This window comes from Pleurodeles waltl, chromosome 2_2 (genome assembly GCF_031143425.1).
Source record: "Pleurodeles waltl isolate 20211129_DDA chromosome 2_2, aPleWal1.hap1.20221129, whole genome shotgun sequence".
Taxonomy (NCBI): Eukaryota; Metazoa; Chordata; class Amphibia; order Caudata; family Salamandridae; genus Pleurodeles; species Pleurodeles waltl.
In genome coordinates this window covers 988,783,660-989,072,017 of record NC_090439.1, presented here as the reverse complement: position 1 = coordinate 989,072,017, position 288,358 = coordinate 988,783,660, and the positions used below count along the sequence as shown (strand labels likewise).

The following is a 288,358-nucleotide window of genomic DNA, read 5'->3' as shown; positions in this document are numbered from 1 at the left end:
GAGTTCCTCAGGTGATCGACCCCCTGTGCTCCCATATGTACCGTAACCTGGATAATTCCTAAAAGGTCTCTCAGATTTAAATCTTGATGGTTCTCTGCCTTTTTGGTTTTCTGGTTTCCTGTATTCTTCTAGTCAACGTGCATATATGGACTCTCCAGCTGTATTTCCATAGTGGTTCCAACATGGAGGAGATCTGGTGAACACTGTTGTGATCTCCTCTGACACTACAACAGGTCTGACTTGGTGGTTAGTTGAGGAGCACCTGTATGTAGGAATGTCCTTCTCCTCTCTGCCAGATATGCTATAGTGGTGACTGGTGAGGTGCACATGGTCATCAGAAGAGCAGGTTCTGCACATCAACCTGCTCGCGCTGAAGCCAACTTTCCTGGCACTCCAGCCCTTCCTGTCTTGATCAGTCTGTTCAGACCTTGACAAACAGTACACCTTCAATGTGGTACATCAACAAACAGGGAGAATGATCTCATTAAACTTAAGACATGTAAAATAGATAGCACAAGGTTGGGATAATTGAAAAAATCACTAGCACTTCAGAGTGCAATTGATTAACACTAGAACTAGATTAACATTATAACATCCACCTTCTACCTAATGTATTAGTGTATCATAACAGAAGCTATGCTACCTTTTCATTGTGCTTTACTTTTGAAAGATATAGGAAGAGGGATAACATGATTTGAATAAATTACTATCTGTATTCTATTATAGCCTTCCTCTCCCACCTCCCTTGTTTTTGAAGAATTTCTATAAATGTCTTGGAGGCAGAATTGAAAAAGTGCTGGTGCTTCAGTTGAAATTGAGATTAAAATTGAAACATCTAACTTACATCTAACACTGGCCCGCTTCTCACTGTGTTCAAATTCGTGAATACAAGACGAAGAGGATAAAGATGTTAATTTATCCATAACATATAATCCATCATAGCCTCATTCCCCCAGCTCAGTTTACTAGCTAGATTTCACAACACCTCCAAGTTCAAGAGGCTCCAAAATACTGCTAAATAGCTGTATACCTCCCAACACTCCCTGCTGTCTTCGCATATGCTTCTTTGAATATTTTAGTTCTTAACATTTTAGTCCACCAGCTTTAGGGTTAAGTGTGTCCTCCAATTTTTTCAATATTAAGAAGCAAACTGTTGTAAATGCGTGTTTACTTAACCCTTGTGCCTTTTTAGAAGTCCCAAATAACACTACACTTGCCTCTAATTCAATCTCAGACTGTAGACTTCCATTTATTACAGTAATTAGCTCATCCCAAAATGTTGCCAGTTTGGGGCTGTCAAACAATGTATGAAGCCAACTCCCCTCCCGATGAAAACGAAAGCATTGAGGGGAACATTTTATGTAGGGCCTCTGGAGTGTAGTATGTGATCCATCTGGACAAAAATGGTATCCTTTTAAAGTTTGCTGCTCTTAAGGAGTTGTGCCCCATTTCAGCAATTAGCTGCCAATCTGCTTTTGAGAGCCCTACATTGCATTTTATCAAAGATTTTCCCCTGAAACCAGTAGTCCATTCCTGAGCTGAGTGAACGCAGAGCAGCCTAAACCAATTACCCGTACCTGTTAGTTGCTCCTCATTAGAGAGCGTCAAGCTGAATGTTCTTCTAAACTTGTTCTTTATATGTTATTATTTAGAAAGTTGTTAATCTGTCCAAAACTCAAGAAGAGCCAACTACACTGTCCCTCAAATTGTAAGAGGATATCATCCCATGTAATATTGTTCTCTCACTACAGTCATTCAGATCTCTAAAGCCTTTAGTATTCCATAATCCTATTACTGTCCTAGATAGGGTTAATCCAAAAATGTTACTGCTGACTTCTGGATCATATTGTATAACAAAAACTTTTCATGCACGTCTTTGCTATCAAGCAGGCATGCTAACGAATAAGTTACTTACCTTTGGTAACGCTTTTTCTGGGGGATGCATTAACTACCTGTGGATTCCTCACCTAAAGAATTCTCCCCTCACGCTAGCTTCGATGGAAATTTCTTCCAGCTCTGCACAATGGCGATGATGTCACAATAGCCGGACTCCAGGCGACGTCATCTAGGCAATAAGAAACCCTCGTCGACGTGCAGACGTCAGTTATCAACATTTTTTACGTGCCTTAGAGGCGAACAGGTGAAAATTTGACCTTGAAGAGAACATAATCACATCAAAAGAAGTGAAAACGCAACATTTATTACACTAAAAATAATAAATTAAATATGCCAGTCAAAATCAATCATGAGTACTTGAATTATCAAGACCAGAGAAAGAAATGCATATATACATGCTATAACTATATACATAAGGTAGACACACACACACACACACACACACACACACACACACACACACACACACACACACACACACACACACACACACACACACACACACACACACACACACACACACACACACACACACACACACACACACACCCCCCCCCCCCCCCCCCCCCCCCCCCCCCCCCCTTTAAGGATTTCGTGGAACAACCATTCAGGCAACGGGGAGGTGGGTGACACCGTGAGGAATCTACCAGAAAAAGCGTTACCGAAGGTAAGTAACTTATTCTTTTGATGGATACACCTACCTGTGGATTCCTCACCTAAAGAATAGAGTCCCAAAGCAGTACTACCTCCGGAGGTGGGTGCCCAAATGGTCAAACCAAGAAATCCTGCAGCACCAAGCGAGCAAAATGGCCATCCCTCCTAACCTCAGAATCCAAACAATGTTTGACATAAGTATGGAGGAATGCCCAAGTTGCCGACTTGCAGATGTCAACCACAGGAACACCCCTAGCTAAAGCTGAAGAGGCAGCCTTAGCTCTGGTGGAATGAGCACGTAGCCCCACAGGTGGTTCTTTCTTAGATAAGGAATAACAAAGCTTAATACAGAGAATGACCCACCTGGATAGCGTTCTATTGTGGACTGCTCTGCCTTTCTTCTTCCCCATGTATCCAACGAAGAGCTGATCATCTTGCCTGAACTTCCTCGTCCTGTTGACAAAGAAGCTCAATGCTCTTCGTGGATCCAGACGATGGAGCCTCTCTTCCTCCTTGGATGGATGAGGCAGAGGGTAAAAGGAAGAGAGTAATAGACTGCCCCAAGTGAAAGGGTGTAACAACCTTCAAGAGGAAAGCCTCCTTGGTCCTTAACACCACTTTGTCTCTAAAGAGGGAAAGGTATGGAGACTCTACACTAAGAGCCTGAAGCTCACTGACTCTTCTGGCTGATGTTATGGCTACCAGGAATACAGTCTTAAGAACAAGCAAACGCAAAGCACAAGAATGCATTGGTTCAAATGGTGATCCCATCAGAAATGCTAATACCAAATTAAGGTCCCACTGAGGCATAACAAATGGTGAGGGTGGAAACTTATTAGTGAGCCCCTTAACAAACCTCAAAACAATTGGAGATTTAAACAAGGAAGGTTGATCTGGGAGGCACAAACACTGACAGTGCTGATAAATAGCCCTTAACTGTGGCAACTGCACAACCCTTCTGTGCCAAGGAAAGAGCAAATGATAATATATCAGACAAGTGAGCCTTTAAGGGATCAAGTCGGATCTCTCCACACCAACGTATAAATTTAGCCCATCGACTTGCATAGATCGATTTGGTGAAGTGGCGCCTGGCCGATAAAATAACATCCACCACTTCCGGTGGGAGAGAAAAAGCACTCAGATTGCCCCGTTCAATCTCCAGGCATGAAGGTGCAGACTCTGGAGGTGGGGGTGTAGAATCTGCCCCTGCAACTGCGAGAGGAGGTCCACCCTGTAAGGGAGACTGAGCGGAGGGCACAGAGAGTTGGAGAAGGTCTGTATACCACACCCTTCTTGGCCAATCCGGGGCTATCAAGATGACCTGGGCCCGGTCTTGGCGGATCTTCCTCAGAACTCGATTAATCAGGGGTATGGGAGGAAACGCGTAAAGCAACTGACCCTTCCAGGACATCTGAAACGCGTCCCCCAAAGCTCCTTGCACCGGATACTGGAGGCTGCAAAATAACGGGCACTGCGCGTTCTCCTGAGTAGCAAACAGATCTATCTGCGGACACCCCCACATCTGGAAGATGTAAAGAACCAGATCCGATGAAGACGCCACTCGTGATCTACCGAGCTGCGTCGACTGAGAACATTCGCACGTACGTTCAGAACTCCGGCCAAATGATTTGCTACCAAGCAAATCTTGTGGTCCTGAAGCCAGGACCAGAGTCGAAGAGCTTCTCTGCAAAGAAGGTACAACCCCACTCCTCCATGCTTGGTTATATATCACATCGCGGTAGTGATGTCCGTAAGAACCTGGACTGACTGACCGCGAATGGAAGGGAGAAAGGCCTTGAGAGCCAGACGCACTGCCCGCAATTCCAACAGATTGATGTGAAACCTCTGTTCCACTGGAGACCAAAGGCCTTTGACCTCCAGGTCCCCCAGATGAGCTCCCCACCCTAGTGTGGAAGCATCTGTTACAACTGTGGCCACCGGCGGAGGCAGCGAGAACGGCCTTCCTTGCGACAGGTTGCCGATCGCTGCCCACCACTGAAGATCCACCGCAGTGTCTCTGGTGGTCGTGATCGAATCTTCGAGATCCCCTTTGTGCTGAAACCACTGCCTGCGGATGCACCACTGAAGAGCCCTCATGTGCCAGCGTGCATGAGTGACCAGCAGTATGCAAGAAGCAAACAGACCGAGCAGACAAAGGACCTTGAGGACTGGAACTACCGCTCCATTTCGAAACATCTGAATCAACGCCTGAATGTCCTGAACCCGCTGGGGCGGAGGAAAGGCCCGATTCAATGTCTTGTCCAGTACTGCCCCTATGAACAGGAGGCGTTGAGAGGGCTCCAGGTGAGATTTGGGCACATTGATTGAAAAACCCAGGTCGAACAACAACTGAGTTGTCGACTGCAGATGACGCCGCACGAGCTCCGGAGTCTTGGCTTTGATCAACCAATCGTTCAGATAGGGAAACACTGCTATCCCTCTTCTTCTGAGCTCGGCCCACCACAAACCGGAGATACTTCCTGTGCGATTTGAGGATCGGAATATGGAAGTACGCATCCTGCAAATCGACAGACACCATCCAATCTCCTTCGTTCAACGCCAAAGAACCTGTGAAAGGGTCAGCATTTTTTACTTTTCCTGCCTGAGGAACCAATTCAAAATCCTCAAGTCCAGAATTGGTCTCAACCGACCATCCTTTTTGGGGATCAGGAAGTATCTTGAATAACAGCCCTGACCCCTCTCCTTCTCGGGAACCAACTCTACTGCGCCTTTTGACAATAGGGATAACACCTCCTGTTGCAGTAACAGAAGATGGTCTTCCTAACAGAAGGATGGGGGGGGGATGGAAGGGAGAAGGGAACTCCCGAAAGGGAAGAGCATACCCTCTCTTCACAATGTCGATGACCCAAGAGTCTGATGTTATAAACTCCCACATTGGAAGAAATTGGGCAAGTCTCCCTCCTACCGTAGACAAGTGAACAGGGAGTGGTGGAGGATTAAGGCTGCTTTCCCTGCTGCACCCCTCCCGAGGAAGAGTGCTGCTGGGTAGCTCCTCTTGTACGTACTCTGCCCCTGCCCCTGAAGGATCTGTAAGGCAGGGAGCTTGCAGATTGTTGTGGTGCCTGGAACCTGCCAGGAACGACCTCGCTGTGGCTCTGCTCTCTTTGAAACGTTCAAGAGCAGAATCTGCCTTTGTCCCAAAGAGATTTTCCCCGTCAAAAGGCAGATCCAGAAGAGTTGCCTGCACATCCGTAGAGAAGCCTGATGAGCGCAGCCAAGCCTGACGCCTCAATACTATGGATGTACCCATAGCCCTTGCCACAGAGTCTGAGGTGTCCAACCCAGACTGGATCAACTGGGTCGCCGCCGCCTGAGCGTTCGCTAGCAAATGCAACACCTCTTGTGGCAAGTTTGGATGACCTTTTGCTTCCTCCATAAGGGCATGAATTTAACGTCCCAAAATACAGGTCGCATTGGTCGACTTCAAGGCCATACTGCATGACGAAAAGGCCTTCTTTGCAGCGTGGTCCATTTTCTTTGACTCCCTGTCCGCAGGGGTCCCGGGGAACGAACCAGGGGATGACCGGGAGGAGCACGATGCCTGAACAACCAAACTCTCCGGAGTTGGATGTTTGGAGAGGAAGTCCAGGTCACCTGAAGCCGCACGATAGCGCCTTGCTACCGCCCTGTTGACAGCTGTAGAAGTCACAGGTTTTCTCCAAATGTCCTTGATGGGGTCCAGAAGAGCCTCATTGAAGGGCAAGAGAGGCTCCGCCACCACTGAAGCCGAATGCAGCACTTCCGTCAAAAGGTTCCTTTTCACCTCAGCAGCCAGAAGAGGAAGATCTAAAAAGTCTACTCCTTCCTTATTACTGCATGAAAAGATGCAGCCTCTTCGGTATACTCCCCAGGGGAAGCCAAATCCCATTCAGGGGAAGTGTCAATACCACTTGTAGTGTCCAGACCCTGAAAATCACCTGAAGGCTCCAAGATTTCGCCTTCCTCCAGATGTTGTCTGCTATATTCCTCTTCCTCCTCCTCCAGGAGGCGCAAAGCTAGTCGTCTGGACCGGAGTCTGGATTCGAGTCCCTGCGTCGGCCGACGCTGAACATCTTCGCCGGCGCCGTTCTTCGGATCCATCCGACGCCGGACCCTCCGGCGCCACAGGCACCTTGACTATGGACTGGATCCGTGGAGAATCCACTGTTGCCGGAGTAGCAGATGTTGTAGGCGTCACAGGTCTCCTGGGCGACGCCAAGGGCATCGGCGCCGCAGCGGCTCCAGAAGGCAAAAATGGCATGAAGGGTGTCGGCTTGTAAGGAGCCGGAGCACCCAAATTAAAAGCCAAAGGGCCCGACGGACCTGCATGCCCTCCACCAGGCACCATGGTGGAAAATATATTGAACATGGCATTTAAAAATGCAGCAGGATCCGTACCCGCGCCGGGAAAGCTGGGTATGCTTGCGGTGTCTGCGCCGGCATAGAAGCCGATGATGGACCAGGCATCTTCTGCTCTGGAGAAGCCGCCGGTTCTTGAAGAGGCTCGACTTCAAACACCGACAAAGGTGAAGCCGGAGAAGTCTGAGTCGTAGGAGGTGGTGGAGTGATGGTCGGGCTAATCTCCCGCGTCGGACGGTGCCAAGCTGAAGGAGATGCGGATCTGGACCAGGACTGACCTCTACTCGATCGGCGCTGAGAGTCTCCATGGCGACGATGAGTCCTCGAAGATTTAGAAGAGGACTCTGTACAATGCCGCCTTTCCTTCCTTTTCTTGGAACAGGCTAGGAACAATTTAGCCTCTTTCCTTAAGCGCCTTAGGGTTCATGCGCTGGCAAGAACAGCATGACTCGACCTCATGGTCGGAACTAAGGCATCATAAACAATTTTCATGGGGGTCAGTGACCAACATCCGACCCCCACACTGGCTACAAGGCTTAAAGCCAGATTTTCTTGGCTGCGACATAGTAACTACAGATGCGCAACTGTAGCTCCCTGTTAGCCTCGAAGAAAAACCGTTATTCGAAGGCACGGAAAAAAGGGAACGGACGTCTGCACGTCTGTGAGGGCTTCTTATTGCCTAGATGACGTCATACGGCGTCGCGTGGAGTCGAGCTTTTGTGACATCATCGTCAACGTGCAGAGCTAGAAGAAATTTCCGTCGAAGCTGGAGCGAGGGGAGAATTCTTTAGGTGAGGAATCCACAGGTAGGTGTGTCCATCAGAAATATCCAGCAATGCTGCCTCATAACATATTTGAAAATTGAGGAGCGCTAAGCCTCCTTCAGTTTTATCAAATTGTAAAATTGAATATTTCTTCATAGGGGTCTTATTCCTCTGAATAAAACTTCACCAAAAAGTCTAGCTCCTGAAAATAACAGCTATTAACTTAAAAATGAATGCTAATATGGACATCTTAATTAAGGAGATCCACCTTATCATAGTAAATGGAAGAACCGACCACCTTTCCAAAAGTGTGTGCTTTTTTGACATCATTACATAATTTATTGAAAAAGCTGATCATAGTTTTTTGCCACAAATATTTCCCAATATCGAATCGGTCACTGTAAACTAGCTTGCTGCTGTAAAATGGTAGGCAGATTCCCAACTAAAGCATTAAATAAAAGGATATGTGTATTACTGTCATTTGTCTTATACCCTCCTGTGTTGAACGCCTTAATCCAGTCAAAACGCTCTTTGTATGTTGACGTCATCTGGTTTTAAATACAAAATAATGTCATCTGCAAATAAAAAATGTTTAGGCATACCTGCTATAGGCGGATGAATTTCCTTCGTTCTTCTAATCTTTCGGGCCTGTGGCTCCACAAAAAGAGCAAATAGAATAGGAGAAAGAGGGCAACCATGCCCAGTCCCTCTCTTACTTGCAATCAAGCCTCTAACCTTTGAGTTAATAACTATTCTGGCCTGCTCTCCTTAATGCAGTTCCCTGATCATTGTCATGAACTGCAAAGGAAATCCAAATTGGTGTAAAATATATAGCAAGGCATCCCAATTAACTGAATCTAAAACTTTCCTGGCCTCCAGCATTTTCATTGCTATGGCAGTTTTGTTAGACGAGAAAAACTCAACTGCCTGAATTAAAAAGTTAGTATTTGACATAATTAATCTGGTCTTTGTGTAAATAGCTGAGCAGCGGGGTGCCCAGACCTTAGTTAGTATTTTGTAATCTGAGTTTAGCAGACTTGCTGGGTGATGTGAGTTAGCTTTTGTCGAGGACTAATCCTTTAAAAAAAACAACAACAAAAAACTAACTATTGTAGATTCTTTAAAAGTCAAGGGTATCTCTTCTTCCAGTATCCTGTTAAATGACACTAAAAAATGTACTAAATCTTCTGAAAAAGTCTTATAAAACTCTGAAGGGAAACCATCATTACCTCCGGCCTTCGCACTTTGCATTTGTTTCAGCACTTCTTCTAGCTCAGAGGCAGTTATCATAGCTCTGATTGCCTCCTTATCGGTTGGCAACAACCTAGGTAGGTTAATGGAAATAATATTTCTCAGTCTGAGTGTAGCGGTATAATTATTCTTATGTATTCTACTATAGTGATGCATGAATACCTGCACCACAGCCTCTTCCTGAGAAACTAGCAAGTTTGTTTCTGGATTCCCAATTCACCTGATTGTTTCTTGTTTTAGTCGAGTGGCCCAGGCAGGATGTTTTTCAATTTGTTGATTTTCTTCATACATTTGTTGTTGATATGCCCTAGAGCCATTTATTTTCTTCAGTATAAAAAAAAAATCCTTAAGATTTTTGTTAATCCCTTTCTAACACTTGTCTAGCGAGATTGGGACCTCCTACTTTAATATAGGCCTCTGTGGCTAGATTTACTGACAACTGTAATTCCTTTATTCGTGCCTCACGTTGTTCATTCTGACTAGCCTTAAAAGAGATATGTCCTCAGGCCATGACTTTAAAAGCCTCCCATACTGCAAAGAGATGCTGGGTTACAGTTCACATGGAAAAATTATCTTATAAATTCCTTCATATTTAGTAACCACTCCTAGTTAGTAAGCAGAGACTTTTCAAACTGCCATCTGGGTCTCTCCTTAGTATCAGTATCCAACTCATTAGACAGTAATTACAGAATGATTTGAAAAGGTGTTTGCCCAGATACCAGAGCCTCCCCTCTTCAATGCACGAGACACCAAACAAAAACAAATCGAATCCGGATGCTGTTTTGAAGCACTGAGAATAACAACTGTATTGGGGTACCCAAGGGTGGTCCTCATACCACGTAAATATTAATTGAAAATCAGATTCTATAGTATTAAGGATATTCTTAGTTTTAGGTTTGAGTTGTTTTAATGCACAATTCGATGCATCAATGGAGACGTTCTGGATGTAATTAAAGTCTCCTAGAATAAAGGACCCCACTGCACTCATAGCAATATTATATAGCTGTATTAATGGATCGATCTCATCACTGATAGGTCCATAATAGTTAACAAAAATTACTGGGTCCGCTTTGGGCACAGCTTTTATACAAAGCCACCTACCTTTGGGATCTCTAATCACCTCCTTTATGTCCCAATTAACTCTATCACTCAAATATATTGCCAGCCCAAAAGATTCAGATATTGCTAGGGAGTACTGATTCACAATATAGACTTTAGAGTTATTGCTTTTCAAGGGAGTCTCTTGGAGAAAAATCACTTCCGGGCTGAATGACATCAGCCATCTTATCAGCCCCTCATATTTCCGACGCTTTACAATTCCATTAGCATTGCAGGATATCATCTTTAACTTTAACATTTCATAAATTGAGTTTCCGTTCTGTCAACCTTCCTCCACACTCCTCTCAACCAAGCTACCAGAATTCCTCAGCCCACGCTCTGCAATACGGTGCCCTGGCATGGCACTTCCTCACACTCTGACCTCTACCCCTGCAATTTTTTCTCCCAAATTGCTGTAGCATATACTTCAATAAGGTGCTTTGTGCAAAGCAATACGTTCAAGGTGCAATTGCCACTCCCAAGTAGTAATACAAGAAAATACAAACATATATTTTCCCTCTGAGATTCAGATAATGTGCAAGTTTGATCTTCTTGCGTAGTTCTTCATGTCGTCCAGCATGATATACGAGGCCTACAGTTTTTTCTGAAGAGCATCAATACTCTTATCCACACTGAGTAAGTGGTCGTCAAAGTCCGACACTCTGTTCAATCTCTTTGATTTGCTCTGAGATTTGTTGCACCATTACCCTGATCTTATCTAACCTATGATGTATTGAAGCGATTTTATGCGCCTGATAGGTCTTACATGCTCGGATTTAATCTAGAATGGTTTAAAAAAAAAAAAATGCTGAAATTGATTGTCGGTTGTGTAGGTCCAACTAGAGCAGTGTCTTGTAATGAACCTTGAAACACTAAGATGGTTTGGTGGTTTTCGAATTGTGATATTTAAAAAATAGTAGATAGTTCCTGTCTAGTCTCATCAGGGACTAACTTGTCTGGAATTTGAGATGGGGGTATCAAAGAGCCCAGAGCATATAATATTCTAGTGCTACAAACCAATGCACCATTTAATAATGAACAATCTGCTGCAGCTGCTGTTATGCCTGGATGAGGAGTCGGTGATGGTCTTGCTTCGCCAAGACCTTCTGGTCATCCAATCGTTTTCTCTAATCCCACTTTTCTTATTTTTTTTTTCCTCTTCTCTTAGAAGAGGGGTAGTCCTTAGGGTCTTTACCAGCCTCCTTTATCTGATAGAGACTTCTAGTTGCAGATTACTTACCTTAGAATTTTCCCCCAGGCGTCCGACTGGATCCAGAGATTTTTTCTTCGAGCAATATCCTTGCGTGTCTGTAGGTGGCGCTGTTCGACTCCTTAGGCGTCGTGGTCGCCGTGATGGCGTCGGGAGTAGTACATAGACGCCGCCCTCACGCAGTGACTTGAGTTCTTTTCTTTCTGTGCCACGCGCTGATGTGGTGAAGAGCTACCGTCGGCTATTTTTTGGCCGAATTTGACAGTTTTTACGTTTTTTTTTTTTGGGTGTGCGAACTTTGGTGCATCAAGGATGTCCCCGAAGACCAGGTTCAAGCCTTGTGAGGACTGCCATCGGACGATGTCTGTGACAGATCCTCATCGTGTTTGTGGTGCCTCGACCATGACCCGAAGTCGCGCTCAGTGTCGGGCCATGCACCCAAAGGCTTTGAGGGAGCGGTCCCTAAAGCTAATGGCGGCCCGGCACTCGACTGCGTAGGTCCCGGTCTCGCTCAAGAGGAAGGTCTTGAGATCTGTCACGGAGTCATCACCACTAGTCTTCTAAATCCTCGGGTCAAGCCCCATCGCTCTCAGACTTTGCCCTGTCGCTCGGTTGACGCGCCAGAGCGACCCCCGCCCAACTAAGAGTTTTACAAGGCCATGCGCCTCATATTTGGGCGGGCCGTGTAAGGAAATGCCAGGTTCTTCCACTTAGAAAATGAAGACTCTCTTGGGAAAGGTTAGTCTCATCCTCTTTCGTTTGAGGGGGGGGGTTGTGTAAGGAAATGCCTCCTTGGCATGGTTACCCCCTGACTTTTTGCCTTTGCTGATGCCAAGTTATGATTTGAAAGTGTGCTGAGGCCTGCTAACCAGGCCCCAGCACCAGTGTTCTTTCCCTAACCTGTACCTTTGTTTCCACAATTGGCACACACTGGCATCCAGGTAAGTCCCTTGTAACTGGTACCCCTGGTACCAAGGGCCCTGATGCCAGGGAAGGTATCTAAGGGCTGCAGCATGTCTTATGCCACCCTGGAGACCCCTCACTCAGCACAGACACACTGCTTGCCAGCTTTTGTGTGCTGGTGGGGAGAAAATGACTAAGTCGACATGGCACTCCCCTCAGGGTGCCATGCCAACCTCACACTGCCTATAGGCATAGATAAGTCACCCCTCTAGCAGGCCTTACAGCCCTAAGGCAGGGTGCACTCTACCACAGGTGGGGGCATAGGTGCATGAGCACTATGCCCCTACAGTGTCTAAGCAAAACCTTAGACATTGTAAGTGCAGGGTAGCCATAAGAGTATATGGTCTGGGAGTCTGCCATACACGAACTCCACAGCACCATGATGGCTACGCTGAAAACTGGGAAGTTTGGTATCAAACTTCTCAGCACAATAAATGCACACTGATGCCAGTGTACATTTTATTGTAAAATACACCCCAGAGGGCATCTTAGAGATGCCCCCTGGAACCATACCAGACTTCCAGTGTGGGCCGACTAGTTTTAGCAGCCTGCCACACACCAGACATGTTGCTGGCCACATGGGGAGAGTGCCTGTGTCACTCTGGTTAGTAACAAAGCCTGTACTGGGTGGAGGTGCTTCTCACCTTCCCCTGCAGGAACTGTAACACCTGGCAGTGAGCCTCAAAGGCTCACCCCCTTTGTTACAGCACCCCAGGGCACTCCAGCTAGTGGAGTTGCCCGCCCCCTCCAGCCACGGGCCCACTTTTGGCGGCAAGGCCGGAGAAGATAATGAGAAAAACAAGGAGGAGTCACTGGCCAGTCAGGACAGCCCCTAAGGTGTCCTGAGCTGAGGTGACTGACTTTTAGAAATCCTCCGTCTTGCAGATGGAGGATTCCCCCAATAGGATTGGGGATGTGCCCCCCTCCCCTCAGGAAGGAGGCACAAAGAGGGTGTAGCCACCCTCAGGGCTAATAGCCATTGGGTACTAACCCCCCAGACCTAAACACACCCCTAAATAGAGTATTTAGGGGCTCCCAGAACCTAGCAAGATAGATTCCTGCAACTTAAGACGAAGAAGGACTGCAGACCTGAAAGCCCTGCAGAGAAGACGGAGACAACAACTGCTTTGGCCCAAGCTCTACCGGCTTGTCTCCCCACCTCAAGAAAAACTGCAACAGCGACGCGTTCTACAGGGTTCAGCGACCTCTGAAGCCTCAGAGGACTAACCTGCATCTAAAAGGACCAAGAACTCCCGAGGATAGCGGCTCTGCTCCAAAGAAGAAACCTCTTTGCAACAAAGAAGCAACTTTTAAAGAACACACGTTTCCTGCCCGAAGCGTGAGACTTTGCACTCTGCACCCGACGCCCCCGGCTCAGCTTGTGGAGAACCAACACTACAGGGAGGACTCCCCGGCGACTACGACCGAGTGAGTAGCCAGAGTTGACCCCCCTGAGCCCGCCCGTCCCCCCCCCCCCCCCCTCCCCTCCCCCAGCAACGTCTGCAGAGGGAATCCAGAGGCTCCCCCTGACTGCGACTGCCTGCTTCAAAGAACCTGACGCCTGGTAAAGACACTGCACCCACAGCCCCCAGGACCTGAAGGATCCGACCTCCAGTGCAGAAGCGACCCCCAGGTGGCCCTCTCCCTTGCCCAGGTGGTGGCTTCGCCCCTGGGTCTCCCATTGAAACCTATTGCAAACCCGATGCCTGTTTGCACTCTGCACCCGGCCACCCCCGTGCCGCTGAGGGTGTACTTTTTGTGCTGACTTGTGTCCCCCCGGTGCCCTACAAAACCCCCCTGGTCTGCCCTCCGAAGACGTGGGTACTTACCTGCTGGCAGACTGGAACCGGGGCACCCCCTTCTCCATTGAAGCCTACGCATTTTGGGCACCACTTTGACCTCTGCACCTGACCGGCCCTGAGCTGCTGGTGGGGTAACTTTGGGGTTGCTCTGAACCCCCAACTGTGGCTACCTTGGACCCAACTTTGAACCCTGTAGGTGGTTTAATTACCTGCAAAACTAACACACTTACCTCCCCCAGGAACTGTTGAAAATTGCACTGTCTAGTTTTAAAATAGCTTTTTGCCATTTGTGTGAAAACCGTATACGCTATTTTGCTAATTCAAAGTTCCTAGAGTTCCTAAGTGAAATAACTTTCATTTAAAGTGTTTGTTAATCTTGAACCTGTGGTTCTTAAAATAAACTAAGAAAATATATTTTTCTATATAAAAACCTATTGGCCTGGAATTGTCTTTGAGTGTGTGTTCCCCATTTATTGCCTGTGTGTGTACAACAAATGCTTAACACTACCCTCTGATAAGCCTACTGCTCGACCACACTACCACAAAATAGAGCATTAGAATTATCTCTTTTTGCCACTCTTACCTCTAAGGGGAACCCTTGGACACTGTGCATGCTATTTCTTACTTTGAAATAGTGCATACTGAGCCAACTTCCTACAGGCCAATACTGCGCCTTCGGGCCAAAGGGGTTCGGCAGAGGGGCCTGCAGATTCCACACCGGCGGCTTTGGCGCCGGCCACCGATGTCACCTGCAGATCCGCACCAGTGCCGGTCGCACCCTCGAGACCTTCCCCGGCGCCGGGTCGATTGACGACGCTCCTGACGTCGGTGGTGCCCACTATCAACAAACCAGTTCTTATCCCCGATGACTCGGAGTCAAAGCGACGCCGGCTGATGCCGCCTTCGGCTTTGGTGGGGCATATTCACCCCAGTTTGGATTCGGACCCTTTTTCCAATGGTTACGAACAAGGGGAAGAATTGGAGGGGGCCCCTGGACCCTTATGAATACTTGGATGATTCTGCTATGGACTGGGCACAGGATTTGGGTGAAGCCAGTGGTCTGGATACTTCTCCTGATGCTAGAATGCTGTCTCCTCCTACCGTGGCTACGGCGGAGGGAGCAACATATTGTATTGTGGTCAGTAGGGCAGCTGAGGTTCTCAGCCTTGAGCTTCCTACTGCAGAGGTCAGGTCTAATCTCCTGACAAAGGTGCTTCAGCCTGGGGCTTCTACTTCAGAACCCCTTTTACCATTCAATGAGGCCCTCACCGATGCCCTTTTGGGTACATGGTCCAAACCCAACACAGGGGCTCCTGTGAATAGGACTATCGCATTGGCAAGAAGTTGTTTTCTTCCTCCAGTCTATCGCTGCGGTCACGGTTGTGCAAGTCCTGCCGCAGATACCGGAGGATGCCCGTGCTATTGTCTCCAAAGTAGTGAACGATGGGAGAGACTCGGCAAAGTTCACAATCTGTTGTGGGCTGGATACAACCAACTCTCTGGGCAGATCGGTTGCAAGGACAGTGGCCTTACGGCGCCATGCCTGGTTACACACTTCTGGTTTCTCTCGGAATGTCCAACAGTGACTCGTAGACATGCCCTTTGATGGCACCCGTCTCTTCGGACACAAAGTGGACTCTGCCTTGAAGAGATTCAAGGATTCCTGGGCTACGGCTCGGTCCCTCGGTCTTTCCTCGGCCTCTCGCCCACCACAGTCCACTTTTTGCCCCTTTTATGGCCATGGAAGGGGCGCCATGTTGCGTCCTCCACACAGCCATTGTGCCATGCACGCTGGCCAGCCTATTCGTGGCCGGGGATGCGGAATCCCCGTGGCCGTGGGACAGGGAAACAGAGGTCTGTCCAGTCCTCTGCCCCCGCTTCAGCCTCCAAACCCTCCTAGTCAGTCCCCTCACTCTCGCCCAGTTGGTGGCAGGACTCGCCATCCCCTGCCCCAAAGGGAACATATCACCATGGACGGGTGGGTTTTGCAGATCATTCGGAAGGGCTACTCCCTCCCTTTTGGATCTGCTCCACCACACATGCCACCATCCTTCCATCACCTTCCGGAAGATCATTTGGTGCTTCTCTGTCAGGAAGTCTCTGCTCTCTTAGCCAACGGAGCTATAGAAAAGGTCCCTGTGCCAGAAGTAGGTTGTGGTTGTTATTCCCTTTACTTTCTGATACCAAAGGAGGACAAGGGCTTACGTCCTGTCCTAGACCTTCGGGACCTGAACTACTTCCTCAAGCAGGAGAAATTCAAGATGTTCACCCTGGCTCAGGTTCTGTCTGCCTTAGACCCAGGAGACTGGATGGTAGCGTTTATTTCCACATCCTCATCCTGCCTGCCCACAGACGTTACCTACGATTCGTGGTAGGTCACAAGCACTTTCAGTTTACGTGCTCCCCTTCGGCCTTACCAGCGCCCCTCAGGTGTTCACGACAGTGATGGCGGTGGTTGCAGCTCATACGTGCAGGTTCGGGGTCTCAGTCTTCACCTACCTCGACGACTGGCTGTTGAAGGCAAACTCGCCCCAGACAGTCGTCTCCCACCTTCAGACTACGGTGAAACTCCTGCACATGCTGGGGTTCACTGTAAACATGCCTAAATCACACCTGACTCCCTCTCAAATGCTCCCTTTCATTGGCGTTGTTCTGGACACAATGCAGTTTTGGGCTTATCCTCCCGAAAAGTGAGTCCAAGACATTCAGGCTATGATTCTGATCTTTCAGCCTCGGTCTTGGGTTTCGGTGAGACTGACTCGGAGGCTGCTCGGCCTCCTGCATCTTGCAAATAACACATGCCAGATGGCATATGTGGGCTCTGCAGTGGGACCTGAAGTTCCAGTGGGCACATCATCGGGGAAATCTCTCCGACATGGTCCAGATCTTGGAGTGGACTGCGAAAGACCTGCAGTGGTGGCTTTCAAATCCAAATTGGGTCAACGGCAGATCCCTCTCCCTTCCTCAAACAGATCTCTCTATAGTTACAGATGCGTCCCTTCTGGGTTGGGCTGGCCAAATGGGAGAGGCAGAGATCAGAGGCCTCTGGTCTCTGGCGGAGTCGGGGTTCCATATAAATCTGCTGGAGCTCCGGGCGATCAGGCTTCCGTTGAAAGCATTTCTTCCCTCTTTCAAAGGGAAAGTAGTGCAGGTGTTCACGGACAATACTACTGCCATGTGGTACTCAAACAATCAGGGCGGAGTAGGATCCTGGACCCTTTCTCAGGAGGCACTACGCCTCTGGACATAGCTGGAACATCAGGGCATTACCCTGATGGTTCAGCATCTGGCAGAATCCCTCAACGCCAGAGCAGACGAACTCAGCTGTCCATCCACAGCTGATCACTAATGGCGTATCCATACAGAGGTGGCACAAGATCTTTCAGCAGTGGGGAGAGCCTTGGTTAGATCTGTTCGCCTCCGCGGAGAACGTGCAATGTCAGCTGTTTTGCGCGTTGGAGTTTCCAAGGTGGCAATCGCTCTGCAACGCTTTTCGTCTCGAGTGGAGCTCAGGCCTCCTTTACGCCTTCCCGTCTATCCATCTTCTGCCCAGAGTTCTCAAGAAAATAAAGAACTGGGCCCAAGCTAGTGGAGATGCCCGCCCCTCCGGCCACTGCCCCCACTTTTGGTGGCAAGGCTGGAGGAGATAATGAGGAAAACAAGGAGTCACCCCCCAGTCAGGACGGCCCCTAAGGTGTCCTGAGGTGACTCATACTTTTAGAAATCCTCCATCTTGTGGATGGAGGATTCCCCCAATAGGATTAGGGCTGTGCCCCCAGTCCCCACAGGGAGGAGGCACAAAGAGGGTGTAGCCACCCTCAAGGACAGTAGCCATTGGCTACTGGCCTCCCAGACCTAAACACACCCCTAAATTCAGTATTTAGGAGCCCCAGAACTGAGGAAGATAGATTCCTGCCACCTAAAGGACTGCTGACCTGAAGCCCTGCAGTGAAGACGGAGACAACTGATTTGGCCCCAGCCCCACCGGCCTGTCTTCCTACTTCGACGAAAACTGCAACATCGACGCATCCAACAGGGACCAGCGACCTCTGAAGCCTCAGAGGACTGCCCTGCATCTAAAGGACCAAGAAGCTCCAGAGAACAGCGGCCCTGTTCAACAAACTGCAACTTTCTGCGACAAAGAAGCAACTTTAAAGTCTCCATGTTTCCCGCTGGAAGTGTGAGACTTTACACTCTGCACCCGACGTCCCCCGGCTCGACCTGCGGAAAACTAACACTACAGGGAGGACTCCCCGGCGACTGCAAAGCCTGTGAGTAGCAAGAGTTGACCCCCAAGCCCCCATAGCGACGCCAGCAGTGGAAATCCAGAGGCTCCCCCTGACCGCGACTGCTTGTAGCAAGGGACCCGACGACTGGAACCAACACTGCACCCAGGACCTGAAGGAACCCCCCAGGTGGTGGCTACCCTGAGGAGACCCCCCCCGTGCCTGCCTGCATCGTTGAAGAGACCCCCCGGGTCTCCCCATTGCTTTCAATACAAAACCGACACCTGTTTGCACTCTGCACCTGGCCGCCCCTGTGCTGCTGAGGGTGTACTTTCTGTGCCTGCTTGTGTCCTCACCGGTGCCCTACAAAACCCCCCTGGTCTGCCCCCCGAGGACGCAGGTACTTACCTGCTGGCAGACTGGAACCGGTGTGCCCCTGTTTCCATTGAAGCCTATGTGTTTTGGGCAGCTCTTTGACCTCTGCACCTGACCGGCCCTGAGCTGCTGGTGTGGTAACTTTAGGGTTGCCTTGAACCCCCAACGGTGGGCTAACTTGGACCCAACTTTGAACTCTGTGTTTTACTTACCTGTGAACTTAACATTTACTTACCTCCCCCCAGGAACTGTCAATTTTTGCACTGTGTCCACTTTTAAAATAGCTTATTGCCATTTTTGTCAAAACTGTACCTGCTATTGTGATTATTCAAAGTTCCTAGAATACCTGTGTGAAATACCTTTCATTTAAAGTATTACTTGTAAATCTTGAACCTGTGGTTCTTAAAATAAACTAAGAAAATATATTTTTCAATATAAAAACCTATTGGCCTGGAATAAGTCTTTGAGTGTGTGTTCCTCATTTATTGCCTGTGTGTGTGTACAACAAATGCTTAACACTACCCTCTGATAAGCCTACTGCTCGACCACACTGCCACAAAATAGAGCATTAGAATTATCCCTTTTTGCCACTCTTACCTCTAAGGTAAGGGAATCAGAGGTGGGGTACAAGACTTTGCATTTGCTGGACTACTCAGCCAATACCTGATCACACAACTAAATTCCAACAATTGTCATTAGAAACTCATTTTTGAAATTTTAGCTATTTTTCTAAATTTTTAACAGTACTGCTAGGGCCTTGTGCTAGTCCCTGTTAGCATTTCCTTTAGAGTTTAAAAGTTTTGTAAAAGTTTGGATTAAGTTCTAGAGATAGTTTTAGATTCTTAAAAAGTATCCCAACTTTTAGAGAAATGTCTACTACAGAAGAGATGGTGGAGCTCAACCTCACCCCTTACCTGCATCTTAGGATGTCAGAGATAAGGACTCTGTGAAATTAAAAAGATAAAAACTGGATCAAACCCTACCAAAGTACAGCTCCTGGAGCTCTTGGCAGAGTTTGCTAGAGATAACCCCTCTGAAGGTGACCTTACAGAGGAGGAAGCTAGTGACGTGGAGGACAGCTTCACCCCTCCAGTCCTAGTTAGAGAGACCAGGGTTCCTCCAACCCTGACTCCACAAGTGATAGTCAGAGATGCTGCTTCTCCCACAGGGGGGTCCAGCAGCTCTAGAAGCATTGAGGGCAGCCTCAATGAAGATGACTTCCTGCTAGCCATGATGGCCGAAAGATTGGCTTTGGAGAAACAGCTCCTAGCCATAGAAAGGGAAAGATAAGAGATGGGCTTAGCTCCCATCAGTGGTGGCAGCAACTTAAATAGGGTCAGAGATACTACTGACATGCTAAAAATCCCCAAAGAGATTGTAACAAAATAAGAAGATGGTGATGACATCACAAAATGGTTCACAGCTTTTGAGAGGGCTTGTGCAACCAGAAAAGTAAACAGATCTCACTGGGGAGCTCTCCTCTGGGAAATGTTCACTGGAAAGTGTAGGGATAGACTCCTCACACTCTGGAAAAGATGCAGAATCCTATGACCTCATGAAGGCTAAACTGATTGAGGGCTTTGGATTCTCAACTGAGGAGTACATGATTAGGTTCAGGGGGGCTCAAAAATCATTGAGCCAGACCTGGGTTGATTTTGTTGACTTCTCAGTCAAAACACTGGATGGTTGGATTAATGGCAGTGGTGTAAATGATTATGAAGGGCTGTACAATCTGTTTATGAAAGAACACCTTTTAAGTAATTGTTTCAATGATAAACTGCATCAGCATCTGGTAAACCTAGGTCCAATTTCTCCCCAAGAATTGGGAAAGAAGGCAGACAAATGGGTCAAGACTAGGGTGACCAAGACTTCCACAGGGGGTGACCAAAAGAAAGGGGTCACTAAGACTCCCCAGGGGAAGAGTGTTGAGACATCCAAGGGAAAAAGTAAAGTCTTGTACAGGGTGCCAAAAACCTGCTCAGGAGGGGGTTCCAAAGCCTCTTCACAATCCTCATTTCGGTACAAGGGTAAAAACTTTGATCCCAAAAAGGCCTGGTGTCGTAGCTGTAATCAGCAGGGACACCAAGCTGGAGACAAGGCCTGTCCCAAGAAAGGTTCCACTTCTACTACTACTCCAGTTAGCACTGGAATAGCCAGTCTCCAGGTGGGATCAACAGTGTGCCCAGAGCAAATCAGGGTCCACACTGAAGCTACATTAGACTCTGAGGGTGGAGTAGACTTAGCCACACTAGCTGCTTGGCCCCCTAATATGCAAAACTACAGGCAGCAACTCTTTATTAATGGTACTAGTGTAGAAGCCCTGAGGGATACAGGTGCCAGTGTCACAATGGTGACAGACAAACTGGTTTCCCCAGGACAATACCTGACTGGACAAAGTTATCCAGTCACCAACGCTGACAATCAGACTAAAGTACATCCCATGGCTATAGTAACTTTAGAATGGGGAGGGGTCACTGGCCTGAAACAGGTGGTATTCTCCTCTGCTATCACAGTAGACTGTTTGCTTGGAAATGAACTGGAGTCCTCAGCATGGGCTGAGGTAGAATTCAAAACCCATGCAGCCATGCTGGGTATCCCTGAACAGGTGTGTCAAGACAAGGGCACAATGCAAGGCTCAGGGTGAAAAAGAAGTGTTGGAGTCTGGAATAATGTCCCAACCTTCCAAGAGGAAAGGAAAGAAGCCTGGGGAACCAGCTTCAACACAGCAAAAGAAAAAGAACTTCTCTTCTCAGGAAGAAGTTCTATCCTCTGAGGGAACTGAGCCTAAGGAGTTGGAACCTTATCAGGTTGAACTCTTAGGCCCAGGAGGACCCACAGGGGAACAGCTGTGTAAGGGGCAAGAAACCCGTTCCTCTCTTGAAGGCCTTAAGCATCAAACTGCTGAGAAAACAAAAGGAAAAGCAATGGAACCCCCAGGGTCTATTGGGAAGATGGACTCCTTTACACTGAGGCAAGAGATCACAAACCTGGTGCCACTAGGTGAGTGGTAGTGCCTCTGGAGTTTAGGGAGTTCATTTTGACCTTAACCCATGACATTGCACTTGCTGGGCATCTGGGACAAACCAAGACATGGGAGAGGTTAGTCAACCATTTCTATTGGCCCAACATGTCCCAGAAAGTCGAGGAGTTTTGTGCCTCCTGTGCCACCTGTCAAAGCCAGTGGTAAGACAGGTGGCCATCCAAAGGCCCCCCTCATGCCACTTCCAGTGGTGGGGGTCCCCTTTGAAAGAGTGGGAGTGGACATAGTGGGTCCACTTGAACCTCCCACAGCCTTAGGGAATCAGAATATCCTAGTAGTAGTGGATCATGCTACTAGGTAGCCTGAAGCAATTCCCCTTAGGTCCACTACTGCCCCTGCAGTAGCCAAAGCACTCAGTATCTTTACCAGGGTGGGATTTCCTAAGGAGGTGGTTTCTGACAGAGGTACCAACTTCTTGTCAGCATACCTTAAACATATGTGGAATGAGTGTGGGGTGACTTACAAGTTCACCACATCATACCATCCACAAACCAATGGTCTTGTTGAAAGGTTTAACAAGACATTGAAGGGCATGATCATGTGGCTCCCTGAAAAGCTCAAAGGGAGATGGGATGTCCTTGTGCCATGTCTGCTTTTCGCCTACAGAGAGGTGCCTCAGAAGGGAGTAGGGTTTTCCCCCTTTGAACTTCTGTTTGGCCATCCTGTTAGGGGACCACTAGCTCTTGTGAAAGAAGGCTGGGAGAGACCTCTTCATGAGCCTAAGCAAGATAGAGTGGACTATGTACTAGGCCTACGTTCCAGGATGGCAGAGTACATGGAAAAGGCAAGTAAAAACCTTGAGGCCAGCCAACAACTCCAGAAGATGTGGTATGACCAAAAGGCTGCTATGGTTGAATTTCAGCCAGGGCAGAAAGTCTGGGTTCCGGAGCCTGTGGCTCCCAGGGCACTTCAGGACAGATGGAGTGGCCCTTACCCAGTGCTAGAGAGGAAGAGTCGGGTCACCTACCTGGTAGACCTAGGCACTAGCAGGACCCCCAAAAGGGTGATCCATGTGAACCGCCTGAAACTCTTCCATGACAGGGCAGATGTGAATCTGTTGATGGTAACAGATGAGGACCAGGAAGCTGAGAGTGAACTGCTCCCTGATCTCCTCTCCACAGACCCTAAAGATGGCTCAGTAGATGGAGTGATCTATTCAGACACCCTCTCTGGCCTACAGCAATCTGACTATAGGAAGGTCCTGCAACAGTTTGCCGAGCTCTTTTCCCTAACCCCTGGTCAGACACACTTGTGTACCCATGATGTGGACACAGGAGACAGCATGCCTGTCAAAAACAAAATTTTCAGACAGTCTGACCAAGTTAAGGAAAGCATCAAAGTGGAAGTCCACAAGATGCTGGAATTGGGAGTCATTTAGCACTCTGACAGCCCCTGGGCTAGCCCAGTGGTCTTAGTCCCCAAACCTCACACCAAAGATGGAAAGAGAGAGATGAGGTTTTGTGTGGACTACGGAGGACTTAATTCTGTCACCAAAACAGATGCCCATGTCATTCCAAGGGCAGATTAATTAATTGATAAGCTAGGTGGTGCCAGATACTTAAGTACCTTTGACTTGACAGCAGGGTACTGGCAAATCAAAATGGCACCAGGAGCAAAAGAAAAGACCGCATTCTCCACACCTGATGGGCACTGTCAGTTCACTGTGATGCCCTTTGGTTTAAAGAATGCCCCTGCCACCTTCCAAAGGTTGGTGAATCAAGTCCTTGCTGGCTTGGAGTCCTTTAATGCAGCTTATCTTGACGATATTGCTGTCTTTAGCTCCAGCTGGCAGGATCACCTGGCCACCTGAAGGTTTTGAAGGCCCTGCAAGCAGCAGGCCTCTATATCAAGGCATCCAAATGTCAGATAGGGCAGGGAACTGTGGTTTACTTGGGACACCTTGTAGGTGGAGGCCAAGTTCAGCCACTCCAGCCCAAGATCCAGACTATTCTGGATTGGGCAGCTCCAAAAACCCAGACTCAAGTCAGGGCATTCCTTGGCTTGACTGGGTACTACAGGAGGTTTGTGAAGGGATATGGATCCATAGTGACACCCCTCACAGAATTTACCTCCAAGAAAATGCCCACAAAGGTAAACTGGACTGTAGAATGCCAACAGGCCTTTGACACCCTGAAACAAGCTATGTGCACAGCACCAGTTGTCAAAGCTCCAGATTACTCCAAGCAGTTCATTGTGCAGACTGATGCCTCTGAACATGGGATAGGGGCAGTTTTGTCCCAAACAAATGATGGCCTTGACCAGCCTGTTGCTTTCATTAGCAGGAGGTTACTCCCCAGGGAGCAGCGTTGGAGTGCCATTGAGACGGAGGCCTTTGCTGTGGTTTGGTCCCTGAGAAGCTGAGGCCATACCTCTTTGGTACTCACTTTGTAGTTCAAACTGACCACAGACCTCTCAGATGGCTAATGCAAATGATAGGAGAAAATCCTAAACTGTTGAGGTGGTCCATATCCCTAAAGGGAATGGACTTTATAGTGGAACACCGACCTGGGACTGCCAATGCAGATAGCCTTTCCAGGTTCTTCCACTTAGAAAATGAAGACTCTCTTGGGAAAGGTTAGTCTCATCCTCTTTCGTTTGATGAGGGGGGGGGGGTTGTGTAAGGAAATGCCTCCTTGGCATGGTTACCCCCTGACTTTTTGCATTTGCTGATGCTAAGTTATGATTTGAAAGTGTGTTGGGACCCTGCTAATCAGGCCCCAGCACCAGTGTTCTTTCCCTAAACTGTACCTTTGTCTCCATATTTGGCACAACCCTGGCACTCAGGTAAGTCCCTTGTAACTGGTACCCCTGGTACCAAATAAATGTTTGGCATTAGACTGCAAAGCCCAAAACAGCCACCAGAAGGCACCATACCAAAATTTCATTTGTAAAACATGGTCATGTAACCATATTATTTGTCTCCAGAGGGGATAACCCCATGAAAAAAACCAGGAGAAAATATTGCAGTGTAACCATATACTTAGCTCCTATAGAGCATGTTAGACCTAACCGGTCTACTGCAATGACATTACAAACAAGGCCTTTAAAACAACACTTTTCCTAGCTGTAAAACAAAAGTTCTAGCCATGAGAAGGCTTAGAAGACACTGAATTGTGGGAGGGGTTAATGTTTTGGAACCCCACTAACAGTGTGGGGACCAGAGATTATTTAGACTGAAAGCTCACACTGTGTTCGTGTTCAATGTTTTGAAGGTGGACCTAATGTCCTAGGACCACCACAGGCTGAGTTATGGGCAGAAATGTTGTGAAAAAGAATGCTTGCAAAACATTATGGGTGGAGTTTTGGAGAGGGCAGTGTGTAAAGAAATGGCACCCTGTTGCAGTTACCCCCCACTTTTTGCCTGATACTGTCTTGACTGAGAAGTGTGCTGTGACCCTGCTAACCAGGCCCCAGCACCAGTGTTCTTTCACCTAAAATGTTCCATTGTCTCCACAATTGGCACAACCCTGGTACCCAGGTAAGTCCCTTGTAACTGGTACCCCTGGTACCAAGGGCCCTGATGCCAGGGAAGGTCTCTAAGGGCTGCAGCATGTCTTAGGCCACCCTGGGGACCCCTCACTCAGCACATACACACTGCTTCACAGCTTGTGTGTGCTGGTGGGGCGAAAATGACTAAGTCAACATGGCACTCCCCTCAGAGTGCCATGCCAACCTCCAACTGCCTGTGGCATAGGTAAGTCACCCCTCTAGCAGGCCTTACAGACCAAAGGCAGGGTGCACTATGCCCCTACAGTGTCTAAGCAAAACCTTAGACATTGTAAGTGCAGGGTAGCTGTAAGGAAATGCCTCCTTGGCATGGTTGCCCCCTGACTTTTTGCCTTTGCTGATGCTATGTTTACAATTGAAAGTGTGCTGAGGCCTGCTAACCAGGCCCCAGCACCAGTGTTCTTTCCCTAACCTGTACTTTTGTATCCACAATTGGCAGACCCTGGCATCCAGATAAGTCCCTTGTAACTGGTACTTCTAGTACCAAGGGCCCTGATGCCAAGGAAGGTCTCTAAGGGCTGCAGCATGTCTTATGCCACCCTGGAGACCTCTCACTCAGCACAGACACACTGCTTGCCAGCTTGTGTGTGCTAGTGAGGACAAAACGAGTAAGTCGACATGGCACTCCCCTCAGGGTGCCATGCCAGCCTCTCACTGCCTATGCAGTATAGGTAAGCCACCCCTCTAGCAGGCCTTACAGCCCTAAGGCAGGGTGCACTATACCATAGGTGAGGGTACCAGTGCATGAGCATGGTACCCCTACAGTGTCTAAACAAAACCTTAGACATTGTAAGTGCAGGGTAGCCATAAGAGTATATGGTCTGGGAGTCTGTCAAACACGAACTCCACAGCACCATAATGGCTACACTGAAAACTGGGAAGTTTGGTATCAAACTTCTCAGCACAATAAATGCACACTGATGCCAGTGTACATTTTATTGTAAAATACACCACAGAGGGCACCTTAGAGGTGCCCCCTGAAACTTAACCGACTGTCTGTGTAGGCTGACTAGTTCCAGCAGCCTGCCACACCAGAGACATGTTGCTGGCCCCATGGGGAGAGTGCCTTTGTCACTCTGAGGCCAGTAACAAAGCCTGCACTGGGTGGAGATGCTAACACCTCCCCCAGGCAGGAGCTGTGACACCTGGCGGTGAGCCTCAAAGGCTCACCCCTTTGTCACAGCCCAGCAGGGCACTCCAGCTTAGTGGAGTTGCCCGCCCCCTCCGGCCACGGCCCCCACTTTTGGCGGCAAGGCTGGAGGGAACAAAGAAAGCAACAAGGAGGAGTCACTGGCCAGTCAGGACAGCCCCTAAGGTGTCCTGAGCTGAAGTGACTCTAACTTTTAGAAATCCTCCATCTTGCAGATGGAGGATTCCCCCAATAGGGTTAGGATTGTGACCCCCTCCCCTTGGGAGGAGGCACAAAGAGGGTGTACCCACCCTCAGGGCTAGTAGCCATTGGCTACTAACCCCCCAGACCTAAACACGCCCTTAAATTTAGTATTTAAGGGCTACCCTGAACCCTAGAAAATTAGATTCCTGCAACTACAAGAAGAAGGACTGCCTAGCTGAAAACCCCTGCAGAGGAAGACCAGAAGACGACAACTGCCTTGGCTCCAGAAACTCACCGGCCTGTCTCCTGCCTTCCAAAGATCCTGCTCCAGCGACGCCTTCCAAAGGGACCAGCGACCTTGACATCCTCTGAGGACTGCCCCTGCTTCGAAAAGACAAGAAACTCCCGAGGACAGCGGACCTGCTCCAAGAAAAGCTGCAACTTTGTTTCCAGCAGCTTTAAAGAACCCTGCAAGCTCCCCGCAAGAAGCGTGAGACTTGCAACACTGCACCCGGCGACCCCGACTCGGCTGGTGGCGATCCAACACCTCAGGAGGGACCCCAGGACTACTCTAAGACTGTGAGTACAAAAACCTGTCCCCCCTGAGCCCCCACAGCGCCGCCTGCAGAGGGAATCCCGAGGCTTCCCCTGACCGCGACTCTTTGAATCCTAAGTCCCGACACCTGGGAGAGACCCTGCACCCGCAGCCCCCAGGACCTGAAGGACCGGACTTTCACTGGAGGAGTGACCCCCAGGAGTCCCTCTCCCTTGACCAAGTGGAGGTTTCCCCGAGGAACGCCCCCCTTGCCTGCCTGCAGCGCTGAAGAGATCCCTAGATCTCCCATTGACTTCCATTACAAACCCGACGCTTGTTTCTACACTGCACCCGGCCGCCCCCGCGCTGCTGAGGGTGAAATTTCTGTGTGGGCTTGTGTCCCCCCCGGTGCCCTACAAAACCCCCCTGGTCTGCCCTCCGAAGACGCGGGTACTTACCTGCAAGCAGACCGGAACCGGGGCACCCCCTTCTCTCCATTCTAGCCTATGTGTTTTGGGCACCACTTTGAACTCTGCACCTGACCGGCCCTGAGCTGCTGGTGTGGTGACTTTGGGGTTGCTCTGAACCCCCAACGGTGGGCTACCTTGGACCAAGAACTAAGCCCTGTAAGTGTCTTACTTACCTGGTTAACCTAACAAATACTTACCTCCCCTAGGAACTGTGAAAATTGCACTGTGTCCACTTTTAAAACAGCTATTTGTGAATAACTTGAAAAGTATACATGCAATTTTGATGATTTGAAGTTCCTAAAGTACTTACCTGCAATACCTTTCGAATGAGATATTACATGTAGAATTTGAACCTGTGGTTCTTAAAATAAACTAAGAAAAGATATTTTTCTATACAAAAACCTATTGGCTGGCTTTGTCTCTGAGTGTGTGTACCTCATTTATTGTCTATGTGTATGTACAACAAATGCTTAACACTACTCCTTGGATAAGCCTACTGCTCGACCACACTACCACAAAATAGAGCATTAGTATTATCTATTTTTACCACTATTTTACCTCTAAGGGGAACCCTTGGACTCTGTGCATGCTATTCCTTACTTTGAAATAGCACATACAGAGCCAACTTCCTACATTGGTGGATCAGCGGTGGGGTACAAGACTTTGCATTTGCTGGACTACTCAGCCAATACCTGATCACACGACAAATTCCAAAATTGTCATTAGAAATTCATTTTTGCAATTTGAAATTTTTCTAAATTCTTAAAAGTCCTGCTAGGGCCTTGTGTGTTAAGTCCCTGTTTAGCATTGTCTTTTAGAGTTTAAAAAGTTTGTTAAAAGTTTGAAATTAGATTCTAGAAACAGTTTTAGATTCTTTAAAAAGTCTTCCAACTTTTAGCAAAATAATGTCTGATACAGAGATGAATGTGGTGGAACTCGACACCACACCTTACCTCCATCTTAAGATGAGGGAGCTAAGGTCTCTCTGTAATATCAAAAAAATAACCATTGGCTCCAGACCTACCAAAATTCAGCTCCAGGAGCTGTTGGCAGAGTTTGAAAAAGCCAACCCCTCTGATGATGACATCACAGAGGAGGAAATTAGTGACTTGGAGGCCAATGTCCCTCCTCCAGTCCTAAATAGGGAGAACAGGACCCCTCAAGTCCTGTCTCCAACTGTGTTAGTCAGAAATAGTGAGTCCCTCACAGGAGGGTCCCACATTTCTGAAATCACTGAGGATGCTCTCAGTGAAGATGACCTCCTGTTAGCCAGGATGGCCAAAAGATTGGCTTTAGAGAGACAGCTCCTAGCCATAGAAAGGGAAAGACAAGAGATGGGCCTAGGACCCATCAATGGTGGCAGCAATATAAATAGGGTCAGAGATTCTCCTGACATGTTAAAAATCCCCAAAGGGATTGTGACAAAATATGAAGATGGTGATGACATCACCAAATGGTTCACAGCTTTTGAGAGGGCTTGTGTAACCAGAAAAGTGAACAGATCTCACTTGGGGTGCTCTCCTTTGGGAAATGTTCACTGGAAAGTGTAGGGATAGACTCCTCACACTCTCTGGAAAAGATGCAGAATCTTATGACCTCATGAAGGGTACCCTGATTGAGGGCTTTGGATTCTCCACTGAGGAGTACAGGATTAGGTTCAGGGGGGCTCAAAAATCCTCGAGCCAGACCTGGGTTGACTTTGTTGACTACTCAGTGAAAACACTAGATGGTTGGATTCAAGGCAGTGGTGTAAGTAATTATGATGGGCTGTACAATTTATTTGTGAAAGAACACCTATTGAGTAATTGTTTCAATGATAAACTGCATCAGCATCTGGTAGACCTAGGACCAATTTCTCCCCAAGAATTAGGAAAGAAGGCGGACCATTGGGTCAAGACAAGGGTGTCCAAGACTTCAACAGGGGGTGACCAAAAGAAAGGGGTCACAAAGACTCCCCAGGGGAAGGGTGATGAGACAACCAAAACTAAAAATAGTAAAGAGTCTTCTACAGGCCCCCAAAAACCTGCACAGGAGGGTGGGCCCAGAGCCTCTTCACAAAACAATGGGTACAAGGGTAAAAACTTTGATCCCAAAAAGGCCTGGTGTCATAGCTGTAAACAGCATGGACACCAAACTGGAGACAAGGCCTGTCCCAAGAAAGGTTCCACTCCAAACTCCCATCCAGGTAACACTGGTATGGCTAGTCTCCAAGTGGGATCAACAGTGTGCCCAGAGCAAATCAGGGTCCACACTGAAGCTACTCTAGTTTCTGAGGGTGGGGTGGATTTAGCCACACTAGCTGTCTGGCCGCCTAACATGCAAAAATACAGACAGCAACTCTTAATTAATGGGACTAGAATAGAGGGCCTGAGGGATACAGGTGCCAGTGTCACCATGGTGACAGAGAAACTGGTTTCCCCTGGCCAATACCTGACTGGAAAAACTTACACAGTCACCAACGCTGACAATCAGAAAAAAGTACATCCCATGGCAATGGTTACTTTAGAATGGGGAGGGGTCAATGGCCTGAAACAGGTGGTGGTCTCCTCAAATAGCCCAGTGGACTGTCTGCTTGGAAATGACCTGGAGTCCTCAGCATGGGCTGAGGTAGAACTAAAAACCCATGCAGCAATGCTGGGTATCCCTGAACTGGTGTGTGTGAAAACAAGAGCACAATGCAAGGCACAGGGTGAAAAAGTAGAGCTGGAGTCTGGAAAAATGGCCCAGCCTACCAAGAGAACAGGAAAGTCAGTTGGGAAACCAACTGCAACACAGCAAAAGAAAGGGAACCTCTCTTCTCAGGAAGAAGTTCTGCCCTCTGAGGGAACTGAGCCTTTGGAGCTTGAACCTTATCAGGTTGAGCTCTTAGGCCCAGGGGGACCCTCAAGGGAGGAGCTGTGTAAGGGACAAGAAACCTGTCCCTCTCTTGAAGGCCTTAGGCAGCAAGCTGCTGAAGAGTCCAAAGGCAAGAAAAATGGAACACATAGGGTCTATTGGGAAGATGGACTCCTGTACACTGAGGCCAGAGACCCCAAACCTGGTGCCACTAGGAGAGTGGTAGTGCCTCAGCTGTTCAGGAAGTTCATCCTAACATTGGCCCATGACATTCCCCTTGCTGGACATTTGGGACAAACCAAGACGTGGGAGAGGTTAGTCAACCACTTCTACTGGCCCAATATGTCCAACATGGTTAAGGAGTTTTGCCTCTCCTGCCCCACCTGTCAAGCCAGTGGTAAGACAGGTGGGCATCCAAAGGCCCCCCTCATTCCACTTCCAGTGGTGGGGGTTCCCTTTGAAAGAGTGGGTGTGGACATAGTTGGTCCACTAGAACCTCCCACAGCCTCAGGAAATATGTATATCCTGGTAGTAGTGGATCATGCTACCAGGTATCCTGAAGCTATTCCCCTTAGGTCGACTACTGCCCCTGCAGTAGCCAAGGCCCTCATTGGTATCTTTACCAGAGTGGGTTTCCCTAAGGAGGTGGTGTCTGACAGAGGTACCAACTTCATGTCAGCATACCTAAAGCACATGTGGAATGAGTGTGGAGTGACTTATAAATTCACTACACCATACCATCCACAAACTAATGGCTTGGTTGAGAGATTCAACAAGACATTAAAAGGCATGATCATGGGGCTCCCAGAAAAACTCAAAAGGAGATGGGATGTCCTCTTGCCATGTCTGCTTTTCGCTTACAGAGAGGTGCCACAGAAGGGAGTAGGATTCTCACCCTTTGAACTTCTGTTTGGTCATCCTGTAAGGGGACCACTTGCCCTTGTTAAAGAAGGCTAGGAGAGACCTCTCCATGAGCCTAAACAGGACATAGTGGACTATGTACTTGGCCTTCGCTCTAGAATGGCAGAGTACATGGAAAAGGCAACCAAAAACCTTGAGGCCAGCCAACAGCTCCAGAAGTTTTGGTATGACCAAAAGGCTGCACTGGTTGAGTTCCAACCAGGGCAGAAAGTCTGGGTTCTGGAGCCTGTGGCTCCCAGGGCACTCCAGGACAAATGGAGTGGCCCTTACCCAGTGCTAGAAAGGAAGAGTCAGGTCACCTACCTGGTGGACCTGGGCACAAGCAGGAGCCCCAAGAGGGTGATCCATGTGAACCGCCTTAAGCTCTTCCATGACAGGGCTGATGTGAATCTGTTGATGGTAACAGATGAGGATCAGGAGGCAGAGAGTGAACCTCTCCCTGATCTTCTGTCATCAGACCCAAAAGATGGCACAGTAGATGGAGTGATCTACTCAGACACCCTCTCTGGCCAACAGCAAGCTGATTGTAGGAGAGTCCTACAACAGTTTCCTGAACTCTTCTCCTTAACCCCTGGTCAGACACACCTGTGTACCCATGATGTGGACACAGGAGACAGCATGCCTGTCAAAAACAAAATCTTTAGACAGTCTGACCATGTTAAGGAAAGCATCAAGGTGGAAGTCCACAAGATGCTGGAATTGGGAGTAATTGAGCGCTCTGACAGCCCCTGGGCTAGCCCAGTGGTCTTAGTCCCCAAACCTCACACCAAAGATGGAAAGAAAGAGATGAGGTTTTGTGTGGACTACAGAGGGCTCAATTCTGTCACCAAGACAGATGCTCATCCAATTCCAAGAGCTGATGAGCTCATAGATAAATTAGGTGCTGCCAAATTCTTAAGTACCTTTGACTTGACAGCAGGGTACTGGCAAATAAAAATGGCACCTGGAGCAAAAGAGAAAACAGCATTCTCTACACCTGATGGGCATTATCAGTTTACTGTTATGCCCTTTGGTTTAAAGAATGCCCCTGCCACCTTCCAAAGGTTGGTGAATCAAGTCCTTGCTGGCTTGGAGTCCTTTAGCACAGCTTATCTTGATGATATTGCTGTCTTTAGCTCCACCTGGCAGGATCACCTGGTCCACCTGAAGAAGGTTTTGAAGGCTCTGCAATCTGCAGGCCTCTCTATCAAGGCATCCAAATGCCAGATAGGGCAGGGAACTGTGGTTTACTTGGGCCACCTTGTAGGTGGAGGCCAAGTTCAGCCACTCCAACCCAAGATCCAGACTATTCTGGACTGGGTAGCTCCAAAAACCCAGACTCAAGTCAGGGCATTCCTTGGCTTGACTGGGTATTACAGGAGGTTTGTGAAGGGATATGGATCCATTGTGACAGCCCTCACTGAACTCACCTCCAAGAAAATGCCCAAGAAAGTGAACTGGACTGTGGAATGCCAACAGGCCTTTGACACCCTGAAACAAGCAATGTGCTCAGCACCAGTTCTAAAAGCTCCAGATTATTCTAAGCAGTTCATTGTGCAGACTGATGCCTCTGAACATGGGATAGGGGCAGTTTTGTCCCAAACAAATGATGATGGCCTTGACCAGCCTGTTGCTTTCATTAGCAGGAGGTTACTCCCCAGGGAGCAGCGTTGGAGTGCCATTGAGAGGGAGGCCTTTGCTGTGGTTTGGTCCCTGAAGAAGCTGAGACCATACCTCTTTGGGACTCACTTCCTAGTTCAAACTGACCACAGACCTCTCAAATGGCTGATGCAAATGAAAGGTGAAAATCCTAAACTGTTGAGGTGGTCCATCTCCCTACAGGGAATGGACTTTATAGTGGAACACAGACCTGGGACTGCCCATGCCAATGCAGATGGCCTTTCCAGGTTCTTCCACTTAGAAAATGAAGACTCTCTTGGGAAAGGTTAGTCTCATCCTCTTTCGTTTGGGGGGGGGTTGTGTAAGGAAATGCCTCCTTGGCATGGTTGCCCCCTGACTTTTTGCCTTTGCTGATGCTATGTTTACAATTGAAAGTGTGCTGAGGCCTGCTAACCAGGCCCCAGCACCAGTGTTCTTTCCCTAACCTGTACTTTTGTATCCACAATTGGCAGACCCTGGCATCCAGATAAGTCCCTTGTAACTGGTACTTCTAGTACCAAGGGCCCTGATGCCAAGGAAGGTCTCTAAGGGCTGCAGCATGTCTTATGCCACCCTGGAGACCTCTCACTCAGCACAGACACACTGCTTGCCAGCTTGTGTGTGCTAGTGAGGACAAAACGAGTAAGTCGACATGGCACTCCCCTCAGGGTGCCATGCCAGCCTCTCACTGCCTATGCAGTATAGGTAAGCCACCCCTCTAGCAGGCCTTACAGCCCTAAGGCAGGGTGCACTATACCATAGGTGAGGGTACCAGTGCATGAGCATGGTACCCCTACAGTGTCTAAACAAAACCTTAGACATTGTAAGTGCAGGGTAGCCATAAGAGTATATGGTCTGGGAGTCTGTCAAACACGAACTCCACAGCACCATAATGGCTACACTGAAAACTGGGAAGTTTGGTATCAAACTTCTCAGCACAATAAATGCACACTGATGCCAGTGTACATTTTATTGTAAAATACACCACAGAGGGCACCTTAGAGGTGCCCCCTGAAACTTAACCGACTGTCTGTGTAGGCTGACTAGTTCCAGCAGCCTGCCACACCAGAGACATGTTGCTGGCCCCATGGGGAGAGTGCCTTTGTCACTCTGAGGCCAGTAACAAAGCCTGCACTGGGTGGAGATGCTAACACCTCCCCCAGGCAGGAGCTGTGACACCTGGCGGTGAGCCTCAAAGGCTCACCCCTTTGTCACAGCCCAGCAGGGCACTCCAGCTTAGTGGAGTTGCCCGCCCCCTCCGGCCACGGCCCCCACTTTTGGCGGCAAGGCTGGAGGGAACAAAGAAAGCAACAAGGAGGAGTCACTGGCCAGTCAGGACAGCCCCTAAGGTGTCCTGAGCTGAAGTGACTCTAACTTTTAGAAATCCTCCATCTTGCAGATGGAGGATTCCCCCAATAGGGTTAGGATTGTGACCCCCTCCCCTTGGGAGGAGGCACAAAGAGGGTGTACCCACCCTCAGGGCTAGTAGCCATTGGCTACTAACCCCCCAGACCTAAACACGCCCTTAAATTTAGTATTTAAGGGCTACCCTGAACCCTAGAAAATTAGATTCCTGCAACTACAAGAAGAAGGACTGCCTAGCTGAAAACCCCTGCAGAGGAAGACCAGAAGACGACAACTGCCTTGGCTCCAGAAACTCACCGGCCTGTCTCCTGCCTTCCAAAGATCCTGCTCCAGCGACGCCTTCCAAAGGGACCAGCGACCTCGACATCCTCTGAGGACTGCCCCTGCTTCGAAAAGACAAGAAACTCCCGAGGACAGCGGACCTGCTCCAAGAAAAGCTGCAACTTTGTTTCCAGCAGCTTTAAAGAACCCTGCAAGCTCCCCGCAAGAAGCGTGAGACTTGCAACACTGCACCCGGCGACCCCGACTCGGCTGGTGGCGATCCAACACCTCAGGAGGGACCCCAGGACTACTCTAAGACTGTGAGTACAAAAACCTGTCCCCCCTGAGCCCCCACAGCGCCGCCTGCAGAGGGAATCCCGAGGCTTCCCCTGACCGCGACTCTTTGAATCCTAAGTCCCGACACCTGGGAGAGACCCTGCACCCGCAGCCCCCAGGACCTGAAGGACCGGACTTTCACTGGAGGAGTGACCCCCAGGAGTCCCTCTCCCTTGACCAAGTGGAGGTTTCCCCGAGGAACCCCCCCCTTGCCTGCCTGCAGCGCTGAAGAGATCCCTAGATCTCCCATTGACTTCCATTACAAACCCGACGCTTGTTTCTACACTGCACCCGGCCGCCCCCGCGCTGCTGAGGGTGAAATTTCTGTGTGGGCTTGTGTCCCCCCCCGGTGCCCTACAAAACCCCCCTGGTCTGCCCTCCGAAGACGCGGGTACTTACCTGCAAGCAGACCGGAACCGGGGCACCCCCTTCTCTCCATTCTAGCCTATGTGTTTTGGGCACCACTTTGAACTCTGCACCTGACCGGCCCTGAGCTGCTGGTGTGGTGACTTTGGGGTTGCTCTGAACCCCCAACGGTGGGCTACCTTGGACCAAGAACTAAGCCCTGTAAGTGTCTTACTTACCTGGTTAACCTAACAAATACTTACCTCCCCTAGGAACTGTGAAAATTGCACTGTGTCCACTTTTAAAACAGCTATTTGTGAATAACTTGAAAAGTATACATGCAATTTTGATGATTTGAAGTTCCTAAAGTACTTACCTGCAATACCTTTCGAATGAGATATTACATGTAGAATTTGAACCTGTGGTTCTTAAAATAAACTAAGAAAAGATATTTTTCTATACAAAAACCTATTGGCTGGATTTGTCTCTGAGTGTGTGTACCTCATTTATTGTCTATGTGTATGTACAACAAATGCTTAACACTACTCCTTGGATAAGCCTACTGCTCGACCACACTACCACAAAATAGAGCATTAGTATTATCTATTTTTACCACTATTTTACCTCTAAGGGGAACCCTTGGACTCTGTGCATGCTATTCCTTACTTTGAAATAGCACATACAGAGCCAACTTCCTACAGTAGCCATAAGAGTATATGGTCTGGGATTCTGTCAGACACGAACTCCACAGCACCATAATGGTTACACTGAAAACTGGGAAGTTTGGTATCCAACTTCTCAGCACAATAAATGCACACTGATGCCAGTGTGCAATTTATTGTAAAATACACCCAGAGGGCATCTTAGAAATGCCCCCTGAAAACATACCCGACTTCCAGTGTGGGCTGACTAGTTTTTGCCAGCGTGCCACACACCAGACATGTTGCTGGCCACATGGGGAGAGTGCCTTTGCCAGGAACAAAGCCTGTACTTGGTGGAGGTGCTTCTCACTTCCCCCTGCAGGAACTGTAACACCTGGCGGTGAGCCTTAAAGGCTCCCTCTCTTTGTTACAGCGCCACAGGGCCTCCCAGCTAGTGGAGATGCCCGCCTCTCTGGCCACTGCCCCCACTTTTGGTGGCAAGGCTGGAGGCGATAATGTGAAAAACAAGGAGAATTCACCCCCCAGTCAGGACAGCCCCTAAGGTGTCCTGAGCTGAGGTGACTCTTACTTTTAGAAATCCTCCATCTTGTGGATGGAGGATTCCCCCAATAGGATTAGGGCTGTGCCGCCCCCCCCCCCTAATGGCTACTGCCCTCCCATACCTAAACACCCCCCTAAATTCAGTATTTAGGGGCCCCCAGAACTGAGGAAGATAGATTCCTGCATCCTAAAGAAGGACTGCTGACCTGCAACCCTACAGTGATGACGGAGACGACAACTGATTTGGCCCCAGCCCCACCGGCCTGTCTCCCTACTTCCACGAAAACTGCAACAGCGACGCATCCAACAGGGACCAGTGACCTCTGAAGCCTCAGAGGACTGCCCTGCATCTAAAGGACCAAGAAGCTCCTGAGAACAGCGGCCCTGTTCAACAAACTGTAACTTTCTACAACAAAGAAGCGTGAGACTTTCCACTCTGCACTCCACGCCCCCGGCTCGACCTGTGGAAAACTAACACTACAGGGAGGACTCCCCGGCTACTGCATGCTCGTGAGTAGCCAGAGATGACCCCCCCCCCCCCCTGGGCCCCCACAGCGACGCCTGCAGAGGAAATCAGAGGCTCCCCCCTCACCGCGACTGCCTGTAACAAGGGACCCGACGCCTGGAACTAACACTGCACCCGCAGCCCCCAGGACCTGAAGGAATCGAACTCCAGTGCAGGAGCGACCCCCAGGCGACCCTCTGCCTAGCCCAGGTGGTGGCTACAACAAGGAGCCCTCCCTGTGCCTGTCTGCATCGTTTAAGAGACCCCCGGGTCTCCCCGTTGCTTTCAATACAAAACCCAATGCCTGTTTGCACTCTGCACCCGGCCGCCCCTGTGCCGCTGAGGGTGTACTTTCTGTGCCTGCTTGTGTCCCCACCGGTGCCCTACAAAACCCCCCTGGTCTGCCCTCCGAGGACACGGGTACTTACCTGCTGTCAGACGGGAACCGGTGCACCCCTGTTTCCATTGAAGCCTATGTGTTTTGGGCACCTCTTTGACCTCTGCAACTGACCGGCCCTGAGCTGCTGGTGTGGTAACTTTGGGGTTGCCTTGAACCCCCAACGGTGGGCTACCTTGGACCCAACTTTGAACTCTAAGTGTTTTACTTACCTGTGAACTTAACATTTACTTACTTCCTCCAGGAACTGTTGATTTTTGCACTGTCCACTTTTAAAATAGCTTATTGCCATTTTAGTCAAAACTGTACATGCTATTGTGATTATTCAAAGTTCCTAGAACACCTGTGTGAAATACCTTTCATTTAAAGTATTACTTGTAAATCTTGAACCTGTGGTTCTTAAAATAAACTAAGAAAAGATATTTTTCAATATAAAAACTTGTTGGCCTGGAGTAAGTCTTTGAGTGTGTGTTCCTCATTTATTGCCTGTGTGTGTACAACAAATGCTTAACACTACCCTCTGATAAGCCTACTGCTCGACCACACTACCACAAAATAGAGCATTAGAATTCTCTCTTTTTGCCACTGTCTTACCTCTAAGGAAGGGGAACCCTTGGACTCTGTGCACACTATTTCTTACTTTGAAATAGTATATATAGAGCCAACTTCCTACACCTGTCGTTCAAATAAATTTGTGGCATGGTGTCCCAACAAATCTGTTGATCCCCTTTCTGCCCCTCTCTGAGGTTCTTCTGTTCATTCTTTCTTTAGAACAGCAGGGCTCTGCTTTGGGAACCCTTAAAAGGTATTTATCTGCCATTTCTGCCTTTGTTAGGTTACCTGTTCAGCCCTCACTCTTTAAATCTCCTATTGTGAGTAGGTTCCTAAAAGGGCTCACCCACTTATTTTCTCTGATTCCATTTATCATGCCTCAGTGAGACCTTAATCTTGTACCCCCTTTGAGCCAATGCATAATTGTCCCTTGCGGCTCCTCACCTTCAAAACTGTCTTTCTGGTCGATATCACCTCTGCTCGCAGGGTGAGTGAGCTTCAGGCCCTTTCCTCAAAACCTCCATATTTGTCTGTACATCCTGACAAAGTAGTGTTATGCACTAGAGCTTTCTTCCTTCCTAAAGTGGTTACACCATTTCATGTAGGCCAGTCCATCACTTTGCCTACCTTCTACGCACCCCCCACATCCTTCCCATGAGGAGGAGAGACTCCACCGTCTGGACCCAAAAACAGCATTGGCATTCTACCTCAATCATACTAAAGATTTCCGGATGGACGATCAACTCTTCGTTGGCTATGTGGGTACAAGAAAAGGGAAGGCAGTGCAAAAGTGTACCATCTCTCGATGGGTGCTTCTTTGCATCAAAATGTGCTACGCTTTGGCTAAGAAAAAACAACAAGTAATGGACGGAATGCTGAACATTGTCAAACAGTCACAGATCTGGGTTTAATCCATCGTTCTTTTGCTCACCATGCCACCCCAGTTTGGACCCAGCCATATGCAAATCAGTCTTGACCCTGTTCCTCATGGGAACAGTCCAGCCCGAACTGCCAAGCCAGGTCCTCACTGGACCGGAAACCAGCATCCTGGGACCGGTTTCGGGGTTTCACCCCTCATCAGCCAGGCTAGCTTGAATCCAGTGGCATGGGAAGCACGGGACCCACGTCTGGGCATACCCTTCCCACTAAGGGCGACAAAGCAAAAACAACAAGTAATGGACGGAATGCTGAACATTGTCAAACACTCACCCCCCCCAGTCACAGATCTGGGTTTAATCCATTGTTCTTTTGCTCACCATGCCACCCCAGTTTGGACCCAGCCATATGCAAATCAGTCTTGACCCTGTTCCTCATGGGAACAGTCCAGCCCGAACTGCCAAGCTTTGGCTAAGAAGCAACGTCCTGAAAGCTTGTGTACTCATTCCACCAGAGCAGCTGCTGCTTCCACTGCGTTTGCACGCAAAGTCCCTGTCCTGGATATCTGTCAGGCAGCTACCTGGGCATCCCTCCACACGTTTGCTAAGCATTACTGCCTGGATAGTCAGGTCCGACAAGACGGCTCTTTGGTCGTTCGGTCCTGCAGGACTTTTTAGTATGATCTTGGTTTGTAGCCCACCACCAAGGATGGCATTGCTTGGGTATCTATTCCAAGGTAAGGAATCTGCAACTAGAATCCTCTATCAGATGTACAAGTTACTTACCTTCAGTAACAAAATATCTGGTAGAGACATATTCTAGTTGCAAATTCCTTACCGCCCGCCCATCCTCCCTGCTTGTGGACTGATTTCTAGGGACAGAGATTCCTCCTTTCAGGTCCTTAGCTCTGGTGCACCAATCTCAGTTCTTAGCGGCTCTGCGCTCTGGCGTGGAAAGTCATTAAAAGAAACTGACGTCACTGCGTGAGGGCTGTGTCTATGTACTATTCCTGATGTCATCACGACGCCTACAATGCCTGCGGAGTCGACTGACGCACAAGACTATTGCTCGAAGAAAAAATCTCCGGATCCAGTCTGATGCCTGGGGGAAGTTCTAAGGTAAGGAATCTGCAACTAGAATGTGTCTACCAGATATTTTGTTACCGAAGGTAAGTAACTTGTACATTAAGTTTTCCTTTTTATTTTTTTTCTCCACTGACCCTAGTTGGATCAAGTTGAGAGTTCACTTCCTCAGAACCTCTACTATCCTTTAGCAGGGAGTTAAGAGTACTATTCATATTATCTAAATGCTCAACAGGTGTGGTAAGAGAATCAACCGTGGCCATGAGAGGCCCCAAAGGCGACTGTTATAGCTAGAGATTTTGAAGATACTAACTCCATAGCACTGCCTGTGAAGTTCCTTTTATTTGAGGAAATCTTTCCCTTCTTGCCATTAGAGCATGTATTTGCGCTGCTTTCCATTTTGCCTTTTGATTTAGCAGTGTGGCATTTAAGGATGGAGCCACAGGCTCTGTGCAAACTCACTCACCACATGCTCGCCAGGCTGATTTATAGAGATCTCTCATTCAGCAGTAGCTGGGCTTAATGTTGAAGCAGCAGCAGTAATGTCATCTATGAACACAAAGACAGGGAAGGCAGCGAGCCAATGCAGGGACCCTCTGCCAAAAGGCCCCCCCCTTACCTCCGTGAGGCTCCTGTTGGCCCCCCACTTTATCTTTGTAAGCTGAGGTGTGCCATTGTCGATGGAGTCTTCACAAGCTTGCCGGACTGTGACCTCAAACACCGCTGCCACGCTTCCAGCCTTGCATGGGAGCGCTTGTTTAATCCACCATGAGATTGTCTCGGCGGTTGCTGCCTCTGTACCCTGAAAAGGAGGGAAAGCTGTGGATCCCCTTGCACTTCCTCCACACACTGCACTGCTACAGCAAGATCACGGCATGCCTTGGCCATGTCACCACATCCCACGTGTGCTCTGGCCTTCGTGTTCTGACCTGGAACTCGAAGGAGAGACAACGTCAGACGAGGAGGCGGAGCCCTTAGATCGCTCAGCAGTGAGTCCTGCGGGCCTCACTTGCTTTGTCGAGAGGGGTGGAAACTCTGGGCTTGAGGGAATAGCAAGACATACAGCTAGTTGACAACTATGTAGCTGGATCTCTGAACATCAGAGTTGACAACCAAGCCCTGCATCATCTTGCTGACCACAAATGGCATCTCCATCTGGAGGTGTTATAGCACATCTTTGTCCTGTGGAGGTACTCTCGGGTGGATGTTATTGCTACTCAAAGCAATGCCTGTTGTCCACTGTTCTCTGCCCTCCAGTATCTGCTGCAAGGGGTCTTGGATGATGTGTTTTGTTTGAGATGAAAATTGTCACCTCACTATGCGTTTCCTCCCATGTCCTTGATTCCTCAGGTCCTGAAGAAGATTCTTGAGGACCAGGCCCATGTTATTTTAATAGCCCTGGACAGGCAAGATGGGTGGATTACACAGACCTTCTGACCTTTTGAATATTCCTTGCGATGGATTTGGCAATGTTTCAAGCATTACTTCTGTGCGCCGGAAGGTATCGCAATGCAGCTCTGCACTGATACCATTCCACTCCGCAAATGACTCGTGGATCCTATGTAGCTGCCTTTCCAGTACGTTGACATCAGACAAAAAAAACACTAAGTGGAACTCTGCCCTTTCCTGCCATACTCGTACTCCTGAAAAGGTGCAAGGGGATCACCATACCTCTCGATCTTCCTCTGAAGCCAGTCGACTTCAAAGCCAATCTCACACCTTGCCCCAGCTTACATGAATTACTAGGACAGTCTGTGGAAGGGCAGATCCAAGAGTTTCACGAGGCCATGCTCTGACTCTTCGGGTCCTTTCTGACTCCCTGTTATGCGCCTGTGGGCTCAAAGGAGCCAAGTGGTCCTACATCTAGGATACCACCGACTGATTTGCCCTCAGTGCCAGTTGGACCATTCAAAACCTACACCGGGCCTCCCCTAGCTCCTGTACAGCTTTCACCTCTGGTTCCACTCCAGTTCTGGAGCATCAATGCTGATGCCTACTTAATCGCCACTGGAGGACAAAGTGCCCATTGGCCTGTCCTACTCCATGCCGCTGGGACCTCGACTGATGCTGCACTCTGCTTCCATCAAACCACATCCTGCACCAGTTGAAGTCCCATCTCCAGAAAGAAGATGCCACAACATTGAATTACTTGTTTGATATGAATTCCGACGTTAGTTATGACCCAGGTGATGAAATTGGACAACCCCACTACAAAGAGAATTGGTGGAATGACCTCCAGGCCAGTGACCTTGACACCTCTCTTGCTTTTGACCTTTTTATAGCCCCCCCTTGACCCCTGTCCTGGTGCTGAAGAGTGTGCTTCCTTTGTGGGGCCATGTGGAGGGAAGGTCAAAGATCTCAACATCCAGCTCACCATCTTGGAGGTCAAAACCAGTGTCTATAACAAAGTTCTCCAGCCAGAGCAAACCTCTGCTGAGCCCAACTACCTTTTAACAAGGCACTTCCTGATAATCTAGGTCCTAGGCAAAACCTTGCTCTCACCCTCTTGTAAATTGCCAAATTGCGAGGCACCATTGATCTGCCTCGGGTGACCCTGTATTTTTGTCTCTGCACCCCTTTCCTAAGAATTTAGTGGTGCAGACATCTACCTGCCGGACAAACCAAAAATATTTTCAGACTACTGTCCCGATAGGGAGTCTAGGAGAGTAAAGACCTTTTGGAAGAGGTTGTTTTCTTCCACCAGTTTGTCCCTCAAGTCAGTTAATTACGGTTGCCTCCTGAGCTGTTTTTCCCAAGCTGTTTGGGGTTGAGTGGCTCAACTCCTCCCAAGCATCTTGGAACACTTCTGACCTGTCCTGACCAAGCTATGCAGGACTTTTGTGACCTAGTCAAATTCACAATTCGTTCTTGCCTAGATACCACAGATTCCATTGGGCATGTCATTGCCACCAGTGTCTGAATTCCATGCCACATCTTGCTGTGGTTGAATAATTTTTCAGGCGATGTCTAGCCTCTCAATGACAAACTCTTTCAAGGAACTTTCCCTTTGGGGACAAAACAAAGCTGGTTCAGTTCTGGAGCTGTTAAGAGAGCAGCACCACTGAACGTTCCCCGAGTTTTCTGTCCCCCCCTTTACCAGATGCATTAGTTCTACTGTTAAATTTGCAGTATTCAGCAGGGGTATCCCATACTGGCAGCTACTTCAGCCTCAGCAAAGTGCCCAGCATTTTTGCAGGGAAATACAGTGGCACCCACTAACCCTATGCCCAGCATTTTTGCAGCCAAGGCAGTGGCACCAACTAACCCTATGGTGAGGGTCCAGGAGCCAGTCAACCTATTGATTCCCCCACCCCCAACAGCCCCACCTACCCAAACACCTTCAGCATGCTGATAGTGGATCACCTGTGCCCAATTGGAGGCAGGAGCGACCATTTCTTGCAGGATTGGTAGGCCATACCTTCAGACAGGTCAGTTCTGCAGATCGTCCAGACGGGATACACCTTATCCTTCATAGCTTTACTCTTGCGACCTTCTGCTGACCGTACACCGACTAATGGAAGGCTATCTTGTCCATCTTATGGCAGGAAGTGCAAGCCCTCTTGGCCAAAGGGGCTATTGAGAGGGCACCTGCACCAGAAATGGGTTGTGTTTATATTCCGGATACATTCTGGTGCCAAAGAAAGACCGAGGCCTTCATCTTATTTTAGATGTATGCCCTCTCAATGCTTCCCTCCAGAAGCACAAATTCAGAATGCTCAACCTGGCCCAAGTCTTGTCTGCCCTCGAACCTGGAGAAATATGGTAGTGTTGGATATGCAGGACACCGGTTTCCATAATCCTGTCCTGCAGGCCTGTCAGCTCTATGAGCAGTTCATGGTAGGACAGGAACATTTTCCGTTTGCGCTGCTCCCCTTTGGTCTCAACAGCACTCCTCTGGTGTTCATGAATGTGCTGACAGTAGTAACAGCACAACTTTGAAGATGTGTGGTAACATCTCTTGCTACTTCAACTGGCTATTGAAGGTGGGCTTGGCCTAGGCAGGCGTTAATCACTGCCACACCACAGCAAGCCTTCTGTGATTGATGGGGGTTCACTATCAACATGCAAAAGTCACACCTGACTCCTTCTCAGACACTCCTCTTCATTTAAGCCATAATGGACATGATTCAATTTGATGCCTTTGCTTTGGAATGTGGAGTATAGAACATTCAGGCTATGATCCTGATCTTTTAGCCTCTGTTGTGGATGTCACTGAAGTAGATTGTGAGGCTGCTTGATTTGATAACCTGTTGCATCCTTCTTGTTAAGCACACCGGCTTTCATATGACTGCTCTGCATTGGGATCTGGTCTCAGAGGGGTCCAACATCAAGAAGACCTACAATCATGTCCAGATTTCAGAGGAGATTGTAAATGATCTGCAGGGGAGGCAATTGGACCACGATCGGGTCAGCGGAAGATCCCTCTCCCTAACCCACCCAGACCTGACAGTGGTGACCGATGCATCACTCCTGGATTGGAGCAGCTCCCTGGGAGAGGTGCAGATCAGAGGCCTCTGGTCTTCTGCGGGAGTCCGGTGCTGAAAGCCTTCCTTCGTCTATCAAGGGGAGGCTGATAATGGTGTGCTTACAGACAGCACCACCTCCATGTGGAATTCCAACAGAGCGGGATGGGGGTTGTGGACCCTGTGTTGGGAGGCCCTGCATCTCTGGAAATAATTGACCCATCAAGTAATTTTCCCAGTGGTGATCCACCTAGTGGGATCCTTGAATGTCGGGGTGGACAAGCTCAGCTGTTGATGCCTTCTCGATCACATAAGGCAGTTGCACCTGGATGTGGATGGTCTCGTGCGAATTGGGAGACCCTTGGCTCTTCTATTGGCACAATAGATGGGAAGTATGCGCATTATCGGCAGTTCTGCACGTTGGATTTTCCAAGGTTTCTCTCGCTAGAAGACACATTCCACCTGGGATGGAACTCCATATGCCTTCCCTCCAATGTCTCCTCTGCCTTGGAAAAGATCAGGCCTAACCAGGAACAAGCCGCCATAGAGTACCCGGATTGGGCACAGACAGTATGCTATCCAGAGCTCCTGGACATGAGCAGCACTTCTCCAATTACGCTGCCACTCTGGGAGGATATGCTGTCCCAGCAGCAGGGCATGTTTCTGCACCCACACTTTTGCAATCTTCACCTTCATGCTTGGAAATTGAGTGCTGGATCTCAGTGAGAGCAACTCTGAGACTTCTTGGACTCCTGCATCCTGTTTGTGTACCATGCCAGGTAGGTGGCACACGCAGACTCTGTAGTGAGATGTGAAGTCTCAGTGGGGTCAACACCTTTGGAACCTTTCAGATTCGATCCAGGTGTCTGAGGCGACTGCAACAGATCTGCAGTTAGGGCTGGTAGACCACAATTGGACCAGTGGCAGATTTCTCTCCATATCCCACCCATAGTTAGAGATTGTGACGGATGCATTGTTGCTGGGTTGGGGTGTTGTGTGGAAGAGTTAAAGACCAGAGGACTCTGGTTTTTGGCAGAAGTTAGTCTCCACATCTGTTTCTTGAAGTTTCGAGCAATTTACTTGACGCAAAGTGTTTCTTCCCTTAAGGGTTAATAGGTGCGGATGCTCAGAAATCCTTCCCTCTTGGATTAGCACTTGGGTCTCCTGTATGTCTTCCCACCCCTGCCTCTTCTGCTGAAGATTTTGATGAAAATCAGGAAAGACCGGGTCCAAGTCATTGTAGGAGCCCTAAACTTGGAGAATAGTGTGACACCCGGAACTTCTGGGCCGCTATCTGAGGTTTTACTATTCATTCTTTCCCCTGCCCAACAGGGCTCTGCATTTGGCACTTCTAAGGGCTAGTGATCTGCCATTTCTGCTTTCTTTAGGTTGCCTAATAAACCATCCTTGTTTAAGCCTCCAATTGTACATAGGTTCCTGAAGGGTCGTACTCATATGTTCCCTCCCTCTCCATTCTTCATGTCCTAGTGGGATCTTAATTTGGTTTTGACTTTGTGTGCTCCATTTGAGCCCCCTCCACAATTGTCCCCTCAGGCTTTTCACATTAAACAGCCTGATCCACAGGTGGGAGGGTGTCCCAACTACCCTCTGTCAATCATTCTCAGTCAAATTAGATAATGCTGTGAACCGGTTACTAGTAGACACTTGAACATTTGTGGCAAATACATTAGGCAAACTGGTCAGATAAAGGCAACCTCTGAGATCTATAAAAAATAAAGCCAAGGAGAAGTACTTTTATAGAATCCAAACTATGTGACCCAACATATGGTGATTGAACCAAATGACCCACAACATGAAGTTGTCTGAAATTCACAATGACACAATCACCATTAAGCTCTTTTTCATGGGTACCCACCCAATCCACTCTGTCGCACCTCGACCTGCCTGTGCTGTTTGTTCCCCATCTGTTGTCACTGTTTTCTAGTTTGTTTATTTGGCTTGCAACTGTATATAGATCATATGGTTTCCTCATGTAGGTTGTAAGTCCCAGGATCTTTAGGCCCTCAGACATAGTCCCAAAAATGCAGAAAGACAGTGGATAGAAAGAGCAAAGAGAGCCCTTTTAACATTCGGCGTATGGGTAAATATGTGTAAATAACTAGTACATTAATTGTTAACCAATCAACCTGTCTCAGGGGACCCTTACTATTACTGAATACTACTATATAGTGGATAGCATGCCACAAGTCATTTGCTTGCCTATAGCGGGGGAGGCCAAGTGGACCAGGGGGTGGGACGGTGGAAAGATACCCACTGATTTAAAAAAAAAAAAAAAAAAGGAGCTCCACGTCTGCTTCCATTAACCATAATTCATAAGGGGGTGCTTGCGTGGGGTTCTTCTCCCCCCCCCCCCCCCCCCAGGTCAGTGTGTCCTAATTATCAGACTCAGTGGTGGGGTCTAGGCTGTCCGAGGTGTCCTGATCCTCTCCCCAGTTTCCTGTCTCTCCTACTGGATGCTCCCAAGTTTTTAAACCTTCAGGCCACAGTCCAGCTACGGGGTGTCAATAGACTCCCTGGACCTTCTCTTCAGCTCGCACCCATACTGTGACATCCTGTACCCAAGCTTCTTTCACTGGGCCCGTTCCTGGACTTCCACAACAGTGCTAAACGTCTTTTAGCCGGGCCAGCCCCAGGTCCAGAAACCTAGTTCCCACTTTCTGAGCATTCATTTGGAAGAGTAACCCCAACAAGCAGGCCTCCAATGTGCAAACAAGCGAGCGCCCTATGGTGGTGTTTAGTATGTGATATAGACCTCTAGTTGCAGATTCTTTACCTTCGAATTTCCCCCAGACAGAAGTCTGGATCCGGAGATTTTTCTCGAAGTACCCCAGCGTGCTGTCTGCTTCGCGTCCACGCCAGAAATAACATCACAGGCCCCTACATAGGTGCCACTGCGGCAAACTAACGTCAGTTCTTTTCTTTCCGTGCCAGCCAGCACTGATCCAAAGAAGAGCTACCTCAGTCATTTTTTGACTGGTCTTATTTGACTTTTTCTCAAAGATTTCTGAGTGTCTACACTGCTGGTGCTTCGAAGGTTATCAAGAACGAACGGGCCCATATAACCCTTGTGGCTCCGGTCTGGGCATGCAGAGTCTGGTATCCCGAGCTGTTGAGCACGGCCATGGATCCTGCAATCAGACTGCCCCTTCGGGAGGATCTTCTGTTGCAGCAGAAGGGGAGGATTCTCCACCCAAACCTGTCCAGTCTCAGTAATCTTGTGTGGAGATTGCAGTCAACAGCTTTTGACTTCCTCCAGAAGTCTATAATGTTATCTTGGCAGCCAGGTGTGCCTCTACCAAAACAGTATACGCCGGTCATTGTGATCAATTTGTGGCATGGTGCACAGACAAACCTGTTGACCCCCCTGTCTGCAGTGGTGTAACGAAACTTGAAGGGGCCACCCTGCAAAGTCCCTGGAGGGGGTCCCCTGGACTCAGTCAGGAGCCTGCTACCTGTGCAGGGACCTTTGTTACACCACTGCCTCTCTGCCCATCTTTCAGCAGTCCTCTTGTTCATACTTTCTTTGGCCCAGGCATGCTCTGCTATGGGCACCCTCAAAGGTTATTTGTTTGCCTTCTTTGCATTTCTGAGATTACCTGATCAACCATCTTTGTTTAAGGCTCCTATTGTTAGTAGGTTCCTTAAAGGTCTTACCATATGTTTCCTCCATCAATATTCATCATGCCCCAATGGGATTTGAATTTAGTTCCAACATTCATAATGTGCGCTCCTCTTGAGCCTCTCCACAATTATCCTTTCAGGTTTCTGACATTAAAAGCAGCCTTCCTATGTGGCCAGTACTTCTGCCTGGAGGTTGAGTGAGCTGCAGGCATTGTCATCTAAGTCGCCCTACCTTTCCATCTATACCGAAAAAGTGGTGCTTCGCACTAGGGCTTCCTTTTTTACATAAGTGGTCATGCCCTTTCATGTAGGCCAGTCCATTGCCTGCCTATAGGAAAATGGCTCTCTATATAGTGCACTAAAATAAAGTACACTCTGCAGAGTTCATTGGATCCCCAATTGGTATTGCAGAGGCAAAAGTAGATGGCTCTATTTGTAGTAGTGTGGGCAAGCAGTTAGGCTTATCAGAGGGTAGTTCTAAGCATTTGTTGTATTCACAAGGCAATAAATGAGACACACACTCAAAGAATGAATCTGAGACCAATTTAGGAAACTAACAATTCTTTTTAAATATGTTTCAAACCCAAGAACTACATAATCAGGTAAGTCGTTTTTTAAGCATATATACTTGCAGTTTCAAAAACAGACACTTACTGCAATTTGCATAATTTTCTCAATGTTATCCTATGGAGGAAGAACAATGTTCAGCAAACACAGGATTGACAGGACTTACAAAGCCAATCTCAGGGAGTTAAGGTAAGTACTGGACATTGATCAGAACCACACCAACAGGTCACACTGGGCGATGGATGGATGGATGGATGTAGAGGTGCCCAAAGGTTTTCTATGGGAGACTTACCCTGGCAAAAGCTGGCTGTGGCTGGAAAGCCTGTTGGACAACAAACAGGTAGGTGGAGTGCTCGGGTACAGTGGTGCACCTTTGGCCCTCTGTGCCAAGGGGTGACAGATGCAGGGGTGTCTTCTGGTGTCAGGTTTTCTCGTCTAGGAGCTCTTGCAGTCAGGGGATCCTGAGAGTTGAGGCTGCAGGTGTCGTGGGGGAGTCCTGGAGGGGTGGACTCTTGCTCTCAGAGGCCAGGGGATGTCGTTGGCACCGATTAATCACCTCAGCTGGGGGGGTCAGGAGTCATGTGTGCACTGGTTGTGGGTTTTCTCTCACCACCAGGCTTGGAGAGAGGGGGGCCTGCATGCAGGGGCTGCAGGTGACTTGGATGAGTCTAGGAGTGGTAACACTCAGTGGACTTGGGCTCAGGACAGCTGGGTAGCCCCGCTGGCACCGTTGGTGGGCTTCTCAGCCGGTTGAGGTCATTGGGTGCAGAGGACACTGCAGGTGTTTCCAGGCTGCAAAGTCCTTGTTGTATACTTTGTTGATGTGCAGGTCTGCTGCTCACAGAGCCTTTTTAGAAGGCAGGCTTGCTCCCTGGGTTTCTTGAAGCTGCAGCTGTAGGACAAGCCTTAGTGCAGAGTCGGTCAGGTTAGCAGGCAGGCCAGAAGGGCTGGTAGCAGGCCAGCTGCTGCTTCTTCCTCTTCTGTGGGGTCAACTCATCTTTGTCCTCCTGCATTGGTAGTCAGGATTTGAGTTCTAGGGTTCAGAAGTGCCACCTAAATACTCAACTTAGGGGTCTGTCAGGTGGGAGCCAATGGGCCGACCACCTTTAGGGTGACTACACCTTTCTTAGGACCACTTCCCCTGGGAAGTTGGCATATCCCTAACCCTAGTGGCCTAATATCTTCCAAACAAGATGGAAAATTTGAATTTTCAGCTCGTCCACCTTAGGAGTGGGATTGGAAGGAAGCTCCTCCTCCTAATTTAACTAGTTTTCCCACCTGTGCTGCTGTCAAAAGTGGGTTCAGGATAGGGGAGTCAGTCATCTCTGCCATCTGGAGAGGCCAGGGTTGCATTTCAAAGGCAGGCCTTTGCAGCTCCTCGCTCTGGAATGTCCATCCTGCACTGGACAAGGTGTTATCACCTCTGCCCACAGTAGGCCTTTGTTCTGGGCCTCCGAGGGTATTGACCCTCTCCTCAGGGGGCCACAACTCTGTCTAGGGGGGCTGCACTGGTTTGAACCAGTCAGTGAACAAACTAGTTGCTGGGTAGGTTTTCAGGGGGCACTTCTAAGGTGCCCTCTGTATGCATTTATTTAAAAATCCATCACTGGGGTCAGTGAGGGTTTATTATTCTGAGATGTTTGATACCAAACATCCTAGGATGCAGAAATGCCATCATGTAGCTAGGGAACTTGTAATGACCAGTGCCCAACAAAATCATTTAACTTGGCTTCCCTATGCACTTACTATGTCTCTGAATCAACAGAGACATAGGGGCATATCTGCTCATGAATATATGCCTTCACATGTGCATGGATGCACCCAGCCTTAGGGGTGACTTAACCTGCCACATGCAGTGATAGGGGGCCTGGCTCACAGGGGTGTGTGACAGGTCATGTTTTCAATTTAGCCTGCACCAACACACGCAGTCTGCGATGGCAGCACCATGTGGGTTAGGTGAGGGGTCCCTGAAGGTGGCACAATAGGTGCTGCAGACCTCAGAGACCTTCCTTAGTACACAAGGCACCGGAGGTACCATTTACTAGGGATTTACAGTGGTAGCTAAAGAGATTGCCAACTATGCAAAACAACGGTGCAGTTTTGGGGAAGGAGATCTGGCACTGGGGACCAGGTTAGCAGGGACCCAGTGCACTAACTGTCAAAGCCACATCAGTAACGAGGCAAAAGGTGGGGGATAACCATGTCAAAAAGGGTGCTTTCCTCCACATCCTTCTTAAGAAGAGGAAAGACTCCACCTCCTGGACCCAAAGAGCTTTGGCATTCTACCTTGATCATACCAAAGAGTTTAAAGTAGATGATCAACTCTTTGTTATGTGGGTGCAAAGAAAGGTCGGCAGTGCAGAAGAGAACCATCTCCAGATGGGTCGTTCTCTGCATCAAAATGTGCCCTGCATTGGCTAAAAAGCAACCCCCCCCCCCCCCCCCACAAGGTTTTGTGCTCATCCTACTAAAATGACAGCTGCAACCACTGTTAGTGCATGCAGTTCCAATCCTGGACATCTGCCAGGCAGCACCGTGGGCACTGTTACACATGTTCACCAAACACTACTGCCTGGACAGTCGGGTCCAAAGGGACAGGTACTTTGCTTATTCGGTACTGCAGGACTTCCTAGTATGATCTTGGTTTGCAAACTCTCCTCCGTGGATGGTATTGCTTGGCTAAGGAATCTGCAATTGAGTCTGTTTATCAGATGAACAAGTTACTTACCTTTCGTAACGCCTTATCTGGTAGAGACATTCTGATTGTCGATTCCTTACAGACCCACCCATCCTCCCTGTTCTGTCAACTGATCCCTAGGGACAGGGTCTTCCCTTTCAGAACCCTAGTTTTGACACACCAGTGGTCAGTATTCTTCATGGCTCTTCTGGCATGGAAAGTCGTGAAAAACTGTTGTCAGATATAGTAACTGTGCCATCATATCCGGTGGCACAACACCGATGACGGACGCATTGCTGGCCAACAGCCCCTGACGGCGCACAGGGGTACTGCTTGAGAAAAATCTCTAGATCCAGACTGACTCCTGGGGAAAATTGTAAGGTGCAGAATCTGCAACTGTAATGTCTCTACCAGCTAAGGTGTTACCGAAGGTAAGTAACTTGTTTGTTTGCACCACTCCCTCCCAAAATCACTGCAGGCGCATGCAGATCTAGGTCATGTGGCCAAAATCTGCATCTAGTTCTGTGCATCTGGTATACAGATGTGGGTCTAATCCATATATGACTTGTATCCTGTGGAGTGTCAGATAAGTTATATGGACATAATTGAATTGGACATATTTCAGTCTTGTGTTCCTGGAGATATGTTTGGAGAATGCCAATATCTTACCCCATTCAGTGTCCCTCAGTTTTTGTCCCAGCAGGGCATTCCACGTTCTGCACCATCCCCATCTGTGCTTTATAGAACCATTTCACTAAATGTCTTGCATTGCCCATGGTCAATAGTAATTGTAGCACAGCATGAGTCGGTGGTTCCTCTTTGCCCCTCAACCAGGTCCCCGAAAGGGAGCGATAGGCTTTCGTACGTTAAATGTTGCCCAAGGGTAGGCCTATTGGGCCAGTAGATCTTCTAGTGGGATCGAGGTTACCAGCTGGTAGCAGTCACCCACTTATTATTCCAGCTGTCGTCCAGCGTGTCATCTGTGCCTCTGTGAAAAAGGAAAGCGGATTGCCATGGAGGAGTCCTACTAATGATAAGGCTGGCGCATAGAGCAGCACTCCCGCACATACCTTATCCAGTGGTTCGAGTACCACCCTCAGTAGCAACGGCAGCCAGGGTATTTCCACTGCCGAAAAAGGTAATTTGTCTAGCAGTGCACCCTGGTGCATCTGCAGGCCCACCTGCCCCAGCTCCTCCCCAAAGGCCCAGTCAAGCCACTTTGTCGCCCACTGGAGCTGTACTGTCAGGTAGTACAATTCAAAATCTTGGGGCCCCTAACCCTCCCTCCTCTGGGGGGTGCTGGAGGGTTTCCAGTGAGACTTGATGACGACCACCCTCCCCTACCAGTTCTCTGAGCAACGTGTCTAACTGCTGGAACCAAGAGCCCGGTAAATTAATCAGAAGATTATTAAAGAAGTATAACAACCTCAGCAGTATGATCATTTTAGACGGTGAGATCCTGGCCATGATGGGGAGCTTCAAAGGCCTCCAAAAAGGAACACACAACCTAAAGGATCATAGAGCTTTCCATAGGTTGCCCTCCCTCAAGTACTCTTCTAAAAGGAATACTTGTATCCTGTGGCAGCCAAGACTTTATTGAGATGTAGTTGGATCGAGGATCCAGCAGACTCTGATGATTCTGCATCTCCCATCAGCTGTTGTGGAGAATCCTCCATGTTTAGTGACAAGCTGGTCGACTTGGACCTGGGCTTCCACATGCTGTCAGAGGTAAAGAGGAATATGTGTGTTCCTCGATTCAGTGGAAGCATCTTAGGTGTTGCCAGGATGTGCCCAGAAGGGAGGAGAGAGGCCACTAGGGAAGAGGCCCCACTGCCAGACTGGGGGTTGTTAATGTATTACAGCAGTTCCTGCCACCCCACTCCTGCATGCAGCAGTCAATCCCTAGGCCTGCACCAGTCAGCACAACCTACTCTAGGCCAGGGCTCCTTCAAACACATCAGGCCCATGCACACAGCACAGCAAAGTCTCAGGCTAGCTGTCACGCCAAGGGGGAGGCCCTGCCGCCGTGTCTCTGTTCCCAAGGCAAGCTGTTCCAGGAACAAGCTGCAGCACTGAGGCCCAAGGTCTAACCCCCCTCCGGCACTACCGCAGTTGTCAGTCGTTCCCTCAGGCCATCAAGCCAGGGCGCAAAAGTGATCCTGTCTCTACAGCACCTCCACTCATTGGTTATGCAGCACTCTGTAGTCTTCTCTGCCACATAAGCCTCCCGGAGCATGCGCCGTGGGGTGCCAGGCCCCAGTGTCACTGCCTTCAATTTGGTCTGTGCAAAAGCTCGGCCCGATGTCCTGTCTCCAAGCCCCCTCCCTCCACTGTACTGCAGCTGTCATTGAGAGCTCCTGGCTGGCAGAGAGACCTAACACATACTCTGGATTCCTTTTGTTCAGAGCTCGTCCAGTGGGGCTGCTCTGCACTGCTCCCACCATCTGTTTCAGAGCAGCCGCCACTGACCTGCTCTCTCACAGGGCCTGGCGGAGATCTTCCAGGTGTTCCCACAGTTTCTTAGCACCCAAGGGTGCTTTGTTACGTGAGGTGGGCCCCTTGCTCACTGTGCTACTGTATTCAAGCTAGCCTGGCTGATGAGCGGTGATACCCCCGAAACTGGTCTCAGGAAGGTTATTTCCAGTTCAGGGAGGACCTGGCCTGGCAGTTCAGGCTGGACTGTTCCCATGGGGAGCAGGGTCAAGACTGTTTTGCATATGGCTGGGTCCAAACTGGAATGGCACGGGCAGCAAAAAAATGATGGATTTAAGCCAAGATCTCTGTACTGGGGGTGAATTTTTGACATTGTTCAGCATTCCGTCCATCTCTTCTTTTTGCATTTGTTGCCCTAAGCAGCCTTTAGCCCAGTGGAGAAGAAGCTCCACATCAACCTTCTAGAGTTTTATAACATTTGGTTGGCTCTGAAGGCCTTATTCCCACCCATCAAGAGGAAACTGGTTCAGGTTGTAAGGAGTAATACAGCTAGCATGTAGTACTGCAATAAGCAGGGTGGTGTTGGTTGTGTAGGGACTTGAAAGTGTGTGACTAGAGGAGGACATCAAGGAAAGAAATGCATTTAGAGCAGGGCAAGGCTTCTCACCGAAGATACATACAGGCCAAAACTTGGAAGACACGGTTATCCTCTCCGCACTTCACCTGGATTGCTGGGATGAATACCCTGGTAGGAATGTTTGAGGAGGAGCACTGATGGAGATGGAGGAGTGTAATAAAAGGTTGCCAAGGTGGAGGCAGAAAGGGGTCATGTGACCAGGATAAAGGCAGAGTACCATGGTGGTCCTATAAAAGTTGAAATGCCCTTGGAAAGGACAGGCAGGTGCTTTGTGGACTGTAATGCGTGTGTTCCGGGCCAAGGAGAGGGCAGAAGGTTGCATGGGTGAGAAGGAACCAGAAAGCAAATGTACAAGGGTGCACTCAAACTGCAAAAATATAGTATTAAAAATCCACAGTTCCCAAATAACTCTCTACCTATAAGAAGCACCTCAAGTGTAGGCAGCGTTGCTCACACAACAAAAAATAAAAAAGTTTGATACTCTTTACTAATTTGGCAATTGCAGAAGCTTGTCTAAGATGGCTGTTCTCCCTCTATTCCAAGTGATGTAACCCAGTGAGGATGTACACAAGGATCGCATGACCAGGATAGCAGGTGGAAATAGGCAAACTTTCTGATATAGACTGCTAACGGAAGATAGCTCATCTTTTGAATATTTTCCAGATACCAGACTTAGGCCCTCATTACAACCTTGGCGGTCGGCAAGGTTGTACCGCCAGACGGCCGCCCATGTGGCCGGAAACCCGCCGGCCGCATTTGGACATCCCCACTGGGCCGGCGGCCCAGCGGGGATGTCGGCAGTAACATTGCAGCCGGCTCCTAATGGAGCCGGTGGCAATGTACCGGTTAGGCGGGTGCAGCAGCACCCGTCGCGCTCTTCACTGTCTACCAGGCAGACAGTGAAAATTGCGACGGGCTGTGCCTGGGGACCCCTGCACTGCCCATGCTAAGTGCCCCGCGACTCCCCTTCCTACCAGCCATGGACAGGCTGGCAGGGAAGTCATAATTCCCAGGGCAGCGCTGCCCTGGCGGATTATAACCCCCGGGACAACCATAGCGGAAAACCGCCGGTCCCGGTGGTGTGACCGCGGCGCTACCGCCACTCTCACAATATGGCGAATGGTACTGCCAGCCTGCTGGCGGTACGATCGACACTTCAACCCTGGCGGTCTTTGAAAGCCAGGGTTGTAATGAGGGCCTTAGTTTGGAAAGTTTTGAGCTATACCTCAGAGTGCTGATAGTAAAAGCAAATGGGGTGTAATTTTCGGGGATTAATGGCGCTCAGGAATACTACTAGGCCAATTAGATCACTAGGGGTTGCCTACACAAGGGAAAACACCCATCCCTCAAGGGTTCAAAGAACCCCACAACAAATTTCCTATTTAAGGTGTGGCCCCCCCTGTCAAAAGCTCGTTACAATCCTGAAATTGAATATGTCAACAATCAAGTAAGTAAAGTTGAAACCACATGGGTCAAATTTCAAGTGAGTAAAGTTCAAAGGAATACAATCAAAATAAGCTTTTTTCACAAAGCCCAGGTTCCACGTTTTCTGCAAAAATTGTATTTGCTGGAAGGAGAGGATGCTCTACCTCCTGTGTGTTTAGACTCCATGCTGGCTACCTTGATTGGTAAAACGGCTGTCAATCCGGAAGACTGCACTCTTTCTGATGCCAAAGATCGGAAGGTGGGCTCTGGTTTGAAGAGGGCCTTTTCTGCTGGAAATTTGACTCTTCGGGCTGGTAATTTTTCGGCTTATTCTGCACAGTCCTTGGTTCAGGAATTTTACAAACTTGCGGTGGCTGTGCAGGATAGGTCGGAATGTTCTGAATTACTGTCCGTGATGGAACAACAGGCCCGTTTATTGTCTGATTTTTTTTTTTTTTCCTCTGATATTATCTGCTCTTCGGCTATGGCTTCTGGGGCAGTGATTGGGGCATGCAAGTCTCTTTGGATGCGACAGTGGAAGGCTGATCCCGGGGAGAAAGCGGCTCTCCTAAGACTTCCTTTTGAGGGTCAGGCTCTGTTTGGGGATCAATTGCCTGCAATGTTATCTAAGGCTTTTAAGGACTGCAAAGGAAGCTCCGCATCTTGCAAAGGGTGGAAGTCGCACTCCAGGTCTTCTCAAGTTTCTTCCTCGGTCCTTGTCTTCCAGGAAGCGTAGGTTTCAGCCTATGTTTTCTCCTAAGAGGCCTGTTTCTTCAGCGAAAGGGGCTGCTAAGAAGGATTCCTGACAATCAAGGTGATGGAGGAAGGCTGAGGCATTTTCTGTCCGAATGGAGAAAGGATATCACCTATCAGTGGATCTTGAACATTGTAGAAAATGGATACTCCATAGAGTTTGATCTTGTTCCTCCAGACACTGGGGTTCGTCCGACTCCTTAACCTGTGGAAGAAGGCAGACGGGAGGTTTTGGTGGAGGGAGTCTGGTCCTTGCTGTCAAAAGGGGCCATTTGCAGGGTTCCAGTGGAGGAATGGGGAAAGGGGACTCGTTCTGTTCCTTGCTCCAAAACTGACAGGGGGTTTCCATCCTGTTTTGAATCTAAAACGGGTGAATTCTTGGATCAAGACTGTGCACTTCTGGATGTTGTCCATTCAGGATATTCCTCCTCTCATTTTGCCAGGGGATTTTTTGGGATCTTTGGATCTTTAGGATGTGTTCCTCCACGTGCCTGTCGCAGTGTCTTCTCAAAGGTGTCTGCGCTTTGCAATAGGTTCAGACCATTTTCAGTTTTGTGTCCCTCCCTTTGGCCTGAAGTCAGCTCCGAGGGTCTTCACGAACGTGCTGGCTCCTCTCGTGGCGCTTCTGTCTGGGGAAGGGGTGTTTGTACATCCTTACCTGGAAGATCTATTGATTCAGGGTCCGGACGAAGATCTCATGAGGTTTCATGTGGAAAGGGTCTTGGGTGTCCTACAGGGTCACGGTTTCTTAACAAATTGTGGGAAATCAGATTTGGTGCCTTCCTAGGACCTGGTATTTATCAGGGCTCGATTTCTGACTCTGTGAGGGTTGGTGACTGTGTCAGATAGGAGATGGCAGGGTCTTCAGGCTCAGGTGGCGGCTGTGCTGTCCCAAGTGGCACCCAGGGTGCTTCAGTGGTTATGAATGCAGGGTCACTTGGCTTCAGGGATCTTCTTGGTTCCTTGGGCGAGGTTTCATCTTCTTTGTCTGGTGAATTGGTTACTATCCCGATGGTCTCCAGATCCTTGCACTCTGCGGACTCTCATCCCTATGTCAAATTTCATTCGCAGGGAGTTGGGTTGGTGGATGGTGCTGGCTCCTCTACAGATTGGGGTTCCTTTGTCTCTGCCGATGCCTCTGATGTTGACGACCGATGCCAGTCTCTCAGGATGGGGGGCATGGCTGGGGTCGGGGAGGGCGTGTCCAAGGGTTTTGGTCCCTGAGAGAATCAGAGAGGTCATCGAATTGGAGGGAGTTGACTACGGTCCAGCTGGCTCTGGTGCATTTTCAGATGCTCTTGCAAGGGGAGGCAGTGTTGGTGCAGACTGACAACTTGGTGGCCCAGTCCAATAGCAACAGGCAGGGAGGGACCAGATCCCTTTCTCTGAATCTAGTTGCTCAGGCGATTATTTTTTTTTTTTTTTGTGGGCCCAGCATTCGGTTCGGTCTCTTCGGGCCACATACATTCAGGGTCGCACAATGTTCTGGCAGATCAATTGAGCAGGGTCATTCCTCCCTCCCAGGAGTTCTCCCTTCTGGTGTCTCTATTCCGTTGTCTAGTTCGGAAATGAGGTCGTCCAGTTGTGGACTTGTTTGCCTTTCTGGAAAATGCGAAGGTGGGGATGTTCTGCTCCCAGTATCTGTGTCCTCAGGCCTGGGCAGTGGACAGTCTGACGTGTCCGTGGCCGCAGGGTCGTCTTTATGCGTTCCCTCCTTTTGAGGTGATCCCATCCTTTCTTGTCGGGGTACGGCAGGTGGGGGCTCAGGTGATTTTGATTGCTCCCCAGTGGCCGCATGCAAATTAGTTTACTCCGCTTCAGCGGATGACCCTTGGGACGGAGTGGGTTCTTCCTCTCCATCCCACTCCGCTGGTGTTTCCTGGTCTCTTCCGGGGAATCCTTGCAGAGACTGCACTTGATGGCTCGGAGGTTGAACGGTGGGGTTTGACAGGACTGGGGGTTCCTGGTCTTTTGGCTGACTTTGCAGGTTGCTAGGCGTAAATCCACATTGCATTCCTATGGACGTCAGTGGAAGGTTTTTTCCTCATGGTGTTAGCGACAGCATATTGACCCTACGGTTGCTTCCTAGTGATCTGCAGTTTTTGCAGGATGGGGCGCGTATGGGGTTGTGAGTGGCTACGCTGCGTGTTCGATGGGCAGCGATCCAAGCTTTTCGGAGTTCTTGGCATAATCTGGAAGATGAAGGTCATTTGACGCCCACATTTTTTCAGGGTCTGGTGAATTTGTTTCAGAGACTGGTGCGTTCTTTCCCTGGCTGGAATCTGCAGTTGGTGTTGGATGTGTTGATGGACCCTCCTTTCGAACCTTTGGGGGGCACTGATTTAAAACATTTGATGCTGAAAACTTGTTTTTTGGTGGCTATTACTTCGGCCAGGCGTTTTTGGGAGCTGGGTGCTTTATCCTGCTCTTTTCCTTTTTGCAAAGTTTTTCGTGATCTGGTTGTACTGGTTCCTGTTCCCTCTTTTAATTTGGCTTTTCATTGTCGACAAGAGGTGATTCTTCCTGCTTTTTGTCCTGACCCTTCCTCAGAGGAGTTCAGATTACATGCTTTGGATGTGCGACGGGCCTTGTTGTGTTATTTATAGGTGGGTACTGCATTCCTTAAGGGGGATTCTTTGGTTGTGAATTTTGGTCCTGCTAGGAAAGGGGAGAAGCCTTCTACTGCTTCCCTGAGTCGCTGGATCCAGCCGATGGTTCTGTTGGCCTATGATTTGAAAGGAGTGGTGCCTCCTGCTGGGATTTAGGGACGTTCTACGTGGGGTATGGCTGCTACTGTGGCTGAGTTGCAGGGCGCTGTGGTGGTGATTTGTAGAGCCACTACTTGGGTGTCTCCGTCCACTTTTGTGAAACACTATCGTATTGCTGAATTGGGGTGTTTGGAAGCAGTTTTGGGGCACAGGGTTTTCTCCTCTATGAAGCAATAGGGGTTTTCTCTGTGTATGACCTGGTTGTGATTAAATATGTTTTTTTTCTGCATTGCAACCCAGTTGCCTGTCTCCTGTTTTTCTTGCTATATCTCATTTGTTAAGGAGGGAGGGACGGGAGGTAATGCGTCCATTACTTACCGATAATAGCATTACTCCTAGTCCTACTCCCTTGCCGTCCTTACAGTTCCATCCCGGTACAGGACAACTGAGTTTTCGTTGGCTTGTTTCTATACAGGAGAGGGTAGGGGGAGGGCTCTTTTAAAAAGAGAGGGGGGGGGTCTAGGTGAGGCAAAGGAGCCTCATTGGTTAAGGAAGGCGAGGGAGTAGGACTAGGAGTAATGCCATTAACGGTAAGTAATGGACGCATGACCTTTGAAGGGACTCACCTGTTTGACGATTCTGCTCTGGAGTGGTTCAGAGAGTGCAGGGCCATAGCATGCTCCCTGGGCTTCTTATGTCCTGTCTTGACAGATGCATCAACCCTACCATTCCATTTGCGGTTTTGGTACAGATTACAGCCAATTCAGCCTCAGTAAAGTACCAATCCGTTTTGTGGCCAGAGCCACTACACCTGCCAACCAAGTAGTCAAAATCAGCAGGCCACTTAGCCCACTGCCCTCGCAATCCCATCTGACAAACCTCTTTTGTGTGTGCTTTGTGTAGTACAGCCACCTGGTTGGAGGCAGGATCCAATGATTCTTGCTAGGTTAGCAGGCCGTAAATTCAGACAGGTGGGTGGGTCCTGCAGATAGTTCGGAAGGGGTACGCTTTGTCCTTCCTTGCCTCTCCACTGCACCGTCCAATGTTCCCGGAACAACTGATGGAGGATGATCAGTCTGACTTACAGCAGGGAATGCAAGCAATTTAAGCTGAAATGGTGCCTGCACCAGAAATAGCTTGTGGCTGTTATTCCAACTACTTTCTGGTGCCAAATAAGGATGGAGGTCTTCGTCCATTTTAGACCTCAAAGCCTTTCTTCGAAACAACATATTTGAAATGCTCATACTGACTCAGGTTTTATCTGCCCTTGACCCTAGAGACTGGATGGTGGTGTTGGATCAACAGGACACCTATTTCCATATCCTTGTAATGCAAGTTCATCAGTGCTACCCCTGGTTGGTGGTGGGACAGGAAGATTTGCAATCCCTTGTGCTCCCCTTTGGTCTCACCAGCACCCTCTGGGTGTTCATGAAAGTGATTGTTGATCCCAGTCTTCCTCTACCTGGATGACTAACCACCTCCAGACTATGGCAAACCTCTAGTCATCTTTGGGGTTCACTATCAATATGCCGAAATCACACTTCACTCTTTCTCAGATGCTCCTTTTAATCAGAGCCCATTCTGGACACAGTTTGGCTCTGTGCCTTTCACCTGGAAAGGAGACTCCAGGACATTTAGGCTATGAGCCTGATCTCTGTCCTGGATGTCAGTGGGATCACCCTGCTGGTCAGGCATGCCAGATGGCATATGTTTGCTCTGTAGTTGGATCTGAAGTCTTAGTGGTACAGCCATCAAGGGGACTGCTCCAACCATGTCCAGATTTCAGAGGAGACTGCAAAACACTGCGGTGGTGGCTATGGACCAAGATTGGGTCAGCAGCAGACCCTTGTACATACCCTAGCCAGAGCAGACAGTGGTGACCAATCTGTCGCTTCTGGGTTGGGACAGCCATATAGGAGAATTGAAGACCAGAGGTCTACGATGGAGGCCTAGCTCCATATCAGCCTCCTGGATTTGCAGGCCATTTGCTTGGTGTTGAAAGCCTTCCTTCCATTCATCACAGGAAGGCTGGTTACAGAAGCACGACTGCCATGTGGTAATGCAACATGCATGCCAGAATGTGGTCCTGAGCCCTATGCCAGGAGGCACTATGCTTCTGGAACTGGATGGACCACCAAGCAATTGTCCTGCTGGTGAGCCACCTGGCATGATCTTTGAATGCTGGGGTGGACAAACTCAGTTGCCAACATCTAGGGAATCACAAGTGGCAGTTACACCCAGAGGTGGAGTAAAGTCTCTTCCACAAATGGGGAGAACCTTGGCTCAATCACTTCGCCACCACTGAGAAAACACAAGTTAAGTAATTTTGCATGTCGGAATTTCCAAGGTATCTGTTGCATGAGAAACCTTCCGCCTAGAGTGTATACCTTCCTACAAATACCTCCTCTTGCCGGAGTTCTGAAGACGTGGACAACCTGGGCCCCAAGTCATACTACTGTCCCAAGATTGGCATGGAGATTATGGTTCCAGAGCTCCTGGGCTTGAGCACCTATCTTGCAATCAATCTGTCCATCCAGGAGTACCTGCCTTTTCATAAATGCTTAGTTCAGGCTTAGTGGATAAATCGAGCATTACCATTTCATACCATGCAGTACCATACCTAACCAAAACACCAAAAGCCACAACGTCCCAAGGACCATCTGGGCACGCAACTGAAGACCGAGGTTGTCTGAACATGACCATGGTTATGTCTGCTGTTGCATACTCCTGACAATTCCTTACCATTCTTTGTGTCTATGGCAATAACAAACCACCAATACTAAGCCTTATTTTTTTGTTGTCATTTATGATACCTTAGTGACATTCATGTTTAATTTACACTTTTTTTTCCCCTTAGTCTCGTAGGTGGTATCACCGGCTCACCTGTCGTGAGAAATGTGTCCTAACAAGGAAGTCCATTCCTGTTTTCCCAAAAGAGCTTGACCTCGTCCAAAGTGCAATTTTAAGCTGGTCATTGTATTGTCATGTGTTTTATTTTTTTCCCTTCAGTTAATACTAGGTTCAAAATGTAATCTTCTCCCCAACCTACCCTAGAAATTTTCTTGCACTCAACCTTGTCTATAACTCCCACTGAATACTCATTCCGCCATTCCTGTACACAATGAGAAAAACCTTGCAACAGGGTTCTACTCAAGAAATCGGACTCTTTATTCACTCCTGGTAAATACTCAACTCCATAGTTAATCTAGCAATTGCAGCGAGAGACGAGCTAACATGGGTGTGATCTTCTCCCTGCCTGAAGTGATCAGCACTTTATGTGGGTTATGAGCAGTTCAAGTCACAGAACGAGATCCCAACACATATTGTTGGAGTTTACCCATTCCCCAAACACACACACACACTAACATTTCTCTCTCAAAAGTGGAAAAATTCTCCTCAGCTGGAGTAAGGGAATGTGAAGCAAATGAGATGGTGTGTTCCACATTGTTTCTAGCTATCTGAGAAAATACAGCTCCAGTCCTCTTCCACTAGCATAAGTAGTGATGTTGTTCCAGCTTATGTATAAAACCCTGTAAGGGAATGGCATTGTAAATATAATTTTTATTTTGTCAAAATAACATTGATAATTATCTCTGGTTCAAAACCTTTGCATTTTTTCAACAGTTGACTGATTTTAAGTGTCTTGGTGGCAACATCTTTAACAAACTTCAAATAAAAATCATGCAAAGCCTAAGAAAAACCTAAAATCTTTTGAGTGCGGAGAAGAAGCATCACAGATGGTTTCCAGTAATTCCTTTCTTTTAACGTATATGGAACATACCCGTCTCACTAATTTTGTGACCTAGATAAGTTACTGAATTCATAGCAAATTTACTTGTCTTAAATTCAACAGTAAGACCCTTAGCATTGAGTATCTGTAGGAGATTCTTACATCGGAAATCTTGTTCTTCCCTACTTTTCCCCATGAGCAGAATGTCATCCTGAAAAAAACTCTAGTCTCTTGAATAACTGAAACACAGCATCAAAAGAAGGAAAGCCAAATGGCTTGCGAGTAAACTGATAACACCCATATGGTATAATAAATGCATTAAGATGTTTACGTTGCGGTGCAATGGAATTTGATGGTATGCTGCAGTCAAATCTAAAGTAGTGAACTATTTAACTTCTTTTCTCATGGTATTTCACTAGTCTTGGGCAGTGGAAATTGTCTACGGCCATGTTATGATTCAGGTCACGGAGGTCAATTCGTAGCCTGACCTTACCATTCGACCTTGCAAGCATATGGGATTACCACAGGTGCTAATCATTCACTGGCTTCAACACACTCAGTTGTAGGTAGATCATACAATCTAACCACTTCTTGCTTGACTTCATCCCTGACAGACATTGAATGGAACATTCCTCACTTTATGCATGACAGGTATGAATGTAACCTTCAAGACACTTCTTTGTTGAAATCCCAGTAACCGCCTTGCCTGAAAAGACTTCAGGAGACTGTTCATGCAACAATTGTGACAAATCTGTTCCAGCTTCAGCATGTAAAACCTATGCTTAGCTATTGGGATTTAAAGAAATACCAAGATTCCCTTGATCTTTCCAGTCTTATACTGATTCTGTGACATATTGTTTCTTTTCTGCCTCACTCCCTTTGAATTCAAAATTCATAGTATGAATACCACCATAGAAATAGTTCCTCCTGTAAAACTCACAGGATGTATGTCAAAAGGTAATAATGCATTAACTAGTAAGTTTTTGGAAATTCTATGCCCATGCAGAATGGTTAATAAGTGTATATGGCTTACCAAAATCAGCCAAAAGTTTAACTGTAATTTCCCCAAACTTCACTGAAGACAAGGGTTTCTTTTTCATATGGGTACTTAATCCTAAAACATCATTCTCAATATTTAAAACACACAGTGCATTCTCAGCAGTGCCTCTACCATGATCAGCAAGAATTCGATCTTTTTAATTAACTACATAGTTGACAGAAGATGTTTTTTTTTTTTTTTTTGCGACAAACACTGGCAAAATGCCCAATTATTCTAAAGCTCGTGCAGCATTGCTTCAAAGCTGGGCAATGTTTGTCATAAGTAAAATGATCTTTACAGCCACATCTATAACATAGACTGCTGGTTCCCATTTCTTTTCCTCAAGTCCATACATTTTGGAGCACTTGGACTTAGCAGAGGCAACGCCATTTCCAGATACTTTCTTGTGTTTGTTTAAAATGGCAGCATTGGAACTGATTTTGTTTACAGTGTCACTCTTGTCTGATACTTTGTTAGGCTTCCTTGGCACAACGATTAGACAAGTAGGACTTTTTCACCATAGCCTTGGCTTCTTTTAATGTCTCGCCATTGGCCCACAACCTTTCTTGGACACTTGACTCATTAGTATGCATGATGATTTGATCCCAAATTAGATAATTGTGCACAGTTCCAAACTTGCAAGGTATAGGCATTTTTTTTTTTTTTTCCGCAACAAACTCATTGATCGATTAAATGCTACCCTGTTGCATTTAGAAAAAGTTCTCTGTCCACTGATATACAATGGGGGGTTAAAAGTAATTATCTAAATCTTCAAACACATTTGCAAAAATGACTGATCATCTAATTGCTGGGGTCAGCGCTTGTTACCATGTTACCATGTTTGTATTGATGAAATCACTTGCAGAGACTAGTTGAAAACGCTTTATTTAACACCAGCTATCCATGCAAACTGTGCCATTGACCGTAAGGCCTCAACTGTCCTCTACTCCTCATGGCATTATATGACCTAACCATGGACACCCATGTCATGCAGAGCGCATGCAAGGACACAATATCAGGCCAGCCCTTGTTATTTAAATTACTATCTGTAATGCATTTTTTTTAAAATCTGTGTTGTATGTGGAACGCAGGGCTCGTGGGGTGATTTGTGTAATGCGGGCCTCGAGGGTAGAATGTAGAATGTGTTCTTGGCAGTACGGCGGTTGGAGAGGTGCCGGCAGCACGTTATTGAGGTGGCTCTGTACTTTCCTTCAAATAAACCTGAAATTCACTCCTACCTCGTTTGGCAGCGTCTTTGAGATCTCAACATAATTCTCGCAACGAGTGGTCTTCCTGGAGCCACCTTAGACCCTACGCACAGTGATTGTGCACTTTGCAGAGGCGAACGCGGCACCGTTGTCGGACAGTTCATCTCCACTTAAGGTGAGACCTGTTCCGACGTCGCATTCCTGTTTGTGTGCCCTCCGGGAGGAAATCTTTTTGTGCGGCCTCCTCAGAGGACAGTCTGCGCGCGGCTCCCACCCTTCGCGTACTCCGCGCTGGTGCTGCCTTGCTTCACATGACAAGCATGAGCAGGGTGTGCGCGCTCATTCTCTCTCTGTCCTCGCTCTTCACGGCTGGTACTCTAGCAACCGGCACATACCATAGCAACCTGGCTAAGGAAAAGAGACTACTACAGTGAAACACATGCTTCAGTGCCTGCGTGTTGACGGCTGCACTTGGATTACTTTTTCTTCAATTTTTCGTTTTAGTACATTGAGTAACGTTTTTTTTCTTCCCCAAAAAAATTTGTGTCAAGTAAAAAAAAAAAAAAAAGGGAGTTACTTATTATTGACAAGTTTTGGTTGCTCTACTGTTACAATAGCTTGCAAATCTTGGTCAGGCAACTGGTTACAACAAGTCTGGCTTTGTCTATTCCTGGATAACGACTGAAGCCTCCGTCTGCATTTTTAGCACCCAACCGATCTTGTATTTTTGTCTTTTTATTTCTTTGGACAAATTTAAGGGAACACTATACAATCTGTCTCTGCTCCTCCACCATTTCTAGAAACACCTGGTGAACCACCGGTGTCTTGGCCTCAATGGTTTAATGTGTTTGAAACTTATTTGGGGGCTATCGGAGCATCACGGTACAGACCTGAGAGGAAAAATATTCTATTATTACACTCACTGGGATTTGAAGGCCGAGAGACTTTGAAACACCTTCCTGATGTCAAGGCGGTAGAAGGCAAAGAATTAGACGAATATCAGGAAACAGTAAAAAAAACTCATCCTGAGATTTGACAAACAGCCAAGCCTTGTTGTATTACGCCACAAATTCTTGAAGAGGGTCCAGCTACAAAGTGAATCAATTGATGAGTTTGTCAGTGCTCTTCGTAAGTTGTGTGCACAATATCATTTTGGTGCATTCCGTGATCAGCTGGTCAGGGACCAGCTCAGAGGAATTGTTGTGGCAAACACATCCAACAAAGACTACTTACGATGGGGGATCCTTTGCTTGAAGATGTGATTAAGCAGACCAAGAGCATTGAGCTGGCTCAAGCTTCTCTTAAAGAACTTTTGTCTCAACACAAGGAAGAAGAGAAAGCCAGTGTCAACGTTGTCTCTACACGCAAAGAACTTAAGCCCAGCAATAATCAATTTTTCAAACGGAGTAATATTTGTTTCAGATGTGGGAATTTCCCACATGCAAAAGACTCTAAGGGTTGTCCTGCTAAGAATGTGGTGTGTCACAAATGCGGCCGGACAGGCCACTTTGCTAGGGTGTGTCAGAGTCCTGGGAACAAGAATGTCAAGATCAGCAGTGTGTCTAAAGCCAGTAAGGTGTCTAATCAATGTTTGGAGAATTAATTCTGTGACATGATTGTGGTGGTCACAGATGAGCAAGCACTTTTGGGAAATCCTCAGAAATGTGTGGACCCGTATGTGGATATTTGTGTGGGGGGGGCAAAACACTCTATCTACTTGTGGATTCCGGTGCACACATTACAATGATAACTTTAGACTTGTTTAAGAGAAGGTGGGGTGATAGGAAATTGTGTCCCCCCTGACAGAGCTCCCGTTTCCTATGAAGGAAGGAGGATAGAGCTGGAGGGTTTCATCGACGATGTGTTGGAATTCAAGGGGCCAAGATTCGTGTAAAGGTGTATGTTGCTGTCAAGGGTCTCAATATATTAGGTTGGTTCCATCAAGGCCTCTTTGGTATGGTACTGAGACCAGGTACCACTGAGCAAGTAATGGTAGTAAAAGACCATAGTGGCATGAATTTGTCAACTCTCCATATGATGTTCCCTAGTGTATTTGAGAAAAAATTAGGAGGTAGCAAAGGATTTAAACATAGTATCAAAATTAAAAAAGGCGCCATACCCATTAAGCACAAATTAAGAGCGATCCCATTCAGCTTGAGGGAGGATCTTAATTTGGAGTTGAAAAAAATTACAATTGTCAGGGGTAATTGAGCCGGTTGAGTCTAGCTTATGGTTGTCCCCAACTGTTGTCGCTCGCAAACGCAGTGGCGAGATGCGCTTATGTGTTGACTAAAGGAGTCTCAACAAAGAGATTTGGGTCGACTCCTTTCTGTTACCCAGGATTAATGATTTGCTTGAGAAACTTAGTGGTGCGGTGTGGTTTTCAAAAATTGACTTGGCTTCGGCATATCACCAGGTTGTCCTTGAAGAAGACTCTAGGCATTATATTGCTTTCAACACGCCTTTTGGTACTTTCCAATTTCGTAGGATGCCTTTCGGTCTTGCTTCAGCTGTTTCTGTTTTTCAACGCATCATGTCACAACTGCTGAAAGATGTTGAAGGTGTCCTGGTGTTCCAGGATGATGTACAGATTTTTGCCAAACAGTTACCAGAACACGACACGGTGCTTAAGCTAGTGTTACAGATTTTTTAGTAGAATGGGGTGGTTGTTAAAGATAAAAAGTGTGAATTTTGGAGTTTTTAGGGCATGTTGTTTCGTCGGAGGGTGTCAAACTGAGACCTGGGTTGGTGGGTGCTGTTCGCAATTGTCTTCCTCCAAAGAATAAGGATGAGCTGTGCTCTTTTGTAGGGTTATGTGAATTATATTCCAGGTTTATTCCTAATTACGCCTCCAAGATGAAATGTTTGTCTAATATGTTGAAGAAGAGTATTGAATTTACGTGGGACAAGGATAGTCAGAACACGTTTGAGTTGGTAAAATCTGAAATGACCAATGCCAAAGCACTACGCCCAGACGATCCATTATTAACTTGTAAGATAATGGTTGATGCAAGCAAGTATGGACTGGGTGCTGTTCTAGTCCAGGACACTGAATAAGGTGAAGCCACAATCAGTTATGCTTCTGGAGTATTGAGAGAAGCCGAACTGAATTACTCTGTAATAGAGAAAGAGTTGTTGGCTTGTGTCTGGGCAAGCGAAAAGTTTAGAAGTTATGTGTGGGGCAGAAGGTTTGTCATTGTGATGGATCATAAACCGCTACTTTACATTCTCAGTGGGGATAAAACCAACTATACTACCCCACGTATTGCCCGTCTCACTGCTAAATTGTTGCAGTACGACGTGGAGGTTAAGTTTTTGCCAGGGAAACTCAATGTGAGAGCGGATTTCCTTTCTAGATTACCTATGGAAGGGCTGGATGATTTTGACTCTGCAGATGATAGAGAGGATTGTTTTGTTGCCATTGTGGATCTTCCAGTGTCCAAGGCCTATAGCAAAACTGATTGGGAGGTGGCCTTTTTAAAGGATCCGATTTTGGCCCAGGTTAGAGAATTTGTAACCAATGGGTGGCCGTAAGAAAATAATGTTACCTTACCATTACAACCATTTTATAAAGTTGCAAATGAAATTTCAATAGAAGATCAGATACTATTGAGGGGTGAGAGGTGTATCCCTCCGCAAGATATACGTTCTGGTCTGATAAATTTGGCACATGAAGGACACTTTGGAGCGACTATGACCAAAAGGAGGTTAAGGGAGAATTATTGGTGGCCATCTATGGATAAAGAGGTTGATGTTGTGGTCAAAGGGTGTGTTGTTTGCAATTCTGCAGAGAAGGGGTTGATAGTACGTACTCCACCTTTGCATCCTATTGAGGTTCCTGTAAGACCGTGGTCTAAGGTGGGGATAGACATGATTGGGCCATTTAATTTTCTCCCTCACAAGTTACGATATGCATTTGTTCATATGGATTATCACAGTAGATGGCCTGAGGTTCGTTTTTGCGCTGTTCCATCAGCGACCAATGCTGTTAACTTCCTTAAAGAAGTCTTTATGCAAGAGGGCTTTCCGGAAACCATTATTTCGGACAATGGGGTATAGTTTGTTAATTCAGAAATGGAGGACTTCTTGAAACAATCTGATATTAGGCATTTGAGAAGTTCTTTATATCACCCCCAGACTAATGGCATGGTCGAAAGAATGAATAGAGTGGTTGGGGATTGTATAAAATGGGCTAGATACAATACTTACGACATCCTTGTGGCAGTGAGCACCATGTTGTGGGTTTATCGTTCCACACCCCATTCATTAACCAATGTGTCCCTTTTTGAAGCATTAAGAGGTCGTAAACCAACCACTGTTCTGTTCCCATCATGGTTAGCGAGTTCTTTGAAGAGCAAAAGACTGTGTGGAAGGAAGAGTGTAGTCGATTGGGAAAAGGTGTGGTCAGGACAAGAACGCATGCGATACGATCAAAGCCACCAAGTTGTGTATGGTTTGCCCTGGAGATTTGGTGCGAATAAAAAAAAGTATGTCTATTAAAAAAGGTGAGTTAGTTTTGGAAAACCTGTTAGGGTGAGAAAAGTTTGTGGGAGTGCAATTATGGTTGATGATGGTCGCTGGTGGAACGTATCCAAGGTGGTAAAGTTATCCGAGGGTCCTGCGTCGAGTGCTAGTGATGAGAGTGACACCAGCAAGGAAGGTGAAAGGGGTTATGGTGGAAGCTCTATGATACATGTTCAAAATTCGCATAAGTTTAATACACAAAAGTCTTCCTTAGGTTGTACGGAAGGATTTCCACGCAGATCTTCCCGTGAAAGATTTTTACCATGGAAACTAAGATCCGATCAGTAATTTTCTTTTAGTTTTAAGACTTCCTTTTCCTTCTTCAGAGTTCTTTTTAAGTTTGTATCTTGCGGATCTGGTGGGTTACTTTATCTTTCTATTTTATATATTTTTTTCTCTGTTGTTGTTCACTGTGTTTTTGTTTGTCTTTATAAGTTGTGAAAAAAAAAAAAAAAAAAAAAAGGAAAGATGGTATGTTGCATGTGGAACGTGGAATGCAGGGCTCGTGGGGTGATTTGTGTAATGCGGGCCTTGAGGGTAGAATGTAGAATGTGTTCTCGGTAGTACGGCGGTTGGAGAGGTGCGGGCAGCACGTTATCAAGGTGGCTCTGTACTTTCTTAAAATAAACCTGAATTCACTCCTACCTTGTTTGGCAGCGTCTTTGAGATCTCAACAGTGTGCAACGCCAGTTTCCCCTCTCTCACTTTGACACTCCTAGTGTAACAGTACACTGACATTCACCAGGCAACGGTAGTTTATAAAAATGTTCAGGACCTCTAGCAAGACCGAGGACTATAGAATATGGGACTTGAACACTGTGGTAAAATTCTCACATAGGTGTAGGAAACAGAATAGCGAATATGTGAACCAGTGTGATGAGAAAGCAAAGATGTGGTGTGAGGATAAAGAGTAATGGGATCTGGAAGGGCCCAGCATATTTAAGAGTCAAAAAGAAATGAGTATCTAAGCCAGGATAAAACGCCATATACTATTTAGAAACAGGTGCTTACCATTTCGTGAGATTTAATCTTGTAGGTTGTAATTATTTTTCATGACACCAAGTGAAAGTTTCAAACTCTTTTCAGAGGTGCTCACTTCTAGGGGTTTTAAGTTTATTTCTTCTTTTGTTCATTAGGATAGCTGTTCCGTTTACAGTTATATTTATAAGGGCAGAGATGTGTCCTATTCTTCGAGTTTAGTGGAAGTTAGGCGGATGGAAATGTTATGGTTCAGACCAAGTTGAGGGTTGAAGAAGTTGCGGGCCGATCTAATATGGATGAGGTTTTTCACTCTGCACTCAAACCACTGAAAAGTGTTTTGCACCATCATGTCCTGTGGTTGGAGCCTTCTTTCTGGAAGGAGCTTGTGAAGACACTACACATTAGCTACTTTGACACCTGTGTTCGCCTCCTAAAATGTACCGCTGTTGTATACAAGCCCGAGGAAGAAGCATGTGCCAACGTTTGGGGTACACCAAGTTGGCATTCGTCAGTGCTGCTTTTACGCCTACCACAGAACATGAGAATTCTTCTAACATGCCCTAGGAAGGCCTCCTATCGTTTACCCACCAGTGACTACGACCCGCACACCCTCCTGAGGCTTTGGATAAAACATACACCCCGGTTGGAAGGCGGCGTCTTGCGCCTGGGACGTTCGAAACTAGAACTGATTGCTATACTGAAGGCGCTAGAAGCGAGGCGCCCGCCATCTTGTTAAGTCCAATGCTCCAAACCCGTTAATGACTAATTAGAGCGTAAACATTAGTTTTTTTTAAATTAAACATTCTTTGGAAAGACGGTCAACTTTGGTTACTACACAAGTAGTGGCATTTGGATTTGTCAAGCGTCAGGCAATTAAATAAACGTTTAAAACGCAATGCCGGAGAAATAACGCTGTATATTTTTATTGCTACAGACAGCATCGGTTTGCTTGTGAATACTTCTTTAAGGGGTTGCGCTGGAAACGCAAAGCTGAAGATGGCTGCTAAAACCTATGCATTAGTCCGTCCTCTCTGTCAGTCTCGAGGCGCCGCGGCCTACACCGCGTCCCGCCCAGCTCTCATGGTGTTACGTTGGGCTCTGTAAGATGGCTGCCAGGCGGTGAGGAGGAGTGGGCGGTGTACCAGAGGGCACTGCCAGGTAGGACCTGACTCGCCACCTCTGAAACCTCTCACAAGTGTCCGGCTTAGTCCGCCGCAGCTAGGCTTGCAGGCTTTTCCACCTCCAGACAGGGAAATCCCCCCCCCTTGCCAGTAATAAAACAATGCGAGCCGCCGCACCGGTAGCGCGGTTCCGTGTGCTTGATTGGCTGGCGGGGCGGGAGGGGTGAGAGTAGCGGGTGGCTGCGGGCAGACTCGGGCGGGATCATCGGCGAGCCAGCGGCTGGACAGCAGCTCCGGATGGCCGGGCCGCGCCGCGGGTAACCTTCTCGCTCGGAGTCTTGGGGGCGGGGGCGTTATGGTGGGGGCGGCTGAAGTCCCGCGGGCTGCCAGACGCAGGGATGTCCTAACCCCTCCCTCTCCTTTGTCTGGCTCCCTGCCCTCTGGGGCAGGAGGGGCGAGGGTGCTGTGAATGGGCAATGCTCGAGCAGTGACGGGCTGCCCGGGCGGGGGAGAGGCTCGCGTCTAACCGGCGCAGGCATGCCGAATGGGCAATCCGGGTTTCGTCTAGGCGGCTGCGTTTCAACTTTCCGCTTCTCACACCCCTCTCCTCCCACGGTGGCCTTTGACTGCACTCTTTCTGGATAACTTGGTTTGAACTTGCATCCGTGTTGCTCTGCTCGAGTGCACGGCGAGTACTGCGCCGAGAAACCCCTGTGGGAGGCAGAATAAACGCCTCCGGCAGTTGCTTCGTGTTTAGGGGTATTGATGGGATTTATCGGGATGTTAGAAACGTAACTGACCCAACCCCTGACCTGCGACTCCATCTGCTGTTCCCAAGCAAATAAAGGCCTTTAATTGCATTTTTTTCGGCTTGTTATTGTTTTAGAAAGCCGTGCAACAAAACTGCAGTGTCGCATTTCTTCCTCCACTCTTTACGTTTACATGTCCGCCAGTCATATGCGTTGTAGAGGGTTGATGGTATTGTGAACCTTTAACGCGATTGGTTGAATTTCCTACTTCGGGTTTATGAAGCCAGAGGAGGTTTGCACCTGATTTCAAAATGACTTTTTTTTTCTTTTCCTTTTGCCGTTTTGTTCTTTTCTTTACTGTGGGCCTCCATGTAAAATACAAGTCGCGTTGTAACACAGCTTTTACATAGAATGACTGACGTAAACATCTCACTTAGCAATTTAGCTTACTGTTTGAGGAGTTGTGATATTTTTATTTTAAATTCTGCAAACAGGTTTGTTTAAAAAAAAAAAAAGTTAATCCACCCCCGTTTCCAGTCACTTGGCATAATGCTGTTATTAATGCAAGTGATTTTTTACTAATTATAAAAACTGATTTTGATCATCAGTGGCGTGGAGAAGGCGAGTACGTTTTTCCGTTTGTTGATTATCGGACCTGTTTAATACAAATGAAGAAACTATTTACATGTTGCAATATAAACATTGTTTTTTTAGAGAAGTTGCAGATTCACCCGATCAGTTTAAGTTTCGTACTGTAACTACTGTCACTCTTATTCAAGTTTAACAGCTGAAACGTAACACTTGGCATGTGCCATCTTTCTCTCCCCCGTGCTATTCTGTGACACGTTTCCAATGAAAAGATCCACAAGCTACTTTGTAACTGTGTGTGCACGCGGTTAAGCACTTCTATTTGTTTTGTTATTCTCGCAGGAGTGGACACAAAGTATCATATGCGTCTTCTACTTGTAACTTTTTCGTTGCCATTCAGTTTCTATTTTTTTGTAGTATGAATGTCTGTTTTATCTCATTGGAAAAGACTCGTCTGTATGTGCCCATGGCTTTCTGAAACTGTTCTAGAAGTCTGTTCCAAACATGGGCATAGATGCTACGACTGTGAAGTGGCATTTCAGGCAGTTGTATGTGTCTGTTCTCTTTATTCTGATACTTAGGGCTCTGAATCTGGGATTTACTCAAATTCGTGATTCAAGTAATCCTATTTAGGCAGAGCAGGAGTTAGAGCCAGATGTACGATGCATTTTACTTGGGCTGTCTGCAACCGGTAAAATGGGTTTTGGCGTATATCAGAGGCAAATTGCAAGTTAGTAACTTCAGTGTTAGGAATGGGTATGTATAGGGCGTCCCTGCCTAATACCGAATTGCACGTTTATGAATGTGGTCACAAAACATTCATACTTTACCAATGCCGTGAAGGAGGCAGTAAGCCATTCACAATTGTGAATGGGGTCCTCAGAGGACCCCTTCCACTTTGTGAATAGGGGCACCAACATTTTTTAAGAATAAAAAAAAAAAAAAAAATAATAAAATGGAGAGTTCCTTTTTTTGTTTGAAATGCATCCTGTTTTCCTTTGAGGAAAACAGGATGCATTTAAAAAAAAGAAAAAAACCCAGCTTTATTTAAAAAGCAGTCACAGACATGGTTATCTGCTGACCCCAGCAGGCCACCATCTCTGTGCGTGCTGGCCATTCCCATTGGGTCTTAAATTGCGAACTGCCTATGAATACGGACCCTTGTCACTCATTTGATAACCCCAAATAGTGTCTCAGACAACGTTGTACATCAGTGATTGCGAGTTGCAAACACTGAGGGTTGTAAATCTGACCTTTGGTTCCCTGACTGGAAGTGGCCAGTTGTGGATGGTTATAACTTCCCAGGCCTTTTATGGTAAACAAAGATACAGTAACTTCACCCAATATAGCTTTAAGTATGGAAAACAAATGGGATGGGTTAGAGTCTTCACTTGTCAAGTGAAATGGCAGTCATCATTCAGCAGTCCAGATGCCCCTTTGTCTTTAAGAAGTAAGGGAAAACAATGAGATGCTTTGCAGAAATTACAGAGTAATGAAGAGCCTTCTCCTTGTTGAGGTTTCAAGGCTGCTCTGCAGTTTTTAGGTTGCAGCTATCTGGTTTGCTGAAGGCATCGTGGGGACTTTCAAAGTTGACCCAGGAATGCATTTTGCCAGTTGATTACCATTGGCTTTGTGGTTTGTAATGCACATTTTCTGGCTTTCCATGTGCTGTCTTTATTTGCTTTAGGCTGTCCAGCTTCAGTTTGTCTCATCCGTTGCCCAACCCTAGTTTACCATATTGTTCCATAAACTCGCTTTCTGTTAACAGGCCTTTAAATCTTATTATCTTGTCACATTTGCTGTGCATTCAAAGCCCAAATACGAATGTTAGGCCTTTCTTCCAAGAGCGCTTGTTTACTTTTCTTTCTCTAACTTCAAAGTGAGAGGATTTATGTGACAGTCTTGTTGGTTATTGTGGGTAGGAAAGATGTTTTTTTTCTAGCACACATTTAAATGAACTGTGTAAGTATTTCCAAATATAGCAAAATTAGAAACACCAATGAATCACATTTTTAGTTATTTCTGAAGTGTGTTGGAAACATATTTTATTATGATGAAAACAAATCATCACATGAGGTGATGATATTTCCACACATTTTTGTTTGTGCACTAACTAGTTTTATTGATAAAACTGTATATCTGTGCAAATGTAATGATCATTTCAATTGAAAATGTGTTGTCTGTAATGACAGTGCGGTACCATAGTATGCATACCCTACACAATGCCACTCCTGTCTACTCCTCAGCACTGCTCCACTCTGCCACTGCATTCTATGCCACTTCATGCTACACCTCTCTACTCTGCACCACTTTCCCTATGGTAATGCACTCTTTGCCACCTCACTCTTTACCAGTCCAGTCTGGGCCACACCAACCTATTCCGCACAACTCCACTCTATGCCACTCGAACACTGCACTCTATGCCAATGCGCTTTACTCTGTGACACTCAACGCCCCTGCATTATATACCATTCCACTCTAATCTACTCTGCACTCTATTCTGCTGCACTCTACACCACTTTACTCTGCCATTACACTCCATGCAACTGCCTTCTACCCTCCACCACTCCACGCCACTGCACTCTGAGCCACTCTACTCTTATCCACTGTACTCTACACCAATGTACTCTACACAACTGCACTCTGTCATAGCACTTTATGCCACTGCACTCCAGTCTGCGTCACTGTACTCTTACACTGCTCTCTACGCCTCTCTAAATCATTGCACTCTGGCAGTCTACTCTGCAATGTTGCACTCTACGCCACTGTAATCTATGCTACTTTAATACTCTGCGATGCACCACTCCACTCTAACCTGCACCACGGAATTCTGCAACACTGTACTGTACACTGCTGAATTCAGTGCCCCTGTACTGTACCACTATACTCTGCAACACTCTGCACCAGCCCACTCTACTGTGCCACTCCAGTGTATGCCACTCTGCGCAACTCCACACTGTGCCACTCCAGCACACAACACTCTCTGCCTCTCCACTTTACAACAGTCTACTCTTCGCCATTTCACTTTTTGACTCTCCATGTGACTCTTCTATGCCACTGACTTTTAGCCACGGTGAACAGCAGCCACGCTGCTGACAAACATTGTTAAAACACATTGGCAAGGCCAATAGCTCTTGCACAGGCGAGACCTATTGGCCTTGCCAATGCTTTTTAAATGAAGTGGTCTGCTTGGGTCATCTCAGCTACTTTGCCGATTTAGTAAGTAGGTATGAAGGTCTTTAAAGTACCATGGAGTTACCTTGGTACCAAAGGATCCTTTTAGACAACAAAGCACTTAGTTTTTCCTTCCCTCTATCGTAAGCAATAATTAAGACCTGATTTCACCCTTTGAGGCTGATAAGACTGTCAAATTCCTAGTAATTTTACTTTTCTAGAGGCCATTTCTATTCTTTCAAAGTTATTGTTATTAATATGTCCTAAGGCAGTCTGTCCTGGACTAAACCTCTCCTTTTACCCAAAAAGCTATTGAACTAGCACACCTCTCAGGATGTGGTACTGCTAGACTTGTTTCTCTTATCCTCTCCTGTAGGAAAAAGGCAACCCCAAAAGCTCCATGTCAAAAATGTGGTTTTGTTTGCAACGAAATATCAGAACTGTTTACACAGTTTGACCATTATTTAGCCATGGGGCATCGGTTCTGAGATTCTTTCACTTTTTCTCTGAGCCATTGCATTAGAGCCACCACTGGTCTCAAATATTGGAAGCTCGTGTTTCCCTTATCGAGATCCAACACAAGAGACATTGCATATGGCGATGAGCATTACAAATTGTGTGCAAGGGGATGGGTGGCCTTCTCGAGGGGAAACATTTGGATCTCCTTCCTTACCTTTGTTTCCTCTGTTGGTTGCATTTGCTGTGTTCAGAATGCATTGTATTCGGAGCTGAATGTTTTATTACTTCTGGTGGTTACAATAACATGGGTTCCACAACACTTATTCCTTTCTTTTGTGTTATCCATGCAAGTCCAAGCTTGCTTCCCTTTTTACCTTCCTGACAAGTTAGGCATTTCTTAAGTTATCCTTGTGAATTATAGGAAAGGGGGGTTTGTTACCAGTATTCTGTAGTAATTCCAGACTGAGAGTAGGGACTCTCTCACCAATAAGAGAATACATACTTTTTGGGAGGCAGAAATCGCCTTACAAATAAAATTGGAATTAGGAAGAAGGTTAGTAATGTAAGAAATCCCTGTGATACAGAATCTTAACAGTTATTTACCTCCTAGTTGTCCCAGACTGTATGTAAAGAAAGATCACTGCTGTGAACTGTTTTGTTATTTATTTATTTTATTTGGACTCTGCTTCCAACTAATATAGCACAAATTATTGTAGTGGGCTGGAGTCTATGTAATAAACAGTGAGAAAGAAAATGATGCATTGTTGTATTCTCTTTTTGATATTTATATGTCAGTTTAATTGCTATATTGAAAAGCATCTTTCCTTAAACACTGCATCCGCAAACAAGGTGTCTAATAGTCCTGATCTTTCTCTTGCTCAGAGGCCCCAAACCACTGAAGTTCACTAGTTATGGTCAGGAACGCACACAGCGCATACTATAACTCGCCCCGCCTGTCATGGTGTCTTGTTTGCTCTTTTTATTTCTTCCGGTAGGCAAAATGTCTTGAGCATGGCAGATGGTGGAAGTTTTTCGCATATTTTTCCTGTTTTTTTTTTCTGTTCTTTGTTTTTTTTACACCTCTGGGTGTCACTCATCACTGCACTGTGGTTGGTCTCTTTTCATGGTGGCACTATGGCTGTGGAAGCTTTTTTTCAACAGTACAAAATGTAATTTTTTTTTTTTTAAATCGTGATTTTGAAGATGGCCAAAAACAAAAATATTTTTTAACACTCCTCCAATCAAGCACATTTGATGAGGGAAAAAATTAGAACGACAGTGATATACAAAAGTTTAAATCCTTTCTAGCCAATCAGCTTCTTTTTTAAAGAGTTAGGTCTCAAAAAACATCTTAACGGTTATACACCAAACCAATGAAAGAACACTGTCTGCGTAAAGTTCCACCTTTATGCAAAGGTTGGCTTAAATGTATTCAGAAATTAGTGACTGACCCTAACTGCTCATTGGCGACCAACATTGTGTAAAATAAATGTGTGTACCATTTAAAAAACAAAAAAAAAAAACTGGATTATGATCAACCAGTTTAGCAAACTGTCAGAGTATTGAGCCGCATGTTGAGTGAAAGCCGCGCTTGTTAGCAAACACCATTTATTATGTAGTTTGGCCGAGTGTGGCCTGATTTTATAGCACACAGCTGCTGTCCTTGGTTTGGTGGAAACTGACCTTGTCATGGAATTAGCTGACAAAATGCGGTTTGTTGGTTGGGGGGAGTGATGACTCTTTAGGGGCTGGTTTTCTTCTGTCTGCATATCGGCTGTGGGAGTGAGAGATGCAGCATGGGAGCAAGATTATAGCCTTATAGCCCGCTGTAACAAACTATACCAGCCATTAAAGGCCCTCTCCAATGTTTCCGCTCAGGCCTTTAATGACGGTATAGCCCAGCTACGGAGGGCTATACAGCCATTAGAACATTCCATCACTAGAGGACAGAATGTTCTAATTAATAAAACACAGACCTCACAGAGCCCATGGGGAGTGATATCCTCTCAGCTCCTTGAGGGCTTTGTTCAGCTGTGAACACAACATTGGAATGCTGGAGCTCCAGGCTTCTACAGGCTATTAGGATCCCTGAGCGCTCCATTGTTTTCAGTGGAGCTCCCAACATTCCAGTGTTATAATAAAGCATATTGCCTACCTTAGGAAATTTACAAGCAGGAACAAATATGATTAGCAGGGTGCTAATTGCCAGACTGTTATCCTGCAACAAAGTGGACTACATGTGAGGTTTTAAAGTGTGGTGAGGAGTCCCAAGTTCACTGAACATAGGTGGCATAGGGGAGTAGACACTGATTGGGCTTTGCAAACATTTAACTTTTGGGTTTGGTACAGAGACTGTGTGGGTACTGGGCATGGAGAAGGTGAGTAAGAAACCATAGAAGATAGTGGGTAGGAGCTTGTAGCGTTTAGAAGACATGGACTGCCATGTGATTATCCCTATGGTGTTGCTTTGCTCCAGTCATGGTTTTCGAGAATTGAAAACAAAGTTGAAGTGCTGGGGCTCCAGAACCTTGGTTTTCCCTGCAGCAGGAGGCACCAGCTAAATCCATGGTTGGCAGTACAAATATAATTGACTTCATATGAACAAGAATTTCAGTCCTCTCTTATGTATAGTTTGTGGCATCATTGCAAAGGCAAGATGATAATGTAAGCACTGTATCTGCCACCTGTACCTTATGTCTAGTTTGCATCATTGCCAGAGTAGCGTTTCATCCATGCCTATGTATAGCAACTAGAGCTGAAAGTAGACGGGTAGTACCCACACCACATGCACTCATTTCAGTCCTCCCAAGACTAGCAGCATGCTATCAAGTTGTAGTACCTTTACCATAAGATGACCGTAATGCTAGAATACATGCTGTGTTTAGTATACCTCCCAAAGACTGGCAGAATACATTCGCTCTCATAAAGGATAGTGGTATTGCTGCCCAGAGATTCAGTTGCACATGCACCACCCACGACTACTAATAATTTTAAAACTATTGTTACTTCGTTCATGAAGAGTTGCGTTTTTCCATATAAATACGGGACCTAAGCCATGGCATGCAGAACGATGCTGCATAAAAAGCCACAATCTATTGAGGGTGTCACACAAGTATATCAACCTACTACAGTAAACTCTGAAGGACTGACTCTATAGGTATAGGGCATTGTATTCTGAAATAGGGTACTTTGATACAATTTCATTGTGAACATTTTATTTCATCCTTATGCCATCGCTCGTAGCATTGTGGCAGAATAGGTATATTTCATGTCAGCCTATCAAAGGGCTAGTAATAGATGCATACTATCCGGGTGTAATGTCCTAGTATTTATATAGCGCTTACTATACCGGACAAGGTGTTGAAGTGCTTTTTGGCAAGTAGCATCCTACTCCGGAACCCAAAGAATTAGTGTGGACTAGTATAAGGAAATAGGAGTTGTTAATTTTAGCTGTTGACATGTGAGTCTGTTTGGTTGAAGAGGATAAAGGAGGCAAAGTGGAGGGAAGAGTCTAGATAGTGTTATTTGGGAGATCATATTAGTTAGTTGAAGTTTGGGTTGAGTCAAAGGCGGGATAGAGGAAGGAAGAGTCTAGAAAGTGATTATGGAAATTATGGTAATAGGCGGATGAGGTGGGAGGGCGGATCCAAGAAGTGGCGACCCCCCCTGCATGGCCCAGCCTTACACTGTCTACAGCATTGTATGGGCATGTGGACCCACCCTCCTGGAGTGAATGAGAGGAACGAGGCATACGCCTTGCATTGGAGCCTGTGAGTTGCACCATATTGGATTATCAGACTGCTACACGGGCCTGTTGGTGGTGTGCTGATACTCCCCCCTCTTTTTTGTGTGTGCGCACAGTGGCTGTGCAAGGTCCCCTCTTGCGGTGCATTTTGTCAGGTGTCCTAGTGGAGATCTCATATGCACATCGATTTCAGCACAGTGGGCAGCTGTGGCGAATATCTGAGCAAGGCTTGGCATATTGGGACCTCACTTTATAGATACATTCTGTGCCCTCTTCCCAGACGGCGCAAGCTTGAAGTTTATCAGCAGGGGTACTGAACCAATCCTATTGAGTGCCACAGATAGGATTCGTGTTGCTCTAGCTTTACAAAGGCAACAGATAAATCTAAGCCTCAGCGCTCTTCCTTGATCTAAGACATGCTCCACAATCCTGGTTCTCCCTAACCCCTGCTCTGCGGATGGGGACCCACAGCCTCAGCTCCTGGCTCAGAGTGGGGTCTTGGACAATCATGCCCCCGTGACCAAAGAAATTATGTAAAGATCTCACATCACTTCGCCAGGACTTTTTTAGAGCCATAACTGATCTTGACTAGTCAGTGCGCCAGACTGACGCCCTCCTGACTACGGTGCAGACAATAGTGGCAGATCAGGTCCTCTTAATTGTTGATAGGATGGCCCTAGTGGATTGAGGGGGTGGGGTTGGCTCTTCCAACCCTCACGACAGGCCAAGAGGAAAGTACGGAAGCAAAAGCAACAGGCTGATAAAGACCACCGTTCTCCCTCTTCCGATGAAGACTCGCTGCCTTGGGTGCCTTGCCACCTTCAGTAGGACTTTGATTGGGTTCTTCCTTTGCTTTGTGATTGATCAGGGAGGGGATAAGTTTCCTCTTCTCCTGCCGATGACTGATTTCTCTTTCTCAGTCACATTGTGTGTGTGTGTGTGTGTGTGTGTGTGATGCAGGGCATGTTGGAACTACTTACGATCTTGCCCCTTCTCGATTGCCTTATATACTTGTCTTTAAGAGTACATTTTTATACTCCTTCTAATCTTTGCCTTTAATTCAGTACCGGTTTTCTTGATGGCTGGGGCCTGCCGGATCCCCCGCTGCTCGCCCCTTTTCCTCTGTTATTGTTATTTATGACTTATGTTCATTTTTCACTGTTATTGAAGCTAAAGTACATAACATGCTGCTCTGGTGTGATGGGAACCACTCCGTTTTGCTCTGGATGTGTTGGGAACACATATACATGCTTATTCATGACTACTCTCAATATTCTTTTCCTTCACATACAGGACCTTAACACCATGCTCAAATGTGGGCACTAATAAAATGTTTTTGCCTCCGAGGTTGATGTGGCACTTCTCTGCAGGAGACACATCTGCCTTCACTCCTACTGGTACCCCACACAATTTCACTCTTGTTACACTCACAAGTCCTGGGGAGTAGCTATCTTACTCTACCAAGATCTCTCCTTTGCCTTCGACAGCACTCCTAAAGACCACAAAGGACGACAAATAGGCATATGAGGCACGGTTGGTTCCACCTGATTGTATGTTCCCAATGGGAGGAGTTCTTTACTGACCTTTTCCAGAGGATCTCCCATTTTCATAGAGGAGACTTAGTGCTAGGCAGCAACATTAATATTCCTCTAGATCCACAAATTGACTGTTCTCTTCCCTGACGGGATGATTCTAGCACACTAACAGCCCTGACTCAGGGAATACTGAACTGGGCCTTAATGGATGCCTGGCGTCACCACCACCCTCAAGAGCAGGACTATATGTTCTACTTCCAATGTCCATAAGACATTCTCCCAAATTGATTACTTTTTAGTTTTCTGGTGCTGACTGCCTAGTCTCCTTAACACCAAAATTGACGTTCGTGCCATCTCTGACCATGCCCATTATTTGAAGATTAGCCTGTTGGTCCCACAGTGCCCATTCGCCAGTCCAGGGGTCCTCAACCAAGCATCCCAGGATGCTTGTTTCTGGTCAGGGGAGGACGTGCCTGGCAGTTCGGGCTGGACTGTTCCCATAGGGAACAGGGTCAAGACTGATTTTCACATGGCTGGGTCCAAACTGGAATGACGAGGAAAAAATGATGGATTTAGGCCCATATGTGTGACTGGGGGGGGGGTGAATGTTTGATTTTTTCAGCATTCCGTCCATCAATGTGTTCTGTCTGAGTTTGCCACCCTAAGTGGGAAGAGTATGCCCAGATGTGGTTTTTGTGCTCTCTATGCCACTGGATTCAAGCTAGCCTGGCTGACGAGGGGGTGATCCCTGAAGCCAGTCACTGGATGCTTGTTTCAGGTCCAGGGAGGACCTGGCCCGGCAGTGCGGGCTGGACTGTCCCATAGGGAGCAGGGTCAGGACTGATTTGCATATGGCTGGGTCCAACTTGTAATGGCATGGTGAGGAAAAAAAAAAATATAGATTTAGGCCCGATCTGTGACTGGGGGTGAATGTTTGCTTTGTTCAGCATTCCGTCCATCATTTGTTGTTTTTGCTCATAACTCAAAGAACGCACAACAGTGTCAATAAATCAATGTCCACTCAAAAACTTATTTTTATAATAAAAAGTATTTTATTTTAACTCTGTGCTTCAAAAAATGTCACAAAATGGATAAACAATAACACTTTTATTCTTGAGGTCAGGGCTCTGTAGTGTTTTACTGGCAAATACCTGTCCCACCCTTTGGAATGTGGTTGGAGATATTCCCCATTCACTAGTGGCTGCATCTAGGGAATGCTCACTAGTAAGCCTGAACTCAAGAGTTCACTTTGACTCTTAGAACATAGTGATAAGTGTCTTTGCATCACAGAGCTCTTAACAGCGAGTCCCCTGGGGCCTGATAAGCTTGTAACCAGTCTTACTCGCTCCAGCAAGCAGCGAGGCAGTATCTCAGTGGGTGCCCCACCTGCGAGCACTTGCGATGCTCTGGTCCTGTTCGGCAAGTTGGCTGCACATGGGAGGCGCTGCAGTAACTGACAGGCTCGAGGTCTTGCTTGAGCTCATGCAGTTGGCTCCAGCAGCGATCAGAGGTGCTCCTCCTGCATGGTAAGTTCTGAGCTCCACAACAGGGGCGAAGTGGTTGGATTCTGATGCTCCCAGTCAGAATCTCAGTGATGTGCCCGCAATGTTCTCCTCAGTTCAATGGGCCAACTCAGAAGCAGTCCTTGATGCTTCTTTGTGACCTACCAATCACACTTTACAGTTCTCGGGCAGCGGCCAGATCCTCCACAGAACACTTGATACTGATAGCCGCTTCTTGGGATACGGGGTTGCCACAGCACTACCAACCATGGTGCCAGCCCTCACCACACGGTATTCTCTACCACAACGGCTCCTCCTGGCATACAGGATCACCGATAAGGTGCCGCAGAGGTTTCAGCCCTTGTTATCTGGCAGTATTTTCAACTGCGTCCTCTCCCTGCATACAGAGTTGCTGCAACAATGCTGTCAGGCTTTTACTCAACCCACATGGCACTCTGCTCATGGCTATGTACACAACGGCCCTCTCCTGGCATACAGGGGTCACTGACTTGAATCTGCATATGGACAGTGGCCCATTCTATGCAACAGCTGCCTCCTTGCACAGGGAGTCCACTTGACAGGGCTCTTCCCTAGATCTCGCTACATCTGACTCTCTCCTTTTCCTCACGGGACATACTGGTCTTCTGAAGCAGGTAGGCGCTGGTGCTGCAGGCTCCACAGCAGGTGATCTTGGTTTCCCTGGTTTATGTTCACTCACCCAGCAGGGTGCCTTGGCACCCATTCCTGGTCACAGGCAGAATTCTTGCAGAGCTTCTACTCACAGAGCCCGTCTGCTTGGCAGATAACAATTTTTGCAGTCTCAACCTCCCCTTCTTATAGTCCATTTCCAGACACCAAATGTGATTTAGAGCCTTGGTCTTTGAAGTTTTTTATCTTCTGGTCCTGCTTCTTTTGTAGTGCATGCTTCTCTCCCTCTTGAAATGCCGGAGAGACTCTGAAGCTGATTGCCCCACAACACAGGCCATGGGAGTGACTAGAGTTCACGTATGGATGTTAGCCATAGTGATATGTGCATTGAAAGGTTAATGCAGGGCTCCTAACCTTACTCTTTATAGGTTCCTTATCAGCCCCACCTCCTTCCTGAGATGTGTCCAGGCCCTTTCCTTAGTTTTGAACCATTTTTTTGTTTTTCAGAAAAGGCATGTAAAGCATTCGTAATAATACTGTATAAAGCAGATGCTGAATATATCAATGCATAGGGAGATGCACATACATGTTGCTATATGGAGAAGGAGTGTCTGGTTCTTGAACTTTCAGACAGCTTTTAACATATGCGAAACGCACAAACTGGAAGATACATAGCTATGAGTGATATCAGTATTATAAACAGGCATATTACATTGCATAAGAGGGATGGAGCGGATAATCCCACATAGATCTATATGTTACTAGAATGGTGTGGGAGTATAGTTGCACCTTTATGATGTCCATTGGGCACTAGTTCATTACGTTTATGGTCCGTAACGGTGGAGCTACTTTTGTCTGCAGATGTCACCTTGGAGGGGAGGGGGGGAACGTTATCTTTCCAAACAGGGGCACAGTACTCCCTTTCTCTATCATGATGGTACTTCCCCCTAAGGCACTAGCCGTTTGCAGTATACTTGCAGCTCCTGCACATACCTACCCCAGCTGCTTGCTATTGGGACCCTACGTACCCTCTAGACTCTTCCCGTCTAAGTGCTGTTTCCTCTGTTTTACCCCATTTGATCAGAGCAGCACCCCAGTGGGAGAGTGTCGGGAGCGTGGGTGATTTCCAATCCATGGCAATAGCTCTTCTGCCTATTATGAGGGCCAAGTCGATGAAGCGATTTGTTACAGCTGCTCATTTGGAGCGGTGAAAAAGGCCCAACAGGACGCCTTCTGCTTTGTACAGGTCTGAATGTTGGGTTAGCTCTGTAATGACCCCCAGTATTTGTGTCCAGAAGCGGGCCGATTCTGGACAAGACCAAAACGTGGAGCATATTGGCACCTGTTTCATGGCACCGAGGGCATTCTGACGCGGTCCCAAATATACTACTTAGCGCTGCCGGTGTCAGATAAGCCCTCTGCAATTTATTGTATTGTATGTATTGGAATTTAGCGTTTCTGGAAACTTTTTTATGGTAGATCAGGGCTCTAGCCAATTCTTTATCTTGGAGCTCTCTCCCTACATCTTGTTCCCATCTCCTGCGGAGCAGCTTCAGGGGGCCTGTGTCCGTGTGCGCCAGTGCCCGGCTAAGCTAAGTGACTAAGTTTTTCCGACTGCCAACCAAGTGGATCGCATGTACCAACGGGTGAGGTTCTGGTTCCAGGTCGAGTATGCGCCATTGTCTAGTCAGTAGGCCAGTTAATCTAGCGTATGCTATGAAGTGTGCCCGCGGTATCCCCTCTTGGCTACGTAGGTGATCAAAGGGCTTAAGTACTTTATCATGAAATAATGCTCCCACTGTGTCAACCCCTGCTTCTCCCACCTCCGCATGCCCGCCAGGCCTATCATTGACCGAAAAGGCCTGAACGCTGCAAGCTTAATTTTTGGGGAATACGTCTGCAACGCACGCAGTATTTTAATGCTACATTTGTAACTTCTGTATGCTACTGATAATAAATGTGAGGGCGGTGCAGCAGATGGTAGGAAAGTTTCACTTGTTGTTTTTGGAAAGTTTCCCAGGCCAGGTGCTGCGCATCTTCACTAGTACACTGCCCTAGCTCGTCCAGTAGTCTCCCTGCCAACCAATATGCTGGCCACTGCTGCTAGATAATAGTGCTCAAAATCTGGGGCCCCCAACCTCCCCCCTTTCTCGACCGGGAGTTGTAACTTACGAAGTGCCACTCGGCGTCTGCCTTTGTTGCACAGAAAGGCCCCCAGCACAGCATGTAACATGCGGAATACCTTCCCTGGTATGTCTATAGGGAGATTGTGAAAAAAGTACAGCAGGTGCGGTAATACAACCATTTTAGATATCGCAATTCTGCCTTGAACAGTAAGTGACAGAGTACTCCAGAAGGACATCTGTGTGCGTATGGCTGTAATAGCACGTGTGAGGTTTCCATCCCACAGATCCTGCGAGGCGTGGTATATGTTTATGCCTAAGTAGCGAACTGTGGTAGCCTCCCAGCGCATTTCTTGTGATTCCGCCCAGAGATGCTGTGGTAGACAGCCTGAACGTAAGGGGAAGAGGCAAGACTTCGAGGCCCGACGCTGCCCTGAAGTCAGTTAATATCTTGGTTATTGCAGTTACACCATGTCGTATATCCCAAATGTAGATTAGTATGTCATCCGCATACAAGGAAACCACATGCATGGTGCCACACAGTGAAATCCCCCATTTGGCGCCCTGCTGTCGGAGCCTCTGAGCCAGAGGCTCCATGGCCAGGGCAAAAAGCAGTGGAGACAGAGGGCACCCTTTGCACCTCCCGCTTGTCACTGGGATGGAGGTGGAGAACGCACTGCCCTACTTTTACACGGGCTGGAGGGTGCACATATGAAGTTGTATAATGTTATACAGATGGCCAGTTATGCCAATGGCAGTAATAATGGCGAACAGGTAGCTCCAATCCAGTGTATGGAATGCTTTTGTCAAGTCCAGCACTAAGCATGCTGCGTATGGCCAGTGTTTCGGGGCCTGTTCTATGATTCAGTATAATCGGCCTATGTTGAGGGTTGTCGATCTGCCCAGGATAAATCCGTTCTGATCTGGTTGTATGAGCCGGGGCAATAACCTTGAGGCTATAAGTTTACTCAGTATTTTATAGTCCGACCCAAGCATTGACAGGGGACGATAGGAAGCCATGCCCTGCGGGTCCTTTCCTGGCTTGGGTAGAGATCTAATTAAGGATTCCTTTAATGTATGGGGGAGTCTACCCTCCTGCAGCGCCGACTGATACACCTCTAGTAATTTAAGCGCTAGTAGTGGTAAATATGCTTTATAGAATTCAATGGGGTAGCCGTCCATCCCTGGTGGTGTTCCAGTGGCAGACGTTTGTGCAGCTTCACAGATATCCTTAGTTGGTAAAGGTGTATTTAGAGCCTCTGTGTCAGTGGGTTGTAGCTTTGGTAAGGTCACATCCTGCAGAAAATTCTGTATTGCCTGGACTCAGTTCAGCAGCAAGGGATTATATAGGTCACAGTAGGAGGCAGTGAACGCGTTATGTATGTCCAGTTGGTTGGTAAGTAAGCGTGTGGGAGACAGAATAATTGCTGTGATCTGCGGTGTGTTTGGGGGGAGGGGGGGCTTAGCTGCACAGTAGCCATGCCAGTTAGTGCCCTGGTTTGTCTCCCTCTGCATGCATCCGCGCCTGCTACGCCCTGAAGTCAAGACAGCGGAGTTGCTCTATAAGGTAGGCATGAGTTTCCAGGGCTGCAAGCAATAGGTCTCTGTCCTCTGGGGAGTGCTGTGATTTTAACTCTAGTTCCCGGAGCCTAGTCTCTAATAACCTTAACTCCTTGTGTATCATTGTACTTACTCTCACTGCTGTGCGAATACAGTGACCACGCATGTGTTGTGTTGAGCGCCTCCCATTCCACAGTGTGGGAGGATGCCGTGTTCTAGTTGTCTTTGAGGTATTGTGTTAGAGTGTCTCGCATGCTTTCCTGAAACCCTTGGTCTTCAAGGGCAGGGTTCTGCAAAGTTGGTCCTGGAGAGCCAGGTCCATGCCAGATTTTTAGCATATCCACATTTAGAAAAAAGATGTTTCAGAAATCTACATTATTCTAAATGTGGATATGCAAAAAATCTGGCCTGGACCTGGCTCTCCAGGACCGACTTTGCAGAACCCTGTTCTAAGGTCCCTGGCTGCACTTGCCACGTAGGGACCAGCGGCCGCGGCTGCCCCCAGCGGTAAGTGACCACTAATGGATCATGATCAGAGAAGATTTTCCCAAGGTACTCTGCTGCCACAAACAATAACTGTAGGGGGGTGTGACAATATATAGTCAAACCGAGCATGTAGGGCATGGGGCGCTAAATAGTGAGAACATTTTTTTATGTCCGGGTGTAGTGTTTGCCAGCAATCGCGCAGTGTCCACTGTTGCAAACACTGGGAGAACTGCGTGATCACCAGTAAAGCCGACAGCAGTCTATGTTTAATACACTGTTAAAATCCACACCCACGGAAGGTGTGCCCATTTCACTAGTATAGCTGAAAGGTGTGCAAAAAAAGTGACCAGGTGGACATTAGGAGCATAAACACTTCCCAGTAGAACAGGACTACTATCCAATCATCCCACCATCCCACCACAAAGACATACTGACCATCTGGGTCTGTCGGTGGATTGGAACGGAACCCCCGCCCGGACCCACACCATAGTCCCACACACAAACCCTGAATATGTGGTGCAGTAGCATTACCCTCGCCATCTCTTCCACAGTCTCTCCTCCTCTCCCTCAGCTATGTGTGTATCTTGCAGGAGTGCTGTCTGCGCACCATGTCGCCGAATATATTATTGTACCAGGTGTCTTTTACGAGCAGTGCCTAGGCCTCTGACATTCCAAGTCATTATTTTAATATCTGCTATTTGGTCAAAGTTGGAAAGAACCTAATGGTGGAGTTAACCGTTGCTCGCTGCTGGGGTAGGCCCATGTCTATGCCTGCGCCTATCTTGCATCTTCCTGAAACATGATTAAAGCTAAAACGAACACCCTCAACTCCCATCCCGGGGTGGCCCTGAACATAGGGGACCATCCAAACCATGAACGCATATTCCCAAACAATGGGGTCTCCGTTTTGCCCTATTGTGTGAGCAACAGGCACCCAGAAATAGGGTGAGGGGCTGGCTAGGTTGTGACAGTGCATTTGGTCTGGGCTCATTGCGCATGCGCCGCCTGACTCACAAAACTTAATACATTGCAAATTGCTACACCCCCTTTTCTGTTGAGTGAATACATTAGATAATAGTCTCACACAGTGGGGGCGTGCAGCCCAACAGGGCAGTCAGTGTGCCCCCATTCTGAGCACAAGTGTCTTACTATATTAGTGTGTCTGCTGTCTGCGGTGTCACCTCTGGCAGTTCATTGGTTAAAATCTCGCTGACAGAGCCTTCAGAGTCAGTTTGTCTACAGGTGGGTTGTTGTGCAGCCTTTCCATCTGCATGCCACAGCACCGTCGCCGCTGAGAGGGCTTGTCTCTGCTCCAGCCACGCCAGAGTGGGGGCATCCCTCCTTCTGCCTGGTTTGGCGCCCTCAATGAGTGTTTCTGCACACTTTTTCCATGTACTAGGAACTGATCGCACAGGCTCCCCGGATGTCTCGTATCTACGTTGTTCCACCCAGTCCCAGGCATCTGTGGGCTCAGTGAAGAAGAAGCTGACCCCCATTAGCCAATATCTAGAGTCTAGCTGGGAACAGCAAGAAGTACGTGAGGCCCGCCTGGCGCAGGTGTATTTCTAAACCCCGCAAAGGAGGCCCTTAGGTGCTGGACAGTGACTGTCTAGTCTGGAAATAGATAGACCCGGGAGTTTTCATACTGGAGCAGTGTCTCGGAGCGCATCTTCCTCAGTATTGTTTCTCTGTCTCTGTAGTTGAGTAGACAAATTATTACTGGTTGGGGTGGCACACGCACCGGTGGCTTATGAGCTGGGACTCTGTGTGCGTGCTCTACAAGGTAGTGTGAGGACAAAGCCTCCTTCCCCAAGCTTTGCATCAACCAGACCTCGAAGAATTGGATGGGGTCCGACCCTTCTGCCCCTTCAGGAAGCCCCACCACGCGGATTTTATTGCGCCTGGAGTGGCCTTCGGAATCTTCAGCTCTGTGCTCCAGTTCTTGGACCTTATCCTCGAGAGATCTGACAGTCTCTTCTATGGCTGTCAGCGAAGGTCACAAGTCTTTAAGATCACTCTCCGCACTTGTCACCCTTGCAGACAGTTTTTTTTTGGTCCTCACATAGTAAGGTGACCTCTATCGCCACTGCATCCACACTGTTCTGCAGGTCTCAGCCAGTGGTCTCAATGGCTTCCAGGATTTTGTCTAGTCTGTCCTTTTGGTAGGAGGGGAGCCTGAACAGCCTCTCGTTCCCACATCACAGGGACAGTCGGCGGCGCGGTCTCCTGTGGCTCCTGTGAACTTGCATCGGATTCACCCCTTCTCCTCTTAAGCTTGACTGCTCTTTGCCAAGCTACAGGGGATGAGCATAGGTTATCCTTCGTGTGCAACGTAGACTTAGGTGCAAACCCTAGACAACCAGAAACCCCATTTTTAACAGCGATGTGCAGCAGAATAGCTGCTGTGCAACACATCCAAAGGTAAAAAATATATATATATATATATATATATATATAAAGGCGCAGCATCACTTCGCTTCATAACAATTTTTTATATAAATTTCAGCATGTTGCACAACTGCTGTGCAACATAGCTGAAATTGTCAGTGGTTTTTTGTTAACCGTATTATACAGTAGTACAGTTGCTCTGTTATATGGCTGAATCATGAAGAATATTTCTGTCAAGCTTTTTTTTTTTTTAAACTTTGAGCCATATTGCACAGCAGCCATGCTGCTTTACAACATGGTTAAAGAACATTGACAAAGCCAATTACTCTTGTAAGTGAGACTTAGTGGCTTTCCCAGTGCTTGTTATGTTTAAGGCTTGCTGTTATCTAAGTAAGTTACATTTATACGTTGTGTTTTTTAGGCATAGTGCTACACCTCATTTCAGACTTACTTCGAAGTGCTACTTAGTTCTGAATACAAGATAGCAGGAACCCATCTCAGTGCAGGCCTGACACAAATCTGATATCCATTGCATCCTGCCATCAACCTTGTTGTTAAATGTTCATTGTCTTAACTGGTTGCAAGTTTTTAACCAAATGTCATCTTGAAAAATCCCGTTTTCAAGACCTTTCTGATACAGAGGTAATGACGATCCCTTCTGAAGATGAAATTCTAAAAATTCCACAATGTGGGTCCTGAACGTCCAGTGATCTTCTTTTGTATTTATTTTGTTTGCAGGTTAGTTGTTGATTAAGGTGCAGTTTGTCTTATCTTAGATTCCTGAATGATTGTAGTGGGGAGCCAGCTTTTGAAGATATCTGGGGCCTTTGTTACAATAAGCCTTATGGACAGAATAGAATAGCTTGAATTTTCTCCTCCACTCCTCCGGATACTAGTGGAGTTGTTTTCGGGATTATGTTGTCTGGTTACGTTTCTGCAGATTGATGCATAATTTGGCTGTCTGGGTTTGTACTCTTTGTAGTCTGTTACTAGGTTTTCTAGAACAGCAGGCCCATTATTAAGGATCCGATCAGCTCTACTGAGTTTGCCTTAGAAGGAATAGTCTCTACTCACTACTACTGCATGGAGCTCTGGTAAGGCACATAGATGTGTCAAATGTCTGTGACTCGATCTCGTTTTCCTGTTTATTCGCCTAAGATGTGCAATTGTCTCTCAACTCAAGGCCACAACTTATATAGCGGAGCCTACCAAGAGTGCTACATTGCACCACTGTTTATCAGACAAGGACTCTCTCTGGCTGTTTCACTGCCCTCTACCCTAAAGACTTGAATTTGTCTGTGCTTACCACATGGTGCGTTGTAGCACTCTGCAAAAACACAGAATAAAGAAAATAATATTGATGACATTTTACATCCAATTTTGATTATAAAAACTTTATTGATTAGTACAGGGTGGAATAAGCTGCACAAGAAACTTTTTTTCTTGTATTAACAGTAATGCCGAAGGGGATAATGAAGCAAAGGATTACCACTGAAGGAGTCCATGACAGCTCAACAAGCAAATTTGAGTTCAGCTAACAAAATTTAACGAAAGTGGTGAATGAAATGTGGAATGTGATATTAGATAAAATATTGAAATTGATAAATCCAATTAAAATTATTAGTGTATGATAATACATCTTTATACCACCCATATAGTCTGTCAATTATAATGCAACTAAAACTAAAACAAATGTAATCTTAGAAAGTTGCTTCTGATAAAAGCTGTTCAGAATAGAGCAGGCAAAGCTTTCCTGAAGAATTCTAACCCTTAAAAACCATTACTGCAAAATACATGAATTGGCATAGAACAATTTGCATATCCAAGCAGAGAGCACTGTGTCATCGTCAAACACCTTTACGTTGCTGATGTCTGAAAAGGTTAACCACGCCAAAGGTGACTACAGATCCCACCCCTGATTGTTGTATATTTGATTTTGCATCATCAGCAACACTTCATGCTCACAGCTTTTCAACCACATTCATAATTGTGATTGAGTGCACCCAGCAAGCTGGCATGAGAATGCTAAGACTTCATTGGGCACCATCAGTGACCAGTTGTCACTAGAGGGAACTTTCCTCCAAGGTAACGAATAGCCACCAAGGTAAGTTTCAGAGTGACCAGCTGTTACACCGTGGCAGTAGCCCCCATTTTAGTGCCTGAATTTAATCCATCTGCATGAAATTCTTCTGTCCATACTTTGTCAATTCTGGGATAGAATCTGCTGAGTCCATAGTCACACTTTGGGCACAGGTTTAGCATTTGTTTTAATTGTTTACTTATGCAAAGAAAAGAACACGTATAACTATGCACTACATTATTGCAGATTACATTTAGGGGGAAGTTACAGTCCAGCCGCCCGGCCGATGGCAATACCAGTTTGAGACCCCAACCTGAGTCTACACATTGTGCTCTGACCTAGCAAGCATAGAGAAATAAAACATTTATGGTACTAGACTAGGTCGACCCAATCACCACAGACTCAGCAGGCACATTGATTAGCGGCGCCAATCCCTACAACTTCAGTGCAACAAATGTCCATCCGACATCGAAGGCATCATGCAAATGCGGCCAAGGGGACCCCCGGGGGGGCAACTGGACAACAGCCCATAGACAGGTAAGGGACTAAGATAAGGAGGAGGCCCACTCATGACGATCCCAACACCAAAAGCCAATCCGGGAAGCACACCCACCATAAAACCCCAAAACTCACAGCTATGCCTCTAAACCCCCCAAACTCATTCGTTGAATGGCCTAACTATGGCCAGAGCTCAGCTAGTAGAAGCGTCTGTTAAGGGGTCCTCCCCCTCGATCTCTAGCACACCAGATTCCTCTGTGGTAGCCCATTCAACTAAGTCACTCAGCCAAGCAACATGCAGCGGGGGTGTGGGCTAGCCCATCAGATCGCAATGCGCCTTTTCGCCAAAATAAGCCCCAGCTGTGCAAATCCATATGGCATTCTACGACCCTTTTTAGGGACTGCAAGCAGGCCCAGCAGACAGTGTTTCATCGTCGCCTGCACTTGCACAGCCGTCACCTCCCTCAGTGCCTTCACTACTTGACGTCAAAAGGGTTGGACAGAGCCACGCCATGTGATCAAATGAAGCCGACGGTGCCCTACAATGGCCACAGCTGTCAGGTCTTGAGGGGGATATTCTATGCAAGCGTTGAGCTGTCAGGTATGCTCTATGAAGTAATAGAAGTGCGTCAACTTAAATCTAGCATTGCTAGTCGCATCTCGCACTAGTGAACAGGCTCTATTCCATTCCCTATCCGTGAATGCCATACCCAGGTCAGCTTCCCAGCAGCCCCTAATCCCTTGCATACCAGTTAGCCTGTCACCCTTAAAAGCTTTATAAGTTCGGGACAGGAGACCGCGGTCACCCCCAGGATCAGGAAGTGTCACCAGGAGGTGGGATTCAGCCGGCTCCTCCGGAAAGGACGTCCAAATCTCTCTGGCCATCCGCGAAATGTTTGCATACTGTAGGAACTGCCCCTGACCACTCCAAACAGGGACTCCGCTTCTTCCCTCGTAATGAATGTACTATTATGATATAAGTCACCCGCATTATTACAACCCCCTGCGCCACTTCTCAAAATCCATCACCTCAGCGGCCTTGAAAAGGGTCTGATCCACCATAGTGGAAGCAGGTGCGTGTACGGGGCCCTGCGCAGAACCTGCACAACCGCGCTCTCCCAAGCTCTCAATAACTGTTACACCAAGTAGTATACTCGGGAGGCGCACTGCACAGACAGAGCCAGCTAACAAATCCTTTTCCCAATTGAGGGCATCCTCACACCACCAGACTGCATACTGTAGTAACCCAGCTAGGTAATATAAATATAGGCCTGGCAGTCCCAGACCCCCACTAACCAGGTCTAATTTCTAGAGTTCCATGCGGACTCTACATCTTTTGCCCGCCCATACTAGGGATAATAGCAGTCTTCCAGCTGCCGGAATCGTGAAAGAGGGAGCTTACAGAGTGAATTCTGCATAACCTACAGGCACAGAGGAAGAACAATCATTTAACTTTTTTTTTTTTATAAATATGTTTTTATTGTTTTATCAGCCAAATGGCAACATTCGAGTGAGTTACATAAAAAAGAAAAAGAGTTTACATAATGTTTCAGTATGCTTGTTCATAGTGATTATTTTGTTTGCACATACTGCGAATCCCATACAAGTCCCCCATTACACAGCTGAAATATTACAGCGTTTATTATACAATACGCTATAGGTTCGGCATGTGCAAAGTTATTGCAGAAACAAGAGAGAAATAACAGGAAAAAACTAGAGATAAAGGTTAGAGTGGTTCCGGCGAGCACAGGTATAGGGGTTGGGGGGGGGGCTGAGGGGAGGGGGGCAGGGAGAGCCAGGCGCCGGGGGCGAGAGCGGTCCCCACGAAAAGCCACGTACAATGTCTGTACTCCCGGTCCAGTGACACCGCCACCCCCAACTGGATTGTTCCGGGTAAGCAGGGGTCCAGTCTGCTTGCAAACTTAGGGTGACGGTGCGGGGACAGCGGCCCAAAGGAGGAAGAAACAGCGGGGCTCCATATCTACCAGACCCCTTATGTGTCTGCGCAATTCAGCCCTCCAACGATGCATTTGTGGGGTTCCCATGAGGGATATTACAGTATGTGTATTGGTTACCTCTTATCACATGCATGTCAGTCAGCCTCTCTAATAGTGTTTAGGTTTTGCTATTGAGATGGTGGCAAAAATCTATTTCTTGTTACTCTAGGGCGGGCGTTCGTCATCTTTGTTTTCTGCAGCTATCACAAATAGATTCCATGTGTCTAGGCCTTTAACTAGGATACCTTTATCCAGTAAGTTCTGTAGAGTCTGGGTTTCTGCTTTGGCCCAACGTATTACCTCCTCCCGCCACTGGGCAACGCTGTGAGTGCCCGGTGATTTCCAGTGCATGGCTATAAGACGTCTGTATAGTACCAGTGCCAGGGCGATGCACTGATATGTTCGTTTGTGTTTTTTATGGCAAGGTGCTATGCCCAGTAAGCATAATTCAGGGGCTGGGGATAGTGTAGTGTTTGTCCAATCAGCGAGCAGTGTATTATGTCTATCCATGTGTTCCGGATCTGGAGACATTCCCATGTCATGTGGTAGAAAGTGGCCTCTTCCGTGTTGCATCTAGGGCATGTCTGTGGTGTTCGGGGGAACATACGTGTTATGCGGTGTGGTGATAGATAAGTCTGATGCACATAGTTAAACTGCGTGTAACGGAAGCGAGGGTTGCGCGAGACCTCACGAGTCATTTTCAACGCCTGTTCCCATGAGTTTGGTGTTAATGGTTCCGGCAGAACGCGATCCCATTTATTTTTTGCCCGTTCCTGTTTATGTTCAGTCTCAGCAGCGAGGATGTTGTATATGTTCGATATGCTTAATGGGACATTAGTGCTCCCCAGCAGCTCATGAAGCAAAGGGGAAACAACAGGTTCCGAGTTGCCACTTTTCCACCATGCTCGCATCGCCTGTCGGATTGCACCATAGGCTATGAATCCCCCCCCCGGCCCAGCGCATGTTTGTCAGCTAATGCTTCATAGGTTTGGAGTTGCCCATCTTGGTGGATGTCCCCAAATGTGTGTATGCCTTTGCTACCCCAGGTGTTCAGGCCCACCTTTGCTGCTATTTTCGCCAATGTCGGTTGAGCCAACAGTGGGATCCTCGGGGAGTACTGTGGTTTTTTATCGCGTAGCAGTGTGTACCGGCCCCATGCCCAGTGTGCAGTGGACAGCAGCGTATTGCATGTGTGTTCGGGGTCGATCCGATTCATAAGGTATTGCAGAACCCCCGTACCGCCAAGATCCAACAATATCCTCTGTGCTTCCGCACCGGTGGGGTTTCCAATCCAAGTAGATATCCATTGTATCTGGGCAGCTGCATAATAATCTTCGAATTTGGGGGCCCCCAGCCCCCCCCAGATTAAGCGGTTGGAGCACTTTAGTTAATGCGACACATCTGCGGCCACTACCCCATATTAGGTCTGTTAATAAGCTATTCAATAGTTTGAAGAAGGAGCCAGGCAATACCAGCGGAAGTGCCATGAAATAGAGGAGGTGTGGTAGTACTATCATCTTTGCGATGGCCACTCTGCCCATAGGGGACAGTGGGAGTGAGCACCAGAAGGGCAGGGAACCCCTTGTTGATCTAACCACTAGGCCGAGGTTGCCATCTCTTAAGTCTTGACTATCATGGTATATATTTACACCCAGATATTTAAATGTGGTGTAGCACCATTTCAGGCCGCCCGGACTTGATAGCGTTCTGAGTACTTCGGGGACCGGGCGCTTAGGAAATATGCAGGATTTTGCCCAATTCACCATTAACCCGGCCACCAAACTAAATTTTTGTAAGAGATCCAATAGGCCCGGGAGGGCCGTATCATGATCTCGAAGAAAAATCAGCGCATCATCTGCGTATAGGGAAACTATCCGGTGTGTTTGGCCATCTAAGATGCCCCATGTGGGGGCCATTATTCGGAGACGGGCGGCCAGTGGTTCGATGGCTAGTGCAAATAACAGTGGGGACAGCGGGCACCCCTGTCTGGTGCCTCTTCCGATGTTAAATTGTTTGGAGATCGTGTCCCCTGTCTTGACCCTGGCCGTAGGGTCAGTATATAATGCTCTCACCCAGCCAATGTAAGTTTGCCCAAAGCCCATGTGATTAAGTGTTTCTGTTAGGAACGGCCAACCCAGCGTATCGAACGCTTTTTCTATGTCTAATGAAACTGCCACCTGCAGCCTTCCGTCTACGGGAGAATTTCTCATTAGGCGTATTAAGTTCCTGATGTTGCTAAACGTGTTGCGACCAGGTATGAAGCCTGCCTGGTCTTGATGAACCAGCTCTGATACACATGGTAGCAGGCGGTTGGCTAGTATTTTGCTGAGTAATTTGCAATCTGTGTTTAGCAGTGATAATGGCATATATAAGCGAACATCCAATGGGTCGCGAACCTGCCTTTGGCAATACTGCTATCAACGCCTCACTGCATGTATCGGGGAGCTGGCCCCGTTCTAAGGCTTCCTTTAGCATTACTAAATATGGGGCTGAGATCTGGGATTGAAACGTGTTATAGTATTCAATAGGAATGCCAACACTGCTGGGTGCTTTACCATGTGTTAGCTGTTGCAGTGCTCGTTGGATTTCAACTCTCTCTATCGGTCTATCCAGCTGTCACCTGTGAGGCAGTGAGGCGACTCAGAGTGATGCCGCTGAAGAAGTCATTTAGTTGGGTGTTAGTGGGCGGAGGCCATGCCTGGTACAGCGAGCTATAGTACTCTCTGAAAGCATTGTTTATCTCCGCCTGTGTGTTGACTATCCGCCCTGTTTCCAGACGAATAGCGCCTATGGGGAGGTTCCGCCATTCATTATTTGTGAGCCATGCCAATAATTTACCGGATCTGTCGCCTTCTGCGTGTGTGCAGGCTATGTAGTGTCAGTAGTCGAAGTGCTTGAGCCGGCTATCTGTCTCGATCCATTTAGAGCGTGTAGTAGTGAGTTTCACCTGTGTTATAGTGCCTTTGGCGAATTCGCGTTCGGAGGCGTGGAGTTCCCGTTCTAGTACTTGGAGTTCTCGAGCTAATGTTTGACGTACTCCTACTGTAGTAGATATACATACCCCCCTTATAACTGTCTTGTGTGCATCCCATTCAATAGCCCTAGTGCTAGTTGTCCCAGCATTCAGCATGAAATATTTTGAGATGTGCTTAGCTATATCTTCCCTAAAAGGGGGGGTCTTGTAATAATTGTGTTTGCAATCGCCAGGTTGGGATACCGGAGCGGGGCCTGCCCCATCTTATTTGTGCTATAAGTGGGCAGTGATCTGAGATTACCTTGGCGGAATACTCTACACTCATTATTTTGTGTGTTAGGTTCTGTGAAGTGAGGATGAGGTCTATTCGGGTTTGTAGGAGATGCACTGGGGAATAATAGGAATATTCTTTTTTCTTGTGGGTGCATGTGCCTCCATATGTCGGTAAGGCGTCGCTCTTCCATCCATGTGCTTAGCATCCGGGAATTTTTCATTGTTGGGGTGGCCACGAGCGGGGGTGTGATCTATCCTTATCTGCGTGTGGGACACAGTTCATGTCCCCACCCCATATGCAAGGAGTAGTTAGGCCATTGGTCAGTTGCGGTATCTTTGTTTGTAAAAATTCACCTTGTTTAACGTTCGGGCATATATTCCGTTTATCACGAGCTCCTCCCCGTCCAACAGCCCCCTTAGTTGAATGAATCTACCATCCTTGTCTTTTATGCTGTGTTGTACTGTGTAAGGGACACCCGGGGCTGTCCAAATCAGCACCCCTCTGTCAAAGGACGAGTCGCCAGCGCCATATATTGAGCCTGCCCAGCACTTTTCCATCCGAGCAGCCTCTGCAGGTGTAATGTGAGTTTCTTGTAATATTGCTATATGTATATGGTGGCGTTTTAAGTGTGCATGTATTCTATGGCGTTTATTAGTTCCGGCCATACCCCTCACATTCCAAGTTATTATATTATATATGGGTTCCTTATTCGTTATGTTGTGCAGTGCCATGTAGTACCATCTGTGCGGCTCCCATTCCGCCAGTCCTGCTCCCCGCTCCCCTCCCCCCCCCGTCACGGGCCCGCCAACCCCCCCCCCCCCCGGCTACCACCCCCACCCGCCCACCAGCCCCACGGACACCGTTGAGAAACGAAAGAGCCCATAGTGGGTTAGAAATAGGAAGAAAAAAAAGAAGATATAACAACCAAAAGGATATTGCGGGCAGTGCCCGTGTGTTAAACAAAGTGGCACAACCGGTGCCTAAAGTGATATCCAGGGAAATCAGTTCCATTCGGGTACCGTACAGGTGTAGGGGGGCGTGGATTAGTCGAGGTCGGGCCCTTGAGTGGCCCACCTTCAGGATGTATCTATGCCTCTGCAGTCCCATGCACGCCGGTTCAGTTTTCGAGGATTCAGTCATTGCTTCCGACGTTAATGGCAGTTGTCCACCGAGGATCTCGGGGAGGGAGCCCCAATGCTGAGGGCATGCTATGTCTCGGCAGCTACGGCCACCCGAGGCGGGGCCACAGGTGCCAGTTCTTCTCCTTTAAAGTTCATCCTCCGATCGTGGCGTGAGATCTGGTCCCACCAACAACGGGGAGGGGGATAGGCTTGAGTCTCCCCTGTGTGAGGCGGAGTCGTTAGTGTCCGTTTCGCTCCTGGTGTCCAGCAACGCACGAGCAAATGAGTTAGTGTCTTTTAATATTTGTGCTTGGTCCATCGCCATTTGTGCCTTTGTGGGGCGGGAGGGTGTTTTAGTTTTTTTCTTCTTTCTGGAGCTAGCAGTTGTCGATTCTTCGGTTAGTGCATCTTCTTTGACCGGGTCGACCAATCCTTTAGCATGGATCCATGTCCATGCATCTTCAGGTGTGGGGAATATTAGGATTTTTTCATCCGAGACAATGCGTAGGCGTGCTGGAAATATGAGGGAGTAAGTGATGCCTTTTTCTCGTAACAATTGTTTGATCTTGATATACGCGCTTCTCCTGCACTGTACCTCCAGTGTGTAGTCAGGGTAGGCCGTTACCCTGCTGTTTTCCAGCGTAATCTGGTTAGATGTTCTGAAGTGTTGGAGGACCAAGTCTCTGTCCCTATAGTTTAGGAAGCGTGCTATTAACGGTCGAGGCGGCGCTCCAGGACGAGGCGGTCTGCTCGGGATTCTTTGTGCCCTTTCGATCACTGGGGTTGAGTTTAGGGGCCTGTTCTTTGAGTGTTTTTTCCGCCAGGTCTCTAAGAACGTCTCTGCATTAGGGGATTCAATTCGCTCGGGGATTCCAAGAAATCTAATATTGTTGCGTCTGGAGCGACCTTCAGCATCTTCAGCCCTACGTTGTAGTTGAGCTATGTCCAGTTCCATTTGTTGTATTTTCGTTCTCATATCTACTACTACTGGCTGGACCATTTTCATTGTCGTTTCAGTGTCATGTACCCTTTCCGTTAATTTGCGGTGGTCAGCACGGAGCAATGAGACTTCCAATACTGCGGCATCTATTTTTCCTTCCAGCGAAGAATTAGTATCCATTATTGCTTGCATAATTTTATCAAACTGGAGGGAATGCGTACATAGCGTTTCATTCAGTTGGAGAAATGTGGTCGATTGCATGTCGGTATGGGCAGTCGGCAGGGGAGGATCTCCGTCACCCATGGATCCCGTTTTGGGGGTGTTTCGGTTTGACCATGTTTCCCTGTTTGTTTTACCTTGGACGATCTGCTAGGATTAGTTGCTGGGTTTATGCTGGGTGTGATCTCCCCAGCCCCCGGTTTCCTCCCAGTGCGTCCCCTGCTTCATCTGGCTTAAAGATCGAGTGAGGGTCCACTTCCCGGTCTGGTGTTTGTAACCATTTAGATCTTCCAACCTTGCTCCGCTCCTGCAGGCGTGGGCCCCGCGTGGTTCACCGGCGCTCCTCTTCGCGTGGCAGTCGCCACCCCGACCAACAAGCAGGACCCGATTGGGTCATATAGGCCGCGTCGTGTTCCTCTCTAGTAGGGGCCCCCTGTGTTACAGGGCCCTTAGCAGCTCCGCCGCTGTGGGCCATGTGGGTTCCAGCGGCGGAACAGGAGGGCTGGGGGGGTAGGGGGTCTGCGACAACTTCACGCGGCCCGGTCAAGCAGGGGCCACGGCTCCGCAGCCGAGTCGCAATGGCACTTCCTCCCTTACGTCCTGGGAGCCACGATGGGCGCCGGGGGTCAGGTAACCTCCGTGTGCGCAGTAGGGGAGAAAAAGATCCGTCCCGCGAGGGCAGCGTGCGGGCCCGAGTGTCACGCACGGGCTCCCGCCGAACTCACAAGCCCATCCGGGCCATTCGATCTGGCTCAGGTGGTACGGTGCGCCCTCGCCAGGATGTGGGGCGTCCCCCGTGCCGCAGCCTTCGTATCAGGTGGTGGAGCGTCAGTGGAGGGCCCGGGGAGCCGGGCGCCCACCCGTTCCTATCTCAGCGCGGCACGTTCGAGCGAAGGCCGCGGCTCTGGGTAATGGTGGCGGTTCCTTCTCCTCTCTCCCGATTCCTTCCCGTGTGCCACGCCCGATGTGTCTTCCGGTGTTAGGCAATGTTTCTGCTGCCAACCAACGCGCGTTGGGGCACAACAGGGCACAGGATTTTAGTTCATTGGTGGGCTGAGAGCGGAGCTCTTCAATTAAGCGTCCGCTCCGGCCGCCATCTTGGCCACGCCCCCAACAATCATTTTACTTAAGTGCGATTCTACCCATAACCGATAATGGGAGAGAGGTCCAGAATTGAACAGAGGCGCGGAGGCCCTCCAGTACTCTGTCCATGTTTAAAGTAAATTGCAATTGTGGGGAGTGCGTCACTTGAATGCCTAAATATGAAAAGGACTCAGTCTCCCAGGACAGACCTAAACAGGGTAACTCTGACGCCGCCATCGTCAACAGACCTGCCATCAGGAATAACACCGCTTTGTGCATATTAACTCAGAGGCCCGACATATGCCCAAAAATGTCCATCATACCCAACAAGAGGGGGACCGCTCGCTCCGCGTCTGTGACGTGCATCATCTGCATACAGTGATATTATATGCGTTCTCGTCCCCACACGGATGCCCCACCTATCCATACTAGACCGTAGTTGTATGGCCAGAGGCTCCATAGCCAACACGAACAGCAGTGGCGACAAGGGGCACCCCTGCCGTGTGCCTCGTTTGATAGCAAAGGACTCTTGACACTATCGCCCCGTATGCACTCTTGCCCGAAGCGCGGTATTGAAAAGACACACCCAGGACAGAAAGACTGGGCCTATGCCCATCCTGCGCATCACCTCCCATAAGTATTCCCAGGATAAGGTGTCAAACGAGTACCCACTCCCCATTATAAATCCGCATTGATCTCCCTGTACTAAATCTGTCACCACTCTACTCAAACAAGAGGCCAAAACCTTTGCTAATAATTTAACATCAACATTTAGCATGGATAACGGTCTATTGAAGCCCGGGTTGTCCGATAACTTCCCACCTTCCCAGGTTTCGGTAGCATGACTATCAATGCTTCCCGCATATACACCGGGAGAAGGCCCTCACTATGCGCCTCATTAAGTATTTCCAACAGTCGCGGAAGAATCACATCGGGATAGGTTAGGTAAAATTCGACTGGTAGCCCGTCAGGACCAGGCGCTTTCTCAGATGCCGTACCTCCCAATGCCTCCACCAGGTCGTCCAAAGACACCTCCCCCCCTCCAATTCCTCCATCTGGGCCTTCGTAAGGCAAGGCATCCGGAGACCATCCAAGTACACCCGTATCCAGGTCACACCCACATTCCATGGTGTGGCATAAATATTCCACAGGTGGTCTCGCAGGTGCGAATTCACCTGTAGCTGCCCTAAAATCTTTTCTCCAGAAGGACTGCAGAGCATCTCGATGATGGGAATGGGACGCTCCCGCCGGAGAAGCCAAGCCAACATACGCCTGAGCGGTCCCCCTCCCGAAACAGCCGCTGCCTATAATTCCGGTGGACATAATTATCCAGTCTATCCCAGAGGTCTACAATTCTGCCTCGCACCTCAAGACAATCGGACTCCGACGCGTCGCCATTATGTACTTGGCGCTCTAAGGCTGTCAATACGTCTTCCTGCTGCGTGAGCTCCCGGTCCAGGCGCTTCCTGATACCGTATGTTTTACTGAGGCTTTCCCCTCTGATAACTATTTTCAGTGCCTCCCACTCTATGCCTCTGGTCGTAGCCGTACCCCAATTTGCACTAAAATATCCATTCAGCACACCCTGAAGATCTTGTTTATATTCAGGATCACCTAGTAGGTCAGGACACTGACGCCACAGAGGGATCGCAGGCTTGGGTATGCATGTTTCACATTCTAAAAGGAGGGGGGCATGGTCTGATAAGGACCGGACCTGATAAACAACTTGGCGGATGTCAAGTGATCCATCATTGGCAAGGAGAAATCTATCCAGGCGGCTGTAAGCCCCGTGGGTTGGCGTGTAACATGAAAATATTTTAGAGGTGGGGTACGTCTCTCCACCGATCTACAAAGTATAAATTCCTCATAACGTTCCGTAGTTTGGCAGTCATATGCGTCTTAGTGTTCAACCTTGGCGGTCCCTATCTAGCACTCCGTCTAGGACACAATTGAAGTTACCAGCCCACAGAATGGGCATACCAGTGTAGGATATTAATTAATGTTGGAGCTGATGATAGAACCCCGCATCATCTGTGTTATGGGCATAAATATTCAAAAGAGAGAGCTCTCTGTTACGCTGTGTAAGAATATGTATCTGCCTTGCACATCTGCTTTGAGACTTCTTAATGTAAAGGGAGTCCCGGGGGCAATCCAGAGACCCACCCCTAGCGTTAGGAGGAATGGGTCGCCGAATAAAACTGCCCCCTCCACTTTGTCTGCACTTTTTGCACTTCATTTTCTACCAAATGAGTCTCTTGTAGGAGAGCAATATGTACGCTAAGCCACTTAAGATATGTAAGTACTCTGTAGCGCTTCACAGAGGAATTCAATCCTCTAACATTCCATGTAACTATGCGTGTCAGGGTACCCACCATATTCTGTTCCACTCCGCCCGCTCCACTACAGCTCTCAACCGCCCCCTCCCCACCCACATGCAGCCCCCCCAACACCGCCTCCCGGCATGGTGCATGCACACCCGATAATTTGATGCCTTCTCAACAAGAGAATGCCCACAGTGTCAAAAACAGAATGCCAATTACAACTAGAACCCACATAACACTCCCCATCCCACCCTGGGTAAACACCTCCCACAACTAGCGTCTGCCCAATCGTGTGTGTACCCTGCTATCTCTTCTAGTGCCCAGAAGTTGGGAAAAATCGCTGCTTCCGCTTGATAGCCAGATTCAGCCCCGGACTATGCTTCAAGACTCCCAACACACACCAGTCGTCTGGCCCACACACACACACTGTTACCAAAAACTAATAACAGGGGGATATCGCAGGCCTATCACTCCGCCACAGCCCCATTTCAGCCGCCATCCCGGACCCCTGCAACCCCAGCACCAAAAGGCAGCAGTAGATAGGAGAGAGAGAGAGCAAGAGGAGAGCCAACAGAGGGAAGACCCTGAACATCGACCCGGAACCAAAGTACTTGACTCCAACCACAACCGAAGGTCCAGTGAATCACTCAGGTGTCCTTTTTTTCCGCTTCTGGAGACAATCCACCTGTGACACAGGGGGATCCGGAGCGCGAGGACGCCTCCAATGTGACAGTTTGGACCAACAGTTTAGCCTCCTCACGCTCCTGTCTCCTACGGTCAAGACTCAGAGTACCATCCGAGTGAACAATCACTCGGCTTCCACGGCCGGCACAGTGGCGTCTGGTACTTCTGCATGCTGCAGTATGCACTTCTGCAGTCCCTCGGGGTCTCCCGCCACTCTCCCCACGCAGGGATTCCGGCATTCCTGTCCCATCATTCCGCTCCAACCAGTCCCACGCTGCTTTGGGAGACTGAAAGAAATGTGAGCGGCCCGCATGATGAACCTTCAAATTGGCTGGATACAATAACATATAAGTATAGCCCAGTTCTTTTAGCTTACGTTTAAGACCAGCATAGGACTGTCTTTGGAGCTGCACCGCCCTGGTGTAGTTGGGGAAAAAAGCGGATGGTGTGATTCTCAAATGTAGAATCTAGATGTTTGCGCACCTCCTGCAAAATTGCGTTTCGGTCGCTATAGTTAAGGACCTTGGCTATGATCGTTCATGGAGGGGCCCCTGGTGGCGGTGCTAAGGCCCTGTGTGCACGCACCACCACAAACACAGCCGACAAGGGGGCATCAGGCAACGATTTACGGATTACGGATTCTAGGAAGGCCTCAACATTTGCCCCCTCTACACCTTCGGGGAAGCCCACTATACGGAGGTTACAACGCCTTGCCCTACCCTCCGCATCCTCGACATGCGCTTCCAGTTTGCGTGTTTTAGCTTCGAGAATGCCACCAAGGCCTTTAGCGTGTCCCTATCAGACTGCATGCATGTCACTTGTTGCTCAGTGGCCACCGATCGTTCCGCCAATACCCTCAAATCTGCTCTCAGTAGGTTGACATCGACCGATATGGCCACAATCTGAGTTTCCGTTGCCCTACTAGATGACTCAATAGGAGCCAGGTTTTGCACCCCGGTGGGCTCCGCTCCCTTCTCCAAGGGTCCAGGGGGATCTTTTTGCAGACTCGCTCCTGAACTCTGCGCTGTGTATTGATCCATCTGTGTTTGCTACGTTCCCTTATTCGCTCTGTCCTTGCCCATGGTGCACACCATGTGGGGGGAATTTATTTTAGGCCATTTCTGCCACTTGAGCACCAGGGATTGGTATATGTGTGTGTGTTTTGTTTTGGGGGGGCAGCCCCTTGGGCAAGGGTCGCTCCCCATGGGGGTGCATTACTGTTGGCCTATTTGTGGAAGGCCCATCTGCCCCCAAGTGGGGAAGAAAGCCTGCCAGAGACCAGGGAACATGTTTTTTTTTTTCTTTTCTAAAGAGGGTGGGGCAAGGCCATATCCCCACCCCAAATAAATGGGGGCAAAGAGGTTCTGACACCGGTGGGCAGAAAGGGCAGTTACCCCCGATCTGCTACACGGGGGGCAGAAAGCTTACTAGATGCCAGGGAATAAAAAAAATAAAAAAATAGTGGGCTGGTGGCTACCAAACAGTATGGGCATGGTTATGCCCCCACCCCAACTGAAGGGGATAACAGTCTTTCAGCTCTCCCCCTGCACACTAAAACAACTTATCCCACGGCAAGCAAGAGGACATTTGATTATTTGGGGTTTTGTTTTGCATTGGGCCATGAGAGCTTATCTAACTCTCAAAATCGTCCTACTTGGAATGGTGAGGGCTGCACTTTTTGGACTTTGGGACGCTGCCATCTAGAAAAATCTACGAGACCAAGACACATCTGAAATTAAACATCTGGGTGAGTCCATGGTGGTGTGCTTCACATGCACTCTGTACTATTTTCTTACCCGCAATGCCCTGCAAACCTCCAACTTTGCTTGAAATCGCACATTGTTCCCACATTTTTGTGATGGAACCTGCCGGAATCTGCAGGAATCCACAAAACTCCTACCACCCAGCATTGTCTCATCTATACCAATAAAAATTCTGCCCCACTTGTCATCCTAAAAACTTTTTTTTCCCTCCAAACTGCCCTTTTCGACCCGTTTTGGTTCCCCCTCATTTTCGACATGTTTTTGGCTCTTCCCTGTCACAGGCACTTGGCCCACCTACACAAGTGAGGTATCAATTTTACCGGGAGACCGAGGGGAACATTATGTGGTAGGAAACTTGTGCCGGTGCGGTGATCCCACACAGAAATGTGTGTGTTTTTTTTTTTGTTTTTTTTTTTTAAAGCTAAATTTGAGTTTGCTGAGGATTCTGTGTAAGAAAACACTGGGGATCCACGCAAGTCACACCTCCCTGGACTCCCTCGTGTGTCTAGTTTTCAGAAATGTTTGGTAGGTTTCCCTCGATGGCTGCTGGTCCCAGGACCAAAAACGCAGGTCCATCCCCCCAACCCCCGACAGATACACAAAAAAACCCAAAAAACAGGTAGGTTTGTATTTGATAATTTTAATGTGTCCACATAGTGTTTTAGGGCATTTCCTGTCGCGGGCACTAGGCCTACCCACACAAGTGAGGTACTGTTTTTATCTGGAGACTTGGGGGAACGCTGGGTAGAAGGAAGTCTGTGGCTCCCCTCAGATTCCAGAACTTTGCAGCACCGAAAAGGGAGGAAAAAGTGTTTTGGTGTTTTTTTTTTTGCCACATTTTGAGGTTTGCAATGAATTCTGGGTGATAGAACCTGGTGTGAGCATCACAAACTACCCCATCATGGGTTCCCCAAGGTGTCTAGTTTTCAGAAATGTCCAGTTTGCTAGCTTTTCCTAGGTGCCAGATGAGCTAGAGGCCAAAATCCATAGCTAGGCATTTTGCAAAAAAAGAATGTGATGTGTCCATGTTGTGTTTTGGGGCATTCCTTGTCACAGGCACTAGGCCTACCCACACAAGTGAAGTACCATTTTTATCAGGAGACTTGGGGGAATGCTGGGTGGAAGGAAATCTGTGGCTCCTCTCAGATTCTAGAACTTTCTATCACCGAAATGTGAGGAAAAAGTGTTTGTTTTATTTGCAAAATGTTGAGCTTTGCAAAGTATTCTGAGTAACAGAACATGGTGAGAGCATCACAAGTCGCCCCATCCTGGGTTCCCCTAGGTGTCTAGTTATCAAAAATGCACCAGTTTGGAAGGTTTCCATAGGTGCCGGCTGAGCTAGAGGCCAAAATCCACAGCTAGGCACGTCAGATTTCAAAGTAGAAATGTGATGTGTCCATGTTGTTTTCTGTGGCGGGCACTAGGCCTACCCACACAAGTGAGGTATAATTTTTATTGGGAGACTTGGGGGAACAGAGAATAGAAGAACATGTGTTATTGCCCCTTGTCTGTCTTTATATTTTTTCCTTCCAAATGTAAGACAGTGTGTAAAAAAGACGTCTATTTGAGAAATGTCCTGTAATTCACATGCTAGTATTATAACCACTACTTCTCAACACCTTATCTTGTGCCCATTTTGGAAATACAAAGATTTCCTTGATACTTATTTTTCACTCTTTATATTTTACCAAATGAGTAGCTGTATACCCGGTATACAATGAACCTATTGCAAGGAGCAGCACCTTTATTGGTTCTGGGTACCTAGGGTTCTTGATGAACCTACAAGCCCTATATATCCCCGCAACCAGAAGAGTCCAGCAGACGTAACAGTATATTGCTTTAGAAAATCTGACATCGCAGGAAAATGTTTTTTTCACCTCAGTTTCAATATTTGTTTATTTCAGCTGTTATTTTCTGTAGGAGAACCTTGTAGGATCTACACAAATGACCCCTTGCTGAATTCAGAATATTGTCTACTTTTCAGAAATGTTTATCTGGGATCCAGCATTTCTGTCTCTAACTGGAAGGAGGCTAAAAGCACAAAAATAGTAAAATATTGGGTATATCCCAGTAAAATGCTAAAATTGTGTTGAAAATGTGGTTTTCTGATTCGAATCTGCCTGTTCCTGAAAGCTGGGAAGATGGTGATTTTAGCACCACAAACTCTTCGTCGATGCCATTTTCGGGGAAAAAGCCACAAGCCTTCTTCTGCAGCATGTTGTAAAAAAAGGACGCCAATTTGGCGTTGGTAGCTCATGTGGACAAACTGCCCCAAATAGCCACAAAAGGCCTGGCAACCGGAGGGGGAAAGACCTGGCAGCAAAGGGATCAAAAAGAAAACAATAATAAACTTTGTTCATTATCGTTTTATTTCTAAAGGTTTGCACCCGCTGCTGGCGGGGCGGCGCTACTCCGACATAGTGGAGGAGCCGCCCCTAAGAGATTGGTGTCTATGACCTAGCTTTGTTGATTAGTACCTAAATATTAGCTATGCACCCACCTGCCTGGATAAGGTAATCCAGAGAAGGTACGGTAAAAGCATCTTCTGGGATTCCTTTAATTCTCCTTTTAGTATCAACTTTAGTTCAGCCGATATCAGCATATTTTTCGGATGGGTGCCCATGTTTTATACTTTTTCTAATTTTATAACTCTGTTATCTGCTTATGCATCTCTTAAGTTTGTAATGCCAGCTGCTTGCCAACTGATTTTTTTTTTTAACTGTATTGTGCCAATCTCTTTGTCTCCCAATTTGAATTGTTGTACTTCTCCAGTATTAGGGTATCTTTTATTGATTCACATGCTTGAATCATTCCCCATCGTTGAAGTGGGAGTCACGGTACCTAGAAAGCAATAGAAAAAACTGCTTCTTTTTTTCTTTTTTTCATTGTAGTCAATGGCAAAAAGACATTCACTTTCATAGCTTATCAGCCTAATTAGAAAGACCCAAAGTTCAACCAATCGGTGAGACCACCCCTTTAGAACCCTCATCACAGAGGCTCAGTTTCTCAGATTTTCTACTGCACATCGTGTGTAAGGGGGATACTTTCTCTTCAGGAGATATTATCCAGATATTTCATTCCTAACTTTCAGCTGTACTTAGTCATCATGTCCACAGCTAAGAAAGGTTTATTTAGACCTTGCAGCACCTGTGGTAAGCTAAGGCTTCATTGTGAGGACCCTCACTAGGACTGTTTCTACTGTCTTCATCTAGAACATAAGGTGATGACTGCAAGATCTGTAGAACATTTCCCAGCAAGACTCTCAGAGATAGAGAAGCCAGACTCCTTCTTTGGCTCAAAAAACATAAGTCCCGAGAGTCTCTTTCTGATGAGGAAGACAGTGATACTTCAGTGGCCTCAAAGGAGAGGAAGAGGTCTGTGGAGAGTTCTTCTCCCAAAACCAGTAAGTCAGCCAAGAGGCTGCATGCTTTCAAGGAAAGCTGATGAATATCCCTCAACTTCAAGGGACCATGGTGGTAAGGTTCGCTCTGAGCCATCTACTCCAGCTACCACCTCAAAGAAGATAAAGAAATCATCAAGCTCCCTGCCACCGTCTGCATCTAAAATCTCCACATCGTCGACGGCACCGTTGACGAGTGCATTGTCGACGGCAGGCTTTGCTTCATCGACGACGGCAACATTTACAGCTCCATCGTCGCCTATGATCATGACTTCATCACCGTTGTCTTCAACTATAATGTCGATGAGCCCCAAGTATGGTCCTTCTGCTGCTCAAACGATAAAGATTTTAAAAAGTCCATCGAAGGAGAAAAAGGTGAGGTCTCTATCATCGACGCGCGCAGCCTCGACATCAGCGTCTTCGGGTAAGCTGCAAAGATCATCGACGACGACGGTTCCACTGACGGCAGTGTCAACGACAGCACGAAAATCCACTTCGCCGTCGATGACATTTTCACCGTCGACGATCACTCCATCAAGGACATCACCATCGATGAGATCACCGTCGACGGGTCCGATTTCTGAGTCCACAACCAAAGCATCTGGGGAATCTTCTTTCTTGCCTTTGAGAATTCTTGCAAGAAGACGGAAGTCAAGTCACCAAACTCTTTTGCGTTCTCATACGACACTTATTAAGGTATCGCCGGCAACTCCACAACATCTGATTGATGACGACGATGAGGAGGAAGACATATACTCGGATGATGGTCTGTTCTCGGTGGCACATAGCCCTTTTAGACTTGCGTATAAAATGTCAGGAGGAAGATGAAGCAGAGAGCGAACAGCTGTATCTAGGATACTCCTTACAGGAACCGAGGCAATCAGGAACTCAAGAGTTGCAACAGTAGCAAAGAATCCAAATGCCAGTGTCATTGATTGCCAACCTTCAGCACATGATGCAGGATTATTATGCTAGATTTCCTCCACCTGGCTCAGCCACTCCGGTGCAACCTCCGCCTATACCGCTGAGCCCTCCCAATCAACCATCAGAATCCATAGGGCCTATCCCAGTCCCGTCATCAGGTCAGGATAACGATCCGCCTTCGTTGGATGACGAACAAGAAGAGGGCGAGATACAGGACTCGGAACCGCTTCTCCAGGAATGGGATGATTATCAGACTCAGACACCATCCCCTTCTACACCACCACCGGTTGATTCTCCACCGCAATACCTCTGTGGCTTCCATAGTGTGATTGAGAGAGCAGCAAAGACATTCCAACTGCCCATAACATCCAAGCAGTCGGATTGTTTCCTCTATGATTTCAAGGAGGACACTAGGAAATCGGTTCGAGCAATACCGATTGTTGACTTTATTTGGGAGGAGGGTCTTAATGTCATGCAGACCCCGTCTTCAGTCCTGGTGCTGCCAAGGCTGGACAAGAAATACAAGGCGCCAGACAACTCACCAGCCTGCTTAGTTGGTTCCTAGACCGGACTCTGAGATAGCTCAGGCAGCCCAGCGTAGGTCCACGAATCCATCTCCCCCACTTACTGCACCCCTGGATAGAAAAGAGTGTGGTTAGATTCAATTGAAATGTTTTTTCAACTATGGCAGCCACCACGGTCAGAGCAGCAAACTCCCTGGCAATCTTGGGAACATATGACCGTCAGATGTGGTCAGACATATCCCAGTTTATCGACCTCCTGCCTGAGGATAGTAGAGCGGAAGCGCGGAAGATATTACAGGAAGGTGAGAAGCAGAGATTATAGACTGTGCCATAGATGTCTCATCAACAGGTTTCCGCCATTTAGCCAAGACTGCTGTACTGAGACGTCAGGGGTGGCTGAAAGCTACATCTTTTAGCCCAGAAGTTCAACTGAGGATCCTAGATATGCATTACGATGGAGAACTAATATTTGGCAAGCACGTTGATGACGCCCTGCAGTCGATAAAGGCAGACACGGAAACAGCTAGATCCCTGGGTATGCTACAATTTAAAAGGCAGCCCTTTCGAGGAGCAAGAGGAAGAGGGCTTTATTCTTACAAAGGCAGATAACATCAGTATCGACAGTATCCGTCCTACCAAGGCCAGTTTCGGTCCACCATTGGTCAACAGCAGCCGCATGCTTATCGGCAACCATCATCTGCACACTTCCAGCAAATCACAAGAGGAAAATCCTCTTACAAGGCCAAGGACGCAGTGAGAAAACCGTGACCTCCATCAGTTGCCTGCACCCAACCCCTTTTCCAGCCCTCTGATAGGGGGCAGAATTTCCAACGTCTTTCACCAATGGTCCCAGAATACATCAGACAGATGGGTCCTCGATATTGTCAGCAGGGGACATACACCAGAGTTTCATCAACCTCCTCCGCAAGTGCCACCCGGAGGACCCCCACCTGCCCATGTAAAAGAACTCCTAGTACAGATTGGCATCTTGATAGACAAGGGAGCAATAGAGATTGTACCGAAGAATCAGAGGGGAACAGGCTTCTACTCTCGCTTCTTCCTCATACGGAAGAAGACAGGGGACTGGCGACCTATTTTAGACCTTCGCTCTCTGAACAAATTCTTGAAAAAACAATCATTTTGTATGATCACCCTTCAAGATGTGCTACGCTTACTCAACTAAGGAGATGTCATGGAGTCCTTGGATCTCCAGTACGCACACTTCCACATCCCTATTCATCCCACTCACAGGAAATTCTTACGGTTCAAGGTTGCAGGCACACATTATCAGTTCAGAGTGTTACCTTTTGGCCTCAGATTGGCCCCACAAGTTTTCACCAAGGTCCTAGCACCAGTTGCAGCCTACCTCAGGCAGTTGGAAATCCAGTTGTTCTCGTACTTCGACGACTGGCTAATAAAGGCACAAACAGCATCCAAAGTGGCCAAGGACACTGAGACCTGCTTATCCCTCTTCAAGGCATTGGGTTTAACAATCAGCTACCCAAAGTCTCACCTAGACCCATCGTACAACATCACCTTTCTAGGGGCTGTTTTGGACACAGTGCGAGCACGAGCTTTTGCTTCTCACAACAGATGGAAAAACAATTTAAAATCTAGCGAGCTGTCTCAGCAGAAGTAGGTCCACTTCTGTCCGGACTTACAAATATTTTCTAGGTATGCTCTCTTCGTGCATTCCATTGATAGCAAACTGTTGCCTCCACATGAGAACACTTCAGCTACAATTGGACATTAAGTGGAAGCAAACAAACGTATCTTTCGACGATATTGTCCAAATAACCTTCCAGCGAAGCAAGCCTTAAAGTGGTGGAAAAACACCCCTCTCATCTCGGAGGGTCTCTCCTTCCTGAAAGGCAAACCAGTACACATTCTAACAATGGATGCGTCTTTAGAAGGATGGGGCGCACGCTTACAGGACCTATCAGTGAGAGGAAAATGGTCCACACAGGAATTAGTTCTCCACATGAACAGATTGGAATTAAAGGCAGTTTTCCTGGCGCTGAAGGCCTTCCTCGCCAAGATCAGAGGTTCCTCGGTGTTGATAAAAACCGACAACACCACAGTCATGCATTACCTCAACAAGCAGGGGAGGGTACAAGATCGCAGGTGCTGTCTCTTCAGGCACAGGAACTGTGGCATTGGGTTCTCCATCATCATATAACAATCAGAGCGGAACATCTCCCAGGAGTTTCCAACACTTTGGCAGATGCGCTAAGCAGAACTCGGACGACTTGTCCCGATTGGGAGCTCAACCAGGCAACTCTTGACTGCATCTTTCGTCGTTGGGGCAAACCCAGTCTAGATCTGTTTGCAACAAGGGAGAGCAAAAAATGCCAACACTTTGCAAGCTGACAACCTTCTTCAGAAGATGGAGAGAACTGTTCCGACTTCTGTTGATCGCTCCCAAGTGGCCGCACCAGTTTTGGTTCACAGAGCTGCTACTCCCCTCAGAACAGCCTCACATGCGACCTGAGACCAACACCAGACTTTCTAATGATGAATCAGGTGCAGGTCCGTCATACCAACCCGACTTCACTTCGATTATCGGCCTGGCTCCTGAATTCTATGAGTTTTACGGTTTAGATATCCCTTCAGACTGTCGAGAGGTGCTTGTCTATGCCCGAGCCCAGTATACGAATGAGACGTACAGAATCAAGTGGAAGAGATTCTGCATATGGTGCAAAACCTTCAATATTCATCCTCTAAAGTCTTCTCCAGAGCAGATTCTTCCATATCTTTTACACTTGGCGAAATCAGGTCTCTCCCATTCGTCTATCAGAGTTCACCTAGCAGCCATCTCTCGTTTCCGCCGTACGGCATCTTTATGGTCATCCAGGATAATAAAGCAATTTCTAAAAGGCTTGTTCAGGATGTTTCCTCCGATTCAGCGTCCTCCTTCTTCCTGGCATCTGGATATTGTGCTGTTCCAATTGAGGAGGCATCCATTTGACCCTATTCACAAAGCCAACCTGAAATATATCTCTTGGAAGACAGCGCTCCTTCTGGCCCTTACTTCCGCAAAGAGGGTTAGTGACATTCATGCATTCAGTCTCACCACCTTTTCTGCAATTTAAATCAGATATGGTCATTCTGAGGACTAACCCTAAAGTTCCTTTGAACTTTCATTTGAATGAGCCAGTTGTTTTAAAGACTTTGTTCCCGAACCTTCTAATTCCAGCAGAGCGAGCATTGCATTCCCTAGACCTTAAGGGGTGTCTGAAATTCTACATACAGAGGACTAGCAACTTTCGAAAGGCTGATCAGTTGTTTATTAGCTATGGCTAACTCCCTAAGGGGAATGCTGTTTCCAAGCAAACCATAGCACGGTAGATCTCCTCTGCCATACAATTCTGTCATCAGCTAGCAGGAAGACCGCTATCAACCAACGTCAAGGCGCACTCCACTAAAGCGGTATCTACGTCTGCAGCTCTCTTTGCAGGGGTGCCTCTAAACCAGATTTGCAGAGTGGCAACGTGGACTCGCAGCCTCACCTTTACTCAACACTACTGCCTGGATGCTGCTGACAGGATGGATGCAGCGGTAGGACAACCAGTTTTGCATAATTTATTTGCATAAGGTAAGCCTATAATCTTCTTTACCCACCATCCTCCAATGTTGATATTTCCAGACTAATATTTATCTTATATATAAAGTGTGTGTGTGTGTATATATATATATATATGTGTTTGATGGCATGTGTAGCTGCATATACACATGCTGTGCACTGTTACTGCCATCTAGTGTTGGGCTCGGAGTGTTACAAGTTGTTTTTCTTCGAAGAAGTCTTTTCGAGTCACGGGACCGAGTGACTCCTCCTGTTCGGCTCCATTGCGCATGGGCGTCGACTCCATCTTAGATTGTTTTCTTTCCGCCATCGTGTTCGGACGTGTTCCTCTTCGCTCCGTAATTCGAATCGGGAAACTTAGAAAATCATTGAAATTCGTCGGTATTGTTTACGTTCGGGACCGGTTTAGTTTCATTACATCGGCACCGACAACAAGACCGCTTCGGCGGCCCTTTAGGGCTTCCGCACTTCACCAAGGCCTGGTCCGCCCAACCACACCCGTCGTCGAAGACCAATGGACCGGACCCCCTTCCGTTTCTGTCCCAAGTGTCACGCCAAGTATCCTTATACAGACCAGCATAGGGTCTGTAACCTGTGTTTATCGCCCGAACACAGAGAGGATACTTGTGAGGCCTGCCGAGCGTTTCGATCCAAGAAGACTTTAAGGAATCGACGCGCAAGACGACTACAGATTGCGTCGAAGCCGAAACAACATCTCGACGTCGAAGAAGAGGAGATGCGGATATCCATCCAAGGATCGGACTCTGATGAATCAGACGGTGATCGACCTTTGACGGCGGTGCAAAAAGTGAGTACACCTGCCCTGTCCCACACCCAAGGTCAATCCAAAAAGCTAAAGGCCAGTAACATCGGCACCGAAAAAGGCCAACATTTTATCAAAGACTTCCGACTCCGGTTGAGAAACCGGCACCGAAAAAAGTCGGCATTGAGTCGAGCAAGCCTCGAAAGAGCTTATCGGAACCGAAAAAAACAATTTCGATGGGAATTTCGGTACCGAAAAAAAACGGCTTCAGAGCCGAAACGATCTTCCTACACTGAAGAGCAAGGACTCTCTGCAGCTCAAAGAAAGGCACAGATTTGAGCAAGAACTGGATTTAGAAGAGCATGACCAAACTCAGCAAAGGTTAGAAATCCAGAAAGACACAGGGAAGATACAAACCATCCATCCGCTCAAGTTAAAAAGAAAACTGGCTTTTCATGAGACTGAGATGCAACCAAAAGCCAAAGTGGTTAGAGAAAGGTCACCACCCCCACATTTCTCACCACAAACATCCCTACTCCAATCACCACAGTTGTCACCAGTGGGTACACCAATGGCACCATCACCCACACATACTGGGATGACTCAAGACGATGCGGACCCCTGGCATCTATACGACCCACCTATATCGGACAACAGCCCAGAGTGTTATCCAACAAAACCTTCACCGCCAGAGGACAGTACGTCCTACACACAGGTACTGGCCAGAGCAGCAACATTCCACAACGTAACAATGCACTTGGAACCAGTGGAGGATGACTTCCTGTTTAACACTCTGGCATCCACGCATGCATCGTATCAAAGTTTACCAATGTTACCGGGCATGCTTAAACACGCACAACAGGTCTTCCAAGAACCTGTAAAAGGGAGAGCCATCACGCCAAGGGTAAAAAAGAAACATAAACCGCCCCCGTCAGATCCAGTGTTTATTACTTAACAGCTCCCTCTGGACTCAGTGGTTGTGGGGGCTGCAAGGAAACAGGTAAATTCACAATCATCGGGGGATGCGGCACCCCCTGATAAGGAAAGTCGAAAATTCGACGCAGCAGGGAAGAGTGACATCGCAAGCAGCCAATCAGTGGCGAATTGCCAACTCCCAAGCCCTACTTGCCCGCTACGACAGGGCGCATTGGGACGAGATGCAAGACATCATCCAGCACTTGCCCAAAGAACACCAAAAACGTGCCCAACAAGTGGTCGAAGAAGGACAGGCCATTTCAAACAACCAAATCTGGTCTGCCCTGGACTCTGCTGATACAGCAGCACGGACTGTCAATACAGCAGTAACAATTAGAAGGCATGCATGGCTGCGAAGTTCTGGGTTTAAACCAGAGATACAACAGGCGGTATTGAATATGCCGTTTAATCAACATCAGCTATTGGGGCCGGAAGTGGGTACCGCAATAGAAAAAATTAAAAAAGACACGGCCAAAGTCATGGGCGCGCTCTACTCTTCCCAATACAGAGGAACATTTAGGAAACCACAGTTTAGGGGAGGGTTTAGACAACAACCATCAGAACCATCCACCTCCCAAACAAAACCCTCCTACCAGTCTCAGTACCAGAGAGGGGGGTTTTGTGGTTCCTACAGAGGATAGTTCCCAAGAGGAAGAGGGAAATTCCAGCCTGCCAAGCCCTAGCAAGCAGTGACTTCAATGTCACACTTCCCCAACACATATCACCGGTAGGGGGGAGATTAACCAAATACTTCCACAATTGGACACACATTACCACAGACACGTGTGTCCTATCAATTATCCTACTTGGTTACTGCATAGAGTTCACAACATTCCCTCCAGATGTTCCCCCAAGACTGCACAAAATGTCTTTACAACACTTAGACCTATTACAAATAGAGGTCCAAGCACTTCTAGCAAAAGAAGCCACAGAGCTAGTACCCTATCACCAGACAGGAACAGGCGTTTACTCCCTGTATTTCCTTATACCGAAAAAAGACAAAACGTTAAGGCCTATCTTAGATCTCAGAACACTGAATCTCTTCATCAAATCAGATCATTTCCACATGGTAACACTTCAGGACATAGTCTCCTTACTAAAACAAGGGGAATACATGACAACACTGGATCTCAAGGATGCTTATTTTCACATACCCACCCATCCATCCATCTCACAGGAAATAAAAGCCAACAATTAACGACAATGTCACGTTCACACGCAATACGTAATAGATACTCTACACAAACTAGGGTTTTCTATAAATTACCAAAAATCACATTTACAACCATACCAAATACAGCAATACTTGGGAGCAACAATCAACGCACAAAGAGCAATTGCCACTCCAAGTCCACAAAGAGTTCAGTCGTTTCAAAATATAAGATCAAGCAAGCAACCAAACCAACACTACACGGTCAGGTTTGTGAGAAACTACTTGGCATGATGTCCTCATTGTAAGGAAATGCCTCCTTGGCATGGTTACCCCCTGACTTTTTGCCTTTGCTGATTCCAAGTTATGATTTGAAAGTGTGCTGAGGCCTGCTAACCAGGCCCCAGCGCCAGTGTTCTTTCCCTAAAACTGTACCTTTCTCTCCACAATTGGCACACCCTGGCATCCAGGTAAGTCCCTTGTAACTGGTACCCCTGGTACCAAGGGCCCTGATGCCAGGGAAGGTCTCTAAGGGCTACAGCATGTCTTATGCCACCCTGGGGACCCCTCACTCAGCACATGCACACTGCTTGCCAGCTTGTGTGTGCTGGTGGGGAGAAAATGACTAAGTCGACATGGCACTCCCCTCAGAGTGCCATGCCAACCTCACACTGCCTATGGCATAAAGTCACCCCTCTAGCAGGCCTTACAGCCCTAAGGCAGGGTGCACTATACCACAGGTGAGGACATAGGTGCATGAGCACTATGCCCCTACAGTGTCTAAGCAAAACCTTAGACATTGTAAGTGCAGGGTAGCCATAAGAGTATATGGTCTGGGAATCTGTCAAACACGAACTCCACAGCACCATAATGGCTACACTGAAAACTGTGAAGTTTGGTATCAAACTTCTCAGCACAATAAATGCACACTGATGCCAGTGTACATTTTATTGTGAAATACACCCAGAGGGCATCTTAGAGATGCCCCCTGAAAACATACCCGACTTCCAGTGTGGGCTGACTAGTTTTGCCAGCCTGCCACACACCAGACATGTTGCTGGCCACATGGGAAGAGTGCCTTTGTCACTCTGTGGCTAGTAGCAAAGCCTGTACTTGGTGGAGGTGCTCTCACCTCCCCCTGCAGGAGCTATAACACCTGGCGGTGAGCCTCAAAGGCTCACCCCCTTTGTTACAGTGCCACAGGGCATCCCAGCTAGTGGAGATGCCTGCCCCCTCCGGCCACAGCCCCACTTTTGGCGGCAAGTCCGGAGGAGATAATGAGAAAAACAAGGAGTCGTCACTGGCCATTCAGGACAACCCCTAACGTGTCCTGAGCTGAGGTGACTCTGACTTTCAGAAATCCTCCATCTTGCAGATGGAGGATTCCCCCAATAGGATTAGGGATGTGACCCCCTCCCCACCGGAAGGAGGCACAGAGAGGGTGTAGCCACCCTCAGGGCTAGTAGCCATTGCCTACTATCCTCCCAGACCTAAACACTCCCCTAAATTGAGTATTTAGGGGCCCCAAGAACCAAGGAAGATAGATTCCTGCAACCTGAAGACGAAGGAGGACTGCTGACCTGAAACCCTGCAGAGAAGACTGAGACACCAACTGCTTTGGCCCCAGCCCTACCGGCCTGTCTCCCCACTTCAAGAAAAACTGCAACAGCAACGTGTCCCCCAGGGTCCAGCGACCTCTGAAGCCTCAGAGGACTACCCTGCATCTAAAAGGACCAAGAACTCCCGAGGACAGCGGCCCTGTTCCACAAAGACTGAAACTTGCAACAAAGAAACAACTTTTAAAGGACTCCACGTTTCCCGCCGGAAGTGTGAGACTTTCTGCTCTGCACCTGACGCCCCCGGCTCAACCTGCGGAGAAACAACACTACAGGGAAGACCCCCCGGCGACTGCGACCCTGTGAGTAGCCAGAGTTGACCCCTTGAGCCCCCCCAGCGACGCAGAGGGAATCCAGAAGCTCTCCCTGACCGCCACTGCCTGCTTCAAAGAACCCGACGCCTGGTAAAGACACTGCACCCACAGCCCCCAGGACCTGAAGGATCCGACCTCCAGTGCAGGAGTGACCCCCAGGTGGCCCTCTCCCTTGCCCAGGTGGTGGCTACCCTGAGGAGCCCCCCCTTGCCTGCCTGCATCGCTGAAGAGACCCCTGGGTCTCCCATTGAAACCTATTGCGAACCCAACGCCTGTTTGCACACTGCACCCGGCCGTCCCGTGCCGCTGAGGGTGTACTTTCTGTGCTGACTTGTGTCCCCTAAGTGCCCTACAAAACCCCCCTGGTCTGCCCTCCGAAGTCCATTGAAGCCTATGCGTTTTGGGCACCGCTTTGACCTCTGCACCTGACCGGCCCTGAGCTGCTGGTGTGGTAACTTTGGGGTTGCTCTGAACCCCCAACGGTGGGCTACCTTGGACCCAACTTTGAACCCTGTAAGTGCTTTACTTACCTGAAAAACTAACCAATACTTACCTCCCCCAGGAACTGTTGAATTTTGCACAGTGTCCAATTTTAAAATAGCTTATAGCCATTTTTGCCAAAACGGTACATGCTATTGTGATGATTCAAAGTTCCTAAGATACCGGAGTGAAATACCTTTCATTTAAAGTATTGTTTGTAAATCTTGAACCTGTGGATCTTAAAATAAACTAAGAAAAGATATCTTTCTATATAAAAAAACTATTGGCCTGGAATTGTCTTTGAGTGTGTGTTCCTCATTTATTACCTGTGTGTGTGTGTACAACAAATGCTTAACACTAGCCTCTGATAAGCCTCATGCTTGACCACACTACCATAAAATAGAGCATTCGAATTATCTCTTTTTGCCACTATCTTACCTCTAAGGGGAACCCTTGGACTCTGCATGCTATTTCTTACTTTGAAATAGTGCATACAGAGCCAACTTCCTACACTCATGCATAGCTATTGTCCCAAAGGCAAGGCAACACATGCGGCCCTTACAACAGTGCCTAGCAAAACAATGGACGCAGGCACAGGGTCAACTCCAAGATCTAGTGTTGATAGACCGCCAAACACACTCTTCGTTCAGTGGTGGAACCCTGTAAATTTAAACAAAGGGTGGCCTTTTCAAGACCCAGTGCCTCACGCCATTATCACAATAGACGACTCCATGATTGGGTGGGGAGCACACCTCAACAATCACAGCATACAAGGTAAATGGAACAGTCAGCAAAAACAACTTCACATAAATCACTTAGAACTGTTAGCAGTCTTTTTAGCACTAAAAGCCTTTCAGACCCTTCTAGCCCACAAACACATTCTTGTCAAAACAGACAATATGACAACAATGTATTATCTAAACAAACGGGGGGACACACTCATCACAGCTTTGTCTCTTAGCACAAAAAAATTGTCATTGGGCAATTCACAACATTCGCCTCGTATCACAATAAATACCAGGCATTCACAATCAGTTAGCCGACAATCTCAGTCGAGATCACCAGCAAACTCACGAGTGGGAAATACATCCCCAGATTCTACAAGATCACTTCCACCGCTGGGGGACACCAAACATAGATCTGTTTTCAACAAAAGAAAACGCGAAATGGCAAAACCTCGCGTCCAGATACCCACACCCTCAGTCCAAGGGCAATGCTCTATGGATCAGCTGGTCAGGGATATTTGCTTACACTTTTCCCCCCTCTCCCGCTCATTCATTATCTGGTCAACAAACTGAGTCAAAACAAACTCAAACTAATACTTATTGCACCAACGTGGGCTCGCCAACCCTGGTATACCACACTCTTGGACCTATCTGTGGTACCCCACATCAAACTACCAAACAGACCAGATCTGTTAACACAACCAACAGATCAGACACCCGAATCCAGCATCGCTCAACCTAGCAATCTGGCTCCTGAAGTCTTAGAATTTGATATCTAAACCTTTCCAAAGAATGTATGGAGGTCATTAAACAAGCAAGAAAACCCACAACAAGACATTGTTACGCTAACAAATGGAAAAGGTTTGTTTGCTACTGCCATGCTAATCAAATTATGCCATTAGACGCCTCCACACAAAACATTGTAAGTTATTTACTACACTTACAAAAGTCCAATCTAGCCTTCTCTTCCATTAAAATCCATCTCACTGCAATATCTGCTCATCTGCAGATTAAACATACAAAATCGCTTTTTAGAATCCCAGTTATTAAAGCCTTTATGGAAGGACTAAAAAGAATCATACCCCCAAGGACACCACCAGTACCTTCGTGGAATATTAATATTGTATTAACACGACTCATGGGCCCACCATTTGAACCCATGCATTCTTGTCAAATCCAATTTTTAACTTGGAAAGTAGCCTTTCTAATAGCCATCGCTTCACTTTGAAGAGTTAGCGAAATACAGGCGTTTACTATTCAAGAACCCTTTATACAAATACATAAACATAAGGTGGTTCTCCGTACAAATCCACAATTCTTACCAAAAGTCATATCACCGTTTCATCTAAACCAAACTGTGGAACTCCCAGTCTTCTTTCCACAGCCAGACTCAGTAGCAGAAAGGGAATTACATACGTTAGACATAAAAAGAGCGCTAATGTATTACATTGACAGAACAAAACAATTTCTTAAAACAAAACAATCGTTCGTAGCTTTCCAAAAACCGCATGCAGGTAACCCTATATCCAAACAGGGCATTGCCAGATGGATAGTCAAATGCATTCAGACCTGTTACCTTAAGGCTAAAAGAGAATTACCCATTACTCCAAGGGCACACTCCACTAGAAAGAAAGGCGCCACAATGGCTTTTCTTGGTAATATACCAATGACCGAGATTTGTAAAGCAGCCACCTGGTCTACGCCCCATACATTTACTAAGCATTACTGTGTAGATGTGTTAGCAACACAACAAGCCACAGTAGGACAGGCTGTACTAAGAACATTATTTCAGACAACTTCAACTCCTACAGGCTAACCACCGCTTTTGGGGAGATTACTGCTTTGTAGTCTATGCACAGCATGTGTATCTGCAGCTACACATGCCATCGAACGGAAAATGTCACTTACCCAGTGTACATCTGTTCGTGGCATGTTGCGCTGCAGATTCAAATGTGCCCTCCCACCTCCCCGGGTGCCTGTAGCCGTTTTAGTTGCATGTAAATTGTAAATATGTAAATAAATATTTCTTTACTACACACTGTGTACATACATAACTACTCCATTGCATGGGCACCTCTAGTATCCTAACTTCACCAACTCCTACCTCACCCTTTGCGGGGAAAACAATCTAAGATGGAGTCAACGCCCATGCGCAATGGAGCCAAAAAGGAGGAGTCACTCGGTCCCGTGACTCGAAAAGACTTCTTCGAAGAAAAACAACTTGTAATACTCCGAGCACAACACTAGATGGCAGGAACAGTGCACAGCATGTGAATCTGCAGCGCAACATGCCACGCACAGATGTACACTGGGTAAGTGACATTTTCCATATATATACATACAATACTGGATAAAAAGATAAGTTACTTACCTGTAACTGTTGTTCTCCAGTATTGGTATCATTTATAGTATCACAAGCGACCCACCCTCCTCCCCAAGGAGGCTCACCTCTTTCGTTTCTCCTTTGAATTCACTAGTGCTGGAAAATCTGAGACACTGAGCCTCTGTGCTGAGGGTTCTAAACGGGGGGTCTCACCTGATTGGCTGAACTTTGGGCCTTTCTAATGAGGCTGATAAGATATGAAAGTGAATGTGTTTTTGCCATTGACTACAATGGAAAAAGAAAAAATAGTTTTTTTCTATTGCTTTTTAGGTACAGTGAGACTCCCACTACGACGACGGGGAGTGATTCAAGCATGTGAATCTATGAAAGATACGAATACTGGAGTACCACAGTTACAGGTAAGTAACTTAGCTTCTTATTCTAGACGTTTTGAAATCTGTACCCCAGGCTTTGATTCTAAAGTTCATAGTTGCTGCTCCAGAGTAAACATTCCTATCGGGAATGCAGTACAAAGGCACCTTGCATCTCTTCTGAACAAATAGGAAGAGTCTGTGCATACCGTAAACAACACAGGTTTACTCCCTTAGGTGCTGAGGCTTCACTGCCCAGTGCGGAGCCCTTTTTGTAATTTAAGGCACTTCTCCCTTAAGCCTCCTTACATTTTTATTACAGAAGTTATTCAGGCCGAATATACATTCTTCAACACCACCACACATCTTGGGTATCCTAAACGTACCTCAGGTTTGTGGATTCCTCTGAGGGATCCAAGAAAATTGCCTAAATGTAGCAGAGATTTTTGTTCTGTGAAAAATTGGGGAAAAAGTGCTGTGCAATAAACTGTGTTTTCCCTTAAAATGGCAAACACAAAAGGTTTACTGTGCAGACCTCACCATCTTCCCAGCTTTCAGGTTACAAATAATACATTTTTACCACAGTTTTGTATTTTTTGAAGATAGTCGATTTTGCCTATTTTGTACTTTCTATCTACTTGCAGTGTGTGGTGGAAGGAAGTGTGAAGTCCATTGCTGAACCTAGAAAGCTAAACATTTCTGAGAAGTCGACAAAATTTCAACTTCAGCAAGAGGTTATTTGTGTAGATAACTCTTGGTTTTTCCCAAAGACATTAATCGTTAACAAAAAAAATTAAAATAACTGGGAAGAAATATAATACTTTTGTAAATCAGCACTGGGGCGATTACAGATGAAAACGTTGTCACCTATTTCTAACACTATATCCATAAGACCCTTCTTGTCACAGAGATTTATAGTGCTTGTTGGGTGCCCAAAAACAGGCTATTCCCAGAGCTAGCAACAGAACTGCAGCTGAAAATGATAGTTTTTTGTGTACAGACCACGCATTAAATGATATGGTACCTTTGCCCTCCCCAAGAGGGGGGGTGGGGGTAATCACACCAAAATGTGACGGAACCTCACAAGGTTCCCAATGCCCTACCTAGTTACCACGAGAGCTGATCATCTCTGTAATAGATCTAATTTCCAACATATTTGAAGGAGTGTAAAAATGTTAGTTTTTGAGTTGTGAACAGTTTTAGATCTGCATAGCTGAAGAAATCCCTACTCTATGCTCAGGCTTTCAGGTTTTGTACTTGGAACCATTGATTCTTTCTTCTATTGTATTTCAAGACTTGCGAAAATAGAGCATGTCTTGTGTCTAAGCTGTTTTGATCTCTTTATTGGCATAAGGGCTGTGTATGGTGAAGCTTTAAAATGGTTGTGTAATCTGTATTGTTTTGACTTCATCTTTTTATATAGGCTTTTGGCTAACAATAAATTGACTGAGGTGGTGAGAGTAATTTGTTAAAGCAACAGCATCGGCACAAGTCAGTGACTTTCACAGATTTTTGAATAATTGCATAAGTCATTGTAAGTACAAGGGTGAAAAATCTTCACAGGCAACCAAAAGTCCCTGCAGACCCTTTAGCAAAAGTAGTAGGTATACAGCACTGTCGCCCCTTTGTTAATTGGTTGTACATTACTTTATACAGTTGATTACTTATGAAGTTGGCTGTACTTAACCCATATGGCTTTCTGTTACATTATCGTTGCCTGTTCTTCGAGGTTGATTATATATGTGCCGTGCCAATGACAGTGAAAGTGAAAATGGGAAAGACAATAAAGAAGTGTTTCAAAAAAAGATTGGTGGTATGTGACAACCTTCTGTGACGATTTTCCCCTCTGCATTTTATAGTTATAAAAACATGTTCATAGGAAGGGATGAAGAAAATACTGTGAAAATATCTTGTAGTGGTTGCAACATTTCTGTTGTCAAATCTAAAACGTTACCTTGCACGTGAAAAATGCAGCATCGGCAATTTTTAGATAATTAGCAATTCAAATGAAATGCAAGTAATGTCTCAATTCACATTTAAACTAAACATATCTAATACCATTTAGCCATCACCTTTTGGAAGTTCTATCATGCCTGTGTTACAAACATAGCAACCAAATATTATTTTACAATGACATTATGTGCACTTATAACGCTGATCAACTGTGTAACATTAGTAAACATTTTAATAGGAGTAGTCAATAATTGGTATTTCTTGAAGAGGTACACACACTGCTCAAAAATGTGCATTACTCTAGTCTAATTCATACTCGAACTGGTAATACTGCATTGTGCAGGGTAACAGAAGAAACAAATATAAGCAGTTCTAAGTCAATTCATCAAACCTTTGCTTTATCAGAAGCAAGCAATGGCACCACATTAAGACTTAGTTGCAATCGAACACAATAATGCTCCACCTCCGGCAGTCCCACCTTGCTGGCTTAGTTCAGGAAGGACCTCAAGACTTGGCTCTTCGACTGACCTGCGTCCCCCAGCCAGCGCCTTGGAAGCATCCCCCCGGGTGATAAGTCACGCCTCATAAAGGCTGATTGACTGATTCCATTGATTTCAGTAGAGTTTTCACTATTTTGTAGGCTAGGCATTATATTGTGCTCATTATAGTAAATAGATGTTAAACTTACTCACTAGTAGAACTCAGTTACCTTCCGAAACTGCATATGTTTTATGATGTGGTGAAAGGAATCCACAAATCCCCAGTATGTTGGTATTTTGTAGTTACAAAGACTACTCTCACAATACTTTTAATGCCTTTTGTTCGACTGACACTTATACTTATTCAGTGTTAATTTGCCAGTTGGACTGCAAAGAAGAAAAATATTAGCGTGTGCTTGTTTGATGTGAACACCTCTGCCCCTGAGGCCTTTTCTTATTTTATTTTTTTTTTCAACTCAGCAGACCACTCCTGCCGCCACAGTCTTCTGGATTACCCCTTAATTCTCCCACTTCGTTCTCTACCCTGAGGATGCCAGACAAGGAATGGAGGGTTCAAAAAGAAGAGCGGCGCAGAAGCTGCAAGGGCAGAGGCAACCATCTACACTTCTATTCTGAAGAGTGGTAATAAATAAACACGCCTAGAAGTGCATTAAATGTAATTATGTTCTGCCAGAAGGGAGGAGTTGACATAAATCTAACATTGTTGCAGTCCTTGACGTCTTTCAGAATTCTTATGGTTGAAATGTCCTGATTTGGTTTTTGTTAGGATTCAAAATATAATGAATGCTTATTTACCCCACAGTAATCTTCTTGCAAGGTGGACCACAAGGAAAATTGTGATGGAAGGAAATGTGTACTTGAAGTAGTATTACTGTATATTTGATCATTTAAAAAAAAAAGGAACTATCTCCAAAAAGAAGCCATAGTCTTCAGATATTCATGTTGGGTTAGTTTTACCATATGCAACTTATTCTAATAGGAAGAAAATACATGTCTTTTTTTACAAAAGACATGAGTACCGTATCTTTTTTGGTTTAGACAATGGTGAAAAACAATTAGCAAAACTTTATTTACGAATTAAAACGTTGGAAATTGGAGTACCAGTAAAATAAGCCACAAATCACTGCTCTCTATCATGTAATCTTCTCTGCCTGTTATCGCTTCCTTTTCTTTGAGTACTAAACATCAACTCTTTGTTGAAAAAACACAAATGCCATGCTGTTCAATTCACTTGATTCCACATTCCTCCAGTGAGATCACCCTTTCTTCTCCTTCTACATATTTAATCTTTTTTTTTTAACTTGTTTTATTTTTTAGGTAGATGTGAAAAAAAACTATTCACAGTTCAACAGGTCACCAGGTATTACATAAAGATGGTTTATAGCAGGCACTCATTAGTCACCTGTTGCCACCTTGGAAAGATTGAGTGTTGTCACTACAAACATTTAGCGCCTATCAAACAGGATCCTAAAGACTTCCATTGGAATCATTAACAGTATTCTGCAGGAGAAGGGCTTTATGCTTTTTATTCAACTGCTCCAAGTTGTTCCTCAGTTTTGGGGCATTTTAGACTCCAGTCAAACATGGCTCTTTTGCGATCATGCACATCTTTTGGCCACAGATCAAATTTCTGCAAAAGGCAGTAGTTATCACAACCAGTGTAAAAATACATCAAATGATCAGTTTATTCAATTGTGTATAAAAAAAATAATTAAAAACAATGTGACGGTGCGGTGGCTGTGTGATGAGAAATATCTGTGCACTCATACAACTGATACACGTGACAATATGTGATCAAACTTGTGTATCAAGTAAGCACATCATGACCCATTTTGTTCTTATGTACATTCAAATTGGGTCAGTAGAACTAGTCAACAACATTTTGATCCTTTAAACAGATAAAAGCATCATCATCATGACTCTTAACCACACACAAGCCCGAGAAATATAGAGGACTAAAAGAGCACAGAAGATACAGTGTTAGAGTAGAAAAGACCGTAGTAATGGACTCTGATGTATACAGTGAGTGTATACTCACTGGGTGCTAATCAAACATTGCTGATGGCACTAAATGGGCTCAATTCAGCTACACCTTCAAAATACACAACATCAAAATACACATGACATCAGCCAAAATAGTGCGAAAAGATTGGGGGTAGGTGAATACAGTAAATGGGATTAGAGTAAATCTCAAACGTCTCATACCTGATAATGTGAGTGGGGCACAGTGGGCTGCTTCTAGAATGTAAATGGGCCGCCAGAATAGTAACGTGAAATCTTCCTGGACAGCATACAGTACTGCTTGAAGGGAGAGCTGACTGAAGTCGACTGGGTGTGCTCCAAAAGATGGCTGCTTCTCCTGAGTAATAGGAATGAAGGAAGGAGTGCCCTAAGTATGGACACCCAGGTCATGACAATAGAGGAAGGGCAGCCCAGAGTAAACAAAAAGAGGTCCTGTGTCTAGTGGCACCATTTTGGAAAAGGGGGCGAAAATAAGGAAGATAATCATAAAGTGTATAAATGGCGAAAGAGAAATAAAAAGTGGTTCTTATGAATAATAACAAAAACAAGAATCACAAATGAAAGAAAAAAAAATGTTACAAAGAATTGCAGCAATGTACACCATTGATGGGAAACAGATGAGGCCCCTGGGGACTACCCAGGAATGCACATAAAGAAATTTTAGACAATATCTAATCCTTTAGCTTAAAGTAAAATGTCTCTGTGACAGTTCAAATTAAATTAGTCCATTCCTCCTGTCTCTTTTGCTCAGTTTCAATGGTGTCCATTTTCAGAATCCATCCTATTTCTTCTTTATTAGGCAAGTGTCCTATATTCCCTCCTCTTTCAGGTAATCTGCCACTCTGATCACTTGCCACTGGATATTATTTTCTATTTGGTCCTCCGTGAAGTAGTGCTCTACTAAAGGAGCAACGGGGACCTTACGATAGATACAGCTACAGTGTTGACAAATTTGTACACATTTTTTATTTGGTTTGTCCAGTGTAAAGTTTACCACATTGACATGTTATTGCATACACTACATTAGAAGTATTGCAATTGAAAAAACATTTAAGAGGGTACCATGATATTGCAATGTAGAAACATTTTGGGTTCTACAGGCAAAGGGATAAACTACAACTGCAGGTTTTGAAATTTCCAGGGACTGACGATTGGTCCCAATGTTCCACCAGCGATTAATCTGATGCCAAGGCAGGCCGGACAAGGTGATACTTGAGATTCCTTTTTCTCTTATATGAAAACATGAGTCATTCCAGAGCAAGATCCCCAGCTGCCAGTACCCTCAAAAGTTTTGTGATGCTTTTAGAAACCAAAGAAGAAATATGGGAGAAGGTAGTTACACATGTAAGATCTTCTTCCTTGTATTCACATTCCTATGCTGTAAGGAATACCATACATGTTTAAGTGAAGACCTAAAACGGCGTTTCAGGTACCCTCTGTCTTGAGCAATACTTCTTCGTCCCTAAAAAAAAAAATCTGACTCATGGTAACAATTTCGACGAATCCATAGAAAGTTGCTGTACAGTAAGGAGTCCCTTAGGGAGCGAAGATGGAAACTCAAATACTTCAATAAAGTATTTCTCTCTTTTGGTTTATGGTAGAGTATTGGGTGTTATGTATAGTTTTCTGTTCTATTATGTCCAGGAAGGAAAGGGATTTCCTTTTTATCACGTGTTAGAGTAAAGGTTAGCCCATTGCAGTTTTGATTTAGCCATCTTTGAGATAGTCCCAAGTTCTCATGGGGGGGGCCTTCCAGAGCCGAATAATATTGGCAATATAGTGTATCCATATTAGGATATGGTTCCCGAAAAGACTTGAATCAGTTAATATAATAGTGGACACTAAGTTGCCCATGTACAGAATAGCACAGTTTGGAGCAAAGCAGCCCCCATGGAAGTGCCTTTTATTCGCATAAAATAATGACTATCAAATTTGGGGAAAAAGTTCAGCGTCCATGCGAGTAATTCTGTAATGAAAGTGGTTGGACTCTGGTGTGTTCTGGGTCTGTTATTAAGTTGGTCACAGACAACCCTGATCTCTTCCTGCTGTTGTATGTTTGAATATAAGGACTCAATGTCCATAGTTGCCATGAAACATTCAGTTTGAGAGAATGGCATATTTTCCATCAGACTTGTAAAGTTCATGCTGTCACATATGTAGCAAGTTGTCAATGAAGTAAAGGGTTTTATGAAAAACTCTACATATTTTCCTGTGGGTTCCAAAATAGAACCACAGCCAGAAACTGTGAGCCTCCCAGGGGATTGGATACATACTTGTGCAGTATGTGTAATTTGTAAGTTACCGGACTGTGAGGGTTTTTTTGCATAAAAAAAGCAATTCATTTTGGCTGAGGATCCCTTCTTTTGCTGCAGTGGGAAGTCTCAAGAGCTCTTTGTATATCACATTTGGTTAATGGTCTGTATTGGGTAGTTGTCAGTATATTTGTGACCTGTAGGTATATATGTCCTGTAATAAAATTTTGCCTCCATTGTCTGCTGACTTAATGACTAGAGAAGTATTCTTTTTCCGTTCTTCTGGTGTGATATTATAAGGCACAAAACTATTCTTTTGTTGCAACTCATGAATGCCCTTAAGGACAGGTTTCTCAAAAGTGAATATTTCTATGGGGTTACTGCTGGATGGAGGAAAATAAAACGTTAAGGAACGGCGGAGGCCTGTGACATCAGTTGTTCCACAAGGTCTTTTTTTTTTTGTAGAATGTTCTTAATCTTCTCTTCCTGTAGAATCTTTCTATGTAAATCATAGAAATCAAATCCCTCAGTTGGTTCAAAGGACATCCCTCGACCTAACAAGGAAATGGCACTTAAGATAAGGTGTGTGATGATAAATTGAAAACGTGAATAACTTGGGAGTCGGGTAATCTGGAGGTAGTCCCCACTAGTAGTGCTTCCGTCGTGTCTGTCTCTCCCCTGGGGTGCTACTGTACCATTTCTGATTCCTCTCTCGCCCTCTTAATACTTACCGTGGTTGATTCCCCTCCTCAAAATAGCCTCACTCTTTTTGATTGGTAGCCCCACTGCTACCCTCTCCTGGGTCTGATCTGGGCCTGGACACCTCTGAAGTCACTGAAAAAGATACACATTTTTTGTGTCTGTTAAACCTCCCCCAACCTTCGACCCCTTCTCATGCTTCCAATTGATCACTGTGTGTTCTCTGGCTAATAGTAATCACAGTGCTATCAGAACTGCATACACCTTCTCTGTGGGCTTGAATGTAGGCCCTGTATCCATATTAAAGTTGTAGCCTAACCACTGCTCTTTGTGGGGGCAGAACCACTCTGCTCCAGTACACCTGGATCAGACCTCACGCCCAGATCATATGGAGCCGGCCAGTGTTCTCTGAATGCCATCTAGGGAATGTGCAATTACTGTGGTGGTATAACTTGATACTTGAAGTGCAAGAGATGGAATCGGGGAGTCTTGGATACTTTGTGAGTATATGCTATTGATCTCCTCCATTCTCCCAGATCGGTGAGTGGGGTGCCACAATCACTCTCATTTTACCTGATCTGAATTTCTTGTTTTAGGTGTTTTTCACACATTGCCTAGCAAGGAGTGAAAAGTGGCCAACTACCCTATCACTCCATCAATGCCATCAAAGTGCTAAATTCCAGATGCATGCCCCAGGTATCCCTTCCACGCAGTTTGTGGCCCTACACAGTCTAGCGTAAAGGTGACAATTACCTGCTGATACCCACCTCTGTGTTGTGGCTTCTTCAAAAGTGAGTTTATTGGTATATCCCACAGCTCTGGCCTCTAGGTACAGCTCAGAGCCTCCATAGTGGAGCGAGATTGGAGGATTGTCTCTTATGTGCAGCCATTCTCAACAACCAATCCCAGAGGTGCGACATAAGAGTAAATAAGACATTCCACATGTCTCCTCGGATATTTTTGTTTGACACTGGAAGAAGGCTAACATTCGAAATGTGGAATGAAGTCAGGGGAAATCTCATAAGTAATAATTTGACACAAATGAGATGGTCATGTTGTTAGAGGGCTTTACATGTTTGTTTTAATATGGATGAACTCACTGTTAATGGTTTTTATTGTTGATAAATTTGAAGGGTTTTATTTATTTATTTCAAAAAGCACAAGGCACTTTCCTTTTAACCCTTGCACTTCTATTTAGCCTTGTTGGGATTGTGGGATGGAACTTTTAATTGTTGTACTATCTTGCGGGATTGTTAAAGGGTAGGCTCTGGGGCAAGATTTAGTTCTAAAATGCCAAACATTATCTTTTGGCACAGCCTCTTCTCTTCTGCCATATAGCACTAGGAGGAGTTTTCCACAGAGTGCTGCCGCCATTTGGGAAGGGGAGATTACTGCTCTAGGCTTTTGCGTAACCCATGATTGGCCAGGTAAAGGATACTTAATGAGAGGGCTAGCGCGTCTGTGTGCAGCAGGTGCATGCAGTATGCACGCCAAATGCAAGCCAGTCAGTGGTCTGGTGCGATCAGGGGCCTGCCACAATGCCCAAACTATGACCAATACATCAGCCGAATTGCCGAAGCTTAACAAGGTAGGACTGTAACTTACTCTTATCTTGGCTTTTCAGTTAATGGCATTAGAGCTGTTAAGATCTCGTTTGACCACCAAAGTTAATGGATATAAGCCATCTTGTAACTCAAGTGGTTACTCATCAGGGAAAGCAAGTAGGAATTTCCGGGTACAGGAAATTAAAGTGGCTTATCTAAATACATGCTCCTGGTGAAATATAGGGTTGATATTTTTGCTGTCAGAGTCTTGGTTAACAGACTACTCTTCCCCTGAAATAGATGAAGCAATCCCCAAGGATTACTTTTTATTAAATGTAAATGAGGGGAAATAAGAGGGGAGGAGGTGTAGCAGCCATTTTACATTAACAATTGCAGGCTACCCACCTACAAAGTACATCCATTGACTTAGAAGACCTTTTAGTGTTTAAATCAGATGCTCTATGGTATACCTTCTAGTATACCGTCCCCATTACTATATGGCACATTTTAATGACCAAATGTTTGAATTGCTCTCATCTGGTCTTACAGTATTCACAGGTATTGGCCATAGGGGATTTTAATTTCTGAATTAGTTCAGTGGGCAGATTAACACATTATCAGTTAAACATTTCTTAATTTTATTTAAGCAGGTTTGAATTTAGAAGAAGAACTTAGTTGAGCTATTCATATTTACATTTTCAGATATGCTTTTCTGAGATAAACACATAACTTTAGTCTCACTAATAGACATTTAAATATTAAAGTTCATTGGAGTCACATGAATGATTCTTGAATACGATGACCACAGGCAGCACTTGTTTCATGGCAAGACGGCAGCTTCTCTAGGGCTCCTGTAAAATATTACTATGTAACTTGTAAATGCCGTCAAAGAGCTTTTAATATTACGATGTGAGCCCAGGACTGTTGTGCAATACCTTGGATCCTTCTATAAGTATCTGACTTTGTAGTTTCAATCTGCAAATAAATTCCTGAAAGCAAATCACTGTTCATACTCAATATTTTCAAATGATAAGATGATTCTTTAATTGATTTCGGATGGTTTCATGGCTCTCAGATGCGATTTAAATCCATGCACAATGGCCCTCTTGTCTTCCTGTCAAACTCCCATCAAAATATCACCGAACCCACTCATATTAATGATCATATGCTTCACCTAATCTGATCACAGAATATTCAGGTGGCTGATATTAAAACAAATCCATGCATTTGGTCCAGTCATCATTTGACTGTGTTTACACTCCCTCATTAGAGGCTGTTATCCATTCAGCCTTCGACCAGGCATTCAGTCATCAAAGCGAAATGGAGCTTACGCTCCAGCAGACTAAACTTGATAGGAGTGACTCTATCTCAGAGGCTGAACGTGAAATCACAAAATGTTTAATGCTAGCGACTCACGTTCATGTACCTATATATAGATATATATATATATAGACAATGAACACCTGTTAGGACCAAATTGTCCCCTTCGCTTATGAAAGCGCTAAAGGAGGCCAAACTTAAGCCACTTAAAGCGCCAGTGACATAGAATGTATGAGAACATTTTTAAGGTAAAATACAAGGATGGGGTAGCAAAATACTGTTAACTTAAAGCAAATCAAATTATTATACTAGTAGGATTATGGAAGATCCAAATAAACAGAGAAACTTTTTAAATACTTAAGGAAAGTACTTCCTCTGAAGTATTAGAAGCTAGAACAATTGTCACTCAAGACTTTCAGATCATCAAAGAGATTATTCTTAAGTGATCTTTACCACCTGTGCAATTAGACAGAGAAAGTAATATGGAAACCTTCCCAAAACTAATGATGACAGATTAAGTATTTTATCAGCCAAAGTAAAAATGAGTTCTCTGGGTGTGTTAAAAAAGTTCAAGGCCTTAATCTATCCGCCTTTGTTAAATCTTTGTAATTTATCACTCGCACAAGGGGTAGTGTCTTATACCTTCAAACCTGCTCAAGTGTTTTTTTTTGAACAAGCAAGGATTGGATCCGACAGAGTGGAGAAAAATAACAAAACTATAGACTGATATCTCTGCTCTCCCTTCCAGCTGAACTATTAGAGGCCAATGTTGCTTCTGAGCGATTTAAGAACCTACAGGTTAGAGAATTTCTGCACCCTGTTAAATTGGGATTTCTTACTTTGCTTAACACAGAATCGGTTCTACTGTCTGTAATAGATGATCTAAGATGGAAAGAAGACCAGAGTAAGATGTAGTACTGGTATCGTTTGATCCATCTGTGGCCTTAGCCACAGTCGATCATAAGAAATTGATCAATCGAGTGAAGGACGCAGGGGTACGAGACAGTGCTTACGAATGGAATAATTTTTTGCAGACTGCACTTAGTCAGTAAGACTAGGCATTTTCCATCTCAGGTAAAAAGATTGAAATGTGGGGTCCCTCAGGGATCCTCCTGGTCTCTTAATTGATTCCGTTTTTACATAAGGCCTCTCATTGAGGAATTGGTAAACAAATGTTTTTTAATTATGTTGATGACAATATTTCATCTGGATGGTACACCTACAGCGTACGCACATTTTCAGGACACCATGAGATATATTTCAGGTTGGATAAAGCTGAACTAACTTCAGTTAAAGGCCAACAAGACTGAGGTAGTCTTGTTGAATAACAAGATCTGCTTTTAGGATCAACATTATTGGCCTACTGATCTAGGTCTGTTACCACCTCACTTATCGACGGTTAAGAGCCTGTAATCTTTCAATGCAGAGTCAAGTGAGCTCTTTGTACAAATGCACCTTCTTACTAACAAAGATGATGAAAATATCCACCATGGTGACTCTGGAAGCACGCAAAGCAACTGTTATCCAGGTTGGATTATGCCAACATGATTTTTTCCAGCCTGCCTAATGCTGTTTTACATAAACTTCAGGTGATACAGAATGAGGCAGCTAAGTTGATTAATAGTGTCCCATGACATAACCACCATGCTACACAGTTGCTAAAGAAGTTGCACTGGCTTTTAGTGAAACAAAAGATAGAACTTAAACTTTGCTGTATGGTTTTTAAGAGTATAAACAGTTAAGCATCTACATTTGTTGCAGACCAGATTAAAAAGTATGCTCTTCTATGCAATCTAAGATCTGCTCATTCTAACTTTCTGACTGCTCCCACATATCGGAAAAGCAGGTCAGGAGGCAGATTTTTTTTTTTGTGTTCGCTCCCTTTTTATGGAATTCTCTACCTGGATAACCCGTCAAGCGACAGACATTTTATCTTTCTGAAAAGAACACTTACCTATTTACACAGGCTTTTGAGACTTGGGGCCTGACCAAGAGGTTCTTTGGGGATCTTCACAGCATATTATCTGACTTGATCTCTGATTCGGGACAGAGAGAGTTGCCTTCTTTCTTTGCTTTCATTTTATTTGCTTTAACTTTCTTTTATTCTCTAATGGCAGAACAGTTGGCTTTTTCAGGTCTGCAAGCCAAGACCTTTTGATTTTACAAAAATGATGTGTATGACAGTTACACAGAGGGGTTTTTAGCCACACATCATCCATTTTTCCTTGGTTGTGTCATTCACATTATTTTCCAACCCTCTGGAGCATGCAACAAGGGGAAATGGACCACTTGATTCATTGGCTAAAAGTAGTGCTAGGGAATACTGTGGTAATGTTTCTTAGATGTATTTTCATCATTGTGCATTTCAAACATCCAATCACCAGGAATATGGGGAGGTGACTTTCACTGAGTGCATTCTCTTGACTTTGACAGATCGAAACCACCAGTGAGTGGGACTCTGTGCTAGAGTGACCACCTAATTTCAGAACTGGATGAATTGTTGGGGATTTACAGATGCCTTGCGACAAATGCATCCAAGGGCGAGGAATTACTCTTTTTATTCAGTTGTCCATCGGTTGCATACCAGACTGGACATGTTTTCATGTGATGAACCATTGGGAGCCAGGATACACTCCATGGTGTATTTGGGATGCACATCATCTGGCAACAACCTCATGAGGGTGGTAGCTTACTGAGGGAGATATATCACGGGAAGTCCTTGACTGATTACTAAAGCCGGGTGCCAACTGGTGCTCCTGTTGGTGCAATGAAGTCTTTGCGGGATGCAATATTTAATACCTAATAGCCAAGTGGATATTAATAGGAATTTCACAGAGTACTATGAGCAAGTGTATGCAGCTGCTGTGACTGAAGATGCAAATAGCTTACAGGCATACCTAGTGAACGTCCTTAGCTTAGAGATTTTACAGCGCCAAACATTAGAAGAATCACTTACAGTTGACGAAGTGCGTACTGCTATACAAAAAGGAATTTGTATCGAGCTCTGTGCGGGATGTGCTTATAGTGGTCCTCCTAAAACAGAAAAGGAGCCCCGTAGATGTGTGATCTTCTCACTTATCCCTCCTAAACCTGGACTGCAGAATATTATGTACAATCTTGGGCAATATATTAATGGACATCGTTACTACAGTAGATCACCCATATCAGAACAGTTTTATTCCAGTAAGGAGTACATTCCTGAAAATGTGCTACCTGTTCCAAGTGATTGAAGGAGCAACACTGGGGGTCCAATACAGTGCCAGCATACCTCTACATTGAAAAGGCCTCTGACACACTGAGGTGGCCTTATGTTATGAGGGTGTTGGAAAACATAGGGTTGGGGCCAGAGTTCCATGGCTGGATATGGTTGTTTTATACAGCCCCCAGGCGCAAGTGTGAACTGGCTGAATAATATCTGAACACTGGGGTACCCCCTCAGGCCTTCCTGCTGTCTCCTTATTTGTTTTTTTAACTGGTTGTGGAGCCCCCGGCATGCATTTTATGACACAGGGAAGCAGAATTGATTATACCAGTGTGTGTCAAGTCGTAAATCCTATCACTCTATGCAGATGATTCATTGGTATACCTATAAGATGTTGCCCGCACCTTGCTGGCAGTAATGAATATATTAAATTAGTTTGGAAATGATCTGGCGTGAAAATAAATTGGTCTAAATCCTTTGCTGCATGACTGACTTCCAATTCCAGGTAGTGCCCGGAGCGAATATGGAGTGGAGCTTTGACTCCTTAAATGCTCAGGGATATGTATGTAATACAGTGACAAAGATCTAATTAAAGATTAATTTGCCACTCTCACCCATGGGTAGGGGGGCAATATTGAAGATGCTGGTACTGCCCAGACTGTTGTATTTCTTCTCTGCAATACCAATCAGATTGACCAAGATGCCCTTTTTAGGGATCGTCACAGTATAATATTGGGCTTGATCTGTGATTCAGGACAGAGAGAGTAGTCTTTCATAAGGTCCAGGCCCGAATAATAGAGGGTGGGTTGGGGGCCCCCAACCCACTAGTTGTATTACGCAGCAGCGCAACTTCAGTGGCTAATGAGGTGGTTGGGGGATTTCCCTAATCCTGAAGAGGAAGAATTAGCAAGGGAGCTCAGGGGTGCCACAGTTATTGAGTGTCTGCTGACTCTTGCAGGAGGACACCACAAGGTGAGTAAATTGTCTGAATTTGCCAAGTATTGTTGGAAATAGAATGCTCTGCCCATGTCCAACTTGTGACCCAGTGCTACTGAGCTACCTCTGTGGTCCCTGTCTGCTATGAAAATATTGACTGGCACACATGACAGGAGACCCTGGGTGGAAGCTGAGGTGAGGACACTGGAATTTGTATGAGCGTGGAATACTTGGCTCTTTCCAGAGTGTGCCGGAGTTGTACGCGTTGGCCCTTGGTGAGCTTATAAAATATGTTGCATTCATAACCTCAATATATAGAACTTCTGGCCAAGAGAACTCGGAATCAACTAAATCAGATGCATACCATCTGTTGCTCACGTGTGGATATGGCAGCAGGCAGTGACACTGCTGTACTCCGCAATGGCAGCTCGGCAAGAACATTGGGGGTTATTCTAACTTTGGAGGAGTGTTAATCCGTCCCAAAAGTGACGGTAAAGTGACGGATATACCACCAGAAAAAGGGAATGCCAATGGATCTTAAAACTCAGAGCGGTAGAAGATGGACTGAATACAAATTTTGAGATGGAGTACTTTCTGGGTGAATAGGATATTGATTAAAGTTGTACATATATATTTATTCACTGCTCTGTATATCATATTCCCCAATTTTGTTCTTTTTATGTTGATTTCCTCACTAACTTTCTCCTATGCTGAACTGTGTCCATATCTATTGGAAAATATGTTGTATTTTGCCCAACGGGGCACATTGTATATATGATGTTTCATCAATTTGTCTATGAACAATATGTAAACTTCTCTTTAGGGTCACACTATGGACTAACTTGGTTGTATCATAGTAGATTATCAATAATACTGTTATATATTGACTACTAGTAACGTATTCTCTCAGAATTTGCACTTTTAGGTTATACACCTTGTGATTCTTGATTATTGTGTGTCCCTTGCAACCAACGATTTTGACATTTTATTCATTTGTTGTAATATCTTGTCTCTGATTTTCCCTCATTATTCTCGTGCTGTATTAGGTAGTGGTTATTATATCATTACACTTTCTTTTCATTTCTGGGCTAGATATTGGGCTGAAGTCACTATCAGCCGCTCTTAAGGCTAGGCAAACCCGGAGTCTGCTTTAATGGTTTTAGTGTGCTCCAACGTTAACGATGTCCCAAATAGATTAGTATTTGTTTAAGCAGGTAGTCTTTCTTCTTTTAGATTGTTTATAGTTATTTGCTGGTGTCAATGACTAATGGTCGTATTTTTACTATTCTGCAAGTGTTAGATACTAATTTTGGGCTCAGAAATAGGTTTTACCTGTTCGTTTACATATAATTTATATATTTACTTTATATCAACTCCCTTTCAAGATGGCGCCTGTTCTTTTACCAGCGCGCTGACTGTAGTCCCTCTTCTATGTTATCATTAAGAACGTGATTACAAACAAAAGCGCCGGTTCTCAGACGCTCGTTCTACGATGATAGATCTCGGTCACAGGGAACGCCGTGCAATGATCTGACCACGGCTACGATGTTCCCATAAAGGTACTAGCATATTTGATTAAGGTGAGCGTTCCTGAGGGGTGTTGTGTACTCAATTACTCGAGCACAACGTTGAGTAGTTTTTCTATTGAGTTGTTTCCTACTATATTCGGAATGATGGCATTCGTTTCCTCTATTTCGTTTCCAGATAACATATTAGGATTCCTGCAGTATTAAACTGGGATGTGATAATTAACTGCGTTCATCACACGAGGTCAGTGTTAGACCGGATTGGTTATTATTAGACGTGGTGGCACGAATAACTCTACTAGACATCATATTATTATTAGTCATCACAATAGTCACTCGCACTTATTGCCTTTATAGATTTCCTAGACCACGATAATAGTACCGTTGAACACAGGCCGTACCTGACTTTAAGGTATGTCTAAACTTTGATGGGACACATTTTCGCGCAATATCAGATCGGGATATCTATTATTATAGGACTGGCACTTTATATCTATATCTATCTATGTTTATTTGTTGATCTTCCTGATACTTTGATAATGTATATTTGTGGGATAATAGGTCTTTCTCTCTCTTTCCTTCTTTCTCTCATTCTATATATACATATGCTTTGTTCTACATTCCTTACATCTCTCATTCTGGTGACGTTCATATTTATTTACAACTCTCTTCACACATCATCACTTGGTGATATAATTCCTATATGGTTGAGTATTGACTAGTTATGAGAACTTGACTCAAGATGTTTGACCCTTTATAAATGGATTGCAGCACATTTTCTATTGTCCAAATTTTGGGAGATTAAGTCACATATAGCATGTTTTGACTTGCACAAATTTCATGATAACTTCTGCTCTTAACTTGTCTGTCTGAGATGACATGTACTTAGATACAAATGTGTTCTCAATTTTACAGCCCTGATGAAGTCCGTGAGAGGGATCTCTCATTGGACGAAACACGTGTTGGCTGTGGAGGCTAATTGTACATGATTTCAAGGACATTTCCCTATTATGATTGAACTACTTCAAGAAATAAATGTATCCTGAACCAGAGCCTGGCGTGATTGCCTTTCACACAGAGGATTTATTACATCACCATACTCTTAAAACTTTACTCTTGTGAGTGCTCTGACAGCTGTTTGTTGTAACTTTGGAGGAGGTGTTAATCCGTCCCAAAAGTGACGGAAAAGTGACGGATTTACCACCAGCCGTATTACGAGTCCATTATATCCTATGGAACTCGTAATACGGCTGGTGGTATATCCGTCACTTTACCGTCACTTTTGGGACGGATTAACACTCCTCCAAAGTTAGAATAACCCCCATAGTCTTTTAGCATTGGGGACTAAATGGACCCAAAATGTGTGGTTGGACATTACTGATAAGCACTAGTTTTCCGAGATGTAAACTCATAGAGGTAGATTTTTACCTCATGATATGGTAATGTCCAGTTATTGATTGGTTCTGTGTAAAGACCATGGAGGAAATAGGAGAAATACCAGGGAAACCAATGGTTCCCAAACCACTATTGTGTGTATTGGGCACTACGCCTAGGTTGTAAAAGAATGACCAAATGAACAGATATGTGGACTTGGCATTGGTGTTGATCAAGAGGTAGTCTGTAGCCGTGGCATGGAAGTCCCCTGTTTCTCCAGATTTAATTATATAGGTCAAAGATCAGATAAAGTAGACGGCAGACAGCCACAAGTTGTTTGATTCATACCTACTTGCCATTGACATTAAGTTCGATGGCAAACCACCCTGAAGGCCTTAAAGGTAGAAGGGGGCAGGGTGGTAATGGTTTGTCCACTTACTTGAAAGAGCTAGAGTTTAGCGCAGAAAATGCAATTGATGTGGCCAGCTCCCTATTTGTCAGTGTTGTAATGCTTGGCTGGCTGTTCATTAATAGGAAATGGTCTCAAACATAGGTATATGTGAGTATCATTTACAAAAAACATGGTAGACAGCTAAGGTAAGGTAGTATATGGTGGTATGAGACAACTCAGTACACCGATGGCAAGAGAAAATAGAACATAAGGGACTTGTGTATGCACCTGGTTCTTCTTTTCTTTTCATGTTATAAGTTCAATTTAGATCTACAATTACCTAGATTATTCTTCATTTACTTTAAGATACTCCAATACTTGTATGTATGTACTAGTATCGACTGCCCGCAGTCGCACATCTAAGAAGGGATTCCAGGATCCCTTGCACTTAATTTGTGTAGTCCGCTTTAAGAGAGATCCTGTGATTCTCAAATCGGGTATTGCACAAAGGATACAATCTCCATCCTTTTCAATATACGGGCTGTTATGGCCTGCGGCGGTGCCCCTGGCCCCGGAGGTGCCACCAGTCCTCGATCCACTCTCCCAATTGGAAATAGAGAGGGGCAATCTGCATGGATTCGGGGTATTGCAGATCTGTCGTTCAATGATGTATTCAGTGGCTCACCCCTCAGCGCGTTCTGGGAACCCCAGAAGACATACATTATTATGGCAGGTTCACCCTTTCGCATTCTACACTCGTGCCTCCAGGAGCCCAGTTTTTGATGTGACTGTTGCCATCTGTTTCCATAGCGAGGCATCTCAGCCTGGAGCTCTGCAATAGATCCCTCAGTCACACAAACTTTATCATATACCTTGCAAAGATCTGTACGAAGCAGATTCACCTAATTTTTCTTTCTTTAAAATGCTTTTTATTAAGGTTTTTATACAACATTCAAATGGCAACCTTTGCCCCTCAGTACAATGCAATCAATGCTTCAAGAAATTTAACAGCTCCAGCTACCATTCTTGCAATCCAAGCCCCAAAAACTACCCTTCCTCCCCTCTCCATCGTGCTTCTCTCCTACCATACATAGTAATAATCAAGTCAGGAGTGGCTTGTGGCAGTCTGGTCTGTTAACCAGTTCATAGGAGTCTTTCTGTACATTCAACAGGCAGTGGATTGGTAGCAGCAGATACAATACCATACATCTCTGCTCAATTAGCTTCAGCAGGGTATGATCTCTCAATCATGGTGTTCCTAACGGTGTCCCTGCAGGAGAGGCCTCCAGGTGTATCCTACGTTTCACCAATGTTTCCCATGCTCTAGCCACTTCCATGGAACTCCTCCCGCTTTTGGCATCTTCTAGCAGAACCGCTCGCATGTAACTTGCCCATCTCTCAAACTTTTTTTCTACACATTTAGTCTGGGGCCCAGCAGGGCCTTCCAATTGCGTGTTACTTCCCTCTTCGCTAGCACAAAGGCCAAGTAGTGTAAAGAAGACACCACTTTGTATTATGTCTACTGCAGAAGAGACAGTGTTATTTAGAGTATATATCTGGTCGGACAGGGTATTCACCCCATTATCTACAACAGCTAATGCCTTCTGTAAATTCTCCTGATCTATTTGCCTTAACCGGGCAGCAGCTTCTTGTTGGGAAAGCTTCCAAATTTCATTATATACTACATATAAGAAGCGCTTTCTGCGTTGTTTTCTGCCTAACAGCAAGTCCTCTAAGCCAGTGTTATTAGACAGGAGATTGAGGTGTTCTCTAACATCATCTAATAAGGAACTCTTTAACGATTGTTGGCATAGTTTCCCTACACTGTATGTTGTTACTATACCCGCATGTTCGGATGATAAATGACAAGAGTCCGGCCTACTAGTTCTAAAATTCCCCATGGAGTTTATAAAACGTTTATGACACCTATTGGTATCTATTGGCCACAATACCCACCCGCCAGGACGTGACAGTGAAGCATTAAATGTGCCATTCTGGACCCATTCATCGAGTTGATCTTCAGTTGCATTTATATATTTTTTGTTTAAACATTTTCGTTGGGGTACTTGCTCTATGAATGAAATGGTGCCCATTATAATTATACTTTTCATTAGATTGATCACTTTCAAATACCGTAAAATACTGCAATTCAGTCATCATAGAATCAACTGTTTTCACAACCCAGTCATCAGAAACAACTCTGGGTATTATTGCAGCGTTCATTGAAAGTTTAAACACATATGGTATTTAACCTCTGTCGGGCTATATACATCAAATGTTACTTTATCCCAAACAATTCCATCAGGAATTGGTATAGCAGAAGTGTTCACAAAAGACAAGTCATTGCGGACCTTGTGAGAAGAAAAATGTTGTTTTAAGACCTCATCCACTAGTTCAGCTGTTGATCTTTCAGGAAAAAAATACAATGTATTAATAGAAAGAATGTTATGACAAGACCAATCCAAAGGAGGAAAGCTAATATAGCCAAAGAAAGCCACAGATAGTTCCATGGGAGAATAAAGTAATTTGTTTTAAGCCAGTTTATCAGCTAACGTGTTTTTGACAGTTCAGATGTAGAAGAGGCAAATGAGTCTGAAAAGGTGTTGTTGACGTCGGCAAAGTATCCAGAAGCAGTTCATGCAAAAGCTGGAGCCGTGTCTGTAGGTGGAGAAACGGTGGGGGATTCCTGCGGTGGTTCTGAATAAATGACGCCATCCGCCTGTGTTGAAGTTGTCAAATCGATCAGTTGTTTCTGTATTATTTGTTGAAACAGATGTCAGTGGAACTAATGCAAGATCATTTTCCACCCTCCCAAGCTCGAAGAGGTGTCAGTGTTGCTGCTCACAACTTGTAGAGGGACTTCTTGACCAGTAGTGAGAGGATTCGGGAACTACTGGCTGTTCCTCTTGGTCTGCTGTGCAGGCTCGGCCACAGGGTGTAACTTGACATTGTCAATAGTTTCAAAGTGGTTTTCTTTAGCACCAGCCAACGGTAGTAGAATGACAGTTCTGGTACCTTGTATTCCCAAGACTGGGACCAGTGCACGATAAGAAGGACTGAACTCCTTTTTCACAGCAACTTTTTCACGTACTAGATCCCCAACTTTAGGTGTTACTGGTACATCCTTAATTCCTGTGGAGGCAGCAAAGAAGCGTTGTCGTCACGGAACTGTTGTAATTCCTGCAAGACAGTGACACGTTAATTTATGTCAAAAGGTGTTTCTGCCACCTCCACGCCAGGGCCATCAAGATCTGGAGCATACATTTGAGTTCTGAACAGGCACTCGTAAGAAGTACAACCCCCCCCCCCCCCCCCCCCCCCAAGGGACCTTCTAGGCAGATTGAGTGCTCTCTGGAATCCATACAGGTGATTAAGCCAACTATGACCCATACCTAAGAGTCTGGCTGTTAAGGACTACTTTAAATCATGGTTTCGTCGCTCCATGACACTGTTCCCACCTGGATGAAATGGAGAAGAGCAATGGAGTTGGACCCCTAAAAAAGCCATGGCGTCCCTGAATGCCCTTGAGGCGAAAGAGGGCCCTGGTCCAAGTGGAAAGCCACAAATGCATATGTACTGATAAAGACTCGCAAATCTGTAATAACAGTCCAAGCGTCAGCCTGGCGTTGTGGCCACACCCGTAGAAATCTAGAGCAGGAGTCAACCGCAACTAAAATGTTTTTGTATTCACTATCCGGTGTTAAGGGACCACAATGATCCAGGTACACACATTGCAATGGTTTGTTGGAAATTAGGAGGGTTGTCTGCGGTGGGCGTTTGGCGGTGAAACCCTTAATTTGTTGGCAGATGTAACAACAAAGGAAATACTGCTTGGCCTGTTTGTATAGACCTGGCCACCAATAACATGCTTGCAATAATTATATTGTAGCCGCCACACCAGCATGGGCAGATGCTACCCCCTCATGTGCTGCTTTAATTAACTCAGATCTTATGTCTTTGTTGGGGATCACTTTAACCCCTACGCCCGATATCTTTACTTTGGCGTTGAGGCAGCCCCCCCATTCGGTAGGAATATTTAGCAAGAAATGCTTTTGAATAAGGCGTGCCTTCAGCCGTAGCTTTCATGGCAGCCCACATGTAATTGTCCGGTTTCGCTCCTGAGCGGGTTACTGAAGCAACAGCAGCCGTAGCTACTGCTGATTTCACAGCTTCATCAGTCAATGTAATGCCAGCAACACATATTCCAACGCGCTGGTGTCCAAGTGTATGTACAACATGGACGTTTAGTACTGTTTCCTTCAGGTCTGCTACTTTCCCCCACAGAAATCTGTGTTTGATGGTGTTTCCTCTAGAATCTCTGAACCCATTCTGCTGCCAGTAATGCAGGTATTCATTGAAGGACTGGACACAGTAGTACGAATCACGAACAATCAGTGTTAACTATGCAGGATCCGTATGTTCCAGTGCCAACACCAGAGCCTTTAGCTCTGCTAATTGTGCTGTGCAATCCCCTAGGGTTTGCGTGAACGTATGCCGGGGACAACATTTATTATCCTCCATGTAACCACTTAAAACTGTGCAAACAGCGGAGTATTGATGTTTTGTTCCTACTGCAGGTTGTGCTGAGCCATCGGTGTACATGACTTTTTGATATTGATCAATAGGTAGTGTGTTTGCTGGAACTGGGTATTCTAGTTCATATTGAAAAATTCTTGAGTTTGTAATTTTGGGTCAAAAATGTAGTCTACATCAGTGGATGTCAAAGACGTTGCCCATTGGATCCAATGTGGATGTAATGCTTTAGCGTTAGGAATGCTGGCTTTGGTAACCGCCTCAAGGGCTGGGATTGGAGAAAAGACATTCATGCGTTTGCCTTGGGCTAGTGGTCTTTCTTTAATGACGGGCATCTGAACGGCAGTGAGAATTTTCTCAGTGGGAGCAAAGCATTGTTCTGCTGCTAAGTGATTTGTATGCTATCGGGACTGTCTCACCCTCGTTGAAAGTTATAGGTGAAACCAGTGGCACCAGCAATTACTGATGACCAAATGTGTTTTATTGTCCCTTGTGTGTAGGTGTTGTGCTGCAAGCATGTCTGTTTGCAAATCTCTGAGAATGCGTGTGTGTTCGACTGTCCAAAATTTACTTGAAATGTCAGGACGTATTAAGTCGTATAAAGGTTTAATGCGTGATACATAATCAGGAATGTAAGTTCTGGCAAAATTTAGGAAACCCAATAGGGATTGGAGATTTTTCATGGTATTTGGAGGTTGTAACTGCGCATTTTTCCAAGAATTATGGCACTAGGTTCTTTCCTTCATTTGATAGCTCATTTCCCAGAAACCGGTTGCTAAGGAAGTCTATTTTTTTTTTTAATTGAATTTGTAGTTGAACTCTGCAAATCCCACAACAATGCGGGCTACCAGTCTTAAATGTTGCACCAATTCATCATCTATGAGACAGGTAGATATCTACATAGGGCAATGCTTCAGGGTCATTGTCATGCAATATCAAAGTCACACAAGCTGTGAACAGTCCTGGACTGTTCTTGTACCCCAGGGGTAAACAACAGATTTTTTTCTGAGAGCCTAGTGTGCTAAAACTAGTTAAGTCTCTATTCTTAGGCACTATATTTTGGTAGAAGAAACCATTGGAGATGTCCAGTGTTGTTTTGTATTTTTTGCACATTATGTTGTTCATGAGTGCAGTGCAATGTGAGTTTTGTATAGCATATGTGCGTGTATGACTGTTTAAATGTCTGTAGTCTTAAGACTATTCTGTACGAATGGTCCGGTTTAGCTACTGGGAATAATTAATTATTCATGGGTGAGACACAGGGTTCGATTACGCCCTGGTACTCCAGTTGTGTGAGGATTTCCCTCACAAGTGCTTTTGCACCATGTTTTATCGGATACTAGGGTTGTGGTTGGTTTTTAATAGGGATTACATTTTTTTTTTATATATCTTTTATTACTTTTATAAGGGTGATAACATGAATCAAAACACTTTGTGAAATTCCCCGGCAACTTAAACCCTCCCGCCCCCCATCGTGCACTAAGTCCTTCAATATATTTCTTATGATGAAAAGTCTCAAAAGTCTCGAGGTAGGTCAACGCTCCGGCGTTGTAATTAAGTAGTTGTAGCGGCGTGTTCGGAGTCTGAGTTCGATAAAGAGTTGTCTTCGTCCGAGGAGGGGGCATCAACCAGTTTTAAGTTTTCAAGCAGTAAGTCCCATTGCGTAGCACTCTCTCTGGGTCTTTGGCCTCGGGATGCTTGTTTCATTAGTACTGTGCTCTCTATTTCGGCCCATTTTACTAGTGCACCTAGCCATCTAATTATTAGTGGGCCACCTGGGTCCTTCCAATGTAATGTTATTTCTCTCCTCGCTAATATCAAAGCTAGGTCTATGAATTTGTTTGACATCTTATGTGTCGATGGGCGTGGGAAGTCCCCCAGGATTTCTGCTATCGGGGTAGGTGATAGCGTTCTTTCAGTGCAGCCAGCTAGCTTCCCGAATACTTCCAGCCAGTATGCGCTAATTAGGGGGCATTTCCAAAACACATGTATTATGTCTGCTGCTGGATCAGAGCAACGTGGGCAATCAGATTTATTTGTATTATATATTTTGGCTATCCTTTTAGGAGTTAGGTAAGCTCTGTGGAAAATATATACATTTATCAATTTAAATCTTACATTTCTAGAGAGAGTGTAGACGTGGGATGTAATTCTGTCCCATTGATTGTCTTCTAATATCATGTCAAGGTCATTTTGCCATTTTATCTTGAGTTTATTTAGAGGAGTGCAGGTGTCACCTTGCAAGAGTTTATATATACCAGAGATTAACCACCTCTGCTCGCCCATTGAGCATAGGAGTTCGCATCCCTTATGGGCTGGGGGTTCACAGGTTCCCTTGCCCCATATTTTTTGAATGATTCTTACAATGGCAGTATGTGTGAGAAACAATCCAGGAGGGAGATCAAACTGCTCTTGCAGCTCCACAAAGGGACAAAGTTTCCCCTTACCATACAGCTCACCTATTTTCGTGATGTTGAACGGGGTCAGTTTGTTAATGCGTTTGAAGATTTGTTTATTTGGGTAGCAATTCAGAGCCTCCAAAGGGATTTCAGGAGCATAAGGTGTTTTTAAACGGGAGCGTTTCAGGTACTGTTCCCAGCAGTGTCTGATGGATTCTAATTCTATAGGAAGCGGCTCTTTCTGTTTCCTGGGGATCAGTATTATTTGCAGGATTTTGCTTAATGGGCAGGTTAATGGTATTTGTAAGTCAGCTGTGACTTGGGGTTTGCTAATCAGACTTGATAACCATTGCATTTGTCCCACCCAATAGTAGATTTCTAAGTTAGGTGCAGCTAGTCCCCCCTCCGAGGTAGGTCTTTGTAGGGTCTGAAGTGCTATTCTGTGTCTACTGGGACCCCAAATGAAGCTTGCAATTAATGACTCAGCACTTTTAAATATCGAGCCGGGAATTATCAGGGGTAGCGTGGAGAAGAAGTATAAAAGCCTGGGCAGTACTATCATTTTAATCAGTGCAATTCTTCCAGCTACTGTAAGGGGTAAGGTCCTCCAGAATTGCATGCTAGCTTTAATTCCCCTGATTGCGCTTTGTATGTTCCCTTCTAGTAAATCTTCTACTGAATGATAGATATTGACTCCAAGATATTTGAAGGTGGATGAGGCCCAGGGTAAGCCCTTAGTGTCAGGGGGTTTCGGGGTGTCTTTGGAGGTTGGGAAGATGGAGGATTTTCTCCAATTAATCCTGAGTCCCGAGGCCGAGCCGCAATTATCTAGCATTTCTATCACCCCAGGGAGATCCGCCACCAAGTTTTTAAGGAATAATAGCATGTCATCTGCATATAGCGCGATGTGGTGTGTCCAATTGTTAATTGGGATGCCTTCAAAGTGACCTTTGGATCTTGCAGTTTGTGCACGAGGTTCTATTGCGATTGCAAATAAGAGGGGAGAGTGGGCAGCCTTGTCTAGTCCCTCTTCCCACCATGAATGGCTCAGAAAAGGTGTTGCCCGTGCGTACTCTTGCTGTGGGGTTTGTGTATAGCAATTTCGTCCAGCTGACGAAGCCCTCTCCCAGTCCAAGTTTTAACATGACTTGCTCTAGGTAATCCCATCTCAGGCTGTCGAAAGCTTTTTCGATGTCTATTGAGATTATAGCAGCTTGTGAAAAGGTGCCAGGCAGGGAATAAAGAAGTGATATTAATCACCTGATGTTTAGCGCCGTGCTGCGTAGTGGGATAAATCCTGATTGATCCTGGTGAATCAAAGAGGTCATGTGTGGTAAAAGTCTGTTAGCTAGTACTCTACTTAATATTTTATAGTCTAAATTCAGCATTGAGAGCGGTCGGTATGAGCGGACATCGGTAGCAGGTTTGTCTGGTTTTAATAAGGGAATCATTATAGCCTCATTAGTGGAGTGCGGTAATTTGTTATTTTGCCAGGCTTCTGTATATAGTGTGCAAAGTCTTGGTGCTAAAGTGTCCTGATATAGCTGATAGAACTCTGATGGGAGGCCATCTGCTCCTGGCATCTTACCCTTTGCCATGCTTTGTATTGCAGTTTTGATTTTTGCAATCGAGATAAGGGCTGCTAGGGTTGTACTTTCTGTAGCTTCCAATCTAGGGAGCCTCAGTGACTCCAGTTCCGCGATCTGGGTACAATTAATTGTTTCGGGAGGTGGGGCGTATAGAGAGGAGTAGTATTCAAATAAGCAATTATTAATTTCTTTTTGGCTCAGTACTCTAATCTCTGGATCTATCTCTATTTCAAGGATAATAGTTTGATGTTTGGGGGGTTTAGCTAGCCAAGCCAGAAGAGCGCTTGCTTTATCCCCTTCCTCATGCTGTCTACTTAAGTATTGCTTATAGTTGAAGCGAGAGAGTCTAATGTTCTCCTCTATTATTTTCATTTTAGTTTCCCTCAAAAGAGAGGACAGTTCAGGGTTAGAGGGGAGCTTGCACTCAGTATCTCTTAGGGAGTCTTCTAATTTATTAAGCTCTGTTTCGATAGATCTGCGCACTCCAATACTTTTCCCAATACAATTACCCCTAGTTACTATTTTAAAGGTTTCCCATTCAAGTGCTCTAGAGGATGCAGTTCCTGCATTTAGTTTGAAGTATTTGTTGATACTATTGAGGAGGTGATGTTTAAAGGCCTCGTCCTCTAATATCTCAGTACTGAGTCTCCAAGTGGGTATTACTGTTTTTTCTTTATGCCAATTAATTGATATTAATAAGGGGTTGTGATCTGATATGGTACGGCTCAGGTATTCAGCTGAAGTTACAAATGGGTTGTAGCTCCAGAGAGACTAGTATTGTGTCTAATCTTACGTGTAGGTCATGAACCGCAGAATAAAAGGAATATTCTCTATTATGTGGGTAGAGGTGTCTCCAGCAGTCTCTGATTTGCCAGCCTTGTTGCCATTCTGAAAGGGCCTTAGCTGTTTTTATAGATTTAGTTTGTGAGGAAGGGGGGGTGATCTGTCCATCATAATATCAGAAATGCAATTGAAGTCACCTCCTATTATTTTCTGATTCGCCAGAATCGGACTCAGCTCCCCAGACATTTTGTCAAAGAATTTCTTCTGGTCTTGGTTCGGGGCATAGAGGCCTCCAATGGTTATTTCTCTCCCATCTAGTCTGCCCGAGATGACTACATATCTACCATCTTTATCTATGTATGCATGTATGTAATGCTTGAAAAGGGATGCCAGGGCGTATCCAAACTAGTACTCCTCTCGCAAATGGCGAGTAGTTAGTGGCAAATATTTGGCCTCTCCACCTTTTCCGTAGTGCCGTCACTTCCTGCTCTATTAAATGGGTTTCCTGTAAAATAGCAATATGTGCCCCTCTGCGTTTGATGTAGCTGTGTACCTTATAGCGCTTAGCTATATTATTTAACCCCCTAACATTCCAGGTTATTAGCTTGTAGTTTAAAGTCATGGACTTGGTTCACTAGTTGTTGGTGGATAATGTAGGTGTGTTTTAGGGGTGCTTTTTCGCTACAACTTTCTAGTAAAAGTTTGGGACTAGATATGTCTTCCATTCTAGGCCTCAGTGCATGAAGTTCCCTTATAACTAATTGAAAAAACTGAAATTCCCACTCCCCAGGACCGGTTATAGAAACTTTTCCCGTCCAAACTGATAGCATTCCAGTTCTATAATCCTATAGGAGGGTGGCGTGGAAGGGACCGAGAGTGCGCGTCCCGGGCTTTTCCCGGGGCCTGACCTCGAAATGGTAGGATCAGAGTAATGCGCTCTTTTATCCCAAGAATCAACAATTATTGTCCTGGTCCAACTGCTGGTTAAGGATCCTAACCGGGTTTATAAGTTTTTCTCTTAAGTACTCACGGATCAGAGGACCCACTCTTGTTGGCGTCAGATGATTTCTTCAGATGTTCCTGGTGTTATTCTAGGTAGGCTAGTGGCCGTGTCTCGAGAGGATATGGAGGAGCCCCCTCCGCAACAAGTTGCTCGATGTTCGGTGTCTAGGGTTAGGTCCCTTCCTGAGGGCCGCTGCCGCTTCTACAGCATCTCGCATCTCCCGTAAGGATTGGTGCTTAGGGGGGGCCGCTTCAGTGATCCGTCTAGATGAGCGGCTGCGCTGCTTCTTCGGCTCAATGTGGGGGCCGGAGGGCATCGTCGACTGGGTCAGGTTCAATGACTCTAGCCATTCCTCCACCAACTGTGGTGAAGAGAAAAAACTTGTTTTGCCTTCGTGTTCTATTCTGAGCTTGGCAGGGAAGAGCATTGCATATTTAATCCCATTGTCTCTTAGAGTGCGCTTGTGCCCGTGGAAGGAAGTCATCTGCATCTAGGTCTCTCTCGTGAAGTCCGGGAAGATCATGACCCGTTGGTTGTTGCATAATATTTCGCCTAGTTGTCTTGACTGGGCGAGGATGTGGTCTCGGTCTTTGTAGTGCAACAGTTTAGCTATGATTGTGCATGGCCTAGCTCCCGGAGGCGGTGCTTTGTTGGGGATCCTATGTGCTCTTTCTATTGCGAAGTATGCCGTCAGGCCCTCTGGTTCCATACTAGTTCTAATCCATTCCTCCAGAAAGGCCTCAGTGCTGGTTGCGGAGGACTCCATGCCTTCCGGTATTCCAATAAGTCTAAGGTTATTCCTACGTGCACGGTTTTCGGCATCTTCCGCTCTGGTTTCTAATGCCTTAATTCGGGAAGTCAAATGTACCATTTCTTTGGATGCAGTTTGTTGCTTGAGGTCGATATTGGTTAAAGATTTTTCACTTGTGTCCACTCTTTCTTTCAATTTGTGGTGATCGTCTCTGAGTAGTGAGAGTTCAGATGAGAGGTGGTCGATTTTCCCCTCGAGTGCTTCACCTGATTATTTGATAGCCAGGAGTATCGTGTCTAACATTGCTTCTTGAGTGGTAGGGCAGTGTGAGGAGTTCTGGCTGGAGGACTGGGTGGTTTGATGCACATTTGTACCTTCCGTTTGGGCCTGATCGTCTCGCTTCTTGGGTTTCCCCATGGCTGGAACTGTGCAGTGGATAAAGTGGGTGAGTTGTACAAATTTTTCCAGTGCAGCGGTCTGGCTTAGCGGTTTCTGCTCTGGTTGCCTGTCTTTTTCCCCATCCAATTACCACTGACCACAAGTTTCTATCATTGACAGGGGGGGTGCTCGGGTCTTCCCCGCCCCTCACTCTGCACCCCCTTGCGCGTTCAGCTTGGGATGTTCATACGGCGTCTGGTTTTGTGGTGCAGGTTGGGGTGTACCGGGAGTTTATAGCTGTTTACCATTGAGATCATTCAATATAGACCCTCTGCTGTTAAGGATTACTCCCTTGGCTTTGACTTGTCGGTTATCTAGTGTGCCTCCAGGGGGGTTGGCTCCAACCTTCAGGGAGGGATCCGGGGGCCGCGTCCGGGACACGCTGCTGTTCCTCACCTCTCGTTGATGCGTTTGTTTCTCGGCGAGGCCAGCACGAGGTTCTGAATCAGAGCGGTGAGTCAGGTGGGAGGTCCCGCAGGTCGCGGGTTCACCCCGGAAAGTAGTGTTTCAGGTTCTTTACCGCTCTGGCCCTGAAGCGGGGGTATTTTGTTCCAGCTCCTCAGGCCCTTCTTCAGCTACTGAGTCATGCGGGTGTAGTGGTTCGCGTGTCTGAATCTTGAAATGGGGGGTCCCCGCTGTGCTTGCGGGTGTTAGCGGTCCTTCGATGGGATAGTTCTGGTTTTTCCCCCGTCTCTACGAGCCAGTAATGAGTGATCTCCGCTCAGTGCAGATTGGAAATGCGGCGGTGGCCCACCGAGTCTTCCCATGTGTCAAACTGGTCCCGGTGATCAGCTGTTTCTTTTCTTTTCCATACCCCGATGCCAATGGCGGCCCTCCACGCTCCCCACATCTTCCGCCGGCGCTGCACCGCTCTCTTTTGCGCACGCCCTCCTTCACTCACCGGGTTCTCTGTTGCACTTTTTTTGGACTCTGCTTCGAGCTCCGGTTGCTGCGCTTGCTCAGGGGTTTCCTCTCGTTCTCTGGCCTTCCATGGGCGCCGCGTAGGACGCAGTCGCCATTTTGTTTTCACGCAACTTTCTCTGGCCGACCGAGAGTTTCACAAAACTCTCCGCTAAAAGGGTGCAATACTCAAGAAAAAGTAGCACATCTAGGTCCAGCTGAACTCCGGAAGGGCCCACGGTGGTCCGCTGTTAGATTGTTGGGATCAGTGCGGTAGATATGCCGGCCGGGCCCCGGTTCAGCTCCGGAGCTCCGCACTAAGCTTGCAGCCTCATCGGTTGCCAGCCACGCCCCTTTAATCGGGATTATATGATAGTGGGAATCTTTATCCCATCCTACGTGGTTGCGATATAGCGTAGGTGCCTGCACCAATGCCCTGTGCCAATCCTTTTTGGCCAGCAAAATATCATATATGTTTACCATGCGGTCCCAAAATATTGCGTCTATTGTGTGCTCTGTCTCCTAACTGTAACGTTACATTGTACACCCTATCAGGCGTGAAGACACACATGTCCGCTGTTTCTTCTTGTAGGAAGTCATCCGTTGTTTTCACCTCCAGGTGCTCTGGAAGATTCCGGCGAACTGTTGTGACCTCTGCCGTGCTGTCTAATAGCGCTAGTGCCCACTTCTTGTTTTTCAAGAGAGCCCTAGTCTTGAGTGCAATGTCGAACTGCAACTGCTGCCACATTTTTCTTTTTGAGTTGTGGTTTTTGTTGGGGAAGTTTCTCTTTGTTTTTTTTTATTTTTATTTTTTTAAAAAATTTTTTAGCAGAAACTTCTGTTGAGCGTTGTGGTTCCTGTCTTGGTTTCACGTACTCAGTTCTTTGCTCTGATCGCCCACCTCTCTCACTGTGTTTTTCCGATGAGTCCTGAAAGGAACAAGATTGGTGTGTATCAGTATATTGATATCTGTTAGGCGTTTTTATATGATCTCTATTTCTGAGATTATTTCTATTCTGTGGGGTCTCCGGATGCGGAGATTCTCCCCTTTCTTTTTTAGGTGTTTGTTGTTTTTTATCCCAGCGCTTCTTAGCACCTTCAGGAGCTTGCTTGGTAGAATCTTTATTAAATTTACCTTGAAATTGTGGTTTTGTTGGTCTGGCTCCCAGACTATCTCAACCAATGCTTGAGTAGGTCTCCGTGATAATCTTTGGCAGCTCATGTTCTTGATCCTGTGGAGGAACGCCCAGAAGCCGCATGCGCACTGCTAATGCGACTCCTTCCCCTTTAAGGTTACTTAATATAATTGAGGATACTGTGGCAAAATTGCCCATTAGCTGCATTCCCAAGTCCAGGGCCGGGACAGCCCTCTACTCATCTTGGATTTGTTTCAACACTTCCGGTAAGTTGGCAAGTGTTGGTGTACCAGGTGTGGTAGTATAGTGTGTGGCAAATACCGTGCCCCATGTATTATAATTATCTACTGTGGGAGCCATCCCAAATGGCAAGCACATAGTTAATATACTATGTTTGACCTGAGGTCCCGTATGGGGAAATACTGTATCCAGCGCGTTTAATTTTTTTGAGCTAACCAAAACGGAATTTCTTCTCGTTTGGTGGGTACTTTACCCATGATCGAATGTACAGTCTCAGGGTTAATGCCTGGCCTTACTGCATGTGGTTGCGCTGGTGCAGCACGTGCTGGGTTTGTATTTAATGTTTGCATTACAAACTGTACTAATTGTATGAATATTGCAGTCAAATCAGCATGTAAGCAACGGTCTTCAGCTACTTTTAAGTTCGCTGCAGCTGGGTGAGGTGTGTAAGTGGCCAATAAAGGCCAGGCAGGACCATCATTACTTAGAGGACCTAAATTAATGTGTAAAATTGTGTGGGGTACGATGCCATTATGCCATTTATTATGTTCCTGATAAGATAGAGGTATTTCTAAATATGCATATGCTCCGTATTGTACAGGAACTTTTGCAGGTGTATAATTATGAAATGTATTTGTGTTCCCATCAACTGCTGGAAATGTGACCCAAGAATAAAAAAAGTTCTGTTCTATATGCTGGATGTGCATCAACAACAAATGTGACTGGACCCCCCTCAGCCGTTAGGCCATGTGCCAGTAAATGTGCAGTTAGGGGTGGTCGCTTATTGACTGTGATTGCTACCTGTTGTGGATTCGCCATAATGAATGGTAAATTTTTGTTCCGAGATAAGTACACCAAATGGGGATAATCCTTTTAATGGTTCAAGCTTGAACAACCTACAGCATTAGTTAAGTACTCCCTACTCAGCTGAGGAGGAAATCCTCAATACCACGGATGTCTCCGTATATAGTACTGAGGTGTCTTTGTATGTAGTGAGACAGAGATACTCAGGAGGACCCGAAAATTAGAGCCTGACCAAACTTTGGCGGCACCATGTCACGTAGGCTCTTGTTATTCTAATGAGACTACACAATTTGAGCGGCATAATCGCCTGCGGGGTGTGAGACTGAGTCTTAACCCACTAAAGGTGACACCTGTCGCCTCAATACAGGGTTTTGCTCTGGCTTACTAGCAGTGCCTCATCTCTACCCAAGAGCAGGGATGATTGGGCGGCCGAGCGCATGACACACTAGACTCCTCAGGGAAATCGTGGTCACTCAGATCTCATCCGTTTCTCTCAGTTACATTAGTCTCACATGTACAAGGACAAGCAGAGGAGGTATGTTTCAATAAGGTTTTAATGAAGAAACTGCATCTTAGATTATAAAGTATGTACTACAATAACCAGGACGATAATGCTTGACAGGATTAGAATTGTGACAAGGAGAGTAAAGCATAGAAATAACGCTACCATATTGTCACTAGAGTCAATGGACTAATTCCTACCTAGGCTATATTAGAGCACATCATGTTAAGCTCTAGTTCTGCCCTTCAGGTTCCCCTAGGAATACATCATCCCCCGTACCTGTGCAAAGGCCTGAAGCCTGCATAAGCAAGCTGTAGCGAAGCGTTCAGCGGTCAGCATACAGTCGTTGTCATCTGGCTGGAATCTCCCTCTAACATGTATGCAACAGTGAAGTGTTTTTATAATAAAACAGCTGATGTTCTGAGAAAATGTCCCTACATAAGGATGTGTATGTTTCCATGAATACCAGAGACAAAATGTTACCAAGTTTTACCGGCAACCCATCTCACAGCAGCCTTGAGAGTGGCACAGAGTGCTTTTTTAAGAACACGGTGCTGGTCTAAGCAAAGAACAGCTATAAAGAGAGAAATAAACCAAGACCGCAAATGTGGCTATTGTTAAAATAATAAACGAAGCCAAATAAAATATATTTAGGTTAAAGTGCACAGCGGCAGGCCTAGTGTGCTAAAATAATGTGCATGGAGCTATAACTAAAATGGCTACACAACACTGGAACCTGCTTGTAGCTTTGATTTTGGTTGTGTATGGGAACCAATTGAGCAAACACTGTTGTGGGGTGCATGGTACTTGTCTGTCTACGACATAAGTAAGTGTGTCAGTAATCTGTTCCAGGTAGGCTGTGAGCAGCGGGCAAGTCCAAAGCATGTGCAGCAGTTCAGCTCCCTCCTCACCACACCTCAGGCACTTTGCTCTTGTGATGTGGAACTAAGTTAATTCTCCTATGCTGTGCTGCCAGATAGTAATTTTCAAACTCTGGCACTGCTAGACCGCCAGCATCATTCGGTCTTTTTAGTATGTTCAGTGTAATTCGCCTGCAGCCCCCCTACCCCCACAAAAAGGCTACAACAAGGGACTCCAGCTCCTTAAACATGACCCTGGGAATACACACCAATAGGACCCCAAAATAATAAAGTAAGTGCAGTAGGGCCACTTTTTTTAGGAACTGCAAAATAATGTACAGCAGTAATCCAGTGCTTCTATAAGGCGTGATAGTTCAAAGTGATGCATGATAAGCCTCAAGCATGGGTAGTACAACGGAGCTAGAAGTTGATAGTGAGACGCCTCACTACACGCCTTACAGAAACACTGGATTACTGCTGTACATTGTTTTGCAGCTCCATATGCTGCGTTACTACATGCCTCCATGGCTTATGTTGGCCTCATTTTGATTTGCTATTCTACACTTGTACATGAGCTTCTGATCAATGATATACATTGAGTTGCAACCGCAACATGATTTCCCATTCACTCTTATTCCCATATAATTCATGGAGTGAACCTTGTAAAAAAGGAAGATAGCCTTAATAAAGCCCAGAGAACTAAACACGTCAACTGCTATACGTCTGTGGACTTCATGGCTCTATCTATGGAATAAAATAGCACTTCTGCTTACCTTTGACATAATACTTTAGTGGACTCAACTTGCTTTTACAGTGTGCTCTGGTGTTTTGATACAATATTCTCTGCTCTGGTTCTCTAGACCGGTGCTCTAGCCTTGTGGCAGGGTAGTCACACCAGATTTGCACCTGTTGCATGACATGTTGCTTTGTATATTATATGTGCTATTGTAATTTAGGCTACTCTTCGATACGCAGACCCTTTCTGGCATTGCCACCGTTGACTGAAGTACATTATACATACCACTTATGTTTCAAGTCATGAGCTTTTAAGTGTTGTGCGCTATCATCCTCTCCTAATCTAATCCCAATTCTCCTCGTACCCAAACCTGCACATTCCCACTCCAACAATTATAACAAGTTTTGTCAGGACAAGAGGCACTGGTGGTATCTCCCAACCAAGGTACATTTCAAACAACAAACAAATAACACCCCAGCTACCACTCCCCAGGACAGGAAGATATTGTCTCCCCATCCAAACTTCCAAATTAGAGTGGAACACGCACTGGAGTTCCCATGCAAACAAACAAACAATTGGGGGTGTGGCCTGCAAGGGCTCCCCCAATCCATTACCTCCCCAAGTCTGCTGGTGCTCCTCCATAGCTTGTAAATAGAAATAGTACACTGTTCCAATACATATGTATGCAGAGTGAGGACGTATCAGTATTTTCAGGAGAGCCCTCAAACATCCACTAGGATGGTGGTACTGAACCGAAGATGATATAGCAGATGTAATTCGGTCTGCAGAAAGTACTGACAATTAGAAAAAAGTAGGAGAGACAAATTAAAATTGGCTCTGAGCCTTAGGCATCATGATTTAGTAACTCAGAAAAAGGATCAGGCCAAGATTAAAAAAGGAAACAAGAGGAGTTAATGCGGGGATTAATGTCCCACTATACTCCATGGAAAGGAAAAAAAGGTAGTGTACCTAGTCCTAACACAATGTGGTCAACATGTTTCGCGCCTCTGCGGTCAAAAAATGATCCCTTGGCGCTTCATCAGGACCGTAACAACTACTTCTCCTGTTTATATAAAGAATAAGTGCTGGGAAGTCACTTACTGAACGAGGACTACTTCTCACCGTCAATTGGTCAATAGGCACAGGCCCTTCAGGCATGCGACTCAGGGTAGGTTCGCCGAGGGACCGAAGGAAGACTGAATAATTCCCCTTTGGTTAAAGGCTTGCGCGTTCCCATGATGCCTTTTCTCTACTGTGGGATGGGCGACTCTCAGCACTGGCCCCCCCACCTCTCCACACCACAGCCAACTTTTACATCTCTCAGATGATCCCAGCTGTCCTATGCTTTCCTGGCACCTCGAGATAGATGCTCTGAGGGGCCACCATTGTTAGTGGGGTGCCAGTCCCAAGTTCAATTTGACATTGCTCAATGCTTGCAGGACCACTTCTGGTCCAAAGCGTCTCCGTCTCAGCCCGTCTCTGTGTCCCCCCAGCGAAGGAGGACTGCTGTACGTTGGGCCCCACCGCCTATTCTGGGCTCTCGGGACAAATATATATAGGCTCACCTAGCTCAATGTTGAGGAGGGTCCCCAGCCTGGGACACCATCACATGCTGGGGCCTCTGACTAACTCTGCTGTATCACCAATATAGGCCTGATTGCCACTGTATCACCAATATAGGCCTGATTGCCACGGGATGGTGTGCCGGCTCTCACGCCTCAGTTTTATGCTGTCAAGTAGGCTGCTGCTGTATTCACTCCAGGGCTGCCCAAACAGCAAAGTCTACAACAGGCGCGCACAATCCTTTGGTAGTCGCTCTCGCCCTACAGGGCTGCTTCACATGCACTGGTGGGCCACTCCCAGACCACTCGATCCCAGTACTTTAACTTTCTGGTTCAGGCTCCCTGTTCAGCTGGGGAGGAGGTCCTAACCCTCAGCGACTGCCCTCTCAGGGACTGTCCTCTGTATTGCAAGGCCAGCTCCTGGGAGGAACCCCTCCGCAGTACCTCTCACTCACTCCTCACCCCCATGACTATGCTGCAGCTCCCTCTACATCCATGTGCTTGCTCTGACCTCGGGGGCTTCAGCGGTCCCCCATCGCTCTTCCATTACTCAACCCTGGGGCAGCACGTCCACTGCCTTCAACCCAGGCCGATGAGTATTCTGTGTAAGTGTGTGCATCGGCTGGGGCCTACAGGCGATGCTGTGAGGTCCGTGCAGAGTAAATCAAGCTGCCTAGTCCCCATCTCTGTGGGAGGCCTCCAATCCGGGTGATGCAGGGAGAGGAACAGGGTGCTGTGGCCTGCCTTTAGCAACCCCCTAGGCCCTTTGTCTACATCAGGATGTTGTTGGATGGGAGGGTGTTGGCGTGAGCTCCGGATTGCCGCGCCTCACTCCATTGCTGCTTCAAAACAGATTCATCTCATGCACCAGTTTCAATTTTCCCCTTAAGGGACGCCTTGGAGCCCTGAATAGCCACAAGTGGTACCGGCCCTGAAAGCTCCCCAGCAGATAGCTCTAGCTCCTGACCACACTTGCCACTGGTCTGTTGTTTGTGCCGCTGTTAGGAGGTCGTCGACTGGTGTACTGCTACATGGTTTTCCCCTTTAGGGGGCTGGGCTTTCCTGTTCCTCCCTATGAGAAATCCAGGGGGCCCCACCGCCTCACTCTTTATAGGCCACCAGTGGGGTGGCCCCTGCAGCAAATAGATGGCAGTGAAGGGGGATGTCACTAAAGGATAGGCGTCCTCTATATGTTCCCATTATGCAGGTTTGACCCCTACTAGTCACACCTCTGCATAGGCAGTGCCCTCACTCGCCACACAAGGTGGGGACAACAAAGCCGGGCCCCACATGCATATCTTGGTATATTGCTGCTTCTATGCAGCTCTGTTCAATTTCTTCAGTGGCTACCCCTTTTAAGTCCTATTCATTCCCATGCATAAATCTGTACCTGTTTTAGTGATGGAGATCCTATGATTCACACAGGCCGTGGAATGGTGAGCGCTCCTCTCACTTACTTTCAGGGGGGTTGTATGTCCCCTCCGTGATATCATCTCGATCCTATGATTTGTGTTACACAGTTAATGCAGATTTATAAATTATATACCTTATGCTCTCTGCAAATTTTAGAATTTTTGCTGCAATACCACAGGAGTGGGAATCCATAGTAGCTTTATTCTATTTCTGGTGCTGCATTGGTCTTTTGAGACACTCGCTAATAACGGGTCCTTTGAGTTATTTCTTGTAGATTTGGAGCAGAATGTATTACCTCTAGAATTTTTCATTCTGAGAACGTGTTTTTCAAATGCAGACGTTTCGTATCCAAAGTGAGGTGGTGATAACACTCCTCTTTTCAACTTTATGTATTCTCTGCTTTTTGAAGTTTCTCCTTGGGAGGAATCTGTATTTTCCAACAGTGTCATCTCGGTCTTCCCCTTATCCCTTCCTCACCCCAGTTCCTAGCCTCTGTTTGAGTGGTTTGATTGTTTAATGTAGACAGTTGTGGGGATGTTACTTCCCACTAGTAGTTGCCCTGATTTTTTTTAGTCCCTTTTTTCATGTGACTTTTTTTTAAGTGTCTTGTGCCATACCATTAGTGGGTATTTCCTTTTGGGAAAAACCACTGACAGAGGCTTTACGAGACCTGGTTCTGTTCAGGTGTGCTTGCACCATGTTTCCTTACAGGCTGCTTAAAGCTTAAGAGTTGGGCCCTTTTTTAAGTTGTTCTCACTGTGGTTGTTTTTCTTGATTTTTCTTTATATATTTTTTCCCAGTGGCAACCTTTATTAGAAAATATTTGCAACTTCTTATTTTTCCACTTACTCTTGGTCAAGCTACATAATTGCTTTCAAACTCTATTTTTATTTGCTCAACCCCACCAAGAGTTGTTTTTCTTGTTTTTTTTAGAACGTAAACGTCCTTATTGGTCTGATTGTGAAAGCCTAATCCACCTGCATCATTTCCTGTTAATGTGTTATTCATTTGTTCGGGTTTTTGTTTGGACAGCTTCTGTGTAACAAATACCTTAAGGATCTTAGTTACCAAATCATTATCATGGTTGGAGGCATTGGCAAATGTTTCTAATACTTTTAACATTGACTGTAAAAGGTTTTTGATTATTAAGAGCATCAATAATGCCAATACACTGAGTATTACAGGTTGTTTGTTTTTTTCTCTCATCCACCGCACAGCTTTTTTGATTAGGTGTGCGCGAGTGCGGCTCCGCCAGGATTATCAGTGAGCTTTACATGTACTGACCAGGCTACTCTAGGGAACGATTGCCTTGTATTGGTTGAGGATTTTGGTTCTAATAAGATCATGCAGCCTGATTAAACAATACCCCTTTTCAAATGGTAATTTAAGTTGTCTGGTCTAGCAGTTTGAGCAAAAAGACAACTTGTTTTGTCTATTTGCTGTAGGGTTATCAAAGAAAGATTCTTCCAGTGTTGTCTTGTTAAATTCAGCACAAGAGGGGTTTCTTGGTAGCATAACCCTTTTTTTATTTTAATTCGGGGGTCGACTGGGCTCGTTTTGATTCTTATGTTGAACATTAATGTTCTAGTTATATATTGTGCATGTGTTTCAGCAGATATTGTGATCTCATTATGTACCTTTTCTAAAAATATCATTTCAATGCTTTCTGTATTTTTGTTTCTTTCTTACAATTTTTGTTTACCTTTTGTGTTTTAAAATGAGCTGCTGTGCTTTTATTGGCTCTGGACGCCTTCCATGTAAGTCCTATTGCAAGGTCTGCTTTATTCACCTTATCCAGGGTATTACTTTTGATATTTTAATACTGCCCCCTGGTTTCCATAGTTCTGCTGTAAATGTACTGTTGCTTCCATTAAGAGTAGACCATGTCTCATCTTTCTGTTATCCTTCCAGTTGTTAGTCTCTCATTAGTTAGGTGTTTTTCTATTTTAACAGTCTTCTCTAACACAAGAAATCAGGCATGGTATAATATTGCTCCATGCTATTCAAAGGTTTTACATTCTAGCCCTGAGTTAATACTAAGCTAAATAGCAAGATATCATATTTCCCAAAGAATACATACCAGGCCATGAGGAGAGTCCTGACTAAGGGGTAGAGTATACGGGAGGGCTTTGAATAATGGACTAGTAGGCCAGAATAGTGATCATGCTGGTTCTTCATCTGCCTTCTGTATTAGCCCATTCACCCCTGGAGTCGAGATGAATAGCAGACGTGCTTAATTAAAAGTACCACACTAATCTTTCATAAGAACCTCGCCGATGGCCTTCAGTCTAGCTGCAAAAAAGGCATGGAAAAGGTCTGAGGCCCAGTGGTATTGGTCATAGCAGTGCCTAGTGATCCATCAAACTGTGGAACTGAGCTTGTACCTGCTGTAGTAGATTAAGTATCTTGGGCTTTGGCCACCAGTTTATATATGGGGACTTTGTACATCGTAGGTGACTGATGTATCTTACTGTAGAGAGAGTATTCATGCTCAGTTGGATGCAACATTGAATTCTGTTTTTCAGTTAACCCTGCCACTGCAAAGGAGCCGAGCCTACCAAGAGCGCCAAGCTGATCTTCACTGACCACCACCCTCAAATGGAAACATTTCATCAGCAGACACCCCAGTCTGTCCTGCGCATGTACAGTAAGCTCCCTAAGATGGCTTTGCTATTCAATATGTAGGATTTTTTAACCACATGCTTAGTTCTGTCTCTTAGATGTTGTAAATATATCAATATATTTCCAAAATGTAATCTGCACTGAAGATAATTAATTTTGTATTTTCCAATTATTTTGTACTGTTATTTTCTTTTTATTTAAAGTATCAAAATACTGAATAAATGATGGTTATGTTTGCATTAGCGTTGAGAATTCAGAGCAATATGTGAAACACAACAGCGCTATTTATAAAAATTAAAAAAAAGTGGCTTAAGCGAAAAATGCATTTAGCAATGGAAATATAATATAAATGTAATAAAGTTAAAACTGGAAAAAATAACTACAACGATTTTAATCTCTGTAAGCTGTGAACAAACCCTTCTGACTCTGTTTGCTGTCACCGACTTGTCAACCTTTGAAAAATATCAAAGTATCGAGGATAGTCCAATTCTTTGGAAGGCAAAGTCTCATACCTTCTTGGCTCAAATCAAATACAAATTATCCTGTAAAGGATTTGGAGGTAAAGAAGGCAGTGGGGCATCTTTGAGGTCTTCCCTTAGCAACTGTTGTTGTGGAAGAATTATGAGCAGAATGTTCAATTAAATTTTATTAAAGTGCATAGTAATTCAAAACCAGTGCAACACGCAATAAGAATAAAAAAATAATTTGATACTAATAGATACCTTTTTACTATGAACATGTATAATCATGAAGGGTTACAACATAAAAACTCTATGCAAAAAACGCATAAGTACCAACAAACATTGCACTCCTCAGACTATATGGTTTATGAAGACAAGCGTTCCCGTATTTAAACTGTAGTCCATGTTTACACGGGCTATTACCCCCTGATTTTACGTATGGTATAACCCTGTCAACCCATCAGTGTAACACTAAAGTGCAAAATAAGATATTTAGCCTAAAAGGCTGTGTACTCATCACGTGTCTACCACTCTATCCATCCACCTAGTAAATTTAAGATAGAAATAATACATCATCATTTCAAACAAAATAGAAGGCATTTATCAAGCATAAAAAACACTTTAAGCTGCCTCGTTTAACTTCATTGTACTTTGTGCATATAGTTTTATTTTTATGCCAAACGTAAAAATGTTGTTATTCTAGCATTTAAAGTAATGTCAGATGGTTTAAAACCAGCGATCACCTCTTTCCTGCAGGATTGTATTCCTCCTCTCTGATTAAAAGTAGCCTTCAAGAGGCTTCTGCGCTACATTAACAAATGAAATTGATAGCATCTTCTACCCCACAACCACACAAGCTACACAGAGTTTAAACCAAATCATTCCCAAGGGACAGAGTGGAAACCACCAGGTAGAAGGCCAAACCGATATTTAATAAATAAATCCTTATCAACTTTTGACCACCCCGCTTCCAGGTATGGCTATTTTAGGGTCTTATATTTGTTTATTATCCATGAATGGGATCTGTCTGCGAAAAGACACCTACCCGTAAATAGATCTGCTCTTCACTATTCGGTTTATGATTTTTTAATGATTTTTTTTAAATGCCTAATGGGAGAGACTTTCGTCCCACAATATCCGCACCTCTAGATTATCAAGATCCGGATCCAAATAGTGCCGGTATTTAGTCAAGGGGTTCAAACTCATTTCCTTCCAGAGTGACTGACAAAGTTGAATTCCCTTTACTTGCTGTATGTGCTTCCAACTCTTGATGTAACTGCCCTTTCTTGCTAAATTTTGGTTCGGCTATCTGAATTCTAGCCTGATCAGAGCCTGGGAATTCCTTGGAAGTTGGAACAAAGACCAATTATCCCATTCAGAATACAGGCATCTCTTCCTCTGAGACCTTTGCTTCCATAACCAATTACTGACATTAGTTTAGCAGCAATTACTTGTAACAGGGGTAGATAATTAGGGCTCTCTAGTGACCTTTTCAACATACAGAAAGCAAGCAATAGTGCATTTCCTTTCGGTTGTAGGTTATGCTTCTGAGGAAGAAAGGATCCCCTCGTCAAATAATATGCCAAAGTATCTGTAAGATTTAACTTGTTCTAATTCTTTCCCTTGTAGGTACCGCTTACCCGCTTTGTGTATTTTTTTTTTGCTGACTTTCATCACTTTGTTTTTTTTTCTGGTTTATTGTCATTCCGTTTGCCTCAGCAGATTCTGATAACTTAACAATTAGTCGATGTAGTCCTACCGTAGTTTGACTTAGAAGGACTACGTCATCAGCATAAAGCAGATTTGAAATGGGCATATCACCAATCTTTGGGGGATGCGTGTTCACCTCATTAAGCTTAACCATCAAATCTGATAAAAAGAGATTAAAAGGTTATGGTGCAAGCACGCAGCCCTGCTTCATGCCTTGGTTCGTCTTAATTTTCCTCGATAGAAAGGAGCCATCCCCTGTCTTTGCTCTGACCCATGCATCAGTGTATACCATCCGTATGGCTTTTAATAATCGAGCAGGAATACACCAAGAGGCTAGCTTTACCCATCCCATAAGTGATTTTGCTGTACCAAGTCGAAAGCAGATTTTAAATCGACAAAGCACAAGTACAGAGGTTGATTTCTTTGCTTGCACTTATCTATAGTGATGATGAGAGACAAGGTATTAACTGCATTTCCAGGCCCCTTGTCGAAGCCTGACTGGTTGGCTGGAATATTATTATTTTCCAACACCCAACCATGAAGTTCCTCTATTAGTGTACCTGCATAATATTTGGCCTCAGAGTCCATTAGGGTGATTAAACGATAGTTCTCAGGGCAGGATCGATGACCTCTTTTGAATATTGGGTGAATTATTGCACCCCTCCAATATCTTGGAATAATTTCCAGCTCTAAAGAGTTGTTAAAGACCATAACCAACCTTTCTGCCCAAAATCCCGGGTTCGCTTTGTATAATGCATTTGGAATCCCGTTTTGGGCCAGAGGCCCTGTAGGAAGTTGGCTCTGTATGTGCTATTTCAAAGTAAGGAATAGCATGCACAGAGTCCAAGGGTTCCCCTTAGAGGTAAAATAGTGGTAAAAAGAGATAATACTAATGCTCTATTTTGTGGTAGTGTGGTCGAGCAGTAGGCTTATCCAAGGAGTAGTGTTAAGCATTTGTTGTACATACACATAGACAATAAATGAGGTACACACACTCAGAGACAAATCCAGCCAATAGGTTTTGTTATAGAAAAATATATTTTCTTAGTTTATTTTAAGAACCACAGGTTCAAACTCTACATGTAATATCTCATTCGAAAGGTATTGCAGGTAAGTACTTTAGGAACTTCAAATCATCAAAATTGCATGTATACTTTTCAAGTTATTCACAAATAGCTGTTTTAAAAGTGGACACAGTGCAATTTTCACAGTTCCTAGGGGAGGTAAGTATTTGTTAGGTTAACCAGGTAAGTAAGACACTTACAGGGCTTAGTTCTTGGTCCAAGGTAGCCCACCGTTGGGGGTTCAGAGCAACCCCAAAGTCACCACACCAGCAGCTCAGGGCCGGTCAGGTGCAGAGTTCAAAGTGGTGCCCAAAACACATAGGCTAGAATGGAGAGAAGGGGGTGCCCCGGTTCCGGTCTGCTTGCAGGTAAGTACCCGCGTCTTCGGAGGGCAGACCAGGGGGGTTTTGTAGGGCACCGGGGGGGACACAAGCCCACACAGAAATTTCACCCTCAGCAGCGCGGTGGCGGCCGGGTGCAGTGTAGAAACAAGCGTCGGGTTTGTAATGGAAGTCAATGGGAGATCTAGGGATCTCTTCAGCGCTGCAGGCAGGCAAGGGGGGGGTTCCTCGGGGAAACCTCCACTTGGTCAAGGGAGAGGGACTCCTGGGGGTCACTTCTCCAGTGAAAGTCCGGTCCTTCAGGTCCTGGGGGCTGCGGGTGCAGGGTCTCTCCCAGGCGTCGGGACTTTGGATTCAAAGAGTCGCGGTCAGGGGAAGCCTCGGGATTCCCTCTGCAGGCGGCGCTGTGGGGGCTCAGGGGGGACAGGTTTTGGTACTCACAGTATCAGAGTAGTCCTGGGGTCCCTCCTGAGGTGTTGGATCTCCACCAGCCGAGTCGGGGTCGCCGGGTGCAGTGTTGCAAGTCTCACACTTCTTGCGGGGAGCTTGCAGGGTTCTTTCAAAGCTGCTGGAAACAAAGTTGCAGCCTTTCTTGGAGCAGGTCCGCTGTCCTCGGGAGTTTCTTGTCTTTTCGAAGCAGGGGCAGTGCTCAGAGGATGTCGAGGTCGCTGGTCCCTTTGGAAGGCGTCGCTGGAGCAGGATCTTTGGAAGGCAGGAGACAGGCCGGTGAGTTTCTGGAGCCAAGGCAGTAGTCGTCTTCTGGTCTTCCTCTGCAGGGGTTTTCAGCTAGGCAGTCCTTCTTCTTGTAGTTGCAGGAATCTAATTTTCTAGGGTTCAGGGTAGCCCTTAAATACTAAATTTAAGGGCGTGTTTAGGTCTGGGGGGTTAGTAGCCAATGGCTACTAGCCCTGAGGGTGGGTACACCCTCTTTGTGCCTCCTCCCAAGGGGAGGGGGTCACAATCCTAACCCTATTGGGGGAATCCTCCATCTGCAAGATGGAGGATTTCTAAAAGTCAGAGTCACCTCAGCTCAGGACACCTTAGGGGCTGTCCTGACTGGCCAGTGACTCCTCCTTGTTGCTTTCTTTGTTCCCTCCAGCCTTGCCGCCAAAAGTGGGGGCCGTGGCCGGAGGGGGCGGGCAACTCCACTAAGCTGGAGTGCCCTGCTGGGCTGTGACAAAGGGGGGAGCCTTTGAGGCTCACCGCCAGGTGTCACAGTTCCTGCCTGGGGGAGGTGTTAGCATCTCCACCCAGTGCAGGCTTTGTTACTGGCCTCAGAGTGACAAAGGCACTCTCCCCATGGGGCCAGCAACATGTCTCTGGTGTGGCAGGCTGCTGGAACTAGTCAGCCTACACAGACAGTCGGTTAAGTTTCAGGGGGCACCTCTAAGGTGCCCTCTGTGGTGTATTTTACAATAAAATGTACACTGGCATCAGTGTGCATTTATTGTGCTGAGAAGTTTGATACCAAACTTCCCAGTTTTCAGTGTAGCCATTATGGTGCTGTGGAGTTCGTGTTTGACAGACTCCCAGACCATATACTCTTATGGCTACCCTGCACTTACAATGTCTAAGGTTTTGTTTAGACACTGTAGGGGTACCATGCTCATGCACTGGAACCCTCACCTATGGTATAGTGCACCCTGCCTTAGGGCTGTAAGGCCTGCTAGAGGGGTGTCTTACCTATACGGCATAGGCAGTGAGAGGCTGGCATGGCACCCTGAGGGGAGTGCCATGTCGACTTACTCGTTTTGTCCTCACTAGCACACACAAGCTGGCAAGCAGTGTGTCTGTGCTGAGTGAGAGGTCTCCAGGGTGGCATAAGACATGCTGCAGCCCTTAGAGACCTTCCTTGGCATCAGGGCCCTTGGTACTAGAAGTACCAGTTACAAGGGACTTATCTGGATGCCAGGGTCTGCCAATTGTGGATACAAAAGTACAGGTTAGGGAAAGAACACTGGTGCTGGGGCCTGGTTAGCAGGCCTCCGCACACTTTCAATTGTAAACATAGCATCAGCAAAGGCAAAAAGTCAGGGGGCAACCATGCCAAGGAGGCATTTCCTTACACAACCCCCCCCCCAAACGAAAGAGGATGAGACTAACCTTTCCCAAGAGAGTCTTCATTTTCTAAGTGGAAGAACCTGGAAAGGCCATCTGCATTGGCATGGGCAGTCCCAGGTCTGTGTTCCACTATAAAGTCCATTCCCTGTAGGGAGATGGACCACCTCAACAGTTTAGGATTTTCACCTTTCATTTGCATCAGCCATTTGAGAGGTCTGTGGTCAGTTTGAACTAGGAAGTGAGTCCCAAAGAGGTATGGTCTCAGCTTCTTCAGGGACCAAACCACAGCAAAGGCCTCCCTCTCAATGGCACTCCAACGCTGCTCCCTGGGGAGTAACCTCCTGCTAATGAAAGCAACAGGCTGGTCAAGGCCATCATCATTTGTTTGGGACAAAACTGCCCCTATCCCATGTTCAGAGGCATCAGTCTGCACAATGAACTGCTTAGAATAATCTGGAGCTTTTAGAACTGGTGCTGAGCACATTGCTTGTTTCAGGGTGTCAAAGGCCTGTTGGCATTCCACAGTCCAGTTCACTTTCTTGGGCATTTTCTTGGAGGTGAGTTCAGTGAGGGCTGTCACAATGGATCCATATCCCTTCACAAACCTCCTGTAATACCCAGTCAAGCCAAGGAATGCCCTGACTTGAGTCTGGGTTTTTGGAGCTACCCAGTCCAGAATAGTCTGGATCTTGGGTTGGAGTGGCTGAACTTGGCCTCCACCTACAAGGTGGCCCAAGTAAACCACAGTTCCCTGCCCTATCTGGCATTTGGATGCCTTGATAGAGAGGCCTGCAGATTGCAGAGCCTTCAAAACCTTCTTCAGGTGGACCAGGTGATCCTGCCAGGTGGAGCTAAAGACAGCAATATCATCAAGATAAGCTGTGCTAAAGGACTCCAAGCCAGCAAGGACTTGATTCACCAACCTTTGGAAGGTGGCAGGGGCATTCTTTAAACCAAAGGGCATAACAGTAAACTGATAATGCCCATCAGGTGTGGAGAATGCTGTTTTCTCTTTTGCTCCAGGTGCCATTTTTATTTGCCAGTACCCTGCTGTCAAGTCAAAGGTACTTAAGAATTTGGCAGCACCTAATTTATCTATGAGCTCATCAGCTCTTGGAATTGGATGAGCATCTGTCTTGGTGACAGAATTGAGCCCTCTGTAGTCCACACAAAACCTCATCTCTTTCTTTCCATCTTTGGTGTGAGGTTTGGGGACTAAGACCACTGGGCTAGCCCAGGGGCTGTCAGAGCGCTCAATTACTCCCAATTCCAGCATCTTGTGGACTTCCACCTTGATGCTTTCCTTAACATGGTCAGACTGTCTAAAGATTTTGTTTTTGACAGGCATGCTGTCTCCTGTGTCCACATCATGGGTACACAGGTGTGTCTGACCAGGGGTTAAGGAGAAGAGTTCAGGAAACTGTTGTAGGACTCTCCTACAATCAGCTTGCTGTTGGCCAGAGAGGGTGTCTGAGTAGATCACTCCATCTACTGTGCCATCTTTTGGGTCTGATGACAGAAGATCAGGGAGAGGTTCACTCTCTGCCTCCTGATCCTCATCTGTTACCATCAACAGATTGACATCAGCCCTGTCATGGAAGAGCTTAAGGCGGTTCACATGGATCACCCTCTTGGGGCTCCTGCTTGTGCCCAGGTCCACCAGGTAGGTGACCTGACTCTTCCTTTCTAGTACTGGGTAAGGGCCACTCCATTTGTCCTGGAGTGCCCTGGGAGCCACAGGCTCCAGAACCCAGACTTTCTGCCCTGGTTGGAACTCAACCAGTGCAGCCTTTTGGTCATACCAAAACTTCTGGAGCTGTTGGCTGGCCTCAAGGTTTTTGGTTGCCTTTTCCATGTACTCTGCCATTCTAGAGCGAAGGCCAAGTACATAGTCCACTATGTCCTGTTTAGGCTCATGGAGAAGTCTCTCCCAGCCTTCTTTAACAAGGGCAAGTGGTCCCCTTACAGGATGACCAAACAGAAGTTCAAAGGGTGAGAATCCTACTCCCTTCTGTGGCACCTCTCTGTAAGCGAAAAGCAGACATGGCAAGAGGACATCCCATCTCCTTTTGAGTTTTTCTGGGAGCCCCATGATCATGCCTTTTAATGTCTTGTTGAATCTCTCAACCAAGCCATTAGTTTGTGGATGGTATGGTGTAGTGAATTTATAAGTCACTCCACACTCATTCCACATGTGCTTTAGGTATGCTGACATGAAGTTGGTACCTCTGTCAGACACCACCTCCTTAGGGAAACCCACTCTGGTAAAGACACCAATGAGGGCCTTGGCTACTGCAGGGGCAGTAGTCGACCTAAGGGGAATAGCTTCAGGATACCTGGTAGCATGATCCACTACTGCCAGGATATACATATTTCCTGAGGCTGTGGGAGGTTCTAGTGGACCAACTATGTCCACACCCACTCTTTCAAAGGGAACCCCCACCACTGGAAGTGGAATGAGGGGGGCCTTTGGATGCCCACCTGTCTTACCACTGGCTTGACAGGTGGGGCAGGAGAGGCAAAACTCCTTAACCATGTTGGACATATTGGGCCAGTAGAAGTGGTTGACTAACCTCTCCCACGTCTTGGTTTGTCCCAAATGTCCAGCAAGGGGAATGTCATGGGCCAATGTTAGGATGAACTTCCTGAACAGCTGAGGCACTACCACTCTCCTAGTGGCACCAGGTTTGGGGTCCCTGGCCTCAGTGTACAGGAGCCCATCTTCCCAATAGACCCTATGCGTTCCATTTTTCTTGCCTTTGGACTCTTCAGCAGCTTGCTGCCTAAGGCCTTCAAGAGAGGGACAGGTTTCTTGTCCCTTACACAGCTCCTCCCTGGAGGGTCCCCCTGGGCCTAAGAGCTCAACCTGATAAGGTTCAAGCTCCAAAGGCTCAGTTCCCTCAGAGGGCAGAACTTCTTCCTGAGAAGAGAGGTTCCCTTTCTTTTGCTGTGTTGTAGTTGGTTTCCCAACTGACTTTCCTGTTCTCTTGGTAGGCTGGGCCATTCTTCCAGACTCCAGCTCTACTTGTTCACCCTGTGCCTTGCATTGTGCTCTTGTTTTCACACACACCAGTTCAGGGATACCCAGCATTGCTGCATGGGTTTTTAGTTCTACCTCAGCCCATGCTGAGGACTCCAGGTCATTTCCAAGCAGACAGTCCACTGGGATATTTGAGGAGACCACCACCTGTTTCAGGCCATTGACCCCTCCCCATTCTAAAGTAACCATTGCCATGGGATGTACTTTTCTCTGATTGTCAGCGTTGGTGACTGTGTAAGTTTTTCCAGTCAGGTATTGGCCAGGGGAAACCAGTTTCTCTGTCACCATGGTGACACTGGCACCTGTATCCCTCAGGCCCTCTATTCTAGTCCCATTAATTAAGAGTTGCTGTCTGTATTTTTGCATGTTAGGCGGCCAGACAGCTAGTGTGGCTAAATCCACCCCACCCTCAGAAACTAGAATAGCTTCAGTGTGGACCCTGATTTGCTCTGGGCACACTGTTGATCCCACTTGGAGACTAGCCATACCAGTGTTACCTGGATGGGAGTTTGGAGTGGAACCTTTCTTGGGACAGGCCTTGTCTCCAGTTTGGTGTCCATGCTGTTTACAGCTATGACACCAGGCCTTTTTGGGATCAAAGTTTTTACCCTTGTACCCATTGTTTTGTGAAGAGGCTCTGGGCCCACCCTCCTGTGCAGGTTTTTGGGGGCCTGTAGAAGACTCTTTACTATTTTTAGTTTTGGTTGTCTCATCACCCTTCCCCTGGGGAGTCTTTGTGACCCCTTTCTTTTGGTCACCCCCTGTTGAAGTCTTGGACACCCTTGTCTTGACCCAATGGTCCGCCTTCTTTCCCAATTCTTGGGGAGAAATTGGTCCTAGGTCTACCAGATGCTGATGCAGTTTATCATTGAAACAATTACTTAACAGGTGTTCTTTCACAAATAAATTGTACAGCCCATCATAATTACTTACACCACTGCCTTGAATCCAACCATCTAGTGTTTTCACTGAGTAGTCAACAAAGTCAACCCAGGTCTGGCTCGAGGATTTTTGAGCCCCCCTGAACCTAATCCTGTACTCCTCAGTGGAGAATCCAAAGCCCTCAATCAGGGTACCCTTCATGAGGTCATAAGATTCTGCATCTTTTCCAGAGAGTGTGAGGAGTCTATCCCTACACTTTCCAGTGAACATTTCCCAAAGGAGAGCACCCCAGTGAGATCTGTTCACTTTTCTGGTTACACAAGCCCTCTCAAAAGCTGTGAACCATTTGGTGATGTCATCACCATCTTCATATTTAGTTACAATCCCTTTAGGGATTTTCAACATGTCAGGAGAATCTCTGACCCTATTTATATTGCTGCCACCATTGATGGGTCCTAGGCCCATCTCTTGTCTTTCCCTTTCTATGGCTAGGAGCTGTCTCTCTAAAGCCAATCTTTTGGCCATCCTGGCTAACAGGAGGTCATTTTCACTGAGAGCATCCTCAGTGATTTCAGAAATGTGGGACCCTCCTGTGAGGGACTCACTATTTCTGACTAACACAGTTGGAGACAGGACTTGAGGGGTCCTGTTCTCCCTATTTAGGACTGGAGGAGGGACATTGGCCTCCAAGTCACTAATTTCTTCCTCTGTGATGTCATCATCAGAGGGGTTGGCTTTTTCAAACTCTGCCAACAGCTCCTGGAGCTGAATTTTGGTAGGTCTGGAGCCAATGGTTATTTTTTTGATATTACAGAGAGACCTTAGCTCCCTCATCTTAAGATGGAGGTAAGGTGTGGTGTCGAGTTCCACCACATTCATCTCTGTATCAGACATTATTTTGCTAAAAGTTGGAAGACTTTTTAAAGAATCTAAAACTGTTTCCAGAATCTAATTTCAAACTTTTAACAAACTTTTAAACTCTAAAAGACAATGCTAAACAGGGACTTAACACACAAGGCCCTAGCAGGACTTTTAAGAATTTAGAAAAATTTCAAATTGCAAAAATGAATTTCTAATGACAATTTTGGAATTTGTCGTGTGATCAGGTATTGGCTGAGTAGTCCAGCAAATGCAAAGTCTTGTACCCCACCGCTGATCCACCAATGTAGGAAGTTGGCTCTGTATGTGCTATTTCAAAGTAAGGAATAGCATGCACAGAGTCCAAAGGTTCCCCTTAGAGGTAAAATAGTGGTAAAAAGAGATAATACTAATGCTCTATTTTGTGGTAGTGTGGTCGAGCAGTAGGCTTATCCAAGGAGTAGTGTTAAGCATTTGTTGTACATACACATAGACAATAAATGAGGTACACACACTCAGAGACAAATCCAGCCAATAGGTTTTGTTATAGAAAAATATCTTTTCTTAGTTTATTTTAAGAACCACAGGTGCAAACTCTACATGTAATATCTCATTCGAAAGGTATTGCAGGTAAGTACTTTAGGAACTTCAAATCATCAAAATTGCATGTATACTTTTCAAGTTATTCACAAATAGCTGTTTTAAAAGTGGACACTTAGTGCAATTTTCACAGTTCCTAGGGGAGGTAAGTATTTGTTAGGTTAACCAGGTAAGTAAGACACTTACAGGGCTTAGTTCTTGGTCCAAGGTAGCCCACCGTTGGGGGTTCAGAGCAACCCCAAAGTCACCACACCAGCAGCTCAGGGCCGGTCAGGTGCAGAGTTCAAAGTGGTGCCCAAAACACATAGGCTAGAATGGAGAGAAGGGGGTGCCCCGGTTCCGGTCTGCTTGCAGGTAAGTACCCGCGTCTTCGGAGGGCAGACCAGGGGGGTTTTGTAGGGCACCGGGGGGGACACAAGCCCACACAGAAATTTCACCCTCAGCAGCGCGGTGGCGGCCGGGTGCAGTGTAGAAACAAGCGTCGGGTTTGTAATGGAAGTCAATGGGAGATCTAGGGATCTCTTCAGCGCTGCAGGCAGGCAAGGGGGGGGTTCCTCGGGGAAACCTCCACTTGGTCAAGGGAGAGGGACTCCTGGGGGTCACTTCTCCAGTGAAAGTCCGGTCCTTCAGGTCCTGGGGGCTGCGGGTGCAGGGTCTCTCCCAAGCGTCGGGACTTTGGATTCAAAGAGTCGCGGTCAGGGGAAGCCTCGGGATTCCCTCTGCAGGCGGCGCTGTGGGGGCTCAGGGGGGACAGGTTTTGGTACTCACAGTATCAGAGTAGTCCTGGGGTCCCTCCTGAGGTGTTGGATCTCCACCAGCCGAGTCGGGGTCGCCGGGTGCAGTGTTGCAAGTCTCACGCTTCTTGCGGGGAGCTTGCAGGGTTCTTTCAAAGCTGCTGGAAACAAAGTTGCAGCCTTTCTTGGAGCAGGTCCGCTGTCCTCGGGAGTTTCTTGTCTTTTCGAAGCAGGGGCAGTCCTCAGAGGATGTCGAGGTCGCTGGTCCCTTTGGAAGGCGTCGCTGGAGCAGGATCTTTGGAAGGCAGGAGACAGGCCGGTGAGTTTCTGGAGCCAAGGCAGTAGTCGTCTTCTGGTCTTCCTCTGCAGGGGTTTTCAGCTAGGCAGTCCTTCTTCTTGTAGTTGCAGGAATCTAATTTTCTAGGGTTCAGGGTAGCCCTTAAATACTAAATTTAAGGGCGTGTTTAGGTCTGGGGGGTTAGTAGCCAATGGCTACTAGCCCTGAGGGTGGGTACACCCTCTTTGTGCCTCCTCCCAAGGGGAGGGGGTCACAATCCTAACCCTATTGGGGGAATCCTCCATCTGCAAGATGGAGGATTTCTAAAAGTCAGAGTCACCTCAGCTCAGGACACCTTAGGGGCTGTCCTGACTGGCCAGTGACTCCTCCTTGTTGCTTTCTTTGTTCCCTCCAGCCTTGCCGCCAAAAGTGGGGGCCGTGGCCGGAGGGGGCGGGCAACTCCACTAAGCTGGAGTGCCCTGCTGGGCTGTGACAAAGGGGGGAGCCTTTGAGGCTCACCGCCAGGTGTCACAGTTCCTGCCTGGGGGAGGTGTTAGCATCTCCACCCAGTGCAGGCTTTGTTACTGGCCTCAGAGTGACAAAGGCACTCTCCCCATGGGGCCAGCAACATGTCTCTGGTGTGGCAGGCTGCTGGAACTAGTCAGCCTACACAGACAGTCGGTTAAGTTTCAGGGGGCACCTCTAAGGTGCCCTCTGTGGTGTATTTTACAATAAAATGTACACTGGCATCAGTGTGCATTTATTGTGCTGAGAAGTTTGATACCAAACTTCCCAGTTTTCAGTGTAGCCATTATGGTGCTGTGGAGTTCGTGTTTGACAGACTCCCAGACCATATACTCTTATGGCTACCCTGCACTTACAATGTCTAAGGTTTTGTTTAGACACTGTAGGGGTACCATGCTCATGCACTGGTACCCTCACCTATGGTATAGTGCACCCTGCCTTAGGGCTGTAAGGCCTGCTAGAGGGGTGGCTTACCTATACTGCATAGGCAGTGAGAGGCTGGCATGGCACCCTGAGGGGAGTGCCATGTCGACTTACTCGTTTTGTCCTCACTAGCACACACAAGCTGGCAAGCAGTGTGTCTGTGCTGAGTGAGAGGTCTCCAGGGTGGCATAAGAAATGCTGCAGCCCTTAGAGACCTTCCTTGGCATCAGGGCCCTTGGTACTAGAAGTACCAGTTACAAGGGACTTATCTGGATGCCAGGGTCTGCCAATTGTGGATACAAAAGTACAGGTTAGGGAAAGAACACTGGTGCTGGGGCCTGGTTAGCAGGCCTCAGCACACTTTCAATTGTAAACATAGCATCAGCAAAGGCAAAAAGTCAGGGGGCAACCATGCCAAGGAGGCATTTCCTTACAGCTACCCTGCACTTACAATGTCTAAGGTTTTGCTTAGACACTGTAGGGGCATAGTGCACCCTGCCTTTGGTCTGTAAGGCCTGCTAGAGGGGTGACTTACCTATGCCACAGGCAGTTGGAGGTTGGCATGGCACTCTGAGGGGAGTGCCATGTTGACTTAGTCATTTTCGCCCCACCAGCACACACAAGCTGTGAAGCAGTGTGTATGTGCTGAGTGAGGGGTCCCCAGGGTGGCCTAAGACATGCTGCAGCCCTTAGAGACCTTCCCTGGCATCAGGGCCCTTGGTACCAGGGGTACCAGTTACAAGGGACTTACCTGGGTACCAGGGTTGTGCCAATTGTGGAGACAATGGAACATTTTAGGTGAAAGAACACTGGTGCTGGGGCCTGGTTAGCAGGGTCACAGCACACTTCTCAGTCAAGACAGTATCAGGCAAAAAGTGGGGGGTAACTGCAACAGGGTGCCATTTCTTTACACACTGCCCTCTCCAAAACTCCACCCATAATGTTTTGCAAGCATTCTTTTTCACAACATTTCTGCCCATAACTCAGCCTGTGGTGGTCCTAGGACATTAGGTCCACCTTCAAAACATTGAACACGAACACAGTGTGAGCTTTCTGTCTAAATAATCTCTGGTCCCCACACTGTTAGTGGGGTTCCAAAACATTAACCCCTCCCACAATTCAGTGTCTTCTAAGCCTTCTCATGGCTAGAACTTTTGTTTTACAGCTAGGAAAAGTGTTGTTTTAAAGGCCTTGTTTGTAATGTCATTGCAGTAGACCGGTTAGAGGGGTGTCTTACCTATACGGCATAGGCAGTGAGAGGCTGGCATGGCACCCTGAGGGGAGTGCCATGTCGACTTACTTGTTTTGTCCTCACTAGCACACACAAGCTGGCAAGCAGTGTGTCTGTGCTGAGTGAGAGGTCTCCAGGGTGGCATAAGACATGCTGCAGCCCTTAGAGACCTTCCTTGGCATCAGGGCCCTTGGTACTAGAAGTACCAGTTACAAGGGACTTATCTGGATGCCAGGGTCTGCCAATTGTGGATACAAAAGTACAGGTTAGGGAAAGAACACTGGTGCTGGGGCCTGGTTAGCAGGCCTCAGCACACTTTCAATTGTAAACATAGCATCAGCAAAGGCAAAAAGTCAGGGGGCAACCATGCCAAGGAGGCATTTCCTTACACGCCCTTACAAGCCTACTCTTATTTTATCAGTCTAATAACCTGCGCCACCAAGAAAGTTAATTCTGTAACACCGTTTTGACCTTCAGGGGGCTTATTAATACTCTCTCCTAAGCACCAATCGCCCTTCATGCCTGCCAAGTTTAACACGTATTTTTTTAAATTTAATTAAATCAATTAAAGTGCTGTTAAAAAATCTATCCAAGACTATTCTGAAATGTTCAAACTTGTTAGGGTCATAGGTGCTTTATTTCGTTCATTTACCATTTTTGAGAACCCCTCCGAGTTACTATTTTTTTTTTTACTTAGGAATAGTGCCTTGACCTAAAAGTCATGTCTTTTCTGTATTTAGTATTCCCAAATTTGTTTCCAGTAAATATTATTAATGGCTTTTAAATCAATTTGGGTTTGGAGGTTCTCCTTAGCTAATCTTGCGTCTATTCCGCTTCCTTCTTAATAAAGCAATGGAGGCTCAGATTTAAATTTTGTTTTTTGCTTTTTCACACTCATTTCTCCGATAGACTTTTTGAGATCTGTCAGTAAGAAACTTGGCTGCAAATTTAACTAAAAAGGTTGACCATATAGATATTGGGTCACTAGCAAGGTTGTTCCCACATTGGTAATGCAGTGCAATTGAGAGTTCACCTATAGTTTCCACTGAGCTATCACACCAGCAAAGTTTCTTATAATTAGTGGTAGTAACATCCCCTGGGAGTGTAATAGCAGGTTTACAAGTTGGAAAACAATAATTTAACTCCATACTCTGTTGACCATGGTCATTTTTATCTGTCTTTATAATGTGATAGTCAGTTATTACACTTAATAAGGACAGGGTGACCGCTATATAGTCAATTATTGCTTGGGTTACAGAAACCTAGCAAGTGGCTGAGGGAGTGGTATCTTGTTGAAATCTCCCACTTAGGAGTCTGAGCCCAAGGGCCTCCAATTTTTTAACGAGGGAGAGTGCCTTGGCATCAATTGTAAGTAGAATGTAAACTCTCTTGTTTTGAGTCCTCCAGCAAACTACCCTGTGTGTAACATTGAAAGTCCTTGAATCTTTCCATGGTTATGATCATTGGTAATTCTCCAGTGAATGGAAAAGTCTGTGCAAAGGTTTTTAGTACTGGCCCTATAAAACAATGTTCGATGGCATCTGTCGCTGTAGATACGCATGTTTTGCAATAGCTCGCCATCTGGTGTTGGGCCGGAGTGTTACAAGTTGTTTTTCTTCGAAGAAGTCTTTCGAGTCACGGGACCGAGTGACTCCTCCTTTTGTCTCCATTGCGCATGGGCGTCGACTCCATCTTCGATTGTTTTTTTTCCGCCATCGGGTTCGGACGTGTTCCTGTCGCTCCGAGTTTCGGAACGGAAAATTAGCTAATTTCGGAAGATTTTCGTCGGTATTGTTGCGTTCGAGATCGGCGTACTTAGATTCAACACCGCATCGAAGATCGAAGAGCTCCGGTGCCCTTCGGGGTAGTTTTTCGATCCCCCGTCGGGGCATGGTCGGCCCGACCGCGTGCTGAAGAACGCCGATGGAACGGACCCCGTTCCGTTTCTGCCCCAAATGCCACAATAAATACCCCTATACAGACCAACACTTGGTCTGTAACCTGTGCCTGTCGCCTGAGCACAGTGAAGACACCTGTGAGGCCTGTCGTGCGTTCCGGTCCCGAAAGACACTCCGAGACCGTTGAGCCAGAAGACTTCAGATGGCGTCCGTGCCGACAGTCCACCGAGAGTTCGAGGAGCAGGAAGAGGAAGGTACCTTCTCGATCCAAGAATCGGACTCCGAAGGATTCGACGATACACAAACCGTGAGTAAGACGTCGAAAACCACACAGAGGAAAATTTACAAGGCCCAGGGGACGCCACTGCCATCAGGCCATGGCTCCACCCATAAATTCGGTGACCGACCGTCGGCACCGAAAAAGGCCCAAACAGTGCCGAGATCGTCCGACTCCGGTCGAGACACTGGCACGCAGCCTTCTCGGGACCGAGAAAGTGCTGGAGACAAGCCTCGACACCGAGATGCCGGTGTGGACACGGCTCGACGCCGAGACAGCGGCACCGAAGAAGATCGACGCCGAGAGGTTTCGGCCCCGAAAAAGAAAAAAGTCACCTCGGAGCCGAAAAAACACGCAGACAAGGTTTCGGTGCCGAAACAAACTGCAAGCGACCCAGCTTCAGGCTCTTATACAGAAGAGCACTCGCTAACCTCCCAAATGCAAAAGCATAGGTTTGAGGAAGAGCTACAATCAACTGATGTGGACCATACGCAAAAGCGTATCTTCATACAGCAGGGGACAGGAAAAATAAGCACCCTTCCCCCCATTAGAAGAAAGAGAAGGTTGGAGTTCCAAACTGAACAGACACCACAACCAAAAGTGGTGAAAAGAGTTACCCCACCACCCTCTCCTCCGCCCGTGCTTAACGTCTCACCAGCACGAACTCCATCACACTCCCCAGCTCACACCACCATAAGCCAGGGTGACCAAGATCAAGACGCATGGGACCTATACGACGCCCCAGTGTCAGATAACAGTCCGGAGGCATACCCTACGGAGCCATCTCCACCAGAAGACAGCACCGCGTATTCTCAAGTGGTGGCTAGAGCAGCACAATTTCACAACGTAAGCCTCCACTCAGAACAGGTCGAGGATGATTTTTTATTCAACACACTCTCCTCCACCCACAGCTCATACCAAAGCCTGCCTATGCTCCCTGGTATGCTCCGGCACGCGAAAGAAATCTTTAAGGAGCCGGTCAAAAGTAGGGCAATCACACCAAGGGTGGACAAAAAGTATAAGGCGCCTCCTACAGACCCGGTTTTCATCACTACACAGCTGCAACCAGACTCTGTCGTTGTAGGAGCAGCTAGGAAAAGGGCCAACTCTCACACATCTGGAGATGCACCACCCCCAGATAAAGAAAGCCGCAAGTTTGATGCAGCTGGTAAAAGAGTCGCAGCACAAGCTGCAAACCAGTGGCGCATCGCGAACTCCCAGGCACTACTTGCGCGCTATGACAGAGCCCCCTGGGACGAGATGCAACATCTCATTGAACATCTGCCCAAGGACTTACAAAATAGGGCAAAACAAGTGGTTGAGGAGGGACAGACCATTTCCAACAACCAGATCCGCTCCTCCATGGACTCTGCAGATACAGCTGCACGGACAATTAATACATCTGTAACTATCAGAAGGCATGCATGGCTCCAAACGTCTGGATTTAAACCAGAGATTCAACAAGCAGTTCTCAATATGCCTTTTAATGAAAAAGAACTGTTCGGTCCAGAAGTGGACACAGCGATTGAGAAACTCAAAAAAGATACGGACACTGCCAAAGCCATGGGCGCACTCTACTCCCCGCAGAGCAGAGGGAATTACAGCACATTCCGTAAAACACCCTTTCGAGGGGGGTTTCGGGGTCAGAGCACACAAGCCAGCACCTCACAAGCAACACCGTCCAGTTACCAGGGACAGTATAGAGGAGGTTTTCGGGGACAATATAGAGGAGGGCAATTCCCTAGAAATAGAGGAAGATTTCAGAGCCCCAAAACCCCTACTACTAAACAGTGACTCACATGTCACTCACCCCCTCCACACAACACCAGTGGGGGGAAGAATAAGTCATTATTACAAAGCATGGGAGGAAATCACTACAGACACTTGGGTTCTAGCAATTATCCAACATGGTTATTGCATAGAATTTCTACAATTCCCTCCAAACATACCACCAAAAGCACAAAATTTGACAACACACCATTCCAATCTCCTGGAGATAGAAGTGCAGGCACTATTGCAAAAGAATGCAATCGAATTAGTGCCAAACACACAAATAAACACAGGAGTTTACTCACTGTACTTTCTGATACCAAAGAAGGACAAAACGCTGAGACCAATCCTAGACCTCAGAGTAGTGAACACTTTCATCAAATCAGACCACTTTCACATGGTCACACTACAAGAAGTATTGCCATTGCTAAAACTACACGACTACATGGCAACTTTAGACCTCAAGGATGCTTATTTCCATATACCAATACACCCATCGCACAGGAAATACCTAAGGTTTGTATTCAAGGGAATACATTACCAATTCAAGGTACTGCCTTTCGGATTAACTACCGCACCAAGAGTCTTTACCAAGTGTCTAGCGGTAGTCGCTGCACACATAAGAAGGCAGCAAATACATGTGTTCCCATATCTAGACGACTGGCTAATCAAGGCCCATTCGTTAATACAGTGCTCAAATCACACAAATCATATCATACAAACCCTCTTCAAACTAGGGTTCACCGTCAATTTCACAAAATCCAAAATTCTGCCGCGCAAGGTACAACAATACCTAGGAGCCATAATAGACACATCAAAAGGAGTAGCCACTCCAAGTCCACAAAGAATTCGAAATTTCAACACCATCATACAACGCATGTATCCAACACAAACAATACACGCAAAGATGGTACTACAACTCCTAGGCATGATGTCTTCATGCATAGCCATTGTCCCAAACGCAAGACTGCACATGAGGCCCTTACAACAGTGCCTAGCATCACAATGGTCACAAGCACAGGGTCACCTTCTAGATCTGGTGTTAATAGACCGCCAAACTTACCTCTCGCTTCTGTGGTGGAACAACATAAATTTAAACAAAGGGCGGCCTTTCCAAGACCCAGTGCCACAATACGTAATAACAACAGATGCTTCCATGACAGGGTGGGGAGCACACCTCGATCAACACAGCATACAAGGACAATGGAACGTACATCAAACAAAACTGCATATAAATCACCTAGAACTTCTAGCAGTTTTCCAAGCACTAAAAGCTTTCCTACCAATCATAGTTCACAAATACATTGTTGTCATGTTGTCTGTTTTGACGAGAATGTATTATCTAAACAAGCAAGGGGGGACGCACTCCACGCAGTTAAGCCTGCTAGCACAAAAGATTTGGCGTTGGGCAATTCACAACCAAATTCGCCTAATAGCACAATTTATACCAGGGATCCAAAATCAACTCGCAGACAATCTCTCTCGAGATCACCAACAGGTCCACGAATGGGAAATTCACCCCCAAATCCTGAACACTTATTTCAAACTCTGGGGAACACCTCAGATAGACTTGTTTGCGACAAGGGAGAACGCAAAATGCCAACACTTCGCATCCAGATACCCACACAAACAGTCCCAAGGCAATGCCCTATGGATGAACTGGTCAGGGATATTTGCTTACGCTTTTCCTCCTCTCCCTCTCCTTCCTTACCTGGTAAACAAACTCAGTCAAAACAAACTCAAACTCCTATTGATAGCACCAACTTGGGCAAGGCAACCCTGGTACACAACGCTGCTAGACCTATCAGTAGTACCCTGCATCAAATTGCCCAACAGGCCAGATCTGTTGACACAGCACAACCAAAAGATCAGACACCCAGATCCAGCATCGCTGAATCTAGCAATCTGGCTCCTGAAATCCTAGAATTCGGGCACTTACAACTTACCCAAGAATGTATGGAAGTCATAAAACAAGCCAGAAGGCCATCCACCAGGCACTGCTATGCAAGTAAATGGAAGAGGTTTGTTTGCTACTGCCATATTAATCAAATACAACCATTACACACAACTTGCTTCACTTACAAAAATCTAACCTGGCTTTCTCTTCCATTAAAATACACCTTGCAGCAATATCTGCATACCTGCAGACTACCTATTCAACTTCCCTATATAAGATACCAGTCATTAAAGCATTCATGGAGGGCCTTAGGAGAATTATACCACCAAGACCACCTCCTGTTCCTTCATGGAACCTAAATGTTGTCCTAACTAGACTTATGGGTCCACCTTTTGAACCCATGCACTCCTGCGACATACAGTTCCTAACCTGGAAGGTGGCATTTCTCATCGCCATTACTTCCCTAAGAAGAGTAAGCGAGATTCAAGCGTTTACAATACAGGAACCTTTTATACAACTACACAAGAATAAGGTCGTCCTAAGGACCAATCCTAAATTTTTGCCAAAGGTTATTTCACCGTTCCATCTAAATCAAACAGTGGAACTTCCAGTGTTCTTTCCACAGCCAGATACCGTAGCTGAAAGGGCACTACATACATTAGATGTCAAAAGAGCATTAATGTATTACATTGACAGAACAAAAAACATCAGAAAGACTAAACAACTATTTATTGCATTTCAAAAACCTCATGCAGGAAACCCAATATCAAAACAAGGTATAGCCAGATGGATAGTTAAATGCATCCAAATCTGCTACCTTAAAGCTAAACGACAACTGCCCATTACATCAAGGGCACACTCAACCAGAAAGAAAGGTGCTACCATGGCCTTTCTAGGAAACATCCCAATGCAAGAAATATGTAAGGCAGCCACATGGTCTACGCCTCACACATTCACCAAGCACTACTGTGTAGACGTGTTATCCGCACAACAAGCCACAGTAGGTCAAGCCGTACTAAGAACATTATTTCAGACTACTTCCACTCCTACAGGCTGATCCACCGCTTTTGGGGAGATAACTGCTTACTAGTCTATGCAAAACATGCGTATCTACAGCGACAGATGCCATCGAACTGAAAATGTCACTTACCCAGTGTACATCTGTTCGTGGCATCAGTCGCAGTAGATTCGCATGTGCCCACCCGCCTCCACGGGAGCCTGTAGCAGTTTGGAAGTTACCTTCAATTATTTATATATGTATCATCTCAACCTTAAATAGGTGCATACTTAGTCACTCCATTGCATGGGCACTATTACTACAATTCAACTCCTACCTCACCCTCTGCGGGGAAAAACAATCGAAGATGGAGTCGACGCCCATGCGAAATGGAGACAAAAGGAGGAGTCACTCGGTCCCGTGACTCGAAAGACTTCTTCGAAGAAAAACAACTTGTAACACTCCGGCCCAACACCAGATGGCGAGCTATTGCAAAACATGCGAATCTACTGCGACTGATGCCACGAACAGATGTACACTGGGTAAGTGACATTTTCATTATGGCGATCATTGATGGTTATAGCACACAAAGCATGAATCCTTTTCTGTATTCAGTGATTTCTGGTTTCACATGGCTGCATTATTCCACCATCTAGTGGTTGATTCCGGAATTGCCTTTTCCCTTTTTTCTTTACTAAAAATAATAGGTAGATGTTCTACTACTACTCAAACAGAGCTCCATTCTGTCTTGTGCAAATCACAATTGCACTAATGTTCTCAAAGCAAATCACACATAGACCCTCGCTTATTGATAACCTTGCATATCAAGCATACCGTGAAAACATCTAGACTGACTCTCGATTCACACAAAAAGTTGAACCCTTTACTGCAACCATCTGATTTTTCTTAATGGGTCACACTGTCATGTTGCAGATTCAGTACAGGACTGTCACCGTAATGGGAATACCAACATTTTCACATGCTTGCACTTAAAGTGATTTTGCACTTCATTGCCAGTCTAGAATATGGCATAAAAATATTCAGCCACATCACTTGCTTCCCCTCAAATCAAATTCCATATAGCTTGCATCACTTTCAAAGCGCTTTATGTACAACAAATTGAATACTATTGTTCGTCCTGTAAAATTAGGCGGTAGTAGAAACTTAACATACTCCTTCCAGTGTCGTCCTCGCCTTAAGAATATCCCCCAGGTGCCAGACAAGACCTAGAATTTTTTACCTAGGAAATAGTTCTCCAGCCTTTCCAGGTGGCACCATGCAGCCTTGTCCACAACTCTGCCTGCCCTAGATGTGATAACATTGAACTAGTTAAGGCACCAGCTGGCACTTTGGTGTCAGTCAGTTTCTGTGTTTCCACACCTCATTGATGAGGGTCCAGAGCTGTTTTCGATGTTTCACCAATAAAATTCCTCAGCTCTTTAATAGACAGTTGATCTGCTGTCTCCTCTTAAGATTTTAGGGTTTGTACCTGTCGCAAATAGTGTATGATGATGTTGAACCCACATGGCCTCTGCATGTAGTGTCTTGGATCTGAAAAAAGACCCATGTCCTGCGGCTTCTGTTCCTTAATGCACTCTAAAGCCAACAGAGAGCAGGAAGTCAAGCTATGTTTCACCCAGCACTGTTACGCCAAAGTGTTCCCCTGATCGTTCAGGAAAGTTTCCTGACTGGAAACAACTTCCTATAAAAAATCTACAAAGAAAGGTGAAATCCTCTTCTTCCTTGAAGAGTGTCCCATATCCACAGCCGTTTTGGGTCGCAATACCGTTCCCTTATGCTTTCTTAATGGAGCAGATTTCAACATGAATTTTTTTTAAAATACTGTCTGCCGTCACTTGCTAACCCTGCGCATGTCAGAACCATCCAGCCAGCCATGCAGAATCTTTCAGTCGCTGCTCCATTGCCTTCTGGGACACTCCTCAAGGGTGGATCTGAACCTGCAGGTTTGACAACACCACTTCTGAATCCTCCTGACAAGTGTTATCATAGGCTTTGTAGTCAGTGCCTCCAAAGAGGTTGCTTCCCTTCACAGGTGCTCTGCCACTTACAAGGCCAACACTGTCCTTGAAGCCACTTTTGGTGCTGCTGTCCAAGCCCTTGGAAATTGACTGACATCATTAGAGTTTTGCTCGGTTTAAAAAATAAAATAAAATCAGTTCCCATTCCAATGCTCTTGTCATGGCTGATAAAGGTTATGGGCTTACAGAAATCAGTGATAAGAGGCCAATAACTCCCCTCTCACACAATGACATGGGCCTTTATCAGCATTTACCAAATGAAAGTACTTTGGTTGTTTCTTCAGATGGTGCTAACCATTAACCCTCTTCATTCACTTCAGTTGTATGGAAAGCAGCATAAGGATTGGAGTTGACTTTGCCCTCTGCATGTACCAAATCTAATTTCTTGACTTAAATCTTGTTACCCTCCTTTGTTGTTTTCAGAACTTCTGCTGCCTTTTAACAGAACACTCGTGTTGCCCATATTGGCTACCTAAGAAAAACAGTTATGTGGTCCGGTAGTCTATAGACAGCCAACCAGCACAGGCCTGCCTCGTGTAATCCAAACTTCCTAGTCACAACCGTCACATGAAAGTCTATTGCTTTTCACTCATCCCCTCTGGACCAAGAGTCTGAGACTAGACTTTATGGGCTATAAAGTCATTTCCTCTGACAGTAGTGTCCCCCTGTGACAACGCTATGTGCCTTTTGTGCTGGTGCCCATAGGAAATTGTCAAAACTGGCAGACAAAAGTCTCTCTGACAACAAGCAGAAACCTTTTTTCAGTTCTGGCCACTGATGGTTTGAATGCTTCCAAATCTTCTGCAGCCATAGTTCCACAGACACTGTGGCACGGATGGCACACTTGGATGCATTCCTATAGCAGTTCTGGAGATGTCCAAGCCACGCTGAGTACATGCCCTTTGATTATGACCGCTTTGATTTCTGTTAGTAGATTGACTTCTCCTTTGTACGCTTCAAGATCAGCGAAGTTACAACTCACTTTCTGGGCCTTAATTCTGAGGTAATTCCAACAGCAGCACAGGAAATTGCGTAGCTATTCCAGGGACCAAATTGCGTAGCTATTCCAGGGACCATAAAATCAAAAGTGACCAACTTCACAACTGATCCAGATGCCTAAACATGTAAAACTTATTTTGGGACAGGGTGTATCTAGAGGACACAATCAGCTGCATATTCAGGCTTTGCCATCTTCTGTTGGCTCTGCTGCCTCAAAGTTTCTCTTCCATCCTTCTCCCCTTATGCCACTACTGACTTGAGTGGTGGAAGGTCTCCAATTTTCTGTCAATGGGGAGGCTGTTGCAATGGATCAGTTGGTCATCTAGCTAATCTACACGGCGACCCTGTTCCAATGCTGACTCGACCACCTTCCACCAGAGCATGCTGTCTGCCACATGCTTATGTTTGGAGGTCATGGTTTGTGCCCTGCTAAAACAAATTGATCTTTCAGGTGGTGTTGTGGGTAAAATGGCGCAGGGGATCTTACTCATACTATTTGTTTGTCCCCAAGAGGGAGGTCTGAGACCATCCTGGACTTTATTTTTAAACCTATTTTATTGAGTTTTATTAAGTAAACAATATACTGTCACATTCACATCATTCTAGGCATTAATTGCATTACAGATATGCATTGTTTTCTGCGCTATTGTGTATCCAACTTCCATTCTAACTTCCCTCCATAAGCCGTGACCCAATACATGTAGGTGTTGTCTCGGATGATCTGATTCCAAGCAATCCCTGCTTCTGACGTTTCTCAGGCTCTGTCAGCACACTGGTGTTGTGCCCGCGATGCCAGCCCTGCAGCCGCCTTAGTGCAGTCAGGCATGTGAGCTTTGTTGGTTGTAGTTATCGGGGTGTTGCAAGGGTGAGTTCCCCTGTGACCCCCAGCAGCGACTGCTGCTCAGGTTCCTTCAGGCAGTCCATTAAAGTCTCCCATGCTCGGGCCATTTTTAAGGATCCCCGGCCCCTCCTAGCTTTGCTTAGCAGGACTGCTCCCTCGTATCCCACCCATCGTTCTAGCTCCTTCTGCCAGGTGGTGGCATGGGAGTATCCTGCGCCTTCCAGTTCCTGGTGATCCACCTCTTCACCAGTATGTTTGGTAGGTCCTGAAATCGGCTAGTAGCCTTATTTTTGGATGTGTGCGTGAACCAGTGTAATAAGCAATGGGCGGGAGAGCAGGGGACCTCTTTTGATGTGAAGTCTGCTACTATGGTGGTCACTGCTTTCCAGTAGTCAATAAGTGATGGACAGGACCATATCCTATGTAGGAGTTCAGCACCCACCACTCTGCATCTCGGGCAGGTTGCTTCAGTCGTTTGAAAGTATTTATTGGGGTGCGATGCTATGTTTTGTTTTGCAGGAGGGGGGGTTGGTGGTGGATCTACTCCCCCAATGAGCCTAGACTTTCACCTCTTGAATATATTAATTTGCTCCCGCAAGTTCAAGATGTTTCCCTGTGACATGTCCTTCTAAACCTCCATGTGATTCGACTTCCAGAATACCTATTTTGATCTTCCAGTCCTGCCCGTCAACAGATGTTACTTGAGGTTTACCATGATGTTTGAACAAAATCAGATCACAGTCCTGCCTTATGGGCTGACTACTGCACCATGCACTTTCCTTAAAGTGCTGGTGATTGTGGCAGATTCATTGGAGAGATCAATAGTCTAAACTATTTTTGTATTTAGGTGGCTGACTCATGAATGTGAGATCTTTGGTGCTGGATCAGGAACATCTTCAGTGCACTGTGCCTCTCCTTCATGAGCTGGAGTTTAATGGTCAATGCCCAGGTGTGTCACCTTACACCCATGCAGAGGCTGACCTTCATAGGGTCAGGACTGGACACAAACCACATACAAGCTTTGCTGCCTTCTCAGTGGGTTGCAGCTATTGGGAATATGATTCCAAGTTTCATGACATGGACACAGATCCTGGTTCTCTAATCCTAGGCCTGATGGGTCAAGAAGCCTTATGCATCATGTTTTGTACCGCACGCCAAATGGTAAGTGAGAGCCCTTCAATGTTTCCCGATAAAGCAGTGGCTTCAAAACAAGAGGAACCTCTTGGCACAGGTGCAGATCTTAGTGAGTCTATCCAGATCTGCATTTGTGGATGTTTTCATCCAGTTCGTTGTTGGGTCATACCTTCAGTCCTCCAGAGGTGCAGGCCACCATAGTCAATGCCTCTTCATCTACATGGCTTGATAGCATAATGCCTTTTTCCTGTGTCAGAGCAGTGCCTGTACATACATTCGTTAGGACTGTGGGCAGTCCATCATACTATGAAGGGCCTTCCTCATTGCATCTCAGGGAGCAATATTTAAGTCCTGTCAGACAGCAGCACAACCACCACCACCATCAGCAGTATAGTGTGGGGTAGTGGACCCTGCATTGGAATGAGATTAGATTGTGGGAGATGACCTAGCAATGGGCTTTTTTCTTCCAGGGGCAGCCCACCTTACGGACTCCCTCAGTGTTAGAGTGGATGCTCTGAGTTTCCTCTTTATAGAGACCATGTGTATAAACTTAACCACAAATGACAGGCCTAATCTTCTCCAGATTAGTTTGGCTTTGCGCGGGTCTCTATGCCACTACCTGGAACAACAAATATCCTCGGTTATGTGTACCGAACATTCGTATGAATAGCTCCTATGGCAGATATGAAAATGCCATGCATGATTAAACTTGATTGGCCCAGGTTGGGCGAGGTTGATGTGGTGCACCCACCTGTTGGCACTGAGCATTCGATGCTCACTTACTCTGCCACATCTTTCCTTTCTCATTTTTCTCCTCCTTTGAACTTACTCTTCCTGCTGCCTGCTTAATGCCCTGTCATGAAACAGCGCACTCCTTTTTTTTCTTTTTTCCTTTTAATGTTGAACACCCTCTTCCTTCATCCTCTTTTCTATGATTCTATGTCATACGTGCTATTTTTTTGCCAACTGTTTTTAACTATTCACTTTTCAAAATGTGTTGATAATAGTTCAGTTTTTGTTGCTCATTTGTTTCAGAGATAATTCCCCGTATGTTACCTTTACTTCGAATCACTTGCTTTTTTTCCCTTTAAATTGTCTTTATTGAAGTTTTCAAACAAGCCAGAAATAAACCACATACAAGCCAGTACTGCCACAAGAAATTGCAGTATAACATTACCGCTGAATAATATCTGCAGTCGCTACAATATTATTGACAATGCGGAAAGTGTAAATAGAAATTGGTGGAGGACAAAAACCAGTGAAAAAAAAGGGGGGAGAGGAGAGCCACTAAGCTAGGTAAGAAAATATCTAGGATGCTACAAAGGGAACCCAAGAGTCAGCACTCCAACTAGGGAGGGCTGTCGATACACACCACAGTGGAACCAATCCATCTGCTGTATCTGTGCGGTTGCGATTTAGTGGAAGGTCTACCAACTAACATTTCTCCATTGGCCTCCACAGGGCCAACATACCGTTCCAGGGGAGACCACACATCTTTGGGACGGGACTTTGCCTTCATCAGTTCCCAGTATGCAGTTAATTGTTCTTGGCAGTAGGCTGCATCGTTAAGCCAGCTCGCTTTCTGCGGCGTCGGCCCCAGTGTATCACACTTTGCCAACAGGAGAAGGAGAGCAGTTAATTTGTGCACGTCATCGGGATATCTTTCACATATTCCAGAAGTGCAACCTGTGGGAAGCGTTCGAGTGAATGTCCACCGGGGTGTTAAATACTATGCTCCAAAAGTGCTGCATGCCAGTACAGGCCCATGCAAGATGTAAAAACTCAGGGCAAGGCACCGCACATGGCATGGCAATGAACCCCCATTTTGTACATTGTGTTCAGGGTGCAATATAATCTGTGAAGGTACTTGAAATGCACCAGCAGCAGGCTACAATTGGGGAGAGAGCTCGTAATTGACCGGAGTAATACTTCCGCTGGTCGACTGTCAAATCTGCATCCCACTTATGCCAGCTAACAGGAGCATGTGCCGGCGTCACATCCTGCATACCAGCTTAAAACTCTGTGACAAGCCTAAACCGGGAGGAGTTTGTAAGAATAGCTTCTGGCACCTGAAGGGTGGGAGGGGCCACGGGAACAGAGTATAGGGCCATCCGAGCAGCAGCCCTCAGCTGGTGATAAGTGAATGTGTCTAGGGTAGTCGAATCGGGTCCCTGGCGTGCCCGCTGCAGTTCAATGTAATCATCCCCTAGGTAGAGCGCCCATAGTGTAGTCTGCTGCAGTGTTTGCAGCCTGTTGCAGATGTAGGTCCCGGCATCAAGGGTGATAGAAAAGCTGGGATGTCCAACAAGAGGTACTGGGGGAGGTAAGAGATGTTTGAGCTGTGTGCGCCACCAAAGCTGCTTCTACACGCACATCGTGCAGGCGGGCATGGCTAGCCACTCCCGGGTCACCTGGGGGTCCAAGAACAGTGCCTTCTGAAGGGGACTTGGCGCAGCATGCTGTATGCGCTAGGAACTGTGTAGCTAAAAACCAGTAATGTGTAAACTCTGGGCGCCGTAGTAGTACAGGTCCGTGTCTGGAGCCCGAGCCCGCCCTGCTTAGAGCGAAGCCTCATTACCTCCCATGCAATGCGTGACTGACCCCCCACCCATGCAAGAGACATCACGCAAGAGTGAAGCTGTCGGCGGAAACACAATGGCAAAGGAGTGGGCAGGTTGATAAACAAATAAATGGGATCACCGTGCACTCCACGATGAACAAGTTGGAGAACGCATCTCCGAACAGTTAGCGGAGCATCACCTTAGCATAATCTTCCATGCGGCCCATCTCTGTTGATTCTGGCAGTCCCAAAATAAGTTATGTCTTTTCTAGCAGGCCTACTAGTCCTTTTTTTTGTTGCAGATCACTTCTAGTACTCATTCCATCTGCAGGTATTTCTCCCAATCTGCAGAGTGGCCATCTTCTAGTCCAATGTGAGACATTCAAGTTGTTCCATACATTCCTCATGTTTGTCAACCTTTTCTTTGAGGCAGTGAAGCCTGTCCGTCAGACGATCTGTTTTGGTATCAGTGGCTGTTAGACTGTGCTTTGGGTCAGGGAGCATAGTACGAATGTCTAGGTTGGGGTCTGGGTCCTCTACTCCATCCCGACCCTGCTGGTGATCGTCAGGGAGTGAATCCATTGTTCTCATCTGCCTTTGATTCTTAAAGGAGACCTTGGACTGCTTTGCATCTGTTTTCCCCATCTCACAACAGAGTTAGTGTGGCTCACTTAGCCACAGGATTCGGGGAGCACATTCACACACTCCATACTTGGTGACTGCTGCTATTCTGTCCCGCCTCACTCCGGAAGGGGCACGAGCACACCTCTGTTCCCGCACCTCTGTCCCCACAAGGGAAGGGTGTCTCCAGCTGTCACAGGTTAGCCAGTGTCACTGGTATTATCGCCTTGAAGGAATGTAGTCCATGGGAGGAGAACCCATGCAGTCACCCCTCGGACTCCACCACACCTGGGTTATCTCTCCATGTGGGGCTGGGGGCATGAGCCGGCAAATCACATCAGTAGACCCCACAATGGGGCAAGAAAAGAATAATGCAGCCATCACAATTCTGCGGAGGGGCGTAGTGCCAGCACTTGGCTTCACTCAAGCAGGTGGTAAAACTGAGGGGGCTAGGCAGAGGTTGGCATCAGGGACCAAGCAAGGATAGGGTCGCTTCAGTATAGTATCCTCCCTTGATGGCAGGAGGGAAGCCACGCAACAGATTTTAACAGGCCCTTTCGCTGAAACTCTGAGACACTGCTCAGGTGTAGGCCGAAGTGTGGCACATCGGGACGGGCAGCACTGAGAGGCTCCACATGGCCGCTGAAGCTCACAAGTCCGATCAGGTGGCAATCCAGTTCCCCGGGCACGACACCAAGCAAGAGGGAGTTCTGAACGTGCCCCACTCTGATGGAGAGCCCCGACACCACACGGGGAAAACACGTCCTGTCTGAGGGCAGCTCCACATGCGGCAGCGAAGTCCCCTGCACAGGCCTTAAGCAGTCTGGCTCGGTCCTCCACCTAAAGAACTCATCTTGTAGAAGCAAAGGTGGCATGTAGCATCTCTCCTCCCTGCAGCGGTGTGCAGGTTGCTTGTAGCTCGATTCCTCTATGGCCCCTCCGCCATACCGTGGTGCGAGCGGCTGCTGACAGGACTCGGGCAGGAAAGATCTGAGGCAGGCCACAGCAAGCTTCCTAGCTAACAGTCCTCCGCTCGCCGCTCCAACACGGTGCTGCCCAAGTTGAGTGCATCGGGATCCCACAGCAGATGATCCCCCCCCCCCCCCCCCCACACACACACACACACACACACACCTCCCCTTATATAACCAGATAATAGCCAGGTTATCCACTCCGGCCATCTTGCGGCCGGGCACTCCGACTCCCCCATTACGAATCACTTTCAATTACATATATTTACCAAACATTTTTGCATTGCATGTGATATAAAGACAGTTCCACAATCATTGTTCAAGTGAAAGGCTTTATTTCACATCTCCACTGCTTCAATGGTCATATTCTTCAGACAGCTTCTCTTGGCAGCTCCTCTCTAGTCAGCCAGCTCTCACAGAATCCCAACATTCTATTCTGCCCTCCTGTACCCAACATTCCGGACATGCCAAGTTAGGAACAGGGGAGAAGGATGATTGATGCTGGCTAATTGAATACACTCCTTGAGCATGCGATTTGCCCTTTCTACTAAACCATTAGCTCTGGGGCAATATAGAGCTGTTGTAAAATGTTTAACACCCATGGAATCAAGGAAATCCTTCATCACCGAGGAGGTTAATTGAACACCATTATCAGTGATGAGGGTTTCTGGAATGCCCTCTATGGCAAAGATATCCTTAAGGAAATTTACAACCGACTCAGTAGTAATTTGATTGACGAATTTGGTGGAAATCCAATGAGAATGATAATCTATTAAAACTAAGGCAAATCTCTTTGACAAACCAATAAAATGTAGTGGGCCAATAATGTCTAAAGCTAGCTTAATTCAAGGTTTATCTGGTACCTCAACAGGAGATATAGGGGTTTTGCAGACGATTTTACTTTTGTCACTAAGCGCACAAATGGAGCAATCTTTGACTTCTTGTTCAATCAACGAGTCCATGTTCGGGAACCAAAATCTTTCTCTTACTCTGGATTTAGTAAGACTTCTGCGTAGGTGTCCCTCATGTGCCAGTGTTATGATTTTGTGTATTAAACTTTGAGGAGGAATGATCTTATCATTTCTGAGCACAAAATCGCAGTTTTCGTTAATTTCGTATCTTACCTCCCAAGAACTGCTAATACTTTCTTCAAATCTTTTTTTGACGAAGGCCACCCCATCTTAGCTTTAGATCTGAGTAAGGCTAGTGTATCATCTAGTTGGGATGCCGAAATCCATTCCTCCTTACTAATCGAAGGAATGTCAACCAACATTATAGGGTGTTCATCAATTACGAAGTCTTCTTCAATCTTCAATGGAACCCTGGACAAGAAATCAGCTGCTGTATTCTTGTTGCCTGGTAGATATTCAATTTTGAAATAAAAAATTTCTAACCCTAAAATCCATCTGGCGATCCTAGGCGTGCTATTTGAGGACCCTTTTGTGGAAAACACGTAAATCAAAGGCTTATGATCCGTCCTCAAATCAAATTGAGTACCCCATAAGAAGAATTTGAAATGGTTTACCGCCCAGTAGCAAGCCAACGCCTCCCTTTCAATGACCGAATAATTAGCTTCCGCCTTACTTAAGGCTCTGGAAGCGAAAGCTACGATTTTCTCACCTCCATCTACTATCTGAGATAGTGTTGCGCCCAGCCCCAATTTACTGGCATCTGTGGTAAGAATAGTCTTTCTGTTGTGGTCAAAATTGCAGAGGTAGGGTGCTGACACAATAGCCATTTTAATTTCTTTGAATGCATGGTCATGGTGTTCTAACCAATTGTAAGGTACGTGACTATTCAGCAACTCCCTGAGAATACACGATATGGAAGAAAAGTTCTTAACGTACTTTGCCATGAATTCGGCAAGACCCAGAAATGATCTTAACTCGTCTTTGTTTCTTGGTGCTTCAGCGTTCTTTACAGCGTCCACAAGGGAGGTTTTAGGTTTGAACCCATCTTTAGATATGATGTGCCCCAGGTACTCCACCGACTTTACCCCAATGCGGCACTTGTCTTTCTTTCGAGTAAGACCAGCTATTCTCAATTTGTTGAGAACATCTTTCAGATTTTTATCGTGTTCCTTTTCTGTGGCCCCATAAACCAAAATGTCATCCTGGAAACAAGGTTTTATTAGCCCCCTCCAAGATATGTTGCATGATCTTTTGTAATACAGCAGCTGCTGAAGCGAGCCCAAAAGGCATTCTGTTAAACATGAATGTGCCAAGGGGCGTGGTGAAAGCTGTTAGTGGTTTGGACTCTGGATGTAATTCAACTTGGTGATACGCACTTGAGAGATCAAGAACCGAAAAGTATGCAGCCTCACTCATTGTGCTTAGTAACTCATTGATCTTTGGAAGAGGGTGTCTCTCGACCCAGATATTTTTATTTAGGTCCCTTAAATCCACACAAATCCTAATATTATTGCTGTTGTTTTTTTTAGCAATAACTACGGGGGCCACCCATTCTGAACACTCGATAGGTTGTATAACTCCAAGAGATTCTAGTCTTTCAAGTTCCTCCTTGACTGCATTTCTAAGTAAATGGGGAATGGGCCTGGTTTTGTGCACTACCGATTTGAAATTTGGTTTAAGTTTGATTTTATGTTGGAAGATTTTTAACAGGCCAAGTTTGTCACAGAATATTTCAGGGAATTCTTGGACAATTTGATTGCTTGAATTGGACGTGTCTACACTCAGTACTTGTTCTGGATCATTGGGGTCTAATTTTATTCCCAGCTCTTTTTGGTGCTGCCACCCTAGAAGACTTGACCCTTCCTCTACTACATACACCTTCCCCACTGTGGAACGGCCCTTAAAGGAAATAATTGCTTTGAACATGCCCTTAAGACGGATCGGGTCCTTATTATACCCAAAATGTCAACAAGTTGTGGCTGTGTATAAGCGGTGCGTACATCCAGAATTTCTATTGTCCTGGATATCGGAAGTTCATGATGGTGTGTCTAATTTAGACAGAATAGAGTGCTCAAGTGGTAGTACACCCAGCCACAGGGTGTGGTACGCTGTTAACCAAAAAGGTCACAGTCCATGTAGGCGAAGAAGAAAACCACACACATTCGGCTCATAACAGCACGGACGCTCTGCAGACTTACCAGGGTGTATGTCATTTGAATGCTTCCATGCTACTATGTGTACACTTTGCTGTACAATTCTTGAAATTTTGGAGTCCTATCAAATTTAATCTCATAGTTCATATCTAGTAAGCCTTGAAAAAGTCAAGGATGACGAAACACGTGTCGGCTGTTGTTATACAAACTTGAAAAATGCACAGTGTTCCCATACCACGTATCTAGTGCGTTTTATGACACCAGAGGATTTCCGCCCTGCTTTGTTACCAAGGAATAAAGTGTTCTCACCTTGATCCTGTGATGTGCCGTGGTTTTCTTCTTCTCCTTATTATACCCTTTAGGGTTAATGTCTGGTCTTATTAATACAATCTTGTTATCCTTTTCCACATTATTGAAATCTGCAGCATTTATAATGGTGAATGGTGAGCAAGAATCCGCAAATACCTTGGTCATCCTGTTGTTTATGGAAATCGTGCATTCTGGGTATAGTGGTATGGGAATACCTTCTGTGTTAACTTGGAGTACTATTTTCTTAATTAATTGGGAACCCTCTTCTGACTTTTTATTGTCCGATTATTTTTCTACCTTCAATGTGTTCCTGCAGACCCTAGCAAAATGGCCTTTTATGTTACATTTCCTACAAATTGCTGATTTAGCCTGACACAAATTGGAATTTGCTAAATGGTTAGTGCTTCCACAACGGTAGCATGACAAGGTATTCCTAGAATTAAGTTGTTGCTGTGTCAACTTATTACCAGACTTAATCTTTAAAACGTTGTCATCTGCTGTTATCAATTATTTCACTAACTTGTTCATTTGCAGGAGAGGATCTTATTTCTTGTAGGCATAAAGCCGTATGTTCAATGGATTTTGCTATTTCAATAGCCTCTTGTAACTCAGGTTGCCTTTGCAATAATTTTTCTTGAATTTTAATATTGTTTGTGCAACGAACTAACTGGTCCCGTATAAGGGAATCATTTAAATCACCAAAATTACATAAGGAACTTAGACCCCTTAACGCAGCAATGTAGTTGGTTACCCTCTCCTGTTTCCCTTGGCTGCGAGAGAAAAATTTGTGCCTCTCCAATACTACATTGATCCTATCCCCAAATTGCTTCTCTAGCTTCAAATACGTGGTGACATATTCATCCTGTGCTTGACCCTCAGGTACATATGGTTCCGGAAGAGATTCATAGATTTTCCTACCATGCGTTCCTAAATTGTGTAACAATATATGTTTCCTGTTAGGGTTGAATTTATCCCCCCCAATAGCAATCAGATATGACTCAAAAATTTTAATCCACTCCTTCCATGGGACATTCGGTTCCCCCAATTCATTTAAGGAAAGGAATAGGTTGAGACATACCAGCAGCCGCCATACTAACCATAATAGTTAAAATAAAATACAACTAGATAAAATACACTTACTGTACTACACAAGGTAACTTGACTGGTCCCACAGTATCTTGTTACACAAATAATATGATGTAAAACACTTGTGGTGCACTGGATTACTTCAATTGAGCCCACAGAATTTGTTATGCATGTATTATACTGTAGGGACTATAGCGTGACTAATATTTAAATTTAAAAAATTATCTAACTGTGAATGTTAGGAAGCTTTGCCTGTCAGCATTGACGGGCGAATTTCATTCTTGAGCTTGTCCGTGTTACAATTCTTTAAGCAATGAGGAAAATTCAAAGGGCGCGCTTAAAAAAAAAAAAAGAAAAAAAAAAAGAAACACGCGTTTACTGAAGCGATGCGCGTGTTCTGATCCTCCAGAAATGCTGAAGAGAATTCCAAGGAGCGTGTACTGTCTCTTCAGATGCGCTGAGGCCGTGTTCTGAAGACGTGCATAGAAGTGTTTCTTCAGTGAAGCGATGAGGCAATTCAAAGGGAAGCGCTTAAAAGAAAAGAGACGCGCGTTTACTGAAGCAATGTGATGCGCGTGTTCTGATCCTTCAGAAACGCTGAAGAGAATTCCAAGGAGCGTGTACAGTCTCTTCGAACGCACCGAGGCCGCGTTCTGAAGACGTGGAGAGAAGCGTTTATTCAGTGAAGCGCGAAGCGCGTTATGATATTTTAGACACGCTGACAAAAACTAAACAAAAAAGATCGCGCTTGTGAAAAAAAAAATGCTGCTTAACAATGAGGAACGCACAATGCCTGTATCGAAAGTGTTGAAAAGGATCGCCTTTCGCCAACAGCGTGTGTATTGTTCAGGAAATGTTGAGGAACACGGCGATTATGCTGCAGCGGAAACGCAAACAGGCATGTATTCAATTGTACTTTCCAAGCAACCTTCTACATTTGTTGTTTACTGCCAGTCACCAGACAGATGTTTCAAAAGGTATGACGCGCTTCCCTATGAGGTAATTACAGTCTTCTGTTCACAAACACGAAGTTTGAATAACAGCAAGCAGTGCCTTTCAGCGTTTTCGTTTGACAGGTGCCAGTTATAATGGAATTGCACCTTCATAGGTATAGAAAAAGCACTGACAGTCTTACTTGGTATGAAGAGTTGGACCAATTGAAGTGATACTTTGCAAGGGGTGGAGATGAAGGTGTGCCCCCTTTCGCGCCAACTCGTCGCCAGTGATATAAAGACAGTTCAACAATCGTTGTTCAAGTGAAAGGCTTTATTTCACATCTCCACTGCTTCAATGGTCATGTTCTTCAGACAGCTTCTCTTAGCAGCTCCTCTCTAGTCAGCCAGCTCTCACAGAATCCCAACATTCTATTCTGCCCTCCTGTACCCAACATTCCGGACATGCCAAGTTAGGAACAGGGGAGAAGGATCTACCATTCCTGATTTTGTGTAATCTCATTCTGTTAACTTATATACTATTACAACACTATTCCTATTATTACTTATCCTCTAGTGAAAGTATTACCTATGAACTTCATATATATTTTGATGAACTATATTACAACAGCATGTTCATTTAACTGTAAACATGCCAGCTCAGGACCATAATTATACACAAAATTTCAGATAGGACAACCCACTGCAGTAACCAGTTTAGCAGACTAGATAGTAAGAAATATCAAAGAGGAACCTGCAGAACTGTTCAAAGCTACTAGCACAAGGAAAGCTACATAAAACTGCATCTGTCTCTCACACTTCATCATCCGTCACACTGCTATGCGCTGCATCCCAGAACTCATAACCACACCTCCATGGTCATCACGCACAACTTGGAAATACTTCCCACATAGGATCAAAACATAGACAACATCCTTCCAGCCACATACCTTACATGGTGTAGAGTATGGCTGTCTATATAGTGTACAAAAATGATGTGCACTCTGCAGAGAAACCTTTGTATACAGATGTAAAAATTAGACCACCTAATGCTCTAATTTTTATGGTAGGTTGGTCGAGCAGTTAGGCCAATCTTGGAGAAGTGCTAAGCATTTGTTGTTCGTACAGTATCAATAATTGTGGACACACACTCAAAAGAATAACTCAAGACCAATTTACAAAAATACTTCAAATTTTTATATCATTTTTAAGACCATCAAAATCTGGTAAGTTCTTTTAAGTTACTATTTTTCAAGTTTAGCAAAAATAATGTTTGTGTGTGTAATTAAACACCATAGAAATAAATGGGGGAGAAAACTTTAAAGATGCATATAAAATCAGGCAGTGCGTTTACCAGTGTCTCCTTTCGTTTAGAAGTCGAGGTAGAGATGTCCTGTGGACCATCCAGGGAAGTTTCCATGCTCCTGCCACGCTGTTTGTATGCCATACAGAATTCTCTCTGCCCACTTCCTGCCAAAGTGTTCAGATACTTTTAATACGATCCTAGTTTTCCTTCCTCCGGCCGGGAAGCAAAGCAGTGTGACCCTGGCCATCCTGACCAGGTGCTACAGGGAGGGTGGAATGGAGGTGCTGTGGCTTGACTTCCATTAATATGCTGCACACATGAAACATGCAGCACGCTGGCTGGAGACAGTTGGGAAAAGTGTGTGTTGGCAGGACTGGTTGAGGCTGAGTGGCTCCCAGCGATATTGAAGGTGGGCGCTGGGGCCGCAGTTGGCATGCTGTTCATGGTGTTGCTCTCTGTGGTGGATTCTCTGTCAACCCTCCGATTTCTCACTGTCATCCCGCCTCCCCATTCTGCCGAGTGGCCTCTATGATTATAGATCAGCCCACTGTCCTCAACAAATTGTTCAGCCTTCCACTTCAGCAGGCACAGAATAAGACAGATACATGAATGATGCCAGTGTCAGTGCACAAGGGTGGCTTTATGGGTGTTTCCACTTTACTCCCTGAACAGTACGGGGTCACCTGGGGCTGCTGACCCCACCTACCGGCATGTGGGAGCACTGCTAAGAAAATAATCTGGGTACAGTCTGGCATTGTGGATGTTCCAAAGGTGAAGAACCTGCAGTTAGATAGAGTATTTACCAGAAAGAGCATTTCCGAAAGTAATTAACTTTATTCACCTCAGTAAGGTGAAGTATAATGATGTCTGTTTGAAGCTTAATACCAAATACAATACTATTCCCTCTTAATAATATTGCCTAGCCTCGTCACATTCCAGGATACGGAGTTCACTTTGCTCCCCACTCGAGGCATGCTTTAATTTTCATATTTAACTGTATCCCTAATATGGCTGAACATTCTTTGACCATGTCTGGGTAACTCTTACATAAGTGAACCTCAACATAACAACCCCCATCCCATTTTCTTGTGCTGCAGGTTCCAAACTGATCACTCAACAGTTTACAAGATACGAGTTGCCCCAAAGTAAACACACCATCACCCCATCGTACAGTAAGCAAAGCTCTTTCACGCTTCCAAGCGTGAATATTTACAGCCTCAAAAATGCACCTTTATTTCTGCACTGCCTGCATAAGGTCTTGGAACATTAGTTTTCTAGCACCTTCCACCTTCAGGGAACCGCCTGACCCTTTGCTGATTGCAGGATTGCATACATGCCTCAGTGGTTAAAGTTCTTTGCGATGAGGAGTTCCATTTCTGGCCTGGGGCATGGTGCACCCTTTTTACTTAAAAGGAAGAAAGACCCCTAGACTGCAGTACCTTCATGAAAATACATTCAACAAAAAGTTCTACATGTTGTTCCTTTGCTTTCTCTGGGATGCTAACATTGTGTATGTTGTTTTACCTCAAGGGTCCTTTGGCGTTTTTGACCTGACACAAGGTGCAAGGATCTGGTCTGGAGTCTAGAAACAAACTATTTTCAGAATTGTCACTTTAAACAACATTTTGTTGGATTTACTTTCCTACTTTGCCACCCGATCTGTGATCTTATGTCTGGGAGAGGGTTAGGTCAACTGCCGTTGTTGATTCTTTAATTTGTTCCATTTTCATACTAGGTACAGTGTCTTTTTCAGGGTCATTTACAACCCTGGATTTGTTGTCTCCTGCCACAGTGACACCTTTTCTGTCTGAAGTCTTATCTCCTGTCAGAAACGCCTGCTTTTTCAATTTATTGTGCCGTTGAGAGTAGTTTGTGTTGTCCTTCTCCTATCTCCCTGCTCTCCTGTATCTGTTGGCATACATACTCTCTCTTGGTGAGGATTTTTTTTTTTTTTGCTGCAAAGCACAGAGTAGGAGGCCCTTAATATTATTCTAGAACTGTTGTGTCTTGTGACACAACATCTCTAGAATAATCCTATGGACCTCCTGCTAATACTAATAAAGTTCTGCTGCATTCAGTAAGCTAGCACCTCCCTGTGATTTCCACCTCCATGATGATTCACTGTCCAATTCACCCTGGTCACTACTTCACACCAGGCCTTTTATGTCTGTTGCACCCTACCTACTTGGAGAGATTCTGCTTTCCAGGAGCAGTTTTGCTTGTCACCTGATTGTGCTCTCCGGTGTCAGATCGGTCAGTGGCCAGCTGGGAAGTACCCCCACTACCCAAGTGACCCCAGAAGCTTGCAAACTTCACCTGCAGGCTGTTTTGCTCATTTCCTGTCTGAGCCCCTCCTCAGTGGGCACCTTATAAATAAAGTCCAGATGTGACTCCAAAAGGTCAATGCCCCCTACCCACAATTCTTCTTTGCTTAATAGGTGCAGTCCTTCATCATTCCAGTCTTGGGTCCCCACAATGCTCGGTTGAGTTTGTCCTTCAGTGCATTCACATGGTCACGGGAGCTTGAGCCCAAGGCAGACTAGTGTTTTTGTCCTTTCTTTTCTTCGCCTATGGTGTAACAGTGCGGCCAGCCTACTCACCTCTCCTTTCTTCAGTAGAGTATGTCCTCACACTGCTGTGGCCTCCCTCACAGCTTCTTGCAGGATGCTCATTCTTCAATGATTGGCAGGTAGGTTGCACGCAGAAGGGTGGTTGGTACTGTTCTCAGTGGTGTATTGCCTCTCGTTGGGCTGTGAGTCCAAAGTTAAAATTGCCCTGAGTGCTGACCACTCTGCTTCACCACCAGTCCCCATCAAGAATCATACCAGACTTTTGAGCTTCTGGATTATGGAGGATTTGAAATGCCAGGCTGGGAACTCACCTAAAGTGAGGCTATCCTGATCAGTCGTCTGCCACAAGCCTCCTAAATCTCTCCTGCTTCTTTCCCCCCATGAACAACCCTTATTGAACTCTTTGAGGTTTTTGGTTAGCTGCATCCTCATTTGATCTTACTTAGTGGTCAAATGAAGAGGTACTGAGACATAATTGTAAACCCAGAGTTTGATGGCATCTATGGCTGTAGATAAACATGCTCTGCATACTCCTGCCATCTAGTGTTGAGTCCAGAGTGGTACAAGTTGTTTTTCTTTGAAGAAGTGTTCAGAGTCACGGGATTGAGTAACTCTTCCTCTTGGTGATAGTGTGCATGGGCATTGACTCCTTTGTTAGATTGTTTCAATCCGCCATCGGGTCCGTACGTGTGTCTTCGCTCCGTCTTCCGACTCCTTCTGGTTCTAAATCTTTCTTTCCTTCTTAGATAGTATTGTTACCACCCGTGCCTTTCCATCTAGGCGCTCACCTTGGTCTGGGCACCGATGGTCCACCTCGGGCCTACTTTACTACGCGACACTGATCGATATGCCAGTCTTACCAAATGCCATTTCTCTTCTGTCCTCGGTACCATGCTAAATTTCCCCACACCCCGATGAATATCTGGTGTGTAACCTGTGCCTCTCCCCTGATCTTCTGCACAAGAAGAAGAGGCCCTTTTCATTCAGGACTCTTCTGACTCTGACATGCAGTCGGACATCGAAAGCCACACGATAATATCGGCACAACCTGTGAGTACCGTCGACCCTTCTACCCAACCCAAGACTCTGAAAAAGCCCATTCGACAGGTCGCTGATCCGCCACTGCCATCACGTGATGGTCGGGACCAAAAATGTGTTTCAGCTGCCCCGCTTTCCAGCCTGGCTCTGAGAACAGCCAAGACCAACCCATCATCTTTGGCTTCAACTCCCAGCACTTCGGACTGAAACATTCTCTCCATTTTGGTCTGGACCTCTGCTCCAAGCCAACCAATCACAGCCTCCACGTTGGTGCCAATGAAATTGCACCAACTGAAACCCACAGTACTGAAAACTTCAGAACACAGAGATTCTAGCCAGTTTTCTGCTACTTCTTCTCCTGTGGAGCCTATACTGGAGACTTTGGATTCTCGTCAGCGCTGCCTCCATATTCCTTCTTCTGTACTGTTAAAGAGGAAGCTGTCCTTTAAGGAAGCCTTGGACACTACTTCACCTCAAGAGAGAAGAAGTAATAACAAGGCCACCAGCCCACCTCGCAGGCCTTCTCTACCTCCTCCTCCTTTTTCTGCTCCACCTTCACCTCCTCCTCCACCTACCTCCCCACCTCTTCTCCTGTCTCACCTGCACCCGAGGTTACACCCCTCAAGGATCCCCTTTATGTTTTGGGGAAGATTTGGGTGGGCGCAACATGACCCAGATCCCTGGGACACTTATGATCCTGACCCCATCCTTTCCAGTGATCCTGACCTGTACCCTGCATGGCTATCACCACTAGGGGACACCACTTCCTACCAACAAGTAGTGGCAAGAGCAGCTGCATTTCACAATGTAGAGCTGCACAGGGACCCCTTCGAACAGGATTTCCTGTTTGACACACTAACATCTACACACAGGAATATTCAATTTCTCCCAATGCTCCCTGGCATGCTTCGTCATGCCGACCAAATCTTCAAGGAGCCCATCCGATCTGGGGTTATCACCTCTAGAGTTGACAAAAAATATAAGCCATCTCCCTCTGACCCAATATATATTAGGACTCAGGTCCCTCCTGACTCGATTGTAACCACCACAGCACAAAAACATGCCAATAGCCTTCTGAGAAGGAGAGCAAGAAAATTGATGCTGCTGGCAAAAGAGTTGCTACACAATCAGCTAACCATTGGCGTATCGCCAACTCCCAGGCATTACTGCCCAGATACACCCAGGCTCACTGGGACGAAATGGAGGAGTTGCTCCAGTTTCCACCAGATATGCACCAGAAAAGAAGGCACAAATAGTTGCTGAGGGGCAAACAATTTCTAATTCCATCTGCTGTGCCCTGGACTCCACAGATACAGCTACATGTGGCATTAACACCAGTGTCCTCCTCAGAAGGCACACTTGGCTCCTGTGCTCTGGTTTCAAACCAGAAGTTCAGCAAGTGGTTCTTAACGTGCCCTTTGATAAGGAGCATCTTTTTGGCCTTCAAGTGTATACTACCCTTTAGCAGCTAAAAGAGGACACGGATACGGAAAAAGCCATGGGTGCCCTCTATTCCCCGACACAGAGGAGCATTTTTTGTCACCCCAGTTTGAGGCTCCTATAAATCCATATCCTCTGAGGTATCCACTTCACAATCGAGACAGCTTCAAGTCTCCTATTATAGGGGTTTCTGCGGGGGTTCCTATAGAGGCAACAACAATAAAGGCTGATTTAAGAGCACCTCCTCCCGAGGCTCTTCCTCCACTGCAAAGCAGTGATTACCTCCATCTTTCCCCCGCTCACTACACACCTGTTTGGGGCTGGCTCCATAACTTTCACTCAGAAAGGGTCAACATCAACACAGACAAATTAGTTCTTCCCCTTATCCAACATGGTTACTGTCTGGAGCTCATTACCACTCTTCCAAATATCCCCCCTCGCACTCACAGGCTATCCCACAAGCACCTCACCCTTCTCAAAAAAGAGGTTCAATCCCTTCTTCTCAAAGGGGCCATCAAGCCTGTTCCCTTATAACACCAGGGATCAGGGATATACTCCCTATACTTCCTCATTTCCAACTTTCATATTCCCATTCACCCTACACACAGAAAATACCTAAGGTTCGTTATTGTAGGCAAATATTGCTTGTTCAAAGTCCTGCCTTTTGCGGTCAATACTGCTCCCAGAGTCTTCACAAAGTGTTTAGCAGTAGTTGATGCACACCTCCGAAAACAGAACATCCACGTGTTCTCTTACCTAGGCGACTGGCTCATCAAAGCCAGTACCTTTCGAAAGTGCCAGTATCCTACCCAGTTGACAGTGGATCTCCTTCACATGCTGGGCTTCACACTCAGCTTTTCCAAGTCCCACCTCCAATCCCTTCAGATGCAGGCTTATCAAGGCACTATTCTTAGTGCAGAGTTGGGGCTAGCATACCCCAACCCAGCCTTCATTAAGAGTTTTGAGTCTCTTCTTCCCCAGTTTCAGGAGAATCACACATACACAGTCAGGACTATTATGTACCTATTAAGAATGATAATGTTCTGCATTGCCATTCTTCCCAATGCCAGACTGCACATGCTTCCCCTACAGCAGTGTCTGTCTCGTCAGTGGTCTCAGTCACAGGATAACCTAAAAGATCTAGTGTTGTTAGACTGCCATACTCGCTGGTCTCTGAAATGGTGGAATACCACCAACCTGTTGAAAGGGCGGCCTTTTCTGGACCCTGAGGCTCAGGTCATACTGAGCACAGATGCATCACTGACTGGTTAGGGTGCTCACCATCAAGACCTCACAGTACAGGGCCTCTGTGATATCAGTTACTAAACTCTACACATCAGTTACCTTGAGCTTCGGGTAGTGTTTCAATCCCTGAAAGCATTTCCTCATCACCTGTCTCACAAGGTTGTCTTAGTCCTCACAGACAACATAACAGCCCTGTAATATCTACAGAAATAGGGAGGACACAGTTGTCCCAATTGTCACAACTCTCTGACAATATGGAAGAGGGCTCTCCACCACCACATTCACCTGATGGCAGAGTATATCCGAGGAACGGGCAATGACATTGCAGACCTGCTCAGCAGTCCACAAATGGTAACTCCACCCACAAGCCCTTCAATCATACTTCTCAAAGTGGGGAACTCCTCATAAGACATTTTTGCTACAGAAGAAAACACAAAATGCCCAAGCTTCGCCTCCGGTATCCGCACCCTCTATCCAAGGGCAACGTTCTATTGGTGAACTTGTCAGGGATATTTACTTATGGTTTTCCACCTCTCCCTTCCCTTCCATTTCTTGTTCGGAGGATCAGGCAAATGTCTCTCACCATGATCCTTGTAGCTCCCAATTGGGCATGCCAGCAATGGTCTGCCACACTTCTGGACCTATCAGTAGTCCCCCACAAGAAGCTTCCCAACAGGCCCGTACTTCTCACTGAAAATCAAGGCTAGATCAGACATCCAGAACCCAAGGCACTCAACCGTACGATATGGCTCCTGAAGTAATAAGAGTTTGGTTACTTAGGATTGCCTGCAGAATGCATGGACATTCTTAGGGAAGCTCATAGACCCACAACTCGAGCATGTAATGCTGTAAAATGGAAACATTCTGTTTGCTACTGCCAACCCAAACACTTCATTCTAGTCCTCCTTAATACCTTTCTTGGAAGGTAGCTTTCTTAGTTGTTATCGTATCACTTGGGCTTGTCAATTAGCTCCAGACACTAACCTTGGAAGAACCTTTCGCAGAAACCTGAAGTTCCTTCCTAAAGTGGTTTCACAGTTCCATATAAACCAATCCATTGAGCTACCAGCCTTCTTTCCGGATCCTTACTCTGCTGCGGAAAGAGCTCGCCACACTCTAGATGTTAAGAGCACTCATGTTTTACATTGACAGAACAAAAGGGTTTAGAAAAACTAAACAGCTCTTGCACTTCCTCTCAAAGGCAGTCCAATACCCAAAACTGGCACAGCTAGATGGGTAGTTAAGTGTTTACAGACTTGTTATGCCTAACCAAAGAGACCGTTACCTGTTACTCCTAGAGAACATTCTACTAGGAAAAATAGCACCATTATGGCTTTTCTTGGAAATATCCCTACATCTGACATTGTAAGGCAGCTACATGGTCTACACTACACACATTCACAAAACGTTACTGTGTGGATGTACTAGTACATCATCAGGTCAATGTAGGTCAAGCTGTGCTACAAACACCTTCCCAGTCAACTGCAACTCCCACGGGCTAGGTACCACTTTTATGGAGGCACTGCTTTACGGTCTATGCAGAATATGTTTATCTACAGCCACACATGCCATAGAACAGAAAATGATACTTACACAGTAAGCGTCTGTTAATGACATGTAGTGCTGTAGATTCACATGCACCCTCCCTCCTCTCCGGATGCCTGTGGCTGTTGCAGTTAAATTATATTTGTACAAATGTAGTTTCATTTGCATGGACATCGATTTCTCTATACTTCTCCTGCACTCCTTTTCTCACCCGCCTATGGGAAAACAATCTAACAAAGAAGTTGATCCCCATGTGCACTATCACCGAGAGGAGGAGTCACTCGATCCCATGACTCTGAACACCTTTTCTTCAAAGAAAAACAACTTGCACAGCTCTGGACCCAACACTAAATGGCAGGAGTATGCAGAGCATGTGAATCTACAGCACTACATGCCACAAACAGATGTTTAATGGGTAAGTAATTTTTTTTTATTTAACTAACCTCTTGCAGCCTTGGTCCTACTGATCTCCTTCCATGGACACTCTATTAGCATTTAATATTCATGGAGCTAAAAGAGAACTAACCTGGTCCAAGTTGTACAGGGGCGTATGCAGGATGTTGCAAGGGATGTGTGCTTCAGGGTTCCAAGGATTTGTTTTCTTCTTTACTGTTTCAGCAGAGGGCAGTTGTAGCCCAAGGCATGCAAAGGTATCTAAGCTAAAATGAGTAATGTGCACTTTAGTTTAAGATGCTTTGTTAATGCTTCAACAACTACAGATTTCAGACCGAGAAACAGGGTGGCACTTGCATCAATGTGGTTAATCAGATGTTTTGGTTAGCTGTATTTCACTATTAATTTAATGCAACCTTCAAGACCATTCCCCACCTCTAGGTTTATAGAAGGTCTGAGTTCATGATATTTACTCAAAATAAATGAGTACAAAGTAAGAGATGCTGGGTAACATATCAAGATTTGTGGAGATTTTCACTTGTGAAGGCAATTTAATTTATTACTGAAGCTAGTTCTACTTATTTTATCATGTACTAACATGCGGTTAGAGGTGGAAAGGTATTGAGGTTTGAGTGACCACCACCAGATTTAATCCGTATCTAGCAGAAAGGGTTGATCATCAGAGAAAATCATTCTCCACAGAGAATCAGTTTTCACAATCATCCGATCGAGAGGGGTAGCATTGTTGTCATTGGGGTGTTTGATACCAGTAAGTAGTGATTTGTACTGCTGTTTCTATGCTTTTCGAGTTGTGGACCCTGTGATGCTCTGTAGTATACCCCCCCCCATTCTGTGGGGGGGTCAGGCTTCTGCCCAACTCCTGTTTCCAGCGATACTGTCCTGAGGGTTTTGTCTGTGAGCTTATGAAGAAGCAACTCTTCGAAGAGTGTCTATGGTCTCTGGGCCCCAGATCAAAGGGCAGGATGTGTGGTCCAGTGGCAGGTTTGGAAGTATCTATGTCTCTCTGACCCTGGCAGCCCAAACTCCAATTTTAGTTGGTCTTTTAGAGCCTCATCTGCACTGTACAGATGGCTGATGGACCTACATCCTCTAGTCTGACACCAACGAAACGACCAAACATTTTGTCCTGGCATGAAGTCTTAATTGTCCAATATGCGAGCCGGGGGGGGGGGGAAATGTGGTCAGGCCCCACACGAGAGCGACTATGTACCAAACTCTAAGCATGGGCTCCGTGCCCGGGGAAGAATAGAGACCCCAGGGGTGCTGGAACTTCCTGAGGAAGGGCACCTTCCATAAATGTAGACCTGCAATCACCCGGTCCATGAAGAGCTGTGGTTCCTCGGATTCTGTCCTTGACCACTCAACTAGGTAGCGGAGCTGTGCCACCTTATAATGTGTGGAAATTCAGAATACCTAACCCGCCTTCCTTTGAGGGTCGGTGACTCAGAATGCAGGTCATCTGGGGATGCTTATCTGCCCAGATGATTCAAATTATCTCCTTCTGTACCTTTTCAATCGTACCTGGTGGGGGAGCGGTAAGCAGGGTCTGGAACAAGAAGAGTATTTTTGGAAGTGTTTATTTTGACTTCTGGGATGCAGCAGAGTCAGGAGAGGGGGTATTGGCGCCATTGAGTGAAGTCTTGATTGATCTGCTGCGTGAGGGCTCTGTAGTTCACCTGTGTGGTTGTGGGCACTGTTGTGGCCAGTTGTATACCTTACTAAGTAAGGAATAGTGTCTGTGGTCCATTGCACAGGGGTGTTATCCGAGAGTAGTTTTCCTATTTGCGAGGACACCAAAATGTTCAGTAACTGCGATTTCTGGATGTTAATACTGAATCCCACCACTCTGCCTCCTTTAAGAAGGCTGGCAGAGCGGTGCTGTGGTTGTCCAGGACCACTATGACACCATCTGCATATAGGCAGATAGTGTGGTCTTCTCCCCCAAATAGGACCCCAGTGATACTCGGATGGTCTTGAACACATTGGGCAAAGTGCTCCATATAGAGCGCAAATCTGGTCTAGTTTTGACGGCGCACAGAATCCATTGTCAATAGGGTAAAAGATAGTACCCTGAAGTAGTCTATCATGCATGGATTTTTTTTGTTGAAAACCAAAAGTCTCATCCTGATAACATTTTAAAACTACATTTCAACATGATGCAAAGTCATGTAGAAATCTGAATAATTGTAGAAAAAGATGTAACTTGATAGACCTGTGAAGTAAAAGTGAGTGAAAATAGTCATGTCCCATTACAATTTTAAAAATTCCAATACGTGCCTCTACCAATGATGCTTTGTATTGACAGTTTGTCTCATCCACTCATTTCTTTTTTCCGCACCTGTGGCAAAGGATGAGAGCAGGTGAGAGGTTTTCTACATCAGTTTTTGCTTCAAAATCCTGGTCTTGGAGAACAATTTCCTATTTTACCCAACATCTTTAACATCTGCCTAACAAGTAGCATACTTTTTAAACACATTTAGAGTTTTTCCGCTCATAATATCTTATAAAGTTGAGAAGTGCCCCTCTCCTAGCAGAAAAATAGGCAGTCTCAGACCTCATAAGGTCTGTCTAGAGTGTATCCCTCCACCTAATACTGTGAAAGACTGCAGTGTCTGTCAAACGATGTCCAAATGCACTCTTAGGAATAGGGAGGGCATTAGAGTTAGTGGAGTGCTTGATCACATGTAAGCTGTAGAAGAGGAATTAAAGAGCAAGAGACTGGATGACAATTCTTCTCAAATATCTGTCTGAAAACATTGCGCTCTGGCAAGGACTTCCCAAAAGGGGAGATCTTCAGAGAAAAAGCAAAGTTAACACCATCAATGTCATTACTCCAAAATTCATTCAAAGGCAAGAGCATCGCCATCAACACCAAGAGCCTCAGCTCCCAAATGTGTGCATGCACTGGCACACAGCCAGAACAACGTTCAACACATCCTGTATCTCTGCTGACTTCAAAGACATCAAAGGCGCAAAAATCAGACCAATGTAGTCATCAAAACCTCAGTTATTCTATCTTGCTGTCACACCACAGACCTTTACCACACTGTCAGGACACCAGCAATCAATGTCAACGGTACCAACAAACCCTCTCACCATTTAAATCGCCTATGTTGTCGGAGAAGGATATTAAGATATCACCAGGTGTCACAGTGGGTTCCCATCGTTTTGCTGAAGCCGCAGCATCACACTCCCAATTAGTGGCATGTTTTTCACTTTCTTCAAATTGTTGGAACTCGAATGGCAAGCCTATCACTAACTCCAGTAATGAGACAACCATCTGAAACCCTAGCCAAAACTCAACAGAGTATGCGGTGTCCAATAACATCCTTTACCATAGGCTTATAACACCAATTATTCAGTTTGACGATCCTCTTGAAGAAAGACTTCACCCTTTGAAATTGTCTCCTCCAAGAATGGTGTCAAAAACAACCTTTATGTCTCCACCATGAATGCTACTGCCCAGACATTCACCTGTGAAAAGAGTTCATAGAACTCCATTGATACCAAGATCTTTGTACACTGATTATACCCACTCATTATACACGCTGTATCTCTAGCTCATGCTCCTGCACTGGATGACATCACTACATTCCACAATGACCTAGCAAGAGATGCATTTAAATTAAATATCACCCTGGAAACCTCCAAACCAACAGTCTGTCATCCTCAACACTCTGCACTCACGAGCAGCTCCAAAACCTCTGCTCCCTCTGGTCCCTGGTCTTTAGAAATAGACCAAGCAAGATTTGTGATGCCTGCGACAATAAAATCTGCCACTCCAAGGTTTTTAAAGCAATACAAAGCCTCATAACAGGATCCAGATTTGTTTAAAAAAGTGATCCGAAATCACAATTCTCTGAAGTGGAGACATACTTCAGTCCTAGAACCTCTGCTCCTCCTGAAAAGGAAAGCAAGAAATGGGATTTGTCAAGCAAAAATGTTTGCGGTAGAGCTACAATCCACCATTAAAATACTAGTAGCACTGCTTTCTTTGGTTGCTACCAAAGGGAACTCCTGGACGGTATGAAGACTTTTGTAGATGATTTACCAAAGCATCGTCCGCAAATTGTTTTAGAAGTATCATGCGAAAGTTCACTCGTTTTAAACCAAATTATTAGTGCAGCAGTAGACTCGAGCAATCTGGCATCCACTTCTTACTAATCATGGTGTGGCCATCAGAAGGACTTCTTGATTTCACTTAGCCTCTTTAAAACTATACTCTCAACTAAAAGTAGTGAATCTTCCTTACTCTGGTTCTGCTTTATTTGGCCAAATGCGGAAATACACAAAATGAAAAAGAAAGCGGAAACCTTGCTTGCAGTTAGCCTGCAGGAAAATATAAAATTCTTCAAACATTTCAACCATGCTAATGGAGGGTTCAGTCCTTTCATAGCCTTATTGGCCCCACAATCAATACCAACAGGAGCAAAATTAACAATATCAGAAAAGACACATCAACACCTAAAAGGGAAAGACCTTTATCACGGAGGCAGTAATAACCTACTTCTCAACCCCCGTCTGTTTCCGACTTCGGGGAGGGGATGCAGCATCCTTTCATCTGGGGGGGGACACAAGTAGGCACACAAAATAGACCCTCAGCAGCACAGGGGCGGCCGGGTGCTATGTGCAAAGCAGGCATTGGGTTTCAGGTAGGAAACAATGGAGGGACCCGGGGGTCACTCTAGCGGTGCAGGCAGGCACAGGGGGGTTCCTTGGGGCAGCCACCACCTGGGCTAGGCAGAGGGTCGCCTGGGGGTCACTCCTGCATCGAAGTTCGGTTCCTTCAGGTCATGGGGGCTGCGGGTGCAGTGTTGGTTCCAGGCGTCGGGTCCCTTGTTACAGGCAGTCACGGTCAGGGGGAGCCTCTGAATTCTCTCTGCAGGCATTGCTGCGGAGGCTGAGGGGGGTCGTCTCTGGTTACTCACGGGCTCGCAGTTGCCGGGGAGTCCTCCCTGAGGTGTTTGTTCTCTGGATCTCGAGCCGGGGACGTCGGGGGCAGAGTGGGAAGTCTCACGCTTCCGGCGGGAAACGTGAAGTCTTTGGAAATTGCTTCTTTGTTGCAAAGAAGTAGCTGGTTTTGAACAGGGCCACTGTTTACAGGAGTTTCTTGGTCCTTTAGTCCCGGGCAGTCCTCTGAGGGTTCAGAGGTCGCTGGTCCCTGTCGGCTACGTCGCTGGAGCAGGTTTTTGAAGTTGGAGACAGGCCGGTAGGGCTGGGGCCAAAGCAGTTGTCGTCTTCCTCCTTCCCTGCAGGCTTGTAGGTCAGCAGTCCTCCTTGCTTCTTCAGGTTGCAAGAATCTGATTTCCTGGGATCTGGGGAGCCCCTAAATACTGAATTTAGGGGTGTGTTTAGGTCTGGGAGGGCAGTAGCCAATGACTACTGTCCTTGAGGGTGGCTACACCCTCTTTGTGCTTCCTCCCTGTGGGGAGGGGGGGCACATCCCTAATCCTATTGGGGGAATCCTCCAAACTCCAGATGGATTTCTCAAGGCAGGGGTCACCTCAGCTCAGGACACCTTATGGGCTGTCCTGACTGGTGGGTGACTCCTCCTTGTTTTTCTCATTATCTCCTCCAGCCTTGCCGCCGAAAGTGGGAGCAGTGGCCGGAGGGGCGGGCATCTCCAATAGCTGGGATGCCCTGGGGCACTGTAACAAAAGGGGTGAGCCTTTGAAGCTCACCGCCAGGTGTTACAGTTCCTGCAGGGGGAGGTGAGAAGCACCTCCACCCAGTACAGGCTCTGCTCCTGGCCACAGAGTTACAAAGGCACTCTCCCCATGTGGCCAGCAACATGTCTGGTGTGTGGCAGGCTGGCAGAAACTGGTCAGCCTACACTAGAAGTCCGGTAGGTGTTCAGGGGGCATCTCTAAGATGCCCTCTGGGTGTATGTTACAATAATATGCACACTGGCATCAGTGTGCATTTATTGTGCTGAGAAGTTTGATACCAAACTTCCCAGTTTTCAGTGTAGCCATTATGGAACTGTGGAGTTCATGTTTGACAAACTCCCAGACCATATGCTCTTATGGTTACCCTGCACTTACAATGTCTAAGGTTTTGCTTAGACACTGTAGGGCCATAGTGCTCATGCACATATGTCCTCACCTGTCGTATAGTGCACCCTGCCTTAGGGCTGTAAGGCCTGTAAGAGGGGTGACTTACCTATGCCACAGGCGGTGTGAGGTTGGCATGGCACTCTGAGGGGAGTGCCATGTCGACTTAGTCATTTTCTCCCCACCAGCACACACAAGATGTGAGGCAGTGTGCATGTGCTGTGTGAGGGGTCCCCAGGGTGGCATAAGACATGCTGCAGCCATTAGAGACCTTCCCTGGCATCAAGGCCCTTGGTACCAGGGGTACCAGTTACAAGGGACTTACCTGAGTGCCAGGGTTGTGCCTATTGTGGAGACAAAGGTACAGTTTAGGGAAAGAACACTGGTGCTGGGGCCTGGTTATCAGGGTCCCAGCACACTTTCAAATCATAACTTAGCATCAGCAAAGGCAAAAAGTTAGGGGGTGACCATGCCAAGGAGGCATTTCCTTACAGCTCTCAAGATGTTTTTTCCATCCTTAACAACCAAACCACAAATGGACAATATGGCCAGCATGTCAACAAGTGGGGAGGCATCAAATCGAAAACATTATCCTTGGAAGCACAGACACTGGCATTGGGTGTTAGCGAGAAAGTTAGCAATCACAGCAGTACATATACCATATATAATAAACTGTCAAGCTGATTTTTAAAGTAGACTCTATGACGAAAGTCTCAAGTGGGTGCTGGACGAAGAAGTTTGTACAGTATTTGTGAAGAATGATGTACTTCACATATACACCTCTTCGCTATGGCTGAAAACAAAAAATGCTGAGTTTTTGCATCCAGAAGACTGGTCAAAAGGCAATTCCTTTTTGCTGACTTGGTCTCAAGAATTTCTGTACGTTTTTGCTTCTCTCCACTGACACTTCAGGTAATTCAGAAGCTACCCATTTTGCCAGGAATGATGATCCTTATAGCTCCAGAATGGGCAAAACTGTGTGGTTCACTGGTATCCTGTCAATGTCTGTCATACTTCTCAAATCCACTCTAATGGAGACTTCAGGGTCAAATTCTATATCAGAACCTGACATTGTTATATTTGGCAGCATGGTACCTGAAGTCATACAGTACAGGCATTTAGGATTACTACTTGCCTATGCAAATTTTATAAGAAGGTTTAATTAAGTGAAATGGAATTGTTTTTACATATGGTGCCCAAAGAATGGTCACTATCCTAATAAGAAGTTATGCTTCCATATTAAATGCATTTGGCCCAATCAGAACTTCATTTCTCTTCAGTAAACGTTCATCTAGCAGCCATCACTGCCTACAGAAAATCTTTGTAGCTATTTTTCTTCAGAGTATTGTTGTTAAAGATTTTCTGGAAGGCCTAAAAAAGTATTCCAACTATTGCCGTCTTCTCCATGGGAATTTAATTGGGTGTTAATTAAATTAACCATTCATAATGCTAGATTACAACATCGTCCTGCTATTATCTTAGGAAGAGGGGTTAGTAAAATACAAACACTCTGTTTGAAACAGAACTGTGTGCTTTTTTCCACTCTAATAGAGTAGTTCTGAGGGCAAACATCTTCCCTAGCTAAGGTACTGCCAGATTTTCACATTATCAAGACAGTCACTTTGCCAACTTTTTTCCCATACCCCTCCACACCAGCTGAGCAACCCTTCCACTCCTAGACATCAAAAGGGTCCTAAAGTTTAATCTCCATAAACCCAAGGAGACACTTACATATCCTCATCTGTTTGTTACTTATGGTCACATTAGGCAAGGATAGTTCTCCTTTAAGCGGTATATTGCTAGATAGTCATATTATGCTTTACTGTCTACTTTCAGCTAGCAAACAAGCCCCTCGCAACCAGGTGGCTTTTACTGCTTGTCTGAGAAAGGTTCCTATAGCGAGCATTTGTAGAGCAACAACTTGGAAATCCACAGATACTTTTACTTGACATTATTGCGTTCATATTGATATTCAAGCATAATCTAGAGTAGTTCAAGGAAACTCTCAAAATATGTATACAAATTATTTTCAAGTAAGTAGAGGATTTTAAAATACTGGTCATCTTATCTACATCTATGCATTAGATGTTTATTTGAAGATAACCTATGAAGATAACCTATTTATTTACAATATTTTATTCATTCCTTCTGCCCATCAGCTAATGGGGAATTATTAAAGCTTGCTCCTCTAGCCAATGAAGATACTATTTTGCATAAGAAAAAGTTACTTACTTGTAGGCCTAGTTCTGCAAATTAGGAATCTTCATTGAAGTCATGAATGATCGACCCACCAGCCAAGCTATTTGGGGTTGTGTATAGGAAAGTTCGATATTTTGGCTATTTCGATAAAAAGGAACCAAGTGGGTGAGGCAGACTTCCAGTCCAAAGCATCTTGGGCAGAGAATCTACTGGGTTTTTAAAGGGAAACTCTCTTACATTAGAAGTCTATCCAGTGACATTTTTAGACACGTTTTGCACATTTTAACATGTCTTTGCACCTAAGATGTTATGTAGTTTTAAGATTTGATCAGGATGAACCTAATGGCTTTTCAGAAATAAAAAATCCACTCTTGATAGAATATTTCCTGGTTATGTCTTTTATCCTGAGGACAGATGGATTTTTCACACCCTGTGTTGTTTTGCATGAACAACATATGTGTGGTACAGTGCTCTGGTTTCATGCAGATAGAAGGAGGTCATTCAAACGTTTCTGATTAAGTGAACATTCCTATGATGCAGAATACAAGTAAGTTACTTTTTCTTCTCTGCATATGCTGAGGCTGCTAAATTTACTCCTGTCACTTGTATGCCCTAGGGGCATACAATTAGGAACGAGGTTATGAAGGAGTGGAGTGCACATGGAAATATACAATTTGTGTATATGTTCATCTTATTCCTGGGCCATTTTTATAAATCTGTCGGAATCTAGATTGCTATGCAAATTATCAGCATATATGAAGTGCGTATTTCTTACTTTTAAAGGAATGTGTATGAATCGGGCCAGTTTATTTGTGTACATACATCAAAGTGTAGTTGTTCAAAATGTCGAGTCTACAAAAACACTTGCATACTTAAAATTAAAAAAACATAACATTCAGAAATTGTTTTCTGCTCATTTTTACCTAGACTTTTTGGACAACGGCTTATGATTTTATATGGATATTGTTATCCTGTAACAGCAACAGATCCATCTCATACTGTTCATTGGGTTATTATACTTACACTACTGATCTGTTTGTCCTATTGAACATCTATGCACTATATATATATATATATATATATATATATATCACATAAAAAAAAAATCTGTGATGTTATGACTAAAATATATGGTTTAATAAATATGTTTTTAGAGATCACGACTTAGGTTTTGATTTAATTTATTACAACTTGATGTGTGCTTCAGACATAATTTGAAACTTTTTCTAATGTTTACAACTTAAAGAACGTTTTTTTCAATTGGTTACATTTTGAAATTGCTTAGACCACCACGAAGGACTTGGAAACCATTAATTTTAGATTTCATTGATTTTGTTTCTTTATTTCTGCAGGTGTTAGGCTCTTTCCTCCATTCTCAATAACATTTCATCCGGATTGCAATGCATCATATTTTAACTTCAACAAAACCTCTTTTTGAAATACTGAAAATAATTTTAAAAAACTAACATACAATGGAAGCCTAAAATAAACGGATGTTTAATTGAAAAAGCAACTTTCCTCATGCTATCCACACTTTTATTTTCCTGGCTATAAACTGTTGTCATCGCAGAATGGCAAGTAGGAGAAAGTCTACAACACCTTGCATGGTCCTTGCCAGTGAGCCAGATCCCGATCTGGAAGGGCACCAGGAGTTAGATGAGGTGCCGCCTCTGGTTACGCCAGCAGCGGCCATTGCATATGAGAGCACGTCAAGTGAAGAAGATGCTCCAGGCAATGCTACTGCAGACAATCTGGATAATAAAGTTGAAGGTGGCTATGAATGTAAATATTGTTCATTTCAGACTTCAGAACTGAATCTTTTTACTTTGCATGTAGATTCTGAGCATCCCACAATAGTACTAAATTCTTCCTATGCTTGTGTGGAATGTAACTTTACGACCAAAAGATACGATGCGCTCAGTGAGCACAACATCAAGTCACATTCTGGTGAGGAGAATTTTAAACTTGCTATGGTTAAACGTAATAACGAGACTGTTTTCGAGCAGACTGTCAGCAAGCAGACTTTTGATAGTAATTTTGTCCAAGAAGAAAATTCTGAAAAATCTGATACTGTGGTTTCTGAAGACTCATCAGGTGATGCTGCCTTTTCAGGAATTTCAATTAGCAAAACCCCTATAATGAAAATGATGAAGAATAAAGTTGAGAATAAACGCATTACTGTATCTCACAGTGTAGAGGAAATTCCTGATGAAAAGGAAACTGACAGCATCCTAAAAGAAGACTGTGTGGATTCATTAGTTGAACCAACCTCTGCAGTTTCAGAGTCTGTAAACACATACAAGTCAGTTGTTACAAATGCACATGATACACCTGCCTCCATAGTTACACCAGCAACTGTTTTTCCACCAGGATTAGCGCAGATGCTAACTACTGTGCAGGCACAGCAAAACTGTAACTTGGTCTCAAAGGTATTAATTCCAGTAAATAGCATTCCATCATATAATCTCGCTTTAGATAGCAATGCACTCTTGCTGAACACGTATAACAAATTTCCATACCCTACCGCTTCTGAAATCTCATTGCTTGCTGCTCAGGCTAAATGTACTGAGGAACAAACTAAAATATGGTTTTCTGCTCAGCGTCTAAAACACGGTGTAAGCTGGACTCCTGAAGAAGTAGAGGATGCAAGAAGAAAGCAGTTTAATGGCACAGTGCACACGATACCCCAGACCATTACTGTTTTCCCGGCACACATCTCTTCTGCAGCCAATGGGCTGCCTTCCATTCTACAAACATGCCAGATTGTTGGTCAGCCAGGATTGGTCCTCACCCAAGTCGCGGGCACAGGTTCTCTACCAGTAACTGCGCCGATAGCTCTGACAGTATCTGGGGTTCAAAATCAAACACAGTTACAACAAAACAATGTTCCATCTTTACAGCATCGACTAGAAGCCAAAAAAATGTCTCCTGTAAAGTCCCCTACACGGTCGAAGGCTGAAAATTCACAACTAAATATTGATCCCTTTGGTATGCGCTCAAAGAAAACAAAAGAGCAATTAAATGCACTGAAACTCAGTTACCTGAAAAATCAATTTGCCTCTGATGCAGAGATTGATAGGCTCATAAACGTTACCGGTCTAACAAAAGGAGAGATCAAAAAATGGTTCAGTGACACAAGGTATAACCAAAGGAATTCAAAAAGTAACCATGGCATCCATTTCATTAATGACTCTAACAGTGCTATTCTGATTGATTCTAGTGATGAAATGACTGACTCCCCTACAATGGTTACTCCACAGCGAAGGCAATCTTGGAATCCTTTTCCAGATTTTACCCTACAAAAGTTTAAGGAAAAGACTGCTGAACAGTTGCAGGCTCTTGAAGAGAGTTTTGCTAAAAATCCTGTGCCTGTGGATGAAGAAATGAACAAATTAAGGGCATTAACTAAACTCACAAGACGAGAAATTGATGCTTGGTTTTCAGAAAAGAGGAAAGGCAAAGAAATTAAAGAGGAGGATGAAATGGAGGTAAATGAAAATGACGATGGCACAAAAGAAGACACTGAAGAGAAAACATCTGACAGTATATCCTTATCAATTAAGTCTGAGGGTTCTATGACCAAAGTTGCTAAAAAATCCCCTGAACAGTTGCACCTGCTTAAAGCCGCATTTGTTCGTTCACAGTGGCCAACCAGTGAAGAATATGACAAGATAGCACACGAATCTGGCATTCCAAGAAGTGATATTGTGAGCTGGTTTGGGGATGCAAGATATTCCTGGAAAAATGGAAACTTAAAATGGTACTATTACTATCAGTGTGGTGGTGCAAATATTCAAAATGGCCAGACCTGTATCAGGAGAAGGGGAAGAGGAAGACCCAGAGGCCGAGGAAGAGGAAGACCTCGAGGTAGGCCGAAAGGAACTAGAAGGACACGATGGGATAGAGCATCCTTGGCAATAAAATTTAAGACTGGAAAAGCAATACTTAAAGATTATTACTTAAAGCACAAATTTCTTAATGAGCAGGATCTTGATGAACTTGTTGCCAAATCTCATATGGGTTATGAACAGGTCAGAGAGTGGTTTGCAGAAAGAGTAAGGAGAGAAGAGTCTGGTATGGAGCTGTTTGAGGAAAATGAAGACCATGAAGAGGATGAAGATGATTTAATCGAGGATGTTGATGAAGATGAAGATGTTGAAGAAACGGACAGTGACACTTGGGAGCCTCCAAGACATGTTAGACGTAAACTGTCAAAGGCTGATGATTGATACGTAAGTGTTGATTATTTAACTTGCATGCTTCGCAAAAACAACATGCATGGATAATACTTTTCATGACTGCAGCTTTATTTTGCCTGTAATGAAAACGATTTTCAAGAATGCCCACACATGCTATCAAAGTTGTATTTTGTCTCTGGGAATAACCTCATGCCAGCAGTTCTTTTTTTTTTTTTTTTTTTTTTTTTTTTTTTTTTCCATATAACCCAGTTGGTCTCTGCAAAGGGGGATAATCTATATACCGTAGCAATGATTACAAAGATATAAACATAAAGTCTCTGGGAACTAATTTCCATGTGATACAGTGTGTGGAGCCATTGGGGGTCTTGCCAATTGACCTCTTTATCTAAAATGTATGCTGGTATCTGAAGTGGGTATGGTACAGTGTCTTGGGATGGAGGCGAAGGTAGTCCATCCGTTAATGTTTATGTAACTCGTCTAGAGGGTGAACTATGAGGAACAAATCTGTGCCCGGTGGGAGCGGGGTCTCACCTTGGCCAGGGATTAGTCCTGGGCATGTGGGGTATTTTCTTCCACTCTGTCTGGCTTCGTATTCTGTTGCCCACTGTCTGTTTCGCTGTCCTCTGAATCCGTATGATTGGGACCTGCGGTTCCTTTCAGACATTCCCAGCTCTCTAGTATTTCCTCCCACAGCTCTGCAATAGGTTTTCTCCAAATTCGTCGGGCGTCTTTTTGCTGCAGTATGTTCCACTCAGCCCTAGCCCAGGTTGTGACATCCCTCACCATTGCATTTACAACCGGCCCAGGCCTAGACTTTCACACTAGTGCAATCCTGCGCTTAGCTAATGCGAGGGCCAGATTTAGAAATCTGGTATCTACTCTATGCTTTTTTCGGTGTAGGAAAGTTCCCCATAAGACATATGTTTATTGTGAAAGGTAAAGTGCGTCTGAGCATCTCTTGAAGGCGATGTAGAACTGCGTTCCATTAGGCCTCAAGTGTTAGGCAGTCCCAAGTCATGTGTGTAAAATCTGCATCTAACTCTTTCCAATTCAAGCATTTCCTGGACTCTCCTCTGTCTATCACCTGCAGTTGGAGTCTGTTCGGGGTAAGGTACGTCTTACGCAGAAAACCAAACTGGATATATTTCAGTCTTGAGTTACGAGAAGTTTCCTGGGGCTAAGCGAGCATTCTGCCCCACTCCCTATTGGGAATTTCATGGCCTAGAATGCCCATCCATCGAGCTCTAAGTGCTTCCAGTGGCCTCTGACCTGTGTTCACTGCTTTATAAAACCATGTCACCTGTCTCTCTGAAGCAAGTACTAATAATAGATGAAGGACTGAGTGTTGTGGGGGTTCCTCTCTCCCTGCATCCCACAATTTTATATACATCCTTGTCAACGCCTTATATGTCAAACACTAGCACCTGGGCACTTTATATTGTTCCAAGAGCCCATCCATTCGGATAAGAGTTCCTATCTTTAAGCAATCCCGTACTGCCTTCACACTAACTGCTGTCCAAGCCTGGAGCTGGGCTGCAGTAAAGCAACTGACTGGGGATCCATGAGGCAGCCCCACCGGTGATATAGGTGGTGCATATAACCATGCTCTCTGTGTCCTCACGACGCTACAGGGCCAACTATACAGTGCCACCTGTAAAAAGACTGCTTATCTATGGGATCCAAACCCTAGACTGCAACAGTTTTGCTAAAAAAGTCCCTGGTGCGGTGTCAGTCCCAGGAGATCTAAAACGTGGCTGCAGGTGTTGCTGAGTCATATGGCCACCCATTTCAGCTGTGCTGCTAAGTAGTACTGCTCAAAATCTGGGACTGAGTCCTCCCTGTATGGTCGGTCATCTCAGCACTTCAAGCGACACTCTGTCTACCCCCCCCATGCCATATCAGCTCCTGAGTTAGGACATCCGGCTGTTTAAACCATGCCCTGAAACTTTGATGGGAAGGTTTGCAAAAAAAGAAGTACAACTGGGGGATCCCTTTTGGAGATCGACATACGAGCCATGAGTGTTAGGCGCAGAGATCTTCAGAATGCTACACAGGCACATAGTGAACGAAATACTCTGCCCAGATTTTGCTTATGCATGTCCGCCAGTTGGTGATATAAGTGAATCCCCAGGTATTTGAAAGTCACCGGGGACCAACTAAGTCCCTCTGGAAATTCCAGTAGCCGAGTGGCAGCCTGCATGCAAGTGAACAAGTATGTTTTGGCCCTGTTAACCTTTAGACCTGACAATGCCCCAAAGTCGTCAAGGTGTCTAATTGTCTCCTGCACCCCCGCAAATAAAGGAGAATGTCCTCGGCATATAGTGAAATATGTTCATATCCATCTCCTGTGATGCTGCCATCCCACCCCTCCTGCCGGAACATTTACGAAAACGGTTCTATTGCCAAAGCGAATAGTAGTGGTGGCAGTGGGCAGCCCTGTCTAGTGCCTCTGGAAATAGCAAATGCGATGAAGATGGTGGCACCCGTCTTCACCCTTGCAGTCAGTCTGGAATACAGCAAGGTGATCCATTTAACCCCGGCCTCGCCCAGTCCCAGTTTACTCATAACCTTTGTCGGGTAGACCCATCTTACTGAATCAGCCTCCTCAGGGTCCACTGATATAAGCACTAAGTCAGGCTGGTTTCGGACCTCCAGGTGATATAGGACATGGTAGAGTCTCCTAAGTTTAAGTGATGTTTTTCGGTTTGGAATGAACCCATTCTAGCCTCTATGGATTATGGTCTGCATATAGGGGAGTAATCTGGACGCTAGGACTTCGTTCAGGATTTTGAAGTTCATGTTAAGCATGGACAGCGGGCGGAACTATCGCAGTTCGTGTGGTATCGGGGAGGCAGTCCACCTTCAAGGACTCAGCGTAGAGAGCCTCCAGTGTAGGGGCCAGTAAATCCCCATCAGTGGCATAGACCTCTGCTAGGAGTCCATCCAGGCCAAGGGTTTTGCCAGTGGCCATATCCTTGATGGCCCATCTAATTTCCTGGGTAGGTATGGGGCCTCCTAAGCTTTCCTGCTCCTCCAGTGTTAGTGTTGGGAGAGAGAGCTTTGTCAAGAACTCGTCCAACAGGTTGTTCAGGAGGGTACCCGGTTCACTATACAGTGTTTCATAGTATTGTAAGAACTTTTTATTTATGCCCTCTGGTGTATGGATGTGCATGTCCGTTACTGATGTCAGGTGCATGATAGAGGTACCCCGCAAATTAGGTCTGATTAGCTCCACCAATAGCCTCCCTGACTTGCCTTCTTTGCTATCTGTTCTCGCTATGTATGTTTTGTAATTGTGGCATCTCAATTTTTCTATTATAGTATTGTAGCATTCCTTTGTGTCAAGTAGGAGCCGGAGTATAGTATTATCTGGACCTAAGGAGTTGTCATGCATGTGACGCTTGACATCTCAGATGTGTAGTTTTGCATTAAGTTCTTTACTGATACCCACAGCCTGTCCCATACAATGACATAGTGCGCCTTACTACTACTCCAGTAAGGCTCACTATGCCATTCCCTGACTTGGGCTGTGGAATGTCTCCCTGTAGCATCAGTCCGCCAGTGCTACTGGTTGGAGGTGCCATGTCAGGATCACAGGTCTATCCTCCATCAGTCGAAGCCCTAGAAGCAAAGGGCTGTGGTCTGACATTGTGCGATCTAAGTATTCTGTAAAGGTGGTACACCGACTCATTTGGCTCAAACAGAAAAATCTGTCTAGACTTGTATGTAACAAATATATGGGGGAATAAAAAGAGTAGCCTTGTTCCTCGCTGTGTTGGGTCCGCCAGACATCTGTCAGCTCCTATTGCTGGAGCCATTCCCTAAAGCCTGCTGCTATCGTATGAGCCGGCGCCCCCGGTAGAGGGGGTTTGGAGTGATCTAGAACCACATCAGTGACAGTTATAATCCCTACCCGCCAGTAGGTTCCCATTAACTAGCTGTCCCAGTGAGGCTGAAAGGGATGAGGGAAAATGGCACCTGATCATGGTTTGCGTATATACTCCCTAGTGTTAATTGTTTCCCCAGTAACCTACCTTTCACCAATACTTATCTCCCTTCAGGATCAATCCGTGTTTGCCAGCTCTCTTCCATAATAGCACACCTCAAGCATATGAGGAGTAGGAAGTGGCGTATAGCTGGTCTTGCTATCTACGGCAGTCTTTCTACCTCTACTCCTGCAAGGTGGGTCTTCTGCAGCATAGCAATGTGTACCCCTCTGCGTTTCATATATCTGTGAATGTTATGGCATTTGGTTGCAGTTCCCGTTCCTCGCACATTCCAGTGCATGCATATTAGCCCTGTGTTCTTATTAGCCATTGGGGTGCTTGTAACATTTACCACTCCCATCTAGACCCTGTATGAGGCCATCCCTTGCCCTCCCAGTTGCAGTGTCCCAGAGACAGAAAAACAAAGCATACCCTGTCAATTAATTCCCCATGCCCAGAGCAGCACAGGGCTGCCAGCCACCGAAACATACAGTAACAAAAAAACAGTCATAAGTCTTACTCCACCAGACTCCTACAGTGGGTCAAGTGAAGTGGGGTAGTTGGGGGTTGCGGGGGGTGCTAGAGGAAAGAAAAACAAAGGTGCAGGGATCTACTTTGGCCTAATGTCGGCCATCTGTCGGGTTAATCTTGGCTGTTATTTCAACACCTTGTCAATCTATGACATAGGTAATTCCCAGTTATGGACTGTTCCAGTTGTTGCAGTTGGGGCTTAAAGCAGCCAAGGAAAAGGGTACCTCACCTTTCATGTTCCGTTATGCCCCATTGCATATATATGGCTTTTCCCAAACCTTGTGTGCTTTGCTCCTGTGCGTCTCAGCATCAAAATAGTTCTTCCACTACCTGGGGGGTTGGGGGCTTCGACCAAAGACAGTTCTTTCTGTGGCAGTCCGATTCTTCTGATTCTAAATCTGTCGACTGCTTGTCCAACACTGATTCTGGACCCAGTCTTTTATGTGATGTCCGCCGCTGCCTGTAGAGCTGCTGACTTCTCCCTCTCTGTCTCCATCCTGGTTAGTTTCTTAGGTGCATTCTTGGTCCTGGCCTTCTGTGATCTTTTCTTGGGTCCACAGGCATTCCGCTCCGACTCCCCGTGGGACCCAAAGCGGGCTGATCCTGCTGTGTACATGTCTAACAAGTCCCCTGCCACTTAGGGGTCCTCGCAAAACTGGGTTTTGCCTTCCAGCATAATCTTCAGTTTTGCCTGGAACATCACAGAGTATTGGATCCCCGCCTCCAGAAGTGCACTTTTCACTTCCATATATGAAGTCCTCTTAGCCTGTACAGTGGCTGTGTAGTCTGGAAAGAGTTCACTTTGCTGTTGCCAACATTAAACGGGCCATCCTCCCGGGCCCTCTGTGCGACGGTGTCCCTATCTCTAAAAAGCAGGAGCTTCGCAGCAGTCGGGTGGGGCGGTCTGCCAGGAGGGCAAAGTGCGAAGAAGGGGTGTCGAACATCCAGGGTCAACTGCTGCCTAAAGCCATTGTTCAGGATAGGCAACTATATTGCTGCCCTCAGTGCCTTCAGGGTGTCCTGCTATGCAGACATTATTTTGCTGGTTGCAGCCTTTGGCATCGTCCAATCTGTTCTAGTATACTCACTCTAAATGTCAACTCAGTGACTTGCCACATTAATTCCAAGTGGGCTGAGCATACCGCTTCAAGGCCTGACTCCACATCCTTTACCCTGTCAGCAAGTTTGTGGTGGTCTGCCCTCAGTAGTCCCAGTCCCACTGAAACAGCACCAATATCCTGTTGGAGGGCAGTTTTTGTGTCTGCAACGGAACTAAGAATATTGTCAAATTGTGCTTGTAGCAAAGGAGCCGTTCCCTAAGGACCACCCTCCTCTGCTTGAATAATTGGTCTTGGCCCGACACCCCCACTGGAATGTCCAACTGTTGTGTCTTAGATTTCCCCATATTCTGATCAACGGGGAGTCAATCCTATGGTGTTACTTCCAGCACTACTGGTCGGAGAGGCAGGACTGAGGGATGGGCCTAGCAATGTCTGTCAGAATTGGTATCAGTCTATCTAGATCATCAACATGGCCTTTGCACCTATGTGGCACCAATGTGTCTCTAAATGTGGATATCACTTAGGGTCTCCAACATGTTGTCAAGCAAAACAGACACTCCGTTGTTGCCAGACATCAAAGCTTAGCCTCAGTAAGTCCCTGCTCCTGCATGCTGTCCAGTGGGTGGGCCTCTCAGCCAATAAATTCCTACAGGCCAGTTCGCGACAGACCGGTCCATAGTTCTGTTGCGAAGGACAGACCTATCCACTTAACTCTCAGGACCTCCCATGGCCCTCCTCCACAATCTGGCCCACAGCACCAGCCACCCAGGGGGGCAGAAAGTTAACACTGCACGATCAGGGCTCTCAGACTCCATAGCTTAACCCTGCTACTCCCACTATCAGTGATGAGAACCTCCAATCTCGTTGCACCAAAGTCAAGGCTTGGGCCCCTCTTGGGTGTGGACAGGCGCCCAGACTTCTCAGTCCCAGTCTCGCCTACACTCGGGCTGGGTGTCAGGTTCTCACCTTCATTGCCGCCCCAGGGGTTTGATGTCTGCACAGTGGGGGGCTGGCAGGTCCCGGCCAGCCCCTCTCACTTGGAAACCTGGGTCGAGCACAAAAATTTGCCCCGGACTCCCAGCTCTAATTGACCTTGCTCTCCAGTTAGGACCTGCCCCCTTCCTCCCCTCTGCCGTTGTTATCACACTGAGGCACCAGGCACAGACATCTCTAAGTCAAACACTCCAGAACGGGTGTGTCCCTCAGCAGGTCTCCAGTTCCGAAGGTGCGGTGCTAGCCCTCACTGCGGTTAGGCCCCAGACCAGCGGGAGCAACCTTTTCTCTCGAAGGCCGCACTGCAACTCATTTGGCCAACTCAGACATTTTCTTAGTGTGCTCTTGATCAGTGAAGTGGCATGTGATTTCCCAGTCAGGCCCTGGGGCCCAGATCCCAGCTCAGGCACCAGCACCATTTACCTGCCACAGTGGTGGGTCTGGAAAAAGGGTGCTCTCACAGCCAGGTTCAGCTTCTCTGATGCCTGCAGTCAGCCGCAAGTTTCAGCAGCCCAGGCCACAGCCCTCCCCCGCCACTGCCACAAGGCGGGCCGGGATCTTGAGGGTCTTCATTAGTCCGAGCCCAGCTCTACCCCCAAGTCTTGGGGCACGCTCAGGAAAGAAGTAACCTGCTCATCTGAGGTACCGCCACCTCAGAGTCCCCTGCCAATCGGTGCCTTTAACAGTGCACACTGCAGCCCATGGCCATAGCCCCGCCGGGCCGCACAGCTACTGCTCTGACTCTGGCCCTCCCGTCGGCCGCAGAGCCCCCTGCGCCACAGGGGATCCTTCTCTGGGTGTCAGCAGGCTGAGAGTGCACTGTCCTTCGGTTAGCTGTGACCCATGATGGCCGAGGAGTCAGGATAAAATACAGGCCGAAGTGGAGCAGATGAACTAAGTGTCCGCAGTGTTCGGCCGACAAGCCACACACCCTAAAATAGTCTACACTTATGTTTAAAAAAAAGTATTACTGTAAGCTGTGATTATTCTGTACCTATGTTGGTACTATCTATGTGTGTGTGTTATTATGGAGGGCTCTTAGCGTGTAACCTTGTAATATGGGCCACTACTGCTTCCAAAGGGTTCTAGTAACATAAATCACAAATCCGAGGTCCAAGTGGTTTACAAATGTCACCAGAGCCCTGAGGTGTAATTATGACCATAACCAACATTAGCCAGTGCGCACATCTTTTATTTTACTTGTTTATTGTGGTGTACATAGCTTGAAAAAATACTTTTTCAAACAAGAAAATGTTTATTGGGAACAGTAAGAGAAATGCTGCGCTACAGTGTTTGGTTGTCTGAGACAATGTCTGTGTAGCTAAGATTGTAGAATGTTGGAAAAAATTACATTTAAGTTGTAAAAAACACATTCTATCTCTAAATGATAGATTGTTGAAGCAGTTCCCTTCAGGTGCTGCTAACAGTGAAAAGTGAATAAAATTAGAATGCTTAGGTTTTGTTTACATTTTAGGAATAGATTTTTGGTGAAAAATGGATATTTGTCATGGCCAGTGGAATGATGTGATTCTGTTGCAGTTGTGTTTACTGCAATATTATGGATTCACTGCACTTAGCACATAAGTCGCTGTATCATTTGCAGATTTCAACAAAAATAACTAGTTAACATTTAAGAGGAATTGCAGTATACCTGAAACATATGAGACAGATAAAAAATAACATCATAGTAGGGTTGAAAGCAAGAGGCTACTGCCTAAGAGTACTTAAAATTGCAGAAAATAAAGTCAGGGTATTATGTAGGGAGGGTCTTATTTTCACATCAAAAATACACAGCTGTTAAAGAAACAGTAGATTTGAGTCAGACAAAAATTAAGGAGCTTCATCACTACATTCTCTGAAAAGTCTAAATTACTAGAGAATAAGATGTTGAAACACTGGGACTTTCTATTGAATGACAGCATTGTATGACCTTTTTTGGGACCTAGCCCCCAGTTTACATTTTGAAAGGCAACAACGTTGAGAGACCTACTTGTGAGAAACCATTTAGAAGAGACTAAAGAGATCAGCTGAGGCAATACAGTAGGTGGTTTCTTCTCTTGTATGACCTGCAAGGCTTGCGAATATAGTACAACTGTGACCAACTTCGAGGTACCAGATAGGAGAGACAAATACAAGATCAGACTTACTTGTAAAGCAGACTATGTAGTCTATGTAATCAGGTGTTTGTGTCCTAAACGGTAGATAGGCAGCACTGTGTTCCCAGTTAGGAAGCTCACTTTGGCACACTTAAGAGCCATCACAAAGTCAGACAATAAGCCCATTGGATGCTACCCTACACACCACTAACGCCCCTAAATTCAATATTTAAGGGAGCTCCTGGCACCAGAGAAGCAGATACTGATGACCTAAGAAGACTAAGGACACTGAAGAGCCAGAAAAGCATCAGCTGACCTAGTACCAACCCCGCCGACCTGTCTGCATCCCTCGACGAAATCTTCACCAAAGTCGACTCGTCGTACAGTTGTGACTCCAGAGATCCGGGTGGACTGCCTGCCTTTGAAAAAGACTCAAAACATCCTGTGAACAGTGGACCTGTTATCCGCAAATTCCAAAGAAGGGACTCTGAAGCCTCTGGAACCGCCAAAACCTGACACCCAAAGTCACCACTCCACTCGCCGTCTCCAACCAGAGTTGAAGTGGACCACCAGTGTCAACAAGGTTCCCCAGCCCTCCAAGTCAGTGTCTATTGTGGTTTCAGCCCTCCTGGACTTCCCAGTAACGCCTGCATCCTCTGTATGCAGACCCCACTCTACCACGACGGCACTGGTAAGGAAAACCAACACCTAAGGACACCTCTGCACCCGTTGCCCCTGAGCCGTGGAGAAGAGGACAAAAGGTTCCTACCTGTTCCTGAGCATCGTGAGGCCTTAGCCCCGCTGTTGGTTCAGCCCAACTGGCCTCCTGACCAGAGCCTGCAGCCTCTTCGTAGTGACCAATCTCCTTTGAAACGCACTGGGCACCTGACACTGTGTTGCACCCGGCTGCCCCCGTGCCGCTGGTGGTGTACTGATGGTGCTGCCTTGGACCTTGCCCACTGCTGACCTTAACTCCTGGAGATTGGTCTTGTAAGTTGCTGTACTCTACCTGTTTGCAGAACTTGTTTTTCCTCCCATACAATAACATTGCAGAACTCATAAATTGCACTGTGTCCACTTTTTAAGGTGAAAAGAAGTCCTATTTAAAACAAACTTACCTGAACGATTTTTTTCTGATGCCTAAACATATATAAAGATACTTGCTATTTTTATGAATTGATGTGCATCTCCTTTGTGAATAGTGTGGCTAGTTTATTGACAATAGTGTATTTGTGGATGTCTTGCACTCCTCTGTGTTTAGCCTAAGGCTGCTCGACCACACTACCTCTAAAAAGAGCACGTTGGGATTGCATAGCAATCCCTGTCGACTCACTGGGGAATTACTGAACCTTTTACACGGTATTGACCTATCGCATAAAAAGCTAGATTCCTACACATGTGCTGTCATTTTTGCTGGACATCTTTGAGACTTTTTTTGTCCTCTTTTCATTGTATTATCATTTTTTTATATATATATACCTATGCAAATCATTGTACCATAAAATTTGGTGCATACCCAGGTTCCCATAGGTTTAAGGGTTGTCTTGTAGCAAATTCCATATTCTTTTTCGGACAGGTACCACTGGAGAAAGAAATTTCAAAAGTTGCAAACGTTCTTCTGGTGACCAAACAACTGCAGGAGTACACTTCTAAGACCCCCAGGACCTCAAGGGGAGACACTTAGAGACACTCAAGGGTCAGGCAGAGTCCAACAGCAAAGTCTTGTCCAAGTCCTTTTGCCACTGGTCCACTGAGATTTCTCAAAGGAATATCCTCTTCAGCATTTTTATGGTCTCGGAGCCACCTAAGGGATCAGCATTACGGTCCTTGGAGAGTTGCCTAACCTTGGATTTTAGGAGGAAGGGTGTCCAAACTCCTCAGGTCACAAGTTCACCTGGTGTCACTTCCTAAGTCCAGTAGTGTTCTGGGGAAGGCTGAGTCAAGCATTGTAGGGTTCACCTGATTTCAGGGCAACCTAATATGCTCCAAGCCCCTCTCCCCGACCAGTGGATTAAATGTTCTTATGCCCTGTTCTACTTACATTGTCTGTAGTTCCTGTTTGCCTCACTGCAAACAGGTCCATATTAAAATGTGACAAGACAATTCCGAGATTGACAAAGTCTTCAGCGTCACTAAACATAGTCTCTATCTGCTGGGGATGTGTAGGGGAGTGTACTTCGGAAATTATTGGTGTCCTCCTACATCTAGTAGTAAATCTAATTTTGAAGATGGGCCTGGACCTCAACAGAAAATGAGATCGAAGTCTAGTAAGGCAAAGCAGGATCGTCCAGTAAGCAGACAGAGGATATGCAGGAATTGTGATCTCGTCCTGCTGGATCCGTTTCAAGAGTGTTGACTGTTTGCATGGGCCTTTCACGGTCTTGTCATGCAGGATTTGACACTGTTGTGCCAACAGGACGAGCTGCAGCTCACACCCCAAATATTCTGCGGAGCTCAAATAGATCATGCCTGCCCATTCGGATCTTACTGACAAAGTGGTTTGTGTGGCTCTTGAAAGGAATTTCACAACTCATTACATCTCATTACAGGTATGTCTGCAGCTGCAGAATAAGACGAATTGGTGGTTCAGGCAAGTAAATATACCTTTTTTGAAAGTTATATTTCCCACTAGTTAGAGACTTTACTAATGAATTGGATTTTTTAAAACAAGAAATGTTCTTGAAACTTTTATGTTGCTATTTCCTACTCTATAATACAGAAATACTGATTTAAGACGATTTACCAGTATTTCCTATAAGAACAGATAAACCTAATACAGTGAAAATAAACCAAATACAGTGAAAATAGCTTTTGGTCATTTATTCACTGGAAGCATTTACCATTTCATCCTACTTTGTGACTTATTTAGTGCCTAAAAGTAGTTTTTTTAGATATGTAAGAACATATATTTTCACAGGTCTTTTCTGCAAACATGAGTTTGCAGGCTGCAGGGGGAGCAGAACTCAGTGGAAACCTGTCATGTTTGCATAGTCAGATTGCATGGCAAAATATAGTACTTCAGTCCACATGTAATGTTTCATTGTACATGCCATAAGTGCAGTTGTTACACCATATAAGGTGAATTTATAGCAAAATTAAATATACCAAATGGGGTTTTAAGTCAATTAAGTCAATTTTGACTTTGTTTTAGGGGTTAGAACACATACAGTTTGAATTAGATAGCAGTGTTTCAGTGTTAATGTCCAAAATGATCAGCTGGTGATGCCCAAAAAAATAGAGGTGACTACACAGAATGGGTCACTTTGCAACATCACCTATAGGAGAGACAAGAATACCTAGCTCCATCCTATTCGGTCAGTGATTAGTCAGCATCTCAAACTCTTTACATTGGTGCCTTCTCAAGTAGCCTGTCCTGGTACTTCAAACAGGCTTCAGACAAGCTTGGATGACTGCTCTAACATTCAATTGCTGTTCTCTCGTTGAGGTTTGTTTTATTAGTAAACATAAATTGGATGCAAGTGAGCTCAGGTTGTACCTGAGAGCTAACTTAACAAAACATAATCCTCTACCAATTAATTGACCATCATGGACAACTGCACAGCTCTGCAGTGATTAGACCACTGTGCCCGGGAGGTAGGTTCGCTGTCCTCAGTAAACCATTTCTACATATTTTTTTTGTTCTGGACATGGTCAGTTCCTTCTTATCAAGACCAGACTTGTGTCATCCTGTGCAATCACTTTTTGCTTAGCCCCCCTTGGTTTACTCCGGTTATCCCTCCCTCTTGATCTTCAGGGTCAATGAGTCTACAGTAGGCACCCAGCTGTCAACCCATTTTCAGAGAAGTTATTTCTTGAATTCAGCTTGTGTATGCATTTGCCCGCCTCCTGGGATGCAATTTGTTCTTATAGCTGCCTTAGACAGCCTATGTTTAATTTTTGATTATAGAGGATCAAATGTGCTAGTTCTTCTGGGTCTTTCTGCAACATTCAGCAATGTTTTGCACTCCATTCTCCTGCCACTTGTGTGGGCAGCCAGGCAGTGACTTGGACTGGATCAAATATTTTGTTAAGAAGCAAAAGCACTATGTACCTTTTGCAGTTTCTTCTGCCCAGTATTTTGTAGAGTTCCTCAGGACTACACCCTTTGCCCTACAGGAGACTACAGGTCTCGCCTAGACAGCTCATGTGCTGCTTCTTCTAGACATTTTGGTTACTTTTAGTGGAATGGGAGGCCGCCCTTTACTTGCCATTGGTTGGCTTCAAAGCCACTCTCAATTGCTTGATTCCTGCTGGTCAGCTATGTGGTCAGCACTCCCCTCTTGTTGCTTGTGACCCTTCCCTAGAGCATGGCCCAAGCACTTGTGTCCTTGCACTGCTCATGCTTTTAGGAGCATTTTTTTTCTTCTTTTGAGCCACTCTATAGAGTGCACATTTTGTAGCTGGCTCTGTCTGCTCCCTCCATTATGTTGTTTCCTAAAGCTGGTGTATGCTCCGTGGGTCAGCGATGGTAACGAAACACCTAGTAAACAGAGAGGCACAATAAATGAGCCAGGAGGCTACATGCCTTTGCCCCAACTTGCTTCATGAAAGCCTACGACTTTATTTTGTTGTTTTTACATAGCGCAAACTCGACCTGAAGGCATTGGAGCACTTTACACGAGCACTAGTTGCATTACACAAGGATGCATTCATTATTTGTTGGCATCGGAAGATCAAGTAATTTGCCCAGAGCCACACAATGTTGAGCCCATTGCTGAGACTCTATCCCCAAGTTCCAAAGTCAGTGGTTCTAGCTGTTCACTGTCTGACATCAAGCATCATGAATGAGAGTAGAGGTGTGCACAGCTTCTGGATGATCTCTGTCCAACATCTGAAGCGAGAGATCTTCAGTTTTAGGCAGTCACGTAGCAGAGACTCCTGCACATCATCTCTGTCAGACACCTGGCATGGACATTTGCTCGACCCCAAAATTAAGCTACGTTGCATGCGAAACCAGTGCAGAGTGTCTGGCATGCTAAGGGGGCAAGTATCCCCTGTCTAGGTTTGGTTGGCGCTGTGATGCGAAGGTGTGTGATTTCCTGTGCCCTAGCCTATACTATGTGCAGTAATGCAGAGTCAATACAGGAGTTTTGTTCTCCAGCTGCGCCATTTAAAGATGTGCGTTTGGATTGTTCTGCTAAATACTTAGGATGTGATTGGGTAGAGGCAGGGGCGTTCATACAGCGCATGTTCCAGATGTTACCTTAAAAGTAGGGTGTCCATGACCAAACCTCCCGAATTTGTTAGTAGTGTCCCGTTTCTTCACCATCTGTTCTGGCAAATTTCAGAAAAATTTGCAAAATATCCTGGCTTTCAGAAAAGGCTGACTTAACACAAGGGGAATGAGTCCTTGTGTTCTAGCACAGGATTGGTTAGCCAACATGATCAAAATTAGTTTATTTAAAACAAGTAATGCAATGTTCCATTCAAGTGCCCCGGGGCTAGGGTGAAATGGCTCCGAGTAAATCAAAACCAAACTGGTCATTCAGGTCTCAATGGTACACTTATCTCCGGGAGTAGTTCAGTGAGCTAAAAGCTTACCAAAAACTAGCATTGGCAAAGCCAGTAGGTCTCGATGATGCAAATGCTACTGTCTTTGACAATGTTGTTGTTTTTCAACCATGTATATTAGGGTATTTCAATATTTTTTGTGTTATGCGTATTCTGAAACCTGCCAAATAAATATCAAGTTATGCAACCTTGTGGGTCATCTAAGAAGTAACTCTCAATAACATTTTTGAAAAAATTTGCAGTTTTATTTTGTCAGAGGGCTATGATCTTAAATGCTACAGACACCGATGACCCAATGCAAGTGTGACTGAACATTTGTAAAGCGAACTTTCCCTTAAGCGTGCCAAACAAAATAGTCTGTGCCTAGGGAGAAGCGTGCTGCTGAAATACTTATAGAATATGCTGAACTTCCAGCTTCTGTATTTACGACTACTTTGAGCCAGGGGAAAAAAATAAGGCAATTGTTGGAAATCATGTAAACTGAAGCCTACAAGAAGGAGCCGGCAATGACATTCCTTATGCTGGCGTATCACACGTTTCATATTTGGTTACCAGACGGCACTATGGGCTCTACTGCTTCCCGAATAAGCACCAAAAAATATCTTCAGATTAAGGTTAACACAGAACTGGCATTTTACATGTAATCTTTGGAAAGGAGCACTATAAATGAATGTCATGTAAATGAATTTATATAATGATGGCAACACTTAATAATGCGTCCTATAAATTCAGTGTTGTGAAACAAGTGAGAAGAAAATATACCGTATGTATTATAAAGTTTTCCTGCACAGATAAAGCAGTGTTCGGATGTGAGGGAAATCTGGCTGGGGTTGAGATGGGGTGTGTGTGGTAGTGGGGAAAGAGCAACAGGAAAAGAGGACGGAGTGAGTGAAAACTCAACCACTTGTGTGGAGTGTTCAAATGCAAAGTAGCCACGAAAACAGGTGCAGTGGATGAACACCATCTCTTGGCCCACGATCTAGAGGAAGGCTAAACATAAGAAGAGGCATGACGCATGCATGCCATTGACAAAAGGGGTCAAAGGATATGAGAGCAATAATGGAGCGAGCAAGTGGTAAGCCTATGAGCGGGCCGAAGCACACAGATTGAAAACATGTCTCTTTGAAATAGCGCATTCCCTGTCTAGCAGAGACCTAAAAATGGGGTGATTTTATGTTCATACGTTTCAATCCTAGAATGACTAATTTAGTACCAAAAAATTTAATAATATTAACATTTAATGTTTACAGAGTTTATGGGTCAAGTACATTACATGTATGGTAGAGTAAATTATTCAAGTTACTCGACCTGCAGGTCGAGTAACATTTTTATGATTTTTCGAGGCCTGCTACCAGACAGCACAGCGGTCTGGTTTTCCATCAACATCTTGGTGACCTTTGGAAAGCTTCCCTGGGAATGCATTCTTCTGGCTTTCTATTTGCTTGCTTTATTTGTTTTAGACTGTCCAGCTTGAGTACGCCCCTTCCCTTGCCCAAACCATGTTTGCTTTATTTTTCCACCAGTACTGAATTTCTGTAAAGAGGCCTTTAAATATTTTTCTCATTTTATCACATTTGTTGTGCATTCAGAGGCAGAGGTCAAATATCAGGCTGTGTCTTCCAGGGAGCTTGATGTTTACTTTTCTTTCTCTGACTTCAAACACAGAGGATTTATGTGGCAATCCTGCTGGATACCAGTGTGAGACAAAAAGGCTGTAAGATGTTATTTTTTCTAGCTGGCTACTCTGAGTGTGCTGTACGATGTTTAACTTTTCCCTGCACAAAACAAAATTTAAATGTCTGTAAATGAACTGCATAGATATTTCAGAATCTGGAAAGCACAAATGAAGCACAGTTTTTGGTAATTCTGAAGTGTAGTGGAACCAAATATTTGAATACAACCAAAGCAAATGAGTGCACTAAATGATGACATTTCCACATATTATCGTTTGTGTATATTTTATCAGTAAATCTGTATGTCTGTGTAAATGTAATGGTCAATTCAGTTGAAAATGTGTTGTCTGTAACAGCAGTACATTGCCACACCATGCATACTCCACTTTACCCCATTTCCCTCTACTCTGCACCACTCCACACTACACCACTTGACTCTGCACCTCTCTCCATCACACCACTCCGCTCTATGTACCACTCCTCCTTTACTCTACACTACTCTACTGTACTATGCACCACTGTACTCTACGCCTCTGTACTCTACACCACTGTACTCTACACCACTGTACTCTATGAACCACTGCACTGTACACCACTGCAAACTATCCTGCACCACTCCGCCCCCCTGCACTCTATGCTTCTCTATGCCACTGCATTCTGCGTCACTTCACTTTACTCAAAACCAATACACTGTACACCTCTGCACTCTATGCCAGTCTACACTGAAACAGAGTACTCTACGCTACTCTGTGACACACGTCACCACTCTACTCCATTGCACTTTGCGTCACTTTACACTCCACCACTTTACACCACCGCACTCTACAGCAATGCGCTCTACGCACTCTACACCATTGCACTCTGACACTTCACTCTGCAACACTGAACTCTACGCCACTGTACTCTGTGGCACTCTACGCCAATGCACTCTATTCCACTATACTATCCGCCAATCCACTCTATGCCTGTCTACTCTGTCCCACTCTACTCTATGCCAGTGCACTCTACGTCACTTTACTCTCCACCACTGCACTCTGCACCACTGCACTCTGTCACTCTACGCCACTCTACTCTGCACCACTCTGCACCACTCTACACCAATGCACTCTATTCCACTATACTCTACGCCACTGCACTGTGCGCCAATCCACTCTATGCCACTCTAATCTACTGTGCACCACTGCACTCCACGCCACTTCACTCTGCCTCTCTACTCTGTCCCACTCTACTTTGCCAGTGCACACTACCCCACTCTACTATGCTCCACTGTACTCTGCACCACTCTGCCAATGTACTCTACACCACGCATACTCTACCCTATTTCACTCTACTATGCACCACTCAACACTACACCACTTGACTACGCCTCTCTCCTCTACACACCTCTACTCTGCTATGTACCACTGCACTCTATGCCTCTTTACTCTACACCACTCTACTCTACTATGCACCACAGCACTACCCCATTCCACTCTACACCACTGCAAGCTATCTTGCACCACTCCAACCCATTGCACTCTACGCCTCTCTATGCCACTGCGCTCTGCTCCACTTCACTCTACATCACTTTACTTAAAACCAATACACTGTACACCTCTGCACTCTATGCTAGTCTACTATGCAACAGTGCACTCTGCACTTCGTACTCTACAACACTCTTCACCCCTCTGCTGTACACCATTGCACTCTGTCACTTTACTCTCCACCACTTTACACCACTGCACTCTACAGCAGTGCACTCTACCCACTCCAACACTACACTCTGCAACACTCTACTATACAGCACTCTACTCAATGCCACTCTACGCTGAGGCACTCTCCGCCACTATACTCTCTGCCACTACAGTCTGCGCCAATCCACTCTGTCACTGTAATCTGCTGTGCGCCACTGCACTCTGCGCCTCTTCACTCTAACCATCTCTACTCTGCCCCACTCTACTCTGCCAGTGCACTGCACCCCACTCTACTGTGCACCACTGCACTCTTCGCCACTATACTCTTCTCCACTGTACTATGCACCACTCTATGCCAATGCATTCTACACCACTGTCACTGCACTCTGCTCTATTCTGCAAGACTGCACTCTTCGCCACTGATTTCAATGCCACTCTACTCTATTGCACCTCACTCTATCACTGCATTCTGCACCTCTCAACTCTGCTGCACTCTACGCCATTGCACTCTACGCCGTGGCACTCTCCACAATGCACCTTCACCATTAACTCTAAGTCACTGCACTGACACTGTACTCCTCAAGACTGCACTCTCCCCCACTGAACTCAATGCCACTCTACCCTACTTTGCACCACTCTACTGCACTCTATGCCAGTGCACTATACACCACACTAGGGCACTCTACTCTGCATCACTCCACTATGCCTATCTAATCTATTTTACACCTTTGCACTCCATGCCACATCACTTTGCACTACTCTGCGCCAATATACTCTACACCTCAGCACTCTACTCAGCACCACTCCACTCCACACCACTTCAATCTACCCTGAAAAAATCTACTCTATGTCACTGTACTGTACGCAATTACACTCTACTCCAAGCCACTGCACTCAACACCAATGGCCTCTACACTACTCTCCTAAAAGCCAATGCACTTCCTCATAATCTACTCTGCGCCCCTGCACCTTATGCTATTTCACTACAGTCCACACTACGAAACTTCACTCTCTAAGGCTCTACTCCATTAAATTCTAATCCGCTCCTACTCTCTACTCCACTGTATGCCACTCCACTCTACAAGACTCTATGGCTCCCTACGACACAACTTCACTCTGATGTTGTATACAACTCTCTCTATGCCACTCAGTGCCACTATATTCCACTCTATTATACAACACACTACTTCACTTCTCCACTGTATGCCACTCCACTCTAAGCCACTCAATTGTGCAACACTACTCCACTCTGCCATTCTACTCTCATGCACTTCTCCACTCTACGCCACTCCACAACAATCTACTCCACTTTGCATCACTCTACTCTACAACACTACTCTATGCAGCATCCTCTATAGCACTCCACTTTGCCACTCCACTTTACAACACTCTACACCACTTTGTCTACTCCACTCTACACCACTTAACTCTACTCCAGTCTGTCGTTCCCTTCTGACACTCTAAACTCTCTCCACGACATTCTACAAGACTCTACACCACTCCACGACCCTCCACTATACTTCAGTTTATGACGCTCTACTTCACTCTCCTTTTCCCCACTAACTTTTAGTCATGCTGAACAGCAGCTACACTGGTGTACAACATGGCTAAAACATATTGTCAAAGCCAATAGCTATTGCGTAGGTGAGACCTATTGGCTTTTCCAGTGCTTGTTATGTTCTGGCTTCACAGAATTTCTGTCACCAGACAATTGTGTGAGAATCACTAGAGAGGAGCTTTGGCTCCATTGATTTGTTGGGAGCCAGGTGTGCATGTTTTAATTGAGCATAATCTGTGCGCTTCCACAAAAAAAGTGCTTGCCTACAAACAACAGCTGTGATCATTTTATTTATTCAGCTGGTCGAGGTTTATCTTTCAGGGGCATCCACAGGACACTGTATGCTGTAAAAGTGTCCTTGATAACTAGATAATGTCTTGTGTTTCTCTGACCACAGCAGAGATGGGAGAAGGGCAGTCATTAACCTCCAGGGATTTCTAGGTCTGGTTTGAGAGTGCAACTGTCACCTACCTTTTTACCCTACACCAATCTTATTCCACATTTAACACACATACATATTAATTCCCATGATTTTAACTTGAAATGCTTCACATTACCATACAACATTCCTTTAAAGCCAGCCCCATTGACATTGGCAATGCTTGTTTTGATATTTGGGGTACTTTAGGCTTGTTATTTTTTTTTTTTATTATTATTTTTTTTTTAGATATGTTCGCCTCCTTTTTTTTCTTCAACATCCTAAGGATCCTAAAGCTACTCAGAGTGTAGAAATTGCCCTAGAGAGAACCAAGTAAATAGCCAGAATATAGCTACATTTTGAGATTCATTTAGAAAAATGGGGAAACAAGTGCTGTATAGGAAAGTGTATGTTTGATGGCATGTGTGGCTGTAGATGCTCTGCGTGCTCCTGCCATCTAGTGTTGGGTCCAAAGTGTTGCAAGTTGTTTTTCTTCGAAGAAGCATTTTAGAGTCACAGGATCAAGTGACTCCTCCTTCTCTGTGATAATGCACATGGGCATCAATTCCTTTGTTAAATTGTTTTCTCCCTGCCGTCGGGTTTGGATGCATCTCTTCCCTTTGTTTTTCAACTTACTCCGGTTCAAAATCCTTTTTTTTTTTTTTTTTTTGCCGTCTTATCTTTATCAACTGTATTGTTTCTTGATCTTGTATTTTCATCTTTGCATTCGTCTCCACTCGTCGGTCCAAGCACTGACCATGCACTCTCCGGGACAGCTTTGCCCATTTCTGGCCTACCACATAGCACCAACCATTATGCTGATGGAACGGACCCCCTTTCATTTCTGTCCTAGGTGCCATAAAAAATTTCCCCACACTGACCAACATCTGGTGTGTAACTTGTGCCTCCCCCGATTACCAGGAGGTTACCTGCGACGCCAGCAAATCCTTCCGGTTGAAGAAGATCCTTCGGGACTGCAGAGCTCGTCGGTTGGAGATGGCGCACAAGACTACAGACTACACCCCGGACATCTTTGGGGAGGAACACGCCTAGGAGGAGCTGCCAGAAGAGGAGGCCTTTTTGATCCAGGACTCTGACTGACGTACAGTCGAATATTTAAAACCACGAGGTAGCATCCGCACAACCCGTGAGTACTGTGGTCCCTCCTGTCCACCCTAAGACTGTTAAAAAACTCCTTGCAGAGGTCGCCAGACCGCCACTGTCACTAGGCCATGGCTGGATCCAAAAAACTGCTTCGGCTGCCCCACCCTCTGGCTAGGCTCTGAAAATAGCCAAGACTAAAACAATGTCTTTAGCTTTGGATTCCGGCACCTCGGTCTGCGACATCGTTGCCATCTTGGTCCAAACTTCAGCTTCTCCACTGACTTTACTGTTGAGTTGTGTTCGAGGTTTTCTCTGCATTCGATCCTCATACCAGTCATGCTTCTCAATATGTCCTTCAGGTTAACTTTGGGGAGAGGGGCGACATCTCTGCCCTTTAGTCATCTCTGTGATTTGCTTTTTTGTTGAGGATACTAGTCACCAATGTCCATGATTCATGGGAGTTTGAGTCAAAAGACCCAATGACTTTGTATTTTTACTGCTGCATTTGGGCATATTTGTCTGTATTATGTTTTGTCTCCATAATGTTTTGCATGTCTGCCTGTGTGCTAATTAGCTTAGTTTTTGGGGCTTGCCTAGTGCTGCCTTTTGGCGCCTTAAGCCAAGTACTCTCCCATGGCCCCCCCATTTTCTATCCTCCTGTTGGGCTCAATTTCCTTACAGATTTACTTACCTGGGCTTGTTTCAGTGATTATGTTCTCCTTTTCCCAGGTTAGAAACTGTTGTGGAATTTCTTGCTGTAGGGCTCAATATGGCTTTGGCTTCTTATGGGCCTGTGATTACCCTTATTTTAATGTTTGCAGAACAAGGGTGCATGTGGGAGATCAGTTAGTCCCCCCCACCTCCGATCTTTCAGCTAGTGACTGTGCTTATCCTAACATTTTTGTGTTCCAGCCATCACCACTTGTGTCATTTGTGATCTCATTTCCTCCTCCTTTCTCCTCCTTACCTTACTATTGGACGTTTCCTCCTCTGATCTCTGGTCTGGCCTTTTGTGTTCAGATACCCTCATTGCTGTTCATTTCCTGCAATTCGATTCAGTTCTGCAGCCTCTGCTGGAGATATAATATTCTGGCAGCCTTGGTGCTGCAACAGTCGCCATCCTCTGGCGCATCGAGGAGTTGATTGTAGGCTGTGCTGATAGTTGCTGTCTCACAGAGTTGATCATCGCAGTGCCAGTGCGCAGCTCCACTGGAGAACAAAGGGAACAGCTTCAGGTGGAGAGGGCTAGGAAAGCTGCAAAGGGTGGTATGGGGACGGTGGCCAGCAACTAGGTGTTTTTTTATTTTTTTATATTTTAGAATGGGATGCAAATAGTGTTTTACATTTGGCGAGAGATTAGAGTATTTTTTTTTTATACACTGTGGCATGAGGTAGTGGGTGGTGTTTTTAAGGGTGGTGTGGGTGAGCAGTGGGATACCTGGTATTGTTATGGCTTACCCCCCAAGAATAATCAACTGAGCCATAAAGCGAGCTTGCAATAATAACAGAGAAGCCCCTCTGGACACCCCTCCCCAAAAAGAGGAGGAAAGGCCGATATGTATCACAACATTTAACATAGCCTCCAATCAAGGAAGCAAAATCATCAACAAACATTGGCTCATCCTCAGTAGTGGCTCATTAAATATTCCCAAACCCATGTTTTCACATAAATGGGGAAAGAGTCTTAGAGACATGTTTGTACAGACCCGCCCATGCCATCTTCGTAGTAAACCAGAAGATATCAACTACCTACCACTACCCAATGGACATTATCCATGTGGGAACTTTAGTGTGTGCCATCTAACAAAGGTCACTAAATAGGTCACCTTCAATGTCAGCACAACATGGGACATTAGAGACTTCTCCAATTGCAACACTCAGCGAGCAGTATACATGATCACTTGTCCATGCAACCTACATTATATGGGGATGACTACCCGCAAGGTTAAGACTCACATCTCCGAACACCGTAGCAACCTGAGATGTGGACGGGCTGCAACTAAAATGTTCACTCATTTCAAACCGGATGCACACACACTGGAGGAGTACCAATGGGTTATCCTAGAACACCATAAAGAGATTAATTGTGCATCTACACTGTTTGAAAAAGAAAAACGATGGTTTTATAAATTGTGCGCACACCAATTTGGCCTCAATGAGAACATACCTTAGAGCCAGCTGAAGAAGTATTAACATCACATTAACCATTTGTCGGATATACATCTCCTGAAATGAATGATACACCTAGGCTGCGCAAAAGGTCATATGTCCATGTCATTCCTTTACATTCCTTAGTGTCGCAAAGAGCAAACCGCCACAACAATAAATATTAGCCACTCACATATACGTCACCATCACAGTAAGAAGGGAACGAGTAACCCTTTGTTAAACACAAGAAGGAAACTCCCAAATAATTATCAGAACGATATGGGAATCCCCAGTTCTGCCTCTGCTCTGTAAGCCCATGAAGCCCCAATGACCTCCGTGCAATTATAGGCACCCACCAGGGATACTTACTTTTAGGGTCCTCAGACCCCTCCGCCCCCCGCCCCCCCCCCCCCCCAACCCCCCATCCTCTTGTCGTTCCACGGAGGCTGTCATCTTGGGGAAGTTAGCTGTCTAGTGCTGCACACTTTATCATGCCGAGATGCAAGAGCTGCTGCACATTTAAACTCCGCTCCCATGTGAGCATTCAAGTTTCAGACCCCGGGGAGGTGAGCATTAGGTACAGAGCAGGAGTGTCGCTTTGAGGAGGTAAATGCCTTTTGAACATTGTTTACATGCCGCTAATGACACAGTAAGATGAGTTGATTCTACAACTTTGCAAAATCTTTAGTGTGTGACTTCAAGTACACATCCCTCCCGGAGGAGATGATATGAGAATCCATATACTACCTAGTACGTTACGCATGCACCACGTGTGTGCTGTTTGGTGTGTTTCACGTGTTTACATGTTTAAAAGTTTAGTGCTGTTTCCCACAGGTGGGGTGCAGATTGCAAATAGGTGGCACCACACCCACAAACAATATATATAGTGGCCCATTACAAATAGGGGCTATGATAACTATGCCTCTCTTGTATCAATGACGGACACCATAAACGATAGGTATCATTTTATGACACCACATTAGTAAGGTGAAATGCACCATATCACAGAGCATGTATTATTTATGCTTTCATTAGAGTTAGGCAAACAAGGAGTGGCACCAGGGGGTCCACCTTGGTCCTGAAGAGAAGCCTAAGGGTAAGGCTCCGAAACATGTGGACTAGGAAGTTAGGTACATTACATCCCCCCCACTTCTGCAGCCCCTTTTTAATCATACCGCCTCCAAGAGATCTATTAAATCATTGGGATGAGTAGGAGACAGGTATTTTTAACTCACTCAAGACCCCACCACTCCTATCCCTCCTGTGATTCACATTGAGGAGACAACATCAGTGCTCCCATGTATCCCATAGGTTGTAGCACGCCCCTCTCCATAGCGGAATGGGAAGAAACCCAAAGATGAAGCATGTCACCAAGGGGTAATCCTGGTGGGTGAGGGTTTTTCTAACGGGAAGATCCTTTTTCCTATCCATCCTGTGGTAGTTCTTTAAGCTGGGCTCTTTTGTAATTTTAGATGAAAAATATGCCATTTAAATCGTTTTTAAATGTGAGCATAAATAATGCTGTATCACAGATGCTACAGCATGTACGTCTGAAGTGAACATTTCTTTTAGAGTCCCTTCTTTACTCAGTGTTTGACATCTGCTGGAACCTTGGTTGGATTCCAGGTTATTGTCAACTGTACATTTGCTTGCAGCTATTTTTGGACAAATTTGAATTAAGTTGCACAGTTTAGCTAGATACTTCTGTAATCTTAGCCTGAGTGCTGTTTGTGTTTTTACTGAAAGCAACCACTACGCCTCCAAAAATTAATTTGTGGCGTCATGCGCTAAGCTGGTTGGCCACAAATATCTTGAATGATCAAATGAATGTTCTGGTTTTAATTATGGTGGACAGAAAGGTCATTTAGGAAGAACCTAAGGTTTCTAAAAATCCATTTGAATGGCATTGAGAAACAGACTGTTGTCACACCACAAGCTTTACAAATGTTCATAGTTAAGTAATTTCCCTATTTTCCTAAGAGGGTGGCTGGTTTTGTTGATTTGCCCTAAAGGGATTCGTCATTTAACATCCCTGGGTTAGTGTGGTTTAAACATGATCTTCACCATTAGGTGCCATAGCCCAGGATGTGTTGATGCATCTGCTTTACGATCTGCAGTGTGTTTCTTTCAACATTTAGCATATTTCATACTGGCCGTTTGTTATGTTTTCAGTGTTTGTTCTGAATGTGCAATTTCTTTTAACATTTTCCTTTCCACTGTTTGGTACTCTTAGATGCACGAACCTGTTCTTATGAATTTTTAAAGTACAGCTGTGCTCAGATTGGTAGTGTTTTTGCTTGCTACATAGGCACACAGACACTTTCTTTCTATGTGCAGTTGTACATACTTGCCTGGCTTTTATTTTTTTTTGCATTTCTGTGAAGGGATTGTTAAACATGAGGAGAGGAAGTGGTGGACTTCTTCTTGATTCAGGTATTTTGTTTAATGGATTTCAATTAAAGAAGCTGGAAACCCTGAAAGGTGGAAAATTTACTGGAAATAAGAGTATATTTTTGCTGATAATAAAATAAAAAACAGATTGATTGTTATTGAGGGCTTTATTCTGTGGGGTCATCCATGGTTCCTCTCACTGTGCATAGCTAGTTCATGGGATCAGCTTAGTTGAACTTGCAGTACATACATTTGTACGTATGTGGTTATATACAGAGGTATGTTCTCAGCATTTAGTGCTGCCCAGTAGCATGAAGCCACTAAGTAGTTATGGTTTCTTTCATTTGCAAAATGTGTTTTTGAAACTCTGACTCCCTTCCTGAAACGTTCACCAGATCTCAGTCAGTGACAATATGGATTCCTTACCAGGTGGGGAGCTTGATGTTCCTGGGTGCAGTAAGTTACAAAAGTCCCTGATTAGCTAAGACTTTTTATTAAACATGTAAAAGAAAACCATGCATGACTTGTCCTGGCTCTAATCTTTAACATTTTAGCTAGTTGCTGTTCTCTGTTCTTCCTAACTCTTTTGTATGAGAATGTTTTCCACGTGTGTGGAATAGTAGAAACAAATCTAGGAGTCCGGATGTTACTCCGGTTGTTACACAATTTTCTATTATCAATAGCCAGTCTCTCATAATCAGTGTGTCGTTATACGACTGATCACTTTGGTAAAGGGGAATGTTAATGCCTGCTTAATGTATATGGGAGGAAACCGGGACGATTCCAGACACCAAACTACATACAGCTTTACTTTTAGAAGCTTTGAGAAGTCACATGGGTAGGAAGGTTTTCACTTTATTCGTTTCTTAAACATATTTTATTAATTTTTTTGACATACATCTTACAAGTATCCATCATTGCCCCACAACACATTGCAAGCAATGCTTCAGAAATATTTCATAACTCCAGCTGCCTCATGTCAATTAAAACCCTAAACTTCACATTCTTCCTTTCCCATTTTGCCTCTCTCCTGTTATGCATAACATCAATTAGCCCTGTAGTGGTTTGTCGTTGGTAAGTCTAAGAACCAAAGAATAGTAATCTTAGAACACATTAAATGGGTCGTGGAGCAGGTACCTCATAGATAATTCCATACTGGTCCTCCTGATTAAACCTGGTAGGGCGTGTTCCCCTCCGCCCCCCCTTTCTTGGGGCACTTTATTCTTTGATAAATCCTTAAATTTGGACTTGGGCAATAGAAACATTTACATTTTATAATTTACTTACAAATTAACTTTTATTTTGATGCTGTGGCCACCTGATAAAATGTATGACGCTGTAAACAATGAGTTATTTCCTGATGTTTCTCTTTTCATTTTTCTTTTAAATGTTAAGGAAAGCAGCAGAAAAAGATGAACACCTCTGATGTACTGTGAATGGGCCTAGTCCGTAATGAGACCAACACGTTCTATGAACCCACCTGCAAAATACAGCTGTCCTGTCCCCTCTGGGGAAGAGTAATGGAACTTGGTGCTGTGCCAAAGTTAACTGCGAAAGGATTTGCTACACTGTAAATAGGGTTGTTGAAAAGACGACATGTAAATAAAAATAATCCTGGTTTTAATACATTTTTACTTGGACACAAGTGTGGGAAATGGCTTGTCTTGGGTATTGGAGGGAGGATTCTGTGACCACTATATTTTATGTCCTCCTATATTTTGTCAAGCATATCTTGTATTATGATAGATTTTTCTGCCTGTGTATTTGATATGTGATTAAGCTTATAGCTTTGAGCGACCAAACATTTTACAGAGTAAAAGTACTGAGAAACTGTATTACATTATTTCTTTGTGTGTTATTTATTAGGCTCTGCACTAACTTGTACATACACGTGTAAAGTATCCTTATCCAATAAATTTAGCTTCTACGTTTAAAAAACCTTTGTTGCAATACTGACCTTTTGTTTTAGCAGTTTTCCAGTGAGGTAGTCAGAATTGTTACTTTTTGTCAGTTCCAGCCTCACAGAAGACACCAGAAGAAAAAAAAAGAGAAACTTGATATTTCAAAATAAGCACTTATTCTGCGATAATTCACAATTTTGTTCCCCAAAAAATGAGACCAAACTATGTAAGGATACCATCCAAGATGTCACCAGAGCTTGCCAGAAATTGTACATTTTATTGTTGAGCCACTTTTCCATATGCAATTCTCATTTTACCGCCCCCAAGCAACTGGCAGATTGTTTTCCTAATAGAAAATAGTTCATTTTGAGTTTTAAATCTGTTCATTTTAGTTCAAAGGACTCCCATTACTTCATGTTACTAAATGCTATCTTCAGGGAAGATATGCTGAAAGTAATATATTCATTTATTAGGGTATTCCAGCATGACCTTGTGAAACTACCCTGCCATTTGTTCTTACTGTTTTTACATGCTTGTAGTTGATCATGAAATAAAATGTCATCTAAAGTTATTGTAGAGCCTTAAAATATGCATGCTGCTTATTAAACAAAGGTCATATAAGCAATCGTTTTCAAGTTCTCCCTTTTTGTGGTGGTAAGACACTGCAGCGTGATCTATAGTGCTACAGTAAAGATGTCGAGCATTGTTCTTTTTTGTTTTACACTATTGCCAATTTGGAGGTGAGCTTAGAGTTTGGGCAAAGTTGTCCCAGGTTTCTTAATTGTTTCTCTCCAACACACTTTTGGCAGTTTTTCTCCCTCTGTTTTACAACTTTGCTTACATAATGAAGTATGCAAAGGTTTTTTTAAACAAAAATTCACACCCTGCTTTCCACTAATTTTCGTACAATGTAAAGTATACAGAAAGTTTAGTGCGCTGCGTTTTTACATTTCAGATAGAGCACAATTCTGTAATGTTAAGATTGCTCTCCTTTTTGTAAACCTTGCTGATCGTGGTCAAATTTTACTTGACGGAAGGTTTTTAAACGTATGTTCTTAAAGTACATGGTGTATTAAAACGGTTAAAATGAATACTTTGATTATATTTATATGTTTCCACTGCAATAATATTGAAAATATGCTGTTGTAAATAGTTATTTGCTATTTTGTTTCCTTTCATGCTCAGTGCAATGTGAATTTCAAATTCGCCAGAAGAAATGTGTATTTCTGAGTAACATCAACCATATAGTTCATTTGTGTCCTTAATTCCATAATAAAGGTCAGCATTCTAATGTAATTGCACTTCTATTTCCTTTTCCTTTACAGAAAAAAATATTTATAATGATAGCAAGCCTTCGTTTTTTTCAACAGTCCTTCTCTAGAATAGTTTTATATGTCCGTGTTTGAGCAGTACTGAATTTCTTCCCTACAGGTCTAGGTTTCAGTTGTGGTGAGAGCATGTGTGCAGTTGTATTTATTTAGAAATGATTTACATTTGTACGATTTTTCTGCTCTTTATATTTATTACTCTATAACCTGAAGATAACCCTCTTTAAATTGACCAGTTACTTTTTGTAGCCTATGGGTCCATATATTTTCTATATCCCTTATCTTGAGACTGATGGGGATGTCCGTACCAACAGGCGAAAGGGGTAAAGCACTTCTCACGCACCACAGAAGGTAAAGTAGTTTGTGAGAGTCCTGCACCCTGGTTGTTTTCAAGCTGAGCAAATAGTGTGGCTTGTCCAGGTACTGCTTGGATTATTCGTGCTCTCTCTCATCTTATTGCAAGTGTATGCATGTATATAGAATTTTTATACTGTATATAGTGCAAACCTAAGTCAGAGTGCTGGACAAGGTCAAAGGCAAAGATCAAATAAAGTCAAGGGGAAGCTGGGTTCTTAGTGATGTAGTGTTCTTTAAAGAGGGGCATCTTCAGCTCTTTCCCCAGATTGGAGCAGTGTTTGTGTGATCCTGATGGATGGACTGTTGATTTGTTTTTTTCTTTCTTTTTTCCTGCACTTTGTCTCCAGTAGTAGGTATCCTTGCTGAGAGCCACTGAAGGTGCTAGAGTTGTAAGCCAGGTATGCAAGCATGCTAGTTGTGATGGCCTCGTAGAAGATGGCACATGCCAGTGGAGTTTTATCATTGTGAGAGTGATGTTGTCCTATTTCTTTGGCTCCTTAAGGGGTACTAAGGTGGTGTCAGGGCGTTGCGGAGCAGGGCTGTGAGAACAGGAGGGCTTGAATTGCAGCTCTGAAGTCTCTTTCTAGTGGGAATGAGTTCACTTCAGTAGACAGAGCTGGTAAAAGGCTGCATTATTTATTATGAAATTAAGTTCCGGAGGACAAGGTTTGTGTCCAGGGATAATCTGAGAGAGATGGCATTAGGTGAAAGTCAAGGTTTGAATTAGTACAAGTTCATGGGTGGTGAAAAGAAAGGCAAGAACACAAATGAATTATATGATTTCACCCACATGTAAGAGTTACCATAAAGGAAGCTGGAATACATTACAGTATACACGTGCTCAGCATACTCCTGCCATCTAGTGTTAGACCTGGACATTTAAAATTTGTTTTTCTTCAAAAATGTTTGAGTCACAAGACCTGTTGTGGCTCCTTCCTTGTCCCAATATGCATCAACTCCACCTCGGATTGTTTTCTTCCGCCATCGGGCTCGGACGCTGCATTGGAGAAAACGTGTATATGCCTTAACAGCCTTAACAGCTTTTCCCTTCAGGAATAGCAGGTTACAAGCGTGCATTGAACAACTTCAAATCTATTGCTCGGTTTTCATCAAGTCTACTCGATGGAGAAGTCATCGCCTCTGTGGTTTCTTCGAAGAACTCTGGCCAATATAGAGAATACAATAGCAACTCAGATATGGAAAGAACCCTTTTCACTTCTGTCCGCGGTTTAATGCCAAATATGCATGCTCCGGATTGTTTGGTGCCTCCCCCCACACAATTTCCCCAGAGCAAAATAAGTTCAACTATGAGGCCTGGTAAGTGTTCCATTACAAAAGACTCTAAAACATCGACAAGACTGACACTGGGCACATTACAAAATGCAGAGTGAAACAAAATTCTCAGACACACCCCACATCTTCAGCCTCAAGGACATTTGAGATGTCGAAAGCCCACACCCACTTCTAGCGTAGGTCAGTTCATCAACCAGGTCATTCTAACAAGAAGAGATCATCTCCCCTGCTACCACATTCTTCACCTCCAGATACTGGAGACACAGATTCAATCAATCAATCAATCATGGTATTTATAGAGCGCACTACTCACCCGTGAGGGTCTCAAGGCGCTGGGGGGAGGGGGAGTCACTGCTGCTCGAAGAGCCAGGTCTTGAGGCGCTTCCTGAAGGTGAGGTGGTCTTGGGTAGTCCTGAGGTGGGCAGGGAGGGAATTCCACGTCTTGGCTGCCAGGTAGGGGAAGGATTTCCCTCCAGCGTTGGTTCGGCGGATGCGAGGGACGGCGGCGAGAGCGAGGCTGGTAGAACGAAGTTGATGGGTGGGCGTGTAGAAGGCGAGGCGGCTGTTAAGGTATTCGGGGCCTTTGTTGTGGAGGGCTTTGTGTGCGTGGGTGAGGAGCCTGAAGGTGATCCTTTTGTTGACGGGTAGCCAGTGCAGGTGTTTCAGGTGGGCGGAGATGTGGCTGTGGCGGGGTACGTCGAGGATGAGGCGTGCAGAGGCGTTTTGTATGCGCTGAAGACGTTTCTGAAGTTTTGCGGTGGTTCCTGCGTATAGGGTGTTACTGTAGTCCAGGCGACTTGTGACGAGGGCGTGGGTCACAGTTTTTCTGGTGTCGGTGGGGATCCAGCGCAAGATCTTTCGGAGCATGCGAAGTGTGTGGAAGCAAGAGGACGAGACGGCGTTGACTTGCTTGGTCATGGTGAGAAGGGGGTCTAGGATGAATCTGAGGTTGCGTGCGTGGTCTGAAGGGGTCGGTGCGGTGCCCAGGGCCGTGGGCCACCAAGAGTCGTTCCAGGCGGACGGGGAGTTTCCGAGGATGAGGACTTCCGTCTTGTCTGAGTTCAGCTTTAGGCGGCTGAGCTTCATCCATTCTGCGACGTCTTTCATTCCATCCTGTAGGTTGGCTTTGGCGGTGGCTGGGTCTTTGGTGAGGGAGAGTATCAGCTGGGTGTCGTCGGTGTAGGAGATGATGTTGATGTGTTTGCGAGCGATGTTGGCGAGGGGGCTCATGTAGACATTGAAGAGAGTAGGGCTGAGCGAGGAGCCTTGTGGGACGCCGCAGATGATCTCGGTGGGTTCCGAGCGGAAGGGCGGGAGGTAGACTCTTTGGGATCGGTCCGAGAGGAAAGAGATGATCCAGTCCAGCGCCTGTCCTTGGATTCCAGTGGAGCGGAGACGGGTTATTAGGGTGCGGTGACAGACGGTATCGAAGGCAGCCGAGAGGTCAAGGAGGATGAGGGCGGTTGTTTCTCCGTTGTCCAGCATGGTTCGGATGTCGTCGGTGACTGCGATGAGGGCGGTTTCCGTGCTGTGGTTGGCCCGAAAGCCGGACTGGGAGGGGTCGAGCAGGTTGTTGTCTTCGAGGAAGTTGGTCAGTTGCTTGTTGACGGCCTTCTCAATGACCTTGGCCGGGAAGGGGAGGAGCGAGATGAGGCGGAAGTTTTTCAGGTCGTTGGGGTCTGCCGTAGGTTTTTTCAGGAGAGCGTTGACTTCCGCGTGTTTCCAGCTTTCTGGGAAGGTGGCAGATGCAAACGAGCTGTTGATGATGCTCTGGAGATAGGGGGCTATGGTGGCGTCGGCTTTGTTGAAGATGTGATGTTGGCACGGGTCCGAGGGGGCGCCGGAGTGGATGGTGTTCATGGTGGTTCTAGTTTCTTCGGTGCTGATGGGTGTCCAGGCGTTGAGGGTGATGGTTGGGGCTGTGAGTTCCGTGGTGATCGGCGGGATCTGTGGTCCGAAGCTGTCGTGTAGGTTGTTGATCTTTCGATGGAAGAAGGTAGCGAGGGAGTTGCAGAGTTCTTGTGTTGGCTTGATGGAGTTGGAGCTGGCGTTGGGATTGGAGAGCTCTTTGACGATGTTGAAGAGTTCTTTGCTGTTGTGGGTGTTCTTGTCCAGTCTCTCTTTGAAGGATGCTCTTTTGGTGGAGCGGATCAGCTGGTGGTTTTCGCGGGTGGCGATTTTGAGGGCTGACATTTTCTGCGGTGTGTTCTTTGTGCCAGGTTTTTTCAAGGGTACAGCAGGTTTTCTTGGATTCTTTGAGGGCGTCTGTGAACCAAGGGGGTTTCCTGATGTTGGTCTGTCTTGGGTGGCTTCTGAGTGGGGCGAGGTTGTCAGCGCAGTTGGTGATCCACTGTGTGAGGCGGAGGGCTGTGTTGTTGGCGTCGGAGGTGATGGCAGGTTGGTTATGGTTGAGCGTGGAGAGTAGCTGTTCTGTGGAGATTTTGTTCCAGGGTTTGCGGGTGATAGGTTGTGTGCGAGGGCGGTGGGTCTTGCGTCTGAAGGTGAAGTGGACACATCTGTGGTCGGTCCAGTGTATCTTGGAAGAGTGGCTGAAGGATACGTGGTTGCTGGCGGAGAAGATGGGGTTGAGCGTGTGTCCAGCGGTGTGGGTGGGGGTGTTCACCAGTTGCTTGACTCCGAGGTTGGCGAGCAGGGTGGTGGTATTGGAGTTGTTGTTCTTTTTCAGGTGGAAGTTCAGGTCTCCGAGGAGGATGTAGTCTGGCGAGGCTAGGGCGTGCGGTGAAATGAAATCTGTGATGGATTCGTTGAATAGGGCGCGATGGCCAGGGGGCCTGTAGACAAGAGTTCCTCTGAGGGTGGTCCTTGGGTCGGTGTGGATCTGGAAGTGCATGTGTTCGGCGGCGGGGAGGGTGTCTTCGGTGGAGGTAGTGACGTTGATGGAGCTCTTGTAGATGATGGCGATTCCTCCTCCGATTTGGTTGGTGCGGTCTTTCCTGGTGATCTTGTAGCCATCAGGGATGGCTAGGGCGATGTCGGGGGCTGATGACGCGTTCATCCAGGTCTCAGTGATGCAGGCAACGTCTGGTGCAGTAGAGTCCAGGAGGTCCCATAGTTCAATGGCGTGTTTGTGGACGGAGCGTGCATTGATGAGGATGCACTTGAGGTGGTTGCTGGAGTGTGGGCTGGTGGACGGATTGCAGTCGTGGTGGAAGGTATGCTGGCATGTATGACAGGCGAAGGGTCCATGGGTGCGTTTAGGGCTGGCTTGGTAGCAGGTGGTAGTTCATCCGGGGTTGAGTGCGTGGAGGGAGGCGGCGTTGTAGCTAAGCTGGGGGTATTGGGAGCGCCGGGGGCCAGGAGTTCTGGCGCTGGGCGCGGTCCAGGCGCGGACGGGCGCAGACGGGCTTTCCTTTGGTGCGCCTTCTGTGCGGCCGCCATAAGAGGGAAGGGGGGGAGGCGGGGTCAGCTGGGAGGCGGGAGGGGGAGTAGCAAATGGAAGCGGGGTGGGGCTGCACGGGAGGCAGCGGCGGGAAAGCCGGAAGGCGGGAAGGCGGGAGGGGGGGAGAGCGGGGGACAGGGAAGCTTCCGGAGAGAGGAAACAGGCAGGTAAGGAAAAAGGACGACAGGAGATAAGCAGGAGATAAGGCACGACAGGAGATAGATTAGTAGATAGAGAAAAAAGATAGCGTACAACAGGAGACGGAAAGGGAGAGTGAAGATAGGACAGCAGGAGAAGAAAACGGAGCGAAGAGGGTACAAACAGGAGGAGAACACGGAGCGGCGAAAGCACAACAGGAGGAGAAAAAACAGAGTGGCAAAAGCACGACAGGAGACGTAAACAGAGCGGCAGAGGCACAACAGGAGAAGAAAGACAGAGCGGCAATAGCACAACAGGAGGAGAAAGACAGAACGGCAAAAGCACAACAGGAGGAGAAAGACGGAGCGGCAAAAGCACAACAGGAGGAGAAAGACGGAGCGGCAAAAGCACAACAGGAGGAGAAAAACGGAGCGGCAAAAGCACAATAGGAGAAGTACACAGAGCGAAGAGGGGCACAGAGAAGGGCAAATGCACGGGCAAGGAGACGGACGGGAGCGGAGCAGAAGAGAAGCCTAGGACCTACCAGACCAGTGGCAGGGGCCTGGGCAGGTGGAGCTGCAGTGGCGGGGGAGCGACCTACCCTAGATTCCAATCGTGGGGAGCCCTTTCTATTCTGATGATACTAGGGAAGAAACATTTCCACCACAGGTTGAGAATGTGTGTTTAGGACAACTATATTGTTGACGCAATGGATGATCCAAACATTGAGCCATACCCTGGAAGACTTTAACGGTCAGATAATACATCATCTTACCACGTGATCATAAAGCGGACAGCCTCTTATCATGCAAAGATGCACACTGTGAAGAAAGAGGAGTTTTTATTTTTGAAATCCTTTTTAAGACAGAAACATTTGTCATCTATCTACCCTTGCTCAAGTGTATAATAAAGACCACAACAGACAACTTATAGAGCCAGTTAAGGCACAGGTGGTAATACCTTGTATGGAGAAAACAAATACAAGCCATCACCCCAGGATCACCATATTACAGCTATGGTACCGGAGTCGCTTGCCATACAGACAGAAGGTAAAAGGGCTTCTGCATAATCAGTGGGGAAATACTCCTCTTCCGGATGAAGAGTACAAAAAATAGATGCCAGTGGGAAAAGAGTGGCTTTCGGTGCTGCTACTCGTTGGCTGATTGCCAATTCAGTTGCCCTTTTATCTAGGTATGACAGATATTTAAGGAGTTCCTCTATAGCCTCCCAGTGATATCTCCCTGAAGAGCAAAAAGAGGGGAGGATCTAGTTGCTAAAGGGAACACCGTTGAGCAATGCCACCATTAGATGTGGGCTATATGCAGGGGACACTGCTTCTAGTTGAGTAATACCAGCATAGTGCTAAGAAAGCATGTCAGGGTTCCGACCAGAGGCACAACACCACTTCCTAAATGTACCATTTGATGGAGACCATTTGTTCAGCCCACAAGTCAATTAAATGCAAGAAGAAGTCAAAAAAGACACTGAAATAGCAAAATCAATGGGTGCCTTACAATCCTCGTAAGTAAAAGCTCCTTTTTGTAGGCCATAGGGGTGGGAACAGACAGAGCAAAGGGGGAGCCTAGCCAATGACCCCCATTTTAGCAATACTAATCCCAATACCAGGGAGCTGCAGCAGGACCAAAGCTTCCGCTGGGGTGCCTACAGAGGCAAAAGTAGAGGCAGTGGCAGAGCTTGTGTCTGAAAGGACTCCTTTATCAACAGACAGTACTCTGCCTCACCCCCGCTTGCAGCCCCCCCCCTTTTTTTTTTTTTTACACTGCCGGGGCACAAATCAGAGATTTCCTAACACAACTGGAAAATACTACTTTAGACCAGAGGTTTCTGTCCTTTGTTCGGACAGGATACTGCCTAGAATTTCGTATGCTCCGTCCCTATATCCCCCCTCGTCATGTACCGAGTTCATACCTCCTGCACCTTATAGAAGAGGTTCAATCCTTCTACTAATGAATGCTATAGATCCAACGCCTCCACAAGAGGTGGACTCCATCTGCTTCCTCATTCCCAAAACATCCAGCACCTTAAGGCCTATCTGGACATCTAAGACTAAGACTTATCCTGACATCTCAGATCATTTTCATATGGTCAACTTACAGTACGTCAACCGTTTACTTCAGAAAGGTGGCCTCATAGTGGCATTAAACCTCAAGGATGCCTATTCCCACACACTTGTTAATCCTGTGCACCATTGATACCTTCAGTTCATGGTAAGCGGAAAATAGTTCCAATCCAAAGTTCTCCCCTTCAGAGTAACCATATCCCCAATGGTATTTACCTAGTGTTTGGCAGTAATTGCAGCTCATCTACGCAGGCATGTCATTCATGTATTTCCTTAACTTGACAATTGGCTGATAAAGAACAGCAAACAACAATGCCTATAATACACCCAACAAGCAGTGTATTTACTGCCCCAACTCAGGTTCATAATCTATAATAAAAAGAACACAACTTCAGCAAATTGAACCGTTCTTTGGTCCATAATGAATGTAGAAATAGGCAAGGCATAGCCAAACCCAGAGGATAATGGCATTCCAACAACTGCTGCCTCTTTTTTTTCATACACTGCATCCCTTTACTGTGAAAAATGTAATGAAACTTTTGGACATACTGGTTTCCTGCATAGCAACAGAACCTTATTCCAGACTATATATGCACCCTCTACAGGAATATCAAGCAAAGCTGTGAGCACATGCGGCAGGTGATTAGAAAGATCTAATGTTGGTAACGGAAAGGGCCCATCATTTGCTCCACTGGTGGTACACCAACAACTTCTTACCGGGCAGCCACTTTCTTGTTCCCCTTCTGCAAGTAATTATTACCACGGATGCTTCTCTAACAGGGTAGGCAGTCCACCTTTGTCACATTACCATCCAGGGCACTTGGCCTGCACAGTACCAGGTGCACCACATCAAATACCTGGAACTGTTTGCTATCAAGCTAGCCCTCTAAGCTTTTCTCACAGTCAAACCAAGACTGCTCATCAAAAGCAACAGCATGATGGCCATGTGCTACATTCAGAAGCAGGGAGGGACGTATTCCCCTCAGCTCTCACAGTTAGCACAGGAGATTTGACATTGGGTAGTCCATCACACCTTCAGAGATTGGACAATAACTTTGCTTACCTGCACATCGGAACACACCAATAAGTTCACAAGTGGGAATTCCAGTCATAAGCCCTTCAAAGGTATTTGCAGCAATGGTGAACTATGTCAGTAGACCTGTTTACCACTCCTGAACACTAAAAATGGCAAAACTTTGAGGCCAGGTAGCCAGACTCTCAATCCAAGGGCAATGCATTATGGACCAACTGGTCAGGTATATTTGCATATGCTTTTTCACTTCTTTCCCGGATTCCATATGTTGCCTGGAAAATGTGAGAGACTTCAATTACTCTGCTTAGTCGCTTCAACCTGGAATAACAACCATGGTTTTCACTGCCACTTGAAATGGCTCTTACACAACAAATTTGACTGTGGCACCCAGATCCCAAATAGCTCAGTCTGGCAATTTGGCATATGAGTAATTAGAGTATGGGTACCTTAATTTCCTCCAGGAATGAATGGTTATTTTGCACGAGGCCAGAAAGTCCAATGCTCTGGGATGATACACTACAAAATGGAAAAGGTTTATGCACTACTGCATGTCAAAACAAATAGACCCATTTGCTATAGAAATCATTTATTTTTTACTACATTTTTACAAGACAGCATTAGTGTACCTCTGAATAGACTTAAATCTCACTGCATTTGCAGCTTATCTCCAAAACAGGCAGCATGCATCAATTTTCCTCATACCTGTCCTTAAAACATTCATAGTGGGGTTAATGCACCATTTCTCCCACAACCCTTCCTGTACCCTCATGGAACTTAAATATGCATGTCTCATGGGACCTCCAATTGAGCCACTTCACTCATGTCCATCACAGTTCCTATCTTAGAAAGTTACATTTCTAAAAGCAGTCACTACTCTCAGACCTATTAGTGAGCTTCAAGGTCTTACAATTCAGGAACCCTCCATTCAGGTGCATAAGGATTGAGTAGTCATTAGAACTAACCTAAATATTGACCCAACATTGTAGCCCCTTTCCACATCAATCAAACTATTGAGCTTCCGGTCTTTTTTCTGTCCCCAGACGCAGTAGCTGAAAGAGTATAACATACCCTGTATGTAAAAAGGGTGCTAATGTACTACATAGATAGACCAAAAATCTAATCAACTTTTTGTTGCTCTTGCTGATCCTCATAACGCCTCTCCTATTTCCAAAGCAGGTATAGCTAGGTGGATTGTTGAATGTATCGAAATCTGTTACCAGAAAGCAAAACCTATGTTGCCAGTGCTCCTTGGGCACTTTTCAGTTAAGAAAGGAGCTTGCTGGCCTTCCTAGGAAATATCCCTTTTGTGGCTATTTTTAAAATGGGTACTTGGCCTACACCACACACTTTCAGCAAACTATTCAGCAGGCACTAGTAGGTAAAGCAGTTTTTGCAGCTCTCGTTTCATACATCTGTATTATCTGCTACATAGCCACCACTTTTACGAGAGACTGTTTTACAGTCTGGGCAGAGCATATGTATCTCCAGCCACACAAAAAGCTATTTACTTACAGGTATGTGTTTATTGCATGTAGTGCTGCAGAGCCTCACATGTGTCCTCCCTTCTCCGTGGAAGTCAGCAGTGATCACAGATGTTTGCTTATATTCAACTCATCCTTTTTCATCAGCACTAGTTCTCTATAACTCGCATCATTGCACTGACACCACTCGCCCTTTAAGTGGGAAAACAATTTGCAGTGGAGCTGTTGTGTTAATGCATTATTCTGTGATAAGAGGCTGGTCTTGTTACTCAAATTTCATCATAGAAAAACAGCTTGTAAATGTTCAGGTCCAAAACTAAATTGATTTGTCATGGCAATACATAAGAGTGCTGCTATTTCATTTGGAACATGTGTTCCAAACGTTACAAAAATGTGCTACTTTTTTACTAGTTTGTGTGTGAAGTGTTTTGTGGTGATCCATCAAGCTGGGGCCAAGAAAAAAGGGGAGGGGGTGTTAAAAAGCCAAATCCCTATGAATTTTCCATCGACAACAGAGAGGGCTTCAGCAGAAACTGCTGAACTGAATTACACCAAATTTGGCAGGAGGCTAGGTACGCAGATTATGCTTTTGAAATTTGGTGTAAATCCATTTAGTCATTTTTGAGAAAAATATAGATATGTGGACTGTTGGGTTTAAGGGGCTCTCACAAGTAGTGGCCAAAATGTCCCTCGGGCCTTTTAAAGGTTCGCAGAGGGGTTGTAGTTGGGCTCTCACTTCTATGAGAGACTGCTGGTTTAGGGGAGACAGCACTTTTCTTTGTAGGTGACTGAGTCACTCCTACAACAAGTCCCAACTGTCGGCCCAAGCCTCCTGGCTCACAAGCAGTACCTCACCAAAACTCAGAAAGGAAACGTGATTTCTGGCAGCCTTATGCATGGACTAGATTGTGACATCTCAGAGAAGTCATGGTGGAACGGAAGTTACCCTTTTCTCACGTTAGCAACAAGTCTCAATCACACACAGGCAGTGAAGGACATACAGGAGAGTTTTCAATGTATTTTTAGAAAAGACTGCTATCTTACGATAATATGCATGAGCTGCAATAATAAGGATAACGAACAGTAAAAGAAGCATAATTGTGAAGATGAGAGTTGTGAATATAGAGTCCCCCACCATCTTACAATAAACAGGAGATGTACAATTCCTAGCAAAAAAAATACTAATCTCTAACCGAATGAGCTTGGTATGATAAACCTGATCTGCCAGTACCATGTCCATGAGAAGCACCCCCCCAACCCTTGTTACCTTGGAATGAGGTCTCTAGGTCAGACTCTGTAGTGACACAAAGGCTGAGTTCTGCAGCAAGGTGATGTGCAGTGTAGATGGCTTCTGGAAGGAGTCACTCTAATGACCTTGTCCATGTGAGATGTATTTATACAGATCTTGTAGGACCCCTAACGCATGTATGTTCCCAAACAACTCCTAAGGAGACAGTCTTGTGGCAGCAATTATATAAACAATCCCCAACAAGTTTACATTATGTTCCTATCACACGTAAATGAGAAAGGGACATTAAGTTATTACCTACGTACATCACTGATCATGGCGCTGATAATGGCGCCTTCACAGAGTGGCATTGATAATGCAAATCAAAACATCTTTATTAACTATAAACAGAGGCAGCCATCTTAAAAGAAATAATAAAAATAAATGGAATAAAACGGAGCAAGCTAAGTAGGTTAAAAGTCACTAGGTGATGGGGACACAGGCCTGAAAGCCAAAGGCTAAGCTAAACTCCCGAGTCCTAATGAGAACTAACATGGATTCACCACACCACGCTGCCCCCGCCCCATAAAAATAAAAAAAATACAGGGCCTTTTTTTTTTAAAGCTATCTGAGGTGGCCCGTGTGGCTCTCTTCCCCTTTGTTCTCACATTGGGTCCCTGGGAATGGGCTCTTGGGGGCAAATATAGGCTTGAGGGGAAAAATGGCCCTGCAGGATGGGGTTACCAGAGCCTAATAATGTTTGGGGAGTCACTTTAAAAGAGATATGGCCATAGGGATTAAGGTCCCCAGTGCCTTTTAAAAGGCTCAGGGAGGGGGGCAGTGCCCCCACCCACCCCATGAGCCAGGACCACAAACATTTAGGCCATTCGTACCACTAGGGGGGCATGTGTTCTAACATTTTGTATGCCTAGAGATGGAAAATATGTAATGGCAAGTCCGCGTTCTACCTTTTTGATATTACTTGATTAGAAACCATAGCTGAAAAAAATGCTTTTCATATTTTTGATAAAATATAATGGCCTTTATAATAGTTGTAACATCTTACAGAGGCAATATATGTCATGAGTGAATATAAACACAATTTTATCATTCACATTCGTCGTCATCCTCTGAATAGGTATCATCATTCTCTGCATCTATTTGATTTTCACAAATCAATATGTCAGTGTGCTTGAGGTCATTTAGACATCAGACACATGTTTGCAGTTCCTAATGCAGTTGCAAGCTAGTAGATCTAACACAGCCTGAGGTGCTGGCTGCCCTTCCATCCAGTCCACTACCAGTTGCTCTGCTCCCTTGTGTTTTTCCAACTTCCACCCTCTCCCAATTGGACCAGATCTCTGTGGATCATTCAGAAGACATATCTTGCTTGTAGAGGCTTGAATATTCGCACGTTTGGCATGTTTCTTCAGACAGTCCCTGCAAGGTGGAAGTTGATGACTGTCTATCTCACCCTTCATTGTGCAGAATAGGTGAGAACTCAAGTAATTCATGTGATGAACCGAAGATTTTGGTGCATATAGAAAGGACGAGAGTTGAGTTATCTTCTCCTCCAATCCCAAGGCATGAAGAGCAGTGAGCCAACAGTCAAGTGTCACCAGTGTCAGTCGGGGTGTAAATGGTCCTTAGATACCCTCCTGGAAGCATCAGTTTCCTTTCCATATGGTACGCCGGGTCATCTTGTGGTGCATGCATCCAGTAGTTTATTGCCATTAGCTGCATCACCCAGTGGTATTTCTTGAGGTCGGGAAGGGCGATTTCCCCCTCTCCATCGTACTAAACCCTGGTCAACTTGGCTAAGGCTATTCTTGCCTGGTCCCTGTTCTACAAAAGCTCTCTAAGCTCACTGTCTAGTGTTTGGTGGTAGTGCTGAGGAACAGTGTACAGTGTTTTGTGTAGAACATACAGAAATCGAGGCAAGGCCATCGTTTTAAATAAAGTGGCCCTTCCCAACAACAACAATGGGCGTGTTCTCCAGTGCTGAATATCTTGTTTGAGACAAGTCAGGAGGGGAAGCAGGTTGTGGGAGTAGTAGTGGGTTGTGTCCGTAGTCATGTAGATGCCTATGTACTTGAACACTTCTGTCACTATATTCCCGGCGCACCGCCTAGGTAGTTGGGGCGGCTCGACTCTAAGGATGTAGCTGATTAACTTTGACCAAATTATTGTATATCCTGAGTATTGCCCAAACTGGGTCAGTATTTGCATTACTGGATTGAGGGAAGTAGGAGGCTTCGCAACATACAGCAGAACATCATCTGCATAAAATGATATTGTGTCTTCCCATTGCTCAGTCCAGCGCAGCCCTCCAATCAGGGGATCCACCCTCACTCACGTCGCCAGCGGTTCAAGAGCTAGGCAAACAGCAGGAGGGACAGCAGGCACCCCTGCCTGGGGCCGTGCCTAAGGGCAAATGTCCTCAATATGAATCTATTCACCACCATCTTAGCAAGTGGAGAGAAATAAAGGAGTCTCACCCATGCGACAAACCGGGGCCAAAGTCTAAACGTTCCAGTATGGCAAAAAGGTATGGCCATTCTACCATCTCAAAAGCCATGCAAGCATCAAGTGAGGGGACTACTGTCTTCATGCAGTGTTACAACCTGGCCAAGTATTCCGTACAGTCTGTGGAGATTCAGAGCTGTGTTTCTATTAGGCATAAAGCCTGAGTGGTCAGGGTGCACCAGCGTGTGAATAACTGGGATGAGCAGGGAGGCCAATAATTTGGCCAGTATTTTCCCTTCCTCATTAAGAAGAGAAATCGGTCAGTAGGAGCTGCATTCTTTCTCTGGTTTCCCCTTCTTGCGGATTACTACTATGAAGGCCAAACGCTGGTCTGGGGAGAGCGCTTCCTGTTTGAGGCTATCCACGTACATCTTTTTTTAGGTGAGGGGTAGGTTTGGTGGCTGATGGCTTTTATAATTTGATTGAGACACCATTGGGGCCCATTGCTGTGTCTGGTTTCAAGTCCCCGATGCCCCCTACTATTGATTCAGGGAAAGCTCCTTCTCTAGGACCTCTCTGTCTTCTATGGCCAAGGCCGGGAGAGGAATATCCACCAGGAGCTCACAGGAGTCCTTAGTTGTGACCATGGATCCCGGGGAGTACAGTCTGGTGTAGTATGTCACAAAGGCTATGCCCTCTCTGTCATAGAACAGATCTCCGGTGGCCGTCTGGAGTTCAGCCACCCATCTGGCCGCTGCCCCTCTCCTATCTAGCCAGGCCAGGAGTCTCCTAGCCTTGTCACCAGCTTTGTAGAGGCAGTGTTGTTCTGCTCTGTGGTAGGCCCTAGCTGCTTCCTGCACTATGTCTTGGTATTCTTGCTGTGTGAGAGTCTACATATGGGCTACGTCTATTCCTCTTTGCTCCGGAAGGCTCTTTCCAAGAGATATAATCTACCATTCAAAAGTCTCAATTTTTGCCCATTTTTCCTTCTTTTGCCCTATTATCGCTGAAAGACCCACTACCTTAATTTCCCTCTTATATGCCTCTCACGCCGTTTGAGCAAAGTTTACTGAGGAAGCATTTTCCTCAAAGTAGCACTCCGTCGCTTCCATCAGCCTGTCTCTAATCTTCAGTACGATAAATCTTTAGCTGCCACTATTCCTAGAGCTGTAGATCATCCACAAGGGGGAGTGGTCTGAGATGCCCGTGCTAAATGTTTACTTCTCGCAACCGTGGTAGTTGATGCACCAGTAAAAGATAGTAATGAATGTGGGAGAGGCCATTGTGTGCTGCAGAATGAAATGCAGTGTTTCTCAGTGTGGTGAAAAGCTCGCCACGTGTCCATAAATCCCTAGGATGTGAGGAAGTGGAATAAAGGATGTCGTGTTGGGTTTGTCTGTCGAGGGGGCTGTTGGTCTCTAACATCACATAGTGTTGTATTGAAATCCCCTCCCATTAATAATTTTTTGTCTGGGAGATCCAGCAGGAGGGTATTCAGCACTAGAAGTATAATGTCGTGGGAAGATGTACACTGAAATGATATTCCCTGTGACTCCTTCCCAGCGGCCTGAAAGCACTACAGCACTACATATCGTCCCTGTGCATCTGACCTGATGTGCTGAAAATGAGGGGGGGAGTTTTATTTTTTCACGACAATACTCAACCCTCTAGAGGCCATGGTGTAGCCCACATGGGTTGCCATTCTGTACCGCCAGCTGTCTACTAAGCAACATTGATTCCCTAGCAGCTGGGTCTCCTGCAGGAGGACCACCTCAGGGGAGTGTTTCTTAAAGTACTGCAGGACTAATCCTCGCTTGATTTTGTCCCCAAGTCCATTAATATTCCAGGATAGAAGACACAATGTTTGCATGTTTAATTGTGCATGCATGTTATATACAGTCTGCGGTCTGTCGCAGGCTTTAGCAACCAGTAGTGTGCTCCCCCAGGAGTTGTGCCCATAGTGGTGCAACATTGTCTCTCTGCGGTAATAGAGACATGCATGCATGTTGCTATACATAAACAACAGAAACAAACAAACAAAATTCACTAGAAACTGCTTCCCCCCTCCCTGCATCACTGCAACACGGGCCCTGAACTACCCACCAACCCAAGCATGCAGAGTGCCTTTCGCCCCAACTAAACATTGAACTAATGAGGATTTGTGACCAGCACCTTTTGTGTTCCTGTCCCCAGAACAATTCTACATGTGCAAAGTTTATGTTCCAGGCCAACTGATGTGCCACTACTGTCATGCTCATTGTAAGGTAAGTTAGCAAGCTTCACCAATTAGCCAAGACTCAAGTCCGGAAGTTTTGGTACCCTCAGTCTGCGGGATCAAACCAGTCTTATGCCCCCTGTGCTCACTCCTGCTGGTATGAGTGCTGGTCCGAGAACGGCGATGCTGGGTGCATGTGTATCCCTACTTCTGGAAATCACTGATGTCTTGACAAAGGGCTCCCCCCTCAATGTTTTCTGGAATAGTCTTGTCATCCTGATTCTTCAACCCTTTGCCATCCTTCGAGCCAGTTTCATGCTGCTTCCTGGGAAGAGAAAAAGTGAATTTTGCAGTTGGCTGTTACACGGAGCTGGGCTGGGAATAACATTGTGTGGTCTCAGAGGGCTTTTTTTTTACTTTGAGAAAGCTGTGGCGCAACTGCTACACACACAGTGTGAAATCAGGGAAGAACATAATGCTGGCATTTCCTGCTCTTAAAAGTGGTGTGCTATGTGCCGTTTGGAGTATTGCATCCCAGTCTCAAAAGTTAAATATCCGTGCTATGATGGGACGTGGTGGTGCACCGGGTTTGAGCGGAGTGCTTGGCACTCAATGCGGTCTCTCTACCGAGAGAGGCCTTGCGGTTGCAAATGTTTGAGGATAAGATCTTCCATGAATAAATCTACTGCTGGCCCTTCTGTTTTTTCAGGCACCCCAAATACTTGGATGTAATTCCAGCAGGAGCATCCCTCACAATCCTCAATTTTTGCCTCAAGTGTCGCGGTAGTGGCTTTGAACATTTTGACTTGCTCTTTAAGGGTCTTAGGGGCCAGATGTAGAAAAGGGTTTGCGCCTCGCAAACAGTGAAAAACGCCGTTTGCGAGGCGCAAAAGCCTCTCCGCTATGCAGAAATGCATTTTGCGAGTCGGATCCAACTCGCAAAATGCATTTCCGACTCCTATTTGCGACTCGCAATTATGCAATTTCATTTGCGACTGTGAAAGCGGTCGCAAATGAAATCGCAGTTACCATCCACTTGAAGTGGATGGTAACCCAGTCGCAAACGAGAAGGGGTCCCCATGGGACCCCTTCCCCTTTATGAATGGAAACAAAATTATTTTTTCAGGGCAGGCAGTGGTCCAATGGACCACTGCCTGCCCTGAAAAAACCCGAAACTAAAGGTTTCGGTTTTTTTTTCCCCAAGTGCAGCTCTTTTTCCTTTAAGGAAAACGGGCTGCAGATGGAAAAAAAAAAAAAAACTGCTTTATTAAAAAGCAGTCACGGACATGGTGGTCTGCTGTCTCCAGCAGGCCACCATCCACGTGAGTGCCCATAATCGCAATGGGGTCGCAAACTGCGACCCACCTCATTAATATTAATGAGGTGGGTCTTGGCGACCCCATTGCGAGTTGCAGAAGGTGTCTGAGACACCTTTCTGCATAGCAAATTGCGACTTGCAATTTGCGAGTCGCACGGACTCGCAAATTGCAAGTCGCAATTTTAAACCTACCTACATCTGGCCCTTAGTGTCTTCCCTGAGGGTTTTCAAGGAGTCCTTGGTCTCTTTCACTCCAGCTCCCAGGTTGCGGTAATCTGCTCTCAGGAGGGCAACCTCAGTCAAAACCGTGTCTATCTTGGTTTCAGTGGCGCTGCAGACACCAGGTATCACCCCCATTATGTCTTTCGAGGATAGAGTGTCGTTCTCTGGGGGTGAGGGCTCTGCCACTGGCCACGGTTCCTCTAATCTCGCAGCCCCTGCAGTGTCTCTAGGCTGGGTGAATTTGTCTAACTTTGTTTGGTTTCCACATTGTTCCAACTGTCATGTTGGCTGCGAGTTTGTGGGTATTCGGCTGGCAAGAGTAGGTGAGATCGGAGGGTCTGGTAGTACTCAGTGCCACACCTGGCTCCAGGAGTCTGTCATGGAGGGGGCAGAGCCCCCAGAGTATTTGTCGTTTAGTGCGGCCATAGTACTAGTAGATTAGGCCCAGAGCGTCGCTGTCTTCTGCCTGCCATGGATAGTGAGGCCAGTACCAAAGTAGCGCAAAGCCACTGAGGGCCACTGTTGTTCTAAAAGGATGAGTCCCAGTATTCCGGAGTTACCCGTGGGCCCTCGGTGACAGGGGAGCCGAGGAGCTCCACCCTCCACGTCCACTCCACAGTTCCAGTTAGTCACCTCCGTGCCATAGATTGTGGACAGAAGGATGAACTCCTGTTCATCTCCCTCTCTGCAATTATTCCTTACTCGCAGCACTACTTAGTCTGCTAAGGGGCCCCCAGACACTCCCAATGCCACAGGGACCGGGGTGGGATGTGGGAGGGGGGGGGAGACACCTTCCCTTGTACAGTTTATGAGGTCCCAGGTGAGACGGTGGGAGACTGGAGGTCTGCTTGGGGCACTAGAGCTGGTTGTGTACCCTGAGAACTGGGTCCAAATCACCACTTTGACTTCTCCCAGGTGCTGTCACAATCCCCCCCTCTCTGGCCAGTTCTCCCTTAGGCCAGCTTCCTGCTGGGGGCTTGTCCTTCTCTGCCCCCCAGCACACTCTCAGAGCACGGCTTCTGGACACCAGGACACTTGCTTCCAGAATGAGAGCCCCAGGGTGGCGGCGTAGCATGTCACACCCTCCTTGCGCCCTCTGGCCTGGGGCCGCAGTGGGCACTTAAGGCCCCACTGCCACTTGTGGCTCTAGGTCCCCACCAGGAACCGCTGCACTCCTCTTCTCCAAGACATCACCAGGGTGTTGCAGTCTCTCACCTGGGCCTCTGTCGCTGCATTGGGAGTCTGGGGGCAGCGGCACAGTGCTTCAGGTCTCCCATGCTCCCTCGGTCTGGTTTGCGGCATGCACTCGAAACCCTGACTCCTCACACATCTGAAGGCCCCTACTGGTGCGTGATCCACACTGCCTCTCCCATGTTCTCTGAGGGCTCTGTTGTGGTTCCCCAGGGACTCGGCGTTGCAGTGGGTGTCCTGGGACGGCAGCACAGTGTTTTACTCCCCTTCCTCAGCTCTGGGTTGCCATAGGCACTCAAGGTCGTGGCTTCACATGCAGCTGTAGGCCCCAATGGCAATCTCAGCACTGGCGAGCCCCCGGCCACCTGGAGTGGCACCGTGACTCCCTCAGGGCTGGTCTAGACCGGACAACACTTTACCTGCTCTGGGGCTGGATATTTTGTTAGATTTAAGGAAACTGGGCCAGTGGGCAATGGGAGCTCCTCTACAGTGCGGCCATTTCACTCAGCTGCTCAATGTAAAAGTATTTTTGTGCTTGAAATCTCTGCTGTTCTATCGAGATCCCTGTCTTGCCCACCCAGGTTAACACTAGCAAAACAAAGATCACTCATCCTATGCCTACTAAGGAATACCTTGTGGCAATCTCTTGCCAAGAGGGATGGCTTCCTATAATGCAGAAGCAGATCTAGACACCTTTTCCAAGCCCCTTTCTTTTTGCTTGATTAAACTGGTGTTTGGGTCAAGTATTAGCATGCTTGTGCATCAATCATATTCCAAAACTATATTTTCTGCAATGAGCTTTTTCTGCTACAATGTGAATGTTGAATTTCAATGACAATGTTTACTCTACTGGAGGGATGGTTTAGAGCTTTCACACAACACTCAAGGGGAGATCTAGAACCTCAGTGTGAAGATATCCCTGATCTTGATTGCTCTCCTGAGAATGCTCCTCTTGACTTCCCCTCTGCTGCTGATCTTGCCCAGAAATAAACAAGACATCATCCTGCAAAAAAATAGAAAGTACAGCAAAAAAAAGAAAAAAAAAAAACTTGCTACCATTCTTTGCTATAGGACTCTCCGGTGGCAAAGAGTGCAATGATGTATACAATTGTCAAGAACTACTTGAATATGGAATCACACTGTCACATGAACCAATTAAATCTTTTCAGTGGTATTCAAAGATTTGTAAATCTTCTGCAGCACCTGAAGCACACTTTGGCACTGCAGTTTACAAACCTTAACCCTCAAACAATAAAAAAGATGAATTTTCTTATCAAACTCAACTTTGTAAAATGTTACTGGGTTTAAGGTACCCGTTTTGGATGTGCAGCACCCAGAAAGGAAGTCCCACAAATCTTGCACGAGAACTGAGGCAGGCACCCTATCATTGTTTTTTTCGGTGTACCAGAAGATCTGCAAATCCAAAAACACCAAAAAAAGAGCTATCAGGTTTGTTAAACATTTCACAAGATGTAGCTTACAGTGTCTAGAGACAAGGAGACATTTCATGGAGAGCACTATTTTTCATTTGACTCTTGAAAGGGAGAGAAGGAACATTTTGCTGTGCTCATTGTGAATGGCAGAGTGGTCAAAGCCAGAGACACTCAGAACAGAACAACAATCTTCTGCTGAGACCATGCAGGATGATGATTTGGTGGAGGTGACTACAACATCAAAGGCTGCTCCTGCACCTCACATCGAAAGAGAAGCTTTGTTTGGGCCATTTATTTTTTTACACATCCAGCAGAACTGAAAATAATAAATGTCCACATTGTCACATGTACTTTATGTGAGTACATCCTACAGAGGGGGCATCCAGCTAGGTACTCATTTGAAATGAGTGACATAATGAATCCTCTCCAGGCCGTGCATCCACATGGGTACTCTAGAGCAGGGATGCACAGCGGTCGTCCTTTAATAAGAGAAAGAAGAAGATTGCCACATGCAGTTTTTCTCATGCAGCCAGTGCACAGAGATCATTTGTTCAGAGAAGATGAACAGAACCATAATCTTCCAGGCAATGAATTAAAAACATAAGGAGTTTTTTTTCAAAGAACTACTTTCACGCATATTAAGTCAGACTCTTATTAAAAGGAACAAAATATGTTTTTTTGAAAAATAAATGGAATACAAACTATGAGCTGATTAATTCTGATTACAGATCATACCTCTGTTCCTTTATGGCTATAACAGGTCCAGCCTATTAGACTACCAGCCAGATGGATTCAAAGAGAAAACAAAGGCTCTTTTCATAGAGTGGATACGAACAACTACTCACAAGGAACTGAAACAAATCTATGGATTGTACATAGTGTGGGTTGCTGTAATGACATACTACCCCCTTCGAAGGTGTTCCAGGGTAAAATGTAAACTAATTTGATATTTTTAAGGTATATTCATATCTCATAGTGTTATTTCCTTTTATTCTACAGGTGGCGAAGACTGTCTAGCTGCCTTCAAATGTAAGACATGTCAGGAGGATATATACCACACTTACATGTGAGTACAGGAATTTGGAGAAGAAACAAAATCATTGTACATCCGTCAGACAGGCATGCTTAAGGTTGTACCATAGCGCAAGGATTGTGGTCTAAGTATTCTCTATCAGTAGCACAGAGAATGTGTGAAATGAGGACAGGGGAGATGTGTGTTTCTATAGCATCTTGTGCTGTATGTTTAAGTGGATGAGGTGGAAATCAGTGTGTTCACTACTACGGTAATGTGTCTTGTATGACTGACGGGATGGAGGTATGAAAAATGTGTGTCTATGCACACCATCCAATTTTTTTTTCTGTTCGAGCCCCATGAATGTAAACAACAATACGAGTGCCTGCATAATACTGTGTTCAGAGGACTAATACAGGTAACCAGTTGTCTGTTATTTGGTCTGCACAGCCTTTACTATAGCTGTTGTTTAGTGATTCAATGGTGCATGTCTCAGAGTATTAGATTTTTCTGTAGAATGTTCTAGTACGAGTTAAAACTGAAGATGTTATGTCTTGAGCGGAATGTTCAAGATATAACAAAGGCAGTTACGAGTAAGAGGGAGGGGAGATAGGAGTGTGAATGAAGCAGTGAAAAGATTTAGACAAGAGCCATAGTTTTTTAACAGCATTCCTGTGGATGAAAGACCCAGGTGTAAATAATAATTCATACAAACTGCCAGGATTCCATATGTTAAGTAGTATTGAGGAAATAGTCATTTGTGTTTTGTGTCAGAAGCAATATCAATGGACTGTCAGGTGTGACTGGCAAATTGAGGCTGGATGTGTCAAGAAGTTAACAAAAGTGTAGTTAGTGGTGCCTACCTGTTAGGAAATTCAGTGCAGTTAAAGATGGAATGAATATGTACTTAAGTTATGGTAAGCGATATACAGCTTTTGAAATCAAGGTTCTCACCAGTTGGAATACGTCTTGGTGGGAGTGATCTTCATTTGGTCCACTGTTCTTGCCCAATTTTTGCCACATTTTTTCTTTGCTCAGTTGTTTTAGCTCCTTGTCAGCGTTTATGGAGTACATCTTCTTAACAATGTATCACCACCATGCCATTTAGTTTAGATTGGATGCTTGTCCCTGTCCTTCTTTATGTGCTCTTTGATATCTTTGTTGATGTTGTAGTTAACCAGTTGAGAGGGTCGATGTGCAATATTGCTACTGTCTGTAGTGACATGAGACTAGGTACTAGGACCCTTGCGGTTCTGAGTAGACTCAACAGAGGAATTATGTAACTTGCTGGGAGGTGTTAAGGTGTGGCTATTTTAGCAAAACAAAAGGATGATGGACGGAGTGCTGGACAATGCAAACACTCACCCCCAGTCACAGATCTGGGTTTAATCCATCATTCTTTTGCTCACCATGCCACCCCAGTTTGGACCCAGCCATATGCAAATCAGTCTTGACCCTGTTCCGCATGGGAACAGTCCAGCCCGAACTGCCAAGCCAGGTCCTCCCTGGACCGGAAACAAGCATCCTGGGACCGGTTTCAGGGTTTCACCCTTCATCAGCCAGGCTAGCTTGAATCCAGTGGCACAGTGAGCAAGGGACCCAGGTCTGGGCATACCCTTCCCACTTAGGGCAACTTTAGCAAAACAAAAGAATGATGGACGGAGTGCTGAACAATGCAAACACTAAAGTTGCCCTAAGTGGGAAGGGTATGCCCAGACGTGGGTCCCTTGCTCACTGTGCCACTGGAATCAAGCTATCCTGGCTGATCAGGGGTGAAACCCCGAAACCGGTCCCAGGAGGCTTGTTTCCGGTCCAGGGAGGACCTGGCCTGCCAGTTCGGGCTGGACTGTTCCCATGAGGAACAGGGTCAAGACTGATTTGCATATGGCTGGGTCCAAACTGGGGTAGCATGGTGAGCAAAAGAACGATGGATTAAACCCAGATCTGTGACTGGGGGGGTGAGTGTTTGTGTTGTCAGCACTCCGTCCATCATCCTTTTGTGTTGCTAAAGTTGCCCTAAGTGGGAAGGGTATGCCCAGACGTGGATCCCTTGCTCACTGTGCCACTGGAATCAAGCTAGCCTAGGTGATGAGGGGTGAAACCCCAAAACCGGTCCCAGGATGCTTGTTTCCGGTCCAGGGAGGACCTGGCCTGGCAGTTCGGGCTGGACTGTTCCCATGAGGAACAGGGTCAAGACTGATTTGCATATGGCTGGGTCCAAACTGGGGTGGCATGATGAGCAAAAGAATGATGGATTAAACCCAGATCTGTGACTGGGGGTGAGTGTTTGCATTGTCAGCACTCCGTCCATCATCCTTTTGTGTTGCTAAAGTTGCCCTAAGTGGGAAGGGTATGCCCAGACGTGGGTCCCTTGCTCCCTGTGCCACTGGAATCAAGCTAGCCTAGGTGATGAGGGGTGAAACCCCGAAACTGGTCCCAGGATGCTTGTTTCCGGTCCAGGGAGGACCTGGCTTGGCAGTTCGGGCTGGACTGTTCCCATGCGGAACAGGGTCAAGACTGATTTGCATATGGCTGGGTCCAAACTGGGGTAGCATGGTGAGCAAAAGAACGATGGATTAAACCCAGATCTGTGACTGGGGGTGAGTGTTTGTATTGTCAGCACTCCGTCCATCATCCTTTTGTGTTGCTAAAGTTGCCCTAAGTGGGAAGGGTATGCCCAGACGTGGATCCCTTGCTCACTGTGCCACTGGAATCAAGCTAGCCTGGCTGATGAGGGGTGAAACCCCAAAACCGGTCCCAGGATGCTTGTTTCCGGTCCAGGGAGGACCTGGCCTGGCAGTTCGGGCTGGACTGTTCCCATGAGGAACAGGGTCAAGACTGATTTGCATATGGCTGGGTCCAAACTGGGGTGGCATGGTGAGCAAAAGAACGATGGATTAAACCCAGATCTGTGACTGGGGGTGAGTGTTTGCATTGTCAGCACTCCGTCCATCATCCTTTTGTGTTGCTAAAGGTGTGGCTATTAACAGTTATGATGTAATCAGAGTGCAGTGTGTGATCGTATGCTGGAGAATAAAGATGTCTGTTATAGAGCTCTGTGTGTGGCGTGGTCATTTGCATGCTCCCAGGCTGGGAAGGATGCTCCAACTGACCAGAGGAAGGGGATCCGTGCCTCAAAGAAACATGGCTGCCCTCCCTGAAAGTTAGTAATGATGCAGCAAACCACTTGTGCAAGCCAAATGCGCCCAAATCGATGAAAAGCAGTTTGAAGTTGGCGTGTGTGAAGTTGGAGCCCTGCTCCACTCCATAAACGGCCCTCAAAGAAGATGAAGGCCCTGTGGAGGAGCGCATTTGAAAAGCTCATCATTGGTAAAGCTGAAAGAAGAAACATTGTGTTTCTCCATAGCTCTTAACCATCGTCCATTCAAAGGAAATGCTGAAGGCAGTGATAACCAGGTGTGAAGGTTCAAAGGTACAGCACAAGCAAGGGAAGTGCTGCACGACCTTGAATCAGGTGTGATGACCAAGGCCCGGTTGAGAGGCTGGTGCGTGCACAGCGGCATATGGCATCCATTGCACCGAAAAGCATCAGATTAGTGAATATTTTCAATGACTGCAGAAAAGAGTGCAAAGTAATATGCAGCTGTGTTTCTGAATCCATCACTGCCATTCGACATCAGCAAGAAGCAAAATATTGACACCAGGTAGACCACATGGATCAAGACATTCGATTATTCATAGATGCCCTACAAGAAGTAGATGATAAGAAAAGAAACTTCCCGGTGACTGAGTAAAAGAAGTGCTGAAGAAAATATTGCAGACTTATGCAATATTGTACCATCAGATCAAAGAAGTATTGGGTACCAAGTTCAGTCCAATGCTGAATGTTGACTATGAAAGGTACATTTTCAACCAAGAGAGAGCGAGAGGAAGCTGAATTGCAAGAGCCAATGAAAGAGCAGATCAACAAGCTGCTGATAAGGAAGCTGAAACAGTGAAAAATGGATCAGTGTTGGTCATGAAAAGTAAGCACAGATACAAGGTAGATGCACGCAAGTCGATGTCTTCAAATAAGAAAAAGTTGTGTTTCCGATGTGGGTTTCCATTTCCTCGTGAAGTTAAATGTGCAGCTATAGGACAGACGTGCAAAGGTTGCAGGAAAGAAAACCATTTCATAGCAGTCTGCAAAGCAAAAGAGAAACCAAATATGTCAATGGACGCCAGAATGTTCAAGAAACATTCTCACCATGCCCACCAGGCCAAAAAGCAACACCAGTTATGACAAGTAGAAAACAAAGTCAAGCGTCATCAAGCTCATCCTATAAAGGCTCTATAATGTAATTATCAAGCACCAGTGAAGAAAATGGATGTGATGATGGCATCAGTCAAAATGACAGGCGCATGTTGGTTTGGCTACTTGAAAGGAAGAACAAAGGCCAACTATCAACCAAAACAATCGAATTTGTTTGGACACTGCCCCAAGATTACAATAAAGGTCAACGGTTTCCCCATAACTTTTAGACAGTGGTGTATTGATTAACATCATGCTAGTCGAAAAGTTCAATAGCCTGTCTCCTGTGCCACGCCTCAACCCATCAAGCATGAAGGTATACACATGGGCTGCTTCTAAACTGTTGCAGAATCAAGGGTCATTCAAAGTGACAATGCAACATAAGGCAGTATCAATGAAAGCACCATTTCATGTTCCTCAAGGAACTATATCCAGTGCATGCTTACTCAGTTTTGCCACTGCTACTGACATGGTTCTGATATCTCTTAATTACAACCACTAAACTCAATCTGAAATTTTGAGTCTGTTTCTGTTGTTGTTTTATGGCCTAGGAAGATTCAAGACAATGAAAGTGTGACTTCACATTTATAAGGACATTCTCCCTGTTGCCCAGTGGCACCGTGGAGTCATTTTATACTTGCAAGAAGGCGTTGAGAAAGAACAAGAAATGCTGTTGAAGCATGACATTGAGCGCGCGACTGGTCTCACGCCTTGGGTTTCGCCCATAGTGGTGGTGCCAAAAAAGGACAGTGGAGGTGTAGTGCGTATCTGTGTTGATATGCGCCAGGTCAACAAAGCAATCAAGAGAGAAAGACATCCTGGTCCACTTATAGCGGACATGATAATGCAACTGAACAGTGCCAAAGTCTTTTTCCGTCTTGACATGAACTAGGGATACCATCAACTTGAGTTGGAAGAGAATTGCAGGTACATCCCTACTTTTTTTGACTCAGTGTGTCGTCAGCTGCAGAAATATTTCAGGATGTTGTGCATCAAATAATTCAACCAGTCATGCATGCTTTTAATTACAGTGATGAGATACTGGTATTTGGAGCAAAGCAAAAGGAGCACGACAAGGCTCTTACACAAGTGTGCCAGTTACTTGCCGATGAGGGCCTCACTCTGAATGCAGCAAAGTGGGAGTATTGCAAGGCCAAAATTAAATTCTTTGGGCACATATTCTCTGATGGAGGAATGACTGTCAGCTACTTGCCCCCAACAAGATGTCACTATGCTGCGATCTTTCTTAGGTATTGCCAGTTATTGCTCAAGGTGACTTTGCCATGGTGAGTGCCCCATTGAGAGACTTGACAAAATGAAATGCCCCCTTCAAGTGGCCTGCTAAATGTGATCAAAGGTTCAAAAGAATAAAACATATGTGATTTAGAACGCAACCGAGATGGCCTATTTTGAACCCAAATTCAAACTTAGATCATAGTACATGCGAGCCCTGGTGGGGCTAGGGGCAATCCTTGCTCAACATAATGGCCATCCTAATGCTCAAAGACAAATTGTGGCCTATGCCAGTCAAAGCCTGTCTGACACAGAACAAGCCTATTCTCAGCTGAGAATGACAGTCTGGCTGTAGTGTGAGCCTTCAAACATTTTCATGTGTTTCTATACAGAAAACGTTTCACTAATATTACAGACCAAAAAGCACTGTTCATTATTTTTGGAAACCTGAAAGCCAAGATGCCTCCTTGCATTGAAAGGGGGGGGGTTGAGACTGCAAAAGTATGACTATGCAATTGTACACAAGCCGGGTAAAGATCACAACCCTGCTGATTACTTTTCACAAGTACCATTACATTGTCACAGTGTGATATCCAAAACTGGTGAGGAGTACATTAACTTCATTATGAGGTCTAGCACACTAGCACCCCTATCCATTATTGCTGCTACTAATGCTGATAAGAACATACTTATCCTCAAGACGTCATTTCAACTCAATCGTGGAGGAATACTCATCTTTTTGCTAACATTGTTGAATTTCAAAAATTAAAAAATGCACAGGATGGACTGTCCATGTCTAGGGATGGTCTTGTACTGAGAGGCCTGAGAATTGTCATACCTTAGAGCCTAAGACAGCAAGTCATTGAACTAGCCCATGAAGGACATTGTGGCCACTAAAAGAGCCCTACGAGACAGAGTGTGGTTACCGCAATTAGACGAGCGAGATGAGAGGGAACTAAAAGAGTGCCATCTTTGCAACTGCCTCCCACCCTCCAAAGTGGTGCAGCATCCATTGACAATGTCTGACCTTCCTGCACGGGTTTGGGAAAGAGTTGCAGTTGATTTCTTTGGGCCCTTAGGAAATGGGCATCATCTCATAGTAGTCATTGATGAGTATTCACTCTTTCCTTTACTAGAGGAGCTATCATCAACAACCCGTGACATGGTCAACGAGCACCTGGATAACATCTTTGCAGCGTGTTGGGTATCCCCACCATTCTCAAATCTGACAATGGTCCACCTTTTTATAGCAAAGACTAAATGTCAAGCATCAAAAGAGTACACCTCTGTGGACCAAAGCCAATTAATGGAATGATTCATGGGTACCTTTAAAAGGGTCATTCAATGAGCATTGATGGAGAGGGTTGAGTTAAACCAGGCCCTGTGTCAATCCTTCCGTACTAATCGTTCACTCAACAACTGGTGAGAGTCCTGCTATCTTGCTATTTGGGAGAGCCATCAGAACCAAAATACCACAGTGGACCGACACTTGAATGCTGATATGGTTTGTGTCACAGACACTTCTCGAAAGTGCAATAGAAAAACATATGTCGATCAGTATCAACGAGCTCAGGAAACAATTTTCGATGAAGAGGACTGGTTCCTGATCAAGCAAAAACAAGAGCGGAAAACAGACACTCCGTTTGCTGTCGACCCTCTGAGGTTTGTGACGTGCAAAGTGCACATGGTGACGGGGCATCGTCCTGGAAAGTCCATCACACAAGACTCACCACACTTTAACCACCTATTTCGACATCCGTCAGCTCCTGCAATTATGAATGAGGAAATCCCACCTAACAGTCCAGATCAAGCATCAGAACCTGTACCATCGGTGCACGACCAGAGGGCATCTCAACCACCTCATACCACTCAATCTGCCAGACTAGTGCGAGCACCTCAACGACAAATTGAAGAAATATAATGTGACTGTTGTTTATACTTTGTATTTAACAAAGGGGGAGAAGTTGTGTTGTGAGACTGGGTGATAGGACCCTTGCAGTTCTGGGCAGACTTAACAGGGGAATTATGTAACTTGATGGGAGGTGTTAAGGTGTGGTTATCAATGGTTTTGATGTAATCAGAGTGCAGTGTGTGACCCTATGTTGAAAAATAAAGATGTCTGTTATAGAGCACGATGTGTGGTGTGGTCATTTGTATGCTTCTGGGCTGAGGAGGATGATACACTGCCTGAGCCTTCGTCAGACTTAGTCCAAGGCTAATAAATTTGCTTAAGTCAAGATGTCAGTGCAAAACCTCCTGGGTTTATTAAAAAATATGATCAGTACAGAAAGGAAAACAAGTAATTAGTCAGTTAGGAACTAGCATAAACAATATGATCAAAGTATAATTCTGCAAAAGGATTAACATATGGTCTGCCTCTGAAGGAAACTCATGGAAAGACTAAATAAAAATCAGGAAACATACTAACATAGTCTGTTCCCAAAGAAATCCCGGAAAGAACTTGCTCTTCTCCAAAACAGCATTTTTAATGTATAAAGATACATGGTATGATATGATGTAACAGGCTTGCACTTGCAATGTTCAAAACACATAGACCAATCAATATTCTACTAAACCAGATAGTTCTAGAGGCACATATCACAAGCAAAGGGTTTAACATTCACCCAGAAAAGCATCCATGCCCACCCTCCTGCAAGAATATTCAGTAAGTTCTCTTTAAAAAAAAAGTTTTTTTTTAAAAACAAAATGGGCCAAATATGATATTTGTATAGCACTATTTTCACATAGATTTGCTACAAAGCAAAGGTTCTGGAGGGTCCCTCATTAAATAATCCAATACTTTATTGGTGTGCCAGCAAAGCTGACCCTCACCAGAGGAACTGAAGGTTCTCTCGTCTCAAGAGAAATTTGCAAACTGGTCACTATGAGAAAGCAGATTATTGGTTGGGGTGGATGAAAATCCATTACAAGTTATTATGTCACTGTTCTTGTTAGGCTTAAAATACCGAAACCTTTACTGGGTCTAAGGTCAACCACTGGTAGCAATGGCACAGGGCAGACAGGCTTAAATTAGGAAAATGTGCAAAACATTTAGAATATCAAAACAGTTAAAAGGCTGAAAGCCCAAAACAATACAAATCTAACTCCAGTTTATAAACAGACTGTAATTTAATTACTAAAATGACACCAAAACAACAAAAATCCAATAAGCGGAATCAGAGCTATGAATTTTAAAGTTTTAAATAAAACTAGTGTCAAAAAGTGTTAACAACTAACAGGGTCATCTTGTTGCGCTTGACCAGGACTTGGCTGCGATTTGAGTCTGACCACAATGGAATGTGGGTCCAACAAAGAAACCAATTTTGTTCCGGATGGAAGTATTACCTTCTGACTTAGTCATTTAAATAGATGACAAAAATCCTCAGCAGGACAAGGCAACAAACAGGCTGTGGCCTGGAGGCCTGATAGCTATTGGATGAGGTATTTTGTATTGTAATAGTATTTATATAGCGCTTACTACCCCTGATGAGGCTTTGAAGTGCTTTTCGGCAAGTAGTGCTCTACTCTGGAACCCAAGAGGAATTAGTGGTGGATTAGTATAGAGAAATAGGAGTTCAGTTTTAGTATTTTTTATGAGTTAATTTGAGCAGAGGATATGTGAGTTTATTAGTTGGATTATGAGAAGATGTTGACTTTTGATGAGAAAGCTTAGTCAGGGAGAAATTTAAAATTCGCTCCCAAAGAAGGTCTTCGCCTGCCGAATTCTTTTGCACCTTCCCCTGGTGAAGAATTCTACATTTGTCACTTTTTTTGGAGGAAGGATTCCTCCAGTGGGGTAAGGTTGTCCTCTCCACAGCATTCCGCTGAAATGGATTTCATGCTCTGGAAAAGTTCAGAACAGGATCAACCTCTCCACAACATCCAGCTGAAATGGATTTGCTGCTCTGAAAAAGGTCTGGAAGGAGCAACCTCAATCTTTGGCTCAGGGGCAATGCACCTTTCTTAGATTTATCCTGGTCCTCTGGAGGTCTTTGGAGCCTAAATGTTTCTATGTCCCAGGTTAATCCAGATGTTAGACAGAGTACACTAGGACACAGCCCAAGGTCCCAGGACCTCACAAACGGCACTTGGGGAGCAAAACCAACTCCAGTAGAAGCCATCACCAGGATCTAGATAGAACTGGTTAACTTGGCTCTTCAGGATATGGGTTTTTAGCAGCCTGTTGTGCCCATGTAGCATAACAAGAGGTAAGCCAAGTGACCCTTGGAATTCACTTCTTTGTCCTTGGTAGAAGTGGGACCAGGTCCAGTCTTTAAGGTCCCCTCATAGGTCTCACCAGGAAGCTCATGCAAATGGGCTTCTAGAGCCTTTAGGCAGGGAAAATGTAACTTTATAAAATAACATTACAAACAAGGCCCAGCCCAAAGAAAAGCCACAGGATGGACTGGCAAAAGGAGATCGTTCCTGTTAGAAAAACCCTCACCCACCAGGGTTACCCCATCATTGGGTTTCTTACCGTTCCGCTACAGAGCGGGTGTGCTACGACTGACGAGATACATGGGAGCACTGCTGTAGTCTCATCAATGTGAATCATAAGAGTGATGGGGTCTCAGGTGAGTTTAAAAATACCTGCATCCTGGTGATTCCAATGATTTAATAGATCTCACGGAGACGGTATGATTAAAAAGGGGCATAGGAAGGGGGGTATGGTATGTACCCCACTTCATGGTCTACATGTTTCGGAGCACTGCCCTAGACTCCTCTTCAGGACCAAGGTTGACTCCCTGATGTCACTCCTTGCTTGACTACCACTATTGAAAGCAATAACATTACATGCTATGTGGTAAGGTGGAATACACCTAGCTAAAGTGGTGTCTTAAGATGATACCTAATATTTACGATGTCCATCTGCAATACCTGTGGAAATGAAAAACAATAGTTATCATTGCCCTCATATATGTTGTTAGTTTTTAAAAAAAATGGGGCAACCCAGTACCCTGCGACCTGGGTAAATGAATAATATAAAAAAAATGTTTTGGTCCCTCTGGGGGAAGGATATGAATTAACCTCAATGACAGTGGTTGTACCATAAATAACTTTCTGTACTGATGAGGTTTGTTAGTAATATATCACATTTATTAGAAACTTAAATTCAACAATTTAAAGTAAAGTAGTCGAGGTGCTCCTGTATAACGGCACAGTGTGAGTGAATTATGTGTTAGTATAAGTGTTGCAGGGCTATTTACATGAAAACTAAAGCCAAACTGGTTAAAAGCATCAGGTCTCAAGGAAGCACCTATAACCTTAGGTACTGTGAGCCTGCTGAATTTTTCAAAGTCAATCTACAATTTCTAATACAATGTCGACGTTTTGACCCCAATCAAAGAAATGAATTCAGGCGGGTCATCATCAGGACAGAATATTGAAATAGGAAGCACCCCTTTTTAATTGTACTCAGACACATCCTAGTCGTGTTAACAATAAAACTATACCAATTTGCCTTCCATCTCATGTAGCCCTGGTGAGTTGTTAATAATACCACTTTTTTACTTTGACATCTAATGGCTTCAGGAAGATCATAGATCATGGATTCACCGTGCTGCTGAACTACTAGCCAAAAGCATTTAACCTGATTAAATCAAGGCTGCAGATCCTTAACTTTAACATAGGACCACGCCAACAAATTTTAAAAGGGACTTGAAACACTTGGCTCATTTTCATGGAACGATCTAAAACCTTCCTGAAGCCATTAGATGGCAAAGTAAAAAAGTGGTATTGTTAACAGCACACCAGGGCTACATGAGATGGAAGGTGAATTAGTATAGTTTTATTGTTAACACGACTAGGATGTGTCTGAGTACAATTCCTATTTCAACATTCTGTCCTGATGATGACCCACCTTAATTAATTTATTTGACTGGGATCAAAACGTCGACATTGTATTAGAAATTGTAGATTGACTTTGAAATATTCAGCAGGCTCACAGTACCTAAGATTATAGGTGCTTATTTGAGACCTGACACTTACACTAACACATAATTCACTCACACTGCGCCGTTATACAGGAGCACCTCGATTACTTTACTTTTAAATGTTGAATTTAAGTTTCTAATAAATGTAATATATTAATCACAAACCTCATCGGTACAGAAAGTTCTTTATGGTAAAACCACTGCCGTGGAGGTTAATTCATATCCTTCCCTCATATGTGTTGGGCAGCTTTATATATTGCTTGTGGGTGTGGTGCCACCTATTTGCAAACTACACCCCACTCGTGGGAGAAAGCACTTGTGAATATCAACGTACTCTCACATTAGACAATACAAGACATTACTACATTTAAAAACATCTAAACACGTGACGCACACCACAAACGTGCATGTGGTGCATGCATTAACCTACTCAATAATATTTGGGCTCTTATGTCATGTATCCACCAGGAGGGGGGGAGGTGCTTATAGTCACAATCTAAAGATTAGGCAGAGTATTAGGCTCATCTTAATCGTCAGTGTCTGAGACGCAATGTAAAAAAGGGAAATGGCACTTACTTCCTCAAGGCAACACTCCTATTCTGTACCTAATGCTTACCTCCCCGGGTCTGAAACACTCGGGCTCACACTGGAGCCGAGTTTAAGGGGACTGCAGCCTTCACTTGCCGGCGTGCAGCACTAGACCGCTAACCCTTCAAGATGGCCGAGGCATGCAAGGACCCTTGGAATAGGTGTCCCTTATTAATGCCTGTAATGGCACGGAAGACGAGGGACATTTTATGACTAACGATGACAACAGGGCAAAAAAAATAAAATTTGGATTCCTTTTAAATTGTAAAAGAAAAAAAAAGGTTTGAGTGCCTGTGACTCCTTATTTTATGTATAATGAAGTTTTACTCCTGTTCAGTGATAAAAGCATATATGTGAGTGATGGTGCTTTTAATTATACTTCTTTTGAAATCGCCATGGAATATGAATGAAAAATTGACAAAAAAACGTTGTTATACCTAGATGTGCCCATCACAGTCGGGGATATGCCTCCAGGTAATGATTCCTGTGATGTTAGTGCTTCATCAGCTGGCTCCAAGGGATGTTTTCATTGAGGTCTATTTGGTGTGTACGGAATTATAGACCCAATGTTGTTCTCTTTCAAACAGTATGGACTCACAATTAATCTCCTAATGGTGTTCTAGGATGACCCACTGGTAATCCTCTACTGTGTGGGATTTTTCTTTGTAGTGAGTGGACATTTTGGTAGTAGCAGGTCCACACCTCAGGTTACTACGATGTTCACAGATGCAAGTCTTCACTTTGCGGGTGGTCATCCTTACATAATGTAAGTTGCATGGCCAAGTGATCATGTATACTGCTCGCTGGGTGTTACAGTTGGAGAAGTCTCTGATGTCCCATGTTGTGTTGTCATTAAAGGTGACCTGTTTCGTAACCTTCGTTAGATGGCACACATTGCAATTACCAAATGGATAATGTCCTTTGGGTGGTGGTGGGTAGTTAATACCGTCCGGTTTCTTACAAAAGTGGCGTGGATAGGTGACTTTTACCCCGTTTGTGTGAAAACATGGGTTTGGGGATATTCAATGAGCCACTGTTAAGAATACGGCAATGCTTGTTGATGATCTTGCTTACTTGATTGGAGGCTGTATTAAATGTTGTGATACATATTGGTCTTTCCTCTTTTTCTTTTTGAGGAAGGGTGTCCAAGAGGGCTTCTCTGTTGTTATTGCGAGCTTGTTTCATTGCCCGATTGAAGATTTTTATGGGATATTTCCTTACCTCCAGTTTTAATGCTAGATTCTTGGCTTGTTTTTTATAATCCAATATCTCTGAGCAATTCCTCCTCAGTCTGAGGAATTGTCCAAACGGAAGGTTCTCTTTCAGGTGGCCAGTGGAACGAAAAGGGAAAGTAAGTACAAAGTGCATGTCTCGAGTTTGCTCTAAATTGCCAAAAATAACTGGGAAAAAAAAACAAAGAACAGAGAAACAACAGCGGGAAGACGGAACACATGCAGTTGTATGGAGTGCTGGGCTGAAATTGAAAAAGAAGTACCTCAAAAGCACACTGGCCGCCAGCTGCTGATCGCCAACCAGAAAAAGTACTTGGTCTAAGCGCCAGAGAACAGCCAAAGGAGAAGAAAGGAAGTTGAACTTGATGACGTGAGGATTCCTGCTGACCAATAAGAAGCAAGAAAAAGAGTGACCGGAGAAGCCTACCAATAGTAAACAATGGAAAGGCTGTGGGTGTGCTTTAAGCTTGTGGGCAGGCTGTAAGCTCATTTTAAGATTAACTTTCAGATACAAAAGATTTGTCACAGCACAAGCTCCGTGCAGGTAAAACCTAAAAACTAGAAAAGAACAGATGGTCTAGACCAGTGGTCTTTAAACTGGGGGGCCTCAAGTGACCCCAGGGGATCACCAGGCTCTGGCCAAAAGAAGCATTACACAGAGTTGTTTTAAGCAGAAACATGTTATTGCACTTTTAAAAAGGTAAGAGTACTCAACTGCAATGTTTAATTACGTCTAGACATATTTAAACACTGCCATTTTTATAAAATAATTGTGAAAGATTCTACGGGGGGCAATGATTTCTATTTTACAACTGGGGGGCGCGGCATAAAAAACTTTGGAGACCACTGGTCCAGACAGTATAACAGACTAGAATAGTCTAGACTAGAACGTGTGACAACTTGAGCACCCTAGCGTATGTAAATAGCTAGATGGTTCAGTAATCATCATGTTAGCATAAATCGTAAAAGGATGGCTCAGAAGAAATCTTGAAACAAACATTTTCAGGTATATTTATAACTTTTTTCAACACCTTGTCTTCCCCTTTCTTTCTCTTCTCAGTATTGTTAAGTAAGAACCTGAATGAACCTTGAAATGAACTTTCTCTTCCTCTTTACTCCTTTCTTTCTGTCCTTTCCTCCCCTTTTCATTTTTGCATTAATTCCTGTTTTTGCACATGCATCGTTATTTGAAATTCTATTAGAGGTTCTGAGACACGCATTGTTATTAGAATGGCACCTCAGCAGAAAGCATTTTTGATAAATGTATCATTCAGGTAAGTCCTGCATTTGACATCAGCAGTGAATTCAGGATCACAAGTTTGAATTCTTGCAAGGTTGTTCTCAACGGTCCATCTTTCCGAGCTCACCAAATTGAGTACTTTGGAACTAAATAAATAGAACATCAGTTCCTTGCGACCCTTAGAAACGTCAGATGTGCTGCATGAAAGGGAATAAAAGCGCATTATTTTCATTAGAACATACGAACAAATTCTACCCTGGAACTGTCAGGTGACTTTTCGTTACCTCTGCATAGTGGTGCCCATACTTTCCCGGTTGCTATACTTCAGTCAATGTCTGTATTTTAATGAAATACAGAAGTATGTGGTCAATTGCTAGAGTATAACATCCAGTTTGCCAAATCACCTTGGATCCAAATTAAGGACTAATTTGTTGTTCTTTTTAAAAAGGTAGCAAAAGTATGTCAAAAGAAGTGCATCCAAGCATAACGAGGATGCTGATAGCTATAGAACATTCTACTGGCGTGAAACTGACAATATGTGTGTGGATTTGTGAAATACTTATACGAGTCATTTTCAATCTCCTATTCACAGACTGCTCAGGCTACGAAAGCTAATGTATAATTTTGTTAATCTAAAAATAACAGAAAAATCCCCATGCTATTTTTTTAAAAAATAATTACAGCTTTGGTATATATTGTATCCTGTTTCAAATAAATATGATATGTGATAATCACTACAGCCACAAAATTAGGTTGTTCCTCAATGTAGCCACACAGCAGCAACCTTCAGGCAAAAAATAATTGTGGCTAAAGAGAGAAATGGGCTTTGGCCTTTTGCTTGGCATACCGAAGAACCTATTACTGTGAGAGCTGAAAACTACCCTTCCACAAGTAGGAGCAAAGATGCCCACCTGAACATCCAAACAGTGACCCTCCCATACGAGAAGCAGCGATTTTGCAGTGCTTGTTTGGTGGCCACCAGGTGGGGGAGGCTGTGGGGGTGGGAAATAGAATTGCATGCCCCTTTGCCATCGGAGGAGTTGGGACATGTGCCATGCAGAGAACCGATCTGCGGCCTATTGCCTTGTAAGGGAAGGGAGGTAACGTTGTGGGTGTGGCACCAGCTGTGTGTTATAGGAAAAGGGAGTACCTATACTGACGGCCAGGCCACCATCATCGCCTTGATCTGCTCCTGAGTGTGAGGGGCACTATGAATTGCAAGAACACTGCTGATGTGGGCTGCGCCCAAGAGAAGGAGCTGGATTCAGTATCCTAAGGCAGTGGATCCTCTGACTGCTTGTTGGAAAGGTGGTAACATCTCATTGTGCCAGCATGCTTACCCGAATGAGGGAAACAATTTGGAGCATTAATGATCAAAAGGCCTGTTCAATGTTCACATCTACAACATAATCAACTGATGCCTGGCAGGGGGTCAGCAGGCGCAACACAGCCCAGTAAATGTCAAAATACAATTGAGGACGGCATTGCGAAGATGGTGCAGTCAAGTGGGGCAGGACAGACTTTGCACCAAGAGTAACAGCCAACTACATCAACTTTTAACGCAAATGGAGGTCAATAAAGCCACAGCAGAGCAATCCGATAAGTTGCCAGTTAAGGTACCATTACTCAGACAGCATATGGACATGATCAGGGAATTTAATAAAAATGGAGCAGAGCACAGGATCTCAACAGTAGAGGACAATGTAAATGATAACACAAAGAGGTTCTGGAACTGGAACCACCAATGAACAACTGCCTTGAAGATAAATTTACTAACCTAGAAAATTGGTCACGTGAAACAATGTTCCGATTTGGGTATTCCAGAAGGCTCAGAAACGCATCCAATGGAGCTCGTGCATGAGAAAGTCATACCCTTTCTTTTCACAGACAAAACTCAGACTGAAAGATTTAAAGTGGATAAGGGCAGAGATTTTCTTCGAAAAGCCCCTTCCATAGGAGCGCCTCTCTGGATGATTATGATGCGGTTGCAGACGTGCCGAGGCAAGGAAGGACCCTTTTTATTGCAAGTCATATAGACTGTTATCAATTATAAATGCAGGCAACACAATTGTAGGGAAAATCTTTGCCAAATGCTTGGCAGTTCCGGTGAGAGACGTGAAACGCACAGATCAGGGTGGTTTTGTGGTGGGGCACAACACTGGCACAAATATAAGAAATGCCTTTCTGTTAATGGAACATGAGAATAGAACATGCACACCCTGTGCATTAGCTAGGTTGGGGGCCCATAAAAATGACCCTTCACTCGGAGAGCAGGGCATCCCTTAAGAGCAATGCCTGCCCTACGTCTTCCTACTCATGGAGAATGGAGATGCACTAGCACTCTTACTCACTCTCAAACCAGGCTACCCAAGGCGCTCTCCCCTTCACTTCTCCCACTCCTTGGAGAGCCGATTCCAAGCTGCATGAGAAAGAAGAGAGCAGAAGCGGGCTGCCAAAGCAGCAGCAGAGTTCAGAAAGAAAGATACACAATATTAATAATAAACAAGCATTTGCAATGCAATGGGTCTCGCGTTTGCTCCAGTTTGAGTTATTGGCGTTGTAAATTCCTAACTGGACTTTTCTTCCTACACAAATTGAAAATGAAAAGTAAAACAGTTGACCTAAGCGAGCCAATTCAAAGCACCACGGCTGCCAGAGAGACAAAAGGAAAAAGAAGTTCACTCATAGTCAAACATATCCTCAATCGTGCAGTTATCCATGTAACAGGGTCAGTCTGCAAAGCGGTAACAAAACCGCCCCAAGGCGGGACAAACGTAAAGCATTTACCAATGATGATAGTGATTTTCGAAAGGCAAGCACACAAACTAGTGAAACTGCTGGGGATGGTTAAAAGCCCACAAATCTTAAAACAAGTCAAAGTGCTTAGGTGCTCGACCTAAAAATCGTGGTAAACTCTGGCAGCATGCCAACTCTGTCAGAATGTTAATGAATGACACAACACGCTCACTGGCACAATTGTGGTAATTCCTGGTAAAATGCTAAGCCTGGAACAATGGTGTTGAACCATGGAAACATTCTGGATGTGGTAGAATGGTGGTAATCCCTGAAAACATGCCGACCTTGGCACTTTGATGGTAATTCCTGGTTACGTGGTGGTCCTGGCACAATAGAAGTAACCCTGGCAACAAGTTGGCACTGGCATAAAGGTGGTAAATCCTGATAACATGGTAGCCTGGCACAATTGTGGTAATTAAATTCATGGTAAAGCGATGACCCTCATACGATGGTGGTAATCTTTGGTTACATGCCAGACC

At 45.7% G+C, this 288,358-nt stretch overlaps 1 protein-coding gene across 10 annotated transcripts; it reads left to right on the top strand.

Moving 5' to 3' along the window:
* Nucleotides 1–71,629: 71,629 nt before the first annotated feature.
* On the top strand, nucleotides 71,630–249,706 carry ZHX1 (zinc fingers and homeoboxes 1). Of its 10 annotated transcripts, none has more exons than XM_069220703.1 (6): nucleotides 71,631–71,743; nucleotides 126,678–126,839; nucleotides 163,659–163,780; nucleotides 218,520–221,399; nucleotides 232,583–232,623; nucleotides 247,905–248,036. In XM_069220703.1, exon 4 carries the CDS (start codon nucleotides 218,739–218,741, stop codon nucleotides 221,394–221,396), a length of 2,658 nt encoding a protein of 885 aa, XP_069076804.1. In that variant the 5' UTR covers nucleotides 71,631–71,743; nucleotides 126,678–126,839; nucleotides 163,659–163,780; nucleotides 218,520–218,738; the 3' UTR covers nucleotides 221,397–221,399; nucleotides 232,583–232,623; nucleotides 247,905–248,036. The 10 variants fall into 10 exon arrangements, with proteins under 10 accessions (XP_069076795.1, XP_069076804.1, XP_069076801.1 ...); XM_069220700.1 differs by lacking the exon at nucleotides 232,583–232,623 and adding an exon at nucleotides 123,725–123,813 and having other exon boundaries at nucleotides 71,655–71,743; nucleotides 126,681–126,839; nucleotides 247,905–249,706; XM_069220697.1 differs by lacking the exon at nucleotides 232,583–232,623 and adding an exon at nucleotides 123,725–123,813 and having other exon boundaries at nucleotides 71,655–71,743; nucleotides 247,905–249,706.
* The last annotated feature ends 38,652 nt before the right edge of the window (nucleotides 249,707–288,358 follow it).

What these genes read in the sequence shown, in the direction of transcription:
- ZHX1 (XM_069220694.1), top strand. Translation starts at nt 218,739, where the DNA reads ATGGCAAGTAGGAGAAAGTCTACAACACCTTGCATGGTCCTTGCCAGT.